The following is a 246,681-nucleotide window of genomic DNA, read 5'->3' on the forward strand; positions in this document are numbered from 1 at the left end:
GAAGTATTTTTTTTCCCCAATTCAAAGCACAATTCATGCCAAAGTGTTTACAGTGTGCTGCCCTCGGTAATCAGTATCCAGTAAAAATCTGCCAACATTTAAGATGGGACCTGTAGTGAATCCTACCAAAAATCTAATCAGTTATGCTAGGAAGTTTGAGCATGAGCTCATCCCTGCTCAGTGCAACACTGAATGCATATTTAACTTGTACATCTCACCAGGTCAAGCAGATGAGACCAATAGAAGCGTACTTTTGCTGGTTGGTCAGCAGCTAAAAAGTCTTTACATAACCTTGTAGAGGATGAACATTTCAGGAATGGCTGGCATTCATTTTTGACAATCTTGCCTCTATTATCAGTAATTGGTGCTAAAGATAAGCAAGTGAGCTCTGGCTACTGAAGCATTATGTTGAAGTCTTACTCAGGGTCAGACTCCAGTTTGTAGTCCTATATATGCAGCTGTTTGTCTCTAGCATTGATAGTATAGTAGGTCGCTAGTAGTTAGTGTTCCTGGTAATGACAAATGAATGTTTTTATGGATTTACCAGCTTCCATGTAGATTCTACACCACAATACAAATGTTGCTGCTCGTTTGCTGGATAAGACCTCTTTGCTCATACATTCGACATATCAACTTAAGGTGATAATACATCAGTTGCATTTATAGCTTACCCTGGGTAAGCAAAAATCACTTATTACAGGACAACTTTGTTTTTTGTTTTTTTTAAAATTGATTCTCAGTTTGCACACATTTCGCATTACTACATTTTTGATAATAAATCTGATACTCCTTGCACATTTGTAAATTTACAGTAAATGTATCTAATAAACAGTTTCGCTGTGAAAGGGAAAATGAGATTTTCATATAAATGCAAGATTCCTCAAAATGTTTACTGCACCAAGTGCTCAAAGTACCAGATATAGCTATAGAAATAACAATACAGTCTAAAAAACCCATAGGAGGAAATAAGAAAACACATGCTTTGTGCATTTTTTCACTCTACCATGTTTCTAAAATGAAACCTTCTACATTATAACATCTGACTTTCAGTGTCTCTATTCATTTTCACTATTCACAGAACTCTCAGATCCATGTGGACGTAGTTGCACTAAACAGTGAGTCCAAATGACTGGTTACTCCATTTAATAATACACAAAAAAGGAACTTCTTCCAGCGGTAAATTATACATGAAAACTCTGGTAGCGAATTGCAGAGCCACCACGTCAAGGTACATGCTGAAACAACTCCTCCTCACCGGCTGCACCTAGCCGAGAGGATGATTCGCGTTCACCCCCAGAGATTGTGAGAGCAAAGGTTGAGTCAGAACACTGTTATACTCCAACAAGTGTGAGAGTGGCGCAATGTTTGTGTGTTTGTGGGTGAGGTGAGGATCTGTGAAGTATTAAAAGAGCAGCTGACAGTGCTTAATATGTGTATGAATTTGGATAAGACAGAGAGAATCTGTGCTAAATTTATTGTTAGGCACTCTATGGGGATACAATTTGTCTTTCTCAGCCTGGAGAGCTACTGATATATAGTTCATATCACAGCTGGCCTTGGCTTGTGCAGCTTGAGATAAAACATTCAGTGTGTCTCACTCATCCTTGGCCTTTTGGATGAAGTCATAAGTCTCGCAGATGTTCACTAGCAAAACACCACTTTGGAATTAATAGGGCCCTCTGCAGGTAAAGTTTAAAAAAAAAAAAAAGCAAACTCCATTTGTTACACTGGAGCAAAACAAAACTTTATCACCGATATAAACTACAGCCATAAGATAATGACTGTGTATTCTCTATATCTTACAGGAAGGTAATTTATTCATAGATTGTGGCATGTGAGATGCATTACCTCTCAAGGGCTCAGTCTATACTGAATATAATGTCATGTGTATATACAGTGAAATACCTCCAAGCAAATTTTACTGCCTGCTTTGAAGTTCAAAGTGGTTCTCTTCCCCCCTCGACTATTCTGGGTGGTGCCAGATGTGACCTGAGCGGAATCGCTGAACGAGTGCACCTTTCATGGTAATGAGGTAAGAGTTATGGTTCGCCCCGGAGCCAAAAGGTCTGCCTGGAACACAAAGAGAGGAACACCTTGGAAATCTTGACCTGACAGCACAGAGCAAAGTCTGAGCACTGCTCTGGTGCACAGGAACACTTTTTAAAAATTTTTTTTATTAAAACAGTGTGTGCACGTGTGTGTGTGGGAGGAAAACAATGTGATGTTTCATTTTGGATAAGGCCACATGCTTCCCACCTGAAACTGATTCACACCATTCAGATATGAAGTGCATCTTTGCTTGGAGATTGAAGCCTGTCCTCGCATGGATAATCATAGTCATTGTTTTCCACCACCGTGACAGACAAGCAGAGCTGTTTCAGGCAGCTGTGTACAGCTCTTGTTCTTTCCACAGACTGTCTGTGGTCCCTGCTGAATTATTTACCAGTTAAAACTTGCAGAGACATACTTGTTCAGTGCTGGTGTGTTTATCAAAACATCATGATGGCAATTTCTCTTATTTTTCTTAGCTCATTGCCATGTATCATTAGAGATCAGAGTTGGACTTGCATGCTGTTTTCGTATTCCTGGAAGGATGGCACCACCTTCAGGGAGAAGTGTGTACATGCATTTTTTCCACAGTAGCAAAAAAATAACATCTGGTTAACTCTGGGAGGTGGTGCTGCATCATGTGAGAACAGTTTGAGAGAGTCAGGGTTTTGCTTTACTTTATAAAAAGAGATACAAATGTCTGCTGAAATGGATTCTGTAATTATTAATTATTTTATCTCATGTTTGTGGTGTTTGCAGAGGTGGTGGGTGTTAACCTGTGACAGTTTAAACCAAGTGGCTATGATATCACATCAACCACATACATTTGGTATGTTTGGTAACTTCCTTATTTGTTGGCTAATACCGGTGTTTCTCGAAAGGTGTTCTCGTAATCCAGTAATTTCATAATACATGTCTTCATCATTAAGGTGAGTCTTGCAGTTCAAGATTAGAACAGAAAGACACTCAGAAGTACATTGAATAAAATAAGGAATAAGACCAACTCACATTGTGGAGACATTACATGGCACAACAATAATCATCTAATCAAGTAGTTGAATTTGTGTCTTGTAATCGGTGTTGTCTGTATCTCTAATATCCATTACATTAGACCCATAAAACTGTAAAACTGATGAAAAATGTTCAAAATGAAAGGCTTCACATTGGGATATTCTCTCTCTGATTGCAGAATTTGACTTTTATTCGAATAAGAACTGTGTTAGAGGGCGAAATTTGAAACATTGGACTTGATGAACCTTTTACATTTCAGTGTATCTAAAATTGCCTCCGATTCTGTCCAATCAAAGCCTCTAATTAAACTAACTGTAGGCTTTTACTTGCTGATACTCCAACATTAAAACAACTGGAATGTACTACACACATATTTGAAGTGAAAAAAGAGCTTCTGCTGTGTGTGACATTTCTCCATGCTGTATATGATGACAATTCTTGGTCATTTAACCGTGACTGTCCATAACAACGCATGTTGTCGGCTGCTGAAACCATCTATGTTGCAGTGGTCATATAGATCCTGACAAACCCTCAAATTACACCAGCGACATTACAGCGTGTGGATCACTGTCTGACCCTTGGCGTGCCATGACCACATTGCCATAATTATAAAAACATGCCTTTGCCTTAATGTAGGATGATGGAAATGATACCCTAAGGACACCAGTGCTCTGCAAGGGCTAACTGTATACTTACTAAGCATGATGTGATCTGGCATTTGCTTGAACAATGATATTTACAGGAAATGAGGTTGAAGGGGTTTATGGCAAAAGGACTCTACTGAGAGAGGAGGCAGACAGAGAGGGAGAGATAGTTGGACGTAATCCAGATGCTTCAGCTCAATGTCAGAAGCGACTGTTAGGAGGTTCTACAAATAACCACCCCTGTCTGACAGAGTGCGATTACAACCGTCAAAATATTTTGCTGCTGTCCCCGCTGACAGACATGCTGTCAGAGCTCGTCATCATTTACAGAGCTTATACCAGGTGGCATCATGTCACCAGTGGTTTTCCCCAAAGCCGCATAACAGATCCCTGCCGGCTCATCATCACAAATCCAAAAGGTGACAGCGCTGGATCAGATAGCCTCCAATGAAAAACCATATCGATGGTGGTTAACCAGGATCCCGTTAATGATAGACAGTTTCTCAGCAGAGGATTGAACTGAAGCAGTGACGATAAACTGTTCTCTAAATTTGGTGTAGCATCGATTTTTTTTTTCAGTGTATGCAGTATATGCATATAAAACAGCATTTAAGGCTCCATTTACCCTGATTTTACCTGGTTAAGTTGCATATATCTCACAAAATGTTAATCTGTACACAGGGTTTTAACACTGGAGTCACTTATTCCAAATGAAACAAATATAAAGACAAACACACAAAGAAAAGTTACCACAGAACTTGTCAACTGTCTTGCTTTTCAATCCAATGGAAACAGTAAAAATTACAGCCAGCTTTTTTATGTAGGTTCAAAAGCCGCCTGGCAATAATTGACTTGTTTTGCTCTACATAGCGTGGTTTGTGGGACAAGACAGTGACTAACTCTATGCTGATAAACACAGAAAATAGAAACTTTGAAGCAGGCATATAAACCATTTTGGGGTCAGGGTGAGCTGCTAGAGTTTTATGATCTGAAATTACATGACTGCACAGTTCAGATTAGAAAAAATGGGCTTCTCTCATTTGAACTGTACTTTCTTTAGCTTCAATAATATGAAAGAAAGCAAAAACAAACACATTCTGGACTGCAGGCTTGGTCACCGGGGTTCAATAAAATTGTTTTTGACTGATCTCAGATGAATACCAAGCTTTCAACATGCAGCTCTTTTTGCTTCAGACTAGCGATTTATTTTTGCTGAGTACAATTTATCTTTGATCAAATCTGAATTTTTGGCTTCTACTCTTCAGTAGAGTGGCCTTGAACTCTAAGGTCTTTAGGTTCATGTGGTCTTGAAGCACACAGTGGATTTGCTATAAGTAGTTTCAGCACGAGTATGATGGGCTGGCCATGTGATTAACTCCATCTTCCTGAGTAATTTCCTTCATATCCTCTAACCACAGCACTGTGCCTCCTATTATTATTCCAAGGGTTTGATGGCATTTGAAATCATGTTGTAGAAATCTGGGATCATGCAGCTAAGCTCTCGGCGTTACAGCTTCACCACAACAGAGCGGAAGGGGGTAGATGTAGGCTATGGATTTTGGGTTCCAACACTGACAGGCTATAACAGACTATTTTGCGAAGTCATGCTTGGTGTAGTATACATGTTCTCTTGCAAAGTGTGATAGTGATAGCTACAATGGTAAACCTACTTACTGCATAAATAGACAATAGTTGTTCTGTATAAATGCATTAGTAAATTTACAGTTAGCATAGAAAATGAAACTAATAGTTGTCTTTCTCCACCTCACATAGGCGTTAGCATGGACAGGAACAAAGGGCTGTAAAATATCACACCTTACAATCACAAAGAGTAATAAAAACCTTGAGAAAGACAGAAATGACTAACAGCACAGACACCCTGTCGCCTAACTCTGACTGTATGTGTATTATGCAGCACACTGTTATCAGCATTGACCATATCTTATTAAGGGTGTACCCCAGATTATTCTGACAGACTAGACATCATCTAATCTAGTTTTGTCTGGAAGGTTTGCCTCAGAAAATTAATATGTGCCTTTCAATGGTCAGTCTCTTGCCTATAATCAACCCATGTCTCTCTTCATTTCTTGTCTTAGTGGCCAAAGTGTTGGGGGCCCCAGACAATGTAAAATTCTCAGGTGGAGTCACTCTTTAGGATTTATACCTGTAATTTTACAGTTACTTTACAGTAGCAGGGGGAAAGTGACAAAGCAGAAGTTGTTTGGATGTTAAAGTGCCTCTTCAGTCGTAAATGTAACTCTCAGAAATAACTTTGGACCATTGTTCTATCTAGAATGTGCAGATCTATAAATTCCACACACCTAATCATGCACTGCAGCTGAAGCAGAATATAACTAACCTATGACTCTGCTCAAACAATGTAAGACTGCACCTCTCCACAAAGTTGCAAGTTGTAATACTTGTGCAAATTTAGCCATACAAAGTGATTCTGAAGAAAGATGATGATACAGAAAGACCCACCCTGCAAGTTGACAGGATTGGTTCCTTTGGTTTATTATGTTTTAATCTCTAGGACAATACATTGCAGTTCTGAGGTGGAAATGTTGTGCAATGACGTTGACTGCTTATTTTGCTCATGCTATGTCCTCTAGCACATGAAAAACACTATGTGGACATGTTTTCAAGGTAGAAAACTTCTAGAGTTCTCGGTGTGGAAAGCAGATATTTTCCATTACCAACTAATGCGTCATATGTTTCCCTATGAATCATTTAGTCTATAATTTCCAATTATTATTTATCTCACTGGCTTTGCTTTATACACTTTGCATGGCCAGTCTGCCACTTCAGGCTCAACTTTAAGCACAGAGAAACATCACTGACTTGATAATCCTGCAGCTTGACTTGAAACCAAGCCACCCGTGTAAAACAACAAGCCTGTTTCTACTCATTGGTTTTGTTATTTCGGAAATTACAGGTTACTAAACCAGGAAGGTGTGTTTAGAAATGCTGTAGTACACTGAGTCATAATTTTGAACTTGCAATGCAAATAGTTTCCAAGGCCGCTCCCATTGGCATAGATTGTTTGGTTTTGATCTGCACTAAATCCACTATCATAGCATGCATGCACTTCAGTTGTCCAAGGGTCATCGAACAACATAGTAAGCTCTTATTGGCTCTGGGGGCTGTTGCTGGTAGCTGACACAGACCACTGACCTCTTAGAAAAACGTGATGCCCTCAAAGGACTTTCATAGCCAGCTAAAATCAATTTCTGCAGGTATAGGCATCTCTCATCAGCGCTCATGATGCTAAATCACATCATGCTTAATCAGTATTCAGGTATTCAATGAGCTAGTGTTCTTGAGCATAATTGAGATTTAGGCAGATGCACAGGCTCACTATGGTTATATCTACGTGATCAGAGAATCAAAGATCCATCTGTATAATGAATAAATTCAAAGGATCCTTGAACTGCTTTCTGGACTGTGGCCTGTAGTTAACCCTGACCTCTATGCAGCAGCAATATGAGACCACAGCAGTATTGCATTACTGTCATTCATTAACACAGAGTCAACACAACCCATGTAGCAGCAGATTTTGTGGAGAAGAATGGTGAGGATATTTTTCCTTCCACCTATGAGACACCTTAAGCCTCCATTCCTATAGGTGTCACTACAGTCGGACAAACCCCCTCCTTTTCCACTCCACTCCTCCTCCTCCCATCCACGGAACCTCCGCGAAAGGGTGTGCGTTTTGAAGGTTGCACGAAGCTATAACACCACTGCAGACGAGACGAGTCGCCACTTGGCTCTGACAGCCCGCGACAAGCCCCTGAATCCTGGGCGGAGGCAACACCCCAAGTCTTCCTCCATCCTCCCTCTCTGTGAACTCAGCCTCAACCCCCTCCACACGTCCTCCTGGGCACACGGTGGTGATGCCGCATCCACGGACATTAATATCAGAAAGTTGAAAATTACACAGGGCACACGGCAAAATGCAAAGTGGCAGCTCCGTGGCTTCTCTTCAAGGTCAGTATCTGAGCACCGCCGCCGCACGGACGAGTTTCTCGGGCAGTCGGAGGGGAAGAAGAGCCGTGGAGGGGATGCCGCTGTGTGTCGCTTCGCCTCCAGCATCAACAACGACATCTTTCACGGACGAGGACGTTGACAGGCACTGACACGGAAACTTGTGAAGCACCGCTGTAAAGAACAACCAGGTTGAGCTTTTTGCACCTTTAGTGTCTGCGCTGTTCTGAGGGAAAAGAAAGAAAAAGAAAGTCTCCAGCATCTTGGCGTTTCCTGCTTTCTGCCACCAACGGCCCTGCGTCGGTGCGACTGTTCACCTGGCTACGGGGAGCAACGTCGGAGTCAAGCTAGCTAACCTCGGCAGAATGACTGTTTGGTTCGGGTTAAGCTAGCCGAACCGACAGGTGAAGTCAGTTGGTTAACTCACGTAACGTTGCGAAGTTGTAAGCAACTCTACTTCCTTGTACTTGCTCAGTGTTTCAAAACGAACTTGTACCAATCTATTTCTTTTTCAAATCACACCGCCTTTCTACAACATGCCTTCGAGGACGGGGTCACACAGCCCGGCCGGCTTCGGGAAGAGTTTACCGGAGCGGGGGCTGCTCCTGCTGATGGTTCTGGTGTTTCTGGAGGGCTCCGTGCTGCCTCTCGGAGCTGCCAGCTCTCCGGATACTAGCCACCAGACAAATTTGGGCGACCACCAAGGGACACACACAGGACCTAACTCCACTAAAAAGCCTTTTCCTGTGCTGGCAGTCGAGTACGACCGCGTACAGATCCCATTTGAAATTTCATTATGGGTGCTCCTTGCATCGCTAATGAAATTAGGTGAGTATCATGTGGATGTTTCGTATGTTGTGTTAAAGCTGCCTGTAGCCTTTTCAGGAAATGCTTGTTGAGCAAGTTGTTTCAGGAAAGTTAGTACAGATGCACAGTTGCCTTATCTCAAAACGAATACATACAGAGTCTGATTTCTCAGCCTTCTTGAATCCAAATTACCAGAGAACACAGGGTTAAACTACGGTTTACCAGATGAACAGATAACACCAGCAGGATGGATAAATCAATTGGCACCTTGCTTGTATTCAGTACACCAATTAAAGATTGCTCTGGCATGCTGACATAACAAGTTTGAGCAGAAAAGCACAGTTCAGTCAGCGGCAGGGTGAATCTGTATTGCTGGTCAGCCAGATTACTCATCAGGTCTGTCAGTTTCACGTGGAGAGGACGTTTTAGAGCTTTGTTTACTCCCTGCCTCAGTGATGAGTAAGCAGCTTAATGCAGCAGTCTGCATGTTGGAAAGCAACTACTTGGCAAGTTTTGATAACAGGGGCAACTTGCTGCTATACTGTTGTGAGGCAAAGCTTCACAACATTGTCACGAAGGATGTTTTGAAGGCAGCAAGCTAATGTGAGGTGATTCAGTCCAAGATCTTAGGTCCTCAACAGTAATGCACACAGAAAGACTTCTGTTCAGCTCTATACTTTCCTCTGTTACTTGTTTCCTTGCCTTTTGTTGCTCCTCCCCTCTCCTCCTTCATTTTATTTACTCTCCTGTCTTTTCCCTTAATCATCAGTTCCTTGTCATGCTGTGCTTTCCACAGACCTCTGCATTGTCCCCAGCTATCTTTGTCTAAAAGCCAACAGCTTGTCACTTGCCTGTGACATCAGGGACCTGACTGAGCAGCAGCATGTAGCCAGGGCAGATATTGCCTCATGGTCTGGGCGGGAAGCCCAGTGTCTCGGGGGAAAGGACAACCAGAGTGGGACCACCTGGCTCGGGTGGCTTAATTGTAGGACGCAGCTCAAGGACTTTGAGTGAAATGGGAGAGAGAGTGAGTTGAAGGAATGATGAAAGTAAAGGGGGCAGAAGGGAGGCAGAGAGAAGTGAGAGTGGCAGACAGCAACAGCAGACAGTGGTGACCTTAAGCCTCTGATTATCCCAGGACTGCTGAAAATGTGCTGCGGGTAATTCAATGTGACTGCTACACCGCTCTGCCTTGGTCATGTCTCTGATTCATGTACATCGACTTTATTTCTTACAAGCCCAACTAAAAGCATATCCACAGTCCATTCATCCCTTAAGCAGCCCTGCCTGAGCACGGTGCTTCTCTCTCCTTATTTTTCACACAAGTGCTTTTCTTGAATTCATTATATCCAGAGCAGAAGCTTTTCATATATATCAATACCAAATCATGTAATTTCACAACGAACCTGCTCTAATGATTTTATAGAACTAAAGTCTTCATATTTATGAGACATTCTCAGTTTTGGCTCTAATTGCGCTACAGATGAGGTATTAAGCTAAAACAATAACAAGTCTTTGTCAGTATATGACTAAACAACAGCACTTGGCTGGAAGTGCACTATGTAGTTCTCATTTGTTGACTTTACCTGCATCTTAGAAGGAAGTGTGTTTTTGAAAATATCTGCTTAGTTGTAATTAGGAAGAGAAAATGTTAACAAGTTGTTATTGAAATGACCTTGCATTCATTTTGTGAATGCAGTATGTGACATATCATAGCAAGACACTATAAAAACAATACTTCATCTGCAGATTGTAGAAGGATGTAATCCTTATAGTAGTTCATAGCTTCATTAAACATCTACCAGGAAGTGACCTTCAGAATCTACTTTTGGTGAGATTAGGTCTGATAACATTCTCTAGAAATACATGAGTAGGACACACCGTATGATAATTACCAGTGAAGCCGCTTGATTCCTGCATTTCCCTCCTTCAGACAAAAGTCCTTGTAACATGTCTGACAAGTTCACTTAGTCTCACCTTCCATCTATAATTCACAACTTAGCAAACAATTTGAAGAGAAGGTGTGCATTACTCGAGTGTGACACTCCATGAAGGCCACACACAATTACATGCGCAGTTGCTGTTATCTGAGTATAGTTTTTGCTGTAGTGGGAGTCGGGCGGCAACCTGAGCCTCATCTCTTCTGTGTAGGAGTCAAGAAAAGGGAGTGAGCATGAGCTAAATAGAGGAAACTGACTTGGAGAATGTCTTTTTTTAGTTTTGTTAGAATTGTGGTTCTGTGACGTGGACCTGTTTAACAATAATAGCTTTTGATTGCTTTCATAAAACAATGTAACAGTATCATCACAGATGTTGTAGCATATTTTACACACAGTGATTGTTAAGTCATGAATATATAAACAACAGAAGTTTTATTGTGAGTCAGATTTGCCAATAAAACAGCAGGGGAAAGTTTGGTGCTTGGACAGAACTGTTTAACTGGTTGTTGTCAGTGCAAGTTGGTATATTATATTTCAACAACTTGTAGTATTTTAATTACATATCACACATGAAATGTTAACTACTGTGAATGCTATGCTCACGAGATTAAGATAGCAGAGATCCAGGGAAATGCAGAAGACAATACTCATCTGTTCCTGAATCCAAGGTATTCATGGAGGGGTTAGAGGTTAGCGAGAGCAGAGTTTTGGAAACATTCACTGATAAAATTGTCTATTGTCATTGTTGTGCCACGAGAACTAGCACATATCCCGTGGAAATGCCTGCAATATATGCTTCAGCAGTCACAACATGACTGTGCTCAACATTGTTTTTGCCTGGCTTCATCTACATACAGGCAAGCCCTGCTTTAGCATTGTAAGAAATGTTTTAACGGTTTTCATTTTACCTACCCTTTTGTTTCCATATTTTTGTTTCTTACACCTGAGGTAGTGCAAAATTGTGGGTCATTTGGTTCATTTTTTATGATCAAATCTGGTTCTCACAGTAGCGACAAGTTTAATATATACATTGCACTGAGGTGAATTGAAATTTCCAAAGAAACCACTGTCTTGATTGCAACTATTTCTGGAATTCTGAAATTGTTTAAGTTCATTTGTTTTCTGTGTAAATGGTTCCCCAAGAGACCTGCCCATACCTTAAAAGCTTTATCTACAGTAAACAGTTGATGATAACTGTTGGTGGGGCTGATAATGAGAGACGTTATCAGTGTGACTGGATTTGTGCGTGTATTCGTGCTAGAACAATAACTGTGCCTTGTCCTACTTCTGAAGGTACTGTATTTTTTTTTTAGATTTTTTTAAAGCCAGAACCAACCAAGAATTGGCGTGTAGTGAATTTGCAGTGAAACAGGGTCTGGTCACACTTCGACAAGATAGATGGTTCTTGATGAGTGAGTTTAATTCATGTACTTGCTATGAAGGATTTGGCAAGCCCTTAAGAAATGTGACCTTAATATTGTCCTTATCTATATTGCCTGTGTGGGAAATATTATCAGTACATCGTTAGCCACCCCACCCTTGGCAATGCTTGACTCAAATTGTACTCCACTTATCTTTATTGTGTTATTTAAGTTACAACTTGACCCAGAATATTTGAAGTCTTCTTAACAGAATGAGACATTCACATGCTCCTAACCTTAAGAACAATTGTTTTTGCCTAACTTTCAGTAAGATTACCTTACATCAAGTCAATGTCAAAGACACTCATGCAAACAGCCTTTAAAACAGTAATTAATATTGATTGGTTTGTCACTCTAGCAGCACAGTTCTTAAAATTGTAAATCTTCTAAAGCCAAATCTTCAGCCCTTTGTTTGCCGTCTCCCCATTTAATACATCACTTGGGGTTATGAGTATAATATTGCTTCACCAACATTTGATACTGTCACTGAATTGTACTCCACTCAGTAGTTACGGGAGAAGATATCTTTGTGGATTACAATAAGGATCAAATAGATGTGTTGGCGTGTTAACACCCCAGCCATTGCCATAGCTCAGGAATCAAGCATTAGCCAGCAGTGGTTTTGTGATATGACGCCAGGGATCATAGTGAATTATACCAGCACAAGACCACATTGAATAATTTAAACCGATACTGGTCTTGCACAAGCAACTGGAGGAGCACAATGGTCTGCATCAAACAATCAAACAGTGACTCACTACAGCTTATCTTTTACAAAGCACTGTTGTCAGGAACAAGGCCTACATCACTCTAAAATAAATGTGCTCCTTGAACTTTCTGTGAACACTAAAGTCTTGGAAACCCAGCCAGCCAGTTTAACATCATGATTTCAAGGAGAGAAAATCAAATTAATGGATAATCAGTCACCACCTTTAACAAAGAGACTGTTTAAATGTTTTCTCTCCTTTGTGCTTGCTTAATCTAGCTGATTTGGTTGCCAGTGGTTCACAATTAATCACCTGGCAACAGGGCACAGGTCTTGGCTTTGGAAATGATAATGTGTAGCAAGTCCCAGGCTGTGCTGACTCTGGGTACACATGCACAAGTGAAAGAGCTGCTACCCTTTGCTGGTTTTCAATAACCTTGCTGCATAAAGGCTCTCAGGAGGGACCGAGGCAAGGACACAGCAGCTACTTTTATTCAGACAAGACAAACTGCCCGATCGTCTAGTTTTAGAATGCGGCATAAAAGTCTTTATATCAGTTAAATACTTTACACTTTTTCATGCATTGTTCACAAGAGAGCACTTAAGATGTATCTCTTTCATTGACATGTCTTGACAATGCTGCAGTTGTGTGTCATGAGTACTTCTTTGAAGTTCGCTTCCCTCCTTTTCACTGTCTTATCTCCTGTGATATGGCTCTTCACTTGATGAGCACTGAAAGTCATAAGTGGAATCATACAAGGAAGCTTTAAGAATGTGCCAACTCTCACCACTTAGCCTTGGTTGGATACTTCAGGCTTCCTTGACTGAGTCTTTTGTCCAAAGTCCAGGACGTGTCGAGAGTTTTTACACGTGGAAGGGTCGATATTGATGCTGTCTTTTTGTCCACTCTTGGTTATTTAGCACACAGTCTTCTTCGTGTCCCTCTTGGTCTTCCATGAATGATAATGGGCCATTTAGAGTTTCATTCTTGGATCCAGTATTGAGAATGCCAAGGCTCAAGGCACCAGCAGTAATACATTTATACAATCCAGTCTTGACCTGTTTGCCTCTTCCTCGAGGACTGCACTGCCCAACATTTTATCAAAGGTTTTCATGTAATGACTTTGCAAAGCTTAGAAGTTTAAATGGTTTAGACGTGCTTTGCTGAAGTTTTATCTTTCCTTGAGAAATAACCCGCATTCATTTGTATTACTGAATTTAACGTCTGTTCAGAGACACACAAAATTCACATTTGTCCCATTAATTATTTTCAATAACGTTTTCATTAACTGCATTTTAATAAGGGTAGATCTCATGCTGTGACATTTAAGATCCTGATCACGTTCTGTGTAAATGAGTGCCATTGCTATGATATGGAAAGATAGTAAGTGATAATATGGAATTAATCCTGGAACCCAGCTCTGCATTTAGCTCTAACCCTAAGAGAACTTTACCTAATTTGTTGACCTTCTGATTCATATGCCTGTTAGCTTTATTTATTATCTGTTATTTATTTTTTTCATTATCTAAATGGAAGTTCGGTGTGGCTTATTCATGGGTCATGAGGGAGTCGGAGCTGTGAACCCAAAGCACTCTGACTCAAGATCATTATTTAATGTCATGCAGAAAAACACTTTAAACAAGGGATCATGGGACTGCTTGCCCTCTAATAATACCCCTGCTTGGTTTCCCATGCTGCCCGTCTGCATTCAGTCATACTTTTTTCTTCTTAGAAGAGCTTTGAAAAAGTGCATGAGACCAGGTTTCCCTTTAGTCAAACTGCTGTATAGCCTAATAGAATTGTTCAGTGGAAAGCACCAGAGGCCACTTTTAGGTGTGTCGGCATTATTGACTTTTTGAGATCTTGTCCAACACTAAGTTCTCCCTGTAGGTGTTGCTAAAAATAAGCACGTTATTTAAATAACGAGTTTTGTGTTCTCTGTAATTTTCCGTGCACGTGCTGTAGGCTATTATTACTTGATTAATACGATAAACTACACGGTGAGGCTTAGATAGTATTGTAAGTTTCTGTCTTGTTGTACTTTTTTTCAGTACTAGTGGACTAAACAGAGGATGTTTATTTTTCCTTAGTATACAAGTGAAATCATAGATATGCAAATTGCTTCCTCAGAAAGTCCCTCAAGGTCTGACTTTTACAAGTAAGATATTTTTTAGCAGACTGAGATTCTTTCAATCTTTTAACACTTTGTTGCCATCTTTTACCTTGTCATAGGTTGAACAAACCTGCTTTCTAATAAAGGAAATGCTATATTTTGTAGTATATAAATTATAAATTCTTAGGGAATAGCAAACAGATATGAACTTCCATAGTTGCTGGGAGAATTTTTATGTCAAACACTATCATGGGCATAATTTGAGGAAGACCTTTCACTGTAATCTAGTCTGTGCAGCTGAGAACCATTTAGCTGGCAGTTTTCAGGCAACAGAGGTCTCTGTAGTGTTGATGTCTCTAACACATTTAGACATGGCTTTCTAATTAAGTAACGGTGTCTGTGGGATTTGTGATGTTCTGATCACTGAGGTGCTAATTTATGGTGCTAATTTAGCTTTAATTTGGAAGCCTCCAGTGACCAGATTGATGCTGTCTTCTGGAGGGATTTTGTGCTTCCAATAGTATCAGAGGTAGCTACGGAATGTACATCCTGCTTATGGCACTTATGACAGAATGTTTTTGTTAACCCACCTGACCGCTGAGCCTCTTGGGAGTAGTGGGTGGAGCTTGTTTTCTAATGAAGTTCTTTCAAAGAAGAGGAGCACTTGGGCTCTGACATCTCATTTTGGGGGAAGTAAGGTCTCTGTAGACCAATGAAGAAAATGCCTCTTGTTGTGTCTTTTTCAGAGGCCCAAACCTCCAGCTGCATGCAGCTGTGTAACCCACAAATATGCACTTGTTAAACTTGTGTTCTGAAACACTAACAGTGTTGTCCTCAAGCTACCAAAGCTTTAAACACCATCACTACAGATGTTTGTGTGCCTGAATAGAATTTCTGGTGCAGGACTTTTACACACTGTGAATACAAACCCATGTAACGTAAATGATCTGTTTACTTGCATTGGTAAGCTCATGTACAGGCAGAATGTGTGCAAGGCCAGAAAATTGCATAACAAAGTGGGATGTGCTAATGAGTGAGCATTAATTAGCTGCTCCACTGTCCACATTGTATAAATGTAAGCAAATCTGAGCAGGCCTGAGCTGTTTAATTGTCCGTCCCTCCCCTCGTTTCTCAGGTAGGAGAACACACCCTGCAGTTACTGTACCAGATGGAGCTGTTGTCACTGCACCCTTCGTTCTTGTCCCAAAGCTCTTGAAACTTGTAGCTTTGGTGCATATTGATAGTTTAACATGTGGATTTGTTTGTCTAAGAGTATTACAACACCATAGGTTAAAATACGCTGTGTACACAAATTACCATTTGAATCTAGATTTATAGGTTTGGGTGAACCACATGGTTCCATAAAATAGCTCTAAGTTATGGTGGACATGAAAAACAACTTGTTGACATGGGTTAATCAACACATCTTATTCACATCTTAATATAAACACACTCAGCAAAATATAGTTCATATTGTGTCATCCGGAAGAATATAGAATCTGTTCGGGGTGTGAAATATGAAGGTGTCATTTCACATGTGGGAGCATCTATCATCAGGGATTGTGTTTGCACAAAACACCATGAAATTGCAAAATGTGTCAAATTCAGTGTTATTCAAGTGGCATTATTTTCTGTGATGCCACTCACTGTTCCCCTGGTCACACTGATTATATCTATTCAATGATATGCGATGCCATATTATCTACCCCCACAAGATTGTTTCGCCAGCATGTGAGCGTGTACCCTTGGTTCATATTTCTGTGCATGTCTTGTGTGCCCATGTTAATCCACCATGTTGTCATTTGGCAAAGCACCACCTACAAAATGACATGTCGTGTGCTGCAGTAGGGTAGTGTAAATATAGCTGGGGAAAACACTCCACACTATGAGATGCAGGCTGCTGTCCTTTTGAAGTCTTCACCTCCCTTTTGTTTACTATTTTTCAGAGGCTACAGTTGTCCTGTCACCTCACGGTGCGTGCATAGTCTGTATTTAGGATTTTGTGTGAAACTTAGTTACTATGCTTAAGCCTAGCTGTTAGAGTCAAAAAGGCAGCCTCTAAAGTACAACATGGTCACTGGTGAGGCAATTGGGCAAGTCTAACTGCTCTTAGAGGCATTAGCGTAAACAGTTGTTGACGGTTTACTACAGAACTGTGCTGTCAACGATGCAGCCTCAAGCAATGGCAGATGAGTTATCACACTTCCGTGGAACTCCTGCAAGATTGATTTGCCCATGAAGAAAATGAAAGTTGAAAGATTCTTTTTTTTCACTTCACTGCTACTACTTTCTTATTTTCTCATCTCCTGAATGGAAGGCTGTGATAAATGTGTTTAAATTGTAACCTGGTCTTGCTGATCTGTCATTTGAGATCTGCTGACAATGAAGCTTTGCATATTATTTTAATTTTTTTTCCTTCATGAATTCACAAGGTCATGGTGTTGGCATCAGCAGCTACACAGCCAACTGTACACTTTTAATAATCTAAATCCAACTTTAAGCTTCAAGATCAGAGAATATCAGTAGTAGCTGAAAAAAGCAAATGAGTACAAGCATGCTCTGCCATGTCTACACAGCCTATGCAAAAATCACAAGTGTTTCCTTTGAATTTCGTACAAGCTTTGTCAGTGTAGAATACAGACTTTTGTACTGAAATTTACATGCAGTGTTGATGCAGTAGCCGTTCTGTTTTCCTGGGAGCTCTGCATTTTCAAGTAGCTGCGATGTCTAAAGCACAAGTTAGAATTAGTTGTCAAATGAGTTACATACTATGGGTGCAGAATGTCACAGGTGAGTGCTATTGTAATTTGTTACTTTGAGTTTACTTTAATGCGTAGATACGGTGTTGAAGCACAGGCACCAATCAGGCAGACACACTGACACAATTAATTTAATTCCCTCCCTCTGTCTTGTTTCGCTACATGTCATTGCAACTCGTCTTGTTTTCGTTTATTCTCCAGGGTTCCATCTGATTCCTCGTCTGTCCAGCATTGTGCCAGAGAGCTGCCTGTTGATTGTGGTGGGCCTGCTGGTGGGAGGCCTCATCAAACTAGCTGGAGAGGAGGTCCCACCAGTACTGGACTCTAGATTGTTCTTCCTCTGCCTGCTGCCCCCCATCATCCTGGATGCTGGCTACTTCCTGCCCATCCGCCCATTCATGGAAAACCTGGGCACGATCCTGATGTTTGCTGTTGTTGGGACTTTGTGGAATGCCTTTTTCATCGGGGGCGTACTGTATGGCGTTGCTCAGATTCAGCCAGCCAACCCATCAGACCTGCACCAACTAGAACTTTTGCCTTGCTTGCTGTTTGGCTCTATCATCTCAGCTGTGGATCCTGTTGCTGTGCTTGCTGTGTTTGAGGAGATTCACATCAATGAGCTGCTGCACATCCTGGTGTTTGGCGAATCACTGCTCAATGATGCTGTAACTGTGGTGAGTTACCGAAACTGGAAATAAGACACAATGTAGTGAAGTAGAGACTTTCATAATGCCATTTTCTTATGAAAAAAGTCTTTTCATTGTTTCATTGGCTTGCCAGCAATGTCAGCCTGGTAGATAAACGGCGGACATATGATACCATGTTATTGTATGAGCTCTTCTCCAAATAAAGCATTATGAAGAAACAATTAAAAGTTGTACATTACCTCTTCACCCAGAATGCTTCTCACTGGCACTAATTAAAATGTTGATGTTTCTGTGGCAAAGTCTGTGGTAAAGCTAAAACTCAGTGTTCATCATGAGATCAGATTGTGGAATTAAATTTTGTTCCTTTAAGCGTATAATGTACTGACCAGCCTCTCACCACACAATCATTCTCAGCTGACAGCAGACCAGCTGTTAGCTGGCCTTTTCCAATGCAGCACCATTTACAGTGTCAAGTTACTGACGGTGCTTGTGTTGTTCAGAGGCCTCAACTTTAGCTTTAATGACTTGGGTTTTTGTCATCAACTAGCACGACACTTGTATACGTGAACATTGTGCTAAATATTTCCATATATCTTCCCCAGTATATCCTTTATCTACTCTTCATGCTCATTCTCCAGAGCCATTGTCGACAGGTCATATGTTCAGCTACTAGTCTGGCACCACTGCACATTTATAAAAGATGGATGATACTATCCTACCATTTGCACAGAGGGGAACTCATGACCCTAGAAGAGCTTGGAAATTATTTTGTAGATTGACCTACTTGGCATTACTGGAGTTGGTATACACCGTCTGGGATACTTTGCAAGTGCTTGGTGCACAACTTAAAGTCTCTTTGTCAATTTGACACAAATGAAAAAAGGCACTACAGAAGACTTAGACATTGTGCTATATGTTGTGTTTGATGTTGCAAATACAAAATATGAACTGTATTTGTTCAGAATCCTTGATGATGTGACCTTTGGTTGTAGATATGTGATCTGCTGTGACATTTACCCATTTTTTTTTGTACAACGTGAAACTATTCCATAGTTCAAATCTACTTTTAGTAGCTTCCATATGAACTCTTTTGAATGCAGTCAATCAATATAGATGCATAGTGTATGCAAGTGTAAGTTGTTGTAAACACTTTGTCCCGTATCATAATCAGCATTCTTCTTTTCATATTCTGATGTGATCTGGCCATGTTCATTAACCCATGCTTTTTTTTTATCATTTACTCTTGTCCTCTACCCTTTCTACTATTCCTCTCTGTTGTAGGTACTGTACCACCTTTTTGAGGAGTATGCAGGCGTTGGCACAGTGACACTGTTGGACGGCGTCCTGGGAGTCATCTCCTTCTTTGTAGTTGCACTGGGTGGTGTTCTAGTAGGAGCCATCTATGGAATCCTGGCTGCCTTCACCTCACGCTTCACTTCCCATACGCGTGTCATCGAGCCACTGTTTGTCTTTGTGTACAGCTACATGGCCTACCTGTCAGCTGAAATATTCCACCTCTCCGGCATCATGGCGTAAGTTTGGGGATTGTTCTATAGACAGCCAAATAGAGAGAGAGAGAGAGAGACCAATGGAGTAACTCATTTTCAGAATCTTCTGTGCATACAGTAGACAACAAACTGAGTTCCCTTTTGTGCAAAATCACTAAATGTTGAACAAGTAAAAATTGTATCATACAAAAATAATCTTATTGTTAAATGGATTTGTATGGTATTTCATTGTAGGGATAGTTAAAAAGATGTTAAATGGACTACTCTGAATTTATGATTACCAAAGTACAAGCTCAGCCTAACTTAAGTAGGTAATCTGAGACCACTGCAACAAAAGTGATTATACATGCCGTCTCCAGTTGATGCGACTCACATGTTCAAAGTTATAAAATAAGCTGTGAACACTTAAACTTTCTCAATTTTGTCCTGTTTGTATTTAATGCAACATGGCTCCAGATGGTAATGAATTGCCTGAATAAGTAAGAAACCAGACAGTGAGACTTTATAAAGATGGGAGATTGAACAAGAACATTACAAGGCTACAGAAACACAGCTGAAACTGTTTCCTCAGTGGTGAGGAGGTATAGAAGGATCCATACTAGGTAAAACAGAGGGGCCTAGTAGCTGTACTGTTTAAACTTGTGTTACCGTGACTGTCCAAACAGTGTGAAGGACATTAGATGGTGTTAGCCTCTTTGGCTGTCCAAGAAGAAAATCATTGCTCATAAAACTGCAAGATTATTGTTTGCCAGAGAACATGAAAATAATTCTTCTTGGGCTTTGGCTAAAAAGAGAGAAGAAGTAAGATTTGAAAACATTTAGGTATATTGATCAGAAATGTAGTCACCTTTGTTGCACAATGCCTTGTGTTTCCTTGTTTTTATTCAGTTCAAAGGTTGTTGTGTACGTTCCCCTCATGTCATGACACTAGAACATTGGCAGCAGATTATTTGGGTGCTGTGGGTCGCTGTGTGATATGTGACTAAGTAACGTGCATGATTTCCATTTTATCTGTCAGTGGCTTTAATGTGATGTATTCACTGTGTAATTGTCTGTGTAATCTGCAAGCAATGAGTCATTGTTTCCTGTTTATACCAATTTTTAGAAGAAAAAACGACCTCAGTGTGCTTTTCCCAACTTCCTTATGTGTACTCTGTTTTAGATACATACTGTTTTCATTCAGTAGGTGTCTTTAAATCACTTTAGAGGCCACGTAGTTTTACCATAGTTAGCTCTAGAAATAAAACACATCAGACTAGAGGGGGCCTTGGTTGAGCCCCTGAGCTACTGTATGCTGGTTCAGCATTTAACAGCTGAATATCTACTGCGTCATGTCTGCTCTCTGGTATCTGTGAAACACTTCAGAGCTTTAAGGATTGTCCTCTCTGTAATGTAAAGTTTTGACATATGGCTCTTTCCTCAGTGGTTACGTCATGTTCTGTATATGACCTTGCCACTGGAGGGAAACTCTTATTTCAGTCCTGACAGACTACGCTGCGTATAACCAGTGGTATAATGAATTAATCTGATCTAACGCCACCCACACCAAGCCTGGATTTATTGGCATCTCAAAATTCTCTGAGGTGCCATTTCATCAGCTTCCCCTGTGCGAAGCATTCCATTTTCTGTTTAAGGATTTAGCTGCTATTGATGTTGCTGACAGAAGGGGCTGATATACAGAGTCTCTCCCCCTTGTGTCAGGGCCAGTGGGTGTGTAGCTTCAAGGACAATCCCCTGTGAAGCCTCTGGCTGTCTCATTGCACCTCACATCAAAATCTGGATTTGGCTTTTCCATATCAATTGCTCACAAAGGTGGAGTGAATCAGCTTACTGGTGTAAATTCTTTTCATCATTTCTCTAATGCCTTGAAAGCCAGACCAGTATTGACATGGAGGAGGAATGCCGGTGAATGTTGAGCAGCTGCTGTGGCTTATGGGAAACAGATGATGGTTGCTTTTGGCCTCCACATTTTTGACAGACAAACATTGCATGACTCTAGCATGGAACAGAGAAGTGATCACCAGACAGGGAGGAACTCATGCTCGGTAACCGGAGCTCTCCTTTAGTGAAAAACTATGACGTCACTGCTGCCGACTACTTAACTCAAGCTGCCACTTCATCTAAACTGCATTTTCCCTTAGAAATTTAAAGATTTGTGTTAATTGGCTTTATTTTACTAATGTGTTCAACAGTGTTTTGATTTGGATGGCAAGGAACAAGTTTAAAAACAAGCAAACTATTAAAATGTTTTATACATCCTCTACATTCACTCATGTTCCAACCTTTCAGCCAAGCTAACATTTGCCTCTTCTTTCTAGGTTAATAGCATGTGGAGCGGTGATGAGACCCTATGTGGAGGCCAACATATCCCACAAGTCACACACCACCATCAAATACTTTCTGAAAATGTGGAGCAGCGTCAGTGAGACACTAATCTTCATCTTTCTGGGCGTGGCCACAGTGGACGGACCTCACGCCTGGAACTGGACCTTCGTCACTGTCACTGTCATTCTGTGTCTGGTTGCACGAGTCATAGGTCAGCTCTACAAAAGTATTTTCACCACTTCTTCAAATAAATGCAATAGTGCAATGCTAGGTTGTGAAGTATTGTCATGCAACAAAGGAAGTATGTTATATTGTGTGTTAATGGAATTAATTCCTGGTAGATCTGTGTAATATTTTGTTTGGTTTTTATTGAAAAATCTTTGTACGAGACAGTCATTTCAGATTTTATTTTGAAGTGCTTTTGGTTTAACTAAGTTGTCATTTCAAGGGCTAAAAACAAATTGGAAAGCTCAAAATTGAAGCTTCTTTACTTTCAAATGGGGAAAACGTACAATAGTACAACCTAAAGGGAGGTTTTTTGTGCATAAAAAGGCTATGACCTCAGTACGGGAAGTGGGAGCAATGACTGGAGTAAATGTTACCATCATGTTTCATCACATGGCTGATGGTGTGTGAGAGAAACGGCTGCTGAGGACTTCCTCATTGACTTCGGAATGTCAGAAGTTCCTTTGTTGCTGATTTGTCATACTCTACACTGGTGTTTGTCAGAGAGAAATTGAAAGTGAAGACGTCATGAGTGTTTTGTTATTAAATTAACATTTTCATCCTCAGAAGGTAATGATTTGTCGATCATAATCAGTCAGTAATCGCACACATCGTGCTTCCGTCACATGATAAAATATGCTGTGATGGAAAACAATTCCAAGTTGTTTTTGTCTTGTTAGAGACATTTCTAGTGTTTTTGCAGGTTTTATGTTTTGTTTTATGATCAATCAAATATTAGTTGTCTTAGTGCCAACTACTGTCCTAAGTATGCTTTAGAATTGTACAGTTTTACTCATGTAGTATTTTTCTATCTTCCAAGCAGCACTTTTATTTCACTTCACTAGTAATTTATGTTTAAACAACTAAGTAGAAATGGGTTGTCCATGAAAATGCGAAATTGAATGCGAAACAAAATGTAAAACTGCTTAACTAGGTCTGTTACACACTCATAAAGTGTCTGACAGATGAAGCCAAATTAATTGTCTTGTTTTCCTTCCCAGGTGTGGTTGGTCTGACCTATGTAATCAACAAGTTCCGCATTGTCAAGTTGACCACCAAGGATCAGTTCATCATCGCCTACGGTGGCCTGCGAGGTGCCATTGCCTTCTCCCTTGGCTTCCTGCTGAACCAGGACCACTTTCCCATGAGAAAGATGTTCCTCACTGCCATCATCACTGTTATCTTCTTCACTGTCTTTGTACAGGTATGGGTGTCCTATCTAGGTTGTCTTTTTACGTTCTAAACTAACTTTAGTAGGAGAAAACTTAGAGATGTTGATTAATGTCGCCTGCATTAATGTCGCCTGCATTGACGTTGATGCTTATTTAAACTGTGTAAAGAGATTCTTGCAGTTAAACTCTCTTACTATGAAAACACATATGACAGATAAGACATTGTTCAGTTGTCCACTTTCCCATGTAGACAGTGCATATGGATTTTTTTGCATCTGTTGTTAGCAAGTATGTTGGTTTGCAAAAGAGCTCCTTTTGGTGTGGTATATTTGCATCTAATACTATTAATTTGAATTTTTGCTTGCACCACTGTTTGAATCCCAGTTGGCTAACACAGCTTTATTTAGTTTAGCATAGACTGTGTTTGCAGTCATATAGAGCATTGAGCATCAAATATATGAAATATAATGCATTTTCATGGAGATGCTGATTTATTACCTGTCTTAGAAAAAGGCCTTTTTGATCTCACATCAGTAGCTCAACCTGAAGTAGTTAGGTTGTCTTTTTTTTCTCAGCTTGTGCTGGTTTATGAAAATGTAATTTGGTGCTGTCACCTTGAAGTACAGTTCCAGACAGGTGAGATAATTCATGCATAAACTGTAATAACTATGTAGAAAGAACAAAGATATGGTTTATGTAAATTTCTGCTAAATCTTTTCACTAAGTAAACCTTAAGATAATATACAAAAATGGTCTATAAAGGAAAGCTAAAGACACACATACAGTGATTGTGTATGTATTAAGTTTTGACCATTTTAAGCACTGTGCACATGGTCAGATAAACCAGTCCCCAGGTGGAGATGGAAGGAAATTCTTGATTGTGAATTGAACCCAGAAAGGCAGCAGCTAAAATAAAACCCTGAAAACATGTTGTCTCTCCTCAGAGTCTAGATTAGAAACATATTTTATTCATAGTGCTGGATTCAGCACTGCACTCTGATGCTGTGACTGATGCAGACCAGAAGGTAGGAGACTCTTTTACCTGCAATGTGGAGTTAAAAATATGAGCCTATGTGAGTCAGAGTGGGACTGAGTGTGCGTTGTTATGTGTGAGAGAGTCTACATGATGTGAAGGGAAAACCTACACAATACGTTAGCAGTTTTCAAAGTGAGTAAGGTTCGATTGGTAAGAGATTCATAACGTTGGTAGTAAAGTTTCTTTGCATACATGCTGTATAGTGGCGTAGGGCATTATTAAAGAACAGGAATCTCATGCCAGTTTATGCTTTTACAGCCCAATCTTCTTGAGATGTAGAATGATACACTCATGCTTTTATGCGCATACAGGAACACGCACACACATACACATACACACACACACTCACCCCAAAATGCTGTAATGTTGTTTTTGCCAGCGCTCTTGGTTATGATCTGAAAGTGACCTTACAGAAGGCTGATGTTAGAATCTGTATTTCTGGATCCACTCTTTTGTGTAATGTTGCATTTTTCTCGATCATGTTGATGTCGTACTAATCCTACTGTATATAATCACACCTAACAATAATTCCTGAATAGCTAAAAATAAGGAGGAAAATGAAACTGATCTTTGCTTTTATGTATTTTTTGCTGATTTGTTTGCTTATGAACATGACAGGTTTAAGAAATATAGCAGCTCTTGCTCAACAATTACATACGTGCAAACAAATTTTAAACAGACTTATAATTTGTGTTTTGATCAGATTCCTCTCATGTAGAATCACAGTGAAATCCCTATACTATCAGGTTACTGATATGAAAAAAATACTGTAAAATTAAACTAATAATGTGTACTCTTTGACTCAATAGAACATTAAAGTTTAGAATTTGTCTTCAACTGAATTTGTTTTTGAAACAATTACCCCGTTCCCACTTGTATACTTAAAAGAAATCTGTTCAGGGAGCAATAATTGGATCTCGAAATATTGTTTGATGCTGTTTACAACCAGAAGGGCTTTCATGTGTTTGTCTTACAAGAATGTGGCTACATATTTGTTAAAGATTCAGATGTTTAAAGCTGAAACCCGAAACTTTGTGCATGTTGTTATCTTCCGATGCAGAGAGATTTACTGTCGGAAAAATTCATAAACATGCCACTGATCTTTGACTTGATTTCAGAAACCTGGACTAGTATAACCTGATGAGCTGAGGCAGTTTGTCACGGTGTAGAGAGTGTGGGTTTATGTGTTGCACATTATTTGGACACGCATAAAGATCGTAAAAACACTGCAGAGTAGAGTTTCAAAGCACTTGCACAGATTTAGGTGAAAAGATCCTGTTTCTGTTAGTAGCCAAGGCTGCTTACAGTCAGTAATGTTTTGTTCCTCTTGTCCTTCTTATAGGGTATGACCATCAAACCCCTGGTGGAGCTGCTGGCAGTGAAAAAGAAACAAGAGGCCAAGCGCTCAATTAATGAGGAGATCCACACTCAGGTACAACCTGTTCTCTATCCACAGCTGTCACTGTCACTGGAAATGATTTTGAGTGTTTACATGTATAGATGATCCTAAACCTTTTGGTAAGCATTTGACAAATGAAATATCGAAATGGTTTAAAAGGTTTTGAACCACAGGGCACAGTATAAATTCATTAAATACATGTAGAAAAGACTGATACATTCATCAACTTCCTCTTTCACCAAATTAAGTTGCCACTGCAGTGCATTCTCTTCCTATCACGTTTTGTATCACAGGCCTCACCAGTAACAGTTTCTTAGAAAGAGGAATTCACAGCAGTTGCACAAATAATAAAAAAATGATAACACGTCTTTGGATGGCATTATGCATTCCCTTTTGTTGTAGTTATGTAAAATGTGACATCCTTTTCCAGTCAGTGGGACCTTTAGTTTATCAAATTTTGATCATTGCTTCCACCTACTGGCTGTGTGGTGGTATTGCTTATCAGTATACTGCACAGGTCAATGGTGGTACATCGTGAATGTCATTCCAGACATGACTTTTGGTGCCCCTTTCAATAACAGGAGCACCATCTAGTTAAATCTAATTTGTGTGTTTGTATGTGTAGACATACATACACAAAAGTCATTCTTGTATCTATGGTAAATGGTACTCAGACAAACCTATAAGTAACCACATTGCCGCACAGTTCCTGAGTCTTATAAGGGTATTAACATGACTTAGATACGTACACGGATGTATGCACATACACACACTGACCTCTCTGTGGCTTGGCAATGAGTCAACAGTGCTCAAGGATAGAGGAGCCTACTGGTGTTTTGCAGTGGTGGAGGCTACCCTAATGGCTTCTCCAACACTGTAAAACACCTGTGATTAGAATCAACAGAGCTGGTTAAAGAGAGAGTCATGCTGAGCTACAGTGTGGCAATGTATTCAAAAGCCTCCGACATGCCTATTTATTCATTATTAATTTTTGTAAGGGATTGGGTGTCATACAGTACCCATCCCACCTGCCACAAAGACACAGCAGATCCTTTCAAGCACCTTGTAGTGATTTAACTTGTTGTATTTGTTACTGGGGCGGGAATTACGTGACAACTCAGGATGCATTGTTACTACAATATGCTTGTCACGCTGACAATTATATCGCAGTATAGATGGTATACTGTTTGTATGAATGTAATATTTGTATGAGTTGTAATATTTGTGCAAGTGAATAGGAAAACATAAAACCATAAGACACCTTTTGAAAAGGCATTCACTGCAAAAGATGGGGCGGTTTTGCACAATTTTAGGGATTACTGAGCTCGTGTTCAGTGTTACAGTGTTTTAAAAAAAGAGTTAAATCAAATCTGAGTTTTTTTTGTGACTCATTGAACAACAATTGCATCTGTGTTTGTATTCAAATGTCAAACAGGCATTAACTGGTGAAGGGAGAAGCTCAAGAGTGAAAATGCTTCTAGTAAAATAACAGAACATCTATGACCAGTAGAAAATCTATCTATCTATCTATCTATCTATCTATCTATCTATCTATCTATCTATCTATCTATCTATCTATCTATCTATCTATCTATCTATCTATCTATCTATCTATCTATCTATCTATCTATCTATCTATCTATCTATCTATCTCTCTCTCTCTCTCTCTCTCTCTCTCTCTCTCTCTCTCTCTCTCTCTCTCTCTCTCTCTCTCTCTCTCTCTCTCTCTCTCTCTCTATATATATATATATATATATATATATATATATATGTAAGCACTTTGTGAATCAATTTCTATGAAAAGTGCTATATAAATAAACTTTGCTTGCTTGCTTGCATATATAGATGTATCAATTATTTAGCTCATTCGCCATCTACTAGCATTAACTCTTTATTGAAACTTTTCTGCCCCCGCAGTGCAGGGCAGTCTTTATATAAATCATTCACTTTTGACAAAGCAGAAGTAGATTCTATGGCTGTGCTTAATGACTTGTTCCCATAGCAACACTGCCTGTCAGACTTTCGTCTGCAGGCTTAGTCAGAGTACCGGGGTGATCTGCGGGCTGGCCGCAATCTGAACAACAAATGTATTTCTCTGGTTCTCTGAGCAGGCGTGCTGCCATTGTTAATAAACTCTGTCCAATCAATCACCTGGCTGCTGCTGCTGCTGCTGGTTTTCTCTCACGGATTCAATTTTAAAACTCACCGCCTGCTGTTGTTGATAATGATGTTGACAGTCTTACCTGAGGGGGTGTTTTTGCTGTGAGGAATGGTAACACTGGTGAAGCAAAAGGTACACAGTACTCTGTGTGGAACCACACTGAATTTAATCACTGTTACGTTCTTAATCATAAATTACACTATATAAACCGAAAACATTTCACACATTCTTGCCTCTAAGTGGCATACTTTACATATAAAGATCAGAAAAAAAGGAACAAGCAAGTGCCACTAACAAGAGATTAGTTTTTGACCAATATAAAACACTCTGAATGACATCGCACTACAGCACATGGAGAGTGGAGCCTTTGTAATTGCTGTCAAACATAACATTTTTTGTACCTCGCTAAATCTGTTCTACAATACATAAAACCACTCCCTAGAGAAGACTCGTGGCCGTTGAGTCCCTGTTCAGTCTGGAACTTGTATTTCTGTCCGTTCAACAACCTCTCTGCTTCTTAATCCACAGTTCCTTGACCACTTACTTACTGGAATAGAGGATATCTGTGGACACTATGGACATCACCACTGGAAAGACAAGTATGAATTTCAGAGGGCACTGACATTACAGCATGAACTTATGAGAGAGCATGGGCTACATTATCTGCATTGCATGTCTGACAAAACATACTGACAAATGTTTATCACAAATGTGTTCATATTGGTGTCAAATTAGAAAAGAAAAGTGAATCTTTGTCTTGCATAAACTGTTGATTATTATTTTTTCTGCAGTGAATAACTTATAATATTTGTCAAAACTGTAGTTGGTTAAGTTTATTCAGCTAATTATATTTAACTCTATAGACAATACACAATAGAACAGTGGCTATAAATGCTAAATTATTGTTCTCAGTGATTAATTCCACCATATAACCTATTTTTTTCTTTCTAATCTGCACAATCTGACCGACTTCCCTCCGTCTTGTCCCTGGACTCTGTTTTTATATTTCACTGCTTTCCGTCTCTCAGACTGAACCGCTTCAACAAGAAGTATGTGAAGAAGTGCCTCATTGCAGGCGAACGCTCCAAGGAGCCACAGCTCATCGCTTTCTACCACAAGATGGAGATGAAACAGGCCATTGAGCTGGTGGAGAGTGGAGGGGGAGTCAAGCTGCCTTCTGCTATGCCTTCCACCGTTTCCATGCAGTGAGTCATGAAGAGCCTCACGCTCTGTTTATGTGCTTCATGCTGTACTCATTGTGTGATATGTCTTTTACCATGCTATTCACATTTTTTGAATTAACTTTGATGCAGTCATTAAATGCTGCAACATTGGTAGTAGATTCTATATCTTCAGGTAATATTTAGGCCACCACAATAAAACAGACCCCAAAAGCCACAACAGTTTCAGTCAAGCTGTAAAGGCAACCGTTTTATTTATACATGTTGTTTTTATAGGACCTAAACTCACATTCAGTGATTTCATTTTTAAAATAACTTGGAATTCAATTTTGTTTGTAGTTAAATGGCAAATCCATTGTAAGAAAGAGAGTGCAGGCTGATGAGAAGAAGATTGACTGGTCTTTTGATGATCACTAGTGTATTTTTTTGCGGTTTCTTAGTACATGTACACAACACCTCCTTTGCCATGTTTCATCCACTGTGCTATTCAGTGTTCTTGTATAATATTAAAAAAAAACGTAACTAAGCTGTAACCAGCCACACAGGTCTCACTAATTTCACATCTGCTATCAAAGATAAATTGTTAAATCAAGTCTTGGTTAGTCTAAATACCCAGTGCAAGTGCTTCAATCATTCTTCAATAAATATAGATAAGCTGAGTACAGTTAGATGCACAGCAGTGGCATCTTTGTGTTTAAAATTTGTTTGCCCACCAGTAGAAATGATATTTGTTTACTCTTTTGCTCAAATATCAATGAAGTTCATTCTGTTAGAACAGTAGTAACATTACTTTATAGTTAGCTTACCACTTACTGTGTTATGTTACGTGTCTGTTACAGAAAGGTATAATGTTAGCAACAATAAGTAAATAACATAAATTATTACTCTCCTTATTTTAAAGGTTGGCTGTACGTTGCCAGCCCACACAGTGAGATACTTGCTCTCAGGCATCTCATTTTTAGATAGCCAGAGAAAATATTAAGGGAATTGCAATGCCAGAGATTTGATTACTACCATTATAGATATTTCTGTGTTTACACAAAAGCAAACAGGACTTGATTTGTTTGCACATATATAAGTTATTCCCCTGGTGTACAATATACAGTCTCGGATAATTTTTTCCTGTACATTTGTCAGGAACATTCAGCCCAAGAAGCCTCCTCCTGCCAAGCCTGTTGAGAGAGTGCTTCCACAGCTGCCCAAAGGCAGAGAGGAGGAGATCAGGAAAATCCTCAGGAGCAACCTTCAAAGGACTCGACAGAGGGTAAAACTGCTGATATTACTATTATTATTATTACTATTATTACTATTATTATTAGTAGTATTACTACTACTACTAATAATAATAATAATAATATTGATGTGCACTGATAAACAAAGTACCCCAGCTCTGTTAGTTTATAATGTATTGATTGTTTTTCAATTAGATTTAAATCAGTACCTCTACTGAGACATCATCTAATACAATTTTTTTCAAGGACACGGAAAATAGCTTCTCATTGATTTACACTGGTGAAAAAATGTTGGTCAGGGCCAGAGTAAATTGGCAATGATGTCTTCATATAATGTGTTTGTTATTTTTTGTGTGTGTCTTTTTTTTCTTTTTCTTCAGCTGCGCTCCTACAACAGACATACTCTGGTGGCAGATCCTTACGAAGATGGGTTCAGTGACTTGCTTATAAAGAAGCAAAGGATGGTTGAGTTGGAAAAGAAGGTAAGCGATGCTTTATTGGTCAGCACAAAAGAAGATATTCTGTCATTTTCAGGTCACGCCGTAACATGTTTGGGGTGCCGCAGTGACTGTTATGCAGTTTGATATATAACAAAGTTTTTCAGCATAATATAACAGCTATATTATAAGCTATATTCCAGGAGGCAGCCTGTGGTAAGTCATGACAAACAAACACAGCAGACTCCAAAGAACCAATAAAGCTCTTCTTATGTCATACTGGGCCACCAGCAGTTGAATGATTCAGCCAAAACTATGATTTGTGTTGTAATTAGATTCCACTTTGTCTCCTAAATTAATTTTCTCAACACAAATAGGAGCTGATTTATTTGCACAGTTGAGCGGCCCTACCTATCTTCCATTTCACCAGCCTGTAATTACATAATCAAAATAGACTCTTGTTTAGAGCAAATCGAATGTGCTAGAAGCTACTGTAGACTCAAGGGGATTTCTGCAGTCTAACAAAGCAACACATAATTTTAATGAAGTTTCTCCAAGATATTTATTAATAGTAAGTTACTGAGCTAATTTAGTTTGGTTGCCGTATTTCCCAAACAATTCAATGAGGCAGGTGAGTGTGTTCGTTGTCTAAGTTTCCAGCTATCTAAGCATTGTACAGTATTGGTGGTGAATGTTCATGGAACTCTCATGTAACTGTTATGTTTTCATTACATGCAAAAGGCTAAATTACTCAATATCCCTGTGTTTTCCCAGATTAAAGAGATGAGCAACTATCTAACGGTGCCTGCTGCTCCCCCTGACTCCCCGACCATGTGTAGAGCCAGACTGGCATCAGGTAAACACATCTGTTGTTGTGCTTCCATGTGCACCAGTATCCCGGTCATGAGGCGTATCCCGGTTTTAGTCACATTCAGGATATGGCTTTCACATGGACCAAGAGAAATCTGGTTACTCCTATCCCTGTATACATGATAAATACTATTAACTTGGTTGTTGATTGCTGTGTGCTGTTTGTGCAGGTACCTGTGATGTGTAGACAGTTTAATCTGACATTCCTCCAACCTGTGGCAAATGAAATTACAGTGTATAGCAGGTTTGGTACAGTCAAATGCCAAAATTGCATTACAGTAATTATTAGACATATCCTCCACTTAAACTGGGCATTGTGAAGATACGCAGCCATTTGTGGTAGAGTTGCCATGATGAGAAGAGAGAAAATGGAGAGATTGAAGATAAAATTTACACATGAAAGAGGAATCATTTTTACTGGCTGTGTGATACTGTTTTAGACCAGAGAAAACAACAGAAGGCTTTGAGGACCAGTAACATTATCACACAGCGCCTGCACAGATAGGAACCAGTGGTCAGAACCCAGGATGTATGCATGTAACATGTTGCTTTCTGTTGGAGTATTCCACCTACCAACATCGAATTCTGAAACTGGGATATGATGTTTACATGCGCAGGCACAAAAAAGGGATGCTTAAACAACATCATCATAACTGGGATACTCAATTCCATGTAAACACAGTCCATTTTCAGCTAAAGCCAAATGCAACCACTCAGTAGCTACCACCGTTTCAGTGTCAGGTGCTACCTGAAATAATAGGAGAAAGTCACCATGTCACTAATGGGACCCAGACGGATCAGTATTTTGTTAGGTTTGCAAGGCAGCATTCACAAAGAACCTGTAAAAGCACTGCTACTGTTCATAGCTGCAGCAATAGATATTTCCCCACTGATGGAAATATGTTTGCATCTACCGGCTGGCATGTAAACCCATGTGTGGTTTCATTTTAGGCAGAGATACTGATTTCAAACCTGCTCAGCAGCAAAAAGGAAACAAAAAGTGTTCAGGTATGTTGTGAGTGTAGAAAAGATTCATCATAAGTTGTGATAACCCAACAGCTATCCTAACATGCATGCTGCAATTATCCTGCTTGTAAACATACATTAACTATTCATTACTAATAAGGGATTCTCATGACATGATTGACTAGAGGGAATTTAGATTACTTATTTTAGCCAGGGAGCAAAGTTCTAGGCTAGAGTTCAGCATGTTGCATAAAGGGAGCTTCTGTTTGTGTTTCTCATCTCAAGTTCTTCCTAGAAGTGGAAACATTCCAGCATGTGTTGCGTCATAAATCATTTTGACTTACTCTGCTCTATTTTGTTGTACTGTGAAATACTTGAAAAGGTCTGAAATCCTGCTGTTAGTGTTTGTGCAGTGACTTTTTGACCCTAATATTTGTTGATCCCGTTTTCCTGCCCTCGTACATTATTTTTTCATGCATGCTGATGGGATGTCAGAGCAATATTACAGTCCTTGTAAAGCTCTGCTAAAGGTGGTTTCCTGTATTGTATCCTTGTCCTGATTGTAGACCCCCAAGCCTACAGCATGAAGCCGGTGTCGGACAGCGTGCCGACCATCCAGGTAGACCTGGCTTCTCCTCAATCTCCAGACTCTGTTAACCTGTTAGATGAGTTCAGACACGCTGGCCAGCAGCAGCCAGAGGTGGAGGATCAGGGCCTGATGATGAAGCCTCCTTCGGGTCCAAGTGGACCTAACAAGCCACGTGAGGCAGACGAAGCCAGAGATCAGCAGAAGTTAATGAGGTGCCTGAGTGACCCCGGTCCAAGTGCAGACGAGGATGAGGATGAGCCCTTCCTGCCCTAAGACAGCAGGCCGGATATGGGGGTCAGGCTGCATGCCCACCTTTACCGGTTAGAGGGGAGAGGGCTTGTTCACTGCTCTGCTCTAAATTATATCTTTGGTTCAGAAACCAAACAAGCCAAAACTGCAAATGCTGTATGAACCACAAACAATAAGCAAAAGGCCTGAGAAGATTAAAAAAAAAAAGAGCCATTAGTTTGTTGTCATTGCTCTTTGTTTTCTTAGACAGGAGTGGAACAGCAACTGCTGGAACTGCTAACTGAGACATGGTGGAGTTCATGTTTGATAGTCACAGACATTCAGGAAAGATCTATGCATTACCAAAGGTTTGGACTGTTTTAGTATCAGACAATGTTCTTTTCACTTTAGAGTCAGATTGTTTTTTCTTTATAGCATAGTTGTTGATTTTATGTCTGTTCGTTTTTACAACTTCTTTTTGTCTTTTAAGCCACATTCTCTGAGACATGCTGGCCCTATAGTCCTAAATGTAATTAACAAAACAAGTCCAATTTTCACATTCAGACATAGAACTTGAGTTTTGTTTTTCTCACTGTCACTCTGTCACTTGAAATTGCTGGATATCCAAACATTTAGATTGTAGCTATTTTAAAATATTTTGCCTTATTTGATGTCAGACTTTTTCACTTGGTGCATTTGTATCTATTTGTCCTTTTAAAAACAACATATTTTAATTTCAGAGGCACTGACATCTGTTTGTAATCCGAGTTTGCTCCAGTATATTGTGGGATGTCAGTGAAAGCTGGATGTATTTTGTCACTGTGCAAACCGCTGTGTAAAAGAGCCACAGTTGTTTATAATCAGACTTACAGACCTGCGGCCTTGTTCTATGGCTATGGAAAGAGGTATATAGACTTGAAAAATTCCTCACTGCCTTGTGGGAGGCACAAGAATGGAATAAAGCTGAGTGTTTGGGAGGCTTGTTAGACTGGCAGTAATGAAGCACAGATGTTTTTGATCAGCCATCATAGTTGTTCCCCATCCAAGTGAAATCACATGCTGTCATGTCACTTTCCTCTGTAGATGTTTTATGTTTTGTCTCAGTTTAGAACACCCTTTAAAACTCACTGAGGTAGAGGTGGAGCTGTTAAAGTAGACAAATCTCTTATTAATGTATTTAGCAAGTGCCCATCAGCAGTTACTTTCATACCCATTGTATTTTCAGATATAACATCTAAATACTTAATCTACACCCTTGCATGGCTGTTTGCAATTTTCTTTTACTGACATTTAGATGAAACATTTGTGCCCTACATTACTGCTATCACAGGACACGACAAGTGAAGGTTAGTCTGTACAGGAATCCATCCATGCCTCCTAACCTTCTACAAAATCTAAGACTGTAGGCGTGTCGTGGCAAAAATGTGTAATTCTATGCAGTATAGATGTGTAAGATATGCAGATTAATTCTAATATCCTATATTTATGAGCACCCTTTAAGTCTTTTAAACTCTAACTCTTCTAATCATGCAAAACACTGAGGCAAATCACCACTAAAGGCAAAGCTAAAATCAAACATGGGCATGAAGACAAGCAGTCACTTAAAAATGGTTCACTAGAGTTTTTGCATATGTGAGCGAGACTGAAAAAGTTACCTGCCGGTACAAAAAGGTCCAGTATTTAGTTGATATTGTCACTTTTGTCCTGTACAATGTGTATAATAGCCTGTGTAAAATATATTGCACATCTTTTTTTACACAGCTGCTCATTGAAATTGAATATGACATTTTTTAAGTTATTAATGTGATAATTTGCCGATTCACACTCATTTGAACATCTCAATCAAAGCACTATGTTGGTAGTTGTTCGTACAGAGCAGCATGTGCCATGGCCATTAACAATTCAAATTTAAACCTAATGGTGTTCTTTCACTCGACACTTTTATTACTTGACTTCATCACAGAAAAAGAGTAGTTTCCCCCGTACTGGCCATTCAAAGACCTTTGCTATGAAAAGCAAATGTCAGCTTTGAAACCCAGTCTGACTAAAATAGCTTGAGTGAGTCACTGTTCCAGTTTTCTGGCTGTTTTCTAGGTGTTAGTGACGATTGAATCCTTCCTGATCCTCTTACATCCAAAAGGCTCACGTTACAGCTGAGGGGAAAGAGCAGAAGCACCCGACAAGCTTGTACGTTTCTTCCACTTGCTATGGTTACTGTAGCGAGGACTTTAGAGTATTTTTTCTGAGCACATGTGATTGTGTAAATCAGTGTGAGCATATGTGTTTGGTTATTTATTATTACCACAACACTATTCCGGACGTGGTCAAAGACAAAAGGGTCGTTTTAAAACCCTGAACTGTCGAGCCAAATGACTGACGGAACATTCCCTCTATCCTCAAGTCCTCTTTTTATTGATGCTAACAGGGCATTAATATTTACACGCAGCATTGATTTTCTGAGATTCTACAGTGATGCATAAGCTGCAGCTCCAGAAGCCCTAAGAACTGCCTCTACATCTGTGCCCTTGGGACTATAGCTTTGTCATCTTCCCAGATGCTTTACGATTTGGTGACTTGAAGGCAGTTTGTTTCCTCTTAACCCTTAACTTCTCTGCAGTGGCTGATCAGTAGATTTCAAGAAGGTTGCAGCAAGTTATACATTTCTAAAGTAGGTTATCTCTATTGTGTATACTCTGTGAGTGTGAGAGTATTTTTATGTCTGAATGATAACATGAGTTAACATTGCTTGGGGATGTCATCGAATAAGGGGTGAAACTAAAAGCTTTGCATTTCGAATAAAACAAAAGTCACCATATCCCTTATTACTTTATATTATTCCAAAGACCTACATTACCCAAAAAGAAAAGAAACACTATTTTCATATTTTTTCTTTTTCATACCAAATGCATCTTTTGGGCAAACATTGTCACGCTCTTTGGAGGGTAATGTTTGGTGCAAGAAACCTTAATCTGAAGCCATACAGCCTACAGAAGAACCTGTTTATAAGCGATATTGTCTTGTAAATATCTTTTTGTCTTTGTTTTGCTTGACACACAAATCAAACCTTTACCAGTAAATCATGTCTTTGCTCCCCCCCCCCAAACGAATGCTTTCTGTTCTCAATTTAAATCGTCACACTGGATGTTTTTCGACAGCTGTGATTTCTTTAAATTTGTGGCAGTTTTCATTGAATGTGTTGGTCTAAATTAGAATGTCAACACTGATGCCTCACCAGCATTCACTTCAGCTTTCATGTTTTTAAGATACTTCATGTGCTTGTTACTTGTTGAACTGCTTCATTGTGGGAGAAAAAAAAAACGTTTTTATTAGCTTTATGAGATTAAGTCTTGTGCTTTCATTGTCAAGCATTGTATCTGGAGCCAAGCATTGTTTTACTTTGTGTGCTATGCAGAAAGCTTTACTGTTTGTTTTTTTCCATCTCATGTTTACTTGTAACAGCACTCCAAAGGCATTTGTTACCCAGTTTGTCACACAAACTTTAAACAGTGGAGTTCAGGCTCTGCTTCACAAAGTAGACACAGAGTTTACAGCTATAAACTATAAAAAGAGCCGCTTTTAAGCAGTATGCTCAGACTCCGTGCTTGTAAAATTAAATCGTTGCACTGGACGAAGTAGATCTTTGTTTTTCCCTGATATTCAGACGACAATTCAGTTTCATTCATTCTTTTACAACATATCAAATCTCAAATTTCTGTTGTGTAGTAATTGCAGTTCAGATGCAGGTGGTGAACATATAATCATAGGATCTCAAACTAAAAGATATTATTGATGGTCTTGGGTAAGAAAAACACAGTTCCACGATAATCTGGAAGTACTAGTTTGGTTACCACATGATTTGTACTATGTGGGCTAAGACATGCAAAAACACTAGTGTGTTCCTTTAAGTACTGTAACATTTGACCATACTGGCAGCACAAGGCCAACAGTAGATGAACGTTTGACACAGGCTGCCAATTATATAATACAGGTATCACTGTTATGACGCACACTCGCAAGTCATCGGCGTAATGACCCTGCAGTGTCATTATTCCAACACCAATAGATTGTTTTCCTCCTGTGTTTACCTCATCTGTCTCCGATTTTACCTGATCCGACTCCCGTTGTACACCACCATTCTACACCACACAAGCACTTTAACGAAACAGTACCTTTATATCAAAACATCGATGTTCAGAGAGAGCAATAAATGGCTTTTAATGTAGTCTACATTGTGCACGGTTATCAGGTGACACACAACAGGGAAAAGGAATGTACTTATGGATGGGCCTTAGTACCGGGAATGGCTTTGGTGTTTTTAGTTGTAAAACAGAGAGGCTGGGAATAAAGATCTGTGTGAATGTCATGCTATTCTTTGATGACAGAGTGGGTTATATTTCCCTCTTATTCATATTTTTGTTTATCTTCATGTGTCTGTTGAATTTATGTGTTAAAATTTTGCAATGATTAAAGATTTTTTTTATTTTATATACATATAAATGGGAATATATCTATATATATAAAACTTAAAAATATATATTAGAAATTTATTATACGATGTACAAATCAGAATCTGAAAGATATAAAGTGTGCACTTTCTTGTTGATTAATCTTTAGCTTTCAGCATTCCATTGTAATGACCTGTTAAACTAACAACCAGTAAAGAAACTACATCTGAAACTATATACTAGATTAAAGTTGTACTTTATAACACACTTGTGTCCATGTCTTGTGATTGAAAATCTGTTTTGTTTCATTCTAGTTAAGCAGAAGAAGTATGTTGATCCTTCAATAGATAGAGCAGTAAGCTGTAGTTTTGTGCTAAGCTAACAGCTGACTGCAGGTTTGCTTAGCTTGGAAACAGCTAGCCTGTGTTTGTCTAAGGGTAGCATAATTAAAGGTACCAGTGTCTCTAAAGTACAGTCACTGAAAAGTTAAATCTTGTTCAGTCTTTCCAAAAACTGAATGTATAAGTTTTAACAAAGGTTAGTTAATTGTGTAACCTTTGTTTCTCATTGTTAACACTCAGCTAAGCTAGTAGCTACTCACTGTATTTCAATAAATAGCATATATTTTTGACAGTGGTGCTTTCTCTGCTATGACGAGACAACCTGTCTGCTGCCCTTTTCAATATATGCTGTAAATATCAATACACAGTAAAATATAGCTATAGCCTCTGGCTCTGAAAAGTAAAGCCAGTGAGGAAGTGCTTTACACCTGCATTCTTTCTAATGGCCTATAGGTGGCAACTCTTAGTTGCAAAAACAGGCCAGATTGTACAGACGTCTATGAGAACATGTCCCAACTTCTCACTTGATCTGTTACTTCAGTCAGCATTTTCCTCATGAGATTATGGCCTCAGTTGCTATTTTTAAAACTTTTTAATACCACATGATGTTTTTTTTTGTAAATTAAAGTGGAGGACAAAGTAGGGTATGTGTTAGAGGGGAGCTAATTTGTAATTTACAGGATGCTACCTGAGTGTTCTCAATTGTCCCACGTTCACAGTTAGATCCCTTTCTTTACATCTGATTTAAAAAAAAAAAAAGAGCAGCATGTCAAAGGCCAAATTCTAAACTTGAGGACTTGAAGTCCACAACCCATTGGGTGGCATCACGGTCATTATGGCCATCGTTTATATATAGTCTATGTAAATAACCTGTTTTAAAATGTTTATTCATAAAATAATAAACCACCAGACTTATGTATTGTGTTTCCTTCATCCCTCTCCAGAAAAGCAAGTGGCAGTATGGTGGGCAGCCCATAGTTGATAGCGCAATCTTTGTAGGGCCCCAGTAATGAAACATACAAAGGCCCCGCCCCCCTCTTGTGTCTAAGCCAGTGTTTACTGCCTAAATGAGAGAATGAACAGGAACTATTTGTTGGGTTATGACATGAAATAAAAAGAAAAACCATGAGAGTGTTGCTGTGCATTAAAATATAACTATGCATTACATTTGATAAATGGACAACAGGGATCATAACCTCTGTGAGGCCGGTTCTAACAATATAGGTATAAGTTTTTAAAAAACAGCAACAAAAACAATGACTCTCCACTAAGATTTGGTTACAACTCTGCACAAATGCAAGACAGAAACTAAATGATTCAGATTCTAGGTTTAGTTACTGTTAGACTATGGCTCACTGGTCCGGTAGAAAGACCTCTGAGCAGAATGCCCCAGTAAGGTCGAACTCAGCTGTGCAGCTAGTTAATCCAGTCCTGGTTGCATAGATACTCGACAGCAATTGTTAGCATAGTGTTTGTTTTATAGGGCAGGTCAACAGTGGTAGGCATGGTGGGATGGCCTGTGGGAGGGTGAACGAAAATTTCCCTTATTTTATAATGCCCCAATGTTACCATGTAATGACAGGTAAATAATCAGAGTATAAAATTCTGGTTTTAGTCTTAAGCTACAAATCTTAACCTGCAATTACAACTAGGCCTGTCGGAAAAGTGCAATGAAGCAGAAATGAAATTCAGTACTTCCTTTTTAAAATGTAGCGAAGAAGAAATACAAGGTCACATGAACTGAAATTACTCCAGTTTAGTACAAATACCTTTAAAATGACTTGTTAAGTAATTACGTAAAGAAGTGGACAGCAGCACTTGTTTGAACTTGCAGTAACCTCTTATGGCCAGAAGGGGGCGTGGTGCACGTTACAATTAAAAGAAAATCAGCCAGCACTCAGCAGCCCTCTGAAAATAGACAGTCCCAAAAGTGAAGTATAAAAGGGATGAGTGGGATTTATATCTGGGAGACATGTTATAATTGGATACTTTGTTGAGTCTAATAAACTCAGAATGAACTGTCTGCCTTGTTAAAACGGAAGCCACTGCTCGGCCTGCCAGTGCTCCAGTTTGCACGAAGAGGATGTGAGATATCCGGAGAGAAAGCTGTGGCTGCTCTGGCTGAGATAGTTTGTTTATTCCGCTTCTATTCCTGTTAAATGGAAAATCACAATGACTCGTGTCCCTTAACCAGCCTGGCCCGACAAACACCATCGCAATATTTTTGGAATGGATACACTCTGTTTATAATATTCACTCATTTCAGTTGTTGGCATTTGTTGCATTGTATCATTGTCTAGCAGGGCCGCTGGGTCGCCAAGTTAATTTTACATCTGAAGAGTCTAATTTGAGACTCCAATTACTCGAATTGTTGTCGACTGAAAAATCCTCTTCATGTTTAAATTTGTAGGCATTTATCTGATACTCATCCAGAGGAATTAACACCACACTGAGGAAACAGTGTAATGGGCTTACCTCCCCATATCACCAACATTTCAAATGAACAATAGTTAAGTTGATGATGTCATGGATGTAGAACAAGCGTGTTGATGTGCATGGAACAGATGGCAAAAGAAACATATGATCTATTTAAAGGGGTGCGGCACAAAAACATAAAACTCAACTCACTTTTATATAACAGATATGCTTTAGAAGTCCTGAAATTCCATATTTATATATTGCATTTTTAAGCTGCAGATCTCTCCAGCTTTAGGGTCAAATTGCCATGTTCAGTGCTGATTCAACATTTTGGAATATTCCTCGCCAACAGTGTGCTTGCATATATAAAATGTGTTCTGTGTGAGTTTTAGTGGTGCTAATAGCTGGATTTGGAAAAAGCCTCAGGTTAACATACGGTGATAAAGCAATGGATTCCAAAACTAGGCCTGTACGATAGGAGAAAAATCTGCAATATGTAGCATAGCAGTTACAGTTGCCAAGTCTTTTAATAAGCACACTGCAAATGCAGACCTCAAGCAATGGATAGCTGATGTCTTGAATAAATTGCACATGAATATCCAATCATTTAAACAAAACATTCATTTAAATATGACCCTATAACTATAAGAAATTTTAGCTTAATTTCCCCTGCTCGCTTGAAAATATTTTCTTCTAAACTCAACATAAAGTTCTTTTGACATTTTTCCTCATTCTTCTCTTCTTCTTCAGCCATCTTGCTAATGTTAGTCACAGAACTGACACCAGTTAATTTGAGATCTGGTAGGGGCTTCATCTGATTTCATATATCCAGGGATCCATCTGATAGGTCAAATGTTTAGATGCTCACTGTGAATGTATTTTGCTTGGCAATTAAATGATTTTTCTTTCTCATCACATCCACACAATCTTTAACAATGTGCTTATTGTGCATGTGTTCCATATTTGTAGCATTGCAGCAACTTTTCGTATTCTTATGTGACTGAACTCATCATCCCTGTATTATTAAAACAGAAAATGCAGTATCTATTGAAATGCAGTCAAACACAGCAACCCTGAAACATACACCACTGATTAGATTTCTGAGTCTTATTTTTCTGGGTACTGCAACAGAAAAGACTATCTGACTGAGACTGTTAACTGAGCATCTTTGAGACAAAATTTTCCTTATCTCCTCATCTTGTCCACCCTCTTTCAGATCAAATTAGACTTTGTAGGAAATGCATTAAATCCGAAGCAGCTAGCAAAATTCACAATAATAAATAGGAAAAACAAGTGCATACTGTAAGTGTCTGTGGCTTCACAGGTCATGTTAGCAGTGGGATAAACACACCAAACTGCCAAATGCCAGGTATTTAATTGTCCTCCCTGCTGCTGAGAATTTACATGTGGGATGTGAAATAAGCTTGAAAGCTTCTCAAATGGATTGGTCATAGTGTTTATTTATTTTTATTTTGCTTTCATTAAACCACTGTGCCTAATTCATCTGTCAACTGGGTTTCCATCATCGCTGAGCTGGTTGAATTGGTCTTGCTCGCATGAGGGCCCTGCTGTTTATTTTCTCCTGATGGCTCTTTAATGTTCACAGCGGCTGCCCTTTATATTTAATGATGCTGTCTGTTTTGAATATTGAAGGAGTTTGACCCTCAGTCACCTTTGAGACAAAAGGAGGAATGCAGAGTTTAGTTGTTTTTTGCCAACTTGTGTGATTGATAGGGAGTCTTTTAGTGACTAAAAATATCTACATGTTCAATCTAAAATACTGGGCTGTACTGAAGGGGTGATTGGCTCAATGGTCAGTTCTACGTCAACCCAAAGGTGTGCAAATATAATGTGTTCTCAGTAATGTTTCACCTTGCAATATACAAACATACCAGCAGGTGCCACTATGTAACCACACAATTACAGACCTCACAAGTGCTGCCTTAACAAGCTTCTACTTTTCCATTTGTAATTTCACTGGAGGAATACTTTGTACCCTGAAAGCATACTGGCATGTTTAATCGGTGTGTTAGGGAGGGAGTCAGGCTTTTTTGCGGCCCCATTCCATCAGTTTAATGGTGTGTTTGCTATTGCATTCCCCCTCATTTACATGGCCCATATACCACATCTAATGTATGGCTAATTGTTGTGTTTAGGCAATAAAAATCCTGAACCATTGCACTGGTGTTCCTCACAAGCAAATGTTCAAATTTTCAGCGCTGGCTGCTGCTTTGAAAATATTTTGTTACACAACAAGAGATGTTTTGACTATGAACCTGGTGGAGAAGGGTCACTGGGAGGGGGGGCTCACACACACACAGAGCAGATTGCTGTTCGCTTTGTTTATAAAAGGAGGAGACAAATATAACAGCAGCAAGGCAATAACACTAAGCTTACTGTCCCACTGATGCTGCTTGTGCTGATGGCTGGTCTGAGCTGTATTCCATCTGTGTTGGACAACAGATACACCGTCATAGTTTAGAACCACTTCTTTTAAGAAGAATCATGCACACAATAGGGGAAAGTAGCACACAAGCAACACTAGCAATGTTTTTCAGAGACACAGTTTGAACTTTATAGGCACTTTTCTGGAAAACGTCCATCTTATGCTACTTTGTATTTCTATTCTACTGTATTTCATATTGTAAAATGGCCTGCAAAACCTAAATCACTTACAATATGTGCTTGTTTTTCTGTTTTTTTTTTAATGAGATTTTGTTTTTAGCTTAACTACTGTAAATGGAAAGTCTGATGTGAATATTGCATTTTTTCTCCACAACATTTATTTGGCAGCTACAGTTACTAGTCCACATGTAAAAACTATGATTGTACACAGAAAACCATTTAGGGAGTCAAAATTAGATTAACTTCAACAAGGTACAATAATTAAATCCCTTATATGATAAGACATCTGCAATAAAACAAACTTGAATACCATTGTGGTATTACTATTACTCAAGTAAAGGATCTGACTATTTTTTCCACCATTGCAGGAGGTACGCGGCTTCAACAAACTCTGAGTCAGATGAGATGAGCCAAAGTTTCCAGAATTGAAGGACCAGAGTCGCATCTTGTCTGGTGATACCAAATTCATTAAAGGTTCGACTGAGGCCTGTATCTACAGTATGCTTTGTCAGGCGTCGTATATCTTTAACGTCCTGCACCAGGGTCAGCAACCCCATCTCGACAAGCTATCCCAAATATTTATAGCTTGACATCGGGCGTCCTGCCGAGCCGCGATTCCCAATGTCAGGGAATGCTTTGCAGCGGTGCTTAAAGAAACAAATAGCAGGCACGGGGACATTATTAATCTGGACACACTGGCATGAGCTGATACATTCCTGCCTGCTGTTTGATGTATTGAAACGAGCAGAACACAGAGATGGACTTTTTCATTGGCATCTCGTTTGATGAATAAAACATCAGGGCGGGTTGGGGCAGAATTGAATTTTTGAATACAAGAGCAGAAATGGTTATGGCTCACAGGACATATTAGACTCTGTGACCCTCTGTGGAAACTGCTTTAAAGACAGTCAGCTGTTTTAGCCATGTACTGCATACGTTTCGAAAAGTTTAGTGGTCATTATGAGATTTTTTTTTTCCCCCACAAATTCTAATTGTCAGTGATTACACAGTACACTGTAAACAAACTGGCCTCTTCTATGACTGCTTTCTTACAGTGCATCTCTCTTCTGATCATTATCACATAATTAGGAGTTGAAAAGAAGGCACAAAATCACTGCTTCTGCCCCCTAATGCATTCTGTTTGTGAAAGTGCTTCCCAGCTGATAAACCATGAGTCAGTCTGATAACAAAGCCCAGCTAAGGGGATGCATTCTTATTAACCAGATGCAAACAGCCTCATATGCAGCGGCAGATTTCCCTCAGCGCGCTTTTAAATTATGTTCCAACATCCAGGATCAGGGTGCACACAGCACTGAGCTGATGGTGGATGCTGTGTGCGTATGTGTGCGTATGTGTGCATATGTGTGTGCTGCATTGTGAAGAGTCAACAGTCACCGCAAATGACATTTCAGCTGTGAAATCAAAAACACCATGCAGAGAAACAGCAGTTGGTTTCAGAGATGAGAGTGAATACAGAGTACACAAGAAATGGCCGTTGTGGGAGCCATTTACAAACCTGTACGAACCATTTATTTTTTTGGTGAAAAATCTCCGTGCTTTGATTTCAGCCGTTCCTGTGGGTAGCAGTGAGACTGTATTTCCTTCCCCATCTATCCCGGTGATAAACTGAGCTGTCACTGGCCAGCGCAGCTTCATGCAAGCTCAATGACTGGACTCATGTATAACTTGGCCTTTTGAGAAACCCTGACTCGATGTGTCTATTAAGTTGTGCTAAGAAGGCAGCGGTTGGTATTTTATTTTGTTGGAATCAGCATGATAAAGGCAAATAGAGCATAATGTATTTGAAGTGTTAATGTTAATGATATCATTTTGTGCTAGAACATTGTTTCAAATTTGTTGTGCTTCCTGTGTTTTGATGCTAAAAACACCTCTGACTGTAATGCAGTCCATTACAACAACACCACTAGTCATGATGACCATGACACTAGTGTTATAGGCATCATAACTGACAGAACAGTTGTACTAGACTGCATGATATACCTACAGATGCAGCCAGTAAAGTGGCCACAGACTCTATGTTTTAGGGCCCAGAGTGCTAAAAAGCATAAGATTCATGCTTCATTATGCACAGACGCTGAGCCACCACAACCCCCCTCTCTGACTACAAACTGTCCTTTAGTCAGTGATGAAGTCCACAAAAGGCTTCATGGATTTACCTACTCTCAGAGGAAATGCTCCTGGATCAAAAAATAAAAAGGCTAATTCAACAGTACTGTCTTCTTCCCCCCTTCTGTTCTGTAAATTACAGACAACCAGCAGTCGGACTCAATTAGAACGGCAGTGAAAGATGACTTATCAGTGAAAACGTGGGGTCAGATGCAGTACAAATTACCTTAAAATTAGCTCGCCCCATCATATGCACCTGACAATGACAAAAAAAAAAGAAAGGGAGCCTGAGGAGCTTCATGTGTCAGATGGTAATACGTTGTTATTGCTTGTGCAGGCAGAGCTGCTCCCAGGAAATGTTCAAATTCTTGGCAACTCTTTTGCTTTTTGCCTGGGAGAAAACTATCCACCTTCACACTGAAATAATTATGCTGACAACAGAGAAAGAAACAGGTAAAGGAAAAGAGGAAGATCTGCGGTTAAAGTTCATCAAGAGGCCATTACACATGACAGTGTCGGGAATGTCAGTCACACCAATGGTCAATATTGAATTGATTTTAAAAATGTCCCGAGGCAACTTTTAGACAGCACAGTGACAACAGTCGTTGACCTTTGGAAAGGGGAATGTTATTGGGAGAGGTGGATCTTTAATTAATTTCCAATTAAAGACCAATATTGAAGCCGATCAGGCCTTTGTTTTCTCTTTCTGCTTTCAGAGGCATTGCGGTTGAATAGCGCTGTGTAGGCGCTCCAGTAATGGCCAACTCATTTGCCCATCTATCTTATTTAATCCTGAGAAAACACTGTGTTTACAGTTCAGCCTCCGTTTTGCTTATGTAAACATAATGTAATCACACTTCTCTAAACCTCCAGCACACCAACGCACCTCAGTTTAGCCACTGATAATAAATTCAGACCAGGATAGAGTACCGTGAGATCCAAACTTTTCAATTGGAACTCATCTAAATTTGAAAGTTTGATAGCAGTCCTAACCCATAGCCTCCATTTCTGTTAGAGCTTTCAACCACAATACACAGTTCTCATCAGCTGATGGTGTTTTCTTGATGGATCTGCTGTTGGACACACTCAGTAGCCGTTATAATGAGTTTTACCCTCTCTGACCCTCTCTGATCAAAATTTAGTTTTACCTTATTAACATGTCCACTGCATTTTTTAGATGTGAGCAAAATAAGCAGCCGATGCCATTGCTGAGCGTTTTCACTTTAAAACTGCAGTGAACTAATAAACACCTCAAAAACCTGAATTTGAATCTTTTGGAATTTCATATAACACCTAAGGGACCAAGTGTGTCAGCTTACAGGTTGGTGCTTACTGTAGATTCAGTTTCCGGTTAGAACATGCCGGGCGGAATTACAACTAGGTTTACAGTGTTTGGATGGACTAGTAGGTGAGGTGGTGTGTTTGAGCGACGGCAAGTAAAGAGGGATGGTTGAAGAGAGATGCAGTCACTGCACTGATTCACACATTCCAAAGGGAGGAACAGCGTGGAGTTACATCTAAGAGAATTTAAGACAGGAAGGGACTATTTTTAATAGAAAAAACATTGGAAATATCTCATTTTGATGCATAGAGATATGTCTATTTTGGTTTAAGTATAGTTTCTAGTCTACTTGGTGTCACAAACAAACAGTATAGTTGATCTAAACAAACAAACAAACAAACAACAAATATGTTTGAAGACATGTTCAGAATCAAGACTGTTTTACCTAACTTTAAAAAAAAACACAACAATTTAACATATTGGTACTTTTTGTACAGCCAAACAAAGATGGCAGCCACACCTAGTGACATTTACTGTTTTTTCCTGTATTATGCAAAACTAATATGAACTAATTATAGATTTTTTAAAAACAGAGAAAAGAAAATAGATAGCCAGCAGATAAGCTATCCTGACAATGCAAATGGCATGAGTTTAGAAGAACTATGGCCATGATAACGAACAAGATAAGCACAGAAATGCATGCGTCATTTTTGGTAACCACAACTTCTTTTAAGGTAATTCCACGTCCTATTTTATGTTTCAGGGTATTTCATTATTTGGTTAATGTTTTCCAATGTAGGATAAGAGTTGTCAAAGGATGTGCTGGGTTTTTGGCTTATATTTGGGGGAAACCTAACCGCATGCCCAATGCTTAAACTCCCACATGGACAATTTAATGAAGCAGAAAATGGTGCCTTTAGGGGAAAGAAAAGAGACAGAAAACAATAGGAATATATTACTAGCTTAAATCTTCACTTGGAGGATTTCTCCCTTCATACTGATTTCAATCCAAGACGGTCTTGAAAAAAAAATCTGGTGGTCTGCCATCTCTTCCCAAAAATGAAACAGTGACTCATCATTGGAACTTTCTTTATTTTTATCATTGCCTGTTGAGACATCTGTAACAGATGCATCCTCTTCAGCTTCTCCAGGATTAAAACATCACCTCCGGGGTGGTGGGTGGTGGATGGTTTCCCCCCTAAACGCACGGAGCCGGTCAGACCTCTTCCCCTCCTTTTGTCCAAATAAAAAAAAGACGGCTTAACTGTGTTTTGATAAGCCGCTGTGAATATCCATCAAGAAATCCGAGCAGCCCACTGGATTGTCGAGCAGCGGAGCGTTTCGTCCCCCCTCTCCCTCGTCTCTCTTCCTCTTCCTCACCCTCCCTGCACTAAGGGCTATATGTTACATTTCCAGCCCCTCTCTCGCTTCTTTTTTCCTTCTTCTACGCAAGCGGACGTCCACGGCGCAGCGACACAAGTGCGCACTACAAGCGAGGAGCAGAGAAGGCGGACGGCGGCAGCAGCGGCGGCAGAAGCGGCAGAAGCGGCGGCGGAGCGACGACGCGAGCGGCGTGTCTGTCTTTTGTGCGGGGGAAAAAACCGGCGGACTGGATGCTGGATGTGTTTATCCCACGGGGGTTTTGGGATCGGGAGAGCTAGGATAACTTCACATGGGACAAAAACCCGCCTTCTTTAATGCCATCCGGCGATCTGTTTCGCCCGGCGTGTTGACGCCAGAGGAAAAGGGGGGAAAACGGAGGCTGCCGGAGGAGCGCAATTGACAGATAGGCGACATGAATATACACGCGTTTCTGTCCACCAGCTGTACAGGCTAGATGAAATCGAAACGGGTTTTTTTTTAATGGGATTCCGGGAGCTTGTGATGCAGCAGCGTGGCTCGATTCTAAACGGGGGGACGAGGATATAAAAAGATGCTCGCTTCAGGTTTCGCACCGTAGGGCAGCGTGTTATTGACGATCGTGGAAATAATGCATCGAGTCCCAACTTTGTTCAAAGGCCTGACACACTGCGATCCCTTCTTTTTTTTAAAAACAGAAAGTGCATTTACGTTGTAACCTGGCGGATGCTCTAGTAGTGATCCTGTGATTCTTGAATTTCAGCAGACGCCAGTGCCATTTATCTGTCAGCACCCCCGAAAATCCCTGCGCTGCTTTTTCATCATTTGCATTTTTAAATACTAAAAAAAAAAGAGAGAATAAAAATCCCGCAGTGTGTGGATGTCAGTGGTTGCAGATCGGGAGTTGTGTTGGCAAATGATTGGTAAATTGTACATGTAGGCAGGCCCTAACCTTCGCTCATGCCGATCCAATCGATAGCGAGATAAAGACAGCTCTGGCAGGCTGTTTGTGCTTCTCTGCAAGTGTCACGGGGGTGTGTTTGAAGTCCCGCATATTTAGTTGTGTTTTCTCTTTACGCAAGCCTCCAGGCAGCAGAGCAGCGGCTCGGAGAGGAGAGAGCAGCCTGTCAACACACCGTAGAGGCGACCACAAAAAAAGTTTCAATGGTTTTCCGAAAGTTGCCCGGTGTGTCGGCATCGGGCATGGGTCTGCGCCTGTCCCAGAAATTCGTCTTCCTGCTCTTCCTCTCGGGTTTGGTAACGCTGTGTTTTGGGGCCCTTTTCTTTTTGCCAGATTCGGTCCGGCTAAAGCGCATTTTTCTCTCCAAGACGGAGATCCAGCCGGTCACTGTGGGCTCCGGGTCCGAGAACGATGTCAGGGAGCATTTAAAGAGACCCAAGGAGCAGGGCATGACCTCGGCCAAAGGAGAGACGGGCACCAAGGGGAAAAGTCTGAGCCGCAAACCGTCCGTGTCTCATGAGGCGACCGAGGAGCGGCTCGCCGGGGGCAAAGCGCAGGAGGATTTGACTCTGTCCAGGTCGAAAACGGAGTCCGCGTCGGAGAGAGCGACCTCCTCCGACCGCGGTGCCAACTCGGATACTTTCAGTTACCAGAAGTTCAGAGGGTGTCTGCTCAAAGCCCCGCTGGGGAGAGACAACGGCAAGCCGGGCGACCCCCAGACCAACGAGCGCAGGGAGAAAGTGAAAGAGGTGAGCATGGATCTGTCACCCTGTCATGTAGCTGCCTGCAGGGTTTCAGTGGAAGCAGCTGCAATCACACTGATCAGGTTGCAAAAATAGGAAGTAAACATTTTGGTGAAACAGGAAGCACATCTGGGGGTGATTTTACAACACATGCAAGCCGAATATTGCCTAATTTATCACATTAGGTGAGACATCTGATCTCACTCAGTAAGCAGTTTTTCCCCTTTCTCTTGCCTCAGAGAGTAAATAAGTTGCACAATCTATTTGCATGGGAGAGCTGTCAAAACACCACAGCAGATAAATGCCAGTTATTCCAACTTGAAATAAGCAGTTATATTTCTGAATTTGATTTATCTCACAATACTTGATGATCTATATAGAAGCAGTGGGACAGTTGTTTGCTGAGCTGCTGTCAAACGGACCAAATAAATCCCTTTCACTCATCAGTTGTCTAAATTTACCCAGTGCCTTTGTGCTTTCTAGTTGGGTTTCTATTAATGAAGACGGAGAACGGTGTCAGGACTGAGTGTTTCCTCTCTCAGTATTCAATCAGATCAAGTGCGGAATAGTTAAGAGTGAATTTTAATGTTGTAAAACAAATGTAAGCTGCACCTTTATGTGCAGGAAAGCAAAAGAAACCTGTAGTTTTATTTACACTGCAGTTTAGTCTTTATTGGATTTTTGTGCCTCTGTTCATGTAACAGCAGCCTACAAGGTGGCAAAGTATTTTCTTTTCATGTGAGCGGTTAAATAATTTTCCATCAGGTCCATCAGGAATGTGGTGCCTTCAGCTGTAGCACCTCTGTCTCCCTCGCACAATCGCCTGCAAATGATGCGACTTTGTGCCGTGACCCTCTGGCCAGGAGCTCTTCAAGCTGTGTGCCAGCCTTTGTTGAGCCCCGTGGGTCCAATAAGGACTCCAGAGTGAGAGCGTCTGTGGATCACACATCTGTACCCACTTAAGGCAAGTGAGGCTGGTGAGGAGAAAGGAGGAGGAGGAGGAGGAGGATGAGGGGGATGCAGCAGCGGGGCAGCCACTGGCCACAATGTACAGATGGGTTTCAGCCTCGGCATGTGACACGGATAACTCCTGTTGTCACTCTCACTCAGGGCCTGGTGTCACTCTGTGATGCTGCTCACATGCCTTTCATACCTAGAGGTGATGTGCTACATGATGACTGAGGCGTCAGAGGACGGAGGGTTATTCGCCCTCATGCACTGAGCTCTCACTGACTCATAGCTTGTACTTTTTTTTTAATGCGCTTTCAAGTGAATGTCAATGTGACATTGCTTGCCCGGTCTGTTCAGCTGAGCTCTGCAAAATTCTTGCCTCGGGGTCATGATTGTTGGAGGAAGAGATATTTTCCACCACACCCTCCTCGCCCAATTATTGCAGTAGAATATTAATTGTGTTTCCTTGGATGAAGACCTCTTTAATAAGGCACTGAGGAGCCAGACACACATTGCATGCCTCTGTTTGCTTCCACCTTCTCAAGCCTGCTGGCTGCGTTGCTGACAGCTTCTCTTTTTCTCTGGAGGCTCACATTCACACTGCCAGCACGGGGTGACACATCACGAACCTGTTCTTTGTCCTCGGTTACAGATATAAAAACCAAAGACTGAAACTTAAAATACCAAAATGTTTGTTGCTTTTTCGCAGTTCAGATGTACATTTCCTTGAAGCTCACACAGAACAGAATTTTTTTATACTCACCGCTCGTGTTTTAGTCTACATATAGAACAGCTCTGTAGAAGCAGTCCTGTTTTTTCAATTTAATGGAATGCAAAGGGAGGGTATCCCCCCTCCCAGAGCCAACAAAAACGGTCTGGTCTGGCCCACTGAGGGCCTCAATGCCCAAGCTGTGAATGGGCATCGTTTTTCTCAACTGCCAACAACTAGAAAGCAGACTCCCCACCTTCTTCCTCTGTGTGTGTGTCCACTGCCAAGAGAGGGTGAAACAAGGGACAATGACTGCATGATCACACATTACAAATGTTTAAAGGCAGGCCACCGCTAGCTGGGGCCCTCAGGATACCAGCAAATCCTGCCAAAGTCACCAAGGTGCTGTACACCTATTCCAGAAACTCCCCACTAAATGGGTAGTTCATTCTCCTCCAAAAGTCCTCAGCAGGATGAAGATGAGAGTAATTTTCAGACGGCCTCCTAGTTGTAATTCTGTGATGTTACGGCTCACTGACTCGCCGGCGTGCGGAGCCGTGAGGCTGCCTCATTGCTCTGGGGTATGAAGCTAAATAGCGGGGATCGTGCCACAAAAATGGCGCCCAGAGCAACAGGAGGGTGTCCTTTTTCCTGCATGCACATTTTGTTGCCGATGTCCTTTACGTTGGGTAAGGTTAGAACTCGATGTGCAGTAATGAAATAGTAGATGCAAACAAGCAAACAAACACAACTGCAGAGCAAAGGGGACATCAGAGAGTGATGGGAGCTGTGTAGCTCTGAGGACCGAGGCTTTTTCACAGACTCGGGCTTCCATATCTCTTCTCTTCTGTTGGCCTCCACATCATCGCATACATCAAAAGAGAAGTGCGCATTAAAAGTGTCTCTATAAAGGCTGAAATTTGCTCTCCGCTTCGTCCCGCTGAATGTTTAACAGAGATATGCCGGTGCAGGGTAATGTGGGCTTTGCTTAACGAAACTGGAATAGTCTGTGATGTCGCCTCCAACAGATGATGCACTTGAAAGGACACAAGGCAATACAGGGAGGAGATGGAGCTGACAGCTAAGAGTGCTGCAGTGAGACCCATTGCAGCTTCTTGTATCAGAGCCTCCTCCAATAGAGCAATAAATGTCTTCAGGGCTTCTTTGTCCTGTGTGTTTCTTGGTGAACAGTGCAGGTCTTGGTCACCTAGCTGTGTGTGTGTGTGTGTGTGTGTGTGTGTGTGTGTGTGTGTGTGTGTGTGTGTGTGTGTGTGTGTGTGTGTGTGTGTGTGTGTGTGTGTGTGTGTGTGTGTGTGTGTGTGTGCTTGCCGGTTTATGGAGTTGATCAAGAACTTGGGGATAAATGTGAAGTTTGACAAGCGTTGTCACCGTGTTTATCCATGCAGTTCCGAGCCCACCTGCATCACTGTGCAGATGACGAACAATCAAATGAGACACATCTGTTTTTAAAGCGAGTCTGTTTAATAGCCAGATGGTTGCGTGCGTGTGTGTACATGTGCATGAAATCCACAATAATAGACTGTATCTTGGAGAAATGAGATAAAGACAGTGATAATGTTAAGTTATTGTGAAATGGAGTTAAATATGTCATAAAGCATTTCTTTTATTGTGTAACTTGAAATATATCGATTTGGCTATACTACATTAACCAAACTGCTGTGTTACACAAACACACACACACACACACACACACACATACACATGCATGGACACACAAACCCAGCACAAAGCCTGAGAAATAGGTGAGCTTGTAGCTGGGCCTGAAATCCCCTTATAGCAGTAATGACCGGTGAGCTGGGTGACTGTCTGAATAAAATGCTGCCGTTAAGCTGGCGCCTCCTGGCCGTCTTTGAGCGCCGTGACCTCCCTGCACCCTTTATTCCCCTGCTGTCTCCTGCTACGAATCAGGTGTGCCAAACAACCTTCAGTGTGCGCCAGGAAAATGGCTGCCCGCTGAGCGAGAAGAAAGAAACGGAAGATGAACAAAGTCTTAAGAAAAGGCTTACACTCTCCCAGTGTTCCCACAGAGCTGGAACATTTGTGCTTTTTCCTCTCCTCTGTGGATGCTGTGCAAATGTCAGCGGCTGGTGTTTGGAATGTGAGCCCATCGTTGTCTTTGGTCTGTTTATGTCGGGGAGTGAGCCACCAGGCCCACTGGATATTGATATATTGTGTCAATGGCAGCTGAGGCAGATATTATCAACCTGTCAGTGCCGCTGGGCATTGATGCTGGTGCTTTCTGTCACACAAGAAGGAATTGACCCTTTAGTCTATTTTCTGATACTTTTGTTTGTGCTCATTTTGCATGGACACTGCAGACATTAAGTGGTTTTTACCTGGGGCTACTTGCAGCAGTTGTCATAGTCGAGTAACTTCACAGGTTGTGATCATAATGAGCGGCTGACACGGTGTGGAAAGCAGGGAGGTACAGTACTTACTACTTTAAATAAAAGCAGTAAACGTTGTGACTTTCAAGCTTATTGCTGACTGTAGTGAGTGTAAAATCTCCTCACTTTATACAGAAGCCTGCAGTCAAACTAGAAACAACATAGAGACATAGGATGTGTCAGTGCTAAAAGCTTGAGTTAGCGAGTCAGACGTCATTGCATGTAACAGTGCATTCAAAAAGATAGTTGAGTGTAACTTAAAATGTGGGATGACATTCGTATGCAGTTATGTTCAATGGAATTAATCACATTATGAATATTTGCCAGTTTGCTGCTATATTTATGCTGCTGTTTCTTTAAACCACATAGCAAGTTGTAGTTTTGTTTATTGATAAGCTGATTACTACTGCAGCTGGATTCACAGCCTGTGCATCCTTTTTGAAACCGTCTGACAACGGAAGTGATACATTTGTACAAATGAAGTTCATAATAAGCTATATAGCATGCAAAGTACATAGTGTATGAAAAAGAAAACCTGTTATGTTCATATGGTAAAAGTGCAAATGCTCTTTGTTTTCTAAAGCATTAAATATGATTGTGTTTTCAAAATAAATGCAATTTTTTACAACAGAGTACAGTTTGTGGTGATTGGTTATAGTGATTTTGACTGAGTAAATACTGATTTTGCATAGTGCCAGCAGTTGATTTACTCCTGACTTTTACCCTCTAGTGCAGATGATTGATTAGTTTCTTATTTTTCTGCAGTTTACAAAAAAGATGCTACATCAGGCTCCCTGTGGAGCCGACTGTTAAGCAAAGTTTCACAGTTGAAAGTCTAGCAGTTACTCCTATCTTTCTCATAAAACATTTGCAAAGCAGTTTTTTTTAGGGGTGCACGGTGATTTGGCTGCATCGTTGGTATCAATTGACAAGGACTTTTAAAAGGGTTGAAAATGAACACTGACAGGCAGATGATTCTGCACAGTTTAGCTTGAAAATTGTATAGAAAATAATTATGGCCTGTGTTACATATATGCTGAAATATTTATCTTATTTGCACAGTTAATGTGTACATTTGAAAAGCTTTGTCTGTACCTGCCAATGAAGCATCATGGAGAGAGTAGGCATAATATTATGTTAACTCCACTACAGGAGAGAGCTGATGTTCTCTGCAATAGGTAGAAAAAATATGTGCATATATTAGCATCGACAATTGACCAAAGTAAGTTGGAAAATATTGACATATTTGCATAGATTTGCCAAAGTCCAATATCATGCATCCCTATTGGTATTTTAAATTCTTCATTGTTTATATAGATTTTTACTACTTTGCAGTCTTCTCCTCTGCCTTTGCTGGACAGGAATATACATTGCCCTCATGCTCATGTTTGTGCAACGTTGTACTCAAACAAAGCGGTGACCCTGTTATTAATTAAATATTCAGTGGCCCTGCTAGTGGTCAACAGTTCCACAGGGTACCTTTAACTTGATGTTTGCTGTCTAAAACAAACCATATCTGTATGCTGGTTAGTTGCTGCACTACATCTAAAATCCTGCAGCCACACTTGTGTGATTACATGCTGATGTGCTGATGACCAATGAGCTTGCTTCCTGGAACCTATGATATCTGTGTTCTTCTTTCTAGCCATCCCTGTCTTTGCGACTAACAGTTTGGGCTTCAAGTCCCTAACTGATAACCCTGGATTGAAGCATCTATGTCCGAGAAATGTGTGCTCTGCAGAATATCAGTAAGCTAGAGGAATGTCAGGTTAGAAGAAAGAAAGAAAGGAAAAAAAATGCATCAGAGCCTGGTACAGAAGCTTATTTTTTTCAGTGGGTGATAAAGGCTGATTAAGCTATACAATACCATGTATTTTCCCCGAGGCAATCACTGCAGGAAGAAAGTGATCGGGTGAAATTGAGAGAGGAAAAGGAAGGATATGAGTAAAAAGGGGGAGATGTTAGCGAACATCCTTTTGCATTCATGGCAGATTCTCCCTGCATTCCCTTTGTGGTGGGGGCCATAGCTTGAGGGAAGGTTTCTCTGTTGAGGCATGCTTTTCAAGAGGTGTGTGTATGTGTGTATGCACATATCTCTTGTGCAAGGGCATTCATACACAAATCTCTGTAGATAGCTATAAGATGCACACAGGCTGCTTTGTGCAGCCATATTTGTTCATTTAAGTGCATGCTTTTCTGCGTGTTTGTGTGGGTTGCACACAGAAACTGGAGGATTATATCACATCTGGAGTGAATAAAAAGCCTAAAGTGCCCTTCTCTCTTGAGAGGCCAGTGAGGTCCTACTGTTCGTACTGAATTTAACAACCGTGGGGTTTATGCACGTAAGCTGTGCGGTGTGTATGAATGGGTGTGTGTGGTTTGTGTGTGCACATTGTAAAATGTTCCTCAGCATTTTTAAAGTCACACGCAGCTCATGGCTTTTGCTTTTCCTGATGACGTGGCCCAGTCAACAGTTTGCAGATGTTTTCACTCGTTACACAATAAAAATCCAGTTTCCCCCGAAAACCCCTCTCGTTGCTTGCGCCTGCGCTTCCATGTTTGCAGAGTTTTTAAATCGTGCCCTACCAGTCGATTTGTTTGCTGTGCTTGTCCAAGGCTCCTCTGTCTCTGTTTACTGTAGCCTGCAGGTATTGCGTCAGTTGCCAGTAAAAGCGGAGGCTAACGTCCCAGACCACATCATGTCACATGTTGACCCCCCTCCTCAAACAGAGGGGCGTAAAAAGAGCTGTGAGTGGGCAAAATGCTTTTGGCAGTGCTCGTGTGTTTTTCTTGAAAGTAAATTTCGGCTTTTCTGGGATTTCATCACTCAGACTCTCAAAAGCCTTTTTACACTATTACCCCTTCCATAGCTGTAATGTTGCAATAAGTTCCATCGAAGCCCATTTATCTCGAGTTCACAGCACTGCTGACATAATGGGGTCATTGTGTGTATACCTCTAAATCCTGGCTTCTGAAGGCCTGTGATTACTGGAAAAACATACATTCACTCCTCACTGGATACCCTCAAGTTGCATAATGTTCCCTTCTAAGGCAGTGACTTTTTGATAAGGACAAAATTGCTTAAGATCCTACATAATCTGTCTTTATCATAGCTTTTTCCAGTCTCTCCTATAGCCTGGACATCACTTTCAGGCACAAATAAGGGCTAATAATCATGCTTTCGAACCATTATGTGCACTCTTGCACTGCACATTATAAGGTCCATAATAACAACCAAGCAAGAGAGAGACTGTGTCTGTGATTGTTTGCAGACTTTGAGCATCTTACAAAAGTCTCGGGCTTGCGGCACATGTGCTTTCAGCCTCCTTGAGTTTTCACAGCTTCAGGCAGTGTATGATGGACTGCATGTTTGTGTACGTGTTTGTGTGTGCTTGCTGTGGATGAAGAAATTTGAGAAGATGAAAGGTCCAAGGATGGCCGTGTTTGCTGCAGGCTCTGCTTGACATCCTTTGCTAGGTGCCGAATGAAATCACCTCCACCACTTTTATCCCCCACCTTTGTTTTTCTTCTTTGGTCTTGCTGCTCAGGCAGGTTCAACAAATAGGAAAGAAGAGAGGAGGGAGAGTGGCCTAGATGTAACCAGCAGACTATCTGAGCCCCTAGCTGAGTTCCAGCCCCTGCCTTTATGCCTGCCTAATTGGTCAGAAACAACATGCGTGGCTGTGTTCACGGGGTAATGGCAAGACATTAGAGTGGGCCGGGGGACCTGGCTTGTCTTCATATGTCTTCTTCATCTTGCTTGTCTTTGTTTAGTTGTGAGTTGTTTTTTTTTTTTTTTTTTCAAGAAAACCCTGTCGCTCAGTCTGAATCTGTTATCCCGTCTTTATGTCTTTCTTCCTCCTTGCGTCTTGGCAACGTGTAACCCCAGGCATGTTTACCGCCACAGCTCTGCCAGCTATCCCCTCCTCTGCATCAATGGACAGCCAGTGGGAGCTGCCCGGCTGCTGTCGTTGCAGATTGCCTGTCTGCATTGTTGTTATCGTGTTGTGACATGGTTTCAACCTACTTTCGAGATGGCTGAATAATACTGTCAAGCCTTTGACCTACAGCTTAGGCGAATCCCCGCAAGACAACATCAACTTTTATGTTGTGGCTTTTATTATCGAGGATCAGGTTTTCCACCAGAGTGACAACAATATGAAGCTTACCAGACCTGTTTTCATGGTCAGCGTAGTGCTGTCTGGTTTCTGTGGGCTGGGAGGAAAATGTGTCTCCCTAGTGATTTTCTCCTTCATCAGCATCAGTGGGCAAATTGCCATTAATTAGCTGAATGCTTACAAGACCGTTTTAGCCTGAGCTGGGTGTATTTGTTCATTATTATCACAATTAAGTCCCTAATCAAATGGCAGCAATGGGGCTCAGTACTCATTAGGAAGCCATATAGATTTCTCTTGTTTCCATCAAGGTTGGATGATGAGCTAGCTGGATAACTGCAATTTTCATCCCACCACAAGGCACTGAAATAACAAATAAACTGATTCGATGGTCTAGTAATGACTGTTTGTGTATGTGAGAACGACCACTTTGCTGATCATTAATTGGATGAGAAGTATAGGTGACAGCATATTTCTTGCACATTAATATTACATTGGACAGAGACAGCTGGATGTGGAAGAGATGCATCCATGCGATGCCTTTTTAGAATAAATAAAGCTGTCAAACCCTTCTAGATATTTATCTTGACCAGAGAGAACCAAAATTGAACTATCAGTCCTCTGCGGAATATCACTCAAAATCCTCCTATTCTGGAAAGCAGCTGTCATACAGTGAACATTTAAGAGGTTCTTTAAAATGCTTTTGACGGAAATCATTTGCTTAAAAAGTACGGCTAAATCCTTCTTCAAAAAACTCATTGGAATCTAAGTGCTGAATGATTATTCTCTTTGAAAGAAAAGTCTGTTCTAAAGAATATAATCTTTCTAAACTTCTAATACCCTCAAAAGCATTTTTTGTAAACGAATCATGTCTTAACCTAATCTGTTCTTTACTTTCATATCAAAACCTATTTGTAAGACAGTTTGAGAGGTTTTCTTTGTGAATGATGGAACCTTTTTCCCTTTACAGAAGGAAAATCTTCACTTTTGTGTTCTTACTGAGAGGAGAGTGGATGGTGAGACAACGTGCTGCAACAACAGGAAATGGGTGTAACTCGTCCAGTTTCAGAAGTGACTGTGGTTAACGGTTCTCAGAGAGCCCCAGATGTGTTGTTTCAGCTAACCAACTGTGACAGCTTGTGGACACAGAGCATCGGGCTGAACTACTGTTGAACTTGTGAATAATAAATTGCCAGTTGGTATGACCAGTGTCCAAAGAAAAACAGTTATCTGTTATCAGATCTGTTGTTAAGTTCTTTTGATTTCATTTTTACTCCGACAACAAGGACATTACACAAGTAAAATTCCTGCTAATTTTGAACAGATATTGATGTCATATTGGGCTGCTATGAGACTAAAGTAGGGTAGTGGTGTCTGAGAATTTCCCCTTTTTTGAACCTTATGTGAAAGAGACACGTGGCATTTGTTTACCCAGGACTGAAAGGTTTTTGTCGTTATTTTCTCAGTAAACTGTTTTCAAAACAAATAAAGACTCACTTTGGCTCAGTACTTGATGATTAAATGCAACCTTGACATTGACAGAGAAACTCAAAAATACGGGCATTTGTGTGAATATTTGCATATCAATCAAACCAGTGAATAACATATCATTAGACTACAGTAGAACTAGAAATAGTCTTAAGAGCCTGTGTATATGTAATGTGGATACATAGAAGGAAGAAAATTACACTGTTACTAAAAAATCATGGTTGAGTGTGTACCTTGTTTTTTGGAGGTTCAGAAAAATGAAAATATGAACAAAAGAAAAACTTTAATCTCGAAAAATGTTAGCATTCAACATTGCCCTTATTTCTTACTGTTACCATTTAAGCACTAAAATGCTAGCATATTGTCAACAAGAAAAGATAAATAACAATAAATACCATGCTGACCTGTTCACTCTCAAGTATAATCTAAGTTTTTTTTATATATATATATATATTTATTTATATATATATATATATATATATATATATATATATATATATATATATATATATATATATATATATATATATATATATATATAAATAAAAATATAAAAAAGAAACTGTAAATGTGGCATACTCATAATTAGCTGAAGTTAGTCAATGAAGCCAGCAGTGGAATTTCAGCATTAAAAATATGCAAAGTAGCTTTATTTTTGCCAATAATGAGAATGTAATCATCGTGTTTGAATAAATAAACTATTTACTGGAATTGTCACTCGGCAAAACTGAGCAGGGGCTGGCTTGAGTTGTGGTGTCCAGTGAGTGGATCCATTACGTGAGAGCAGAGAAGTCGCAGGTTTTGGCCTTGCAGGAAGGCAGATTGAGCAGATGTGTCATATCCACCAAGTGGCATTGTGCTTGTTATGGCATAATAAATTCAGTTTTTGTTCTTCAGCTTTGGTTTGCTACAATTTTTTGAGGAAAAACGACAAAGTTTTGCTGGATTTGGCTTCTAAAATGTGTGAAAGTAATTTTTTTCAGCCATTGTAACCTGAATCTTTGGTGTGATTCATGTACTGGTCAAAAAAACATCAACAACTAACTGCACGTAAAGACAATGTGCCATCAAAAGTTGCAATTTTTTAACATTTTTTTGACATTTCCTGGGCTATGTGATTTATTCATACATAAAAAACTGAACAACTGCCAATTAAAATAAACATAAATCTTAGTCGGAACCCAAGGTGGTGTCATCATCCAGTCACAAAGCCAATCATTCAACACACAGTAACACAATGAGTGCCCAGTGTGAGACAAGTCCGTTTCTACCTGCGCTCAAACTCAGTTGCTCCTAAGCCATGAGAATGATGTAATTAGACTTCATATGTGCTAACTGTATTGAAAAATCAATCCATCTGAGTTAATTTGACCCACCATTAGAGTGGAAGCCTGCTGCTAACTAAACCTTCCCCTAAGATGTGACTTTGCTCATCCTCTCTCTCGTAATGATGTCTGCTGGAGTCTTCCACACACAATGAGAAAAATGAAAATGACAATGACGTGTCTGTTATAAAGACATCTCTGGCTGACTGAGGTCAGAGATTGTGGCTTTTCCCTGAGGGGGAAGACCTATTTTTTTTGTCAGGGAGTGAGATCATGTCACTTTAAATCTCCCCCAATTCAACATGCAGATTGAAAATGGCAGTTCACAAGAAAATGACAAAGCGGCCCTATCCAATAATATTATTGTAATTATAGATTTAATAAAAGAACCATAATTATGACAGCGCACAGTGTGAAGCTGTGGGGTTTTACTGAATTTCACTCACAAATGCACTGACCTCCAACTAGAATTTAGACTGTATTTACTGAAATTTGTGAACAGAGACAAAAATGAGTATTCCCAATTGGTCTGGCCTTGAGACTGGATGTACGCCAGGATCTCATGCTTGTGGCTTAGCAACAGTTGAGTTTATTTTTGTTTGGCCACTAGTGAATCAAAAACGCTTTCGCTACCAAGCGTTGCCACATTAAGGAGATTAATTGTTTGGTGAAACATGAGCCTTTAAGACAGTTTGATGCTTGTGTTCATTGAGGTGACGGTAAGAAACGCTGAGGTAAACGTGAGTGCAGTGCTGCTTGGCTGTGTATGAAACATCCAGCATCCAAAAATGAAATGCACTTTGAGGCTTGACACTGACAGTAGCACAAAGAAGGTCAGGATATAAATGAATATATTTAGTGTAATGAATATCAGTCTCTTCTCCCTAATGTAAAATATTTGTGTGGGAAGCATTCTAATCTCTTGATCACTGCTTTTCTAAACAGAAATTCTTGTTTTTGATTCCCTTCAATACTTCATGTTTTTGCAGTAAAAATGGACTACATTTGTTCAGCACACTCTGACATTAACTGCAGCAAACTAAGGCTTAATACTTTGGAGAAAGGTTACACTGTTAAGGGAAAGCTGTATTTGTCAGGTAGGATAATATAGTATATATCAACGTCTTAACATCTTTCACAGTAGGTCGAGAAAAGCAAGTTGCCAGTCAGAATGATTGTAAACAAGGTAATATTTTTGGCTGATCAGCTAACACTCACTCATATAATGTGTATAAATGCAATGTTCCTCCTAAACTCATAACCAAACTTGAGTACAGCAGGTCCAGCAGGTCAAAGTTTTGGACTGCAGCTGTATTGAATGTTTATGCTGGACAGTTTGGGTTGTAATTTTACTGTTTGCCTGACTTTTACCTCATGCCATGCCTACATTTATTTGTTCAAGGGATGTTTTCCGAGATTTAGGGACTTTTGAGAGTGCTGTGTTGATGACTGTAGTTCTCCTTTAAAGAGTCACAGATGTTACAGGCCATTTTCTTAGATCTGGAAGTTATTGCAGCAGTTGTCAGCACACTGCATCCAGTCTGTTTGGTGAAATGTAAAGCACCTGTGGGCATGCTTTCTTCTGAAAATTTAGGCAGTTTTGCTCTCTCAGAAGGGGACTGAGGCTTATGGAAAAAGTTTAGACAAGGTAAACGAAAAACAGACTCATCTCTAGGGGCTATAGAGCGCTGAATGTGTGTGTGTTTGAGTGTGTGGGAGGCTGACAGTACCACTGCCGTTGTATTTTCCAAGTAAAATGAGATGGATGCTTGCAATTAATTCTGCAGTGACCATTAGCTGAGGAGCCGAGCTGAGCAGAATGATCAGCGGGAAGTGTGAGCAACGCAGTGTGTACATTTCTGTGTGTGTGTATTTGTGCTTCTGCATGTGTGCAATGCTTTAAACACAGTTTGCTCGCGGTCCCTTTGAGGCCCACTGAGTCTTTACAAGAGGCGACTATATGCTGACTACAATGAATGAAACCCGACAGGGCCGTTCAACATCTGTTCCAGCTTCTGCCTGTTTTTGTGTATTTTTAGGCACATGCAAGCATAAAGTAAGTATATCATTATGGTCTATAGACTCATTTAGGACACAAAAGATGAAACTATGAGATCTTGTTTGACATTCAGAGCAGGCAAATGTGGAGGCAGAGGCAAACAGGCTGTCAACTCTAAAAATTAAAATAAAAAATAAAAAAAGGAAAGAAGAAGGTCCTGGGGGCATTTTCCTCAGGAAGACATTTCAATATGAACATGCATAAAATATCAAACTAATCTCCTGTTAAATCAGATTATTCATCATCATTTATTCAGCTAGGGATTCTAAATTAGAGGGGCGACAAATAGAAATAAGTGTAGATCTAGTGTTACCTCTTCATTGTGGCTACTTTAATGGAACTGTACATCAGTATACTATTGGTTGCTTCTACAGGGTTGTCGGTTTTGTTGCTTGGTAAGAATTAGACCATTATTTTAATTATATTTCCATAAGCTGCTACCAGGGATTGACTGATATGGGTTATCCAGGGCCGATGCCGATTATGGGAATCAATGAAGACAGATGGCCGATATTTGGAACAGCTATGCTCTATTAGATGTAATGTTTTAACAGCATGTGATAGCACAGAGCCTGCCATTCATAACTAAGCTTCTTCAATAATAAGGGTGACTATAACGGAATATGTAAAATAGAAATAGGAGTGATTAAATTAGAACAATCTCCTCCTGAGATTGATCAGTTTGTCTCCTGCAGTTACATCTGCATTTCTTCTGTTTTCTTAATTTTACACTATTCTATCACATATTTGCCCGCTGATGTCCAGATCTTATATTATTATTAATTATTATTTTCCAGAGTCTGTTTCAGGGTAATCTCTGGCTGCCTTCTAACTTAGCCGCTAGCCGTTAGCATAGCATTAGCCACTGTGAGAGCAGCTGATTTCCTGATTTGTGGCAACGGCTTGTGTTTCTTGTTCAATTTTTGCAGTCTTTGCTTGAGAGACATTTGTGAGACCACAAAGTGACGACAGACAGAGAGAGGTGGCTGCATAAGACCTGAAGTAGTCCATTTAATTCATCAAGAATCAGTAAATAAAAAAAAAAAAAAAAAAACGACACATGCTGATAATCGGAAAAATGCCAAATATCGGGCAAGTTGATAATCGTCTATCCCTAGCTGCTACTGTACCCCTATTCTGTACATTTACCTCAAAGGCTTTGTAATGTATGCAGATCTTAAGTCACAGGTAATGGCATATTTTTTTCAGAAATACAGTGTCCATAGACTAATTAGAAATGATGCTAGACTGGAGGGGTGCACAGCTCTGGTTGGCATTAGGATCCAATTATTTTTTGCAGTCTACATTATTGCTGGATGACAGCAACAGGGTCTTAATCACTGATGTAAATTACAGCCTCATATCCGATTGTGACCTGTAACTCAATGTCACATCATGTTTGCATGGCCTTTTGTGTTGATTGGCAACAATATTGATGTATCCTTGAAACTCACGAGAGGGCAGTGGGTTCTTAACTAATTACTCGCATTCACGGGCCAGCCAGTTATGATGCATGGGCTTTATGTGTCACTGTGATGCATCAACAGTTGCTGGATTAATTTATGCATTTTGTCACAAAACTGTGGCTGTTTACAAAGATGATTTTTGTGCGATTTATGTGTTCAGTAATGTAGCCCTTAATGTGATGCTTTATCAGCCATCAAATGAAAAAGCGCTGAAAAGACAAGCATTGTTTGATAATGAATTAATACACCAGAATAGGAGCTTTTCATTCTGCACAGTCAACTCATCTGTGTTTTGTCTTCCTTCCAGCAGCTGGACGGGATTTGGATGTGTGTGTTTTTTTTCTTACCCTGCGTGGTTCTGAAACTAGTGCCTGCAACAACAGTGCTATCACACACACAGGGGTCTGTTGGCCTGGAGGGGGGCGGCTGGCGGACTGACTTATTTTAGCAGGGAAGTTGACACACGAGTGAACTTGCAGTGCTAACAGAGCTAAAGGAGCTATCAGAGCAGAAAAGCCCAAAGTAAAACAAACAAAGGGCTCGTGTTGGGCGCAGGCAGACCGAGCTGACAGTGGTGGAGTTGGCACAGTAACTAATAGCACCATCCATATTCATGCTAAAGTGTTTCTTCCCTGGTTTGTCATAATTCATCAGTTTTTTTCTTGTGGCACACCAGTCTAGCAGCCCTATCTCATCTGAACACATGACAGGATGGATGCTGCATTGAAGCCCTTTTGAGATTAAAGTTCTGAAATAGTGAAAAATGGCCATTGCAATTTTTTGGAAGTTGGGTTTTGGACACTTGCTTGGATAAAACAAGCAGTTATTCACAGTAGACACAGGAGAAGCTGTCAAAAGTGACTTAAAAAGTGACACAAAATAGTTAATTTTCAGTCACACTTAACTGACTCAACATTCAATGTTATTTAAAATGCTTGCTATAATTAAGGAGCTTCAGGGAAGTTTTTTTGCTGCACACTCTCCACTATGAAAATACACAGAACATTGTTATGTTTCCATTTGTCTTATTTGGACTCTGGTTTATGCCCTCCTTTGCTTCTCTCTGTTGTCAGTTTATACTTCACGGTGTGCCCTTTACTTTGACATGTTTAATTGGTCCGCCTAAATACATTTGCAGATTTAGTGAGTGTTTGTGAAAAGGAATGCTTGGATAAAAATGTGCCCAGAAAAAGTCATCGCCTTTGATAAATGATGACCTTTGGCTGATATCTAGCACTCATACATTTGTGCACAATGGCAACTTGGGACTAGTCCATTTTTAGAGGTTATCTTGGGTGACTCTGGGCGATTTATCTACCCATGTGTGCTGAACTCATTTGCTCAGTGCTCACATTAATAATTTATGGCGAGTGTGAACTAAGGGGAGTCTCAGCTTTCTGGTTGTAAGCATCCTCTTCAGTTTCCTCCTTCCAGCCTTTTAGTTCTGTTGTATTTCTCCTTGCACACTACTTTAGATGAATTTCACATCGCGCTCTGTCACATCCGTACTCTCTTTGTCTGTCTTTTCCAATCCCGCTCTGTTGCTCCCGTTCTTTCATCTACTAGCTTGTTGTTCACTCCGCCTTGCTGTATTGGAAATACTGTGCTGTTGTGCTACTGTGCTTTGCCTGTCAGGAGAGAGTTTCTTTCACGTCTACCCGACTGCCGTCTTCCTGCCCAGGGAAACAGATGGATCCATTGGCAAACAGTGCCCATGTTTGGATATTCTGTTAACATTTCAGGTTAGAGGTGATGCTGATTAGACGTCCAGCTATGACAGTCATGCAAACTGTGATTTTTTTTTTTTTTTTGCAGTGTTGGTCAAAAATGCACAACACAGTGGGTTAGATTGTAGAACAGATAAGCATGCTGCTGGGAAAGGTTAGGTTCTGTGTTCCAGCAAGCTCAGGCATGGTGAGGCTAAATGCACACAAATAGTCATTTAATTGCTTGCAGCAATTTAGTTACAGAGTGAAATGATGTGATAGTTGTAGTGGAGTTGTTGATCCTGCCTTTCTAACGCAGGGACACAAAGGGCTGTGCAATTCCTGTGCACATTAGTTCACATCCACAGGATCAAAATAAGCAGTCTTACCAAATGCACGGCTTAAGTATTGCACATGAAGTCATCAAGTTTAATTAGCTGTGGAAGCCAAAATCACGAACGCAATTATGAGTCATTGTAGAGCCTCAGTTCAAAGGCATTATAGACCTTTGGACTTGACGCATGCGTATGTATGTGCGGTCTGTCTGCAGATTTTGCTTGAGTGGCTCTTAAATATTGTTATCAGGAGGAAATTAAAGCAGATCAGATAGAGTGAATCCACCTTTGTTCATGTCGTGGTTGTAAATGTTATTGATATTATACTTGAACAGGAGGTAACAGTACCAACAGGGCAAAATAAACTGATCTTGTTAAATAAAATCCTTAACCTGAGGTGTCATTGGGCTCCTGAATTGACTGCCTTTTTGGATATGATCATTTACAGCAACAACAAACCAAAAATTATACTTTGCTAAATAAACTATACACATACAATATACTAGAGCACAGAAGCGACTAAAGAAAAGCACCAACATGTGTTCATTGCTATTAAATTGTGCCTGTTGCTCCTGGCAACATTTTTGTCTTTCCATTCTCCATTCCAACCAAACAGTGAGCAAGGTCCGTACAGTAACATCCTCAATCCCAGGTTCAGAAACTTAACCTCCAGCTCTTATCCTGCTCCAACATGTAGGAAGCAGCATCACGGCTCAGAGAGGGTAGCTGGCTGCTGATTAATAAGCACTTTGACTCCCACACCATTGGACACTGAAATATAGACTGAATATTACTGGATGAAAGCCAATCCAAGCGAAAGCCCACGCTGAGGAGTTGTTGTTGCTATGTAATGGACTTTGCAGGCAGGATTCATTTTCCTAATCAAAATGACTACATCTAATGTAGTGTCCTGTATTCCAAAGCCCAGAAGCTATATCTCTAGCTATCCTTCCCTTACAGAGTCTCCTTGGGTCCTCTTCATCTAATGTAACATGGTCTCCATGTAATTAAAGGGAATGGGGAAAAGGTCATGTGTTGCTGCAGCATTCCCACATCCTTCAGGGGTCACACATAGACACATTCGGACACATTTCCAGAGACTTGTCTCATGCATCACTATAGATTAACTGTTACCAAGGTCGTGACCAATGCTGGAGGTGGAAAACAAATATCTTTTTTATTTTTTTTTATTGGCTTGTTTAACTGCAACAGTGGACTGTGGATTGATTTTGTCCTATTGGTTAAAAATAGTAGGCAGGGAAAGAATTGTCAGCAGAAGTGGTACTTGCAGGAAGAACGGATGAAACATCGGAACACTAAGAGAACCTTGATGATCTGATGGAGTGTAAGTGGACCCCCCCCGTCTCTCTCTCTCTCTCTCTCTCTCTGTATATATGTATATATATATATATATATATATATATATATATATATATATATATATATATATATTCAGAAGGAGGAACAACTGGCTGGGCAGAAGACTGGGTCAGATGATGAATTGACGAAGGAACTTTATTAGTTAGAGGCAGTGGGCAGGTGTGAATTGGTGGTTTTGGAACGATGACAGAGGTTAGAATTGTATGCACAACACAGAGATTAATAAGATGAACCTGAGGTGCAGGAGAAGAGGATGGAGCAGCTGTCTTCAGGACAGAAACATCTAGTTTTTGCAGTTTCGCTTTTTAGTCATGCCTTGATATATAGTGTTTGCAACTTGTCATATCGATTTTCTTTGTCAAATTATTACAGCTTCTCTGAAAACTCTGGCCCTCTTTCTTCCTCTAATTGTTCTTCCTTTCAGTATCAGTCTGTCCTGTGTTTGCCTCTTGCCTTGTGCCATAGTTCCTTCTTTTGCCTTGCCCCTCCAGTAATATTAGCACTGAGTCAGTCGTTTTTTTCACCCACTTAACATTTGAACATAGATGTTAATGTGCCAGCTCCTGGGGGTGCCCGCAGTCTCTTGATATGCATTTGCATAAACTGCACGTTCTAAGTGCTTTTAACACCCAGACCAGCGTGCCTTTTGCAGTTCTTCTATGAGTTCGTTTCTCATGTGACTTGGGTGTGTATTTCGGCGTGCATACTGTAGCGCCCGGCTATTCTGGATGTGCTCTTTACAGTCACATACACATGGTTTGATGGAGTTCATTATCACCGTCCTTTCGTTACTAATGCATACATGCATGCAGCTGGGTTCTTTTTGCCTGAATCGTGGTGATAGTACACTATGTCCTTGTTTCCTGCTCTACCTTAGAACGTGCCACCATGTAGTGGAGTAGTTGTAGCTTAGATTAACCTTCTTTACAGACTATATTTGGATAATTGCAAACATGTCCAGAGCAGATATGCACTCCACTGTCTCAGATCTTATTTCATTATGGTATTTTCAGTGGGTGTCACCGATTTATTTGCCTACACTGTAGAGACATCGGTGAGTCCTGATGCCCTCAAACTGCCCCCGAGTGACAGATAAAGGTTGTCAGTGAAACTTGCTGAATGGATGGAAACAATGGTTGCAGTATTTTTTCCAGGTCTACAGCAGGAAACAGGATGGGGACTCAGCAGAGGTGGTATTTTTTCCCCCTTTCAGAGATCGACATTATCAGTGACACTTTGCCGCCTCTCTGCGTTCTTACTGTCCTCCTCCACCCGTTCAGACATATCATGGTCAGAGGTCAGCTCACACGCTTCCACACAAACAAAAACAGTGCAGGAATCACAGATAGGAATTTCCTACAGCCTGTTATTGTCACTTCACAGGTTCAGTTGAGCAGCTCTGAGAAAGTGCCTTCTCAGCACTTCAGTCACTCGGCCTCGGCTTGCAAGAGGACCTTCCTTATTTTATTAGACAACTCAAGGAAAACAATTGAGATTTATGAGCAATTTGGCTGTGCGTACTCACATTGTGCTTTCATCCCCACCCCCCACTTTCCTCCTCTTCTCTTTCTGTGGAGTATTTGCAGTGTGTTGGAGGTCTTATGAGTCCCTGGGGTCATTTGTGGCCTGATAACCTCACAAAACATCTGGCTTTAATTTAGTGCATGTCACTCAAAGAACATGTAAGTGAAAACATCAGGTTGCAAAATTAACTGTCTCATAAACTCTTTATATTTATTTTTCTATGAAATATAAGCTTTCATTTCACATAGAAATACAGAAGGAATCAACATAATTTGATTTGAAAAACAAATTGTTCGCAATAATTGTATGTATTTGTGTTTCTCTGTTAGCCAAAAAAACCCCAACAATACATGAGCTCCTGATGTTGCAGATGTAGAAAATAACATCATAAATGTGATGTGAAACTGAGATCTTCGCAAAGCAATGCAAGTCTCCAATGATTTGTGTCACCTAAAAAGTAGTTTTACAACTTTTCTGATAGAAAAGAACCAACCAAATACTTTTACACCTAGGACAAAAGGACAAAGTCACATCATATCAGGCCATTAACTTTGATGAGAAGGTTTTATGTTGAAGAAAATGGTATGGAAAATGTCACAATGACATTTTTGGCTTATATTGGGGCATACAACTCCCAAGCTGCCCCTTATTCAAACCCTGTTTTTTGTGTTTGAATAGATGCTTTTCTTTCCTGCCAAGCTTAAACTGACTTCAGCTCTGTTATCCAGAGGATTTCGATGAGCACCTTGAGTACACGGCATTAAAAAGGCATGAAATCATGGGCTACTCTACCTTTTCTTCAAACATTTAGGGTAAGGAAAGAGTTCCAGCTTTTACTGACAGTGTTTATTTTTGGGCAGACTCGAGTGTTGCAACCAGCTTCACCAACCCACCTCTGGCAGCTTATGCAGCCCGATTGCAAAGGGAAAAAAAAAATGACAGGAAGAAAAGATTTTTAAATGAGGAACATAGTTGCAGTAGGAAGCAAAGCAAAGCACACAAAGCATGAATTGGTGTTTGTGTGTATTGTATAACACTTTCCTCTGAGGTGTGTTGAACTGTGTCCTGGGGCTGAATACACTCAGACAGGACTGACAGGCACTTTGCTTCTTTTCCTAAGACAGAGTCTCACCCCCAGGGGTCTTCTGTAGATTACAGCTAAGTATACAAAAAGGAAAAAGAAGGAGGCGCTTGTCTCCTTTTGTTTTGTGCATGTTTCATTTGGCAGAGGAATATATTTCCCTCAGACAGCTCAGTAAATCATGCATGCGTTTCCCGCATTTTCACTTCCATGGGAACTGAATATGTCAAAAAGCGATTTCCCACATGCTTCACCAGAGTCCGAGAAAAAAATGAGTCAGCATGGCCATCTAATCTCCCAATTCCCAATAAACCTTTTTGCTTCAGCGCAAACACACACATTCACACATACAAAGGCGTATTCCAGTACAGTTCCCGCTACAGTACCTCTGACAAAACTCCAGTCTGGCTCCTGTGGAGAAAAGGCCACGCTGGAAAATCGCTGTGGGGATCAATAAGGCAATTTTCTGTCGGGTCAGCGGCTGTCACGCAGGTTATTTACTCTGAGGAGGTCTGGGGGGGCAGTGATAGGCGGTGGTGGGGTTGCGTATGTTAGTAGACATATTGCCTTGCTTGCCTAATCTCTCTCTGAACACTTCATATCAAACAGCTCCTGCACTGTCCCTGAACAGTCAGGAGACACATTTCTGTCCCATGGCAGTGAGTCGAAGCTTAGAGAACGAAATTAATTTCCTTTGCTTGTTATAGTTTTGTATATTTAAAGATTAAGGATATGAGATTTTTTAGGGAGAGTTATTTGGTTGCTAAAGTCTCGGCAAAAAGAATGTAGCAAGCTCATAAAGGGACATAACCACACAGTAGCAGATGGCATGTCTCACTTTGGTGATCCAGAGTTTGAGAGTGATTTTAAGACTCCTTATGACACTTAATGCTTTGCATCGAGTACCAGATGTGGGTAAAGCCAGTGTACCTGGGAGCATGGCCTCACATCTGCTGCTGCCTGACTGTAGAAAGCCAACATCAGGAAGCACAGGCAGTTTGATTAAAGAAACGTTTAGCTCTGGGAAATTAGGATGGAAATTTTATAGATCAAATAACTAATCAAGAAACTAACCTGCAGATTTATGGATAAAATCATTCAAATTGGTAGTTGCAGACTTACTGCCATCCAGACTTTGCACTTTAATTATTCATTAATCCTCATACAGCGTTTCACTTTTGTCTTCTTGTCAGTTTAAGTTGAAAAAGAGGTTTCTCTTGTCATCTACAAATCTTTTTCTTTTGCATACTAATGAGCACAGAAATCACATGTAATCTATAAAGGCTTGAACTTCAAGAGACTTCTGGTGTAGAAGGGCTTGAATCTTAACAACACAAACATACTGTGGTTGAAACAGAAAATTCCAAGCTGTGATGTTTTCAATTCTCCAAGGATTAGCTGAAGAATTCAAGGAACTGAGCGACCTGACTGATCTGTGTGGGGGTCTGACATTGCAGAAGTGCCTCTGACCTTTGTGAAGAAAGCCAGGCCTTTTTTCTCCCTCCTGGATTTTCCTAATAAGCAAGAGTTGTGTGGGATTATGCTCACATATCCTTCCTCTTGTTTCCTGTACAATAGCAGATCCCTGCAGAGATGCAAGTTTAAAAGATTTATATATCCATCCTATATCTGCAGAACCAAAGATTCTATTCTTTGCATCTTAAGAATTGTAAAGTTAAAGTTATCTCCATCACAGAAGTCTTTGGAGGAACATAGAGATCTGAATTTTCACAAATGCGTCTAATGTGCAAATGAGTCACTTATAGTTCCCTTTTTATGCTTTCATGGCTCCAAAGGTGATTTATGCTACTTAAGAGATTGCAATGATGTATTCAAGGTGAAATGGAAACCCGAGATGATCAATCAGACTAATGAATACTATCATTTGTTACATGTATGTCAGTGGACATTTTGCCAATGTGAGGATAAAGATTACTTGTCAGATGTGGTTTTATAAAACCATACATACCCAGAGACAAATGTGTGCAGTGTTTTCGTTAATAAGTAAATTCAAACATTTAGATGATCACTTAAATGGTTGTCAGACATATAAATGCATGGTGGTTCATTACAATGGCTATTTTTCAACTTGCCTTAAAATGTAAACTGTGCTTTGACCTTGCCAACTGCAATTTATACGTCTTTGATTTAATGTCTCATAAGGGTACCATGCCACAGTAATCGCCATAATTGTTCATCCTGCCAAGTGTCAGTCTATTTTGCCCCAGAGCCAATAGAGTGTGCACTGTAATATGATTGCAGGTGAATTTGGAGCACCTCACTGTTTCAGATATGTCACCCCAGGGACTGAGTCAGGTCCAGGGTTTGTCAAAAAAGGGGACTTTATGGAAACTGTCTGCAACATATACATGGGGCGTATCGTTGAGCCATCCGATTTGACTGCCGTGCCCAGGAGAAATGTACTCAGAGCAGAGGCCCATCTTCTTTCCAATTACAGCAGCGGTGCAGGTGAAGTGGCCTATTTGCTTGTTGAGGCGCACAGGGCATGCTCGGCTAGCTGGGATGAGTGGCAGTGAGGACGGGGATAAGGAAGGAGGGTTTTACAACCATGCAAATGCTCCATCTGGTTACACGGAGAGAACGGTTAAGTTGTGTTTCTGCCAGTTAGCATCACACAGTTCTTACCATTTGCAGAGTCTGTTGAAAAATAAGGTCTGGCTCACTGCTAAGGCTAAAAATAGATGGTGAGCATGGAAATTTTACAAAGAGAGGCATGAAGGCATCGAGGTGTAGAACAGCTTTTTTTTGGTATGTTTTTGTTTCTCAACTTGTTTGTTTTTTTTTGGTGTTTTTTTTTTCTCTCTCCTGTTTTCGTATCTGCGTGTACAAACCCAACTGCTTAATTCCCTTTGTGTTTGTTTGTCTCATTCGAGGTTGTGACACTAAAAGGCTCAATGAGTAATGCCACATTTCCAAGTGTAATTAGGGTGTCTGATGAATAGTGATTTATTGTTTCATTCTTGATAGCGCTGGCTGCTTCTCTTTGGTGTATTTTTACCATGTTGTACTCGAACATGAGTAGCACATCTCTTGGTGGATTTAATTGCACGTGTCTGTCAAGAGGAGTACCATGACTTTTGAGTGTTTTTTTTTTTTAAATGTATGCTTTTGTTGTGTAATTGTAGGACAGCAGCACGTTCCAATGTTATTTACAGATCCTAGCTCAAAATACTGGAACCCCCTACTGTGGTTAGTTTTAGGACTTTCCTTTTGTGTTTTACTTGTTATTCATTGTAATTTTAGCTTTTTGCTTCATCTCAAACATCATCCACAGCAGCAACAGCAACTGATTTTATATTTATACTTAAATAGTACATATTTCATAGATGCTTTCACATATATCCAGTGCTCTTTGGTACGTACAGTGTATGTACTGACCTTTCTGTTCCAATTTTCCATCTTTCATGTACATCTGTGATTATGTAATAAGTGGTTGTTCAATCAAAATATTCTGTGATCCCTGGATGCTTATGACAGCAGAAGGGATTTCCTCTTTTTCTTCTGTAGCTTTGACTGTCTGTTTTGTTTTGTTTTTTGCTTATGTGTCTAATCCCCTCTCAGTTGCTGTCAATAATATTATTAGCCCAAATTACTTGTAGTTATTTAGTGGATGAGTTTTATGACTGTCTTCACCTATTTGTATGATGTTTTAGTCTCTTTGTCCATGGCAGTCCACACTTCCAGGACTTTAGTCTTGTTATTTGAAGCACAAAATCCAATTTGCACATTTTATACAATGTACAAAAATGCATACCCTAACCCTGCATACAGTATCTACTTTCCCTATCCAGTCCAGCACCAGAATGCTGTTTGCATTTGCTGTTTGTCAAACGCCTTAATAGTGTGTTTATGCTCTGTTAAAAGTGACAGATTAAGATACAGTGCAAATTGTTACAACACAGGAAGTTCTCTTTCTGGGTGAGAAAGATAAACGGATGAGTGATGTTTCGAGAGATGGAGGAGTAAAAGGGACTTGAGCAGATAAAACAACATTTGTGAATCAACAGAAGACTTCAGTGGTTAATGGGAGGGGGAACCAGCCAGCGATATCCAGCCTGCCTCTGTCTTTCACACAAACACAGCATTGCCTTCTTTGTGCCACTCCAGAGATATCTCTCGCTGGCACAGACGTGAACGAGGAGAGGCTGCACTTGTCTCTTGTCCGAGACAGAATCCTCACCTCCCCCCAACACCCAACCTCCTGTTGATGGAAAGTGGAGAGACAAACAAAGACGGGCATTGTTTTACTGTCTGCTCGGGGGGGAGGTGGTGGTGGTGGTGGTGGTGGTGGTGGAGGGGCTAACATGGCATATACCTCAAAAACAAGAATCGGGAGGAGAGAGAGCGAGAGAGAGAGAGAGAGAGAGAGGCCTCTGCATAAGCCTGACACTTAATGGGGGTGAGTGACAACCCAGTTATTATAGCAAGGCATTCTGGGAAGCTTTGTGGGAAGTGAGGAGGGAGAGCTATTCATAGGCCGTCTTGACCAGAGAGCCTCGTAAATGGGAAACAGTATCATTCTTTGTCATCACTCAAGTCATAGACGCATTCAATGCTTCAGTTGCCACTGAGACATTGTATAAGACGAGGGATGGTTGGTGATGAATTGGGGGGAAGGGGTGTGCAGGCTGGTGCGGGCCTGTGGGAGGCATCCCCCCACGGAGTCCCCTGTGGCCCCGGGGTGACGTCACTCGTGCTTTTGTTTCTGCCCCCGCTGAGCGCCAATTAGCCTGTCGCTGGCTGCTGCTGGAGAACAGGCTTTTTGTGCTCCACAGCCGAGCAGCAGCCGTGGTTTGCTCATTGACTTGTGGTTCACTCTGCATGCCAGATAGTCAGGAAACAGGACGCTGCGGTAGTAAGTGATAGTACATAGAAGCTGTCACATGCCGTTTGTTGAAATGTTTAGCTTGCATTCCTTCAAATGGCGTCTCAGTCTTTACTGCCTATATATACCATATTGCAACTATACTGCATCCTTTCATGCTTGATTTTGCTATTTGTTCAGGAGGCAATTACACAGATCTAAAGGGGACCAAAATCACATATAATTAGATGCTCTGAGAAAAATCACAGTACTGTACATTATCTGAAAAGGTGTGGCTGGAAAGACAGCTCTGGAAACCATCATCTTTATTTTTTGAAGCACCTGTAAACTGTCTGCACAGAGCTGCAGGCTTAATTTTAATGTCTGAACATTACAGATGCCGGTGTTATGTAACCCATTTATGCTCAGTCTCATACTCAAAAGCTTAATTTTGCATAGTTGCATGTCTGTGTGTGCACACTCAGACTCAGGATTATACAAGGTGTGGTTTTGTAATATTCAAAGACGAGATAAGAACAGGAGAGAGTGCAGGACATCTATCTCATGATTTGGCAGTGAGCGCAGCTTTCCAGCAGCAAGATTGGAGATTTTACTGAATTAATGGTTTTACAGACTTGTTTTTTTTAAACTTGCGAACACTTCAATATTTAATCTACAAATCTGTTTAAACCGTACAACAAATAGGATTAATAGAAGCTCGATGGTTAATGCAGCGACTTGCCGAACATAGTTTACAGGCTGGAAACCAAATGTTCAGACATAAAATGAACTGAAACCTGAAAGCATCTAGTGAAATAAAGAGCGTTTCAACAAGGTTTACAGGTACAAACTGAAATGCACAAGTTAACAAAAGACTAAGGTTACTTTATTTTAAAAGCACTTTACTGAATTATACAAAAATTCCACTGTCCAAAAGCTGGTGTGAGAGGCAGAGATGGTGCATCATGTGTTTGTGCTGGTGAACAAATGAGGTGAACAGCCTTAGCCCCCATTGCAGTTTCTTGTCACATCTGACTTTGGTTAATCTGCGGATTGACGGATGCTCATTCAGAGGACACTTACAATGGCCTCTCTTGGCAGGATTATGAAGGATGTGAGAGCACGTAGCTGAATGGGATCGGCTGAAGACGTTGATCCTGCTCACTTCTTTGAGGCTTTCGATGCCTGTCGGTCGCGCTGCCTTCAGCTCCCAGCGTGGAGCCGAATGTGGCATTTGTTCGGTGATACAGGTTGTCTTCTCTGGCCTTTTGTAGCCAGTGGACCTTGACACCTGTTTTCCTTTAGTCCCAAGAACAACATTGTGTTTTAGTTCTTTATCTGCTCTCACCTTGGTTCCATTACCCTAGAATGTGCTTCCGACTGTGCACAAAGAGAAGGCCATTTAGCTGAGCGACTGTCTCATTCCCCAGTGTTGTAATTGGCTTCCCTCTCTCTTGGTAGCCTTGATAACTGCACTGAAATCGAGGTTCAGTGGCCTTGTGGCGCTCCCGCCCTCGGCAACTGTGAATCATTGACAGCCTTTAACGTTAACCTCTTACCCTTGCTCAGAATTTGATGATAAGAGTTGTCATATCATGTCTAAGCTGTTGCTGGATTAAAGGTTAAAAGGAATCCAGCCTTGGGATTCTCCAAGATTTTCTGCTCAATGTGTCTGTCATATTAAAATAAATGAGATGCACATGAGTAAGACAACTTACAGGACTTCTGTTACTCATCTTTTATTCTTATCTAAAAACAACCATGTGATCATGTGACTGTCCGTAAATTCTGATTGTGTTGTTTTAATAACCTTGACCTTCTTATACAGTCGGGTTTCATCTAAGACTAGCAGGGGAGGTACCATCCAAAATGCTCAGGCCACCTCTCAGATCTCTGCTTCAGGCTAAATTCCTTTCTTTGAGGTGCTCATAAAATTTAAAGTAATAGTTAGATGTTTGTTTTATATCCTCCTAGCAAAGCTGACATGTTTATTTGTTTTGCCCCCTCAGTGCTTTGCTAGAGCCACTTCTCCTTTGTACCATTTTTAAGACGTACGCATCTGACCAGAAAAGACAATAAAAGCATAGAAAAGCCTTCGTGGCATAAATTTATACCCAAATAAAAACACACCTATTTGGGAGATAAAAACTGAGACAAAAAAACTTCATGCCTGCCTAAGCTAAGTAAGAGTAAATATAATAAATCCAGTCCCTTTAGTACCATCCTGCTGTTTTTTGTTGATTTATTCTGCGGTTGCATACAGTAGGCTACTGTTTGTTTACATCAATATATATAAACCTTAGATGACATGTCTACTGTACAATAGAGGCATATTTGAGACTTTGAACCATGTGTATCAGATGCGTATCAGTATGCTCTGGGTGATGACATTGCAGCTGTGGTAAAAACCTTGTGACTTTGTTATATCATCTGATATAAAACAACAGATTACTAAAAAGATAAATAACTTTATTTGAAAGAAGGTTATTGCATTTTTGTGACTTTATTTTCTGGGCAAAATTCCAGATGAATCTATGGCATAAGATGAATACCTCTTAAAAAAAAGACTCGCTAGCAAAAAAAAAAAAAGGGTGGCGATTTTTAATTTACGAAGACAGGCACTGTGTTTCTACCCGACATTTTCATCAAGTTTCTGTACCAACATTTTACTTGCAGGTTTGAAGAGTTTGATCTGTTATGCCATACGTGCACTGAAACTTTTGGAGTTTTCACTTAACTCGTAACCTCATATTACATTTTTCTTTCGTAGCGTTTACCTCATGTGCCCATATCCCAGTGTCGTGTTGAGTGACATACTGTGGGGTCTCTGGTGGTCTCCTGTGCAGATGCTGGTTCTTCCCTCGGTAAAGCAGTGCTGATTGACATCTTATTACAGGAACTTGCTTCTGTCTGACAGACCTATCAGGGAATTGAGAAGGTGATTATATGATAGGGGTCCCTGCACTGCCACAGGAATGCGCTTTTGTCTGTGAGCCATTTACAGTCCACCTGACAGGTTTTGTCAAAATGTAAAAGAAACAGCTGTGTAGAGACAAGATAGTTGGGGTTTAGGTAACCGTAGAATATGACACTACAGCATTAGACACCGGTGTGTGGCTTCAGGAGCATCTAACATTCACAATTATCAGACTCACAACGGATAGTTAAGTAAGTTTTAATAATGAGGCAGCAGAAACAAGGAATTATTGTTTTTTATTCTTCAACACTCGGTGCCTACACTGCCCACAATGCAACTCAGCAGCTGATGTTTAGTTGGAGATTTGGACCTGTTATTCCAGCAAGTCCACACCACCATTTGTGTAAAAATCTGAATTATATGTGTTAATTTTCATATGTCGCGGTCACTTTCGACGTGGCTGTTTTTGGTGCTCCTCAGTGGACACTCCGTTTCCTCTGCATGGTGTGATAATGCTTGTTTTCTAGGTTTAACTGCTGTCCTCAGCTTAGTCTCTCACAGCTGTGTAATTCAGCTGCTTTTTACTTTCCCATCATGTCTTGTATACCCCAACTCTAGGCCCTAATTAAGAAGTGGATGTTTCCCTTCAAGGCGTGAATGTGTATGTTTGCCTGCGTAAGTGGGTGTGTGAGTGTGTGGGAATGTACGCATTAGTGCTACTGAGATCCAGTCAGCATATATTTGTGCTACTGAACCAGATATGGAAGCTGTCGGACCAGTGCAGGTTTAAATAGGACCTGCCAGGTAATCATCAGTCCTCAGGTTTCCTTCTGTTTTTAGTTAGATACCAAATACAGCATATTGTTATAAATATGTGCATGGTTAAAATTAGAAGCATAGATTTAACCAGAAGCAAACCCCATAGATGGGACCATATACAGTCATGGTTTTGTATCTTTAGGCATTAATGTGATGATTCAGCTCCATAGCAGTAAGACAGAAAATTAATTAAATAGTTCTGTAAGCCTCTCAGGTACTCTGCTGATCAACCATGATAGATTTTTAGCATGCATGGTGATGCATGACACAGGCATGCTGACAACCACAGGTCGCTGCGATGCTAATTTTCTCTGTTTATATCCACAAACAGCATGCTCAGTCATTGCGTCATGTTGTTGCACAGCACCGGTCACTGGTCACTTCACCATCAATCACTGCAGCAAATTTTCCACTTGATCTTGCTTGAATTGTGTAGATCACTCACAGGCTTTGTACTGAAACATTTATTCCATTGGGCAACAATTTTGACATTCAGGTTATTGCTACAATGCCCAAAATTCACGGGTTAAATGTTGTCATATGTGGTGATTTTCTTGTTTTCCTTGAACCTGTTCACTTTATGTTTTACACTGTTGATTGAACAAAACACATTGTTTCAGTAGTTTAGGCTGTGGCAAAACTATGATTTGCACAGACTGTCTTTCAGAGATAATTTCTAGAAATGAATTGGTTTGCTGAACAATAATGGAAAATAATAGTTGGATGCTAATCAGTTCTTCATTTAAGTTTCCCAGAAAAACCTAGCCGACACCAGTTTGTTTGAACAACAAATCTAAATAGAATCATGAACAAAACATAAATTTCATTAAAAGTGGATTACTACCAGTTTCAAAGTACCAAATAACGATTTATTTTCATGAAAGTTTAGATTGTGGATTACAACCCCAATCTATTATTCACTGATCATAAAACCCTGCCCTTGGATCTGGCTCCTACGCAGACATGTTTACATTTAGCACTTACTCCCACCCACACACATGCTGGCCACCCTTTATCATTCCATTACCCCGATTAACTGCGGCCTGCAGCTTTAGCCGTATTGTGTTGGTGAGATGCCTCTATTGGTTTTGCTTGGCTGCAGCTTCACACACAAAGCATGACAAATGAGAGAGACCTCTCCCTCATTACCTGAACTGTAATCACTGTCTCCTCATAAGATAGCTGCCACACTGCATGCTCACTTATTGACAGCCTTAGCTGTCCCGATCAGCTGTCTGTTCTATCTATAACAGGTGTGGCCAAATGGAACAAATGGTTAACGTGATTGATTGATGCACTTTTGACCTCTCGCTGATTTTTGATCTACTTTACAAAACAAACTAGATCTCCTGGCAGACGAGGCCTTGGAAACGAGAGGCTCACAGTAAATTAGACACAGATGCACATGGAGATAATGTATTCACACATGCAAATACACTCAAATGTTCCATGAACCCGTGCATACTGTAGTCATCCGTCAAGTCTGTCCCACAGTAGCTGGCCGACAGCACGGTGAGAGTGACTTTGGAGTTGACTGTGCCAATTCATAGCAAGAGGTCGGCCGCTCCCTCATAGCCCGGATCCCAAGGGACGCCCCGGGCTCGAGTAAGATAAGAGCACCACTAAGGAAACTGTTCGGGGTTTGGCTACGTCTGTTTTTGGCTTGTCCTCTGTGCTCCCCCTGCTTTTCTGTTTGCGCAGCTTCAGTTGGTTGAACAAAGCTTAACATGATTAGGCAGAAACAGAGGAAGAAGAATAGACTTGGCACTGCTTTGAGTTGAGGCATTTGTCAGTGATCTTGCTGTATTGATACTCCATTAGCCATAGTTTGTGACTGTGTTGTTTCACATTAAGCTAGTTATTGTTGCAAGGATTTGCCGTTTGAAGCTCTTTCCCTGGAAGCCGCCAAGATCAAAGAACAGGATACAGTATAAAAATACATGCTGGCCTTTAAAACTGACCACTTGTGACATGGAAGTTCCTGTAACTATTTCCAAGGCAGTGATTAGAAAAAAAAATGTGTGCTTTTGTGTCCACACACTGTAAGTTTGTCTTTGTTTGGCCGCAAGCGTAGGTATGGAGCTGTGTTGGTTGGAGGCCTGCCCTGTCACAGTGATTAGTCATACAGACAGTGGTCGGCAGGCCACATTGCGTAATTTGGCCCAGATGTAGGTGGAAACCTTGCAGCCAAACGCTGAGCTGGAAGCTGTTACTCCCCTGATCCCCCACAACTATTGTTTCTCCTTTGACTTCAGCTCAGGGCTTTCTCATAAAAAATGAATTTCGGGGTCTCTGTGGTTAACGATTTGGAATGTTTGAGAAAACCTGTCTAAATCTTGGAATCTTATCCTGAGAAGTGCTCACAATAGCTTGCAAACTATTTGGCAATTTTGTTTCCTTGGGGTCATACCCTGTTCTGTGTTTTGCAAAAGCCTGACTGGGCTTGTTTTCTTGTCGTCTAGTTCCCTCTATTCCTTTCTTTCCCGTGATGATGAGTGGTGCTTGTCAAAACTTAGAATCACAAAGTGGGAAAAAGACCGGAAACGTTGTTTAAAAGACGACCACAGGTTCAGGCTGAAACTGAAAGTGTGCTGGATTATTATTATTTTTTTTAATCTCTCAGCAAAGGGAGAACAGTTCCAGGCGTTGGCATTTTAGTTATCTTCTGACTCTTTATCCCCTTTTCACTGCTTTAAAAGTTGCCTTTCCTTCTCTTCTCTCACTAGTGAAACTAAATGTGCATGACAGGAGCAAAAGGCAGGGGAGCGTGAATGTCAACAACTGATTAAACACAGTTTGGTTGTGCAGACTAAGTCACATACTCTGCTCATTTATATTGTCTGTTCATGTACTAGTGCTCCCTGAAATGAAGCATAATCAATTCTAATTGCACATTATCTACCACATCTAATTTGTGTCAGTACTTGACAAAGAAGTTCTGCTGTTTCGGGTCACTGTTCATATGTTTGAACTCCAACCTTGCTACACTCTTTGTCTGTACTCTGTATAATTTAACAAGACCCGGCACACGGTTCCTTTTTAGTTTATTGCTTTAACATATTTCCCTCCTTTGTGAATATTTAATAGAAAAATGCTTGGGAAGGAAGTAGATTTGCATATATGCATTGATATGCAATTCCCTTGAAAGTTTTGCCTTTCATTTGACCTACTTGTGTTATAAGGTGTGATCCTCTGCTGGTATAACTCTCTCACTGTCTGCTCTTTCTGATAAAGTCTTATAATAAATTGATTTGTATGCTCACTACATGACTGGTCAGCAGCACTTTTAATCTGTCACAGGGAAGAACTGCTACTCTACAGAATGGTGTGACAATTAGTCATCCAAAGGCTGCCAGCAGCGCACAGAAATATCAAGCTGATCTAAAAGATGCGTGAGAAAAGGCGGTATTTAAGAAACAGACAGGGACAAAGAGGATGATTCATATAGCAGAGAAAGAACTAAGGAGCAAATATCATTATGGACAATAAGGTGCAGTTTAGAAGATGAAGTACCTGCCGACCATTTGGTAAGCAATCTTAAACTAGAGGCTCACTCCAGTGACCACAGCAGGACTGTTTAAATCAGGGTTTTATATCGGCCATATGTCTGTGATAACACAGAGTAGCTGGCCATCAATTAATGGTAGCTCCAAATGACATATTACACACAAACCTGAATAGATTGACCAATAACATATGGCTCATTGGCTTATGTGGGAGGTGGCAAAAGCTCCCATTTACTTCACTGGCACTTCAGTGAAGAGCCCAGCTGCTGTGCATGAAGGATAAACAAATGCTAACTCTAATTTGCAAGTTCTTCATTTGACTAAATGGGCTGTGTCCTCCACCGAGGTTCAAATGACTGCCATATAGCTACAAATTTGTTTCCTGTGGGAAAATCTGAGGCCACACGGGGAAACCTCTCCTGAGGCAATCATTATCATTTGTCAGGTGCTTGTTAGGCCAACCTCGTAGCTGGAGCTGTGTGTGTCCTTGAGGCATCCAGTGAGCTGCCTGTCACCTCGACAGATAAGTCTAGCTAACCTGTTAGTTAAGGACAGGCGAGCTGGTCAGAGGTCATTAAAATGTAAACTCAGTACATTAGATAGAATCAACACCATGTGATGGATGTTTCACATCAGTTGTTCCTGAAATTTGCTCTTAGGACAACTCTATTCCAAGCCTGGCAAACAAATCATTATTTGACCGCACAGTGTTGCTCCAAACTAATTTCCTGCCTGCTGCACAACAAAACCTTGTTTTGACTGGGATCTTGTCTGGATCAGATATTTGAAAGGAGAGATAAGGTCAATAGAGGAGTCTTTAAAGCTTTGGCACACACTTCTAAACTAATCTCACTACTGTCTTAAAACACACAAACTCATTCTACTTTTATTCAGTGAGCAGAGTTTCTTTCTCTTCTTTTTCCCCTGAAGGGCTCACTACTACCACGCACAATAACATGAGCACCTCAGTGATATAGTGGAATCCAGCCTTGCAGTAAATGTCTCCTATCAAGGCTTCTAACAAGCGAGAGCCTCTTATATCCAAGGGATACCAAACATTCAAATTTTTTTTACATTTTTACAGTACAAGCAGCAGAGTCCTGGACTGTCTGGGACATGAAGTAGACTAGTAAACCGAGAAATGGTCCTCTTTCCTCAAGGGGCATGAGGCCAAACTCTGACCCCACCTCACCTCTTGGCCTCAGTGGTCATGCATGATACCTTTGATGAACAACAACAGGCCAGAGGTCGGTCTGTCTGTTGGGGACATTAATCAGATACGTAGAAGCAGAAAGAGAGTTTTGAGTAGAGAAGATAATGTCTGTCTGTGCATCAGAGGGAGAATGGAGATTTGTATAATTTTTATACATTTGAATGAGCACGTGTGGATGTTTTCCTCCCTCTGCTTGACTCTACATCAGTATTTTAGTCCATATGTAACTCTGTGTGTGTTCAGCCTTCTGCCCCGTGACTCTCCTTTCCACTTCACTCCCATCTCTCTGCTCTCCCAAAGGAGATGTGTGTGTGTTTGTGTGTGGTCTGTCTTCAGCAGAGAGAAAAATGCCTGTCATATTTTGGCCTGTAGACTAACTAGAGAACTGTTGACTTCCAAAGATTGCCTTGACAAAAAGCAAGCAAACAAAAAACATGAATAAAATCAAACAAACCAGAAGTATCTTCAGAGACCTACACTTCTTTGCTGCTCTTCAGTCTGTAAGGTATGAAGCAAGTGTGAACGGAAGAAATAGCTCGGCTGTTTGTCCAGCAGTTACAAATGTTACCAACCCGTATCTCTTCAGCTCATGGATGAAAGCAAAAGACCCTGGTTCAGAGTTATTAAGCTGGCAAGCCTAAATTATTGATATAATATTAAAAAAAAATGGCTAAGTGGTTGAATGTGACTCTTTAAAGTGATTTAATCCAATCAGCCAGACAGATGAGCTGATGACAGCAACATGCAGGGTTGCACAGAATGATTACAGAGCAGGGCTTCTTTTACTTCATAAACCATCTTTGGTGGAGAGCAGACTGCAGAGAGCACACAACCCCAACGATAGCCCAGTTTTGTTTTGGTCCATCATAAAGTTACTCATGGAATTACCATTAATTTACAGAGGTGACCTTCCTCTGGCTACATTTGTCATTTTAAACAGTGAAGGTAACGAGCAGCTGACTGCTAAATGTTTCTTGTTAATAGTATTAGTTTACAGTTTACATCTTGTACTTGTGCTATGGTATTTTATTTTTCTTATTTATTTTAATTCTTATTTTTTCTAGACACTTTAAACACTTAAGATACTTTACACACTGGGATGCTTCACACATGCATGTTGTACTTTGTATTCTTTGTTATTTCTATTTTACTACTAACCTCTGTGTAATTGTATATATTCCACTAACCTTTGTTTATTGTTTATTGTACTGTGGCAAAATAATTCCCTCTGGGATGAATAAAGTAGATCTTATCTTATTTTGTCTTCTTCTTCTGTATGCTGATATTACACGTTGATTAACTAATCAGCTTTAGAGATTGCTCTTTTAAAAAAAAAAAAAATTAGATAGTTTTTTGACAGTTACATTGGTGTTCTCATGCTTCCCTGAGCTTGTAAGCAAAGACATCTAGTTTCCAAAACTCTTTATCTGAATCACTGCTACAAATTCAGGAATGTTTTAAGCAACACCACGTGATCTTCAGTATCATCAAAAACATACACACCTTTGTCTAATAAACTGATGGAAATTGTAGTGCACAACAGATGCCACCAGATGTCTGTTGTGATAGAAGCAACTGGTGGAACAAGTGGGCAGCCGAGCTGAGAAAGATGATGAGTGCTGGTGGGGATAAAGAACGCCCTGTTTGGGACTATTTTGCGTTCAGATCCAGTGATCTAGGCAGAACCAGCAAGGCTGTGTGCAGGAGCTAAGCACAGTTATGTACTTTGTTAAAGTCTTGTAAGTCTTAAAAAAAAAAAGATACTGCTCAAGGCTTATCTATGTTTTAATAACTTCCTATCTGTTCTAGAAGTTTGAATTTTAGAAAAATGTAAATGAGAAAAAGCAGACAGCCAATATAATAAAGAAGAACCTAATGAAAAGCCTTTTGATATCAGCGTGTGATGAAGGCTGCCCTTCCACCAAACATAAAAGGAGACATTCAGTCTTTTGTGTGTGCGTTTATGTGTATGTACGTGTCAGGACAACTACTCATCTGTTGGCTGTGGTATCTGAGACCGGCATGCTGAGGCTGGTCATATGACTGTCAGTGATGAGTCAGAGATGACAGTGGGAGTCCTGCTGCCTGTCTGACTGGCCTCAGTGCGACCCTGGGGCAGTGATCTGCCCCGCTGTGCCAAGTCTGCCGCTCTCTGTTGCTGTTCCCCCATTAGCTTTAGTGGGCCAGTGGACCTTCCTACTCATCCAGCAGCATTAGTAGCATAATGGAGGTCATGGTTGGGGGTAATTTAGTGAGTGTGGTGGCAGATTGTTTGTGTATGGAGGCAGCATATGTGCTGGATAGGAGCGCTCTTGTTTGTGCGTGTATCTGTTACCTAATGTATCCAGACATTTTGGCATCATTGCTTGGATAACTGAAATACAAGGTGGTTGCATAAATTAAAATGGCATCATAAGTTATATATTATTAGCATTTCTATCTGTGCTGTTTTTAGTATAATAATAGTAGTAGTTATGATAGTTTTGTAGATCATTACTGTAATTTTAGCCTGCTGTCTCTGTTTCAGAGCACAAATTATACAATACTGATACATTGAAGCAATTGGAATTTTAGATATGGAAAAAAATCTTGACGGTGCCCCCCTGCTGGTCAGACAGTACAGTATCTTTTATATTTTTAATATACTAATTTCTTCCTTATCTGCCAACATGTACAGTAGGGGTGGGAATCAACGATATTATCACACTACGTTCCACAACACTGGTGAAACAATTTGATAATGGGGATCCATTTAGAGCATCTGCATGTTTTATTAACATAGAAATATATATATTATAAATATATATATTTCAAGTCATATGATATGCTATTGTACTGATATTTCATCCCAACACAAATATCTACATCAATATGCTATTGATGTAGATGACTTTTTGGTTGTAACAAAGCATCTAGATGAACTTGTTGTTCTATTAAATTAATTACATTGCGCTTTAAAATCGAAACTTGTGTTTCAGCCGCGACAGTTGGAAGGAATACTGCAAGACACAATGATTTTCAATTCAAAGTAGGAAAGATCTGCTATGCAGACATCCTCAGTCTATGCCTATGTCTGCTCCAGCAGCAGTTTGGCTTGGAGGTAAAGAACCAGGTCGATAACTGGAGGTAGGTTTCTGGTACAAATGTTTGCTGGTATTACATCAGTTGTGCTTACAATCCTGGCTGAAGTTCCCTTGAGTGAGGTATTGAATCTTAACATGCTCCAAGGGCGTTTCGCTGTGGGAGACCTTCTGCTCTGAAATGTCTAAAGAGATCTGTACGTGTAGTGAGTGGGCTAATATTTCATTGCTCAGAAAGATATGAGGAAAAAAAGGATATGCAAATATTTAGTGATTTCAATCTGTTCGCCACTGTTGATGAGCCTATAAATACTATCACATAATTTTTCAACCGTGGGGTGTGTTGCTGCCTTTAAAGCGACCCTCTGGCAGAGAATAGATGTAGCTTTCCACTCTGCCACTCACTCTGTCACATGGCTGCCATTTCCTCCTCAGGGTCTCCTCTCTTGAGAGCTGGCCTGTCAGCCGGAGACAATGTGGGTTAGAGGTATGAGATTTGACTTGGATATGGAGGAGACAGAGGAGGAGAGAGGCAGCAGAGGGCCACTGTGAGGTTATCTGCTAAAATGAGGATGATTACTCTGCTGTGCCACGCCCACCAAAATTCTTTGTGCCGCAGCATGAATTTTGTTCTCCTTGTTTTTTTTTCTTAAGGTACGCTCAGAGGAGTTATTATCTTTGGACACCTCTTGAATGAACAGTTTTTGTTAATGGAAGTGAGTTGGCCTTTTTAGTCAGCAGAGCACACTGTGGAAGTCTTTACCTATTTAACCTTTGCCAGCTCTGCGCCCAAGTGGTGAACCGTGAAGCTGTAAGGTAGTGCCTCTCCGAAGCATTATCGTTATTGTCCTTGCAGCATGTACTGACTGTGTCAGATGTCGAAATCACTATTGCACAATTTGAGGCTTCTTCGGCTAATCCTTGTAGACCGAACACACACACAGATTCACACACGGTCTCCACCCAACACCATAAACAATCATGACTCTGGCAGTCTATTTAGCTGATGGATATGGTATTGACTTTATGGGCTCTTGCTCTAGCTGCAACGGGCTGACATGGTTGGTTTCCTGCGTTTGGAGGGAGTTAGCTGAGGTGAATGGATTGACTTGCGTATCGATAACTCTCTCTTCGTGTCTGTGGGTGGATGTTTTATGGCCGCAGGAGGATAGGATGTGGAGGTTGGAGAGGAGAGAACTTGAAATGAAAATCTGGCCTGTATCAGCTGGAGAAGTTTAATTTCTCAGCGGAGGATGATGAGCAGACTTCAGCACTTCGGAGTTGGAAACAAATCACTCACCTCATTGGCTTGTTTTTCCACATCTGACTTTTTGCAGAATTTCTGAATGTTTACATGGAAGTGAGATTAGACAAAAGGAAAATTTAACAGTCCCTTTGGGCAATTTGCACGTTATACACACTACTCTGTACACTTTCAGACATTGCCTGTCATCAGTTTAAAAATGGTGGTATGGTAACAACTTAAAAATTAAATATCTGAGGGTTTATTTCAGAGTTCAACTTGTGTAACCCTGTCATGACTGCCACAGACTGCTCTGTTGACATTATGCCAACAACATGCATTTGACTCCAGAAGGTCATGTACAAGTAAAGTTGTGTTGTTTTTGAACTGATCCCTCTCAAGAACTGACCCACTTTTGTACTTTTAGGACTCAGATTGTGTCTCAAAAGAGAATTCATTTTTCACTCAGTTTTGCTTCTGTTGTTGTTTTCTGTCTGGCTTTGCTAAAAACTTCACTAGTTGGCATTTTGTTAAAACACTCAGGTGCTGGCTAAGGCCTCTGCTCTAATATCGGGCACTTACTATGCATTTGTCTGAATTCCGTTGTGTCTCCTTTGTAAAGGTTATTGATGGAGGCAGTGTAAGTGGCTGCAGTGTGCAAGTGAAATGGCCTTAGCTTTTGTTTTCTCATCTCACACAAAGCTCTTATTGGATCAATTAGAGCCCCTTATATAAAGGTGCTCAGTAACTCATGATTTAGCCAGCCTTCATTAGCTTATTGGGGTTGTAAATAGGCTTAGCCTGTGAGTGTGTGAGTTTGCTGGGATTAAGGGCAGCATTTTTTCTAATCTTTCCTGCTACTTATCTTATTGACATTTTCAGTTTGGGCAATTGACACACACTTAAGGTTGAGATAAGTAAGAAATATTTCCTTCTAGGCACAGCAATGGAAATGTGGAAATATATTGATTTGTTATATCTGCCATTTTTGTGACTTAACCGTTCAGCTGAATGTAAAGTGACAGGAAATCATATACACGTAAAACCGATATACTATACACTGATCGGCCGCAACATTAATACCAAAAACAGGTGAAGTGAGTAACATTGATTGTTTCAGTCCAATGGCATCTGTCAAGGGGTGGGATATATTAGGCAGCAAGCAAACAGACAGTTTTTGAAGTTGATCTGTTGGAAGTAGGAAAAATAGGCAACCGAGAGGATCTAAGTGACTTTGACAAGGGGCCAGATTGTGATGGTTAGACAACAGGGTCAGAACATGTCCAAAACAACAGACCTCGTGGGGGGTTCACAGTATGCAGTGGTTAATTCTTAGCAAAAGTGGTCCAAGGAAGGACAACCGGTGAAGTGACATGGGTGCCCAAAGCTTACTGATGCACAGGCGGAGAGAGGGCTGCCCTGTGTGAACAAAAGACACCTTCAGGGGTCTTGTGTAGTTAATGCCTTAACCAGAGTTATTTTAGAGGCACAAGGGGTTTCAATGTTGTGGCACAGCAGTGTATTTATTACCGTTTTTCAGTAAACATGAAGTTAGAGTGAATTTTGTCTGGATGCGACTACTTTTGTGTCTTGGGAGAGTCACCTGCCTGCTTCTCAGGCAGGCTCAGATGTGCACAGCACGCTTCAAACCAGAGACATACATGAAAGAACCTGAGACACACTCGTATACAACACACTGCACATGCTCACACACCAAAGAAATAGAGTGTGAAGCGATGTCCTCTGTGCCTTCGCATACAGAATGGTTTTCTGTTGGGTTGGTCTGTTTTTCCGCATGAAGAATATGGTGGCAGAATTTAGAAGGCTACACCTGCTATTTCATGCATATTTAATTCACATTCAGTATAAGGATGAGATCGGACTATTGATTGTGGCATCTATTGATTTGACGTGTCTGTCAGGTATAAATTAACTCAAAACAGTAATATCCTACATTCTCAAAAGCTGTATCTTTTTCTGTCAGTTAATTAAATATATGGTTGCAAGATATAAAATCTAATTTACCGATTTAGATAAACATTTAAAGTTACAAACATCATTTTGATTGACAAAGTGTTGTTGGTAATTGCATTAAATTAATACTGTGTGTAGTTTTAGTTGGTTTTACACTATATTCAATCTGAGGTAACCTAATGAAATGGCTTAATAACTTATTTTTTCTTCACCTTAAGTGCGGGATTTGAAATCTCCTATGCTATCTTAACATGCCTGTACAATTTTAGACTGCTAAGACTGGTTTTTAAAAATACCTTTGATTGTAGAGGTAAATCTAATTCCTAATTTTCATAAAGTTGTCAAAACTCACAAATGTTGATGCAAATTGTCTTGTGTATATATTTTTTTGTTGGAGCCAAACATTATTTTTCAGAATATCATTTATCAAGTTTATGATATTATTTATATCTGCAGTGTCTCAGTTGGCAGAGAGTTAGTTTTATACGCTTCGATGTGGTAAAATGCACTCTGAGCAGCAGTGCGCTAACTAGTTTTTGCTCAGCTGAGATGCAGTAAAGTAGGTAAGTAGGCTAATGAGATGTGACATGCATGATCAGATAAACAAGCATCCACATTTCCCGTCTTTATTGTTTTACCTTGTAAATATTTAGAAACAACAGTCATTGTTGCAAAAATGCCTAAGGTTAAACACTTGTGCATGGGGATCATGTAAATAAATGGCATGAAAACAGTAGACATCTGTTTTTTCACTTTATCTGAAAACCAGTTGTTTCATCTGTGTTTTAAAAAAAAAGTCATCATCAGGTTGTCCTTTGAAACGTACAGCTGCTGGGCGCTTTTATTGCTTGCAAGGAAACAGCTACAAATAATGTATAGTACTCGGTTTGCTCTATACATAAAATAGTGCAGTTTTACTAGGCGTTTCAGTACCTTTATTGAAAACTGTTGTCTAGTGAAAGACATTAACCTGCTTAGATACTTTGATCAAGTTTTACATCAGTACTATAAATGTCACATTCTGGAGACATGTTTATCTCATTTTCCCACAATGAAAGAGTTATCTGGAATATTCCAGATCATAGGTGACGGGCCTATTATCATCCCCAGCCCTCCCGTCTCCTGCTGTGTATAAATCCTATATATTGCCGGAGACGTATTTGGACAGCCTTCTTGAGTCTAGTTTATGCATCAGTAAGAAACCACACAAGCTGCCCGGCCCCTTGTGTCAATCACATCTGCACTCGCTGACTGGCTTTCATCTGAATCTTTTATAGTGCAGCCGACATCAAAGATTCACCAAAATGATAAGTGCTACTGTGGCCATTACAGCCCATGAGATGATAAAACATTTGTGACAGGCATGAAGCATTTTACACAAGAGCCTTTACGTGACACAAAGTCTCTGTCAGTGAAATTCCTTTGTGTGTGTCAATATGTCAGCAGTTCAGTCAAGGTAAGCTGAGGCCAGGAGGCAGAAGGCATGAGTCAGTGCAACACCGTGATGGGAGGAGATGCTGATTTCAGTTGGATCAGGCAAATAATCCATTATTGTCTGTACAGTAAAGGCTCAGTTTCTGTATCTTTTGAGATGGTTTTAAAGGCTGATGTGTTGGTGCGCACGCTGTGTATTAGTAGTCCAAATGAGATTAAGCCAATTCAAAAAGAGCTCGTTTATTGTGTATAAACTCCCACCCAACCACCCCCGCTCCCCATAGCAAGAGAGGCTTTTCATATCCATTTCGAGGAAAGAAAAAAAAAAGTGGGTTGAGAATTAGCACACTTTTTGAGATTATACATTAAACACACATTTACTTGCATCTTCCCCTTTTTCCACGCTTTATCATTTGAAGTGGCTATGAAATGATTATTGTAGATGACATGAAAGGGTGCAAAGGCTTGGATCTTTATTTTTGTCACTTTATTCTCTTACAGGAAGCTATCCAATGTTATGTCTCTGAATGTTTCGCTCTGTGAGACACAGAAGTAGCATAGCTGCATGCAAGAAAACCACAGCAGGATTAGACGGTGATGTCAGAGCATTTCCTTCATTCCTAGTTACTCCCATCCCTCCATGGTTACTTGCTTTCCGCTGTCTACTCCCTCTTTGCACTCCAAATGTTGGCAATTTGTCCATATCTGCTTTTGTGATTCAGAAAAGCTGACATCCCACACTGTTTACCTCCAGCCAAATCAGTCTCATATGGACACAGAATAAGAAAAAGAGAGAGTTTGTGAGGGGACAAACGGGCCGTTTGTTCGTTTGAGGGGGCTCTCATGGCCCAGGCAGGAGCTTTGTGATGCAGAAGTGGAAGTTCAGCCCACTGCAAAGGCACCAGCACCCTGACATTTTGACTAACAAGGGAGAGTAGCCGAGGAGAAGGGATGAGGGCGCTCATGCATGCTCATATCGCATCAGGCCCGTCTTCAGGCCCTGCAATCTTGCGCAAACAAACATCCAGCGTGAGCCAGAGATGGGCCACAGAGAGGCCGCCAAGCTCAATTTAATTTGTGTTTCATTTATAGAAGTGCGTGCTGTGTGGGTTTTATTGGGCATCTGTGTGTGCAATCATATGTCTTTAATGCATCTTCTTAAGGTTCAGACTCTGCTTATATGCAATTACGCCTACTTATGTTTTTGTATGTACGGTAGGGAGTCTGATGCGTTGCATCTCTAAGTAAGTGAAACATTAATGTACTATGCATGAATCAGTGGAGCCTTTTTAGGGCAGAAAAACAGAAAAGGCATTGGAATGCATCCTGCAATAGTTGTTTGGTTATTTGTTTGTGGTCCAGGACTGTGTTGACTTTGCAAACAGCCTGGATCAGCCCTTATATTTACTCAGTGCCCTTCTGGACTGTATATTCCTTGAACACAAACAGCTTTAATATAGGTCAAATGAAGTCAGTGCCAAAACCAAAGGAGACTGTGTGGCTGTGTGCGATTGATAAAAATTGAAGTGGGAAGGGAAAGCTGAAAAGAGACAGAAAAGAAAACCACAATAGATGTTTTGTATTGTTGTAAGTACTCGATTTATTGCAGAGAAAAGGATGTATGAAGTTACAGCTAATGAACTGTGTGGTTTAAACAGCATCTTACAAAGAAAGTCAAGTGTTAAAATTCCTGGAACAGACGGGGGAGAGAAACAGCCTTAATCAAGATAGGGCTGCTATATTAAGCCATGCCAATATGATTTCACACCACCATAACTCTCATGGCAGCCAATGACGACAACAAAACACCTCAGGCTGAACAATCAATTACATGCTAATTAATGCTGTATCAGCAAATCTCTAAAGTCTAAATTTGAGCCATGATTTTTCTACTCATTTCTGAAGAAAGGAGTCTGGAGCCATTCATTAACACAATAATTCATTTTTGCAGTTTTTGATTCAAGTACCACTTGCTTTTGAGTGTGAATAAAAATGCTAACCAGTGCTTTTTTTCTTTTTTTTTTTCCTCCTGTGTCTCCAAATTTGCTGCTTCCATGATTGCTGCCTGTGTGGTGCCATTTCAACAGGTAATGTGATTTTTTTCCCCTCCTTCTTTCTCTCTCTTTTTCTATCAGCCTTATCTGTGTTATTCTGAAAGGTTTTGGCCTGCAAATAACAGTGTCAAAGACTGCAGTAATGGCAGTTATTTATTAGGTATGACCTCACTGCAGCTCGGGAAAATACGTATATTATTCCGCAGAAGTGTCTGCTGGAGAGCTGCGCTTAAATCGTTTCCTGATTTCTCAGGACATGCAGAAAAGAAAGTGGAGAAAATGCATTTTTTGGTAATAACGTCTGGGGCAGGGTGGGGTTGAAACAACAATAATGTGAGTCAGCGTCACTTGAGTTGTATAAGCTTTGCTGTAGGAGTTTCCACAGCATTATTAAGGCGTTCTGTTTTTTTGGGCTGTCTGTCCAAAAAGCAGAAAAAATTTTTAAAAATACACGTCTGACTGGAGCAGAATCCAGCGGTTGCTTTGAGTTGAAGAGGGTTAGATCTGCCTGGTCTGCGTGGGGCTCACTGAGTACGAATAACCTCGCTTTAATCCCTTGAGGCCCATCTGGTGTGTGTATCTGCATGTGTGTGTGTGTGGAAGTGCATGTACAAGGATGCCACACTGCCCTCATTCACAACTGTCCATATTTCCAATCCTCCGGCGGCCCGTTGCGCCAGCTTTCTCCCGCTGCCATGTTGTTGTTGTTGTTGATGTGATCCTTCCTCTCTCTCTGCCTCTCTCCTCCTCCTCTAACATTTTATAATCCACCCGTTTCATTGTCTTAAGCCACCGATGATGTGAATCGCCCTCCTCCAGTTACATTTGTTCCACTTGACCCCATTTCCCTCTTGACCATGCCCTGTCTCCTCCCTCTTTCACACCCTCTCCTCTCTGCTGCTACCCCGCCTCACCACCTGACATGCTTGCTTTTTCCCCATCGCGCTCCATCGTGTGATAAATAATTGAAATAATTGTTCCATATTTTTTTTTTAATCTGTGAGCCGGTCTTAGAAGGATTTGGTATTTGTAGCTGCAATAAAAGGGCGTGACATGATGGCACACATCTAGGATAGTGGCAGATAATACGGCACCTCCAAGCAGCTGCCTTTCAGATTTGATCTCTTTGGTGTGTGTGTGTGTGTGTGTGTGTGCGTGTGTGTGTGTGTGTGTGTTGGTGTGTTTGCCTCTGAATTGTGGCTCCTTTGCCAGCTGTGCAGTGACTGACAGTGACTCTTCTACTGTAACTGTTTACAGGTTATTTAGAGGTTATGGTTTTTTTGCAGCATATGCACGTTTTCCTCCACAGAGCATTTAGGTTTCCTTGTGTGTGTGTGTGTGTGTGTGTGTGTGTGTGTGTATCTGTTTCCCTCAAATCTGCTTTCACCCCTATTTTTTTTTTTTTTGGCTCAGGCTCATATTTTTTGTTGTTATTGCATCATGAATGTCCTCAGGGGACTGCTAATGCTCTCCAAATGTCATAATGTGACAGACCCTGTTACCCGAAATGACTATCTAGTGCTACTGCTGAATGCATTATACAGTATATATGCACTTTGGGATGTTGTGCTCTTGTCTATTTGTGTGCCGGCTTTGTCTGAACAAAGAAGTGTCATCTGGACCGGGATTGTCCTTGAACCAAATACAACTCCGGTAACTTGTCTCTGCGTCTGTCTAGTGTTTAGATGGAGGGTGGAGATTATGAACTGATTAATTTGCAGGGGAAGATTTCGGGGGGCCAAAGGAGAGGCGATGGCAGTGAACTAAGAATCTGGGATTATCCAGACTTAATGGAGGGAATAAAGCGGCCTATAGATGGCAATCCGCTTTCCATCCGTGCAGATTTCCGTCACATTGACGTGTGATGTTGCGCTGCAGGAACCCTACTACCGAGCGGGAGAGGCCTAATGGCTATTGTTTGATATTTACTAACAAAAATGAAAAAAGTTCTGATATAACCAGGTGATGTTGGTTTTACAAACACCGCGGTTTAATGTGGATAGGACTGATTTTGTGTGGGAGTGATGCATTTTCAATAGAGAAGTCAAGAAATTCCTGGCTCAGAACAGGCCTTTTGGGGAGGATGATGGGTAAGACGGAACAATTGTAATTTGTAATCGAAATCGCAGTTTCGAACAGTGCAATTAGCAAATCGAAAAGGCCACAATGTAGGACATACAGGGACATATTAAGTAATGGCAGGACTGCTGTATTTCAGTTTTACTTATTTGTGCAGATCGAAACTTTTAGGCTTCTTTGTGCTTGTCTATTGATCAGCGTATACTATATTGTTCAATCATGCAAACTGTGGTTTGACTAACAGAAGCCCTGTCTCAATATGTAACAGCCACACCTTGCACAGTTTGCAGCATGTCTGACCCAGAGTTCAAACTCATTCATTACATTCTCCGGACTGTGAGGCTTTTGATGGTGTCCACATTCATATGTTTTAAGTCTATCACACAGGGAATATTGAACTGAAGCTTGAAGGCCTGAAAAAATTATAATTGCAAAGTAAATTGCAATTGCTATGTAAGTCAGAAAAATCTCAATTAGATATTTTCCTCAAAGCTCTTTTAGCCAAACTGGCTACACACGACGCAAAGCATGATCAATTAATGGCGGGTCTGAGTTACCTGTTTGACTAGGTCTTGGTATTTTCCTGTTTTTTCCATTTGATAGACAAAAATGTCTTCTATGCTTCAGTGACTCAAATCTCATTTAACAAAACTGAAAAAATTCCTCCATACAGGAAAAACCCTGGAGGTGATTAAAGAAGTGCTGCGGTTGTCATGACTACAGTCAGATATGATAAGGGAATTCTTGTCAGAGGTACAATTTTAACCCTTATGTTTCAACACAATTCTTATGTTCTATAAGAAGAGAACAGACAAAAGGAGAACATAATATCTTGAATTTCAACCTACTTCCGTCCAAATTTTAACCCAGAAATCCATATTGGACAGGTTTGTATGTAGGACTTCTTAAAGGCATTCTGTCCATTGTTTATATTTACTAGGAAATTCAATAAGGTAAGAACAGCTGTCAGATGTGATGGAGACCATCGGGTCATTTTTTTAAAATGAGAAATGCATTAAATAAAGGCTTGTTTTGGAAGACCGTGTTGCCAGAGGCAGATGCTGTTTCTATCAAGTCTGCCTATGCGAGACTAATCATCGTTTACCCTCTTACTAAAAATCACATTACATATGGAAATCACAGATACACGGCATGATTTTTGACTGATAATACAATGGAAAAAATTCATATCAACCAAAGTAATAATCAACTGTAAGAGGGACGAAAAAGACTTGAGTTGCCAAAAAAAAGGCTGTTTGCCAATATGGCAGCACTTTGGTTATGCTGTCTTGAGCCAATGTTTGTTTTATAGGCATTTTTATTGTATATGCTAAACTGAAAGCTTTGTGACACTTGTAATTTAATTTTATTACACCTTTAAAGACAACAAATACACAATATCCTCAGTCTTTTTAATTGTGTTTTGTGCAGCTATCAAATTTGGATGGCAACTTTGCCATAGTCCTTTTTTTTTTTTTTGAGGAGCATAAAAGGGCTTTAAAAAAAAAAATAAAATTTACCCTGTGTTTGTAACTTTGGTCGTTGATGGAGAAGGTGAACCAGAGTGAAAAATCCTCCCAAAGCGACGAGACTCATGTTGCCTGCGTTTAACCGGAGTAAACTCAGCATCCATGAATCTCTCACTGTCATCAATCAAAGGAGTCCCGGGTCTGTCCTGTGTGTTGCTTGACTTTGAGGTTCCGGCTTTCAAGGTTGATTATACAACAGGAAGGCTCCTTGATAAATGAACTCTCGCTAAATTGATGAGTGTTAATAAGCAAAAGCAGACTGTTGACCTCATCTCCTGCAGGCGTAACACTCTCTAACTAAATGGGTGTCTGATGGTTCCAGCGGTTTCCTCATAGTGCTCCCTGCGGTGGTGTGTGTGTGTGTGTGTGTGTGTGTGTGTGTGTGTGTGTGTGTGTGTGTGTGTGTGTGTGTGTGTGTGTGTGTGTGTGTGTGTGTGTGTTTGTGTGTGTGTGTGCGTCTTGGGGGGGTGAACAATGGGTGGGTGGTTTGTGTTAAGATGCTTGCATGTGTTTTTAAGTTGCGTGTGGGTGGTTTAATTTGTGTCTGTGTGGATCTGTGCATGTTTATGTGTATGTTTTTTTCCCCCCTATATTTATGTTCGTGCAGCTGTGTGTGTGTGTGTATGCACAAAAAAAATGAAAAGCTCAAGTGGGTGTCGTGTGAAACGCAGCTCTCTGCAGCTGGCCCATGCATGCACACCCTGGGGCCAAAGAATTCAAAGCAATCCATCGTTTTCATGTCAGGACTCCTTGAAATCCACAGCGAATGCCCTTGCAGGTCCACCATTGAAAGATTTATAATATTTACTATACTCCACTCGTCCTATGGATAGTGATGAATACCCCTAAGGCACAACAAGGCATGTGTCTGTTCACTTTCTTGCTTGATAAAGCAAGAAGCCCTCCTTATGCCACCTTGCTTCTGTCAGGCGAAGTGAGATCGAGCTGTATCGCCCAATTACTGCATGCCTCCAACACGTTACACCGTTTTGTCACTTGTGCGGTGGTCTCGGTGCGTATCGTATGAAATGTGCGTGTGATAGAGAGAGACGGTCCAGAGGAAATGGTGACACACAGTCACAGAGCTCAGCATTTTTCCCCCCAAGAAGCTGCAGACACCTAACAGCTGGTTGGGGAGGAAGGTGCAGACTAAATTTCCCAGGTGTCTCTCTGTTTCCACACAGAGTGACCTGTTCTGTCAGCACTGAGGCACAGTAGCTCTCTCTCTTTCTCTGCTCACCTGCAGTTATTTTAGGCCATTTTTTTTGTTTGTATTACTTTCTGTTGGTAGTTTTGACATAAAATATTCAGTGGAGTAGGTTTATATGGCTAATTTCTGCTCAGTAAAGCAGCACTTTAAATTTTAAATAGATAAAATCATCAATAGCTAATGCATACTTTACATATGAAACTGACTGTATTAGCAGCTATTATACAAATGCTCGTCTCCAAAGAAACAATTCACGTGAATAAGTTCTCCAGTAATCCCTACAGAAGTTCTCTCCCCATTTTTAATTACTAAACATATCTTTTCTCCGATGTGAGGACTTTCAAAGAATTCCTCTTTCCTTAATGAGCCTCGATATTGTTTGCAGGAACAATGGAGGTATTTAGAGGATCATATCCCTCTGCCTTTCGCCTTGCCTCCTCGACTCCCTCGTCAATCTGATAACGGTTTTTATCTCGACGCTGCCCTCTCTCAAAGAATAGTGCAGCCTTTCACTTCACAGCTCTCCTTCGCCTCAGATCCTTACCTCACAAAATGATTTCATCTTTTAGATGGGGGAGAGAGGAACTTTGTACCATGTGGCTGTACTCCACCATAGTTCATTAGTAAGATGGAGATTTTGTGTCATGTTTAATAAAGTCCAAGCGTTATCTGAGTGTGTGTGTGTGTGTGGTATGTGTGTGTTATTAGGGAGATGTGAGTGGAATCCCCTGTGGAGCATTTCCTTGCTGTCACAGCAGAGGTAAAAAAATAACAAGTCACAACTGCTGTAGACACTTCTACCTGAGCATAATTCACACTGCACTGTTTTTCTTTTTTAAATCTGTTTTTTGTTTGTTTTTTTGTGTTTAATTATTATACTTATCAACTTTATAGCAGGGGTTTTGGATTCATTCCGTCTCTTCTTACATGAGATTTTCTATTTTTATTATGTTTTGTTCTTTAGGCCATTTGTGGCTCCGCTGGTTGCCATTTAATCACAAGGTTTTTGGTTTCATCACGTTAACACTAAATTGCTCCCCGTGGCTTGACCAGTACTTCGCTCATTGCCACTGATGTGTGTGTCTAAAGCTCTATTTGTAAAGCACATTCATCTGTTTTGCTACTTTACTATTTTTTTTAAAATCTTTTTTTAAAATTCTGTTTCCGAGTTTTCTAGTTCCAGCTGTACTTTCAACCATGAGATATTGAACACATTGACATGTGACGTCTCACTTTTATGTTTAATCAATTTGACACATGACATTCCTTAAACTCTGAAAAATAATCGTGATTATGGCAGCAGCGTTGTCTTAGCTGGGGTTGTGAGATTACAAACTAGAGGTGTGGAGTGTGAAAGGGTTGCTTGTTTTTTAAAGTGGTAATGGTCTGGCAAAGGACTATCTGAATGACATTTTAGGGGAATACCCGGGAGTTAAATGTCTTTTCATCTAAAGATCTTGTGCTTATGGGGTTTTGTACATTGCTACACAAGGTGCAGATTTTGTTTGCAAAAAAATACCATACCAATTCTTTTCGACTCGGCTTCGATTTACAGCGTGTGATACATTGAGGCCAGTCTGAAACTCTTCACTGTCCATTGTCTATGGGAAACAACAACACAGAGCCTGAAAGAACAACTCAGTTCTAATCAGCACTAGGCCAAAGCCCTGTTGTTCTAGTCAAAAAGAGCGAGGAGATGTTTAGTGATTGTCCTTGGTTTGTGTAGTCCTGCTGCCATGTTGGCCTGAGTGATGGAGGAGGAAGTGATGGCGCAAACTGAAGTCTACATGCGGGTTGTGGGGGGTTAGGAACCAATGAGCTCCAGTCTGTAATGGGATTGGCGTGATGGGTGGGCTTGTATTTGGTTGCTTGTGTGTGTGTGTGTGTGTGTGTGTGTGTGTGTGTGTGTGTGTGTGTGTGTGTGTGTGTGTGTGTGTGTGTGTGTGTGTGTGTGTGTGTGTGTGTGTGTGTGTGTGTGTGCAGTTGCACGATGTCACATGTGTCACGAAAGGTGATTGAAAAGACTGAGTGATGTGGCTGTGGTGCGTGAGCGTCACGATGAAAGATGATGGCAGGGAAGGCCGTGATGTGCACACCGTGGTTCGCTGTGGAAGAATCGATGCAGTGATTGAATGACTGACTGTCATCTCTCCCTGTCCCTCCTGAGATGTAATTACTGAGGTGGAATAGCGATGTTTCTACGGGTCATAAATCCTGATCTCAGTGCCCAATGGCAGCGATGGTGACCAAGACCAGTGTGGTCCACCTGCTGTGCTGAAGCTGCAGTTTAGACCCAAGTTTCGATTAAACCCTGATGTAATTCAGGTTTACGTTTACGAGTCATGCTTGAATGATTAAAACAGTCTGGCTACTAATTACAATGGCTTTGTCATGCAGTAATAACACTGTAGCACATGCAGAATGTCCTCAATAACTGAGACTAATGCTTCAAACTGCACTGGAGGAAATGTATGGGTCGGCTGAAAGCATATTATACTTCATTTCTAGAGATAGATGATGATCTCGACTTGCATAAACTCATATTTTGATGCTAGGTGTGATGCTCTGAGGTGTTCACAAGATTAGTTTTTATGATTTTATGTAATCCATATTTTCATATCCCAGAGGGCCAATGTAATATAAATGTCAAATTAAAAAAAACATCACAGCCGCCAAATCCAGATAGTTATTTACTGTTAAATGGTCTTGAACTGTCAGTTTATCAGGAGAACGTTTGCTAATATGCACACTATTTCTCATCCATAGTTATTTTACACTTGGGATCTATAGTATGTAATACAGTCTGTCTTCTGCTATTAGCTACTGAGCCAACAGTTGTGTTGCTCCACACCGTCTCAGTAGTAAGGAACGGAGAGATTAACTTATATTTCCTACATTATGACTGCAATAATCTTTTTGCTCCTGGTGCCTGAGTGAACTAGTGACCCTTTTTTCACGGTGCAAACTTTTCTTCCTCACTATTTCTGAAGTTAGTAGCCTGCAAGGAGCTCTTTCTATGTAGTCTCTGTGTAGTTGTTTGTTTGCTTTTTACAGCCTGCAGTGCTTTAAGAAAGTACAGTTAAGCAGCATCAGCAGCACAGCCTCCGGAATTGTGAACAAAAGAGATACTGTACTGTATCTCTCATACATAAAGAATGAAATCAGACAAGCATGGAGCAGCTGCATGCTGAAGTGTGGTGAAGTCACAGTTGGGATTTGCATTTATTTCAGTGATTTATTTCCTTCCACTCTCCCCATCACACTGATGTTGGAGGTGGGGATTTTTGTAGTCAACATATTGTAGCTTGACTTCATTCAGTCATCTACAGGAGCATCAGTGTGTCAGAAGGGCCTTACTGTGTCTTCACCCAACTATTTGTTTTTGTGTTTTGCCTCCATTTAAATCGTGTGTGTCTGTGCTCTCCTTTTGAGTGGCTGCATATGTATGAGTGGGCAGCTGGGAAGAAGCCATCCCCTACCTGGATGCTGCATCCTTTTAGCACTCAGACTCCGTCTCCTTGTCCTGTATACAGTACATTCAGCTCCCTCCTTCCCTCCTCTACTGTGTGATCAGTATTCAGCAGCCCGAGGAGAAAGTGTCACAGGTTACCTCTGAGCTCAGTGTGGTTAAAAAGACAACACGAGTGGCTCATTTCCCCTGAATTAATACATGTGGGCATTCTGACCATGCCACAACCTTCCTGTGTCTGTAATTTACATATAAATGTGTTTGTGACAGTTCTTTCCAGCTACATGCAACACATTCATATGTCCTGTCATTGCAGTCAATGCTGGTATGTTTGTGTGTGTGTCACACGTAGCATATCACCCTTCCTGTCCTTCTTGCTGTCTTCTTATGCATTGATTCGTCTGCCAGAGTGGGAAAGCAGACAGCAGGGGACGGCAATGACCTGATTCAACACATTGCGGTTAAATTTAAAAATTCAGAAGATGCCAGGCTGCACATCACTGCACCAACCTGCCAGTCACATGCTGTCGACCATTTTGTCAGAGTAACATGTGATTAGATGACACTTAGGGCAGTATTTGTTTTAAAAATCCGATAGGCTGGGAACAGCTACACTTTAATTTGTGAATATGGATTATTTTGTTTGTGTGACCTCAATAACTTTATCTGGCCTTTGGAGGTTAAAAATAACTTCAAGCTGCTGGTGCTGTGTGCCTTATTTTGTACAGGTTTAGAAGTTATTTTACCATTTAAGGAAGGACAAAATGTATCAATAATTTCCCTCTTGCAAGTATGCTGCATTATTTAATATCTAGTATAGAGTGAGGAATGTCTTTGTTTCTGCAAGATACAGAATTGTGTCCTTTCTCAACACTGGAACAAACACGCTGTGAATGGTTAATGTCCTTGGACATTATTATTCAATAACGACAGCTACACCGTATTTTCTAAAAACTACAAATAACTGTATTTAAAATGCACCATAGTCACTTAAAATAGGTCAATTAAGATTTTTAATAGACCTCTAAGCAAGCAAACACAATTCAACTAAAACAAAAACTGGTGTTTTTAAAAAGAACAGAAGAGAAATTGAGAGCAAACGAGGTAAAGAAGGCAACAGAGAAACTTTACAATAAAGTTATTTTCAAGTTAAAAAAAAATCTTACCAAAAACAGGCTGTTTTAAGACGGTTTTTAAAGATGTGCATTGATTTATAAAACTGAGACCAAAGTCAAAAAACAGCAGCAAACAAGATGAACAGAATAGAGAATAGATTCATTAAAGCCATTTTTTAAAATGATGAGCACATTCATTTTGACCTTTTGTTACAAAACTCATGTTTAAACCAGAATGTCACTCTGAAAAGACAAATCTGTCTTGTTCTTGTTCTATTAGCTAAGTAACACAACATAACCTCTCACCTCATCCTCTCTTGATGATGAGTCCCCTGATTTCATTAGAAGCTTTCTTTAACGATGGCCGGTCCTTGTCGAAAGAGTAAAACCCTCTTGTTCTTCTTGACTTTGAATTAAGTTGGGAGTCACTCTGATAATCAGAGGACAATCTGATTCTGTTGCTGGGCTGATACTAAACCCACAGCCATCACATTTACATTTACATTACATTAGTGAATATTTATTCATAGCATCCTGTCACGATGGGGCCTGAGTGGAATGACAGATGGAGCTAATGCATTTTACTGAGAGATGGATGGAGGAGCAGGATCAATAGGATCTCTAGCGTTTTCCCTCCGTGCAGAGAAAGTAGCTGGATGGAAATCTGCAGCATTAAAGAGACCAAAGTAAAGGAGCAATGGAGAAGAATAATCACGTTGTGTTTGCCTTTCATTGAATAACTGGTAGATATCCTCCTCACATACTGACATGCACTGAGCGTACGTTACATGACTGATCGTACTGATCTATGTCAGTCAGGGCACCATGTCCTGCTAGATGAGTAGCAGGCATGTGGGGCCTTATTGCCCAGACAGGCGTGATGTTTTCTGATGCTCCCTCTCGTCAGTCCACTGAATCATCTGGGGCTGATTTGGATCAGGTCACTAGGGACACTGGGCGTGTCTGTAGGGGTTGGGGAACGCACAACTCTTATAAAATTCATAGGAATTAAACGAGACACCCAGGACTAAAACCTGACAAGAGTTAGATTGGAAAGCTCACATTAACTAGATAAGATAACGTCACAAACTATAATCCAGGAACAGAGAGTTCATTTTCTGCTTTCATGTCTGTCTTTCTCCTGCATTTGAGTCATAAACGTCAAAATTGGGCTAATAAAAGACTTCAGAACCAACTTTTTTGTTTATAGTGTAACTTGTCCACAACAAAGACAACTACAACACAGATGCATTGTGTTGATCTTTGTAAATCCAGTGTTGTCAGGCCATGTTTTTGGAACGGATGTTGAGAAGGGGATATGCAGGCATGAAAAGCAAGATTAAGTAGCATCACAAAGGACTTCAGCTTTCAAAACAGAGATGATATGTGGAGTGTTCTGCATTGTTACATGACTTGCATGTTCTTATTTTCCTTTCTTTCATTGGTTCACCTTCTCTTTAGCCAGTTTTTTTAAAGACTAGTGAGCAGATAGAATACAAAACTTTGTTTCAATATCAAAAATGTTGTAATAAATTCCGCTTTCATTCATTCCAAGGCCTAATTTTGATAATCGGTCCTAACTTATAACTGTACAAATGTATGTTAAAGTTTTGCAGCTAACTACGATGGGACATTCTATATTACAAACAGCCATTTAAATAGAATCAGTATGTGGCATAGTGAGCAGATAGGTAACAAAACTTTGTTTAATGTCAAAAACATGGTGAGAAATTCAGCTTTCACTCATTCATAGGTCCAATTTTGATAATCAGTTTTTGTAAACAGGGACAGCTTATTTATTACTATACAAACTTATGTTAAAAGTTTTGCAATAAAGTACGATGGGTCACCCTGCATTACAGCCAACATTTTTTGTATAATGTTCAAGTGTTGTAGACTCTACCAGAACTCTACCATCATATGTTTCCCCTCCGTCTGACAACCAGTAAAGCCACTCAGGCTTTTTCAATGCTTGTCAGTTTATGTTCCCCCTCTGAGCCATGTAAGGTGGCTTAGCTGACCCCCTGTGATAGGAGTCTTTATACGCCTTAAGAAACCCTCTGCCTGTAGTCTCCTACCACCCTTAAAGACCACATATGTGTAAGTCACGGCACTGAGGCTGTGATATGGTGGAGGAGGTGCAGGAGGGCAGAGTTGTGACCGTCTTAAGCAGTAAAGATGAATTGTGTTGCAGATGCAGGTATTTATTTTTGTGACTTTTATGGACCCGTGGAGACTGTTGGTCTCTGCCTGGAGTGTTTGCTAATCAGCCTCGGGATGACAGTGGAGGTGTGTGTGTGTGTGTGTTTATGGGTCATGCTGTACCAACACACTTACCCCCCAGTCCCACAGCGAGTAGCCTCTGTTTAGCTAGTAGTGTCATCAGGAAGGTGTCTGTAAATATTACACTTTGCAATGCATAAATTAATACACGCGTATACTATGTCTGTGTCTTAGATATTCAAAATTTAACCCTCATCATTTTATTTCTACTTTTTGTGCCACTTCAGGAAAGTTTTTTTTTTTTTTAAAGTCTCAATCATCGTTTCTTTAAATTACATTTTTAGGGTGGTTAAAGAAAATGAAAAACTAAATCAGAAGCACAATTCTGTCTTCTTCCACAATGTTTTTTCTGTTCCGTACACATCTTAGCCTATTAAATATGTCTCCAGTCTATTAAATTTGACTTTCACTGACTTTTTCCACTCTTTAACAGGCTAAGGTCTGCGTGGCACCTTTTAATTTTGCCTCCCCCACAGTCTCGCTCCTCCCTCTAATAAATTACTCCGAGTGCCCAGGAAGCAGACAGGTGAGACGCCTCCTATGTTGGAGGAGAGAGTCCCCCCATCTTCATACTGTTTGGCCGTATAACTCTTCCCGACTTCTTTATCGTCATCCCATTAAATCGCCACTAAATCCAACGCTGTCGTCTTAGAGGGCCATCTTTTTATTTTCCCGACAATTTACAGCACTAGCTTTATCCATCAGTTTCAAGCAGTTTGCTTTATAGTGTGGTTTATTGATTTTGCACCTGGTGCTGCTTACAGGGCAGCTTCACCTTTTTTTTCTTTTCTTTTTTTTTACAATTTAACCTCTATCTCCATACAGGTGTAGGTAATTCGAATGGATTTGATTTCTGCCAGCTTACTCGCCTGCTCACACATTAGGGAAATTAGCACCATAGTCATAAAATGGATTTGGGCACTCATGTGACAGTGAGATGTGGGATGGACTTGTGTGTGAACGTGTGTACAAACTGTATGTTATATTGTATGTGTGTGTGTGTGTGTGTGTGTGTGTGTGTGTGTGTGTGTTAGCTGCAAGCTAACTGAGCCAAAATGATTCAGTCTGAAAGTAAAGTATTTTCTCAGCATACTTTTTCCTTCCTATTTCCATCACACATTTCTGTATCAGCTTTAACCTCCATTTTTCCTTTTTCTTTTTCTCTTGTGGGCTTCCTGTTGCTTAGTGTTCTTCCTTAATAGTCAGTTATTTGCAGTACTGTCGGTGCTTTCAGAAACTGTATGAAGCACTACTTCACACAGCCATGCCACTTTTTTCTGTCCTCCTGTTTTCTTTTAGAACGAGCCGCCGCAGTCCCTGTAACTTTCTGCTTTAATCCACCTTAATAGGACTTTCCTGATGCTCACTTTTCAACTCCGAGTTTTTCTCCAGTAAGGATTTAAGAGATGGCAGGATATGAAGCCGAGCTCACTGTGTTGTCAAGGACCGTACTGGTAGACAAATCCGTTTTTTGCCTTGAGGTGATTTTCATGTAACATTTGTACGAATTTCTCTAGTATCACCCTGTTGTCTTTTGTAGTCTTGTGTCTAATCGCTCTCCAAAAGAGAGGTGAGGCAAGAAAAGAAATTTTAGGTGACTAAAAAACACAGAGAAACTCCAATCATCTATTCCCTGCTAGACCATTTTACTGTGTGTCTGAATGCCATAAGCTAAAAGTGATAAACAGTCCTCTCAGACTTAGTTTGAATTCATAAAGCCTACACATTCAAAGCCACTGGGACCCCAGAGGTTTTTCTCTTTCTCTCTTCTTCTTCTTCTTCTCTTATTTCCTCTTTTGTCCTCTTTCTATTACTCTTTCCCTCTACGTTCTCCTCCAGTTTCCCTTGATATACATGCTTTCTTTTGAGTCCATCCTCTGCTCTCCCTCTCCTTATCTCTTTCTGTCTTTCTTTCATTCCCTGTGCTTTGTTTCAGTAGAGGCGGTCCCTTTGCTTATAGAAAGAAAACATCTCCGATTAGTAGAAAACCTGCATAATTGTGCTGCTCACTTTTCTTTCTCATGGACACTTTGGTGGTGGGGGGGGTGATGACTTTGTACCAGGACATGGAAACCTGAATGGGCTTGTCTCAGGGCTTTTGTCAATATGTTTTTCACAGGATGAGATCAATGCTAACTTCATCTGCCCCCTCTGCCAAAGAGGGCCTGATGGGAATCTTGATGCTTCCACTTGAAAGAAGGGAGGGTAGGAAAAAAATGGAGCAGGTACAGTCAGAGGTTAAAATGGACATCAGACGTTGCCATTATGGATCATTTTACTGGCTGGAAAAATCTTACTCCCGCTCACCCCTTTCAGCTGCTATGACCAGATCAACATAGTTAAGCCATTTGGAGACTACTACCTACTGCTATGTACTAACAAACAACGTGGAATTACCAAATATAGCAAGTAACTGCTACGGCGCAAGAGAAATTTAGGGGCCGGGCTCATTTTGTGGCAGTTGATCTTTGAAAAATAGATACATTTCAAATTTTAGGGGGTTTAGAATCAAGAAATTTCAAGTTAGTTTGTTATATTATCAGATTGGAATGCCTGTTTTTGTTTAATCCTGGGAAATAAATCACTAATGTAAAGACCAGACATTATCAGAAACCTAAGTTAGTTGCCTACCACTTGCAGAAATACTAAAGGGAGAGCTATTACAGTATAAATGACAAAGTCTTGGACAGCAGGCAGAATTCTTCAAAAGCATGTATGATCAGCAGTGGAGTAATGGTTGTATTTTTTAGGCTCTGCCGCTTAGCACTAAGTTGTTTTGTGATGCAAGTGTTATTGACAAAGAGAAACGGTGGTCAAACAGCATTTCCTGTGATAGTTGAAAAGAACAAATCAAGCTCCAGGAATGAAGTGAACCGGTGAAAAAAGAACACTGTAAATGTCGTATTGTTACATTGTGTAGTACAGGTCCCTTAGTGTTGCTTGTCAGTGACTCTATGCTGTTTTGTTATGTCATTTGATTACAGGCCTCTCTTCAGAATGAGACCCCATGTCTCAATGAGATTACCTGTATAAATAAAGGTTAAATAAAAAATGTAGAGAGTAGATGGAGCTTGAAACGTTTTCAGCCGTGTCGAAAAGGGCCTTTGCTCTTTTGGCCTTCGGGCTAAAACCACGTATTGATCAGGTCTGGATCAGCCCTGGATTATCACCTCTAATCAATGTCTGGTCAGAGAAAACCATCAATTTGGAACAGCGTGTTTGGTAGGTCTGGGTTTGGCCTGTCATCAACACGGGACATAACTGCTGCAGAAGTTAAAATCCCATGGGGGGAATATCTGTGAATTCAGCTGAGAAATTAAATTGACTCTGTGTGTGATAATGTGTCAGTATGTCTGCATATTTGCTCACACCGTCCTGCTATCATGCGTTTCAAACCCATTTTAGAATCCAACTTTCAGACATTTATTATTGTTCATATCTCCCTCATTGCTACTCATCGTCAGCAGCTAATGCAAACTGCAGTTTATCATTCCTGTCGTACACTCACAGCATGAGACAAGAAACATGACAGAGTATTTATCAGGCTTATATTTACAATCTTTGATAAACTGTGTTGCTTTAGAGTCGACTACCTGCAGTTTTCACTGCCTCACTCATGCCTGCCAAGTAAATAATGCGAGTGGAGATGCAGACACCTGCCTCGAACCGCTGCCGAGCAGACTAATAAGAATGACACCCTCCTCCTCGCTTCCATTTGCTGTGCTTTTTCTCACATTTCCAGTCAGAATTGTACTTTCTATCCTTCTCTTTGTTTCCTCTCTGGGTCCCCCTCTCTTCAGACACATACAAACACACACATACGCACATTATAGTAATAACTGAAAGCCCCGGGGTATGATCACGAAGGGGGGGTGGAAGAGAAAGAGGGGTGTAATATGAGCCTTTCTGGGACTTATCAGCATTTTGCAGAGACACAGACACAGGAATAGAAAAAAAAACCAAATCCCAGCGCAACGGGTTGGGCTGCATGCACTTGGCAAATATCAGAATCAACAGTATCTATTGACCAAAGGAGCTAGTTGTAGAGAAAAGTGTGTCATTGAGCACGCTACCTTCAAGGCTTAAACCACTGAATGGCCATATGTGGTTGTAGGTCCATGTAGTCTTCCTAAATCAGAACGGTTGCCCATCTGCAGTAAGTAATTCATGCCGACAACAGATGGCAAGTTCCAGGTCTCTGCTGGCACCTGTATATAGACATATTACTGACCAAATGAAAATTTATTTTCCATTTTGCCTACATTGTACCACTTCCCTAGCTCATCAGATAAATCAAAATAGAAGCAGCAGAGATGAGATGATATGAGATGAGAGGAGGGAGGAAGGCAGAGGAGGGGATTGAAAAGAGGCACATAGAGAGAAACAATAAGGATAACAAAAAAGATTAAACAACTAAGCAAAGGTAAGCACAGACAAGGCAGGGGAAAAACAAGCAAAAGCACTGAAAGCAATAAAAATAGAAAGGATCAAGAGGTGAAACAATAATCTTGCACAAAACAGCCAAGACGGACCTCTTGGTTCGTTTGAGTTTCTCGCTCCGTCTCTGCGGATCTTCTGTAATGGCCATGCTCAGAAAAGCAAGGCATTGCACAGACTCTAAACTCATTTTCTCCCGCTCCCAGGACACATTTTAGGGAGTAAAATAGATTGGAACTCGGGCACAGAAAGCTTTTCTGAGACACAGAACTGCTTTAACACCATGTTCCTGGTCTGAAGCGGTTGAAGAGCTCAGGGGACAGACAGCTTCTAAACACGGAGGAAACTCTCTGTGCACGAGCTTGACATAAAAACGAGGCTGATTTTAGCTGTCAGTCTTGCATGGAAATATGTGTAATAGTTTAAATCACATTAAATGTACTAAAGGTGTTTCCTTTTTGTGCAGGAACATTTGCCTTGTTCGACAAGCTTTAATCCAAGGTCCTCACTCTGCCATGGCTGCATACATTTTTTTCTGCCTGGGTTGCTTTAAAAGGAAATGGAGCTGCTTTATACATGGACAGACTGTTCATATGTATGTATTCATATTTTGTGCCACATTACGGCACCGTAGGTTATTTACCTGCATCTGGTTCAAGTGTTTCTATTTATTGGCTGTGGAGTGTTTCTGTGCTGTCGAGCTGCATAAACAACAGCGGTGTCACACTGAGTCAACTCTATGACTGCAACCCCCCAGGGAATAAGTAGGTGCAAGTAACACAGCAGGATGCTTCCAAGCTTATTATTGAGCACATTTTTGATGGCTTCATAGGCTTTTGCGACTCAAACCTAAAAATGAGCCCGTTTGCTGAATTTAAATGCAATAAATCAAGAATACCGGTTTATCATAATTGCATTTGAAATATGTGAGTCAAGGAAACCAGAACGTTCCTTCAGATGCAAATGAACACACAATGGTTATTATTGTGTAGATGCTCAGTCCGCGTAAGTCTTTGCTAAAATTGGAAGAGCAAAGATTTTAAAAATGAAGTATTTTTTGCTCTTCAAGACTAACGATCATTTTTAGACCACACTTTGTAAAATATGGCTTGTGTTCCTTTTGCTTTAAAGATTTTGTTCCATTTCCAGTCAAGTATTGAAAGACAAAGACAATTTGCATATGTAACCAACGGGCACTGTAAAACACCCTGAGGGGGTGTACGACCAAACGAGATTAAATAGAGGAGAAAATCAAGCAGGAAGGGATTTAAAGTTAAACTTTAAACATACACAGCCGTTTTGAGAGGTCCTGACATCCAAGTTTAAGAGATGCTTTGGTGGTGCCATTGATTTGTGTAATTGTAGCAAAAGCTTGTGTTACTTATCTACACATACAATTGCAGTTAGGTTACCAACAGACATCCCATCATGCCAGGAGAAAAGAAATATTCCTCATGGAACTTCTTCTTTCTTCCTGACAGTAAAGTTGGCAGAGTGGTATAAAAATTACCTTTGTTTTGGGCTTTTTGGCTTTTTTCCTCAAAAATTTCAGTCATGTGGACTTAGGGGAAGCTTCACGCTCCATTTTAACTGTAGGCACTATCTTTAACTGTTCCACACCAATTTTTAACCTCCATTAAACTTGGTGAATGTTTTTTTTATGGGTACATTTTTGTTTTTATCGCGCTTGTTTGATATCATTTAAAGTGGTTGCATTTTTGATGCATTTTAGTTTGTAATTTCACAGTAGAATGTGTTAAATGAATGCTGTCTTCGTATCTGGGGAAGAAAATAACCCTTTTCGCTCTATAGCCTCATTTAGCTCTGTGTCATTAGAATGGGAGACTGTTTTCAGCATTTGTGCTTGGGAAATCCACCCTGATGTGTTCACAAGGGCAATTCTTGCTTTCTGTTGGTGGCAGGAACTTTTAACGCAGTAGCACTACATTGTATTGAAATGTCAGTCCTTTCATTCAGATGATAGCTAAAGAAAATCTTTTGCCCTCCAGTTTCCATCTTGGCTCAGCTTCCCTCTATGCCACCATGTCCCTTTTAAACCACCCAGTAATCACTGTTCAAACATTTCATGACTGGCCTTTATGGATTTATTTCCATCCTCACTGTGTTCCACTGCTCTGTGTCTGTGTCGGGGTTGTGAGCTTTTGCCTCCCATGCCTCTGAAATGAAGCCATCTGTGTACACTACACTTGTTTACTCACCCTCCATGTACAAACACAGCCATATCAGGAGATGACCAGAGACAACCACCACACTCAAGAATCAGCCGGTGCTTATAAGAAACTTGTTCCTCACAACCTTTGTCACCCCATCTCTCAATTCCATCCCAGAGTCCTGTGCGACTTCTGCGGTTGTGTAATAGCTGTTATCTGAGAGGCCAGGAGGTGATACGATTGGTGTTTCTGAGGGTGCGGGTTTCACTGCAGGGAAGGCCGCCTAATCCTTCAGCTTAAAAGCTGTGTTTACAGTATAATGCACTACAAGGTCACCTTTAGCTGATACGTTTGCTGTTAATATTTCAAACTTGTGATTGTTTTCCACCTCAGCTGCTTTGTGCCTCTGGTTACAAGCTCACTCCGCCTGATACCTCTAGTCATTATGTTGAGTTGCATAAAATGATAGCAAGGTCCAGCGTGTTAATGCATTTGGAGTAGATCAATAGTTTAACACACAAGTGTGTCTGTTACACAGATAACATGGCCTTTAGCTTGCAGCTTTAGATTGCCTCAAATGTCTGACTGAGCTCATGGCTATTTCTGGACAAATACAATAATATTGGAGGTGGTAAATCTTTTTCTTTTTCCTCCCCTCCAGGTTTGTGGTTTTAAGAAATATACGGCAGAGTAGTCATCCCCTGTAGGCTTTACAAACGGTTTAAATGCTTTTGCATCATTCCAGCAATACAGTTTGGAGTCAGGGCATGTGTGCTGCTTTGGTTCAATAACACAAGGTGGTGTCATTGGAAATTCAAAGACCAAATTAAACCTATCAATTTCTTATGCAGGATTCAGGATTTTCAATATCAAGGTTGTTTAAGTTTTCTGTTTAAAAAAAATAAATAAATAAATAAAAATCAGTCTTAAAGCAGTCTTAATCTTCCCTATGAAGCTTGATGTTGTTGGCTGTTTCTTTGACTTTCAGATCAAAACCCTATCCTTTTAAACTGCAGAACATGCATGGATGGGTTGCAATAGCCGGTTCCATTTTGGAAGCAAACCTTTCATCTTTCTTTGTTAGTTTCTATTAGTAAAAGCCAGTGTTAACAACATGCAGGTAAAATTAGCACCTTCTCATTTGTATCGGGCACAAAGCGTTGCTTTTTGAGGTTAAAATGACCGACATCACAGGCGTTGGATTATATCAGCTGTACCAAATTATTGCCAGTTGTTTAACTGCTCCATTGAGACTTTAGTCTGTTGGTTAGTGTGCTCTCTCCAAGTGAGAGAAAAGACCAATCACTCTTTAATATCATGCAACAGCCACTGGTGAACTAGGTTTTTGTAGTTCGACAAAGTGGCAACTCTGTAGACAAATCATTAAATGATTGTGGCATGTTAAATACAGGAGAGTCCTACTTAGGTTTCAGGGTGTCCAAACAATTAGTATGATCCAGTAGTCAATATTTCATATGCACTAGTGCTCATCTCATTTTCAGATTATAGCACTACTGCTGTGATCCTGAATTAAGCTAGCGAAAATAATAGGGACGTCCTGAGTGGTTGTTCATGCATCAGAATTGGGGACAATCACAGCACTTTATTTAGTGATCGATATTGCCACCAATCTAAGCCCAGTTGTCTCCTTATATCTGTCGCCACACAAGCGTCAGAAAGGGAGGCTGGGTTACAGCAGGACACTTTGCAGAAAGTTCATCAGCTCTGACCAGAGGACATTAAGTGTCACAGAAGTCTTTCTCATGCTGCCTGATGCTAGCTAAACTCCTTCAATTGCTTTCTGCTTGCTATGATGGAACTGCCCATAGTCCAAGGGACTGCCTCCACTGGGTTGCTACAGTATTAAAAGTAAGTGCTTCACCTGGTGGTTCAGTTAGGTACTACAGCTTATCTACAGTTTGTGTTTTGACATGCATGTAGCAAGGTTTAGAGCCACAGTACACCCTTCCCTTTCTACACTAGATTTCCACCAAGGTTTGTGGCCACCCACCTACATAACATTAAAGAGCAGCTTGGATTATTTTTCTTAATGTACTGTAGAGCTATTCTGTTGTCACACATATACACTGGATTGATTTTAATAACTTTAATGTACTTGAAGGGTGTATTATCTAGGAACAGTACTGGATTGGGACTTGACATTAGCAGATACTAAATCTTAAGTTACTCAAATAATAGTAGAAAACAACTGGATAGGGACACCCCTATTAGTAAACATTTATAATGATTACTTTAGTAGCTACCACTAAAAACTGTGTCTGGCCTGTTGCCTAACTGAATTAGAATCTTTGAACATCGGGGATTTAAAAGGATTTGAATTTGATACTGCATCGGGACTCGATGAAATGCTGTCGACCCCAAGCCTAAGAACGAATTAAAGATGCAAACGATGATTCAAAGCTCTGGAACCAGGGTTTTGGATGGGATCATTTTATTTCAGATGTTTTTTTGTCATTAGCATACATAGTTACAGCTATGCAGTGTAGTGTACAGAGCTATATTATAGATGCTGTTTGCTGCAGTTGCAGCTCTATGATTATGACCCTAATCTCAAATAACATATTCACTGAATAATTATCTGTTCCTGTTGTCAGATGTCAGCAGGCCAGACATCACTATGTGTTGCTCAAAAATCCAACGAGAACTCCTGATGTGTTAATATTGTCATGATCCGCTCAAAAAGCTTAGGCACCCATTGTTTTTAATTGAAGATGATATTTTGAGGATTTACTGGATGTGGGTGTAGGCAAGGAGATGCTCCCTGTGTGTGAATGTGGCAGGGGATAAGGAAGTGGAGGGTTTATTGTCTGAGCATTGAAATTGGTTCTTTTCTGAGTTGGGATTTCATTAAAGTGAGAGAATAAGGCTGTCAAACAGTTCTGGCAAGGTGACTGATGTCTCCCCACTACCTCAAAGGCAAAGAAACAGAATGTATACAATTTCCCCAACCTGTGTTCATGGCAAAAAAAAAAAATAATAAAAAATGCTTCTTGCATTTTAAATGGCTGGTGTCTGAAAGTGATAATAAATTAAAGAATGGTTCCTTCAAGAGGTTATTCTGCTTATCTGTACATGTGGCTTCTGCAGGCCGAGTTATTAAATTAGAATTTAGGAGGTCTGTTGTTTTCCAGTCCTGCTAATGGAAGGAAAAGCTCGGCATTTGTATCAATTTTATTAAGTGCTTCTTTCATGATTTATGATTTGTGTAAGGACTGTAATGCATTTGTGGCTGTTTCTGTTCAAAAAACAAGCAGCACACAGCTTTAGAGGGAAAAAATACAATGCAGCAATAAATGGTCTCATTTCACATTAATTTTATCTCATAGGCTTGCATCCTACTAATCAAATTAGTATGGCAAAAACACAAACTTCTGTTTGCAAATTAAGCCTCATCTGCAGAAATATTATAAATGAATTGCTTTCATTGCTGTTTTCTGACTAATTGTCATTTTCAGGAGGAAACATGCAAGATTTATTCACCACTGACAACACTGGGTATCCAAATAATTTTTTTCATCAATTTAAGATTAAAGCAGCTGCGAGGCTGACGTACATATGACATGTTTGAGTTCAAAGACTTGCCTCTTTGTTTGCAGAATCACATGGGTAGAGGAAGGTGTTTCCAACTCTACCAGAATATACAGTGAGGGATCAGTGTGGAGAAGTTAAAGCATGGTGGGAGGCTCTGCCAGTATGATAAGCCATTATCAGCTTATGTGTTGAAAGTGAGCACTTTTTTCAGTTTGTTAGCGAAACACAGTTTGTCACACGTGACACTTTACTAATGCATTTCTATAGGAATATATTTGTCCTGTCAGTGAATGTGAACTGTAGCAATTAAGAGTGAATTATATGAACTCAAAGTTTACTGTGAAAGTCTGGAAGAAAATTCTCCTTTTTTTCACTCAGTGTTTGCTGTAAACAAAAAAAGTCATTTGGATGTTCAGTTTAGATTAGAATCTGTCCCCAGCAATTCTTTAAATAAAATATGATGAAAAGATATGCAGTAATGTGCAAAATGTAGTAGAAAGTCTACGATTTTCAAAAAAAAAAAATACAAAAAAACCTTTAAATGTTATAAGAGATCAGAATAACACTGGGCTTAGGAGAGAATCAAGAGGTAGTTTATGGTATGTGTTACTTAAATGCATTATTTGTCTGTGAAATTAATGAAAATTAGAGCCCTAATACCTAGTATACAAAAACTTACATCACCGACCAACATGGATGATTTCAACTATTTTCATCATTCGTTAATACATCTTTGATTTATTTTGGTGAATGTCAAAAAAGCAGTGAAAAGCCATCGCAGCCATCACATGACAGAGCCCAAACTGATGTCTTCAAATTACATATTCTGTGTTGCCGACGGTCAAAAGCATCATAATTTTTCTGTCACATAGGACAAACAACAGTGATACATCCTCACAAACGAGAAGCTTTGCCACTTTGCTTGAAAATGATTGATCAATCAGCCAAATACAGAAAGGTGACATATTAAAGGAAAATGCAGGTGCCAATCCCTATAATTAGGTTATGTGGTGGCTCTGTTATGCTGCGAGGTCATTTTTGCTGACATGGTCTGGATCCACTTCCCTTAAAACGTAAATATGCTTCATTGTGGATGGTTATACAACAGTTGTTGCTATTATACTGCTTTTCGAATACACAAAAGTCTGCTTGGAGGACTCAGTTTCACAAATGTGCAGTTGACTGTACCCCCATATTCCACCTTTGTTGCATAGTCGGACACAAGTTTTAGGCCACACATGGTTGTGTACAGGAGGGTTCATGTGTTATTCCGCATATAATTTACGTCACACATGCTTGTGCCAGGGGTAAGTAGAACACTAGCCCTGGAGGAAAGGGTCACTGCAACTCAGTGAAAAGTTGTTCTGGGTAGTCACCTTTATCACATGATGAAACATTTCTATTCTGTTGGGAGGAGTGGTCACTTTTAGGATGACTATCCTGCCATCCATAGGGCACGTGGGATCAGTGAGTGGTTTGATGAGGATGAAAAGAATTTCAGTCGTGCGCTGTGGCTTTCAGTCACAAGATCTCAATCCTAATGAACACCTAAGGGAGATGTTTAACTGACAGCACTCTCTATCATCATCAATGCACCGAATGAGGGAATGTATTTTTTAAAAATGGTGTTCCATCCCTCCAGTTGAGTTTCAGAGGCTTGTATTCAATATTAATGTGCATTTAACCTGCTCTCTTAGCACATGGTGCTTCAGCATTTTACTAAGTCACTTCCTAAAACATTGTAGCCCTTTTGTCAAAGAAAGTTTGGGTTTTAATAATTCTCCTTTCTGTGTCATTTACTATCCTTTACCTAATGCAATGGTGTTGCAAAAATATCATAACGGTGAACTCACCACAGGAAGGGATTCATGTAATGCCTGACACTCTTGCCAATTATTTTTGACTGAATATGCGTGATTATTGGCTGCTCATAGAAATGATGTTACCTCAATGTAACACACTGCGCCCTGACAGTCTATTGAGCAGAATGACAAAATGTACAGTTGTGATTTGCCCACTATGATGGTTGGTTGGTTGTTGTTTCCTGTCAACATGCAGGCTAAAATGAATCTAAAGATCACACCACGCTGTTACCTCAATATAAAAGCAGGCCTTCATTTTTACTTAAGACATGAACCTCTTTTGTAAAGATCCATCTCTCCTCATCTTACCTTGATAAATCTATTAATGCTGCTCCCTTTTTCCTCTCCCTGGTGCATTGGAGCCAGACCTGATCTACTTGAGTGTCTTCATCTCAAAATAACTTCTGCTAAAACTCTTCCTGTAGTTGCTAGAGCCAGTGAAACAAAAACCTAGTGGCATTGTTTGAAGTTTCCTACAAGGGGGCATTGTAGATCCTTTTCTAATGAGCTCGATAAGCTCACCATCATGATCCTCAGCAGACACAGTGGGGTTCCCAGAGAAGAACCCTATCCCCAGGCAGTCCAGTCAAATTGACAATTTCTTGCAGACAAATTGCTTCCCACTTCTCTGTGTGTCCTTCTTTCACTACCTCTTTCCTCTGCTCCTGTATCCTGTACCTCACTCTTTCTAATAATACTGTAAGAGCTCTGTAATGGTTTTGTATTTACTTTCACGAACCCCTTATTTTCTGCACCATGCCTGCAATTTCATTACTAGCTTGTTTCTGAAAGAGCTTCTGTCAGTAAGACGAATAAGAGTGGGGGGATAGTCAGTTAGTGATTTTGCAAGAGTTTCAGGGTGCACGATACTTCTTGTTAAAGTTCCTCTTACTCCACCAAGTTTCGAAACCACTCAACTCTCCTTCAAATTCCATCAACTTTTCTGGCAAGGTCTATTGATTGGGCTGGCTCGGTGATCCACAGCAACTGAAAGGAAGGAAAACATTGTGAGTGGAGTCTCGAGAGCTCTTGCGCAGACAAACATCCCTTTGGACAGTAATGCACTGAATGCTTGAAGAAAGAGCAGCTCGGTTAAAACAAGTGTTAAGTCAGTGTTCTGACCATGTTGTCACTCAGACTCTGAGTTTTCTTCACAGTGTGTGGCATTTGCTACAAACTGTGAAAAAAAAATAAATCTGAATTCTGCACTGTTTCTTCACCTTCACTTACTTTCCCAAAAGTATTGTGTAGCGCCTTTTTGAAACAGTTTTTTGTTTATAAAGTGGACTTATGAAGCCACCACCACTTCTCTATGCTTAAAGCTGCATTCATTGTTTAATTAAACACATATTTGAATTCCTATCACCTCATGTAGTCGCTATAGTTGGCAAGCAATTACTTGTTTGTGCATTCAGCAGACACAGAGAAGCACTAGAATTCAGCTGAAGTTGTGTATCTGGCCTGCTGCGAATACTCTCCTTCCAATGCTGTTTATGTGTCTCCAGTGACTCCAGAGGGAAATATCCTGGTTTACTAGCGAATGCTTCACCATGGCTAGTCACAAACTTTTTCTGTTTGCCATTTGGCGCACGGCAGGTAGCATTTAGTTTGGTTTCCATAAGCTTTTTACACTGAAAACAGATGCCTGCTGCAGCTAGAAATTACACTGATGAGAGCAATGAGAGCGAATCAGAACAGTTAATTTATGGACTGTAAAATCGAAACAGTCAGCCGAAAGATGTTCAGTGGAGCTGCAGGGAACTGCACAAATCTCTCTGGACATCTCTTACGCTGTTGCTCATTTGAAAGAGATATGCTTTGAACCATGGTTGCTTGATAGGATGGAGTCTCAGCCAATCACGTACAGCCTTGTTTTGGCGCCTGCTCATCAGACCTTTGCCACAGCCAGTTTCCACCAAATTTTGCCCAGTTTGGCATTGTGATGCTGGAGCACCTGACTGGCTTCAAAACAACCCCTCAGAAACATGTTGGTGATTTCACATCCGCTATTGTTTATTTTTTCTCTCTAGTCTTGGGTTATGAACAAAATATTACCTATTAGTTATGCTGTTGTCCTGGATCAGGTGTGTTTCTGTCATTAATAGCCCTCACAATCCCCTGTCCAGTGCAGGATGTTAGTACTGTCCCCACAAGCTTGCTTTCTGGCTGGTTATTGGTGGACAAATACTTTTATATATGTTGCCTTTGCAGACCACTTGCATAGAGGGCAGGAGTGTCATCTCAAGATTCAGTTGGGATGAAGTTCTCAATATGATTTTGATTTTGACTGTAGTTTTAAAGCCACATTTGTATTTTTTGTCACACCCCCCTTCCCATTGCTCATCATCAGTGGGTTCTACCGGGAGCATTTAGGCCCGTTAATACCCCAGTTTTACCTCTCCAACAATTCAAGACCTGAGTCCAGACATTTTAATGGGCTCCTTGTGGCGATTCTCCCTCTTTTGGCATGAATCTTTCATAGCGCATCGAAACTCTCAACCCACCTGTGAGATTCTCAGGAGATGACTTGGCACAGGCCACATATCTCTCCTAATCATCTGTTTTGGAGAGAGCGGTGAGGACACCTGCCAGAGAAAGAGGGATGCGGGCAAATGCATATGTGAACATGTTGTGTAAACAAGAAGGAGCATTTAACATTGATTTAATTTCAAGTAGACTTAAGGTTGTGTTTGTAATTAACAATGTTGTGTATGTTTTGAAAATGTAAAACAGTTGGTTTTTGGGGGAAAAAAAGACTTCAGAAAATGACATCGTACAGACATCATGTAAGCTATTTCTCTGGCTATTATCTGCAAAAAACCACGTCTAAAGCTTGCAGCTCATTTCCAGGTGTTCTCATCAGTTGTAACAGTGATATGCTACAATGATGTGTCTTGCAGCTGGTTTTAAGTATTTTTGTGTGTACCAAGGCTTGCTGACTCAATTATTGTTAATTACGAACACTGGTGGGGACATATTCTAATCAGAAAGCTGTTATGGCGTTGCTGTATAGTTGCTTTCCATATTGTAGCTTCAGTGAATATGACTAAACTGCAGCTTGTAGAACAAAATACATATTTGCAGAATCTTTTCTGCTCCGCTTGCAGTATTATTAAGCGATTTTAAAAATATCTCTAATAGGTACGGTTGGATGATGTTGATCCCAGACGTTCATTAATTCTACGCATGAGTGATCTGCAGCTCAGTGCAGACTGGTTGTCCAGCTCTGACTTTTGTTTCGTGACTTGCTTGTAATTGACCTGGGTGTTGTGCTGACTCAGGACGGCCTCACTGGCCTTAAGAGACCTACAAGACTCTGTCGCTGCTCACCATAAATGTGGTTTTAATAGGCAGGAAACGACTCTGCTGTCGAGCAAGTCTAACACTGGAGGCAGGAGGAAGTGTGAGGGGAGAGAGGACGTGCGAGTTAAGGTGGGAAGTTCAGGGGGAAACAATGGGGGAAAGCTGATGCTGTGTTTTCTCTGCCAAAGGTTGCGTTGGTTTCAGGTGATGACACAGCACCTCGTTAACGCAGCAGTGACTTGGGGCCTGACATGCCAGGGTGCTCGGGTGATTTATTATCCGTGATCCGCCGAAACCCTCCTCAGATTAAAGGGATGCCTCGCTTGTGGAGCCAAATATAACAACTGTATTACAAAAACGTCCAGGCTGGGAGTGCCAGAAGCACTTTGAGGGATGCTCTATGTGTATTTATGAGACAACACTCTTGTCCATGTAGTCTGAAATAATCCAAGTTGTTTTTTTGCAAGATATTGTGGCCACTTTAGTTGAAACTGTATTTGTCTTTTTTTTTTTTTTTTTTTTTTTTAAATAAAGATGCCTTCTTGTTCTTCAGTGAGTTTGGAATTTAGCAAAAAAATTGTGTGGAAGCTTGTGCAAAGATCCCAATTCTCCTCATTATTGTTGTTTTATTCGCCTTTAGAAGATACTTATTCCATTCCTTACACATTTTCCCCTCTTTGCTCCACTCTTGCTGGTTGTTGACATCTTTAACTGCATTAGTATTAATCTGTTAAGATATATCATCTTACTCTACTTTGAGGGTGTTTGAGCATCGTCTCTACCAACCAAAACAAACTAAATAAAAAGTTTCTCAGTCTGAGTATAACTGGAGCCAGGATTGACTGGCTGAAAGCATAGTAGCAATGACAGCTCCTTTCCTTCAACCCTGTTATCAGATGTAATGTGGCTGCTGTCAGGTGTGGAATAGTATAATTTAGATAAGTGGTCTCTGAACAACTTCCTTGCATGCAGTAGTGGAGTTTTTTTTTTTCAGACAACCACAAACCTTAGCATTTAATATTGAAATTCTTTAGTATTTTTTTCTTATTGTTTCTCCAAATGTGCAATAGATTTTAACTGATGTTTTCTTCTCCATCAATAAAAGTTATGTTCTGTTCCCTTAGAATGGATAAAAACCATGTTGGTAAAAGATGATGGATTTTGGTGAAATCAGAGTTACATGTTGGACATGAAAGTGGAAATATGACCAACTAACTCAAGAAACTTTGAAGCTATTATGTACAGATGGATGTTTATCATCTCAAATTCCACACTGTTTGATGGATGCTCTTATTCAAAGTGTCCAGATATGTACATTGCCATGCTGTGTTACCACTGAGCTCTTTTTAGGGTTCTAAAACACAAGAAACTCAATAGTTTTTCCTAAAAGTCCTTTATTTTTGTATCTGTTTTACAATCTTTTTTTCTCCCATCTTGAGCTATTTGCAAGAGGGATCGCTTAGACTATTTGTTACTCTGGTTCACGGTTGTCTCCTTTTCCCTAAGGACCATGTACAGCCCTGCAGCTTAATGAGCCAAGTTCAAGTTTAGTTCTTGATATGTGCTGCAATGATAATAAAGGTGTGGAGTTACTTCACATTGCGAATGTGGGAGCTTAATGATTTTCTGTCTGCACATACAGACAGTCTAACAATCCAAACTTTTGGATCTCCACAATCTCCCACTTTACATCCAGGCACTTTGTTTTTACAACTTAATTAGGTTTTTCTTGACTCTCATCATTTCAAAAGCATATATGTGCAACACGTGTCACATATATCTGATATGCCTTTTTACTAATATCTATCTTCTTTGGGGTAAAACATTTTCTATATTTTGTCACAATTAAAGTGCGCTCCTAAATCCCATAGCAGTGTTCTTTGAAGAAACCCACGCTGCTACAGAAAGTGGAGATATCAGGGGGGATGAGGACTGTTGCTGTGCCTTAAGCAGAAGATCTGCTCTAATTAGTTGTCCAGAATGAGCTACAAACTGTTCAGCCCACCAGTTAATCTGTATATTTCCCTCTCCTGGGCCATGAGGGGGGCCACTGAGTCCAAGCCCAGCTGCCAGTATCATGTTCACAACGAACCGAAGTGGTGATCTTCACTGGTAGTGCAGCCCACACTGCTAATTAATAATACTTTCTACTTTTTCTTCTGTAATAGATACTGTTTGGAAAGTTGCTGGTGCAGCCTCTGGGGGAAAAAACCATTGCAATGTCAATCCAAAGACTAATCCAAAGAACCTGTGTACAGCAGAGGAAATGCATTGCGGCATGTCTTCCTTGGGAAGAGTTTTTGTCTAAGACCAAAAAGTGGAAGCAAGCAGATGGACACCATCAGCTCCAAAGCCCACACAGAAATATTCTTTTGGAATAATTCCATGGGAAAACCCCCATGCTGATGGTTATGGCAGTAATTTCATTTTGTTTGCTTTGATTATTAAAATATTAGCCCAGTGCTACCATTCGGAGAACTTATCACTTAATCTAAACTTCAGATTTCAGACCTACCCCTCTGGCACCATCTCATTATACCGGCTCGTTCTCTGTAACTGTGCTTGTGGTTTAGAAATAGCTTGTTAGCTCTTTTTTTTTTTTACATCATTGCCTCAGAGAAACCTCAGCTCAGATTGTCTCCACTGTGTGCCAGATGGTTCTTTTACTCTGCGTCATCTTTTGAAGTTGTTAAACAGAGACCTTGTTGGAACCATCTCATTTTTGCAGTGACGTATGAAAGAGGGCTTTAAAGGCCCTTCTCCTGCCAGAACCTGTCTGTCCAAATTTAACAAAGTGGTTTGAAAGTGACCAACGAGCTGCCACCTTTAGATCCTCAACCTCGTACTAACAACAGTCAGTTGAATTCCCTTTGCCACTTATTCTTTCAGGATTTCTCACACGACTCACTACATTTACATATCAACTTCCTCCCAGTAATTGGTAGATTTTGAATATGTACTTTTTTACACTGGTAGCAGAGTTGGTAAATGAATCCTTAGTTTTGAAACACCGTGTCCATAGAGCGTACAGAAGGCAAAATACGCGTTCAACAAAACTAGTTCAAATTAGAAAGAATACAGTAGGATACTTTGTGGTTTTGCACTCTGTGACCTTAAAATGAACTCTCATGTGAGGATACAAGTTAAGATTTTTTATGGATTATTAGTTGTACCCTTCTGCGGTCTTATTTCTTCTAGGAGTGTTAAAAGCTCCACTATAGTCAGTGCCCAGATGTCCAGTGTATAGGTGTTTTTACTCTCTTTTGACAGAAACCTGATTGAAATTACACAACATATTTTGTGTTAAAGACAACGAGAACATTTAATATTCCTTATATTTATGTAAAATATGATGAAAACTGATATTTCATCTGTTCCTTGGGGATATTAGTAAAACCAGTTTGAGTTTATGCAGGGTAAATGTAATCACTTATGCAACATCTTCCATGGTCTGGTTGATGTTGTGTGACCATCCTCGAGCTTGTGATGACCAACAGATGACTCCTGACCTACGGTCCTGATATTGGCAAAGTATATCCCTGATTTATTTTAAATACCGGCTCTGCATTCAGTGACTGATCTCCTCTGCTCAACGACCAGCCAATTAGTTTAACCAAAGAATGGTCAGAGTCCTGTCAGATCATGTCTGTGTCTGCTTTGGAAATGAATCATTCATGCATTTCCTCTCTTGGAGAAGTAGATTTCAGGGCGCATGCTTGGCTGCGACTGAAGCTATTGATTAGTGCTGTGTGTGTTGTAGTGATGGGTTCTTACAGCAACAATCCTATGGCTGCGTGACCTCGGTCCTCCCACACTTTGGCCCTCAGCAGCGCACAACAGCAGAAATGTGAAATACAATAGCAAATATCTATTTCCCTCCAGTGGAATGAAACATATTCAGTGTGTCGCAGCTGGAAGCTAAATCAGCAGAGGTTTGTTTGTGCTGATAGTTTGACAAAAATAACAAAAAAAGAAAAGAAAAAAGAGTTCATGTGTAGTCATACCATGAGAATCACTTTGTTGGTCGTAACAGCTCATGGCTACAGCTATTTTTCATCCACTAATCTGCTGAATTTTCTTTATTTTTTGGTTTTGATAAATAGTGGGAAGTGCCCCTGACAGTTTCCCATGTTTTTGTCTAACCAGCACAGTAAAATGAAACATAGGAATATATTAATACATTATAGATTTTCATGTTTGTGGAGATTCATTTTAATTGGCACTTTCCCTTGATTAAGATCAGCAAATATTGATTGACTGTGTCAAAACAGTCCAAACTGTGAAGAAATTTGCTTTTGAACAATTAATTGACAATTTCAAGAAATTAAAAAAAATAAAAATCATCCAATAGCAGTACTACACTACTAGAATTTGGAATCATGTTTTCCTTTGTGCAGTTAGTTTTGAAATAATCTAACAAACCAGTTGTAGAACGCAGGTATGATCCTTCCATGGACTGCACATTTCAGTTGGTCTTGTTCATTCCCTCCACTGTCTGTTACTTTTTTCTTAACAATGGAAAGCAACAACGAAAAGCTCTGGGCTAGCAACGTACCACACTGAAAAATTTAGGTTTGTGAAGGATTTGGATTGCTAGCTCTGTTAGCTTTTTTTCTGTGAATTATGCATTTTAATCACAGTGCTTGTCTCCCTGTGTGCAAATGTTCCATCACAACAATTCCACCCATCACTTTTTTGAGGGAACACCAAAGCCGCATCTTTCGTTTAGCCCCGCCCACGACGACTGTGATGAGTTTAAAGACATTCAAACAAGCCACAGCATTTTTTTCTCCTCCCTGCAGCAGAATGATAGTGTGGTGCAGCCAGACCATTATGTTCCATACAATGGGCTGGCAAAGCGAGACTACTGCTGAAATGATCTGTCAGTTTAACTTTTTTTTTGGAAAAAGAGCTCCGTGTTCCCTGTCATGTTATAAATAAGCTGTCACTCTTGTTTTTCTCTTTGAGAGAGATGCTGGACAGATTGTGGATTTTCCTCCCTGTTGCAACAGAGACAAGATACCAACAACTCGGCAAAGCGTTGTCTTTCTGTTTTGAAGGTCAAAAGAGTCATTGGCAGGTTTTCCTTGACAATTGACTGATTGAGAGCGATGCTGATACAGTTAAACCAAACCAGTCATCAAATTCCAAATGCATCATTTGGCTTGATTTGTCAAATGTAGTGATGTTCTGCCTTTTCCTCTGTGTCAGCTGGATTGAAGAAGCTATTTGTTGATGTTACTTTGGGCCCTGGATAGAAGTGACAGATTTATTATTTTTTTGGCATTTTGTAGATTGAAAAAAATGGCATTAGTTGCAGCACCGCATGCACTAAATCCTCTATTTTAGCGTCTTTTAAAGTCAAGCCATTGCTGATTAATGCTGTCATTTTCCATTTTCTATGCCTGCAGTTATGCAGCTTCAGCATACCATCTGCCTGTTTTCTGCTTTCCCCGACGTATATTTGATGATGGTCGTAAAGTCCTGCTTCCCTTGCAGGTTCATTTGATAATTTTATTTTTTATTTTTTGGCAAAGCATCGTGACGTACAGTTTGGAACATTTTTCAAAAGCAACAGAAGCGAACATAGTGTTCCAACATTTACCAAATCCCATGATTTGTGCAAACACTTTTTCCTATTACTTTTGTTCTTTGGCTTTTAAAGTCACTGGAGAAGAGCGAGACGGGCCGGCATTATAAAAGATGGAATAAGCTTCAAATAAAACTTGAGACATTTTCTGGTTTTCATTCTGTGAGATAGATCGTTCTGTTGGGACACGGTGATGCTGGCTCTGGCTATTTTTGTTCTTTCTACACATTGTGAAGAAACTGATTACCTTTGTGAGCACGTTTCCACCGTGAGATTCATCGCTTCCATTTCCCTTAATCATATTGTGTGCTTGTTTTTCCACATTCGGTGGGATTGCTGCTGCACTCAGTGTCAGAATTTATTTGTGTAAATGGAAAAAGTGTTTAAAAATGCTGCCTCGTCAGATTTTATGCCAATCTGGAAAAAGAAAAACAACAACAGACAAACAACTATGATGCTAATGCTGACTGTGTTTTTCTCTCCTGATCTGCGAACGGTTTTCAGTAAATAATGATGGAGCATCACAAATTCCACAAATTAAACTGGCACTGTAGCTCCACAATAATGAAAGAGCTCACAGTGAAGCGGAATCAAATATAAGCTCCCTGACCTGTAGTCACTGTTTTTCTGAACATTAAGGACATTTGCCATTTATTTGAACAATGTGGCTGTTTTAGTGTGTGTAATGGCCGGAGCTTCGTATCCTTTGAGGTGTCTATAATGAGCTTTTTTGGGAGAGAGGATTTTCAGCTAGAGGCCTTGTCAGGGGTTATCGGATTCATGTTGACTGTTTCCCGCAGTCTTATATGAGCCCACCTCTGGAGAGCATATTGATAATAAAGATGACATCATGTTTCAAAGTCAGGGAAAAATGAAATCCTGGTGCATCTGTCCATCCTGGGACAGATTGAGGCTGTGTACTTTCTTCATTTTTGTTGTATTGTACTGAGCAATCGAAATTAATGAACATGTCATTGTTGAATGCTCTTGATTCAAGTATACTTTGAGCTGGAATTAGTTTTCAATTTATTTTCAGGCATTGGGCATTGTACAGTACATGCATCTCTTTGGTTACGGTCTGAAGAAAACATCCTCTCTCTTAATAATGGAGAAACCCTGCTTGTGTGACTGCTGCTCTGTTCTAAATGAGAAATGTCAATGCAGACAAGAAAAGCAGGAACTGCGATGTATGATATTATTTTTGTTTATCTGCAATGACCACATGTAAATTTATGTGTAGCAACTGAAACTTTAGAATTTACTGTCAGCCTTACTTTTGATCACATCCGCAGCATGACTCTACAGAAACGTCACGACAGCTAAAGGATCCATCACTGAGAAATTTTGTACATTTATGGAACTCGTTCTGAATTCTCCTCTTGTTACCATAAAACTGTAAAAATTTTTGTATTTTAGTGAACGGATGCTACATTGTAAATGGATTTCATACATACATTCATTACCCCCTCGGGGTAAGTTTAAATCTCTTTACTTCTCTTTACTTTAATGGTCACACTATCATTGAACTTGCTGCTACAGCCTCTCTAAACTGCTCACATTGCTGTAGATTCTTTGTCTTCATTTGTTATCAGCACAGATTTCAGAAAGCCTGACGGAACAAAATTTAACAGTTTTGCTAAATGAAATTAGAAATTTAAAAATATATTTCTTCATTTCATTACGTGACCAAGCAACAAAATCAGACAAGACGTATATTCATGCAGTGTGAACCAACTTAGAAAGCCAGAGATGCAAGTATAGGTGCTTTATATTAAATTATTATGGAAATTAGCATATAATGTAATCTTTTTAGGGATGTTTTCATTTACTTGACTAAACGATTAAAACATTTCTTACCCTGGCTAGGCAGTACCAGAAACAGAAGTCATTTCAGCTAATTATTAATATTTTATTAATGTACAGTGCGGGTTAACTGCTGTTGCAGTCTAGTGGGGCTGCAGCCTGCCTCTTACTGTGCAAATGGATGTTGTAAACCAGCAAGGTGCAAAGTAGGGCAGGCGAATTCTTATAAAACCAACATTGTTTGGCTGTATTTTAAAAATGAATGACTGAAAAATGAAAAGAATAAAAGGTTGTATGTAGGCCGTGAAAGAATAAACTGACATACAACCACTCGATGAGCAACCACATTCAGCACAGGCACGTGAAGGTTAGCCGGCAAGATATTTAAAGATTTATGTGCTAACTTTAATGTGGTTCATATGCATGGCCCAAAGTGACGCAACTGTCACCAGCATTTAAAATAAAATGTGGTTATTGAAGAAAGTTATTACTGGTTTCAAATGGTTCTTAAATACCTACATTCAATATTTATTTGGACAGTGTTTGACCTTTGCTCAAATCTTGACAATTTTCTTGCTTTTTGATGAGTCTAAATTTAAGTTCAAATTTAGTTTAATTAGTCTTTAGGAACATCCATATTTTTGACTTGTAGCGGATTTAGCTGCCAATAATTGCTGCTTCCCAACTGATAGACCTAAGTTGGTTCCAGAAGGTCTACAGCTAACTAAAAATGAGAGTTAATAAATGAATATATTTGATTAAACCAGACCAGCTTCACCTTATGTGCTTCAAAGTTAATTAAAACTGTGTCACTGCAAGCAGAGATGCTTTTCATCTTATTTTCATCCCCTCTCCATCTTGCTCTCTTTTTTCCTTTAACCGCATCAGAGAAAGTTTACTTGCACTTTCATCAAGTAAAGTAGTCTTTTTTATCTACTGACACCAGTCAATCTTTAATTTGGAGGAGGAGCTGCAGGGGAAATGTCAATGGTATTGTTTAGCACTGTTGTTTATGTGTTATAATTGCATGCTTGTCCTTAATCCAGTCATGATCAATATCTGTCATTCCCTTCGCCTTGAGCAATTCCAATCTAATTACGCTTTGCTTTGCAGACATGTTGCTCTGCTGTCAGTCCAGTGACTGGTATGTCTGCCCTCTGTTTATTTTGCAGATGATGAAGTTTGCCTGGGACAACTACAAGCGCTACGCCTGGGGCAAGAATGAGCTGCGGCCTTTGACGAGGAATGGGCATATTGGCAACATGTTTGGTGAGCGTCAGCATTTTGCTCCAGGCTCAAAAGGCCAGAGAGGTCATCCAGTATTTTTTAAAAGACCCGTTGACCTTTTTCTGGAAAGGTTTCATGCTCAGAATGGATGTTCCAGTTGCAAAACTACAGATTTAAAAGTAATAATTTGGTTTTGAAAACTGGAAACAAGCAGATTGCAAATTCATTATTGTGAACAGAGATGGGATTGACAGTTTCTCGGTTTGGCAAGGATGGACGGCTACAATGTTCTTCAACCAGCTCTCCAAAGCTCATTAACATATTCAGGACGTCAAGGGTGAATGACATTTAAAAAAATCTCCTGCTCGCCTCAAGCTCTTTGTTGTTCATGATTATGATTTTATGTGATGTGTAACATTTTGATGGGGTTTTAAAGCACAAACTTACACTATATACTACACTTATACTATGGCAAAACGCATGATTAGGCATAATAACCTAGGTAAACTCAGTGATTCTAATCCAGTGGTTACTGACAGATTTGGTGAATGTCTCCTCACAGTCTGCTAGTTGTATATTTTATGTTTGCACTGGAAATTAATTCACACGGGCTCTGTAAATAGGAAACAAGCAAAGGGGTTCAGACCAATCCTCACGCTTGTGCCTGGGATAGAGGGAAATGAAGTAGTAAAATGTCATCAATCTTTCTCCAGAATCAAAGACTAGACTTTAAATCTAGACAAATGAGGAAAACCAAACCTTGCAGTTTTCCTGTTGAGTTGCATTTTAAACCAGAACTGGCAGCCAACTCACCTCAAATTACAAAAGTGAGTGAAGCACGATTAAACTTTTGCTTTGAACCTGTACTTAATGCTGTAGAATGTATCAAAAATGAGAGATTTGACATGACATAAAATGATGCCCTCATCCAGAGTAGAACAGGGTTACAGTGTGCAGAGACCAAGGGGGTTAACTTCCTTCTGTGTCCTATGTGCTGCTAATTTAAGTCATATTTTCTCTAAATTCTGCATTAATTGTGTCTTGCCCTTTGTGCTAAGCTTTAAAGATAAGCTTGTATTACCTCTTTCGGCTCTGTTGGCCTTTTGCACACGACTGTTTTGACATTTGATAATTATTTACACACCAAAAATAACAGAAATTCACAGCTTCTGCCACTTTTCACCGTTTTCTAATGGTACAGATCAAAGGTTTCATTGATTCCATTATTGTTGGGTCAGACTATTGATTAATTTAAATAACTGTTGCAAACTGCAACTGTAAGTATTATCTGCGATTTATGCAGTGTTGTAGGTTTTTGTACTATGAACTTGTTTTTGTTCTCGTTTTGGAGAAATTTAGAATACTAAAAGTGGATTAATTTCATTTTGAAAAATAACTATAGATAGATAGATAATATAACAGAAGAAATTGAAGAAATCGAGTTGTCACATGAAATACAACACATCACACCTGTTTGCACATCAGTGAACTTCTGACACCACATCTTCCTTAGCTTTCACTCAGCATAGGAAACCTCACAATCTGCCAGAGGTGTCACAGTCTCCAACATCCTCTAATTGGAGCCAGATCCACAAGGGGTCCTCAGGTCCTCTGCAGTGGAGCATATCAGTCAGTTTGCACTGGTGTGCCAGAGGGAAATCTCACAATAAAGCCCTTAATAAAAGACGGATCAGCTCTTAATAAGACTTTGACGGGTACTGTCTTCCATACCTGAGGTCTCCCTCCTTTGACTCTGTAGGGATTCAGGATTATTAAAGACACTAGTGCAGCGATCGTTCAGAACGTGCCGTTTTGGAACAAGCTAATTGCTTGGCCTGCAGTGCCGCAACTTGATGGTAGAAAAATGTAAAATGACGCGGAATGCAGCGTTGCCATCGTTACCACCAGCAGCGATGCAGAAGTTACTACGCATATCGAGGCAATGGAGAACACTTTAGAGAATAGTGTGGTAATAGAAAGTGACTTCTAGCAGAACACATTTGGCATGCCGATGAACCCAATAGGTGACATCATGCTTGGGTGGAGGGAAAAAGCGAACAGGATGGTGTTGTCTGTCACTGCAGTCTTGACAAAGCACTCCGGGATGCTTCAGGTGCTTGTACAATGCTTAGACAGCACTGCATTTTTGGTTCCCTGTCTGAAACTCACACAATTTAGCTTACAATGGCCAATGTTTTTTTTTTAAATTTTTTTACCTGCTGCTTGTGCTGCATTCAGTGTTCCTTGAAAGTGAGAAGTTACATCTTGAAATTACATCATTATCAACCACCGTACTTTCGATACAAAGCGCTCGTCAACAGACGTAGTTGGCTTAACTGAAGAGACTGTGAAAAACGTTAAAAGAATATGTTCTTTGGTGTAAGTGTTTAGACTCTGAAGCCATTAGAAGTAGACAAGGTGTGCTTACGAACCATTTATTGTGATGCTGCTATGCTGAGTGTTGAATGATATAAAATGATGCAGAAGTTTGCAGTTGCCACTGAATGCAAAATTACTCTCCATGGGAATCCACGGTTTCACTGGATGCAGCCATCTTTGTGACATGCTATTGAAATCAGTGACATCAATTTAGTGCCAGAGTCCTAATGTTGTCACTGCCTTTTTAAAAATAATTCAATTTTTTTTTGTTTCCTGAGAACTGCTTATACCAAGCGACTTCGCACTCGAAATTATATTAATTGGTGAGAAGGTGCAAGGTCCATTGAAAATACAGTTTGTGTTCTCTTGCTGTGTTCTTCCCCCTGCGGTTGTAGTTCTTTAGAAGCACAGGCCGTAATTCATGTGGCAGGTTAGAGTTCAAAGCAACCAACCCAGGATTACTTTGAAAACTACCAAAAAATAATTCAAACACTGGCTTTGCCTGAAGTTAGGAGCAGATTTTTTGAAAGTCAGGGAATCTGTCTAACATACTGCTGCATTCATCAAAGTCAGAGTGCATTTCAGGGGTAAAGCTAAACAAAAACACAAAAGAATCCATTTGCTCTCCTATATTGCACATTTCCAGTAAATTAAAAACAAAAAAATGTAGTTTTGAATGTAGTGGTTTATCAGTTTGAATTAAAGGAAAAAGATGAGTGATGGCAAAATTCCCGGTGGTGCATGAAGTAGGAACGACCACAGAGAGGAAAAATCAATCATTAGTAGCTGGAGATGGTTTTGTGTGTCTGTAAAATAGACCTAATATTTCGAATAATGGCATTACAAAACACTGTGACTTGTGTTGTCAAATTCATTCAATCAGAATCAACAGAATATGTTCATTTTTATATTGGTACAATTTTATTGACATTCAATTATCCAGTGCTTTCACTAACAAACAATGCGCTGCCAGCATCAGTCGCTGAAGGACAGAAAAAAAAAATTGAGAACAAATTAAATAACTGCCCAAACTACAACACAGCTAAATAGATTTTCCCACTTACTGTTGTTGAATGTAATAAATTTAGTTGATTGACATATTCTGGTTTAATTGAGCTGGTATGTTGCTGAAGGAATCCCTTTTAAGCTGGAAAGAACAGGGATCTGTTAGAATTACCACAGGTCATGTTTCAAGATTAGTTATCAAGGCTTCATCTAGCTCTACTTGTGATTTAAGGCATCATTAGGGAGAAATAACAGCCAAGGACATTGAAAGCTAATGGACTGTACTCTTGTCAATATTAAAACTTGAGGGATGATGGAGATGATGATAGAGTCACTTGCAGTGATTTGTTTGTGTTAAACCTGCATTAGGCAGTATCTGGCTGCTGGGGGTCAGAACGCAGACTCCAAAACAAACGCAAAGCAGTGAACCTTGATATGAGCTTATTAAATTGTTCGTGGTCGCTCATTAGCAAACAGCCATTGTGTAGTACTTAAAGACTGAGTGCAAACAGCTTGTGTGTGAGCGACTAAAGCTGGATTTACACCTGATGCACGAGGTGAAAAGCAGCCCTACTGTAGCTAAACAGTGTCACATTTTAACCATTAATATCGCAACTACACATCTAGATGATAGATACGTTGTCAGACCCAAACAATAATTTAATTCAATTCTTTGCCGTAATTGTGTTTACATTCTTTCATTTACTGTGTGATGGAGAGAGACACGCAGCCAGAATGATTTTCCACGTCTCATTACTGAAAAGGAGACTTGTTGTATAGAAGGTTGGCAGTGAGGTAATGGTTTTTCAAGATTTGTGACTAAATTACTGCGACTTTCAGCTTGCTTTGTGTTCTATTAACCTCTAACAATCTCCAAAGGCATCAGTACATCTTTTACAGGAGAAAACAAATGCAGCCCAAACTGGCCACAGTTCTGACAGACTCCGTGTGTTATCTCTGTAGAAATCATAACGCTGATGTATAGTTTGATAGGACAAAATTTATTTCACTGCAGTTATAAATCCTGCTTAACTCCCGAGAAAAATAACTGAATTTTTGTGGCTGCTCACCACCTGTGCCGAGCTGATTGTGTATTAAATTCCTGAGATGATAAACGTAAGAAGAAGTGGCACTTAGACGTGGGATGTAAGGGGAAGCAGGTAAAGTATGCAGCAAAGTGGTGTTGATTCTCACTGAGAATGACACATCATGAAACATCAGCATCAGCTTTAATGGCCAAGTACGTACACAACATACAAGGAGTTTGGTTTGGGCTGTTGGTGCTACTCTAGGAATAAGAAAAAAGAAAACAAATTGAACAAAAAGTATATACAGGTAATCACACATCTAGAATAGAATATATGTACACAGTAGTACAAAATGGCAATCGCTAGAGTGAGAATATATTGCAAAAACCAGAGAATATTGTTCTTAGTGCAAAAATCATACAGGACTTTAGTGAACATAAATGAGCAGCACCTATTCATATTTAATATTGGTTAATTTTAAGTTGATTGAACTAATTCATCATGAAAACTTGTCAACCAAAATGAAGGCTAGAGTTTAGTAAGACACTTAACCTAGCTTTGCTCCACTATTTGTCTGTCAGCAAGTTTATGCAAAAACTGCCTCGATGAATTTCAGTACACTTGGTGAAGAGGTAGAACATAGACAATGGAAGAACCCTTTAAATTTTTGTGTTGATCCCAATGACCTTCTCTAAAATGGTGAGTTTGGGCATTGGGCCTTGCTGGAGGACTCAGAGTCACATGTTTTACTTGTACTGATTTTTTATTATTATTTTTTTTAAAGGCTTAAACTGCGTGTAGGATTTAGTGGCATCTGCAAGTGAGGTTGCAACCAAATGAATCCCTTTTCCGGTCAACGGTTTTGTTCTTGGGTTGATTGTCTTTCTGTCCATCACTTCATCGCCCCGTCTGTCCTTCTAATTCTTGTAAATGCAATATCTCAGGAACACCTTGAGGGTATTTCATTACATCTGCCAGAAATGATCATTACAGCTCCAGGATGAGCTGATTAGATTTTGGTGATGAAAAGTGGCTGTGACCTCACAAAACACCTTTTTGGCCGAGATTTAATTCGCTAATTATGACAAAATTTCACACACGTCTAATGTTAAATGATGAGTCGACGACAGTTTCTATTGTAAAGGTCAGTTTAAGGTCATTATTAAACACCAGGGACAGAAGGAGAAATTGCAACCATATTTCAATCTCTGGTGTCCCCCACTTGAAACTGTGGTGATTTGTCTGTAGCAATGTCTGTATTTGATGCCTTGGTTACTGTCATGGTTACAACTCTACGTTCTGTAAAAATAAGCTTGATTGGCTAAGCATATGAACATGGATTCAGATGTTCATTTCTGTCAGTGAACTTCAAAGTCTTCACTACATATTTTGCATGAGTCTTTAGAGACATGGATTTAAACTGCAATGTGCTTGATATAACTGCGAGATGGTAGTTTTGGTTAAGTCGGTGAAGGAACTTGCATTTCTAAGTTGAACAAAATTGTGCAGTGCTGACAAACGTTTCACATTTGTGGAAATTTTTTGATTCGGTGTATTAGTATTATAGGCAGTCAAAGCTGTTTAACACTAGAACTCTGAACAAAAAGGCTGACTTGGTTTCCTCTGGATGCCGCTTGACCTCAGGGTGAACTTCCAAATCTGTTTTGTGCGTGTAAGTGTGTTACGAATCGATTTGTAATAGAACGTGTAATTTTTTTTTTCCATAGCTGATGTCTTTTGTGTGGTTCTATAAAAACCACACTTTTCAAATAATTTTGCTGTTTGGGCGAAATGTTTTTATTTTCCATAATGCTCCGTGTAATCCTCAACATGTAGCAGCTAATTGTCATCTTTATCTGTGCAGCACAGCTATCCACTAAGCAGCGCACCTTAATGCAGATCCAGCCGATACGCAACCAGTGAAAGCTGGGACAGAATAAGCTATTTATCTCTGACGACATGACTGAGAAATAGATCCAGAGTGCGGGGGAAGAGCAAGGACTTCCTTCAATTGAATATGGTTAATCACTTTAGAAAATATCTTGTCAGCCTGTTAAAAGCAGGCATCATTTTCCCGCTGTCAACCATCCTTGTTTGCTGTACAGTGTATTATCTATGAGTAGTGAGGGAGGGAGTCAAAGGGGGAGGAAGAGAGAAAGGGCATCATGCTCGCAAGTAAATGTCACATTGTGAGGGGTGGTGCGGGAAGCCAGGTATGAAATTGGATGCTGTGTTCTGTAATTTAATCCCCAGAGTAAACAGAGATACTGGCAGATTGGATCTACAGTACGGTTAGCGCTGCCGTCACAAGCTTGTCAGTATGGCGAAAGTCACAGAACATCCCTGTTCCTCGACACTCCAAAAAGCACAACCCAAATCACAGGGAGACAGAGGCATTTCACTCCTTAACCCTCTTCTCTTTCGCACTTTCACTTTCACGATAATCTTCCTCCAAGTAATTCCTTTTCTATTTTTACCATAATCCCTCCCTTCTCCTTTTGTCGTGACCCTCAAGGCTGAAAGCGTCTCTCTTTAATTCCATTCTCTAAACCAAAGTTGGTTCTGATATACATTTTCTCTCATTTCACTTTTTGTCATTTAAAATACATTATGTCTTTAGAGCTTATTAAAAGTTTCTTTTGCTTGGGGCAATTAGAAAGCTATTTAGGGTAATTTCAGCAATTTTTCCTCGTTGTGAGATTGTGTGGGAGTTCTCGCACAATGAAAGTGTAGAAATTCATGAAAAAGTTAAAATATGCACATTCGCTTTCTTTTCTCCTCAAGAGAGAAAATGTCCTTTTTTTGATTAATAAGCATTTTATAAGAATATTGTATTACTTTTACTGTTAAAATATTGCACTAGAAAAGCATCTCTGAGATAAATGATTGGTTTGCTTGTTGGTTGAATATCAGGTATTATCTGGTCGCTCCGCTGTGATTCTTTTCCCCTTTGATTTGACTAGATTACTTCATGTCAGGTTAATAATAAATCTCCTGGGGCATTATGGGAGGATGAGATCAAGGTCAGATTCTAATTTAGTGTGACTGATGACAACAATTCCTTTTTCTCCAGCTTCAGAAATCATCATTAGTTTTGTTAAAATATGACCTTCAGTCAGTGCTATAGAGGAATAGCAGCCACTATCCTATCCTCACTACCCTCGGTGCATAAACATGACTACTGCATCCAGTGAAGGAGGCTGAATGCAGTTAATTTGGGGGGTAATTTGGAGAGAAATTTTACGGCTAATTGAAGCTCGGCTTTATTTCTTAATGATATGCTGAGCTCTATAAAAGGAGTTAAAATTCTTTTGAAGAACACACAAAAGTAATGGGTTTTCATTGTTTACAGAACGCTGATGCAACGGGGAATTAAGTTAAGTTGCTGTGTTCATGCAGGGTTTTGTTTTCCATTAATACATTTCATTGATGCATTCATACTTGAGCCTGAAGGTGACAACAACAGTGACCCAGATGGAGTTGCAGATGTCTAGTTCAGCATTCTTATTTCATATTTACATGCGCTAAAAACTGTAGTGATCAGTTACAAGTTTTGGTGTTGAGATTATGAAAAGTTTTCACTGTGACTGATATGAATCACTGAAGAAAGTCAGTTGGACGATGTGCAGGATTTGCTCCATGCAGCTATTGACTTTCTGCAATAATAAATCTCGAAGCAGGAGGTGCTTCCTGGTATTAAAACTGAAATGGTTTTGTCGAATCACTGTAAATATATGGGTCTGAAAGCGGCAGAGTTTTCAGGATAAATATCCACTGCAGGGGGCATTAAATTGCATGCCTTAAACCTGCTGTAACTGCTTTGGGGACCACATTAGGGGGAATACAAGATATGAACACAACATTAACATATCACCTTTCAAGTTATTTGGCAAACTAGTTTATTTGCACATCCAGGAGTTACAGAGCGTTAATTTCTGATTTTGTTCTCATGGTAAAGTACAATATTCACAATTTTTTTAGCTCTGTCTTCCTAACTTCTGACGGACACATCTGTTCACATCAGCCAAATGTTCGACTATGTTCAGCAGCTTGTTGTTAACTGCATCTAATTCACGCAGATTTAAGAATTAAAGTTGATGTGTCTGGAGAGCGATGATGAGTGTAAATCCAGAACTTGATGACAGCACTTTATTTTCACTCTTTCAATCTGTCATCTACATGCTTGTTTAGTTTGGCTTCTCTTTTGTGTGCTTCTACTCAGAAGTTTTCTGGGCTTCTGCCATCATGGATCAGTTCATACGGAGATAGATGGTGAGGGAGGCGTAAGAGTGTGAGGAAAGGGTCTCTTCAGGGGAAAAGTCAAATAGCTTGGAAGAGCAGAAGATATGATGATATGAGATTTTAGAACCTTTCAACTATTGGGAAAGACTTAACTCCCACGTGTAGATATGAACCGATTTAAAAGAGTGTGGGAAAGTAATGCAAAGTCATTTTGGGACACTTGTTAACTGCAAGACTTGCAAGCCAAAGCCCTCAGTGCAGTGAATTATTTTCAATGTTTGGCTCCCAGAGCTCTCGTGCCCTACTTTTATGGTGGAGAGCATTAACTAAAAGTATCAGGAGCAGCGATGGTTCTATATTTCCAGCTTATCTCAGAGTAAGACCACATGGAGCCCTTAGCCTTGAATTAAAATGATGAAGTTGAACACAGTATATGTTCAAGTGCTAATTTGCCAAAAGAAGATGCTGATCCTGATCCTAAAAACAGTACTCCAGGCTCACCAAATGAAGAGAGGCAAAGCATGGATTCTTTACTTTTTTGGGGTTGATCTGATCTCCATGTGCTCAATAATTATTTTATTACTAAGATAATTACATGCCTGTTCAGCTATTTAATGCTTTTAATTTAGGGGGATGTTTAGCTTTTAGCATTCAGGGAGGGTTCCCATGAGAAGAACTTGTGTATATATTTATTCTACAGTAAATGCATTCACAACAGCACAGCAAATCGGAGTGGACAGCTTGTTTATGTTATTAATCTTTTATCACTATGACCAAGGCTGTTTTCTCTGATCTGAAAGGAAAGCTGATGCAGGAGAGCTCGATCGTGGAGGGTATCTGTGGCTTTTGGACAGTCTCTTCTTTTGCTTTTGTTCTACCAGTCAGGGGAAAAACTCAACAATGGTTCTCTTAAGTCAACTCTATGTCAATCGAATGTCCTTGAAACCTTAGACTTACTTTAAATTCCCTTTTGGCTGCAACTAAGATGTGGAGGGAGATTAATTGGGCTACTGTTCAAACCTATTGAGAATTCAGGACTTCAGAATGAGTGGCACAAAACTATCTCAACCTCTGAGCAGTCACAGACCTAAAGCTCAAATCCTTGCTTTGGTTTTTCAGTGCACTTTAGCAGAAATGAAGTGAAATACTGAACAAGGTTCCTTCATCAGTTCTGTTTGTTACAGAAATCACAACATTTGCAGTTTTAGAGATATTCTGTCTCAAAGCGGAACAATTTTCTTTAACCTTAGCAATATGCTTCACAAAAAAAACGAAAACAGGATGGCTGCTCGGTAGAAAAAATGTGTTTTTTTTGTTAATATAGAGGAAGGAATCTGGCAAATTTGGGGAAATGAGAGTTAGATGAGAAGATTGATATATGTATATCAGTGTAGAATACAGCACTACAGGAAACTACCAGCACTTCAAAAGCTTACTATTTTACACCTTAAATCTTATTTGTACCAAAAAAAACCCTTGTCTTTCTAACTTTCTGTTAAAAAAACGTAAACTAAATTGAGTCGTGCCTTGTAGCTCTCTCATTTCAATCATGTGATGCCCAGTCAGCAGTTTAATTCGCTTGCATATTTTATAGTATCATTAAAAAACAAACAAAAATTGAGAAGTAAGTTTTATTTCTGCTATTTCAGATGTTGTAAAATCTGACAGGCATCTCACATCCACTGCGCCCTCGTCGGATTCCCTCCTTCCTCCTTGATTTGCCATTCTTATTAGAGTTCTCGTGTACTACTATCGCTTTCTCCATTTGCTTCGAAGTGAGAAGCCAACCAATCCCACAGTCTAAGTGGAGGATTAAAGAGATGTTCATCCCCCTGTGAGCGACGTCATTACCCCCGTGCCTGCATATGTGGGTCAGTAACTGAAGCGCACGGCACATTAAATGCCAAGCCAAAACCGTAGTCCAACAGATGCCGGGGACAAGGCTCGTGATTGTGCTGAAAAAAGAGAGAACATTACATTAAGGTGTCACAGCTGCCCCTCCCTCACTCCAGAGATTTTTCATCAACAATAGATGTCCTACGGCTGTTAAGGGGATTGGCCACATGCTGCTATTCACAATTGCAATCCAGCTCTCTGCCCCTCTACAACAAATGAAAGACCTCTTTTTGCACATAGTGAAATAGTGTTCCATTTTTTCTGCCTTTATCTTATGTTTATTTAATCCTTTTTCTTTTTTAAATTTTATTCCACCACCCCGCTTTGCCCTCATTTTTGTCCCTTGTCCCTCATCATCCCAAGAGGTGCAATTAAAGCGCAGAAGGTCACCGGATTTTGCTGCGATTTGTCCTGGCATGCAAAATGAGCTGCTTCTAGTGACACGGACTGAACCCTTCACCTTTTTTTCCCACCATGGCGTGACAGGGGACCATTTAAAACCAGCAGCGTTTATTAGAAGGTCCCAGGGGCTCTTCAGATAATGTAAAGCGCTGCCAGGTGCTCTTACATGATAGAGAACAGAGGAGGAGGGAGGACATGGTTTGAAAACTTGATTTAGCTGGGATCGATGGCCCAAATGATGAAGCCCTGGGTATTTATTATTTAGTCTTCTCTGGCTGGAGGTGCAATTGAAGAGCGAAATAGATTTTTTATAGAGCAATTGGGGGTCCTCGGAGTCCTTGGATCCTCTCGAAGTGATGATAGATTTTTACCAATTTTCGCTGTCATACGTCGTTTTTAATATAATCTACGGCAAACAAAGCAGTGACGGAGCTTTTGGACATATCTGCCGAGAGTCAGTGCTGTTTAGGAGGCATCCTTTAGGGATTCAGACGTGAACAGACACAGATGCGTACAAACACTCGTGCTTATTTCTGTTCCGGCCGAGACTCAACCACCTCTTTCATTTGTAAACTCCTCCTGTCTTTGCCATCTAAGGAACAGTTTTCATTAAAAGCATTCAGCTGGCAACCACTTCCACTAACAATTGCGTGCTCGCTCCTCCGCCCACATATTAGGCAGAGCAGACAGGTTTCTCCCGCCTTCGCAATTACCTCCCCCGCTGGCTTTGTGAATGGTCCTGAAAGGGGCAGTGTGAAGGTTGGAGAGAGCATGAGAGGGAGTGGCAGCCTCCCTCGTCATTGGGGTTAAACGGAGGGCTACGCAAATGGTGCTTATCACCACCTGTCACATTAGAGTCGCGCAGAGTGAAGGGTTGTTCCCATCCACCCGCTTTCCATTCCTACCCCATCCATTTCTATATCCCATGGGCTCCATCATGATGTGGGAGAAATCATCTGTCTCCATAGCGACCAGCGCCAGGTGACAAATCAGGATGTGGTCCCTCACCCCTCCTGAGAGCACATCCCAACCCTCCATTCACTATCGCCTATTTGTTCTGGGACCAATAGGGCCTCACACTGAAACTGCTGGCTGGACACATCACATATCATAATAATTGTACAGCCTAAAGTATTTTTTATCATCGTGGTAGTGTAGAGCAGCAGCAGGGGTTTGGAAATGATTCACACTTTCGATAGTGACATTAAAAGGACGTGCATGGTATAGGCACAGATTTTAGGTGTTATTACTGGGGAACAATAAAAATTCTGTAACAATATGCCAACCAATGTTATTGATGCATTTACAAAACCACATATCATCAACAGATATTTGGACACAGATGTCTTAAGATATTATAATCATCATTGCTTAATCATGTGTCTGCAAGTTCTGTTTGTGTGTTCTAACTGTACCTCATGCCTGTAATGCTTCATCTGTAACAATCCAGTATCAGCCAATATCAGTCTACTGATTAATCAGTCAGGCTCCATTGCATAGAGAATCAATATTTACATTATCCTGTTTACTGAACAGAGCAAACAAGTTTGCTCTTCAGAATCCACTGTGCTGTACAGTTGTCAGATACTGAAGGGACACAGTTTGCTCTAAGTGTTCACAAGCAATTTCCATATATCCGTGTACGACATCTCATTTTAGTGAATCTCACTCTCCAGAGATTGAGTATTTAAATTCAAAATGAAACCGGAATTTTCACTTTGGTGTTACTTATATAAAGTTTAGTGATACTACAGCTGCTGTGCACAGTTTAAACTTTTGAAAAAAAAGGATAAAATGTTGAACAGCTTCAGCGCGTTCACACCTCTGAGTGGGTGGTTTCCTGAGAATCAATTGACTGACAACCGAGAGCCAACTTGTAGGAGACAAGACATCAACTATAGCACCACTTGGAATGTGGAAGGTAATCAGGTTAGCTTGCTAATTTCAACAGGCATTTATATGTTGTTTCAAGAGCTGCTAAGTCACTTGCACCCCAAATCATGAACAATTTATTGTCTAAAGTAGGCTGCATTCAGCATAAATTAATTTGAATTTCAGTCTGACTTTAGGAAGCACTTGTCCTTAACCCCTCCCACCTTGGAATCCAATAGATCAGACTGTATCTGTTATAAAAAAGACTTAATTGGTGCCATTTTTCAAAGTTTGGCAAGCGTGGCACATTCAGTGTAGATGACGTGTAGTTCTAGCCCGACGGAAATGGATGTAGCATTTGTGGGGCTTTATTTCTGTTGCATCAAACTCAGTCAAGTTACAGAAAAAACAAAACAGGTTCAATAACATCAGTGTCACTGTTGCTTCTTAATGAGCTTACCATTTACTCCCTAATGCATAATTTGGGTTAGGTGGAAATAAAAAGGCCAGTTTCAAATCACAGTCTTACCTGGTGATAAGAAAAAGGAGACTTATTGTATTTCACAGTTCTGTCCAGAGAGCCTGAGGTTGTTCTTTTTGGCTCTGTGCAGCTGCAGCTTAATACATGCAGCTTTTTCTTCAAGTTGAAATCTCAAACAAAAGCTGGAGCTTACAGTTAATGCTGCTCTCCTATGGTTGAGAAATAACAGCCCAGCTGGAAACATACCATGGAACCCTAGTTAATGCTGTAAATAGTGATTTCGACATTAAGCTCAGATGGTAGCTCACAGACGGACTGCTCACTCCATGAACTCAGTGGAAGAGCTCAGGAGAATGGGGGAAATATTTCAACCCGACTGCGGGTGCATGCTGGAGCGTTTAAGGTGCAGGCAGATGAGAAACTTGACAGCAAGCCTCTGATAATGCACTCTGGGGGAGAACCTGCTGTCAGAGCAGGTTTCGTCCCGCTGCATATAATGACGGTCCTGGCTAGCTCTGCATCTGCTGGCACTGGAGGAACAGCAACTGCCTGGAGATCACAGCACATCCAAAGTGGGCTCAGAGCTTCACTCATACCAAGACCTAGTGACAGGGTTATAAAAGCATGCTTGTGTTGAGATCATGAGGGGTTTCATAAGAATAGAAAGCTGCTTTAGAATGCAAAGCCTGAAGAAATATAAGAGAGAATGAGATAACGAACTAAGAGTACAGAGTGCATGATCTATAATTGTATCATTTGTGGCATTCTGCTGCAGGACTTTGCCTCGCTGATCATGTCATTTGATGCTGATGAATGTTTATATATATTGTCGGTACTGACTTACTCCTTCACCTGATAGAGAAAGCCACTCTTATGCAACATAAAGCAGAATTCAGGATGACGAGATGAAAGCGAAACTATCTTTCATTATCATCACCACCAAATTTCATCTCTTCCCTTCTTGGATTAGAACAAGTCCCCCTCAGTGGGCATGAGCACATCATCAAGCCTCTGCGCAGGGATTATAGTGAAGATGATGAAAAACTGGTTGCAAAATGTATGACGAAGTAGGAGGATTATAAGGGATTGTACTCTATGCTACTGTAATGATTCAATCACAGGCCGATGGATACAAGGGTGAGGGTCAAATTTCTGCATCCAAATGAAGCCCCAAACCCTTTATGTTGTTCCGTCTTGGCATTTGGTACTGTTAGGATGCTTAAACTCTGTATTTGTGTAATCTGTCATCACTGATCAGTCTGTGATGACGTAGATCCGGAGTCACGATGACGATGACGTCTCTGCAACTTCAGACATGCCGCTTGGTGTGTAGTAATCAGTGTTTGGCAGTTTTAATCACAAGCCCTGCCTGACAAGCTCTTAAGCTTGTGGCAGTATTAGGGAACAGATTTAGCTTCATTTACTTATTTTAGGGACTATTAATATACAGTCCTTTTTTTAGCTGTGCCTCATCGCTGCCTGTCTCCACTCTAAGCCTGAATATTTCACTAAGTCACACAATAAGTTCTCCTCCTCTAAGTCCACCTGTCTTTTCAGCCTTCATCTTAAACTGTCCGTTGTGAAGCATCAGACGTTAAGCGTTCTAAATGACAGTTCCTAGTTTAAATTCCCCTCGCACCCCTGTCTGTCAGCTACACAGGAACATTTTGCTTTCGTCTCGATATGTTCATTTGACATTCACAAGCAACTCTTCAGAATTTGTGTTTTAAAGAAACACAAAGTGGTGTTTACATTTTAGTCTATTTCATTTTGTGTTTTTCTCCGAGTTGCTGTTGTCTCACTCACACAGGTACAGTGAGTAGTGTACCTTGAAGCATTAGAACCAGCTCTGGGGGAATCAGCGCAGGTCAACCTCTGCAGCGTCTGTCTTTGATGCTTATGCTCAGGTGCACATTTACTTTCACACTGTATCATCCTGCACTGTCTGTGTGTGCAGAAAATAGTTTTCTCCTGTCTCACTGCCAGGTATTCATGGCAAATCTTCTCGAGGTGGGACTTGGGTCTCTCTTGTCTCAGTGCTGTGAGTGGACGGGTGGAGGAAGATAGTGGCAGAATGAATAAGTAAAATTGCATGAAATTATACCTTACTCTTTTGGTGTAGCGTGCCGCAGGGGTTAGAGGAACTTGGAGGAGAGTTGAATGGTGCAAACAGCCTCTGGCATCCTGGAACCAGAAGAGGGTGACGGAAATAAACAGAAGCAGTGAAAGAGAAATTGATACTGAATAATGTGGACAAGGGTTTCAAGTCACATTGTTACAAGAAATATTGTTGGAAAATTTGCATCCTCTTTATAACTGACTGTGAAATTGCAGGTGAACAAGTTACAGTAGCAGCTTCCATGTACAGACAAATGGTGTCTAAATGGCATTTTTACAGATTGATCAGAATGTGAAATAGTTCATGTCTTTTGCCTTATTAAAATCCCTTTTAAAATAATCTTTAAGCAGTTTCATTAACCACAAATGCCTGCACTCGTTATTGCCTGTTAGTGCTAAACGATCTAGGGAAAATATCTAATTCCGATTTTTTTGACAGACATATATATATATTTTTTTAATGTCAAAGCCTGGGTCAGACGTGTTGCATAATATGTATTCTAAATTGCTAATTGCATTGTTTCTAACTGCGTTGTTGCTTCCATCAGACCAGTCCCAAAAAGATGTGAACTGGACATACAAAATGGCACATACACTTAAACATCAATTATAGACATATGCAGACACTCATGGCACACATAGCTCCCTGGTTCCAGGTTCTTTAGCTACCTTTGAATGGGTGCAGCGTTGCACAAATGAAGCAGAGCAGCTGCTCTTTTAAGATGACTGGTTGACGGGTGCTCTTTGTCAACAAGTTATTATGCCTCCTCTAAATAGGTTGGGCTGCACATTTTTCAGTGCACAACTAGTGGGCTGGAAAGCTCCATTCAGATGAGATAAATTCTGGGGTACAGGATGGGAAGTGCTGCCTCATTGTATATCCAGAAAACATCAGAGAAGAATCTTGCCAAGTGGAGATCAAGCAAGGTTATATATGAAACATCAGACTGAAAAAGTAATGCTTGATCCACCCTGGTGACCCTAGCTGCAAAGTAAGCCCCTTTTAATTACTGAGCTTTCTTTATTTCCCCACTTGTTAACTTTCTGGATATAAGTTGGATGACCTTACTACTGGCTGGATTGTTACTGGTGAGTGTCTTTATCAACTGCCTAATCAGAGCCTTTAGTTTTAGCTGTCATCTCCAATCGGGTTTTTTGCGTTGACAGTACAACAGATGTATGATCCCCCTCCCTTTTCCTACTGTGATGATGTGTCTGTTGATCAATGCAAGACAGGCTTTTTGGAGAGGGAGGAGGCGAGGGGTTCGATAACACTGTGTGCGATGTGTAATCTCATCTGAGAGGCTGTCATATCAGACAGGGCTGCTGCACTGACACGCCACGCTCTCCCAGAGTGGCAAATTAGATTGCTGCAATTAGATTGACGTGTGTGCTGCTTGAAATCTGGAGGCTCTCTAATCATGTCTGGACAGTGTACATTTTGCATTTGTTTGGACTGGATTAATCTGTGTGAAGGTGTGCTGATTGGCTTCTTACTCTTTGACACTTTTATGGTTTATTGATAGTCCTTGTGAAAGCCTGTCGTCTCACATTTAAACCTATTTAAAAACTGCAAAGTAAACATTCAGCATGTGTGGTGGACAGTTCCTTAACAGCTTCTTGTGAAAGAGAAACTCCACAGTTGCAGATAATGTCGCGTACATTTTGAAATATGAAAATATGCCAAAAAATAGCAGCTACCGCTAAGCCACCAATACTGGAATGTTTTTTTTTTTACAAATTCAAAGACTTGCCTGAAAGCTTACTGCCTCTGAATAAATGTAAATACATCAAAAGTCAATGAGATCTTGATACTATCTCCTTTGACAAGTATTCAGCAGCTGCCTGTTGCAACATGCTGAGACGAAACACTGATATACTCTGAAATAAAGGATTTCTGCTGAAGCCTCTGGCTCAGTCATCTCCTTGTCTGCAGGGCTCATAATGGAACAAATTTATTTTGACTCCAGCTCTAATATCCCTTGATCTATCTATTCTCTGTCCCTTTCTTTGTCTTGCCAACAAAATGCTGTTGCTCCAGAAGGCATTAAGTACCACTGGATGCAACTCCCTCTGCAGGGCTGTTCGACTGTGTGATTACCATAATGGTGAAAATGGAGACACTGAGGGGGGCAGAGGGCTGTATGGGGTGACATGGGGTGCAATCACAATTGGATGCAGCCTAATTTTATCCATGTGGCCCATTCTGGACAGTAACCATTTATGTGGAAAATAGCTTTTTTTGTCAAGTAGTGTATATGTACTCATGCTAAGCAGGATATTTATTTGCACGGTACTGGTAACCATGGCAATGAGGCAGCCCTACAGATGCATTAGCAAAATAAGGAAGGGTTCCACTATTTCATTTGGACACAGTACTGACTTTATTGTCAAACCACTGTGAGGAAATGTTCTTTTCAATGTTCTGACAGTCGGTGGTCAAATAGCTACGTAATGTCAATATCAAGATTGTGTTGTGTCATGTCTGCCATACTGAATATCAAAACATATCATATCTCTACATATATACATACACAAAAAACCAACTAAACAAACAAACAAAAAAAAATAAAATTAAGCTTTTTAGTTGTTTGGTTATGGATGACTACAAATCTTTGACAAATGTATCTGTAGACAATGTTCATATATCATATATTTAATATGATCAATGACGTGCCTGATCAGAAAGATTTGAAATGACAGTGACAGATGGTATGAATGGCAAATGGACTCTTGAATGCTACAAAATATGTTTCAGTATTTAAATTAAGTTTAAGGTGATTTTAATATATACAGGAATCCTGGATTTTGTATGCGTAATCTCTCACTCACACAGCTCCGTACTCTATAAATTCATAACATGTTATAAGGCAGTGGCCCAGCACCCTCTGTCTAATGTGGTTTTTGACACTTCACTGAGTGCTGAGCTATTTGTCTGAGCCTCCCACCTCTCTTCCTCATCTTCCCCTGTACTTGTCTGGACAGGGGTGCTACATCATTTCCTCACATATTGTATGCATATTCCTTGAAGCAGGGTCAGCTTACCTTCGCCTTATGATTTAAACAATGTGAGTCAATAAACAGACCTCTACAAACAGCTCTTTCTCTGTGCCTGGCACCTGCTCCTCTAGCTGCTTTTTAAATGCACCTTTTATTCTCGTTTAAATAAAAAGATCAGAAAATCAGTGACTTGGAGCACTAAAGCTATCAGAATTCAGCACACTCTTTGGAGTCCATCCAATGTTTGCAGCATTACTTAAGACTAGATCTTGTTGATGGTTGATTGGAGGATGTGAAGTATGTTGCAGGTGCAATTTGTCCAGTGTAAAGAGAACAAATTGTGCAGTCTTCACAGAAAGTGAGGATTCAATTGAACATGTCTAATGAGTCCTGTGTATGCACCCTTGTTCCACAAAGTAACTGGTAGAACAGTCTTTAAACTGTTAATCAGCAGGATTAGTTTCCGTGACTTACATCTTGTAGCAAGGATAGGATAGGATCTGGAAGCAAGGATCTAATGTATATTAGATTCTGCAGAAGAAAGTTTCCCTCTGGTTGTGGCAGTGTCACTTTCTGCTTGCTTATCTTCGGACAGTAGCCAAGGTGGGACTTCATGGTTTTTGGGATGCCTACAAACACAAGCTGACATTAGATATAGATGTTTAGAGCAAAAAAGAAATAGACAGTCAACCAGGTCAATAAAACTGCAGTGTATACATACATACATATATATACATATACATATATATATATATATATATATATATATATATATATATATATATATATATATATATATATATATATATATATATATATATATATATATATATATATATATATATATATATATATATATATATATATATATATATATTTATATTTGAAAGAGAGTCCAGGAGAAGTGGTTAGATGTTGAAAATGTAGCATCAAAGTGCAATTCTGAAAACTTTACCTCAGTTTTAATAGACAGAGAGAATTCTTCTCAGGTGCTCTGTTAACTTTGAGTAAAAAGGAACCATCACCTACAAGAGTAGCTCCATGTAATCAGTTCCATATTGATTTATCTCCTTCCACTCTTTAGGTTTGCATTCTTGGTGGCACAGTGTCAATAGACCAGCCAGGTACCTGAAATGATCTGTGAAGGAAAAATTACTCACTTTCTCACGACTGAGGTGGTTCTAGTTTATGACAGCCTAAATGCTGAGTCATCCCAGATTCAAGCTACCACTTCGATGTTTATTCATAATTCATTGAGGTTAATAAGACCAGCAGGTAGGGTGCCCTCAGTGCACTGTGGCAAATTTAGTAAATTTAGAGATAAGTATAGATTTTTTTTTTCATGCAACCAATCAGTTGGTGAAAGAGTAGGTAGGAATGCAGTTGACCAGGGTTTTTTTTAGTTGACTATAGATTAATGTTTGTCTGTCAGAAGGTTTGGTTTTCAAAGAGCTCCTTTAAAATAATACTATGTGCATTGTTTCTAACAGCCGTGAACAGCACATACAAGCGCTTTCTCATCCTTCCTCAGCAGAACGACTTTATTTATCTGTGTCCTCCAAAGCAAATCAAGTCTAATGAAAGAAATCTCTTTTATGATGTGACTGCTATGGGAAAAAGTGCATTAGGCACAAACATGACTTGGTTAGAGAAAGATCACCACCTGAGTTTACAGACCTATATTGATAAAGTTACAAAAACACCTTGGTTCGGATTTATATGACTACTTTATTAAGGTTAAAGGACATCATGATTGCAGTGCATTTGGATAGCATTAGGAAATGATTACAGACATCTTTATCAGTGCTGGAAACAAAAATCCCTGTAAGTGTTGATGCCTTCCAACTTCCAATTTAAATATTGCTCCATTCTGACAGTGGGAATGTGTCTAGTTCAACTCTGCCACAACAGTAAAAACCTGTCTGATGTCCAAAGAAAGGGTGCGCTTTAGCATGCTGTAATATGCAGCAATCAAAGTACATCCAGTTGATTCCCCCTTTCTTTCACTATTGATATCTCTTGACTTATCTGGTATCTTCTCCTCAAGGAGACTAAAGCACTACTATTCCAGCCCTCCAGAAAAGTCCATCTTGATTGATGGACATGACATTTCTCACTCCGTGTCTCCCTACCTTTTTCATGTTCTGCTCAGTAAACCTACTTAATCCAGATCCCTCTAACCTCTCCCCACCAACTGTTGCTCTATTGGTGCTCTCCATCAAAAGTCTGCTCACCTACAGAATCATCTCCTTAGTGCACTTTATCTGCGGTGCTGACCGTGTGCCTCGAATAACAAACAGCTAGATATCGTTAACATCACACAGACACACCGGCTCGCTAACCCTGTCTCTCTGGTGTCAGGTAGCATTAGTGCTAACAAGATGCTCATTGGCCTTGCGATTGATAATTGGATACTGGGAACCACTGGTAACAGGATGGTGTAATTAGTGTGAATCACAGCATCTGCATCAATTATATTCACTTTGATGGTGTTAGTGAGATGGCTTACAGTACTGACCACATCGTAAATATTTTATTTCTGCAGATTTGTGATATGAGTTTCCAGCCTAAATGAGAGACGTGTAACTCTGATCTGACTTCTGCTTTCCTAAGGGTCTATTCAAACACTGTTTTTGAAATCGGATCATTCTTATCTGGCTTGCATAAATGCACTTTGAATGTACTGTGAATACCAGCAGGTATTTCACATGCATATTGTACAGTATGTGCTGGTTAAATGAAATTAAAGCAGAAATGTTGCCTCTGAACTATCCTCTAAGGGATTAAATAAAGCAGTGGTTATCCTGATACATCAGTAGTGTGTGCACGTTTAGAAAAAGAGAGACAGCGAGAGTGAAGTCAGTAATATCACGACACAAACACTCTGCAGTGAGTGATTGATCATGTGGACTCGGGCCTTCTAATGTAACCCCACTGACCGACACTGACTGGCCTGTCACAGCCATGATGAATGAACGTCCACGGCCAATGTCTTACTAATGGCTTTCCCTGTACTCTGCATGCCTACACACTCTCACACACATTTTTCACTTGTATGCGTGTACATTTAATTTCTAGTGTCTAATAATGATGTTCAAAGGGCACTAGTACGTTGGCATATCCATGCACCATTTGAATAATTAAATACAAGTTTTAAAGGGGTATAATCTGTGTTCACATATCTTACAATTTACATGCATTTAGTGCTGCAATGATTGGTCAGTTGGCTTATCTTTAATTAAATTAGTTAGCTAAAGATTTTAGTGATGCAAAGAAATATTACCTATTTCCTACTAGTAATGTAAAGGCATTACATCAGATTCTGGGCACTTGCGATTGGCATTTTTCACTGCTTTGGTCTGATATTTTATAGATTCAATGGTTAATTATTTAGGAGAAAATGTATTACTGCATAATATTGTCGAATTTCATGTTTTCTGTTCTGTACAACAGACTTAATGTCCATGGATAGTTGTAGTAAACTGTAGAGGGGTACCATCCTCAGTACAATGTGTGTGCACTCTGATCACCAAAAAGTTCAAAGCAAAGACTAGTCAAACACTGAAACTTTTTTTATGGTACTGTAATTAAATACGACTTTACTCTTAAATAAGATTTTTAATATAAGATCTCTTTAAAACATGCCCGTAATATTAGCTAATTATTCACAGCCTACCTTAGCTGACATATTGCTTTAGTGGTGGAAATGTCCAACAAATTTGCAATTAAAGATGTTTCCTAAACAAACTGACATGGAATTAATGGGCTCCCTCTGAGTTTGGGGCTGTTGCCAGCTTTGCCAGTTAGTTATCCAGCATTACTGAGGGGATGGTTTGCCATTATTTATGAGCTGATGCCCAGTAAACAGCATTTGAAGCTGTTGCTTCAAAGCATGGGTCTTTCTGTTTGTATTCAATAATTTTTATTGAATAATTGGCATATCTGATATAGCCACAGTCTGTAAATACAAATTGTCTTCATTGCTTCATTTTGGGCTTTACTAGGCATTAAATATGATGCTGACTGCATTGTAGGAGACATTAGCATGCATGAGAATGCAAATTGAGACCCTGTAGTCATGAATGTCAGCGTGTGCATGTTTATCAATCTTTATAAATAAGCAATAGAGCACACCTTTTGCCCCAGGCCCTCAGGGCTCCTTCCATTTCTGGCAAAGGGCTACAGAAATAAATAGGGTCTTAGACCATGGAAGCTGAAGGAGTACACCATGATGGATTGATCTGCTCCATCTATCGTCAGAGTCAATCAATCATCTCAGCTTTGGTGCTGTTTTCAATAGGAATTTTCCACACACTGCTGTTTTGCCTGCAGCCACAGAGAGCTTGGTCTGGGTTTTGGATAACCAGAGGGCATTAGATATCTGATTACACCCGTCCACTCGATTGTCACCATCGCTATTTGCCCTTGAATGCAGATACGGCTGCTCAAATAAGCAAACTAAATCCACTTGATTTCCTGCTTCTGTAACATTAGTAGAAGATGGAAGTATTTCTAATATGGCCCACTAACATCTGACACTACATACGTACAGGGTCATGGTTAACAACCTCGACAGATGGTCCTCTACAGTTATGTAGACTCATGAGTCTTGCCTGAGGCTAGCACTGCCCCAACAACATGAACAGATAAGTGTTCAAACACTGGGAATGTGTGGTATATCATAGCCACAGCCATGGCACAGCTACCTTGTGAGGGCAACATGCTTGGTATGGAGTACTTTAACAAAAGCAGTAGGAGTGCAGTGTAACTTTTTAATACACAAAGAGCTTCACGTCACATCTGTCGGCCGTCTTTACCAGATATATTTCTGGATTCTGGACCAAAGTGTGTGACACCCATCATTCAGTCAAGCCAAGTCATTGATCCCTGCCCCTCATGCCCGTTGGCGTCTCAGCTGACCTCTTCGACTAATCCATACAGCTACGGAGACGAGGTGAAAGGTCACTGGTGAAGTGAAGCGTTTTGCTCTCATGGTAATAATGTTAAGTGCAGCTACAAATACAACATGACTCACAGGGTGAACACTGACAGGAATGAAAAACCTTAAGAGGATGAAAAGAGTTGTTGATTGAAACTGGCCTACAAAAACCCCTGTTGACAGTAGCAGAGTATGATGTCTGTTCTAAGGTATTTAGATCACATTAGACAAGATGCCCTTCATCTGTCCATCACCGTGTAGAGTCTGATTATAAAAGTGACATTTTAGTACTAAAATGAACTGATTAGTTGAAAGACAGAAAGCTACTCACTGCTAGTTCAGTATTTTCTACTATATTTGTTGGTTTTAAGGCACGAAGACAGCACAAAGATTCACATAATGACTGATTACTTATTAGTTATTGTGATGTTAAAAATGTCAAACACTTGCTGTTTCCAGACTCTCAAAAATGAGCTTTTGCTGCCTTTCAAATTATATTTCATTTCAAAATGAACACATCTTGGAATTGGACTGTCAGTTGAAAAAAATAAGCTGTTTGAAGAAGCCAGCCTGAGCTCTGGGAACTTGTCGCTAGCAATTTTTTAAAAAGTCTGTATTAATCGACTTCTGACTGCCACCTGGGCTTCTAAAATAACTCACAGAAGCTAAAATAAGCTAATATTGTATGACATTGTCAGCTAGTAGTTGTCTATTTACATATCTAGCTGACATAGAGCAACAATATTTCCGTTTATTTGGAGTCTTTTGTCCTGAGGGAAAGACTCTGGGTGCAGAAGTGTAAACTCATCTGTCTGCTGGTTATACAGTGGACAATGAGATTTCAGAGTTTAGTTTTTTCCCCAAAAAACCGAACTGCCTCTAACAGCAGTGAGGCTGAAGCACACAATGAAGTGATCAAGCTATAATAGTAAGTTTATTATTGCTGAAATGCTCAATAGAGAGGAGGAAAATTACAGAATACGTGACCATTTTTTGATTATCACTGAGAATGACCACTCACACGTACACATCGTCATTCAATCCATAGTAAATACAACACTGATGATACAGTATCACAGCTTCAAACAAAATAATATTTAAATCATGACGACAGCAGAGAGCGGGATCCTGAAAAAGTTGCATGAGACTCATTAATTTTTCCAGATTTGTGTTTTTTGTCGCCTAAAGGTACGGTTATGATTTGCATATTCAGTGAGCTTTTAAAATAATTCTTGACAAAAATCGAAGCCTTTCATGTGCCAGGTTGCTGAATGGTTGCATCAGATCAATCCAACCATCTACTGTAGGCTAAGTTGTTCTCAGGGGTGAACATAAAGGTTTTTCATCACCTCTCACATTTAACCAGGACAGCTTCCACACTATTGCATTTTTTCCAGTAATCTACAATGTGAGCCCTCCAGCGCCCTGATTCACAGTCTATTTAGTCACAGTTTCTTGTTATTAAACTTCCACACCATAATTTGCCCTTGAACTGTTTTACAGTAATTCATTAAGGATAATGTTTATTTTTCCTTTGTGCCGAGCTGTCTCCGAGAGGTTCAGCTGTATTTGCATAATATTTCGCCATATGAGAATGAAAATAGACCATGCAATCTTTCAAAAGGCCACCAGGATGAAATAAACACCCTTCAGCAATTTTCATTTAGTTTGTGAAAAGAAATGAATGGCTTTTAATGAGATCCATAAAGACAGGCACTCAAATGTATACAATAACTGCAGAGACATACAAGACAGATTTTACACTTTGTGACAGTTACACAGAGATTTAACGGAGGGAACTCATCGACTCAGTGTAATCCAGGAGCAGCTGCTAAATGTTTGCAATAATCAGTGCATCAGTTCTTTTTTTCCCCCTCTGGTGGCTAAATGACTTGACTTTCATGTTACAGTGACTGATGCTTTTTCGCGGACGCTTTTAATCTCAGTGAGAAGATGCTTTTCATGTGGGCCACACAAAGCAGTTTTTGTATTATCATTCAACATCACTGCAGTAATTACAGAAGCTCAGCATGTGAGGGACTTTAATGTTTTACTTTTTATCACACACGTTGTCAAGTTATGGTTGCTAATCACAACATTAAAGGTTTTTGGGGTTAAATCTCTGTACTTTTCTAACTTTTAAGACGGCAACTTATGTAACAGCCAAGAAGGAAGTAATTTGTCTATTATTCACTTTACTTATTATTTTCTTGTCTTTTATAAATCCTGATAAAACTCCTTAAAAAATACAAAGGAAACATCATCTAAGTGGATTCACTCACTACCTCAGGGATTACTGATTGAAATTGTTTTGCATCAATATCATGCTGTTAGAATATTCATGTTTACATGTATAGCATATTATAAAAGTGACTTAAATCTGTCCTTCGATTTGTACTGCAGAGATTGCAAAGTTACAGTCTTTCTATTGCAAAATTTTGTTTTGTTTTCCAGGTCAAGGGTCAAAGCTGCAACAAGAAAGACATTTCCTCTCATCATTATGGAGTGATATCAGTGATTGATTAATTCTTGTGCAACACACAATTTATATATTTTTTATTTTTTTGAAAGAAAAATATTTTCTTCCTCTAACAGTATGACAAATAATACAATTTCACACTTTGAAATAGCTTCAAAGTCAGCATTGGTCATTTAAGGAGGGGTGGTGGTTGCCCAGTGCTTAGTTTTGGAACCAACACTGCTTCATGATGAAAAATCATGAATTAAATTAAAATGCATCTATTCAAGCTTGAAGCTTTTCCATTTTCCCATTGGAACCCACCAAAGTTTCTGGGTTACTTTGGTGACAAGTCCGGCCCCATGTAATATATGGTTGGTTAGCTCAAAAAGTGCAACAGTTTAAAAGCAAATTACAATGATATGTTTATTAGAAACAAATCAATTTCCCTAAAAATGTAACTGAGATTGCAGTTTAGTTATATTGTAATCTTATGTTTCATCACACATTCTTAAAAAAATAAATAAATAAAAAATTCACCACCAACAACGAAAAAAAAAAAACGGCTGTGGCTCAGGTGGTAGAGCAGGTCGTCCAATGCTCGAAGGGTTGGCGGTTCGATTCCCTCTCTGTCCTAGTCATGTGCTGTTGTGTCCTTGGGCAAGAAACTTTACCCACTTTGCCTCCAGTGCTGCTACTCACACTGGAGTATGAATGTTGGTGGTGGTCGGAGGCACGGATTGTCAGTCACGCTTCCGTCAGTCTGCCCCAGGGCAGCTGTGGCTACAGAGGTAGTTTACCACCACCAGAGTGAGAATGTGTGAGTGAATGAATAATGGATTCATTGTACGCGTTTTGAGTATGCCTTAATAGAAAAGTGCTATATAAATTTAATCCATTGTTATTATTATTATTATTATTATTATTATTATTATTATTATTATTATTATTATTATTATTATTATTATTATTATTATATTATTATTATTATTAATAATAATAATAATAATAATAATAATAATAATAATAATAATAATAATAATTTTAAAAAACAGCAAACTGTTTGAAATGGTTGTCGTAACTGACATGTCTCTGTCTCAATGTATTTTGCAGGTGGCCTGAGAGGAGCCTCCATCATTGACTCACTGGACACGCTGTATATTATGGGGTTGATGGAAGAATATAATGATGCCAAGGAGTGGGTGCAAACCAACCTGGATCTAAACTCAGTAAGCAAATTTTTCATCAATTTTCACTCTTGCAGTTTACTTTATAAGCTGTAACTGACTTTAAACTCAGGCTCAATCACTGACCCACCATCAGTCTCAACCACATTCACGCTACATAAACATAATGAAGTTTTCAGCAGTGGCCTTATGTGCTGGATTGATTTTAAGCTGAGCTTTTGTGCTTTAACAGCAACATTGTGTCCACTGAGTTTGACAGTTTTCCAAAGCTCAGGACATTCCAGCAGGAATCAAAAGCTTCCTGTGTGGCCACCAGCCGCGCTGTGTTACGGACTGATGGGATTCTCTGCTTTTCTGAAAGGTCTTTGTGTGGCAGAAAATGTGATAAATAAAAGAGAGGAGCGAGGAGGGGTCGGAAGGATGTCTTAGATAGAAAAATTGTGGAAGAGAGGAGGGAAAAAGAGGCCACGGCACTTTCATTGAGCAAGTCTGTAATGACTGGGTTGGGATCAGCTTGGGGTTTCCAGTTGTGATATCATGTTAGATTGAGTGGAGGCCAGTTAAAGTGCCAGCCAGGACAGGGTTTTGCGTGCTCGTAACAGTCAAGTGTGTGAGCCAGTTTGTCATTGGTTTTGTAATTTTTGCAAATGAAAGAGGTCATTTCTGGGCCACCTCTCAGTCACGTTCGCCAACAAACTGTAATAAAATGTGGTTTACGTAATGGTGTGCAATTACACAAAGCGTGCAAACACAACCATGTCATTATGACTGTCATTGTGGTACTGTAGATGCTAGGCAATAATTACACCAATTTACTGCCTGTTATGACAGTGTGTCAGACATCTCAACTTTGGGCTGTTTTGTATGCTGACAAAACATTCCTCAGTTTGCATTAAAAAACACTTGTTTATTTCAAGTATCTTGTTAAGAAAACAAATCCTGGCTATATCTGACACATGTGGCATTGTGTACATGATGCCCTTAGCACTGAATTGTGCAGGAATATTATCAAGCCAACCGTTGTGCACACATATTTATTCCACTGGGAAGCAGCCCTACTTTATAATCAGGGCTAAAACACACACAGTGTGTTTATGATGTGCTTTTATCCCGTAGAGCTCAGCGCAATCTTGATCACTGCCAGTTTTGAGGCCATAAATAAATGCGCTGTGAGTGTTAATTTCACACATACATCAAAGGAAACTTCCAGTTTTTCAGCTGCTGTTTTTCTCACTCATGGCACGCTTCCACAGATACATATACATAATGAAAGGCAGACAGAGAGGCATGACATACACACACAGTTTGTGTGGTTTGTCCCAGTGAGTGCAGATTACTATTAGCTTTGAGTGAAGCTGTAGCTGCTGGCTGTGGCAGCGGCCTCACAGCACAACACTGAGTAGAGACAGCCAGTAATGGCAGCCGCTGACAAACAGCCACAGTGTCACCAATCATAAAGACAACAAACGCAGATTTACACTTCACAGTGTACTTTGTCACGGATGTCATCTGCCACAATCCATCCTCCTCACCCCCTTATGCCTTCATTGGTGGTCACCTAAGAGGCGACTCCACTTTATCTCCTCTGAGACAGAGAGATATGACTTCTTAATGACAATTTAGATTTATTCTCCAAGTCTTTTATATATTTTAAAGGCAAATAATTAACATTTTCTAGTGAAGGGGCTGCTTTCTGTCTTGAAAGATGCAATTACACGTCAGGTTGTTTTACAATCTCATCACGACATCTGCGGGCAGTGGCTGAGTGTGAGTCTTTGTGATCTTCTCTGAAAATGAATCATTTTTACAGTGCTTCAAGTACATGATTAATTATTAATGTATGCACGTTTATGAATATAATGCGGCTATTTTTATGTGAGGCTTAGGTAACACGGACACACACTGACGCACAAGCTGATACACACAAACAGTCATTTACACATCTGCTGTACACTGAGATGTAGTGTACTAGATATTAAATAGCGTCAACACCTCTGAGAATACACTGTCCACTTGACAAACATTTATGTGTCATAGGGTATCATCATTTTTGATACTGATCTACCTTGTGCAGTTTACACATCTACACACCCGGTGCAGAAGAAATAACCCACTGGCTCAATATACAGATTGTCAGATGCACTCGGGGATGGGTCACCAAGCTCGCCAAAAGCCTCAGGAAATTTTCTGATGTCCTCATTTTGTCAAAATACCACTTGTAGAAATGAATTCTGTGTGAAAGAAATTGCTGGAGAAATGTATCACTTCAAGTCAGTAGTTTTCTCATCATTTATATCCACAGAAGAACCATTTTGCATGTTTTTAATGAAAAAAGATGCTTCTCTTTTCCAACACAAGGCATCAGTTATGTATTTTAATTGCTAATTTTGCCTTAGCGTTGTAAGTTTGCATTATAATTGGATGATTAAAATGTGTATGTGCTTAGTGTGGTTTGCCAGAACTATTCCGCCAGCCAGCCAAGGTTCATTTTCAATTAATTATGGATCATTTATTTCTTTTGCATAAAAGTAAATGTATTCATATGACACAGTTCATTCATTCTGCCTCCTTAATGTCTTTAGGTGGGAGTTTAATTTATTTTATCTTTGGGTCAGTGCTTATTTGTGCACAACAAATCCCATCCGTGGCAGTTCATTATTGTCAAATATAGCATACTCATCGTAATGTAGCTTTATTATTATTATTATGGGGATTTTGGTGTATTATGTTCTAAGCAGAAATGGCATCAGGTCAAACAACAAAAGAGTTGTTATTTTCAAACCGTTTTTTATAACTTGAATACACTTTGGGGATATAACCAGCACGGGTCAACCTCAAGCACAAGTACTGATTGTTTTTTAACTTGTCAGTTCATGTCATGATTGTCACTTTTGTCATTTGAGTTGTTTCTGCCCTAAGTAGTATATTCAAAATAATCACAATAAGACAAAAATATGACTTTACAAATGAGAAAAATAATGATTAGGGAACTTTTCTTATTGTCTTAAGAAGCTCGGAACTATGCTTGAGTATATTTCATAGTTAATTTGTCATTATTCTAGTGTTGTGTTTGTGTAGCAGGTTTTGACCCATGAAGAAACGTTTTTCCCAGAATGATGTATTTTTACATGCACTGATCAGCCACATTATAACCACCTGTTTAATTTTGTGTTATCCCTTGTGCCGCTAAAGTGGTTCTGAGCCCCCTGGGACCTCTGGTGGTGGACCATGGTGTCTAGCACCAAGACACTGGCAGTGGATTCTTCTAGTCCCGTGGATTTTGGGATCAGGCCTCCCTGAATTGCCCTCACTCTTGTGCATCCTACAGATGCTTAATCGAATTAGGATTTGGGGAATTTGGTGGCTGGGTCAACACCATGGGCTCTTCGTTGTGTCCCTCAAATGTTTGGGCGGTGTCGGTCTGCAACAATATTTAGGTTGGTGGTACATGCCAAAGTAACACCTACATGACCACAGGTTTCCCAGCAAACATAGTGTTGCAATGAGATATTCAATTCCATTTACCTCCTCTTTCAGTGGTTTTAATGTTGTGGCTGATCAGTGTACAGTGTATCTATTGCATTCAGGTGCACGTAAAAAAAGGAGCGACACGTGCACACTCAGGGATTTTCATGCACAAATTGTTCTTAATTACATTACAATGTCAGCCTCACTGCAGAGCACTTTGTTAAATTCATCTGTTCAGGCCTGTCTGTCATCCAGAACTCGACATGTTGTGACAGTCGGTCTATAACTTGTTAGCAGTCAAACAAGGACAGACAGACAAGGGCAAAGTTACAGTAGATTTGACCGTATTTGTAGATGTTTCAGCCTGACTCTTCCCACCAGGAGGCTCTGACATTGCCACTGCTCGTTAGAAACAGTTTTAACAGGATTTCATCTTCTGGGGGGAATGAAGCCAAACATAATTGCTGAATTCTGCACTTTTACTTATGTTTTTAACAAACTGGGTTAGTAAGGCAGAAACAGCAGATTATAAGACTCTTTGCCAATTGAACAAATTCAGTTCTTTGAAATGGATCTTGACCATATGACTTTGAAACAAACAACAAGCTCCGGATGCAGATCCGGATGAGCAGCTCAGCAGACAGACTGGCCCATTCTGGTGGCTGAGCCAATTATCAAGAGAAAAGAAGCTCCAGAATGTTTCTACTAGTGTTAGCTTTGGCCATATTTCTGTACAAGCTGTTGCTGCATAACGACTGAATAAGCATTTGGCAACATCAGCACAGATCAGAAAGTCTGAAGAAGACTTGAATATTCGGGTTTTATGCATAATGTGTTATATATTACCTTGTTATAAGGATCTTCTATCAACAGTTTGGTCAGTGTGATTTCAGAGTTTTGGTCAAGTACAGTAGTTGCCCTCTGGCATTTCGTCGGGCCTATTTTCACTTAAGAGAGAGTAATGAAGAGTGATTAATGAAGACTTTAAGATTGGATTGTATTCCCTCATGTGGCCTTCCAAATTTTATTACTCTTACCGAGCCCCCCCTCCTCTAATTCTACTCTTTCCCTCACTATTATTTCTAATCTCTCCATTCCAGTTAATGTCTGGCTCAGCTCCTCTCACTTAGTATTAGGAATTTTACTAGATCCGGGTGTGATAAAACACACAATGGGAGCAGATCACTCTGATCATTTAACTCTAACCCTTTTATCTTCTTAGTTTTATTCTCACCATTTAAAAACACACACATTTGCAGGGCCATATCTTCTATCAGTAAAAAAAAAATTATATATATACATGCATATAGATAGCAGCTACAACCTTCCCATTTACAATCCCACTGTCAGTTCCAAGTATTGGAAGCATTATAGAGCACAATAACAGCAAGTGGGAATGACTTCCTGCAGTGCTTTGTTTTGCATTTCAGCTGGAGCTGCAGCCTGACGAACACAGTCGTCATGCTGAGCAGCATTTTGTGGAGGGGTGAGAGTGGTGGTCCATAATAGTTCTGAGTTTGGACTGAATTCTCACTACCATGATATCCAAAGTGTTCACATGAGAGCCGATACTCAACAAGCTGTCCACCCCAAAGAGCTTGTTGAGAATCCGGGCATCCCTCGCCTTAATCCCCAACACAGCATACCATAACATACTGCACTTGCTACTGCAGATCGATAGAACACCTCAAGGATACTACTGCAGATGTTAAAGGAAATCAGGCTCCTTAGAATGTGACCCTTGCTGTAGACAGTCTCAGTGTTAGTTGCCCACTAGATATGATCATCCACATTAGGGATGCAAATTTTAAACAATTCTCATAACCAGTAGTCTGTAGCATTATCAACCAATGACCTATTAATAAGTGAAACAAATTAAGTACAGTGGACACATTTTCATGTGTTGATTCATTGACTTTTAACCACGCACACTCAAGTTTGCTGTTAACTTGCTTTAATTACATTAGCTTTGCAGCTACAGGAGTGTTGTCCTAGTAGACTTGAACTTGTTTTCTACTCAACAACATTGTCTAGAAGCCATTAACCACAACAGAGGTCTCTGTCATGGTGCCCTGTTGCTAGCAAAAATCCCCAACACTCTCGGCCACACAAACACTGAAACCTACCGTTCCAATCCACAATAATCAAAATAAAACACAATAACACTTAAGTAAAAATACAAAACTACTCATTTAACAATTTGGATATGAACATTAACCAAGCTAGAATACAAGCTGCAGTTTTCCATCTCATTAAGCAGTGAAAGACTCCACCTAGTGTCACAACCAGTTACTACAACTAATGTACATATATTTTTTGACATGCATGTCTCATATCTTCTGTCTTATCAGTTAAAATATTTTTAATTAGTTAAATTATTAATGGCATTTTAAGTGATTATCAATTAATCATTAACATCCCTAGTCCAGATGTGTTCCCAGGTACTTTTAGTGTTGCCACCTTCTCAACCTCAGACCCCTGGATGTTTAATGTGCAGTCTTCCTATCAAATCCCACAACCATCTCCTTGGTCTTGGCTACATTTTACACCAGCTCATTTCTCCCACACCACTTCACAAAATGGCTTACCACCTCCTGGTATTCAGACTCCGCTCCCTCAGTCATACATCTCAGAATAGCAGAAAAACGTCTGCAGATGGTTGGACTTGACTCTGAAATCGGAGCTTTACAATGTAAAGCTGAAGGGAGCCAGCTCACAGTTGTCCCTGGCACACAGTCCTGAAGGATCACAAACTCTGGTCTTTTTTTTTTTTCAGATAGTATGGCTTTCGTGTTGTCATATTGAAGCCCACCTGCATCTCCCCATCTTTTTCCACCAGCCCGTATTAAAGGCGATGGAGGAATCAAGGAACATTTCTTACATTTTCTCACAGTGGTGCTTGCTTTGTCCAAGTGTGAGTAAGCCTTCTGCAGAATGTAGATGAAAGCATCATTGGCACCAGCATAGGAGCTGACAGACAAACTGCATGGGATGCAGTGTGGAGCTAACCAAGGATCAAAGGTTTTACAACAGCAGCCCCTCCGGTCTTCATATTGTGTGATGTCAGGGTTTATGGAGGTTTTATTGGTGATCAAGGGGGGGAAATAGTTCAAAGTAATAATAGACAATGGAAAACATCCACTGAGGGTGGCACAAAACACACATTACCCTCATTGTTACAGGTCATGAACCTCTGAGATGACTCATTCTTAGGAGTTGATCCAGCCACATGCTGTATGTAAGAGGAGAAAAGAAAGGAGAAAAATAACAACAGAGAAGTTCAGATGTTTTCATTCAGACCATTTTTTTTTACCTCTTCTGCATCACTTTCAAGCCTTTTGTCACTTATTCCTATGCAACTGTAATTTATTAGCTACCCTAAGAGTCCCTTCCAGGCATATTGTTTATTTCACTGTTTCACTGTGTAGAATACACAGAAGAGCAATTTATATATATATATATATATATATATATATATATATATATATATATATATATATATATATATATATATATATATATATATATATATATATATATATTTTATTTTTTTTTTGGTAATATTTTTGGAAGAACTGAGACCACAGAATGGCATCTGATTTTGTTGCATCAATTGGTACAAGATGTTCTGAAAGAGATGAGCCAAAAAGTGTTGCAGCCGTTTTCATTGCTAAACTGTTTGTCCTTTTACCAAAAAATGCAGCTTTTCTATCTGAATATCTTGTCTGATATTAACCTACATATCTCTGTGTTTTGGAGCTGTTGGACAAACAGATATTTTAATGTGTCAGTTTGGACTTTTATAAATGGTGATGGACAGATTTTACTAATTTTACTATTTATTTGGTTATTTTTAACTGATCAATCGAAGGCAGATCAAGCAGAGTAATTGTTATTGAAATTAATTTGGATTGGCAGCCTGTGCTGGTTTTTATGGATGGATGGACATTTGAAACACAATTCTTCGTAAAGAAGATTGATTGCGGAATGCTTTACCCTGCAGGCTGCAGTAAAGATGTACCACTCAATTAAAAGACTTCGTACTGATTACGAAATACAAACATTGAACCCTTTAGTAGATGAATAGTTTCAGCCATATGTAACCACACACAACCTCTGTTGTTTTTCCCTTTCATTATCTGCCTTTTAACCTATTAAAATATCAATAATGGCCTTAAAAATAATCCTAAAAATCTAATTGTGTTTTTTATTTGTACGAGTGCGTAACACGATTTTAGCCTGCAAGCTATAAATATATGCTAATGTATTACAAAATGTAAAAAAGCTGTCACGCTAAATGATCTTGTACAGAAGCTGAAACATGCACATCTTCTCAGTAAAATCTCATCTATTGTAATTTTAGAACTGCTGCTGTTTATAGATGAAAGGGTCCCCCTGCGAGTCTGTTGATGATTCCCATGAAGCCTCTTCAGAGTAACTAGCAGCATCCACTGGCAATAACTTCTGATACACCACAGTGAAAAATCTCCCGAGTCTCACCAGGATGGCAAAGTGACTGGATAATTTGCACATTCAGGCCTATAATTCCACGTCTCAGATGTATCGAGGGTGAAGTCTCGTGGGTGTCATTGAGAGAGACTGAAAAAAGGAGCTGTGTTTTTCTTTCGTGGGGCAATGCTGCAATTTTTCCAACCTTGAACAAGTCAGTCGTGCTGACGTTGGCATGTGGTAGAAAAGTGTCTTTATATGACACGAAAGAGAGGCAGCAGAGAGGGAGAAGATGGACCTTAATATTATTTCTGAGGCGCACTGACAGGGAGGTCAGCAGGGCGACGGTAACATGAAACGACATGTGAGCAGCAATGGAGCTACTTTCACTGGAAATATTGTCTGGAACATAGTGTCTCAAAACCTGTTTGAAATGTGTCAGCACCAGGTATTAATCTGCTGTTACATGCATTAAAAATGTTCAAGGAGCTTTTTGCAGTCATGCACAGATGGTTGGTTTGATCCAGGCTGAAATATCTCAACAACTGTTGATTTCCTGTGATATTTTGCACAGTACACCTGACTTTCACTTTAGGCTTTAAGGTTTATGTTTGCAATTTGGAGTTAAATGTCTAAGCTATGACTGGCATTAAATATCATACCTGCAAAACTAAATACACCCCAGTTTTCAGCTGTATTGTGCCTTGTATTTAGTGTTGATTAGAAAATGTTAGCATGCTCACATACTAAAGTGAGATGGTGTTCATGATCATTATTATACCCGTTAAGTATCAGCATATTAGCATAACCCTCGTGAGTATGTTGGTGTTACCATTCAGCTCAAAGCAGTGCTTTTTCTGTGCATAGCCTTGGAGAGCTATTAGCATGGCTGCAGACTTGGTTTTATTTTTTTTTATTTTTCTGGCCATCCTTATTTATGTTGTGGTCAATTGCTGTGAGCTTGACTCTGCTGAAATGTGAAAAGAGGCCCAGTAGGGGCTGTTTCAGTGGCAATAAAGCAGAGTATTTCATTCAAACTGTGGTGGAAGCTGTAAATTGTCAGAAACACCCTGAAACAGCCTGGAACAAATAAACAATCCCTCAAATCTCCCTGAAGTCTCTTCTGTCAGATTGAGATATCTGCATTAGCTTGAGGTCTCAATTCCATTACATTCAAATCAACTTTGTGGCAGCGTAACACACAGCAAACAAAAAATAACTCCACTTATATCAGTGCTGTTATAATCCAGATGTAATTGGCTTTTTGGTAGAATGAGCGCAGATACATTGCTTATTGTTGTTTCTGGTAATCTGTGCGACCTCAGAGGGATGCTGAGCCCAGAGGCCAGAAAGAGTTTGCGCTTCCAGTCCTGATACTCAGTTTGCTCTCAGACATGCACAAGATGCACTCCTCTTCCAAAAAGAGGAAGCTTGGTGAGAGCGTAGATGAGATTGAAGCACCTCTTCAAATTGTATCAGAGATTGCCAGGATGATTCTTGCAAAATACAGAATTCAATTCAGTTTTATTTATAAAACACCAAATCATAAAATAAGTAATCTCTGGGCACTTTCTGTCATAAGGTTAAGACTTTACAATATTATAGAGAGGAGCCCAGTAATTCCTTCTTGAGCAAGCACTTGGAAACAGTGGGAAGAAAAAAAACCTCTCTCTTAACAGGTAGAAACCTCCAACTGAACCAGTCACAGGGTGGGTGGCTATCTGTCTTGACAATTTGGTGTGAAAGCAGAATGGAGAGAGAAAAGATGAGCGTTTCACATCCAGCAAACAATAAACTCTGGGCAGGTTGGTGAAGCCAGTAGCTGGAGATCAAAAAAAACTGGAGTCAGAGGTACAGGGAGAGAAGAAAAACACAAACTACAAGAAAAAGAGGACACAAAGATAACGCCATACAATAGAGGCACATACATGCATGGTGAGTGAAAGAAAGAAAGGTACAGGTGCATCATGGGATTCCCTCAGCTACCTGGGCCTATAGAAGCATAGCTAAGGGATGGATCTGGGATACCTGAGCCTGCCTGAACTACAAGCTTTATCAAAAAGGACATTTTTAAGCATAATCTTAAAAGTAGAGAGGGTTTCTGACTCTTAAACCCAAACTGGGAGCTGATTCCATAGAAGAGGAGCCAGAAAGCCAAAGGCTCTGCTTCTCATTCTGCTTTGGCAAACTCTAAAGAACAAAACAAAACAAAAAAAACAAACAAACAACAAAAAACAAAAAACAGAAGTAAGCCTGCATTCTAAGATCAAAAGGTTGTGTTGGGTTCGGAGGGTAATGTAAGATCTGTAATATACAATGGACACGATTAAAGTCTTTGTATGCGAGGATAAGGACTTTAAATCGCATTCGTGATTTTATACCCAGACAATAAACACAAAAGAATATGGGAGAAATATCGTCTATCTTGCTAGTTTCTGTCTCCATGAAGTATTCTGATTCAGATACAGGCTTTTCAGAGAGTTTTTTCTAGATCCTGATAATAAGGAATTCCAACAGTTAAGCCTAGAAATAATGAATGCATTGACGAGTTGTTTACAATCATTTTTAAATAGGATGTTCTTAATTTTGACAATATTGTGCCAGTAAAAGACAAGAAGTTGTTTTATGTGTGAGTCTTAAAGTCCATATCCTGGTTCCTCACAGTCGTACTGAAGGCAAAGACAATGCCATCCAGACTAACAGTGTGTGTACAATACAGAGAAGTAGAGAGAAATGTGTTGTTAACTTTCCAGAATAATTGCCAGAGAAGACGCTGTTGACTGAGTTCAACATTGCAAATGCTTCGGGCAAATTTAGAGTGCATGTTATCCTAAAATATTTTAAGCAACCAAACATATTCAGAATATTTTATGCATTATCATGATGGCACTTTTTAACTCGGATGTCATCACATTGTTGAGGCAGATTGTCAGCGTTTTGCCATCCCCATCCATATTTTGTATCTCAAAGTTTATAAATCACGCTGTTTTCGTCAGTTGTAAATGAGTTGTTTTCCAAATGTGCACTCGGATTTGAGGACAAGACAAAGTGACATTTGTTGTTAATGAGGAGACCTGGAGCAAGGTTGTTGTTTACCTCCACAGGGATGTTTTTTTGACCCCCAGAGACCTCCTGTCTGCACTAAATGAGACCCAACTTGCCCCTAGTCGTGAAGACGTCTGAGGAAAAACAGTGTCATTTATGGCGCCCAGAGATGGTTCAGTGAAGACGCCGTGCCCCTGAGCTAAGGTCAAGCTGAGCTGACATTCTGTCTCGAGATGCGGTGGGCAGAGGACATTTTGCGTGGGTGGTTCATCATTATGGATATTTACCAGCACGTTTTGTATCACTCATGAACTTTGTCCCTGTGGACCAATTTGGCACAGGCAAATGCTGACAGAGACTCTGATTTACATGTAGACATTATTCCAAAAAGTCCGTAATCAGCTTCAGATGTTGGTGTAGAAAGTGCTTGGAATTAGGGATGCAAATTTTTAAAATTTCCTTTGCTAATAGTGAACCACAATAACAATTAATGTTTACTTCACCATTAAAATGAATGAAATACAGTAGATATTTCTCTATATGTTGGCAAAACCATGTTTTAACTGCCGGCACTTGTTCACTGCAAAATCAGCACAGTTCCATTACGTATTCAAAGAACATAAAGTCAACACCAGGTTACCGAATTTGAAAGTAATTCATTTAAAATCGCTACTTAATGATTTGCAAAGTGTTGATTGCAGCACGCAAGTTGAAGTTTTCCACAGTACAATGTAACGTTTAGGGATGCCTTATGAATTAACAGTGCATTAAATGACTATGTAACATGAAAAGAGGAGCTTGTTGTGAAAAACTTGGAGGACATTATTACCAAGTGTTGCAGCGTTTCTCAGTTTTGCAGGACAAGTGTCTTTGACTTTATTTTGGGGGGTTTTATAGCCTGAAACATTACTATTTTTGTTCACTCACACTGCTCTCATCAAATTTGTCTCCAGCCATGACAAACAGATGTTTTCACCCAGAAAGTTCCATTAGACTTGCAGTACACTTTCTACACAGCATCAAATGCACAGCAGGAAAACAGAGTTACTAGCTGGTGAGCATTGCAACACATTAGCAGAGCTTGTGTTTCTCTTTTACTTGGCCTAGTAAAGCCAAGAGGAGAGTGAAAAGTAAAAGTACATCTTCCAGAATAAATCTGCAAGTTAATTTGGAAAAACTGATCTCCATAAAGCAACTATAAGTCATGAAGCTTTTGCTTTAGCTTTAATTTCATACTACTAAAGTAATGTGAAGAAAAGTCTATTGAAACAAATGTTTGTGCATTAATTAGCTCAGTTAATGACCTAATTTACACAACTGGACGTTTAATACATCAGTGTGAATACTGTGCAACATTCGGTGGCTCAAGTGCCTCTTTTTTTCTTGTCGGCACTTTGGGAGCAGAGCAGCCTCCAGTGCCGCTGAGAAACAGTGAAGGATGTGGCTCAGTCAGCAAGGCCAAATACAGTGGGAGGTATATGATGAGAGACAGAGGCAGACAGTTACACACAGAGTCAGGAAGAAGGAAGGCGGATTGCAGCGGGGTGAATAATAACAGCAGAGTGAGAGCGTAGCAAAGTCCCGTGAGACCTGAGCATTATCATAGAAGACTCGGTGGGGAGCTTCTGCATCCCCCAGGAGAGAGCAGAGACCTGTACACACAATGCTGCTTTAGAATGATTCTGCATGTGTGTGTGTGTGTGTGTGTGTGTGTGTTTGTGTCTACGGGTGCACAGAGAGAGAGAGCATCAAAAGACGGAGACGATCTGTGAAAACAGATGCAGAGAGACAAATCTGTCGTACCTCAAAGGATGGGATGCAGAGGATGGGAGTGGAAAAGATGGAGGGGTGATGGGTTGTGTTGTAATTCAGCTATAATTTATCACTCTGGCAGTATTTGATTAATTATTCACCAGGCTGTTAATTTACAAGTTAATGCATTTAGTGGAGATGCTTATGATACACGCACATTTTCTTTTTTGTGTGTATAAGCCTGCTTGATGACGTTAAAGGAGATGTTAGATGTAGATTAATTACAGGGTTTTAAAGGATACATGTTATCAAAGAAATAAAATGCAAATCATACCTGATGAGATTCAACCCATTAGCCAATAGTCTATATTAATGCCTCTCTGCTTGGACCATTTAATCACAGTTTATTGGTCCGAGGGGATTAGGTATTCACTGAGGCTACCCTCAAGTTTGTAAAAATGCATCATGGGAATGCAATACCAGCTCAGCAGTCAAGTAAAAAAAAGAAAAAAAAAGAGAGAGAGAGACAATCTTGATGAACTGCAGCTGATAACTATTACCATCTAATGTCTGTCAGTTAAAATGCAATTTGAAAAATGAGAAACACTATTCAGATCAAATTACCATGTTTAAAGAAATGGCTTCATAAAAAAAGACACAATTCCCTGATGTTGTGGTTGTTGCTGAAAAATTAAAAGGAGCATCTCACTGAAGGCAACATAAGCCCTTTTTGATTAGTTTAATCATTCATTTTATGTGTCATTAGGGTAGGCTCAAAGAACAACACTGCACTGCATAATTAAATGAAATGGGAATGTCAGTCTCATAGAAAATGCTAATATAGTCTAATGATCGATGTGTATTGGAAACAAAAATCTTCATTAGCTTCATTCTATAAGCCTCTTTTAACAGCAGTTCAATGAGTCTTAAAGCCATCTTGAGAATTCAAATATCCGCAAACAAGAATATGTATGTGTCAGCACACTATAGTCTGCTTAAATGCTGGGAAAAGAAAAACTTTTCTTATCCATCACTCTTTACTGTTAGGTCGATATCACCTACCTAAATATTGAGCTGTGTGGGCTCATCATTTGTGAGGTCTTTTTGTTTTTTGTTTTTTTTTTTTGGCATGAAGTTAAGAGCTTCTTTTCTATCAGAGAAAGCTGTTTAGCATGCTCCAGAGGTTAGCGGTCATTAACGCTAATGTCGTCGACTGCTCTCACAGCTTGGACTCTGATCAAGACCGTAATTACTGTACAATAAGAAAAAAGAAAAAGCAGCGGCAACTCTGTGTCCTGAAAATAGCCGGGTGGAGAGGAGCAGCCTTGGGGAAACTCCAGCTTCAGCAGAGGCAGCAGCTTTGAGTGTGCAGTATGCTCAACTTACAGAGATTACAGCAGCAGGATCAAATTGTTCCCTTTCATGATTTCTACGTTCATTAGCAATGTTCAGTTAAATCATAGCCACTAAGTGTGAATCACCAGCACCAGTAGGAGAAGCAATCATCTGCTTAATTTTGATCCTTGGCTTATCACGTCATTTTTTTCCTCCTGTCACATGCGTCTAATTTGGGATTGAAATGTGGGAACCGGTCGGCAACCTGGACAGCGGCGAGGCTGAGAGTCTCCTCGGCCAGTGACAATGATGCCTGTTTATTAGCAGTAAATCATTACATTAGTGTCTGAGCGGGACACACCACTGGGCAACAGTCTAGTCAGCTCCTTGGCACACGGCCGCACAGCAGCCATGCCAATCAGGCTCATGTCCCAAGCAAATCTGGGCTGAGTGTGACGACAATCTTTGCCACGACTGTGGAATGATCATCAACAGAGAAACCAGCAGCAAACGCTGTCAGCAACATTGCATGGTGCTAGTGAAGCAGAACACCTACAAGTTTCGACAGCAATGTACCCAATGAGTCATTACCCTCATTAATTAGTTTTCTTCTCTGCTGTGGCTCCTCCTGCACAACAATTACATTTTGTAGAGCAATTAAAATTCTAATTTTCTTCCTGTATTATGCATATTTTAAATGCTTGAACCATTTTTAAAAGCAGTATCCAATTGCCTGTTTGTTGTGCATTGAAACTATTTAAGTGATCTTTTGCCCTCTTCTAAAAGTTAACAAGGTACACATACAGTCAAATCCCAGGAAAGTATTTACTTTAGATTTAATATAGAAAACAGCGGTGCAACGGTTTGCACTGTAAGGCTGAAGTGCACATTTGTTTTTATAGCTGAGTAATCATTCCTCTAAAATGCTCTACTTTCACTTTCCACTGCAGCAGACTGAGAGAAGACAGAAACTGAAGTGTTAATCATGGTAGCTGTGGTGCTGTGTTTTCCTCTGACAGGCTTCTGTTGTTTGCTAATTAGGTCCTCAACTTGAGCACCGTGAATGGAGACAAGAAGAAAAAAAAAAGTGAAAACAGGTGTTATTCACTTTACCAGATTTCTTTGCCATGCTTGCAGGAGAGCAGTTATGCTCCACACACCACGTGTTAACATGCCTCCAGGAGCAGCAGCAGAGCAGTCAAATTGAACTCAGTGATGCAGCTTTTTGTATCTTAGTGGGAAATTACTCCTTTTGGAATTTTCTTATGATTCAGCTGTCATTTAAACTAAACATGAACCTCTTTTAAAAGCCTAAAAGTGTATCACAGTGTATCAAAGTGAGAATAAACACCTCAGTCACATTCAGATTTGATGCAGAGAAGTGTCCAAAAAACTTGCAACTTGGAAGCAAACAATACAGTTTATGTTGACATTTCCCATCAGTGGGTTTGATCTGATAAATACTGGGGGTTTTTCCCTAATAAATTTCAGTTTGCTTTTTCAGACAGATGAAAATATCTGCTTTGCCATAACAATTGATCAACTTAATCAGAAATTAACGCATGTTCACATTACGATATTCCATTTTCCCACATCATTTGGTCTCATTTGACCAGTTCACAGCTCAAGCACAAAATCCTAATAGCTTTGAGAAATTATTTTGGGTTTTAATGCGAAACTAAGCACAGGGCCTAAATAAAAGTAAATCAACTTATTTTGGATTTGGACAAATCATAATGGCAAGCTTGGGAAACACCATTAAAAGACATGTTCGCAAATTCTCAAGTCATCTCCCCAGATACACATACAGATATTTCTCACTGTTAAGAGCTTTGTTCATTATACATTCCAAAGTTTATCTGAGGCTCATGTGAAGCTTCAACAGTCTGAGTAAAAACAAATCAACTGGATGTCTTCTAATGTGTTAGTCTTTTCAAAAAAGTGGAACACAAAGAGGGGAGTTTGATGTGGAAGGTACTTTAAAGGTACTTTAAAGAGGGATGTCACAGTGGCCAGTATGAACAAGAAACGACTACACTAAGAAAAATCTGTTTATATGCGTGTCTGACTCTAGTTTAAAGACAGACTTCAAAAATTCTTTCTTTTGAGATCCACCCAGTTTGACAGTGAGCCTCAGTCTGAGTCAAACCCAGTCTGCTGTGCAGTTATTCAACTTCTCCTTATGCATAGTTAAAATAAATACAGTTTGTGTTTAATCCTATTAAAACAGCCTTCCAGAGAGCTGTTACAGTGTTTTTAATCTTCCTTCTTGATATCTTGCTTGTGATGTGGTGATCAGTTTATGTGTCTGTGAGTTTTATTGTTTAATGTGCGCTCTCACAGCCTTAGGGTTCGCTTTTTTACTTGATTTAATGGAGAGGCAAATGTAAACGGTTCTGAAAAAAGAAATACACTAGATTCAAATGCAGAAATCAACAATAGCTGTTTGAGTCGAAATCGTGCCTAGAGGCTTGTGTTAGATCCAAATGCACTTCAGACATATCTTCAAATCAGTATGAATGGAAGTTTAACACATAGCTTGCTGAGTGATTTATTGAGCCTGCACTGGGAAGTAAAAGTCTGATTGGCAAAACCTTTGTCAGCGTTACTTGTTCTCCCGAACTGTAACTTCTGCCTATCTCGCTGAGAGCCCTGGTGATGAATAGACACTCCATCCCTAATCACTGCCATCGTAGTGCCATTACTGAATGGGCCACTCATTTCAGTGTTGGCAAGACAGCTCAGCTCGACTGCCCTGCCAGAGGTGTCTGTGCTTTGTTTCAGAAAATGTCACCAGTGGGCTGACTGTACAGACGAAGCCTGCACCTTGGTCATGCTACAACCCTGCTGTTATTACCAGAATCAAAGAATGACGTGAAACGATAACGTGTGGTCAAATTTTCATCTTCACTTGGTTGTCGGGAGTTAAATGTGACGCTTGATGCTGATTTCATGTCTGTAAGATGAATATGAACCTGTAGTCATAAAAACATGATACATTTCAGCTATGTTCCATCTAAACGTAAAAAAACACACCTACAAGCACCTCTAATGCTCCGTAAGTACCTCACCACGTCAAGACGGTTTAATCCAAACAAAAATCAAAGTGTAAAAACAATGGCAAAGCTTCTTATTAACTGTAAAAATGTGATATTTACCTTCTCCTCCAACTGCCAGCAAGAAAGCCAATAAATATATTCCCTAAAGTACAGAACTATTTTTCTGCCAAGTTGTTGGTGTTATAGTAATTCTCTGTTGGCAGCATCAAATATATAGATTCAGAGACAAATACATTTGATGATTATTGATTCCAATTATTGATTTATGTTAAGTATCATCATATAAAATTGGATTAAGTGTGTAAGTAGCTTTAAGAGAAGATATATATGGAGATAAATGAAAGCATTGAACAGTTGCCAGTGACTCCCCGTCTCGATCGTATTCCTCCAAGTGGAGCAAATTGCCCTTTCTGGCACCCAATTACAGTTTCCTTATAATCCACTCTTGAGGTAGCAATTTCCTTCTCAATGGTTCTCTAAGTCAATGAGTATCATTCTGCTTCAACCTTCAGCTAGCACGAGAGGCAATAATTATGGTGACATATTGAGAAACATGCAGTGTTACCTCTTATTTCATATTTCATTCAGAAAAGGGAATAGACCAAACATATTTCATGTAGAAATGGCACCATAGCACAATTCGTCTCTGAGTGCTTCGCAGTTGCTGCATTAGAATATTGATTTTCTGCAAATTTTCAGCAAATACGTGTGTTTTTATATTGCAAGGCTCTTGGGAAAATGCAAGAAAGAACTAGATATTTGTTTGTAGTGAAAAAACAGCGAGAGAATTTCTATCAAAAACTGTATAATCATATACAGTCGCACAGTAGTGTAAAAAGCGAGGGCTGTTGAATACAAAAAGTTTTTTTTGTACTTTTTGTTTGCTTTCAGAGGACAAGCTATACTGTTGAGATTTTACTTTTATGCGTAACACAAGAACTTCAAGGCTTGTCGCTTACAAAGGCTGAGCAAAAGTCACATGTACGCTACTACACTATAAATTCAGCACACTGTATTTCCACAGCACTAATTACAGCTGGACAAAAACACATTTAGGTCACAGTCACCAATCTGGTGCTCTGAGTTGATATTTCTTTAGCAGGAAAAAACATTTAATTCACCAATTATTTCCCATTGCCACTTCTAAAGATTGCTGTTTTGCAAATATTCAGTAAATTTCAGCACTTTCTTGTCCGCTTCTCCCAGTAGTTGAGGTAAATAAACCACTGAGAGCTTACAGTGTTAATTATCTGTCTAATAATGAGTCAAAAAAAGTTTGTTACAGAGTGGCTTATATTGGTTTAAAACTCTAAATAATGATAATAACATGAGCAAGAGTTGGCATTTCAAAATAATATTGGGGAGGCGCTTGGATGAAATTCATGTTCAACCAGTGAACTTGCTCTCCATTAATCAGTACTGCCCTGGAGTTGTAAGAGACTCTGAGACAGAAGAGAAAACAAAACACTGGGGAACATGATTACATGGCTTTCACTTTCTTGCCTGACTTGTTGAGGCTGGCCTGGACTTAGTCGTTGATTTCTTCAGAAAGGGAATCTCCATTACTTAGAAAGAGTGGAAAGGGAGCCTGGGAGCCTGGCAGTTAGAGAGACTTTCTCATAAGCAGAAGTTCACTGGCCCGTTTCCCACAGTGATTAATGTGGCCATCAAACACTAGACAACCTATTCCTGAAAACTGTTGAGCAAGATACCAGACTTCTAACTTTTTTTTAATCACTCAAACACACAAAAAACTAATTGTACAATTATGAGGGGATTTCACTGAGTATTTAAGTAAAGTATGAGGGTATAAGAGTGTGCCAGTTTGATGTCAACAGTCATTGATGATAGTAAACTCGTATGACTTTATTTGCTTGTTCTCATCCTTGTATATATACTGTCAGACTAATGACAAGACTAATGAATACAACACAATCGCCTAATGAGGGATAATAAAGTTAATCAGTCAGTCAGCTGAGGTTTTGTAAAACCGTCACATCGTCCTTGCAACCACAGTTGCTGTTGTCATGGGGATTCACTGTATAGCCATTCACTAACTATTGTAGAATAAGACAATAATATGTTTTAAAAGTTATCGATGGCAATTGCGCCATTAAAAGTCTGCAGAGCTTTGATAATCTGCAGCTAGAGTTTGCACAGCAGTGACTGGGAGATGGAGGATGGAGATGCTGTAGTGGTTCTGCTTCCTTTCCAGTCATTGATTCCGGAATAAAAGCATAATAAGACTATGAAAAAGTAGATTGATATGTTCAGCCATTCAACTAGCAGTGATTGATCATTTTCACCTAGAAAATAACAGTGTGCAGCAAGCATTTATATCAATTATTTTGAGCTGAAAAACACTATTAACCACTGTTTTGTATTCTATGAAACTTCATTGTCCAGCAGTTTTAGGCAATTGATTAGCCTGTTTGAAAAATGAAAGTATACATTTTAAAGATGCAGGTGGGAGTCTTTGGATTATTTCCCTGTAACTAAAGTATTGATGCTCATCAGTTCCTAATCAACAGCCACATTCACAACTGTAGGTGGCAAAGCTTTTTAACCCTTTATAAATCAACTGACTGTAATATGACAGCTCTTTAATCAGAACAACCCCATGCAGATGCATTTCTTTAAAGGAATGTGTTATATCTTCCCACAGGTGTAATTTCTCATCAGTACCTTTGTTTCTTGTGAATATTAATGTTTTCTCTATTTAATTTATGTCTTTAAACCAACAGTTCATCTACACAAGGCTGCTTCTGATTAAGTCGATTTTTGATCCAAATTTAACCGCCATCATCTGGACAGGAACAGGAACAGATCACGTCAGACTGAGGACTGCAGTGTTACCACAATGGAATTTGGTCATTAATATCAGGCTATGTCCACTAGGCATCTCAATATATTACTCCATCTGATACTTCTATTGAATTTGTTATTAAACAAACATGCAATGCGCGTTGGCATACCTGGAGCTGATAAATATTGCTCACATAGTCATGCATCTCAGAATCTTTTCAGTGTGAAACATTTATGTACACATCTGGACCACAGTACGCCCAAGAGATCTCCAAGGGCACTCAATCTACCAGACACGTCAGTTATTAAATAAAGTCGAGTAAGACAATAAATCATGATATCTACAGTGTGTATATATTTTGCATAAATACTACTGCTTTACCCCTGACCGAGGCCATGGCTGAATATGACATTTAACAATTTGATCTCTCTCTTGGTTCCACAGAACGGCGAGGCATCACTCTTCGAGGTGAACATCCGTTACGTCGGCGGGTTGCTGTCGGCTTACTACCTGACAGGAGAGGAGGTAAGATTAATAGATGCCTGTTATCCCTCTACTCTAGTGAGATCTGCTGCTTCCTTTATCTCCAAGCAGCCCTGCAGTATGAATGATGAACAGGCTGCCTGAGAGTGTGACAGCATTTGTGCACCGCATTGTGTTCGTGTGTGTCCATGCGTCACCACATTACCCACATAGAGTTATCTGATAGTATTTGAATATTGTCATGTTTCAAGTTTTTAAATGATATTGTGTGCTTAAAAAGTATTCATAAAGCTCATTGTTTGGACTTTTTATATATATCTACCACATTTAAACAGTGTTTTAAAGGATCAGGTTAGTTTAAACATATTTCTCTATATTTTATGTAAACAAATATAGAAAAGTTGTACTTTTCAACGCGCTTTACAATAAACAGTGCCTCACTGTTCCAGCACAATGAGCTGTCCTACAAATAGTAAAAAGTTATATCAGTGACTACAGAGTTTGCACTGCAAAGAAGAACTATACTTTCTGATTAGATATTTCCAAGCTTTAAATACACAGAAAATTCAAAGAAACCAAATACATTAGATAGTTCAACCATCGCATGTTTTCATTAAACATTTACATATGCATGTTTGTACTAATGAAGGGGTAAAATGCCAGATGTTAGAAAGCTTCATATCGTTGTCGTGTGTGCGTTCACTTGACTGACTGCTTTGGCAAATCGTAGCGTGTCACAGAGGCTGCAGCTCTGGGGAGTCGGTTCAATGCACCTCCTGGTAGCGTTTCACTGACATGTACGTTTTCTTAGCTGGCTGGCTCAGCTTAGTCACTGCTGAACTGATATTCCAGTGCCTGGTTCAGCTCTTTATAGACAGCAACTCTGTAATGTCACTGAGGCTAACAATAGGGTCAATGGTGATTTTCTATAGTTTCTAAATGTCTGTTATGATGTCTCGTTTTGTGTTATTCGACCTATTTTGGATTTAGAAGAAGAGATGTTTGGCTGTGGAAACTTAGAAGTTGTTTAGGAGCAATTTTGATGGAGCTGTGCAGCAATGATAGTAATGTCACTGATTGCTGTTGCCGTTCTATAATCTGTACAAGAATTATGTCCAACACTGCATGTAAATTTAAGGTATTATAGGAGGGAGTGAACAACTTTACTGAAACCTGAAAATCTGAAGAACAAACAACAGCCCCAAGTGCCAGTGAATGTTGCTTTTATTGCATTTTTACTGCAGTGTAAAATTGTTGCTTAGAGGACAGAGAAGCAAGCTTCAGTAATTTGATTAAATGTAGGAGGAAAAGTGAATGAATTATTTTTCCTCCGCTGAAGAAATACCACAGTTGTGTCCTTGAAGAAGCAGCAGCTGCTCCATGAAGCTCCTTGCTCCTTGTCCATTGTAGCCTGTGGCTACAATGGACAGCATCCAGGTGTGAAGCTGTGAAACTTTATGAGTGTGAAGCTTGGCCTTGCCAGAAAAGACCTTGGCTGGATAAATAAAGGTTTAAAAATTGCATGTGACAACCACACAGCACAAATGGTGCAGTTCATTGTCAGTATATTGTGAAGTCGCTGGAGGTCAATGTGTCACCATAACGAGCATCTTTCTGTAGCAGCCTCCTGGAGTGGACACACAGCACCGCAGTTGTACTGTTCTGGACCACAGTCTGGGGAAGAGGTTGAAATATGCGCAGAAGCAGAATTAATGGAAACAGGATCCAATAACATACGAACACTCAGTCGCTTTAATGGACATTGATTTGCAGGCCAAGCGAGTTGAGGGGAGAGCAGCATAAAATTGTCCACCACCACTGGATGAGTGAAATATGAATACATTACTGGGGCAGAATATATTGTTAAATCCATTATTCCACATTTTCTTGCCGTTAATGCCTTGCAGAAAATATTCTTCTGCTTTATTCACTGTTCCATGGAAATTTCTATATATGGCATCGATAAAGATATTTTCCAAAATGAAATGAGTGTGTGGAAGTGTGCAGAGAAAGAACAGAGTGTATTTGCCACAGATTCTGCCTTTGTCTCACCATGTCATACAGGACATGAGTACCTGTAGTTTGGATGAAGAAAATCTGTAAAAGAGACAACTTACTGCTACCTTTTACATCTTTTAATCTTCCTCTTTTTAACCTCAGTCCATGTGATTAGTGTCACGATCCATCTTTGTTGCCCACTAAGTTTTGTTGAAGCGACTGCAGTCCTTTCCCCACATTCTTCTCCTTGAATTTGAACTTTCCTACTTACAGCACACCATCTTTCTCATGAGATGGAGCACACCGGCTGGGTTTCCTGACGGATGTATCAATACCCTTTACCCCTGCACAGATATCCATCACATGGCTTGCTCGTGTGCTTTCTGTGAAGGGTCCCTGAGAGCGAGATTTATAGCCACCTGATCCCCCCACTCCTCCCCTCAATTCCCCCATTAGGGACCTTCCTCGTGGTCTGCTGTTCTATTGGAATGATAAAACCAACAGACTGAAGGTCTGTCACCGCTGCAGTGACTTAAATCAGCGGAGATACGGTATGGGAGACTATTACGAGATTCTGGATCCAGTTTGACCAGAGGAGATTGGGCAGCCGGTGGTGCTGTAAATGACTGTCGGTGAGCAGGCGATGATTATGGCTCCTTGTGGGGTACAGTTTGCTGGAGAAGTGCTTGGAGCTGAACTGGAGCAACACCTGACCATTAATAACCTCCTGTTGTTTTGACCACAGCGGACATATTGTTTATATGTGTGTTTTCTTGGAGCCCCAGAAGGCTCGTGGTTAGTCTTTATGGAAGCAGTCCCCACATTAAATGTCTTGTTCAGACAGGTCTGGCCGCTGCCGCCCCGCTCTTCCGTCATTCACCATCACAAACTCCCGGCCAAGTCAGCTGGCTCTGACAGAAGTGGCCGCTACTGCAGGTGTTGGACGCGTGTTTGTCCTGCTGCATTGTGTCTACCTGTATGTCCATTTGTCTACAAGTCAGGAATTGTTTTTACTGATTTCTCTTTGGACTGTTTGTTTAGTCTATATGAAGTAGAGAATTGTGAGCATATACAACACTTCCTGAATATCACAGTTTCTCATTAACTTTCTCTCTGTGATCTATCTACAAAACCCAATTAATTACATTGGAAAATTGTTTGCGGGAAGTGGTGTGTATGCCATGGATACTGCTTTTTTCATTCCACTGTAAAATTGGTGTACATGCACAAAAAAAATACAATGGTGGACTTTCAATGACTGTTCACAGAGCAGCTTGCACTCTAATTAATGCCAATCCAGTAAAAACCTTAAAGGCCAATTTAACCAGTACTGGAAGCCAAAGAATGATTCAAATTGCTTGTTTTTTCTGATAACCGCACTCAATGAAATAAAACAGCAAAAAAAAAAGCCAAATCCTCAAGTCTGAGAGGATTAATACAACACATATTTTTCATTTTTAGTCCACCATTGACTTTAACTGATCAATGACTTTTCAAAATAGTTGTCAGTTCATTTTCTGTTGTATCATTAATTGATTAATTGACTAACTGCTTCAGCCCCTGATCAATTGTTATGGAATACAGTGCTACACTGTGCATTTCTCTCTGTGGGTTTTCATGGGAACATGTAGACTCTGTTTGTCTCCTCTACATACGTGTTCATCAGCATGCATGTTTTTTTCAGGTGATTCTTCATATATGATGCACCACCATGTAAATATGTGTTTTTATGTGTGAGTTTGACCTAAATTCCTCCACCATCTGCATGTGTACTACATCCCTACCTGCAGTCATCTGTGCACAGATTTGTCAGTGTCCATTGGTGTGCATGCAAATGTGTGTGGTGATGAGAGCTTGTTGCCTCATACCCTTCCCTTAGCAAGAACAGAGAACAGTGAACAGTGAGGAGGAGGGGAAGCAAGGGGAAAGGGAATGAATTCAATCAGCCTTATGTGAAAATTGCCCGTGGGCTGAGCTGAAACAGCAGGGAGAGAGGGAGGCAGCAGCCGGCACAGAAGAAAGATGTGTGCTCATATGCTCATCAGCAAGAGGAAAGAGGAGACGAAGGAAGGGAGCAAGGGTGATCAGGAGAGGTGAGGAAGAAATAGGGAGAAATGTGTTCGTACGCCGATCAGCAACCTTGACGGCACATGAGAAGGTGATACGTGGAAGCAGCGTGGCGGGGAGAGTGAGAGAGCGAGTATAAAAGGCAGAGAGGACTGGAAGATATCATCAGCAGAGGGGACAAGAGACTTTCTCAATGTTTCTCTTCAGTATGCTATTCAGAAATGCTACATAATCAGCAGTACGATGTGGGGCTAATAATTTTATACAGGATTGCACAGGGAATATGGAGATTGAAAATGTTATACTACAAGCAAAATATATTCAGACATCGGATAAAACGTCTAACAACTAGCTCTACTGAAGCAGTGTTTTCTGATTTTTGATGTACCACTGACAAAAAGCAAAGCAACATACACAAGCAGAAGGCTGAGTGACGTAATTTTGTGATCAGATTCATCAGATTTACACATACTTGCAGCTGAGTAATGAACATGTTTATTGATATCTTCAGTTGAGGTTAAAAACAAGTCAAAGAGTTAACAGTATTAAATTTTTGTTTTGGACAAAAAAGTGCTTTTTAGCAAAGTAGTTTTGTAGTTGGAATATGAGATGGCATACGTCACAGGAAAATCCAGATTTCGCACTACTGGCAGATTTATAGTTAGATATTTAGGCACAAGATTTCTTGCTGCTTTTTTGTAACCAGAAAAATTTAGATTTATTTCTTGATATGTTGGTTTTCAGACATGACCATGCTCTGCCTGCTTAGCTGCGTATGAAAATCCATTCTGGCTGTCTTTTGTTGAACACACTTTTATTCTGTTGATTCTGCAATACAAGCATGTAGCAAGGCCAAATGTAAAGTACAAGTGCTTCATGAAATCCGTTTGTTTTCTGACCATGGAGGGTTAGACAGAACAAAAAAAAAAAAAAAAAAAAAAAAGCGAATCGTTTAGATTTTTGCAATCTTGTGAAAAAAAAAAAGGTAGTGGTGTGGATTGCTGGTTGACTCCTAGAGACAGTCCATCAGCCATGTAGGGAGTTGAACACGTTTTTTCTACATGTGAAATAGTTTGCAGCTGCAGTACCCCTGTTGTTTAGAGACATCGGAACCTGCAGCAGGTGATAGCAGACAGCTGTCAGTTTCTCTGCACATGATAGGCAGGTTGGTGCATATATGTATATATGAGACACACTCCAGTTGAAGAGGTATATGAAAAATGTGAAGGATTTATTTATTGCACGGCTGTAAAATAAACGTCCTAACAGCAACAGCAGTACATTTAAACTCTAAGCATGTTAAATCATTTCTCATATATTCAACCTCCACACCATTTTCAGTTGTATGCATGAAATATTTTAGTTTGTTAGTTTTTTTATTTTACATGTTTTGTGATCAAATTCCTTTTTTCCTCGAGAAAACGCTTCACTGTGTGTAAACGGTCCTCTTCTATGTGTGACAGACAAGAAGAAAGATAGACAGATGGGAAGGAGTATCAGTGCAAGAGAGAACAGAAGCAAACAGGCAAAGTGGTAAAGCAGGCAAGACAAAGGAAGGAGGAGAAAGAGGAGAGAAAAAAGCCAAATAGAGAGAGAGAGTTTAGATTTTCTCTGTAGACAGGTAAGGATTAGGAGTCAGACATTACCCTCATTTGTAGCAGCCACATTATGAATCTCATTTCACTCTGCACCGCGTTGTCAAGCCAACAAGTAAAGGTCACATCACTCATTATAAAAATAAACTTTCTGCAAGACTATACACAGCCACTGATACCAAGGCATATGTTTTCTGAGAAATTATATGCAGCTGTGGTTCTGCTTGGGAGGAGATAAATACTTTTCCTGTCTTTTTACCTGCTTATTTTTATTCTGGGTCAATCACATTCATGCCTGTAACCAGTCAGAGGCTTCAATCCACCGTACTTAAAGCGTTTTGAAATGTGGGAGGAACCGTTTGTGAACTTTGGGAGACTATACAAGGGTCACGAAACTAACTTTTTGTACTTTGAAGCAAACACTAACTTGCCATGACACTTAAGACTTGGGTTTTTCCCTACTGCACTTCATAAAGTTTAGTCTTTTGTTTATGGCCTGTGGGTCTGTTTTAAAAAGCTAATACCCTGATTTTAGATGTGTTTTTTGTGAAAGATTGTGGTTGAGGGGTACAGTGTTTGCACCAGTCCATGTTGTTTTCTTGCTAATTTGGGTGACCCATTTCTGTCTCCAAATATGGTTTTATTTTGGGTCATAACACAGGAGAGCGCTCACACATAGACAATATAAACATCACACAGGCCATCACACTGTGAAAAAATGTAATAAATTGCACATTTCTGTCAGAGACGACAGTTTCTTTATTTTTCTCTCTGTTTGTCAGCCTCAGCATCATTAAGTCACATCATTAAGCGTCTTGGGGAACTCACTCGTCACGTTAGTCTGCAGTGTGCTGCATGCATTAACACGGGAACAAAGTTGGCTCTTAGACTGATTGATTTGACCTCTACTCGCTTGCTTGAGCAGCTCATGCGAGCCAAATAGGTATTCATAACACACCTAACGTCGATCAGTATGTCTTGAATATCACTCAAAACTTCATATGCAGAGAGAATATGAAAATGATCTCTCAGTAGATGTGCCTGCACGCCTGTTTTTCTCCCTCTTTCGCTCTGCGTCTCATTCTTCCACAGCCTCCAGAAAATTTCCAACTCCCCTGACATTTGAGGTGGTGCAGATGAATTTAAATGGCTTACACTGAGATTTATTTTATTTCTTATAATTGATGTGTTTATATTATGATAAAGGCAACATTTTTGAAACTTTTCTGAAATTGATATATTACTATTTTTGAATAAATAGTCAACCCTCTGGGCTGGAATTTCATTATAGCGCATGATGAGGCCTGTGTGTCCGTGAAATTGCATTATCAATTTGCACACCCGAGTTGTGTCTTGCCCATGCCTGTTGGAAAGTTTGTGCGTTATTAAAAAATTGTAAGCTTGACTGCACTGAAGTGGGAGGATTACTAGGATTTGTACCTGTGTTGCCCACCTGCTGTGGCACAATCCTCTTCCATCCTCTGTAGATTAAACAAACAATACTGACATGAACACAGGACCATCATTATGTGCACACGCTGTTGCTTTGTGAATTATAGTCCGCACACATACTGTACATGGCAAGATAAATGCAGAAATGATTATGATGATGCTACTTTTTCCAGCTGTAAAAGAAATAGCCTGATGTACAAATTTGCAGCAACATTTTTGGAGGAAACGTAAAATCACCTGAAGTTTGTTTTTACCAACGTAATGAGAAATTGTCTATTAATGTATTTGACAAGCCATAAAATGTTGATAGGGAACATTAAAATAAGGAGTGGCACTTAACAGCACTGGTTAAATACAGAAAAAGGTCCACAGTGGCTTGAAACTGACTAAACACATTTAGCTTCAATAGCATTGAACTAAAATCCCAATTTTCCCTAATTTCACTGAAGTATTTGGTTTTCTCTTATGTCAAAGCGCTGCACATTCCTATAATCTGTGGGTGGTACAGAGTGAATCATTGCCTTTATTTGATAAAAATGCTGCCTTTGAATACCATCTATGTAACAATTATATTCCCCATCACAATATTAGTTTTATACAGTGTATAATGTCAGCAAAGCAAGCAGGCTTCTTCTTCGGATCCCCATTTCTGACATTAAATATTAAATATTTCACTTTGCGCTCGAACAACAAGCATCTCCTTTTAGCTAAATTCATTCAGTGATGATTGTGAGAGACATGAGAGGACTGTGATACCAAGCAGTCTGCTTTTAAGAAAACAGAGACCAAGGTAATTTGCTTAGTCATGACTGATGCCAGGCCCCACAACACCTCCTGGTAATGTTTCCTCATAATTTGACCTCATTTCTAGCCATGCTGCAGTTGCGCCGTTCGCTTCTGGCCACAGTGTTACCCAAATGTCAGCTGCTGGGCCATATGCACCTGCACCATGCCTCAGTTACTGTGTGCTCTGAACTATGTGCCACTGATTCACAATGTGCTTTGGATTAATTCTTTGTAGAAGTGCATGTGGGACTTCTATTTTCTGCTTATCTGCTTAGGGGAAGTGTGTTTTAGTTATTTTCTGCCCATTGTTTCCTGCGCTTTCATAGCTTGGTCAAGTTTAAAGGTCGTGCTGCATGCGTTGTTTGTTTTGCGAACATTTCACATTTTTCCCTGCTTTCAGTTTGTCTCCGATTCCCACCGCAGATCCTCGATGGCATTACGGCTCTGGCATGCTTAGGGATCTTTTGGACGTCTCTTTATAAACACTGTTCAAAATCATTAAAGCAGTCATTTCTCCCTGAACATGTCGCTCAGAAATAAAGGGCAGGATTGGTGCTGCTCAAGTCTGATTGTGGAAACCTTTTCCCCCGTGTTTGATCTAAAGCTGTCCGTCATGGCTCTTTGTGTCTGTCTGCCACTTTCATTTCTCTCCCATCACCTACGGCAGCAGCCAGCAACCAAACTTACATCATCCTCCCTGCTGTGACTGTGCATCCGTGCTTAAGGGTTGGGTTGTAGTTGAGATAAATTTATGCCAGGTGATTTTTTTTTCATGTTTTTCCTCACAGTACAGTCAGTTACTGCATATGAGCAGCCAGTTGAATAAATCTGAGCCTCAGTGGTCCACCGAGCATTGATATTCATCAGAATGTGCATGGAGAGTATCACTTTTCAGCCATCCTTTAGGGAGACACGGATATACTTTCCTGCCAGTTGAAGGGTACAGTGCTTTTTCTGGCACCCCATCCCCCATCACACCGGCTGCCTCTTACATAAACTGTGCTGAGACGCAAAGAAAAATGGGGAAAATGATGTGTGGTTGAAACGGGACATTTATGGTTCTCTGGGCAGGTGAGTTAATGTATTGTGTAGACGAATGCTGAGTGTCTATAAGGTGATCATGTAGAAGACCAGTGATTCCTGTCATTTAAGAGAATTTGTGTGATAATGTCTGTTAATTAGTGCTAATGTCATGCAGCTATCTGAACTAAATATGCAAAAAAATGAAAAAAGCATAGAAGTTTTACACATTCATGTCCCTGTTCAAATGAATTTGAATAACTTTTGTTGTTTCATCAAACTTGAAAATATGAAACTGTCAAATACCTTGATGACATTCCCACCAGCTGTACTTTTATTAGCTACTGTGAGTACTACTGTGCCAAGTTCCAGTTTTACAGAGCTGCCAACATGGATGTAGACTCTTGTTTTATCTTGGTTCACAGCTGGTTGCAAATGATCTCAAAATCTAAAGGTATATTAATTGGTCTAGCAGTTGTCTGTAATGTACTACGTATGAATGAGTTATTGTATGATGTCGTAATCAGATTAAAAATCATCATTTGCCTTCATATATCTTTTTTTTATGTCTCAGCACGTTCCAAGGCTTATAATCAAGCAGAACTCCCCTTTAATTACAATCCTCTCGTGTCATATTTACTAATGTTCCACGTAATATCATGCTGCATGTTTCCTTTCTGCAGGTGTTGTTTAATCAAGGAATTTTCTGTAATCCATTTACACAAAGCCTGGTATTTCATAAGTGTGCATTACAATTGGTTTAACACTTAAGTCGAGCAAATATATTCATACAGTAAATGTTTGCATCTGCATGCTGGTATCATGTTCATGAACGTGTGTGTGTTCTGTGGTCTCTGTTTGAGCAATGGGGCTGCTTTATCTGTTTGTCTCCTTTTGCTGCAGAGCTGAAAAGTGGTCTTGGAAGAAATTTCATTTCCTCAGATCAAAGTGGATCATGATAATCGCACAGTAACCTGCCGCGCTCCGTGGTCCCCGTCGCAAGCTTAGCCATGAAAGGAAAGCTCCCTATCCCAGAACCCCATTCTGCTCTGTGTACAAACACCTAATCCCATTTGTGCAGAGTTAAAATAACTGCTCAGCTCCACTCTTACACCTTTCGGTTTTATTATGGAATTAAGAGGCACTGGGTAAGAGCAACACCTCACAACCAGCAGCTCACACACCTTGCATTCTAGCGTGTTGAAATGTTATATGCATCAGAGCGTGTAGCTTATTTAATATTTGTTTGGGTCGTGTACAGTCAGCTAATAATAACTCACTCTCTGAATAAATCTGTCACTCAGCAATAAGCTAGCAGCTTGTTTTCCAGGCCTGCAGCCAAGCTGAGCTTATAAGGATACGTTTCTGTGACTGCTTGAATTATTACATGATTAAGAATGCGAATAGTGCTTTTATGCTACAAGAAAAGACACAAGGTCCTTTTCTTTTCCTTATTGTCGTCCTTGATGTGTACCCACTTTTTCTCAGTCATTCTGTGAGTTTTCTTCCTGTGTAGGCCCTTCAATTAGTCTTTTTTTAACCATACATACAATCCTTGCTGGAGTAATTGGACTCAGCCTGGGAGAGCTTTGGCACAGACCCAAATGAGCCCAACCCTCAATAGACGCTCTGCTGAGAGACTGATGAAATTCGGGTGTTTTATTCTTTTTTTTAACTAGCTTTTTTTTCACAAGTTGTGCCAGTCAAAGAGGATGTGACCCAGGCCAAACAAATCAAATCCAGGGGATCATTAGACTGTTCTTAATGATGTCAGCCTTGTGGCATCTGGGCCTTTTCATTCAGGCTTTGCATAGCTCACAGCCTTGAGGCCTCATTTATAAGCTTCAGTGCTCCTCTCTGTCCACCAGCAATTAAAGGAGAGAAAGAGCCTATTTGTGCCACTAAGGATGAACTGAAGACATTTTAAAAAAATTTCAAGTACTGACAATAAATTCTTGATTGATGTCGGGCAGAAAGAAATGACTAGTTTTTAGCTTGCATGTTTGTGTTCGTTTACTTAGCAAGCATTCCTTTTGGATGATTTCAGCCTTGAAAGAGAAAGGATTTAGTAAAAGAGACCACATTATTGCCTGGATACACCATCCAGCTTTTTTAAGGGGTCAACTAGCTTGCTTTTAGCCAGGAAACTATCAATCCTGATGGCTTTGGCTGCAATCGATGCCATCCTGGAAATGTGTGCGTGGTGGGACTAGTGGCTGATTTGTCACTGTGGAGACTTACTGATGTGTACAGATCCTGTAATTTTGAAGTCATGATAAAATAAAGACAGAAAAATAAAAAACTGTAGATTAGAAGGGTGCAGCATCTGATTGTGCTGAACCCTACGAAGCTTGTTTTCTTCTGCGTTCTTTCATATTTTTGTTAATTTAGAGTGAGTGGTTGATACAGAAACTATTATAATATCACATTTGAAACTGGGATATGAAGAGTTTAAAGTTTTGCCAGAGGTCTTGCCCATTGTCTGAAAGGAACCATTGAAATTTGAATTAATCGCATTTGTTTTGTCAGGCCCTATGACAAACACCATGGCTTCTAGTGCCAAGATGGTATTTTGAATTCAGACAGAAAGCTTTTTATTCAAAACAAGACCCCATGGAATTGGTTTGGGTGACAGCCCGTCTAAACGTGGGCTTGGGAGATAAACATGTGTGCCAGTTTCTGTGTGCATAAATCATTTCTAGACAAAAAATCTGAAAGGTGCAGCACACTGAATATGATGTCCCATACTCCAGAAACATCACCACAATGTCAGGAAGAGTCTGAACAGAGACAGAGGAGGGGACAGTCACAGCCTTAGAACAAACAAGTCAGAGCAGAGCAAAGCAGCAAAGATTGCTGACAGCTGAGTTGATTCAAAGTGGATTTCTGGTCAAGAGGAAAATTTCAGCTGCGATACTACCACAGAGGCAGCAGGACAACAATATGAAAAATAGTCCTAAAGACCAAGTCTGTCTTGCTGATTTCCATTGTGGCTGATTAATGTCTCTTTGGCATTCCCAGCACTGCAGTACAGTACAAGCTTCTGCAGCCTTTCAATCCCCAGATGTAATCGAGTGTGTGTTTTTCATGAAGCTGCACTGGCCATTAATAAAGCACATGAAAAGCAGCGCATTAATTGTGGGACAGGTTAGAAAGCCTACATGCAGTAATCAATTAGATGATAAATAATGAATAAAATCTCCCCATTTGCTGCCTGTGGAAATTCAATTATTTATCATCCTCACTTCTTCCCTGGAGGAAGCTCTACATCTGTGTAACAGCTCAGGTAAATTATTAGCTTAACATCTTCCACAGACAGCAGCAGGATTGTGAGTGGAACAGCGAACCTCCTGCCGATCCGTACACATTCGCACATGCACAGGTAAATATAGACCAAAACCCATATTGCACACATTATCTTGATCCCAGGCGGAGGCGGCACTTGATTTATTTCTTCATATTCAGTGTAACGCAATTAACTAATGGGCCGGGCCTCTTAGTAAGCAGGCAAGCAGAGATTTGGAAGCGCTCTCCTCTGAGCTGATGATTGGGGAGGATGAATAGGCATCAGGGTCGTGCCTGCTGAGCCTCGCTTTTCCTCCCCAACAAATAGCCCCTTTCTGACTTAAATGTACCATTACGGCTGCAGTGCATGTCCTTTTGCTTGCTGTGCAGGTAATGGAGCCCAGTCATGCCTCTGCTGAGTTGTCCTTCAGCCGTCAATCAAAAGGACGTGTCCAGACACCGGTTCCTCAGAGGTGCAATGATGATATACTTTCTAAAGTAAAAATTGATACCGAGTCTCTACCAAAGCTATGGCCATGACTTGAAACGTTAAGTTAGGCTGTGCTCAAACTCTACTTCACCCCCTTACTTTTCCCCCTCTGTTGTTACCTAATTTCTGTTCCTTTTCCTCCCCTCAGCTTTATCTTCTTTATCATGGTTGTTGCATTACTCCGTGTCCCTGAGAGCTGAATGCATGGCTTCTCTCTTTTCCCTTCCTCCCTTTGTATTCTCCCGGAATGGTGCTACTCTTAGCTGCACACAAAGTGAGATTGCCCTGGGATACAGGAGTCGGCTCACAAACTCCACCTGAGGTAGTCATGCTTCACTGTGCGTCTTAGGAAAGTGGGGACGCAAACAGAGTGTCCCCTTGGGCCTGTGGGAGAGTCTGTGTTCACAGTGCGCCTTAGGCTAGAAAAGACCATACATCTCAGTGTTTGGGTGACAGAGTTCTTTCTCAGTACAATTCTTTTCAAATGGGTCTTTTCTGGCATTAAAGTTTCAAGGAACAATGTTGCCAAAGCCTCAAAGTACAATTACAAAAATACAATACAACAGATCTTTTTTCTGGATCTCTCACTGTTTCTCCTGCTTCTGTGGGCCGTAACAGTCACATATAGTAGTGGTCTATTGATTAAAACACAGAAATAATTTAACTGAGCAAGACAAATGCATGCCCTCTTTCTAATTTTTGCTACCTTTCAATGACCAGTTTTGTAGTATCTTTTAAATCTGACATGGTTCAGTCATTCAAACCTGAAACTCTGAGGCTTTTCCAAAGAAAGCTTCCATCCCTACATTGATGATACCATAGCTTCCACTATGTAGATGAGATATTGTTCCTTCCCAACTCTTTTTATCTGCAAAGAGTTGTTTCGTTGTTTTTTTTTTTTTTGCACAACAGTTATCTGTTCCTCTGTTGCATTGCTGTAGTCCATTGGGTTGAAGAAGCAAGATTAAACAATAAACTTTTCTACAGCAATTTTTTCCCCCTGATTGATTGCTCCCAGGCTCTTGGCAGTTGGAATTATGATTCCTACTGTGAATTCATCCACTTGATTTGATTCTCTGCACAAAATGCTTTTCATACTCACAATCCCACGGTGTAATTGGTGTCTTAGTGAGCACCAAGGCTGAGTATAGCCATCAGTTGACTGATGGCTCGCTGCTGCTGCTGTTGACTGTCATGATCAGCCTGTATAACTGTGTGCTGCACTAGGTGTCATTTCTCTGTTGGGTCTGACTGAAGTCAGAAAATACATTTAGTTATGGCAAGCACAGATCACACTTTGAAAGCAGCAAAAAAAGCGGAAAAAAAAGAAAAGAAAGGGAGGGTCTCTGAAGGAAAAGCACGCAGGAAAAATCAATCCTTAGTGTTTTACAACTGTGCCTTGCTGGGGTTTGAATGAAATTCTCCTATCAGTCTCAACCCAAGGTCTGAGCTTGCAGTCTGCCTGCCTAGTCAAGCAGTAAATACAATATCTTTGTGGTCACACTGTGCATTAGAATTCCAGGGGAAGTTTCTAGTGTAGAGTACACATTTCTTAAAACGCTGTATAGATTCACATTTTTTGGTACATGCTCACACAAGCTACAGCTCATCGTGTTAAACAGGCTGCTCATACTGGTGTGAAAAAGATTAAAACTGGTGATGTGCGTTGAAATCCGTATCAAAACCGCATAATGTAACTGTACTGCAATTGTTCACCTTCAAGGAAGTTTCATTTTTATTTTTAAAGCCCTACTAAGTACTGTTGCTGTGTAACTGTATATCTATTAGTTGTATCCCAGGGATTTAATTGGCAACTATCTGTTGATGTATATTTAGAAATGTTCCTGCAAAACTGCCGAAAGTTCAGCATCTCAACGGTGAGGAATCGGTATTTTTGTGACAGAAGAGACATCAGTTTGGGCTTGTGAAAGGCATTGCTCATGACACTTTATAACAGAAATTATTAATTGAGAAAATAAGCAGCAGATTAATGAAGTTACATCTCAAATTAACAACTCTAAACTGAGGATAATTACATTTCAGATGATCACTTAATAATGTTTTTTGGTATTGATTAATCTACCAATCATTTTTCCGATGACTCACTTAATTGTTTGGTCTATAAAATGCCAAAAAAAAGGTGAAAAAAATTACGCTGGCAGTCTTTTTTGTCTGAGGCAATATATTCAGATGTCTCATCTTGTCAGTCCAAAATCCATTCAATTTTCTATGATTAGAAAACATGGAAAAGCAGTAAATCCTCATGTGAGTAACTGAAATTAAATACTATGAGCCATTCTGAGCTACAGCTACACGACAACACCTTTATTGTGAACATTTGCTTATATTTCATATATTTAGGTATTTTCCTCTAAGTACTGTTAATTGCACACCATTCTGAGGTGCTAATACAAACATTTATCACACTCAACCCTCAGACATCTCTGTATTTAGTAAATTCTCATGTAGAAATTGCTTGTTAATTTCTTATCCAGCCCTTCATTTCTACTTTTCTTGTTTTCATTTGCGGACTTTCTTTCATTTGTTTCAATCTGTCTAATGCCCCTCATGAGGATCATTAGTTATTTTTTTCCTTATACTCCTGGAAACCTCCCAGTATAACCTTCCTTCTGTGAACCTTGCACATGAACCATTTTAATAGTAGATTTTAAGGTAAAGGAGAGCAATAGTTATATATATTCCCTGTTCAGACTTTTTAAACTGGTCATGGAAAGCTTCCTATTCTTACTTTTAAGAAAAATGCGGCTGGGTGTGCATGACATTCATATCAAGCTATATTCTGCTACCTTCTGTCTGCTGGAATGTACAGGTGAAGATGAATGCTGACTTTACAGAAAAGATGTATTCACACTCTCTGGTGGCTCCGGCATAGTGAACCCATTACAGCGAGTAGGTTAGAAATAGGATTATAGTGCATTCTGACAGTCTGGGGGTGAAAAAGTGTTTGATATATTGGTTAATATGCATGCAGGCTTAAGCCTACAGCTCTGGGCCTCTTCGCACATGGAGAGGTGTGTAGATCTGGTATTAACTCTGCTGAAAAGCCAGAACTGGTCTTTTCTGGAAAGTAGGACAACTGCCATCTTTGCAGGAAGGTATTTTATCACTAGATGACAGTAGCCAGGTGGTGGATGTCACATTTAGTGGGTACAAATGAATGAAACCTCAATGTGTGTGGGCCCAGATTTAGACATGCTGAATGTCTATAGAAAAGGACACAGCATGAAGGGAGAAGGAAGGGAAACATCAAATGTGAGTATCTTGTCTACATTTCCAAGCTGCATCGGGGCATCATGCACCTCTCATCTCCCTTTCATTACATCTACATGCACTTTGTTTCCTTCTGTAAGATGCGATATTAAGATCTGCTTCCAATCTTGTATTGAACAAGACTTTGATAAGAAACATACTTTTTAATGCACATCCTGCACACCCTTTCTTACAAGTTGAAATTGAATATATGACACTGCCTTTTGTCTTTCTGCTTTTGTGCTCAAAAGTTATAAAACTCCATCTCTACGTCATCTCAGGTTCATCGTGTTTCCTTCCGTCCAGTGAAATGTAACCCTCATCTGGGAGCAAGTAGTACTAGAAATGTGTTCTGTCTTTAGGTGTAGGCCATTTTATACTTCACCAAGGAGTTTGGAGTCACTAATGTCTGTGACCAAGGCTTCAGAAACTCTTAAGGTGAATTTTAGACGTGGCATGAATTCGTACACAGTTAACAGAACACAAATTGGAGCAACAGACTTAAATTTCTTCTTAGCAATGCAAATTAAGGCAAACACTCATCTGCAGGTGATGCATTAACGGAAACTCGATTGCATTCATTTATGGCTTCAAGCAGAAAGGAAAAGAAAGCAATTTGGTTTGTGTTTAATGTGGCCTGATTAGTAGGTGATAATGGCAAAATGCACAATGAGGTAAAAGACTATTAGACCACAGAGTATCTGGTCATCTAATAATAGTGTTTTTTTTTCTTATTGTCTTGGCATGTTCTTTTCCCCATTAAGAATCTGAATCAACATAACATCTGACTCTCATCTTCTCTTGTTCTATTATAGAATGTATCGCTCCATTAGGGGCAGACAGAGGGGCTCCTAGGTACACATGACCACTTTTTAATCAATCATTTTCCCATATAATGTTGCAGAATAATGTAATATGAAGATGATTTGTCCAACATCAATTAAAAGCCAAAAGATGTCTACATTTCCCCAGGTGGGAAAAGTGCTATTGGATATTAGCACTTGATAAAAGACCTAAATGATCTATTGTTTTGTGTGTTTTAAATCAAGTAGCTCCATAGAGGTTGGAAATCTGCTCTGCTTAATAAATATAAGCAGCATTCTGTGGTCTATATGGTTAATCTACAAAATAAACCGCAGACTAACAGCCAGAAGAGCACCTGGAGGCTGCAGTCCCCTCCAAGGCCAATGTCCTATCTCATAATTGTGAAGAGAGTGAGCCACATCTGCAGCAGAAAATAAAGGGTTTCTTCTTTTGTCCATGCTTCGCCTCTCCACCACGTTTCATTAAATTTAGCTTGGTAGTTTTTGTGCAGTCTTGCTGACAGACTGACCAAGTATCTACGTGCGACTAGTTAGTGGCTAAAGCAGAAATATAAAGATTTTCTTTCTTTAGCACCAATTCTCCTTGGTGTACTTGCACAGTTTTTCATTTTTTTCCCAGGTTTTTGGCATTTAGATTGTTCCAAGCATCTTGTAGAACTTTCCACCGTTCCTGTTGTGGATTTAGGCTGTGGCAGCTGCCTGACAAATGAGCGACCAACATTCGTCAGGCTTCTTTTCATGATGTTTCGTGAAGTTTCATCCTGTAGTTTTGTGCTGAAAAGCTCGTTTTCTCATTTTTACCATCCGTAGAGGTTGATGTTATACGTGGTTCTTCACACTATCTGAGCAGTCATAGAAAACTCTCCACTCTTCCATTAATAAACTTTGTGCCGAGTCTGAAGCACTTGTGCACCCTAAAATGGTGATATTCTGGGAGGACGGGCACTGTGGTTCTGATTAGTAATACGATGGATTGTTCTGTATCTCCTGATGCAAATGTTCTGACTGATTTTTAGTTGGTTTCAAATGTTTCGGTTTCTATAAAGGTTAAGTCTCGCAGTCACATTTTTTTGGTAATTCTTTTCCATGTGGAGGCATAATGCAGACATGCAGGTAGGTACAGCCCATAGGTCCAAAACTTACCAAGTTCTGGTGTTTACAGGTTAATTTGGGTATGCAATTAGGCTAATGAAATCATAGGTGTACTCAGTTTTGTTTGTGTATTCACTTTTGTTGCAAGTTTCTACTTTGGTAGCTGCATTTTGAATATAGTCTCCCTAATGTATTTATTTTTAATTATTTGTAGGATAAAATACTCTGCTGTCCAACTTAGAATTATTTCCACGGTCGAGAAGTAATTCAATTTTGAATCGTTTGACATTTAAGTGACATTGGACAGGGGTATATTCGCTTCTCGCTTTCCTTCATCCATCTTCTATCTTTCGCTCATTCGTACAGACCTGCACACACAAACACATACTCTCTCTTTCAATGAATACTGTGCTGCTTCCTGACATGAGCCTGCAACTTGAGATGGCAGGTGTCAGTCAAATGTTCCCATTAGGATGAAAATGATGAATTCACTCAGGAGGAAGTGCTTGACAGGCTAGAAGCTGGGTCAGCCGCTAAACTTGGTGTAGCGCTGACATTTTCAGTCAGCTCGGGTTATTCCACAGCAGCTTTTTAGCTTGTGATTCTGTACAGAGGTGTAAAACCAATACAGTATTTTTTGCTTGCGTGCTTTGAAGCCATAATTAGACAATTTGTTTACACTGCCTCTGTAGAAATAATTGTGAGTGTAGCCATAGTGACAGTCTGCTTTTTCATCATTATGGCAGCAAAAGCAGGATTTCTGTGGCCAATTATCATAACGGTCACTGTTATTCCCAGAAGTGCTTGTCTGGGAAATTTACATTACCTGATAATCAAAGGGGTGAAAAATGGAGTGAAATTGAGTTCACAGTCGATCCCTTGTCCTCCTTTGTCTCACTCTGTGTAGCCTATGGTCTACCTGTATCCATAGCAACCCTAGAGGCAGAGCATTATACAAGATGAAGGGAAGCCGAGAGACGGGGAATATTTGTTTTGATGACTTCACGTTGCATAAAAGAATGTGGCAGCCATTAAATGTGTCTACCCATGATACTTTGGGACACCTCTCCGCCAGTGGCCACTTCACTTTCCCTTCTCTCTTGCAGCATTGTGACATTTCCAAAAGCCTCAGAAATCCCAAACCAGAATGCATCTGCTTCATCTCTGTTCCCTCATTAAAGATCCGATTCTCAGAGCCTTTTATATTTGATTAGATTTTTTAATTTTTGAAAGTTTATTTTGAGCATTTCACAACAACAACAACAAAAGAAGACAATGAATAATTTGCTCAAAAAGGAGTGGGAAGACATCAAAACTGATCTAATCCCACCCCTTCTCCTTACAGAAATGATTGTAAATCTGTTCTTCCTGCTTCTTCAAAAATACTACCATTTATAAACAACAGTAATAATAATAACACTATCATATTTAGTTTCTTTAATTTATTCCCTAGCTTCTTTGAAAGGAGATTTTAATGACCGCAATCCACACCAGACCTAGAAAATAATCTCTTTATGGTATGTACAAAATTGGCGTAGGCTGGTGTTTCCTCTGATGTGTCTCAAAGTCAGCATGGTGGTTAGATAGAACAAAACAACACGTGACGTTGACACATACGACCACTGTTTTTCTGGTTGTCTTTCTGTGCTTTTCTGTTTTTTCCTCCTTTTTGTTAAACATGGTCACAATTGAAGGTATTTATTATTTCATAAACATATGTTGTCCTTGAGAACTCGGATTTTTTCCTGACTTGTCACAATTCTATTCCATTTGTTGCTAGACATTTTAAGGCCTGTAAGAAATAATAAAATCTTTGTTTATAAGGCAGAAACAACTCTTTGGTGAAACTGCTTACAACACAAAGACATGTGCGACCCCAAAAAGAGTTGCAAAGAGCCATGGCTTTATTTTAAAGAATCTTAAGCTTTAAAACTGGAAATGCTTGTGCTGTGTATTGGAATTTAAAAAAATCACAGTGTGTACTGGGTTGAATTAATGGTTAGTTGGAATCTCTGTGATTGCATCACATTAATTTTTGATGTGATGAAAGCCTGGTCAATTGTAGGACTACAAAGTAAATAGAAAAAAACTAACAAATGCATGCAGAAACATTTCATTAACATGTATTATCCATTTCACTGCTCTCATATTTTTAAAATATAGCAACATATGCTTGGTAAATGACAATGCAGAAATTATAGAACAATATCCAGATGAGTTGGACAGGACTGTGGATCCAGATAGTGAGATGTACCAAACTCTACAAATGTAGCATTCTGAAAGTCAAACATCCAAGTGAAGTTTAAGTAAAAAATGCTTTTGAGTGGAAAGGAACTAGAAAAGTACACAAAATTTTATAGGAAACGACTGGTGTTGGGCAGTAATGTTGTTACAAGTAGTGGTGGAAACTAACTTTCTTAATGGTATGGTATTAATGCTGCTGTTTTCTCAATTAAATAGATTCTCAGTAGCAAAGGTTTTTTGCTGGTCATGTAGTAGGATGGCGTCCACACAAACTACATTTGGACATCACATCCAGTTTGCAGGCATTTTTGAGTTGGCAAATTAAAAATGTTGTAGGAGTTTAACTAGCAATGAACAGATATTAACAGCTAATCAGGTAGAGAATGATGCCGATACCTATCACGTAAAAATTGATTTGATTGGCCCTGAACCCAATCTGCAGCATCGGCTTTGAAGACCTTTTCAGTTTGCAGACACCAACCAGGAGGTGACTACTAGCTAGCTACATGTTTTTCACTGTCCATTAGACCGAAATAATTAAAGTGTAAAAATAAATGTCAGACTTACAAAATGAGTTCATGTAATAAAACAAATTGTAGAGTAAATGTTAGCCTTGACTGAGCTCATGCTTAGCTCACTACACATTCCAACTAGCTTGGCCAATACTGTACACTTGAACCAGAGTCCTGCGCACTGTGTATCTATTAAATTCAAAAAATGAATGACACTGGTGAACACTAAAAACACTGTTATTAAATTTAGTATGAGTGGTCAACGATGTGTAGGATTCTTTTGGAGTTGATGGATTGGTGAAGAAGGCTTCATGTTTTGCAAGAACTGTGGCGTTTTATGTTACCACCGCACCTAAAATTACAGAAAAGTGATTAAAAAAGTAAGCGTCTTGCTTATTCCTTCAATTATCTTGAGATAACTATGTGGTGTAATAACCCGTCAGGTGACTGAGGGGGCTCCTGGTCTCGAAGAGCAGATATTTAAGAAATGTAACATCCTACTTAAAATAAAAGTTAAAGTATGTGCATCATCTCAGACATGATCATTTCACTAAACTGTCAGTACATTTCAAGTGACAAAGGGAAGCATCACTGTTCCACCCGACCTCACACCATTGCCTCAAAGTAAATCCAGTACATGTCAATTCTCCGTGGCCAATTCCACCAGTGTTTCAGCTCCCCCTGAGCTCATTTGCGACCAATTCCTCTTCCATCATCCAAACTGTTTTTGGAGGCTGAGATTGGGCCAATTGCAACAAGAATGACATTTCATTACAGCCAAGAAATAAACACATGGTGACCTTGGCTCAGTTCCCCACTCCCACATCAGGTCAAGGCTTCCTTTCTCTTGCTGAGAAAAAGCTTTTTTTTCTTCTTCATCTTTTTTTTTTTTTTTTTTAACAGCCAACTGTCTAGGAGCTGTGGCTGCACAATCACTGTACTCATAATGATATCAATCAGAGCCAATCGTGGCGCTCCCCTTTGAAGGTGCATCCTAATTTGGGCTTTAATGAACCTCATCTTGGTATGATTTTGTCGCAAGCTCTGTGATTGCACAGATCAGGTTAACCTGCGTTGTAACTCGGTGGGGGGAACATGTCTTGATTTGACTATCAGACGTTCATGGGGAGAAAATGGCCTCGCAGCTTCAAAGTGAAGAAGCTGGCTGAAGCTGGCAAAGGCTAGTGGTGACTGGGCAAAGTGCCAGTATAGTGAGGCTGGGAAGTACTTTCTTTTTGTGCCAAAACAGTGTGCTGCCACCGTCCAGATCCTCACATTCAGCCCACAGAGCATGGACATGCAGTCTGGCATTTGCTCAAGGTATTATACTGAAGGGGGCAAAGCTCTCTCTCATGTTTCTCCAATTCACAAACTTTTGACCCCACCCATCCCCCTTTCTTCTGTAACTTTCTCAGGTGTGACATGAAGTGGTGAGCTGGCAGCTGTGGTGACAGATATATTCAGATCATTTATCCCAGTAAAAGTCGCAGTGCCACAGTATAAAATCATCTTTTACATGTGGAAGTCCTGCATTCACAATTCATATGACCAAAGGATGCTTAAGTATCATAAGACAAAACAGTCATGATGTAGAATGGCCCTTTTTACATTGTTTAACAAGAAAAGCACTCAGAGAGCGCAGTACTCCACCAAGGCTGCTCAGTCGTTTGAGTTCCGATGGATGAAATCGTTCAAAAATTCGTGGTCCACAGAGGTGGATTTGTAGAAGGATTGCAATCATGTGATCGTCAGCAGACAGTTGTAGTGTCCCCTTAGTCATAGTTAGTGACGGCGTGCCGCTATCTCGCAATGATACAGAAGTTTTTAACAAATCCGCAGATCCAGACTATAAACCACATCACTGCCAAAATCTAATCAGTTGATCCTTGTGTCATTTCTGACCTTCCCTGAAAATTTCATCCAAATCCAATAATGTGTTTTTGAGTGATGTTGCTAACAGACAGACAAACTGATGCTGATCTCCAGTTATATTATACATTATTTTGTACATACTATTCTTGAATTGCTGTTACCTGTGCATCAACATGTACGCATTTTAGAAGAAGACGAAGCCTTTATATGTCACAAATGAATTATTTACAGCACTGTGAAATGTCGTTTTCTCACATCCCAATTGGGGTCAGAGCACAGGGTCAGCCATGGTACAGCGCCTCTGGAACAGGAAGGGTTAAGGGCCTTGCTCAAGGGCCTGATAGTGGCTGCATCGGGGTTTGAACCTCTGACCTTCTGATGAGTAGTCCAGAAACTTAACCATTGCACCACCACTGTTTTAAGGCATTTGTTAGTCTAAGTGGAGTTCATTTAACTAGAGGATTCATACACTGTATATTGTTGGGTATTTAAGTCCACAACATTTTTCTAATGATCTGCTCATTATATACTATGACCAGATGTGTTGCTTCTGTAAAATAAAAATGCTGTCATTTTAGCTAGATTATTTCTGCTTTGCACTTTATCTGCTTGTAATATCAAAAACATCTAAGCATTAATGTTAATTTGTGATCTTGGAAACAGTAGTTTAACAAAATAATTTAAGCTCAATGAATGCTAGGTTGCTCTTTCTAGAAAAAAAATGTAGGTAGACAATAATATAAGATCATTTTGTCAAATAATATGGAGGCAGTGAGTGTTGAAAGACAGAAAAAGGTAAATTGTACTACTACAACAACAAAACTAAACATTCTAACAAACAAGTCAGTTATTACTGAGTCACACTGAGAGTTGTTTTCATTAGATGTAAGTGAACACAACTTTCAGAATGCAAAAATGAAAATACATTGCCTGTCTAAATCTGACCTGATCTTAAAGTGGCCTGTAAAGTAACTGGTAACTACAGATTTCCTACAAATATACAGTTTATATAGTTAATTTTCTTTGAAAATACAATAAACCTATCAATGATGAAAATACTTACAGCTAGAGCAAGTAACTCATCATTATTACAGTGAAGTGTCTGAGAAAATAGGCTTAATTATTTGCCACTCCATTGATTGCTGGTTTGTCAGCGATATGGTGGTTTTGGCTGGACCCTCTATTTACTCATAGCTGTGATGATTTAAAAGTTATCCAATAGTTCTAAGTGGATTAGTCAATGTAATCTAATCCTGTTAGAAGAGAGAAGATGAATAAAAGAAAAACAAATAGACAAAATAAACAGAACTTTTCAGAAGCACCACTATATAATATATGGAAAAACATGTCTGAGTATGACTATAATATTCCAGATGAAGAAATAGAAATTAAGAGGACGAGAAAGAAGATTCTTTTTACACCACTAAGCTGTAATTGTGAAGCAGTGCACTGTCGTACAGTAGCTGCCAGACACTCAGGTCACTTTAATTGCCATCCACAGGTAAAAACAGCTTTTCTTTTCACACTTGACTGGATTCAAAGATCTAATGGCCTTTCCAACATTTTTATACCTCGGCTTTTTAAGTTTGACTGAGCAGTTAAAGTTGCCTTTGTGTGCGCCTTCTAATTGGGATGTTCGAGACGATGGCAAATTGGTAGATCAGTGGTTTGAAAAGACGTACTGAGAGGCAAAAACAAAGACAGAAAGAGAAGGCAAGTGACAAACGGAGCCTCGGTGAAACGATTCGCTGCTGCCAAGCAGGTTGCTGCCCTCACAATGTGACACATCTGCCACCTCAGACTGGGTGCACAGAGGAGCTGCCAACTACCACCGATCCTGCTTTTTCTCTCTCACACCTACTCCTACAAAGACAGGCAAGCTCTTCTCACATGCCACTACTTTTTGAAATAAGCTGTAGCAGTGCCAGTGCTGCTGGAAAGAAAGAAAGGAAAAGGGAGAGAAAAAAAAAGAATCGTTAAGCCTCCTGTGTGAACATTACTGTGGCAGGAGTGACAGCATACCATCCCAGGAGACAGCTTGGCTCTGCTATTGTCACCACTATGGACACCACAGGTCCCTGCAGCCTTCTGAAATTAATACAAGCTGACCAGGAGCCTGCTCTCTCAGCCTCGGTGGGGACAGCAGGCTTATTCGGGGTGACAGAACCTGTGACTTGTCCCAACAAAGCTCGGGTGTCCTGAATGGGCCGGGTCATTAACAACTGCCACTCTGCATGACGCCCTCTCTTGATTAGAGCTGACTTTGGCTTGTGCAACTGAAATCGCCACACCAAGGTGACTTTCACGATGCCCAGGCACGTCCAGATAAGTCACTCAGTGTCTTTGCACAGAATATAAGCAAATTTATCCTTGACTGAACACTTAACATTCATCACCCTGACAGGTTAAAACCTAGCCAACCCTGAGTGCACCTTCACCGACACACATCCCCACTCTCCCTCTGTGCAGGATTTGCTCTGTTGTCACAGGGAGGCAAATAATTCGCAATGTAGCGCCACGTTAAGCTGATTGTTTTCCACGCACCAATAAATAGCATTTAAACATCTGAGACCCAATCGAGGGGCCAATCACTGATCCAAACAACCGTACTGGCAGTCAGATGTGACAAATCCAGCCAAAGCGCAAACAAGAGAGCGCTCTCAAGCACATGCACTCTTATGAAGACCCTTTTAGCAGCTCGCCGTTGTTCTGCTGGCTCATCGATTAAGGACCTCCTGATGCGATCAACAGCTGTCTCTCAGCTGAGTGGCGAGCTGATGGCCGCCTGGTGTTGTTCTGCCGCAGTGTTGTCCATCAAGGTCAGCCTCCCCCATCATAGTGTCCACATTTCTGCACAGAGCTGAGTAACAGTAATGTTCGTCACAGGCGGTGGGCTGCCTGTAAACGGGAGCATACTTCTGAGTGCTGTTGGCCGCTTCAGTGTCAGAAACCTCTCTGTGCCAGTCCCAATGACTTCTGTTTGTGCATTTCCAGGGCCAGAAAATTTGTGGTTCTTACCTGTGTTTATACCTAATCTGCACAGTCACACTGAAAAGCAGAGTGGAGAAGCCAGCCATCGTAGAAATAGGGAGGAGAATAAGAATTTCAAAGCAGGAGTGGCAGGAGACAGTCTCTCTAGGAAGGCATTTATGTTGTCCCTGGTTGAGAAAAAAATACTTAGAAAGCCAAAGAGGGAAGTTCAAACCCATAGTAGTTTCTCATCCCAGCATAGCTGGCCAATCATGGTGTGAAGTGAGTGTGAATGGCTGGTGTCCCCTTACGCTTTTCCTTCAAAAAGGAATTGAACAAAGTTAGAGGAGACATAGTTGTATATTTTATCCGCCCAGGCAGACATATGTTCTATTCCAGAGAGGACACTGACGGAGGCTTTCTGAACAATTTGGCAGCCCTACATTTTTTAAGTCAAACCATTCATCCCTCTTCTGCTTCTGTCCCTCCTCCTCTTCATCTTTCTTGAAACTTTGGGTCAGAGGTGTAAAAGTCTGTGTTGAGTAGATTTACTCAAGAAAGAAATTTTCCTCCACCTACTTTTTTTTGGTCAGAATTACAAAGTAGTGCGTACAAATGATTCTTCTGCATAAATTTCAATCATCGTAGAACTCTCGGCACATGTAAATGCACTGGCCTCATTTCCACTTGTGTATGTAGACTCCCCTTTTAATGAGCTGTTTCTATATCAGTACGTCTGCTATACCACTCATTAGGCCTGTCAGTTAAAAATGAAGAATTGCACTTTTACCGATTGTGCCACATTATCGAGGTTCTTCAGCAACATCAGTGCAGCTGTCGTTACACAAGGATGGGCCTATTCACGCTGCTTGTATCATTAATTGATCACGTACCTGAAAAACAAAACTGATGGCGATCCATCATCATTCTTTAACATCAGGAGTATAATGCTTCTTTGATTTTAGGGAGCCAGTGTCAAAAGAGGCTTAATGAAGTGTTTCAACATTAACAAAGAGAGATAAAACTCTCATTTATACATATGACTGGTTGTCTTCCTCTGCCAGGGAAATATTTATTTTACATTTCTCTTTACATTCCCTCCTTTATCTTCCTCGCACTCTTTTTTTTTTTTTTTTGCTCCTGCAGTTCCTCCTTGTCTTGGCACTTGGCAAGCAGTAACATTTAATTAGCATCAAAAGACTGAGGCCCATGAAATATCTATGAGCTGTGACATTTGTGGCAAGACAGGGATCCCTCAGATGACCCTGGGGCCTCACACATAGAGGGGTCTGGAGAATATCAGACACCATTACTCACCATCTTGTAAGAATAATCCGCCTAGCATCTCCAGCACAGTTCCTGTGATAGGTCAAAACTCCAAGCACTCCTCTTAGGATGAAGAGTGTCAGAGTGATTCATAGTTATTTATGTTGTCGTTCGTGCCTGTGGCTGTCTTTTATCAGCTGGTGCAGTGCGATTTCTTTTTTGACTTAGTGATCCGAATACAGCTTAATTTTTCTTGGTACGGCTAAATGAGAATCCCAGTGCAATGCAGGTTACGTTTCTACAAAGTCAACAACACCCCGAGGAACACCTGGACCAATACTGGCGTTTTCTTGGAGAAACAGCTAAGGCCCAGCGACCACGGTTTTACTGGGGATAATCTCAGGTGGAAAAGCTACAAGCGTGATGCCCTCCAGCATGGCTGCGCTCTGGCTGCGCACAAGTCCATTCAGTATCATTGTTACCAGGACTTTCTCTGCTGCCTGCTATTTTCTGATATGGTCGTATGTAAATCATTCAGGCACTATATGTTCAAGCGTACCAGTTTTATAATTGAGTTTTGATATAGAAAGTATGCAGCGATGGAACATGCTGTGAATTTCTGTGTTGATCCTACAATGTGGAATATGCAGCAGATTGGCAGATTTGGTCTTTTAAATCTGAAATTTAAGCTGCTGTATTATTTTGCTGATATGAGTGACCTTTCTGTTTGTGGACTCAGAATAGCCCTACTGTATTTATTTGTTTTTCCTCACTCCCAGTGCCTGAACACTGCACCTGGGTCTTTTGGCAAGAGGCAGGCAAATCTGTTCAGCTTTCCTAACATTATTTTGCCTTCAAATTGATGAAGCATGTCCAACCCCAAGCTACAATCCTGTTTACTGTCGAGCTGTGTGTCTGAACTTGCGTCAGGAATTGTGTTGATGTATGCCAGTGCAAAGACAGAGGAGTGGCAGCAGGATGGATTCCACCCCCCAGTGAGAAAATGAGTGGAATCACAGCATTTTTCCACCCAGCTGACACCCAAGACAGATGGAGCTAGCGAACACTGCAGCGCAGCCCCAGCCAAAACCATGGCAACAGTGAGGCTACAGAAAGCCTGCCAGGCCAATCACAGAGAAGAATGCAGTGCCATCTAAGCAGGTCCCCTAAGTAGACTCAGAGAGCTTGGTGGCCTAATGGATGGAGGTTGGTGGCAAAAGAAAGAAAAGTGGATCCATCATAACGCTCATGGAAAATTGAAACTAGCTCACCACTGTATGTGTTGAATCCTAAAGGGATAATGTGATCGAGACTACGACAACTAGCAAGTGAGATCACAGGCAAAATGGAATGTCATCAGCGAAGTCTCTCTAGTGCTGTTTAAAAGAAGCTGACTGAAGCCTTGAGGCACGTCTATGGTTGATGTGTTTTTAGTGGCTTTACATGGTGTGTTGCGCAAAGGGGATGCCGCTCTAGAATCTGAATTCAATTCATTTTGCTTCTGTTATTGTTTTTCTGTACTCCTGCCCACAGGGGAATGTGTTGTTTCACTTTGCTCCTCAGGGCAGAAGATGAGCTGCACAACAGCAGCTCATCTAGTGATGGAGATTGAGTGTCTTGCTCAAGGACTCTTGAATAGGCTTGACCTAAGGCCTTGTAGCTGAATGAAAGTCACGGGATCCCCACACACATTAAAGCAGCTTGTTTTTGGAAAGTAGATTTTACAGTAACGGGTACATTGTACTGTAATTTCCGAAAAGATTTACACTATCAGTAGATTTGCAAACAAGATTGTACAAAATAAACCTGCATGCAGTGAGCAGAAATTTTACCTTCTCTGCTGTGGTGAAAAAGATGCCCTCTGCAATATCACACATTGTGGGAGGACAAGTTAAATGTAATGGAACTGAAAAACTGCAGCATGTTTGCTAGAGTGGATGTCAAATCTCTCTTGAATATATTTTAAAATGGAATTTGTGTTAATGGAAATAAAAAACAAAAAAAACTTAGAAAACTAGATTCAAGGTGTACGTGTCTGACAATGACCTCTGCGTGACCCCATTCTCAGATCAAGGCTGTCTGCCACATTCTCTGGCTCTCCTGCCTCATCTACAGGATTGCAGGCAGTGCTTAATTTACATGTGCCAAAAAGCAGTCAAACTACCATCTCTGCACTTCCAGATGAGCTCGGCAGCACTCTCACACGTCAGATGAAAGCTCTCAGATTTGGCAGAGCGTGAAACAGATAAAACATGCATTGACAAAGGTGCAATATAATTGCATATATTACCATCTCAAAGAGTTTTCACACACTCAGTGCCTTTAACCTCTTCACCAGATTCCCATTTTTTAATTAAGAAGAATCCAGTTCAACCTTGTGAGCATATACCAAAGTTTTTCTTGGTTTTAAAATATATACTTCTACATCTGATGAAATGTCTGTCATTATAAGAAGTGAGCTGTTGGCTTCACTCTCACCACTTTTTAAGAACTTATGAAATCGAGTTTCTGGAGTGTCTTACACATTTCAATTTTCGAGGAAAAGCAGTTAAATTTTGAGGGTTTGAATGGCAGTTATCTATGCTACACAGCCTGTGCACTGCGCTAAGCTGAATTACTTTTTCTTTTCAGCCTCTGTGGAGGCTTGGTGATTATGTAGGCTTTCATTTTTTTAAGGAGGATAAATTACATAGAACTTTTGTCACTCAGATCAGCACATTTACTCCAAAGACACACACACAGTCATGTTCAGTGACTACATGTGCTACTCGGGCACATGTAGTCACTGAACATGAACATTATGGAACATCCCTGGCTTCCTATTTGTTTTCAGCCACTGACAACACAATAACTTTCTCCAGAAGCGCCAATGAAGGATTCATGCGATAATCGTTAATCTCTGAAAGCATGTTTTATGGTTTCTTAATTTGCAGTGGAGAGAAACATATAAACACATTCTCAGGCAAACATCTGTCTCTGCCAGGCTTCCACACACACACACACACACACACACAAACACACTCGCAGTTGCTCCCCCACATGCATGGCATCACAGCGGCCATATCCTTCACTGAGTCGAGTCTTTGATGAGCCAGCCGATGCTTTGAAGCCTGGCTCTGCCATCAGGAGCTTTTAAAGAAGCCCCACTTCTCTCTCTCTCCCACTTTCACTCCACAATCAACTAGCTCATATCGCCAACTGAACCGCAGATCCATGCTAGACCACACAGATAACCCAAATCTGATCTTCCTCATCTTGCCTCGCCTCCTCTCATCCCAGTCAAGGATTCAGACACAAACCTCCCCCAGTCTCTGCCTCCCCAATCTGTCTTACTGAGGCTGTGACTACTTTATCTTTTACGCTCTATCCTCACTCCTATGGAGGACTAAAAGTGCCAAAATTAAATAAATAAATACATCATTAAATAATTAATTAAATATGTCATTAATTAATTAAAATTGGAATTAAATATTTCATTAATTAATTAAAATTGGAATTAAATATTTCATTAATTAATTAAAATTGGAATGAAATACTTAAATGTGTTATTAAATAAATATATCATTAAATAATTAAATATGTCATTAATTAATTAAAATTGGCATTAAATATGTCATTAATTAATTAAAATTGGCATTAAATATGTCATTAATTAATTAAAATTGGAATTAAATACATAAATGTGTTATTAAATATGTCATTAATTTATTAAAATAACAATTATTTTAAGTAAAAAACATATTTCATTATTTCACTATTTAATTAATTATTTCATGGTCCTTGCGTTGCAGTGGATCATGAATTTATTTTATCTGTCAACCTCGCCCGTCAAAGTCGGTGGGCGGATCCTAACACCTGATTGGTTACCCTGCACATCAAGTCAAGGCAAATCGATTCCAGATAATGGATTGACGCAGAGCTTGTGAACACATTCCGATACACTGGGTGGCGCTATTCACCTCTACGTTGGTTTGGATACTCAATAAAACAAAACTTTATTAGCAACCGCTAAAGACTCGGTCCTCTTTCCCAAATGTTGATACATGCGGTGCAAGACAAATTTTCCTTTAGCATTTCCTTTAGCATCTACTCGGCGCGCCACGGCTCGTCTCGGTTTAGTTGTTTTTCCATTACATTGAGTACCACCTCATCGTGGGTTGAGTCGTCATAGCACGGTGGCCCGAAAGTCCCTTACCGTCATTTTTGTGCGACACAAACGCAATGCAACAATGTACATGGAGGCGATAGTACACCTGCTGCTCGGTCTGTGGCTTTCTGTCAGATTCAGAGTAACAGAAGAGTCGGAGAAAGCTGAGAGCGGCGAGTCGAAACACTCAGGAGACACACAGGAGAGTTTGGGAGGCGATACAGCAGTATCAAGCTGAAGACAAGAGGATATGAACGAGACGACATATAAGGGTAAGCTAATGCTAGTTCGCTAGCTATCGTGTATCAGTCCTGTGAACGACCCTGTAATGGCTGCAGTTTGTCGCTATTAGGTATTAAAATATGTATGCTGTGTATGTGTTTCAGATGCTCTCTGATGAGACTTCATGGGATTTACCTGAAGCAGCAGCACATGAGCCTGCAGTGGCACAAGGTGTAGAGGAGGAGGGCAGAGATGTACAGGATGCACTGATGCACTACGTGTCATGCAAAGTTATTCTTCTTGTTATACTTCTGTTTTTCTGTCCCCGGACCGCTATTGTTTTCTTTAATGCAATTCTGACAATAAACTTTTGTAGATGTGTCTATGCTATTGTTTGTTTGTGAAGGTTAGCAAGATTAAATAAAAAATTAAACGCCAAAACATTAAAACAGCTGTTTTAAGAAAATTCCAGTTTGATAAATCAGTATTGCTTTGGTGTAATTCAGTCACCAGAATTATGAACCATAAAGGAGTTTGTGTTAAAACATGTTAAATCCCATTAAACACAAATACATTATTAGGGAATATAGAATTGTTTGGTTCAGACTGTTGACTCTTTTCCTACCAGTGTCTTAACAGACAAAATGAAAAGTTATGATGCAATCACATAAGTCACAAAATAGTTTATTAGTCAGCAGCAAAATCAAAACTATTTACAATGTGCAAAGTACAAACTGTGGTGGGCCTCTCCTACAGTGGAGGGCTAAAAGTAAAACTATATACAACTACAGGTGCTGGTCATATAATTAGAATATCATGAAAAAAGTTGTTCATTATTTCAGTAATTCCATTCAAAAAGTGAAACTTGTATATTATACTCATTCATTACACAGAGACTGATATATTTCAAATGTTTATTTCTCTTAACTTTGATGATTATACCTGAATACTAACAAAAATCTCAAATTTGGTATCTCTGAAAATTAGAATATTGTAGAAAGGTTCAATATTGAAGACACCTCTAATCAGCTAATTAACTCAAAACACCTGCAAAGGCCTTTAAATGGTCTCTCAGCCTAGTTCTGTAGGCTACACAATCATGGGGAAGACTACTGACCTGACAGTTGTCCAAAAGACAAGCTTTTTCGTGATATTCTAATTATATGACCAGCACTTGTAAATCTCAAGTCTATGGGAGGTGGACTCGCTCACACTCGCCGGCTGCCCACTGCCTACCCAGCTACCCCAGCTGCCCCAGCACACCCAGGAATGACTGGTTGAAGGCAGTATTCTGGGCCAGCTTCATTCTCTCTTGCCTCGCTGAGGAGCAACCAGATGTTCTCATCATGCTGGGCATGACTCCACTCCTCCTCAGCCTGCATCTCCACAAGTACGCTAGGAAGGTCCAATTTTCTGTGGCCCCCTTTCCTCTTGCCTAGACCAAAGACAGAAAAGTGATCAGAGTCAGCTTTAATGGCCAAGTAAGTACACAATATACACAGAATTTGGTTTCGGCTGTTGGTGTCATCCTAGGAATATGGAAGAGAATAATAAAAAATAAACAATAGAAAGAGGAACAGGGAGGAAAAAGAAATAGTAGTAAAATAGAACACAATATAAACAGAAATGTACAGCTAGACTGGAATGTATGAACACATTAGCAAAATGGTAATTGCTATAAACACAGTAGTGGCGATTTTTGTGTACAGGGCACTGTAGTCCAAATGTCCAGGGTGAGTGGGGTCTCTGATGATGTTTTCTGCAGTCCGTACTATGGGCTGTAGTCTGTTTCTGTCCTGCTGTGTGGTTGATCCAGAGGTGCACAGGACAGATTGTATGACTGCAGTGTAGAACTGGATCAACAGCTCATGTGGCAGGCCATGTCTCCTCAGCTGTCGTAGGAAATACATCGTCTGCTGAGCCTTTTTCAGGAGGTCCTGAGAGATTGTAGTCCCCAGGAGCTGGAAGGACTCCACAGCTATGATGTGATGTGTTTAGCCACCCGTCCATCCATTTTCAATCATGATCATGTCTTTGATACTTTAATAAACTTCTGGCACTCTTCGCTTTAACCAAAGCACAAGCAGTAACTGCTCCACCACAAACAAAAACGACGTGGTGTGAACTTCATTTCATCCTGTGCACATTTTGGAGTTGCTAAGAAGAGCTGTGTTTTCTCATTTTTATGTATATTTTCATTCAGTTTCACAGCTACCTAGTGACTATAAGAAGAATGGTTGCAATACTACACCGCACCAGAACGTAAATTAATTAGAGTGACTTACTTGTTAAATCAATGGAAAATAAATGCAGCTGCATGTGTTCTGTTTATGTGTCACTGTAGCTACATGTAGCTTTCATCAGGCGTTCCTGAGCTGGCTGCTGCACAGTTTGCATTTACACCTGCCTCAATTCTTGGTCATTGGTCTCGTTGTTCTGATCATGCTTGCAGGCATTTACACCTGTAGTAATAATAATACGAAAATCAACCATGCTCTCTGTTTACCGTGTCTTACCGGTGATAAGACGTTGCTGTGACGTGCTGGTGTCGGTGTCCGAGCTGGTGCTGGAGAGGAGCTGCTGCTGGTGGTGGAGAGGAGACAGGGCAGCCGGGGGCTCCGCGACGGAGGTGGAGTAGGCTTCGCATGTGGAAAGGGATTCTTGAACAGAAATAAACACTCACTCTAAGTACAAGAAAAACACGGCATGCTGACTGAAGTATTAGCTTCTGAGAGCTAAACGTTAGAAACAGCAGCACGAAATACAAGCAGAGCACGGAGTTAGCGCCGATGGCTAACTAGCTATCTTATTGTCTGCTACAGGAGACAACGACGTTACTTTCTAAAAATACTTGTTTGCTTAAAAGAAGGTTGCCACCAATGGAATAAATGATGTATAAGTTTCTTGAAGTCACAAAACACTCACCGTCCTCGAACGTCTCCAACAATGCAGCGGCTGAGTCTCCCTCCTGTTGCTCGCCGGTGCGGTGCCAGTAAATAGCTTCCATTAAACCTCTTCCAACACCTCCTGGTTGACCCACGCCGGCCGTTGTGGTCCTGGGTGGACCGATAGTCACTTTTGAGCTTTTTCAGCTTCTCCCTACACTGCTTCTGTCCTCTTTATATACAGTCTACTGTATATGTGAGCGGCCATCCGCTCAGAGACCTCCTGATAAACTTTCTCCGTCCAGCTCTCTCTGTATTCTTTGGTCCGCCACCAAAGACAAAGTCTCGACCTCTTCATTCACCCACGGTACAAGTCTGGCTGTCACATTAAAATTATGAAGAACAGAGTTTCGTGAAGAGCAATGCACACCGTCGCTGTTTACAGTCATTTTTTAATGCAGGATTTTGTTTTCGTGCTGAAGTTGCTCTGTGTCGTCACTCCCTGTCCAATCAGTGGCCTGCACTATGTAAACGCCACATTATCGGCTCATCTCAGCTCGCTGGGAACCTCAGCCGAGAAGGTGCTGAAAATTAGTCCGTATGGAAACGCTCGCAAACAAAGATGAGACGAGCCGTACCGTGCCGAGTAGATGCTTGTGGAATCGCGGCTAAACAAAGACGAGCGGAGCCGTGCCGCGCCGAGTAGGTCCTAAAGGAAAAGCGCTCGACACTCCGAGCATCGCTGCAATTTGACAGGCTGGTAATCCACAAAGAACGTGATGTTCCAGAACTTCCCTCGGTATGCCAAACGCCCTGGTCCCTGTGTGTGCTCCTGTTGCACCCTGGTACCAGAAAACCGGCGGAGTACTTCCTCTAAATTTGCAGTCACTCTACGGTCAACATCTTGGTCGGAAAGTGCGGAAATAACTTCAACAACGTCAATAAATTCCTCTGCTTTACACGCTACATGCTCGCGGTAAGCAGGTCCTGCTTCCACATACTCTGCAAGGTCTAAAATATCTCTCACCAACTCTCTAGAAAGTTCACAGCGACTCTCCCTCTACACAGCCTCCATGTTTAGAAAGACTTCTACTTCCGGTTTCAAGGCAGACAAAAGCAGTGGATTAGACTAGATTCACGTTAGTCCCGCCCACGGACTTTGACGGGCGAGGTTGACAGATAAAATTAATTCATGATCCACTGCAACACAAGGACCATGAAATAATTAATTAAATCGTGAAATAATGAAATATGTTTTTTACTTAAAATAATTGTTATTTTAATAAATTAATGACATATTTAATAACACATTTATGTATTTAATTCCAATTTTAATTAATTAATGACATATTTAATTCCAATTTTAACTAATTAATGACATATTTAATTATTTAATGATATATTTATTTAATAACACATTTAAGTATTTAATTCCAATTTTAATTAATTAATGACATATTTAATTCCAATTTTAATTAATTAATGAAATATTTAATTCCAATTTTAATTAATTAATGACATATTTAATTAATTATTTAATGATGTATTTATTTATTTAATTTTGGCACTTTTAGTCCTCCATACACTCCCTCATCGCGTTGTGTTCCTCCAATCTCATTACCACCCTCATGAAATCCACTGGAGCTTTTTTCACAGATCATCTTCCTCTCTCTTTGAGAATAAGCAACAGGTTTTTGCAGTATGCTTTTTGTGCAGCAATGAGGGCTATCTTTGTGGAAGAAGTGTGAACTTTTTTTTAGTGTTGATTCAAAGATATTTCTTTTCTGCATGCTTTTGTTTGGATGCTGGCAACCATTTGCGCTGAAGAATGGCAGTAACTGATGAAATGTTTCTGAAATTTCTCAACAACCACAGGGTGGACTGGCATAAAATTTCGTACAGACGTTCATGGTGACGATGCAATGAATTGTAATGACTGTGGTGCCAGAATTTTCCTCTTGCAACAGGAGCAGGTCATTTTTTTGTACCCAACCCCCATTTTTTTCTTTATGCTAAAAGTTCTTCATACATTAAAATTTATTGTACTGGTTGGGTTTTCCTGTTTTACTTTTATGTCCTGAAGAGGGTGAACAGTTTTTAATGAATGGCTACCCCTCCAGCACCTCCCCAAGCACAAACTTCTGCTTAATGTAGTACTGGTGCAACACTTTAGTACTGAGGAGAATAAAGACAACTCCAACCTCTGCGTAAATCTATCAGGGCTTAAGTATTTTATACTCTGTTACCGATTGCAAGTTGGTGATAGGAAATAAAAAGCAGTGTGTGTGAAAACTTTAATCCATCACCCACACAGTCTTGCAATGTCTCAACCATTTGCATGTAACTGAAAGACAGTCTCAGACAGTTTTTCTCTCTTACACTTTAACAAGATCGCTCAGATTTCTTGCAGTTTCTCTGGGAGTATTGTCTGTCGATGCCCACACAGAAAGCTACCTGTTAGCTCTTCTGTCTGGCTGAGTGGGCCAGGAGGTGCCTGTTGTCCTCCCACACTAGGCCTGCGAGACTCTGTCATGGCCCTAATGAGAAGTGGACCTGACATCCTCTCTGCTTCCCATCAGCCCCCTCTTCTTCCTGTTACCCTTCCACAGTAATGATGGCAGAAAGTTTGTGGCACCAGGCAAATTGTAGGTTGAATTATTGATGGGTCACTGGGTCTGCGTGGTCCGCTGCTACAGGGAGGGCTGATCGTGTACGACATCCGTCAGTGCATAAACAGGTATAAGAGTGTTGCTATGTGACAGGAAAAGCTCTTTTGTTTTCCCCGTGTGGCACATTGGGGGTAGCTGATGAGGTCCAGTGCGCAGACATTATTATCTCTCAAAGTGCGAAGACTGTGACTCAGTGATTTGCTGTGACGGGTTGCTCAGAGATAGCTCCACAAATCTAACATGTTGAGTCGCCATATATTTTTTTTCCTAGCACTGGAACATGGGTGGGATTAACTCTTCCCTCTGGATTTCCATCTTTTTCATTTCATGCACACATGGTGTTGCAATAACACTGCACATAACAGTCAGCTTCAGAGGACAAACAGGACCATCTGACTGTCCAAAGATAATCCGAAGCATACACTGCCACACGGTGGCTACCCTGTAATACAGAAAGACTTTGCCGAAGCTGAAACATTTCAGTGATAACCAGTTATTGTTTACAGCAGTCAACCACAGCTTCTTCTATACTGGTATTAATTAGGCTCTGGGTATTAACATCAAAAGCTGAGGCAAAAGACAGTTAGAATGTACAACAATTGCATCATTGAACAAGCAGAAATAACAGCAACTGTGGCTGCTATATTGTACGGTGCCAGCAGTCGGCAAACTGAAATGATTTGAATAAGCCCAGTTTAGTGGGTCAAAAGGAGGGGTAGAAAGTCTGTGGGCGGCTCATGTACTTGAGAGAAGAACGTTTAAGCTGATGAACATTGCTTAACGATATAGCTGTAATGTGGACTAATTTAGAGCTGCTCCTTTCCAGCGGGGGCTTGATTGAGCAGCCACCACTTGTTTGTTTTCCAATTTGGGCTTTGGTGGGTACTTCCATTTTACCGCTGCGTTTGTTTTCTGAGAAGTCCTCATGTCTAATTTATTGGATCTGTTTTAGCATGTTCGCCTACTCGCTCTCCGGCGATGGTATGCAGCATAAATTATGCAGAGTACTTTTCATTTCCGACATCAGGGGTGAGCGGCTGATGTGAGACTGTGTGCTGCGAGTTAGCAGACGGTGTTCAAGACATCTCTGTCACGCTTGCATAGAGGTAACAAAGTTTAGGTTTTTGAAACTGGACTTGGTGATATTAAAGGTTTGCAGAGAACCTCCAGAACAACAGACACTTAACAGGCTTTCTGCTATCCCACCCGTGTTAACCTTTAATATTTAATATTTTACACACCACTGTTGCTGCACAATATGGCCACCATCTGTAGCTCAGTATTAAAAACAAGGGTAAAGCTTGCTCAAAAGCAACAATGCAGATACACTGAGATTTAAATTTGTTGACTGATAGTGCCGCGACCTATGGACTCATATGCTTGTAAGTCAGCTTGCACCAGCAGCTTGTGAAATGAAGAAGGAAATCAATGTGCAACAAAGGGTCTCCTCCTGTCAGTCTCGGCATATCCAGCTGAAAGGGTAGATATATTCTGCAAGATGACGGAAGCTGAAACTTGTAATATTCCTGTCAGTGAGTGAGAACTGCAGCTAGTGTCTGAGATACCTGTACAGTATCCTTTTCACTTTCAATATTCCTGTTTTTGCCCATTAGGGCCATTAAGATAGCATAAAAGGATCCTAATAATGGTCAAGGCCGCTGGGAGAAAGTCTAAGCAAACCAGGTGCAGCCGCTGCTTGTAAAGAATCGACTTTTCTTCCAGTTACCTTGCACCGAGTAAATGAGCGTCTTATTATGGCCTCAGCAGAATTAAACGTATCTTTCAGCCAGCAGCAGTCCTTGAACCAAGTGTTCCTGGATTTGTGCACAAATTTCTAACTTCAACCGTAAAAATAACATTTTTAGGAAGAAAATAATAACACACTCTCTCTCACCTCCACACTGTCTGCATTTCTTCCTTATGTGCCCTCTATGATTGATTACATCTATGATGAAAGTTGATTCTGTTTTGAATTTTTTGCTCACATGAGCAGCAGTTATTCATCATATAGGCATCACTAGTGGTGTGAAATAGAATCAGGCAACTTCAGCCTTAGCACAAGAAAGACCTGAATTGAATTTATGACCAATGAATGGTGGGGTTTACTTTGACTTGAAGCTCTGTGTGGAAAATTTTCTACATAGACCATATTCAGATGAATGTCCAAACTGCAAGCTTACTTGTGAATTAAACATTGTAACATGATGGTATGATTTGATATGGGGTTTCATTGTATGGCTGAAGGAAGAGGCGCAGTGGGAAAAAGGAATGAAATAAGGAGGAAGTCTGAAGAGGAAGGTCTTATCACCACATTTGTATTTGGTGTCACCTCTTAATGTGATTGAAAATGATCTTTGAATATGTATCATCTGGACACATCCTATTCCATCTAAGCAGAGATGTAGTAATTAGATGACAGAAAATTTTGATTATCAATGAGTTGTGATTGTCTATGCACTAAAACAACCTACGTTCAGCTTCTCAGAATAGTAAAGTGAACATCTTCTAGTTGTTGGTTGACAAAACAAGAAGTTGTGATTCACATATTGTAATTGTTATTTCACATTATACTATTAATGCAAGAAATAGGCTTGCAGAATAATCAGCAATAGAAACCATTGTTATTTATTTATGCCCCACTGTACAGTAATACAATGCAGCATAGAAACCAAATGTGGCACGTGTCATGAAAGATCTTAATTTGGCATTCGATCTGCTTTTCAGAAGAACTCTAGGGATAGCATCATAAAGGTGTATGTAAGCTTTTTATTCTGGCAGGTCTGTCTCTGCTAACTAACTAGTCCCAGCCTGTCTCATGTTTCTCTACCTGCAAACTGGCCAGGTCACTGTTGTGGCTGTCTTCAATATCATTAGACCTCTCCGTTTAGTCTGTCCAACTGCAGATAGATGTTGCTGGCAACAGTAGTCCTTGTTCTGCAACAAAGTTAGCCCATGATGAGATGGGTGACTGCTATCAGAAACTCTTCCATGGTGATGAGAGACTTGCTAGAGAGGTCACTGAGGAGTGCCACAGCAACAACAAGGCCAGCCTAAAGGTAGAGAAACGAGATGGTGTGGAACTCGCTGGTTAGCAGTGACAAAGTCAGAACTTTCACAATAAAATCATAACAAAAGCAGGATGCAGAGATGTGTTGGTTTGGTTCAAGTTACAGGCTTTATATCCAGGCACAACCAGTCATTTGATCTCGAGTACAACTAAATGTGTGGGGAGAATTGTGATTCAGATCATGGATCGTGATTCCGCCAGTAAAAATTGTCACAGGATTTTTTGACCACACCTACCACAAAGTTCTTTCACACACAAAGTTTCTTTATCCCTTGCTCACCGCAGGCAATCAACGTACTCAAGTTTCTGTGGCTCCATGACATATCAGTAGAGAAAATTCAGTATTACGCATAGCTTTTTTCCTGTATGAATAGTGCTGAAAGCCTCTTATGCCTTTTAGTCGATTCAGAAATGTAGTTTTGATGTGAACTAAGAGCCCTGACTGTCAGAAAAAAGGGAAAATATGATGAAGTTACCGTCGACTCGCTTGTTGGTGAGCCGTGAGAGAGAAACCGGAGGTTAGTGTGTTCATAAGCTGCAGAAATAGGCATTATTTATCTGTGGTCTAAAGAAAATGTTTTTTCTCAGCCAGGCGACATTAAGAGGATTCTGCACGTCGCCCACAGAGATTTTAGATTTGGTCGTTACTTGTGCAGCACAGGAACCTGAAGTGACTTCAGATGAACTCTTCTTACAGAGGCAACTGGTTGCTTGAAAATAACTGTGCTGGACTTGTATCATGACAGCATTATGCATGCACTCTGCACGCGCTTAGGTCTCACAACAGGAGGACAGAATCAAGGAAACCACACGCAGTCCTCTGAAGCAGAGATGAAATTTGCCTTCAAACTGCAGATAGGTTTTCCATGACACTGCTGCTTACCATCCATTTCTCATGTTCAGAAGATCAAATTTTCAGCTCAATTCATCTCCTACGTCTCTGTAATGTGAATAAGGAGGAGATGATGGCAGGTATGAAAGAGACGGGGCTTTGTTCTTGCATTAAAAGCCCAGTTTTACTGAGAATCAGTGACACTGTGAGTGAGGGATTCAAGCAGATGATGAAGCAATTCCTTGACTGCTAGGAAACATCAGCAAACAGTCACATGAGTAGTCATTTTATTGCCACACTATATTTTCACAATGCCTGTCATCTGTCTAATCTGACTTACGAATGCACTTTAAATGTGCAGAAGAAAAGGAAAATGGCTGAGACAACCTGCCAGGCCAAGATGATCGTCAAACCACAAAATATAACAGGAGTCAAAAAAACACCTTTGTATGACTAAGACACCTAGCTGTGATTCATTTTTAAGAGTAAGGTGATATTCTATATTTTTCCTTCTGTCAACAAATGTGATGAAAATAACAAAGAATGCTTGTAGAGCAAATGCCTGAAATTTTGTATTCTTTAATGCTATACAGCTTTAATGTTTTCTATAAACTATTTTAAAAAAAAAACCATAAGAGACACACTGGTAGATGATATTTTCCTTTATTAACATGAACACTGTGGTTTATTCTTTGTTGATCCCACATTCACTTTGCTGCTGCTATAAATAATCCCTTGCTTTCCAAATCTGCAGGTGATACCCCAAAACTGCACTATTCATGCCTGTCTGAATTACTTCTGAAGGTTTGGCCACATACCAGATAAAATATATTCTGTGGTGTAAGTCTAAGTCAGTTCTCCTTTATGTTAACACACTATTCTGCCCGTGTTGCTGATGTTTGGACAATTTGTTGTACCGGGCTTGCAAGGTCCAACAAAACTGAAACATGCATCGATCAGCCACAACATTAAAACCTCTTGCCTAATAGTGTGCTGCTAAAACAGCTCTGACCCATCAGGGTATGGACACAGTGCTCTCTGGTTGTCTGTTGTTCTCTGGATTCTGACACCAGGACATTGGCAGGGGATAATTTGGGTCCTGAGTGTTGTAGAATGGGGCCTCCATGGATCAAGTCGAGGTTTCCTAGCAGAGGATTGCACTATAATGAGATAATCAATGCTATTCACACCGCCTGTCACTAGTTTTAATGTTGTGGGTGAATAGTGTGTGTTCAGCATCTGTTATCCAAGACTCAGTGTGCAGTAACTCCATTATATTATCTCTTAGAATTCAATTTTATTAATGTTTGGAAAAATAAAATTTCAGGCAGCGATGACAAATGAAGCCAAGCGAAAGTGACAAAAACTGCAGTTCCTCCAACTGCCACTTGAGCTGGCACCAAAAGAGGGTCAATCCCCATAGACTGCTATGTTAAAATGCCAAAATTTAGAAATAGACATGATTATAGCCCAGTACAAAAATTAACTTGGGTCTCTATAGCTAAATCTCCTCATGACAACTGCGCAAGGGGGGAATTTTTATCAAAATTTTGAGGCTTAAAATGTGCAAAAGTATGTGTTTGGCTGCATTAAGTGGATGTGTGTGCCATCATAGGACAGTCCATTCCCCAGAAGCATTTGCATGGCCCATCTGAGCTCAAGTCTGGCTTCATGTCTTTGCTTATTTTTTTAATTAGCTGGGAGTTAGGCGAAAGCAGATGGCAAATGCTGGAGCCCCCACCGAGCTTCAAAACTGCTGTTCAACAAACATATAGGTTTGAGCATCTTGATGTACAGTGAATGGTCATACCTCTAGACACCTAAAAACTATGTTGCCTACATTTAAAAAGATATTTATTCTCAGTAGGAGCAAATCAGCATGTGGGGCATTGAATGAGGGAGTTTCTTCATGGGACTTGTTGACATTGAAAAGAATATAGCGCATCACCTGCCTTAAGCTTTAAATCAAAAGAGCAATATGACCCTCAGCATACACAAACAAGTCAGGTTCTTCACAACAATAGTTCATACGCTGTCAGTTGGACATATGGAAGAGTGCATATTCCCATTTTCTCAAGTCCCTTGCTCCCCGAGGCAAGGACTGAGAGGTTTTACTGGTAAACGGAAGTGGCAGACCAAGAAAAGTTTCTCTCCACTGGGCTCTGATGATGTTTGCTGTTGGAGAGATGACTGCATGCCTGATGTGTGTCTTCAGCAGTTAAGAGCTGATGGAAAAGCCATTTGTGTCCAGCCTCCTATCTGCTAACCACCAGAGAATTTCAAGCGAACAAGAAGAAAGCGACCAGTCGGCTGTCAGATTCAATCAATGTTGCTCTTTGCAGAGTTCCACTATTTTTGTGCCCTTATAGGCAGAGAATAGTAAATATAAAAATTGTGAACATAACCAATCTTGAAATTTATTGATAGCTTCACATTACTGAATGGGGAGGTGGGCGGTACACACCCGCAAAGCACAATTACAGTAGCACTTCAGTAATGAAGCTCATGTGCTGGAGGAGGCTCTCGGCGTGGCACAAGAGAGCAGCAGCATGTCAGCGAAGACAGATCTATGAACACGGCCCTTAATTTAGCTTGTGTGCTGCGTACAGTAAATCACAGAGCAGATGCCAGCCAAAGGGGTTCTACTATAATTAATCAAGTAATTTATAAACAGGCAAACAAGAATAAATGGAGGCAATATAATCAGCAACCCCTGCTTCATGTCTGTCTGTTACTTAATGCAGGAGAGGGAGTTAATTTCAGTGCGACTGATTGCATGAGCACAGCTATACTGTATTTCTGTAGGGAAGTTCAAAATGACGCACAGCACAAATGAGATCCAAATTTGTGTTCATTTTTGGATGCATGCATGTGCGCCTGTGGCCTTCTGGTTTGCTGAGCAGCAGCAGCGGTGGTAGAAGGAGCGATGAAGAGAGATGAGACCAGGCAGAGGGTCATTAGTGCTCTCTTTGATAAAACAGAGAGCCAGGGGAGTCGGGAGGGAGCGTAGCGCACACAAACACACAAACACACTCGCATATACATCAAGGCTGATCTGTATCAGAATATCAGAATTAACAAGTGACTGTATAACACCACCCTGCTCCCATCTCACTGCTTTGACAGCAGCGTGTCGCCAGAGAAAGCTCGAAATAGACCCACAAAAGTAGCTTCATTTTCTCAAACACAATACCGGAGACCCCAGTTTTCATAAATCTTACTTTGAAGCTTCTTTATTCAGCTATAAAAGAAGTAAGATTTCTTAAATGTATCACTGCTGCTCACTTCAAAGCACTCAGAAAAACTTTGCCCGAACACATCCATTCTAAAATGGGGTTATAACAATGTTTAATTATTAATGAATCTGTAAGTTATTCTCTCAGTTAGTCATTTGATTTAATGTCTATCTCAAATTCACAATGTGATCTCATCAAAGTGTAGTGTCTCGTTTGTCAGTAAATGCACAAATATACCACTTAGTCCACTAGTTCAGCTTTCAGTCTGTAGTGTATTTACAATGTTTTTTTTTTAAATTGTTACTAGACTTAACAATTAAAAAGAAGACCTTGAATTCACTACCAGATATTAATGCTTGAAAGGTTTTTAATATATTCCTTCCGATGTTCTGAAGTTCAATATCCAGCTGTATATGTGAACTGTTTGAATGAAATGAAGGATCTCGTCCAACATGTTGCTTTGTGTATGAAGCGCTCTCCATACAGAAGCAAACACCTTCTGAAAGCGCTCGTAAGAGCATCATAATTAAAAAGCCTGCATGAAACACTGGAACCTTTTGAAAAATTGCAGGCTCTTGCAAAGTGAAAATTGCAGCTGTCAGTTCAGTTGACAGTTTGTTCATTCATGCAATTAAGGATTATTCATTTACTTTCAGACTATTTTGCAAATGTTATTCTTGACAGAATCTGATACATTATTTTTGCAAAGCTGTAAATCACAATCTAATAACAAAAAGGAGTGTTTCATACAAAGGCTTATGGGTAGGTTTTTTTTTTTCAAAAAATGCTACAGTTGCTGACTGTGAAAGTGGCATGTTTGCTGGCATGTTTAATGTATGGTTGTATGTATATTTCATTTGATATAAGTACAAAAAATGAGAAGGAGCTCTGAAAGAAGTTATTTTCCCAAAAGGCTACATAATTATGAATTTCTTCCAGAGGCTTTCAGATTATGGGGAAGGCTGTGGGCATTGCAGAAGGTGAAGGAGAGGGAGAAACGTGAGGCAAACATACTGTATGAGTTGAAAGAGGAATGTGACAAAAAAAAAAACCAGAAAAATCTGTTGTTGTAGTTTGGCTTACTGATTTGCAACGACACAGTCAGTAGCTGAATCCTAAGCAGCAGATCTTAACACACAAACATTTTGAACATGTTTTTAGATCTACTATGACTTACACTTCCCAAGGAGATTGTTATCTTTGATGTCCCATCACAAATAAACATCCTTAAATTTGTTTACAAATAACCAAAGGACAATGACCCTTACAAGAGAACCTGCTTGAGATTCCTAGTTTTTTTGTTTGTTTGTTTTTTTTAAGTTTCCTTCAAGTATCAAAGTATTCCAGTGATAGTTGTCTGCTCATAAATGGGTACTTTGTAGATAGGATTTGCTAATAGCCAGTTCAGCATAATTTTATTGGTAGATGCTATTTACAGGCTAAAACAACGTGGCTTGAGTTATAGCCGGCAGCATCATTTTCTGATTCTACTGCCACACTACGCTCCCTTTTTACACCCCAATGGCCTTGTGGAATAAAGAATATTAGCGGAAAAAGTGATTAACTTTGTTCATGTTGCAGTATGAAATATTTACTAAACCTTGGAAACTTCCATCGAAATGGCTGCAGACTAGAAACTAGACCCTGCAAAGACTACCTCCAGAATAATAACGATCCTAATCATGAAGGCCAGTGGTTTCTACCTATCGGGCTGCAATTTATTTTTTCCATTTTCTCCTCAGCTGCTTCAGTGTTTCTGCTGAGCCACTGCTCCACCACTGATCTCTGATCACTGAACTCTCTCTTTCTGATTGTGCTTTGTCTTTGACTAGACCCTGTTTGCTCTCTGTGTACCACATCTGTCTCTTCTCAATCTTGTGAACCTCTGCTTTTCTTCTCACCTCTGCACCGCTACCTTTTTGTCTCTCTCTTTGTTGTGATTTCAATGTGTTACTCTACTGCTTTACTTTTTTCCCCACTGTTCCCACTGGTAAATGAAGATCTGCTGACTGATAATCTAGCTCATAAGATGATATGTTAACTTTGCTTCGAACTTGGCCTCTGAGAGTCTGGCCAGTGGAGATGTGGAGGAACAGCATTTTAAATGGACCACTGCAGATTACATAGATGAGATTGCTTTTAATCCTGCTGGAGTTGTGTAGTAGCACGCCTTATGTTTCACACAATTAGCTTTAAAAGGAAAACAGGAGGGAGGGGATGTGAGTGGGTCTTTTGATTCCCAGTCTGTCAGTGATTTTTTATTTTTTAAAGCTCTCCTGAGATGAGACGCAATTTATAAATATTTATATGAAAGATACAAACAGAAGGAATGATAAAACATTCACACATATGTTACGTGTCTGTTGTTTGTGTACTTACCAGGATGCTTTCCTCTGTGCTTTCTGTTCAGTTGTTCAAGAATAAAGCGATGGAGCTGGGAGAGAAGCTACTCCCTGCCTTCAATACGCCCACAGGAATCCCCCGAGGTGTCATCAACCTGGGGAGGTGAGTCTCAGCACCAGGCTTCACCTTCAGATGTCCTCCATCCCTGACTAAAGAGGATCCTGAGCTATTAGACTGGCTGGCTTTCATCAGTGCACACAAGTTTCTCAACAAAGCTGGAGGGCAATGCAAACAAAGAAAAACAGAGCCCAGTTTGATGAGCCAGTTGACAAGAATTAAGATAAATGCAAACACTTTTTAGCAGATACTTAAGCCACCTCTAATCTTCAGTTTGGTTATGTGCAACAACACTGTATGTCAGCTTTAAAAATGATAACCCAAGAAAGTTTGGCACATAAAATTAACTTTTGCATGTTCCAAATCTGTAATTCATTAAGAAAGATTCAGCTCCACGTATGTTTTCACAAATGACAGTGGCAATGTCACGTAGGCAAAAAGTGAATTAAGGGAAAAAAAATTATTTTAAAACTAAAGTCAAATTGTCAACAAGCAGACGTACCATCTATGTCTACTAACAATAGATCAGCTGCGGACTGCCGATGACATTTGGATAAGAATTAATGTGTCCATAAACACTTTGGAAGATCATATGAATACTATTTGCATGTCTTTAAATGAGTAGCGTTAATTTTTAATCTGTTCCAAACCATTGCCTTTCTAATCTAAAATCTTTATAGACACGATCTTGTTAATGCCACGGTCACGCAAACACAACTTCGAGCTATTTTCATTTTCAGAGCAATTTGACCATGGATTTTTACCTTCTACGTGCTGAGATTTCAGTTTGACACTTTTTAAGCAGGAGCGGGAGTGAAAAATTGTGACTCTTGTTTTCTGATTTAATAGTTTCATAGTGAGACAGAAATCAGAGCTGAAAAGCTTATGATGAATGTTGATAACGGCACTGTGTCGGTGACTGTGACAAGCAAATTATCATCACTCGCCCGCATTCCTGCAGCATGACTCCACTTCTGTTTTGTCTTGCCAACACACAGTATGGTGCTTGAACAACAGGGCAGAAAGGGTTCATTATAATGTGCGCAATGAGACTGCATCTAAATATGTGATATTATAAGGCCCATGTTTAACTTATAAACTCCTTTTATGTCTGTTTTCAAGATTCTGGCAAACCACTACAGCAGTCACTCATCTTCCTCTCATTTCCTAATCTTATTTTCTTATAAGATACTTCCTGGCATCTCTGTCATCCACCTGCTACCAATTAACCCACCAGCCAAGCTGGACAGCTGCTGGCAGATTTAATTACCTTATTCTACAGTTAATTCGAGCTACATCACCAATATGTGCCAGTGGTGCAGATGGGCAGGAGGGACCATGCTGCCCATAGTGTAACACACAATAAACAATCCTTTACACACACACACACACATCACTTTAGAGGTGAACATATGCAATGTGTAAGAGAACATAAACAGCCAGTCAGCACTCTGCACACTGGGGAGTTCAGTTGTTCAGCACAGCCTGTGACTTTGACAAGTCTTTACTTACATGCTATAAGTGACTTGCCAATGATGTTTCTTGATGCTAGGAATTTCTTCTTGTATGTTTAGTGTTACAATATCTGTACCATCGCCAGACATTCCCAAGTTTCTCTCAATCTTGAGGATTTTATGCTTTGATTTGTTTGATGTAAAAGGCAACTGAACGTCTCAAGTTTGAGTAGACAAAATTGGCAGGATGAAGACATCATCGTGGGCTTTTACCAGGATTTTCTTTTCTCTCTTTTTTCTTAGCATTTTCTGACAATTTAAAGATAAAAACTGAATTTATTAGTTAAGAAAAAAAATAATTAATATTGAAACTTACAAGTCTACTTTTTCTGCTGTTGCTTTTAACAGCACTTTTTGTTTTCAAGCCTCTTCATGTTTCCTACTTCCAATAGAGAAACATTTTCAGTATAAAAGAACAAATAGTTTCCACTGTGGCAGAATGTATGTTTAATATTTTACACCTTCGCCTTACAAAAAAAGATCAAATTAAACTGAATGTTTACTACAGTTGAAGCCCCTGGTTCTGCTCGCACTACAAAGCTAAATGAAATCGAGTTCTACATTGATTCTATAATAATTCATAGAAGAAATATGTTCCCAGTCAGCATCAGTGACTTCAATTATTTTAGCTCTCCTTTTAAAATGCACAAGACACCAATTTCCCCAACACATTATGCATGGCATGTGGTATTGATTCTCATTTTTTTCATCATTTTTCACTCCTGATTAGATTTTTGACAGCTTTGGAAAACCATGTGTTTATAAAAGGGGTTGAAAAGATTAATGGATGTGTACCAGTGGTGTTGCTTACTCGGCAGCAGTGATACGCAGCCCATCACCCACCCCCCCGTCCGCTTTCCTCGCTAAACACCCACGCACAAACACTTCGCCCACTGGCCTGCACATCTGCTTAGACTGATTCTTCTGAAAGGAAAAATCAGATATGACTCGAGCCACAGCTTCTAATGATGCAGCCTCCAACCTCTCATAGTTGTATTCATCAGAGTGGCAAACTCTTTGATTCTCCTTTGCTCTCACATGTCAGCCACGTCCCACCTTTTCCTTCCCTCATCAACAACTCAACTCAGTTTATTATCCAAAATCTGATATCCCCCAGTAACTCTGAGGGGATGTTTAAAATCAGGATAGCAGCAGATTCCACTTGAACTAATCATACATGAGCATCAGTGAACTACACATTTGCTGAAACTTGGTGCCAACACTGAAACTCATAGTTTATAGGAAACCTTTCTAACACCTTTTTCAATACCCATATTGTGGCAGCACTGTTGTTTTTTTGTTTTTTTTTAAATTGCTGTTAATACAACTTTAAACAAACATCAGTCATATCAGGCAACAATACATTTACTCAACGCTGGATAGATGGTAAAGGTTACTTCATAGACTTGTGATTTATTTTTAGCAGACGGAAATTCAATTTGCTTGGCATCGTGTAATTAATGTTTTCCGTGTGCCAGCGGACATCAACTGCCAAGTTAATTTTATATATTTCAACAACCAGGAAAGACCAGAAAAGATCAAAACATCCTCCTCTCTTCGATTCCACTGCCATCTCCCAATTTATTATCCAATCCTCCTCCCGTCATTTCACCCAGAGATATAGCATAAAGCAGCTGCTGCCGGGAACCACTGGGAATATTAATCTAAAAAGTTAGTATTTTCTGTCTTTTGGGTTAGTGTCACAAGCTGTTTGCCATCCTTTGTTATAGTTAACAAAATAAGTAAATTGTCTTCAGTATGGTTTTGCTATGACCTTGACATTAGTAATTTACCTGCTGAAGAGAGTATTCATTAAATTGGGATTACAACAACTGATAGTGCTATAAACCCACTATTTAAATGATCAGTCAATTAATTACCAATTACTTTCTTAATTCATTTATTACTTGTTTGATCTGTCAATGTCACAATGTTCGAAATAATATATATGTTAATTTTCCACAGTCCAAAGTTACGTATTTAAACTAATATCTTGTGCAACCAACAGTTCAAAACTCAGCAACAATCAATTTGCGATCACACAAGACAAAGAAAAGAGCTGTATCTTCACATCTAAGAATCTGGAACCAGTAAATGTTTGGCGTTTTTGCTTCAATGCATTTTTAACTGATCAACTGATCCTTTCATCTCTAGTGTTTAGGATGATTGTATGCCGATAATCACAAATGTACTATATCTAAATGTTCAACTAGAATAATACACTTTAGACAGTATAATGGCTGGAATGCAATGTTGAGAACACTGGAGATGGTTGCTGATTTCCATCTGAGAAGGACATGAAAAGCACTCAGAGTTGCTTCTTGTACTTTGTTCAGCTGCACCAGTATGTCACATGTCATGTAACATCTAATGGAGAGTGAAAAAAGAAGTTATAAATACCATGTCCTTATGAAAAAAAGGAAAAAAGAGGACTACAACAGCAGCAAAGTAGTGTGTTAATACTTAACTTGTCATTGTAGTCAATGAACTGGATGATTCTACAGATATATTGAAATTTAACCATTTTAATGAATGAATATCATTTAAAAATCTCAAAATGATACGTTTCATCAGTTTGTCTCGTCGGCTGGTACATCATCTTTGACTTTTTTTCCAGTATTAGTTAGATAAATGACACAAACTGATCTGCCAGGTGAACTAGACAACACTCCAGGCCTTTATAACCCAGAACAGAACTTTGTACCAGCACCATCGTGATGCTATTTAGGAGTGGGGGTTGTTGTGGAGGGTTTGAGAAGACGATATGATTCCTCAAGGCAAGCTAGTGCAACTCACAGGCTACCTAGTGGATGACACACATCGACACATACAATTGGCAGAGTCGGTGAAAGAGAGAGACTGAATTTCCCTATGTTTTTATTTTAAGTTACACTGAAAATAATAATAATCCAACCAAAAATGTCCCAATCCCAGGTGGTTGTGGCAGCGGATTATTCAGGGATGCTGAACTCTACCTTGTATCTGTATACACCTTTATATGAATCCCACTGTACTTAGTCAACCTGTTTGAATGTTTGTCTCTGTTGCAGTGGCACCATTTGGAGCTGGGGCTGGGCCTCAGCCGGGAGCAGCATCCTGGCTGAGTTTGGAACCCTTCACCTTGAATTTGTGCATCTGACTGAGCTGTCCAACAACCCAGTCTACACAGAGAAGGTTCAATATATGAATCACATCCACAGTTGTACATTTACAGTTTAGAGTACCCACACATGTTCTGGTTACTATGACTTGTTACAATTACATAGTTTTACTAAAAGTTTCAAAATGTTTCTATTTCTTTGATGTGAGCTCTGATTTCTGAATGCCACAGTTTCTCGGCAAAATGCTCTTCAGCCTTGATATAGTACAAGTTCCCTTTGTGAACCATGGCGGTATTTGACCCTGATGGTTTGACCTGATTTGCAGGTGATGAACATCAGGAAACTTTTAAACAAGATTGAGAAACCCCACGGCCTGTACCCCAACTTCCTCAGTCCAGTCAGTGGCAACTGGGTCCAGCGTAAGTACTGTATAAAGCTTCTGATTAATATTAGTAAATATTTTTCATTAAGGGCGATTTTGAATGGTTTGATGCGTAATGACTACTAATGGCTCTCTTGCATAGAGATCTTGTTAGCTGCTTCATACTACATTAACTGTGTTTTCCCAATGGGGATCAAAATCAAAAGAGTCTCAATTCACCAAATGTCATTTTACATATTTACCTTTCCCGTTTCTCAATCTTTTGTCGGGCTTTCACACCACTGACAGACTTTGAGTCCCCTCACGTGTCAAAGCTCTTTTGGCTGCCTGTCTGTGTCATCCACTCATCCGTCTACCTCCTTTCATTTTTAATATCAGTCTCATACAGTAGCAATGGTTTTATTACTCCCATTGCTCTAGGTTATTAAAATGATAATGAATTCAATTACTTCAGGAAATTGGATCCTTCCGATTTACCTGAAAGGAGGTGGGGAAAAAAAATCTGTTGATAAGATGGTGCTGGGAATAAAAAGGTGGTAACCTGGATGATTACAGCCGCTAATTGTTGTGGATGAGCATGTATTGAAGCAGAGCTGTATATAAATATCAGCACAAAGGAAAAAGAAGGTGTAGCTTCACAGCTTTCCTTCATTTGTCTGTGTCAAGGACTAACCCAGCAACACTGATAACCTTGCGGGGGAGTTAGCATTGGTGGATGTGCATGCAATTAGTTTAAGTGGATAGATTCAGAGTCATGCATGCCTGTTCTGTAATATAACATTCAACTTTATGATTCTGAAAGTGGACTTAGAGCAAGAGAGAGAAAAATCAACAGCCACTTGTTTCAATTTCCACTGACAAGCTTTAAGTGTGTTACATAATTTAGGTTTTAATTTTGAACTGTTTGCTAAGATCAGTGAACAGAGAGAATGTGACCTCTCAGTATATGACCATGCAAACCACAAATTAACCAGAAAAGCCATAAGTGGTTAGGACATCTAAAAAAGGAGTAGAGTTTGGTCAAAAGCCTGATATGATGTAGTCAGAGTTTCACTGAGCTAAGTTTATTAAGGCTTTTTTTTAGTACTTGAGGTTGTACGGTTCGCTGCAAGTCTGATGGCTTTGCCTGAATTGCAACAAAAGGAATCAAAAGACAGCCTCCTGCTGTACAGTCCACTGTGAAAACAATCCTACTTTTCAGTTTAAAGGTGTCTAACGTCTCCCAACAGCCTGCAATCAAATATTTTATAACTGACATTACTGCGTACAAAAGGCAGGAAAATTGTTTGGGACCCACGGTCACCTTTCCTCTTATTTTGTATTTTCTTTTTCTGTTTTCTTTTTTGAGGAATATGAATTTAATGCATTTTAACACCTGCAGAAACCCCGCATAAAGACCTGCGTGTGACCCTGCTGAATAACTCCGCTTTCCTCCAATTTCCCTTTTCAGATCATGTTTCCATCGGTGGCCTCGGGGACAGTTTCTACGAGTATCTGATCAAATCCTATCTGATGTCAGACAAAACGGACGACGATGCAAAGAGGATGTACTATGGCGCGCTGGAGGTATGGAAATCTTTATCTTTCGATGCACACAAAGATGCGTTCGCTCAGGCGGAGCTCAGTTAGATAAACTAAATAATTACTGTCATTTGCATAAGCTTTTGATCAAACAAAGACAACAACAAGGACAACAAGTATGCTGTTTTAGGGGATATTTGAAGGCTGCATAAAGGATAAAACATCTTAAACCCCTTCCATACGTGGAATAATGTGACTGCAGCAACTAACTTGGGTATTTTTTTATAAGCTGTCATATTGCACTCCCACCACCTGCAGAAAAATGTTTGTGCACGGAGCCCCACTACATGCTAAACACATGCATGAAAATAAATCAGGAGCTGTCTGTTGTCTTGTTTAATGGCGATAATGTCAGAGTAAAGCATGCTGCTTCTGGATACAATTACAATATCATAGTCAATAACTTAAGATTGCCACTGAGATTTCTTCAGTTCTCATCAGAGGGTCAAGCCAGAGGCAGAACTGCTAATTACACACTTTCCCTCTCCCCTATGACTTGGTATTTAAATGGCCAAGGACCCCCGCGCTATCAGATTAAGTTATATGCTGCATATTTATACAAAGATCTAAGGTGAAGGCACAGCACAACTTATTATCTCTGGCATTCAAATAAAAGTAGACTGCTAATTAAAACACAGTGCAGAATGGGAAAACATTTTCCAATTATGCTATGCCATGATTACTGCTAACAACAGCTAATTAGTGGGAAAATCATCAGTCTCAACCCTCAAGAAAGATCTTTTTTTCTGGGAACACGGTATTCATAAGCTTCTATATTATATACATTGCTTGATTGTTTTGTTTTCTATTATTGTGAGTTACATCTTCATCAACCCCTATTTGGCATTACAGGTTTTTCATACAGTACACAGCAGATGTAAGAGGGAATAAATGGGAACTACATTGCAAAGTACTGAGCTCATAGTAATTTGGAATTAAAATACAGCACTCTACAATCCAGTTTCTAAGCTCATCTTAAAAGGGCTGTCAGTGAAAAATTAATAATGAATGACTGGACCTGAGATTTCAGTGGGAGTTTGCTCTTGTATTTATCAGCACTTTGTGTGATATTGCTGCTTAGTGTCACAGACTACTATTCCAAGTCAAATTGAGCAGCAAGCCAGACAGAATGGGTGAGAGACAGATGAAGCAGAGACCAAATCTGTAGAGAAAGACAATGAGTCATTCAGAAATTCTCACAAGATGTTCTTCTATAGTCTGAAACATAAAGCCCTGGCAAGACACAGTCACAAAGAGGCAGAGAGTTGAACTGTGCTGATTTCTTCTCTTACAATTAAACTTGGGATTTTTTTTAGATTCTTCCATGAAGTAGTAAAGTCTTTTTCACCGTGCATTACATGGAATAGTAACTCAACGTATGCAGTAAATACATACATTTACTGTGAATCAGTGTTAAATTATCTGTGTCAGACCAAAACTGCTCGTAGTCATTGTGACTCTTAGACCAACCTGTTAATTGGCTTATTTGCAATATAGTGAAGTTGTGGGAAGTCATAGTTTAGTCATGGTCAGCAGTGGTGCCTGTCACATTCATGACAGTGGCTGGTGGACACTATCTACTACTACAAGTACAGCAGAACTTAGTAAGCATGCACATTCATTGCACAACTTTGAACTTCAAAGTACGAAGTGTTAATCTGGTAATGGTATGTTGTGGATCTGTGGGGATTCGTTCTTCAATTTCATAGAAACATCCACCTACCTGCTAGAAAATCACATACGTTTTACTCTTCAAACAACAGAGTATAAAGTGCGAATCTCATGTACCAAGGCTCTGCAGAGAATTTCGCTCCTGGCATATTCCTTTAAACCTCTCACTTCGTGCTGCTCCCGGAGGGATAAAATGGTACTAATTGGTCAACATTTCCACACAGAGGCTATCTAAGTGGTCTAATTGTAAAATATTGCTGAAGCATTACTATAGATGTTGCTTGGAAACAACTAATTATCGGAGCTACTCGTCCGTATCATGAAGGTCCTCATCTGTAGTCTCTTAAAATAGTGTGTCTCTCTCTAGCTAACCTTGGAAAATAAATTTCCTTCCTCAGATCTGTAGAAATCTGCAGGTCAAGATTATCTCCTTTTATTCTCCAACACTCTGTCCATAACATAATCTGACTATGAGCAGTATGCCTTACTTAATATTTATCAGCCCAGGTATTGATTACGTGCACATCTGTTTGCTGGGAGATGGCGTAACAAAACTGCTGGTCAAACAGACGCTCCCGTTGTCAATAATGACAGTAAGAATAGCAGTTTTAAATATTCCTGTCTGTGTGTTTCTGTAGGCAATCGAAGCCAACTTGGTACAGAAGTCACCTGGTGGCCTCACCTACATGGCTGAGTGGAGGGGAGGGATTCTGGACCACAAGATGGGTCACTTGGCCTGCTTCTCCGGGGGCATGATCGGCATCGGGGCTGATGATGGCGCACCGGAGAAGAGGCAGCACTACCTGGACCTTGCTGCTGAGATCACTCACACATGCCACGAGAGTTACACTCGCTCAGGTGAGAGGAAATGTCAGTGTGTAGAAGAGACTCTTTGCTTTGAAAGGATGTATAATAGTTCGATTCAGGAGGCTCAATGTCACGCAACGGATGAGTGGCTGCCTCTGCTCATTTTATGGATTATGTATACTGGAAATGTACCATGTCAAATTGAAATATCCTTTTTTTTTTTTTTTTTTTTTAATTTTCACACAATGCCTTCATCCATTTAATGTTTTTCGACTAGGCAGAGTGGCCTTTTTGGCTTTTTGTACTAGAGAAATACACAGTTGTACAGCTAAGACTTGTGCCTTTCAGACCTGACCTGACCCTTCTGGTACTACTGAATGAGAGATCCTGACCCAACACAAACCAGAGGCAATATTATTTCCTGCCCAGAAATAAGGTTATATTCTTGTGTTCGAAGGGCTTTCTCACAAATAGAAAATATCAAACAATGGCAATAGACCAGCTCAAATATGTTGCAGCCGCTAAACATACTTAACTCCCACCAGCTGATAGGTTTAGTAGTAGTGTACACGTTGTACCACAGCACGTAACATTGTAGAATCTCAAAATAATAAGTGAGGTACCAGATTTTACAAAGCCTGCCCCCCCCTTTTGCACATTTTTGCTTTATTTCATCCATTGCTGATCACTGCTGTAGTTCGCCAGGCCAGCACAGCTAATTGGCTACATTCTGTCTCTCCTCCTGCTTCCCAGTGGGTATAGTGTGTCTACTTCCACAACATAATGCACACCAATGCAGACAATTGGTGGAGTCAGAAAGCAGAAGAAAGAACGCTTTTATTAAATTACACTTAAAAACAATTCAACCCAAATCGAATAACTTCTGGTGACCTCTGACTAAAGAGGATCTAGTTGAGCAGTGGAACTATTTTATCACAAAACCGGAATTTATAAACAATCTCCATTTGGTGTTTGTACTCTTCAGAGGTAAAAAACAATCCTTTGTTCTTCACTGTGTTCCAGCAGACTCTTCCATACAACAAGCTGAACTTTACAGTTCACCACTGTTATGGTACACTACCTGTTAAAGAGGTTATGGTGCCAGTCAGGGTAAGAAAACAGTCTTGGAGAGCAATATTGTAAATTAAAAGTGCCTCGGGTGTTTTAATTTTACCCTGACACAAAAAAAAGGAGCTTTCATGGTGGCTTTACCTCAACGGAGAGAGAAGACAGTCTAATAAGGAGCAGCGACAAATTAAAACTTCTCAGTTATTCTGTAATGTTTCACAGCTGTAGGCAGCAGACTTTGAGTGTGTTTGATGATGATAATCACAGTTTGTTGCATTTTAGTGGCAAGAAAGGAAAGGGAGGAGAAAGAGAGAGGGAGGTGAGATCAAATATGAAAGAAGAAACATTGTGATACAAAAAAAACCCCCAAAAAACAACCTCCAACGGCAAATTTGCTGTGGGTCCAAACTATAAATCAGAATGGCTGAACCAAGGAGAAAAATGCAAGGAAATAAAGAGAAGAACATACAAGCAATCCTGCCCACATGTTTTGGGAAGACCCTTGTTTGATCTCTTCCCTGGCATCCGTCTTGGCCCTGACAATAATCTCCTAATGCTTATTTCAAGCTTTATTTTCCCCTCCACTGTCGGGTGGGCTGTAAGGACTCATCCTCAAGTGTTCACTTCGCCTTCGCTTCACCAGTAAGCTAATGTGACTCCTCACATAACAGGTTCCATGATACACTTTGAAGACATTTGATCTTCAGGCCCAAAAGGCTTCCCTGACTTTCTCTTTCATAGTCTTCCACCAGGTTTGTCTTCACTCATTACAGGGACTGCACGGTGCTCAGCAGTTCTCGGATTAGCTGTGTGCAGAAAAAAAAGAGACAGAAGTGAGATTTGCTCTTGCATGTGCGTAGAGGGGCTGCTATTTAGCTGTGTCTTAAATACTGATACCATAAAGACTCTCCTTCTGCTGCTGCTCTGGATCGCTGCCATCTTCATCGCAGCAGCATTGTGCAGGGAAATGTGGACCAAGTAGGAAGCAGCAGGAAGAAGAAAAGGTTACTGGTTTTAGAGGGACGGCTGTAATACACTTGTACACTAAGCTGTGTTGTTTGTACAACTGAGATACATGAGCTGATGTGCAGCAGAGGAACAAAAGAGACAGACTACTGCCTTTTATTCTAAATTCTATACCAAAAGCTGTTTTAAAATGATATCAAAAACATTATAAATATTGGATGCCCTTGCATTCGGTGCAGGTAGGTATTGACCTATTTAATCTTAACCTCTGTTTAAATAAACATGGTGAGATCAACCTGTAGCCAACATGACTGATTGAAATGACTTAAATGCAGTCAGGAAAACTTATCTATTCATCTTGCTCAGAAATGTATGAAGCTCACGGAGGTCAGTTTCTGTTTGCAGCCAATCAAATAAATCCTTAAAGTAATTTCCTTCACACCTCTTTGATCTTGAGGATATTGACACTCGCGTATGATTATTGATAATCCTGAGACGAACTTCCAAATTGTGTGTGTGAGATGCGAATTGTGATGATAACGCAGTGTCTGTGCTGTGAGTTACTAAAGATTCTCATTTTGAATTAGTGTTGGCATTGTTACAATACTACACTTTTAATTTAAAATGGATTCAATTGATCTCTGTTGCACAAAGGAACCACAAACAACATCAACAGACCAGAGAATTCTTCAAGTTCAAAAGAGGCAGTCAGGAAGCACAGAAGGTGGAAGAGGCATAGAAAGTCATGAAAATGGGCTTGGAGAGGAAAAAAATAGAGCAGCTGAGTCGTGGATGTGTGCACGGCTATATTGTGCATGAATATATCAAAGCAACAGTTAAAAATCAACGGGTAACTGCAAATTTAAACAGATCGGATTAACCCGATGTGTGTTGTCCTTTACAAAAAACTATTAAAAGTTCCAAAACAAAGACGTGGTGATGCAATTTAGAGATTAAAGATTAATTATCAGCTTAAAATAAAATGTAAAATCACAGTGTAAAAGCAACTGGAAATAATTCTAATCTAAAATTAACAGTTATATTGAGACAGTGCAGTGACCAACATAATCGGCACATTATTGGCTGTCTCTGTAGTATGTGGTGCTTAGTTCGCAGTGCACAGCTGGAAGGGGAGGCGCAAGCAAGTGGGAGGATTATTCAAATAGGACAGGGCAAAGCAGTTTGTTAGTATTCTGGTGGAATGTAAGACGTTATGCTGTGAACAGAATTCTTCCAGCCACGTCTGTCTTGTTGTTGCATTTGCACAATTAAAATATGGCCCACTGTGTTTTAAAGAGAGATTTAAAAGAAGATTAACTGCAAGCTTGTCTGATCTCCTTTGGCAGGTTGTGCAGAAGCCGAGGGGTTCTGATTGCTTCTCGCTCTATCTTGGAATCATTAATAGACCTACTGGAGAATCTCAGTCTCACAGGGGGTTAAGCAAGGCCGAATGACAGGAAAAAATAATAAATAAATGTCTGTCCCTGATATAAGCCTGTTAATACTAAAAGCCTGGTTTCTCTGCAATTAAGGTAAACAAAAGTTAACGCAAATATGCAAGAATTTATACTGCAAATGGTGCAATATGAAAATCTACACTCTACGTATTTCTCTCTACCTCTGCCATGCTACTTCTGTGTCAACATACATCCCTCTGTTGATCTGTTTTTTACCTTCCTCTCCTTTTTCCCCTCTTAAAGGTTTGGTTATGAAGTTTCACTAATTAAAATAGAGTAGCTCAGGAAGCATAAATAAAACTAATTAGAAAATGTCATAGTTGTATCTTTTTGTCAGACTGCTTACCTATTTTATCTTCCGACCTACAGGTTGTCCTCTGTTTTCCCTCATTACCACTTTGTGACAGACATATAATGCAGTCTGTGTGGAACAGTGAAACATTTATAGCTTTGATGTTGCCCCTTTGTCTTGCATGCTTACTTACACACTATAATGAGCCAACCGACTGAGACGCCCTGCTGCCTGTCGCAGCAATTTCTTATTCCAAGATGATTTTCTGGTCCATCCAGATGCTGCTACTTGTAAACCTTCAGTGACCCCAAAGTACCTGCTTCCTCCAACCAAAGTGTGATTTTTCAAACAGCCACGCAGTGCTTTACTAAAATCGCAAATGATAAGTATGGGGGGGGTCTGAGCATTAACGTGTTTCTAAATTTAAGCTGTTGCTATGCCAATGCTCCTGTCCTGACCTTGGCAAGAACAGATTCCTTTGTACTCCATCTTGAATACAATCTCTTTGCCATGCAGTCTTGAAATGTGGTAGAAAAATAACTGAAGCAGTAAGTAGGATTAGACGATTAAGGAAAAATAAAGAAGCCAGCAAACAACTGTGGAGGTCATGTTAAATTTGTGCCTCAAGCCTTTTTACAGCAAATGAATGATTTCTATAAACAGGTATTTTATGTTTATTTAAAGCACTCCAATATTTTTCGATTTGTTTTTGCAATTGAGCAATTTAAAACTTTGAAGCTGACTACAGATCTGTTGAATCACTTTTTGTTTATGGCCTGTAAGTCAACCTATGACCTACTATGTCTTTATTTCCATCTCTTTCAGCCACTAAACTGGGACCCGAAGCGTTCAGATTTGATGGTGGAGCTGAAGCCACAGCAACCAGACTGAGCGACAGATATTACATCCTACGACCAGAAGTCATTGAGAGCTACATGTACATGTGGAGACTGACCCATGATCCCAAGTACAGAGAGTGGGGTTGGGAGGCTGTTGAGGTGAGAGCATCAACACAGCATATTATTACTTACCAGACTGTACAGAATATAAGATGATTATAAGATGAGCCCCCCTTTTTAACACCTATTTTGACAAAAAAAACAAAACATTTATCAAACCAGTCTTTTTTTAAATGTTCTCCCAAGGAATTATTATAAGATTGATTTCTAGTATCTCTGAAGCCTTTTCTCTCAAATAAAACATGAAATGCTTACATTAAATCAGAATGTAAATCCCACCTTCATACACCTTATCCAAGTGTATTTTTAAATGTAGATTACCCATGAAATTACCCACTGTAGATTTCTTTAATCTATATAAAACGGGCAAAAGCAGCACTCTATATTCCAGGAGGCTATGTGCCTGACTATTTCTGGCTTCTAAGCAGTTGCCAAGCAACAAAAAAGGCATCTGTAGTAAATAGTGGCATATTTATAACCTACTGTACTAGTCAGCCACAACATTAAAACTGCCTGCCTATTATTGTGTATATGTCCCCTCATGCTGCTAAAACAGCTCTGACCCACTGAGGCATGGACTCTATAGGATTCTGAGGGTGTCCTGTGGTCAGGCACTACAACATTAGCAGCAGATCCTTAAGTTGTGAGGTTTGGGCTCCACTGGATAGGACTTGTTTTTCCAGCACATCCAACAGATACTCAGCTGGATTGAAATCGGGGGAATTTGGAGGCCAAGTAAACACCTTGGACTCTGTCATGTTCCTCAAACCATTCCTGAATCATTTTTGCAGTATGGCAGACTGCATTATCCTGCTGAAAGAGGCCACTGCCATCAGGGAATACCATTCCCGTGAAGGCATGTACATGGTCTGCAGCAATGTTTAGGTACGAGTTGAAGTACCATTAACATGAATGCCAGGACTCAAGGTTTCCTGACAGCACAGTGCCCAGAGCATCACGCTGCCTCTGCTGGCTTGCCTTTTTCCCATATTGCATCATGCTGCTATCTCTTCTAGCACAGCTGCCAGTCCACTGAGTAAAGCATTATTAATCAAACCAGGCCAATTTGTTCCATTGCTCCATGGTTTATGCAGACATTCCTGTGCTCCTTGTAGGTACTTTCATCAGCAGATAGTGGCTGGCATGGGCACTCTGACCGGTCTGCAGTAGTGTAGTGCCATATGCATCAAGCTGCAATGCCCTGTGTGTTATGACACCTCTCTATAATAGCCAGCATTGGCTATCAGCAATTTGTGCTACAGTTACTCTGTAGGATAAGACTGCATGGGCCAGCTGTCACTCCCATAACCCTCGTCCTTCCTTGGACCACTTTTGGTAGACACTGACCACTGCATATCAGAAACACTCCACAAAACCTGCCATTTTGAAAATTCTTTGATCCAGTCATCCAGACAGTTTGGCCCTCATCGGAGTCACTCAGATCCTCACACTTGTCTAATTTTCCTGCTTCTAACATATAGACTTTAATAAATGACTCATCACTTGCTTCTTTATGGATCACACTCACTGACAGGTGCCGTTTTACTGAGATCATTAATGTTACTCACCTCCCTTTTCAGTGGTTTTAATGTTGCGACTGTTCAATGTGTAACAGTGGTAACATGTATGTTCATTATCACACAGAAATTTTCACTGATTACCGAGAAAATGAAACACAACTAACTTTACATGTATATTAAGCTTCTTTATATTTGTACAGTTTCCTTATAAAAAGTGAGCCAAATGTAGCAACCACACCATAAACACCTTGGTGAGATACAACAGTATGCCTCATTTATTCATTTGCAATTATGACTAATAAAGCTCATATCTCTCTGACACCCCAGAGATGATGACAAGCACATAAATCATTGTAATTTGTTACATTGCTTCACTGTCCAATTATTAGCTGCCTGTCAATATGACTTCATTTAGCAGCTCTTGGTTCATTTTTAAGAAGAAGTCAGGTAATTTTTTTTGCCTGGACTACAAAGTACACTAGAAGAAATTGTCTAGTCTGGCAACAGTACATGTATAAAAAGTGAATTTTTAACAGTTATTCAGTGTAATGTGACATAGTGACCAGCACTGTCTGTGTTCATGGGGAACATCTGCTGTGTCTTGTCTTTAAAAGAAAAAACCTACAATTGCTGCAGTTTCAAACATAATAATCAATGAAATACGTCTCAGGCCAGTACAGCGCAAAATAATTTCATGTTTAAGTGGCAGATTCTGTGCCCTATATGTCTCTCTTAGTAGTGGCTTTGATTATTATGTTAGAAATGTTGCTCACCTATTATGTGAAGCCCCTTGAACACCCTCAATTACCCCGCAACTCGTTCCTTGATATTGTGTGGCACTATACATTAGCTTGTAGATCAGGCAATCCCACTAGTAAAGCGTAAAGGTTGTGCAGGGATCACCATTATTAATGTGACAATAGACAGGACATTAACTGCAGTAAACTGTAGAGGGTTGGCTTGATAGATTTAGCATTAATTTAGTGCCCACAGAAGTGAAGAGATCGGACTGACGAGTTTGACAGGCCTTTAATTATCGGGCACAAAGGTTGAAAGCAGTGCACAACGCTTCTCTTCATGAACATCAAACATGAACACGTCAGGGTCTTTGTTAATTAGCACGTATAAGCCAGCCCTTTGTAGCAGAGGTAATAATGAGCTAATCTGCTTGGCTTGCTCAGCCACTCTCCATTAGCCCTTGTCAGATTTTGCATTGCTTAGGCTTCAGTTGTGCAGCTCGATGAAGTACTTGACATGTTCCATGTTCATTTACTCTTTCTTTAGGTTCACATAGACAAACTGTTTTTGAGTAAAGTTTTTTCTCTTTTGGCACCAATGTGTCAGACAAATACCTAATAGGGTTTTACTCAGGCAGTTTGTAAAACGTTCGGTTCTGTCACTGCAGAAGTGAAAAGGCCACTTGGTAAGAGAGCTCATTAATGAAATATGCATGAATAAATAAAGTGGTATTAATTCAATTGGTCCAGACAAACTTGAAGTGGTTGTTCCTTTGTCAGCATTTAAGCATGGCCTCTGCTTCTGTCTCCTTTCAGGCCCTGGAGCAGCACTGCAGGGTGGAGTCTGGTTTCTCTGGGATACGTGACGTTTACACCATGACAGTCAGCCACGATAACATGCAGCAGAGCTTCTTCCTCTCAGAGACACTGAAGTAAGTCCAATTTCCTCCTTACATCCCCAATGGTGAGAGAAATGCATTTTAAAATCTACATTCACAAACCACCAGTGACATGAAAGTATCACAGCGTCCAACACTGAATGCTGGAGATCCATCTCTACCTATTACCCATTCAGTCTATGAAGCACACTCATGCTGTGAATGAGACACAGACACCATCTCCGCTCCAGTGTTCAGGTGTCATCTGAGGTGACTCCAATCACTCTCTGAAAATGATTCTTTTCACTTGTAAAAGGAACAAGGGTGGTGAATAGATGGTGTGCAGTTTGACGCTTCAGTTTTACCTCCTACCATTCTTGGGTCATTAAGCAACACAAACCATTCAGGACGCCATTTTATATCGCAGCTAGTGGATAATAAAGGCCTGTTTCCCTGGAGTTTGGTGCATCGGAGTCTCTCAGATCAGCAGTCACCAAACTGTGCTGCTGCTCTTTCAGAAGTGAAGTTAGAAAAAAAGGGAGGGAGAGAAAGGGTGGAAAAAAGGAAAATAAATAAATATATATATGAGATTTTATTTATATAATCTGAATTTGAAATAATGCTATATATATGTGTGTGTGTGTAATTAATAAATTAAGTGTATTGTTAATTGTTAAATTCACAATAAAGTGCATATTAATCATAAGCAACAAAAACTTACAGATATATTAAACTCAGATGTTTGCAATGCATTTATAAACAACTCATACAGCTTTAATTATTTTTTCTGAAGCAATCTATAAACTGTTACGTTTTTCATCGGTGCTTATGAATGTCTTGCATTCCAACAGACACGTAAAAGATGATGTTGTTAATTCTATTACTAAGTATTTTATAGGGACTTAAAAGGGCCCATTCATTAAGTAACACTTATTACAAAAGGGCCTTGAAAAATTTTTAATGGGACAGTTGTGGTGGAGATTTTTTTCATGTATTCTAGCTAAATGGCTAATGAAGTTACAAGATGACACCTGGAATTTTGAAATAGGATGATCTAACCTTGACAGTGTTGCTCATGGAAGAAAATGTGGAGTCGCCGTTGAAGGATTGGAGGATTTGCCATTTAATGCTAAATTCTGTGGAACAAAGTAGTGGGTCAAAAGCAGCTCCAACGACATGTAGTGTAGCCAACCGTAAACATGCCGGTACAGTTAGTATGTTTAAATACACAAAAGAACCAAATCCTGCTGTCAAGAAAACCGGCATATTTACATGCACTTTAGTAGCATGTCATTGTTCATTCCCATGAAGATGCAGCAGGACAGTAATTAAGATTATTAAACCTAAAGCATGCGGCTAACTTTATTTTTAAAATCTACTAGTGATATTTCTACTTCCTGTAGTGGCAGCAGATTTTCCTTACAGCAAAAATCCCAATCTTAGGAATAGTCAGTGTTTGATAGTAAAAACTTAATGAGGCTCTCTGTGTTACTTTCAGTTATAGTCAGATTTTGAATGAAATTATTTTGAACCGGAGGATGTGTACTTTTGTTTCATCCCACAGCTCTGCTGCAACGATTCTCTTTGTGTGAAGTCTGCCCATACATTAATATAAAAATGCTCATTAGAGACTTGGTTATGTGTAAAAAATGTCCTTTATACATCACATATAAGAATTTATTACTGCAAAGAACTGATCGTAACCCAATATAAATAATTCACCATTTTGGAAAATACATGTGTCCCTTTTTCTGTTGAAAATGACGAGACAATCGACACCATTCTCATGTCTATAATGCCAGATCCTTACACTATAACAGTAAACCTATGAATCAGTTTCAATTTTAGCTTGTGCTTTGTATGTATCATCTAGCTTATCATGCATGTATCCAATTGTGTGTTATATGTTCCCCCCCTCCCTCTCTACCTCTTCTGTCCCTCTCAACCCGCCGGCCAGCAGGCAGATGGGTCCCCCCATATAACGAGTCGGGTTCTGCTCAAAGTTTCTTCCTGTTAAAAGGGAATTTTTTCTTGCCACTGTCACCTTAGGGTTTGCTCTGGGGGTTCAGGCATTTCGGTTCTGTAAAGCATCTTGAGACAATTTGACCTGTAACAGGCGCTATATAAACAAAACTGAATTGAATTGTCTGTAAGATGAATATGAAATGAATGCTGACAGATTCTGCATAAAGACTGGAAAACAGAGGTAAACAGCTCAGCTAGCTCTGCCTAAAGGTAACAAAATCCACCAACCAGCTCACTCATTAGAACATATCTCATTTGTTGAATTCATTCAAAACTGAAGAGGTAAACATGGCAGGACAGTGGGAGGCAGGATTAATGTGAAGAGAACAATACTCTGCCTGGGCAAAAAAAAAAAAGCATAAAAATACACACCAGCCCCTAAAAACCACAAACAGCCTTGATACAACGTGGTAATCACTCAGCTTCAGGGGTGCTGTAGGAGGATTTTAAAACTCTGACACAGAGCTATCTTAGCTGTTTCCCTCTGCTTCCAGTCTTTATAATATGCAAAGCTAACCAGCTGCCGGCTCTTTCTTTATATTTACCGTGTAGACATGAGAGTGGCATCAATCTTCTCATCTAACTTAGCGAGAAATATTCCTTTGTGCGTATGCAAAGACTATAAATGTGTGACTCAGAAGCATTCAATGAGCCCTGATTTCAGTTGAATTGAACTGATCTTTTTTCCTGATTGCTCAGGTATCTGTACCTGCTGTTCTCTGACGACGACCTTCTCCCTCTGGAGGACTGGGTCTTTAACACAGAAGCTCACCCGCTGCCCATCATCCGCAAGAGCTGCCTGCAGGACGAAACAACACAGGATAAGACGGTCTCCAAATAAGACTGAACACCATCCATCAACTGAGACAGACACATCTGCACACACAGAATCACAACTATTGCAAGCACCAATTCAGTGCAGGTTCAGAGTCTTTTCAGGAGCGTGTTATGGACTCTCAATTCCTTTCCAGTAAAGGATGTTGTCGTTTTACGCTGTGATTGTATATCCTTTCGCCGGGTTTACTTCCTGCTGGCACTTCTTTTTTGTGGACAATCAAGACAAACATGACTTTCATGAAAAGAGCACCTTTTTCTTTCCTTCTTTCCTCTGTGAGGAAACCAGTATAACTTGCAGACCCAAATGTATGGGAGGAGGGTTGAACTATGGGCCATATTGTTAGAAAGAGAGAAACGTATAGAAAACCACTTGAGTTTTGCTCCTTGATTTTGTCGTTTCGTTAATCTTGAGTGATGAATGATTTCCTTAGATCTTGTCATTGCATTTTATCCTTTGTGAGTACACTCTTTGACCAAAGGTTTCTTTGCATTTCTATTTCCCTCTTTTAAAGTCAAGTGTTTCTGTTGAGATTTGATGGAAGGTAAAAATTTATAATAAGGATTGAATATTGATAAATGTACAGACAAACATGAAATGTGACTCTCAAATCCACCTCTAAACTAATGTTGATGTCATGTTTCTTACTGAAACAAGTTTGAATGAATTTTTTAAAGTTCGGAGGTGTCAGGAAAGCGGCTGTGTCTTATGCATCCAGGGACCATTTTTAAAAAAAATGATGTTGGGTTGTGTTTCCACTGTATGCTTGGTTTATTTCTTCAACGGGACAGTGCTTTCTCAGTTTTCTCAGCCTTTCAGATCAAAGTAACAAACGGAGTACTGTCAGTTCTGTGACTGTAATACAAGCATAAAGGAAAAAGAATACATTTGCTAGTCAGCTCCAAATGGGTTTTCCCGTGTCTGTTGTAGTTTTTCTGCTTCACCTTGCCTTTACATGTGAATCCATACAGCTGCCAATACCGATGTTAAAGGCTGTTAGACTGCAGAGATGAGTTTTCATTTTCATCACTGTTTTTTTTTTCTCCCATCACTGCTGTTCTGCACAGCTACCGAGCCAATGTGCTGTACATACAGATGGAATGAGTGACCCCTGTATGAGCTTGTCTTGACTTTGTTTTGTGTCTCTTGGTTTTTTTTTTTTTAAACTTTAGTGGTTATTTTTCTGGATTCTCTTTTTATTTGCTTCCCTCAGGTGTTTCAGTAAAAAAAAAAAAAAAAAAAACTAAAACGTTCTGATTTTAAGTCTAGTTATTGCTGATATTAATTATTGTTATTACTTATTCTTACTGTTTGATTTAACTTTCATTGTTGAATATTTTCAAATACTGATAAAAAAAGACCTGTGCAACTTTGTACATTTAAAAAAAATCACAGTTGTTGTGTCATTTTTATTGGCCTTGTTAAAAATTATCTATAAGTCTAAAAAATGTCTTACTTTTTGTGGCATCTGTTTTTTGGTGATTTTTGACAGCAGGTAGCTGGAGTATCTTTTAAGGAAACAACCTGCAGTGAAAAGGAAGAAAATTCAATCATTTAGATTTGTTTTGGTATTTGCTTCCAGGAAGTTCATTACAGATTTAATTAAAGGGGGATGTGTCAGGGTTGTGGAAAGTTCCAGCAATCACAACCAGGAAATGACTAATGAGGTTTCACCATTGCACCCCTTTCAATGTGTCAGGCCAACAAAGCAAGATTTAATATCATGCTCCCCAAATGATGCGGCTCTACCTGCTGTCACCTGAATCCTAATTTCAGTGCAGTAGTCTGAAGTGACTCCACATTGGCTTTAACTAGAATCAGCATGCGCGATCGACATGATTGACATTTAATGGAAATTTGAAAAATGGTACACTAAATGCCATGGATCTAGTACCATTAATCTTACTGACACCTCTAAAAAGAACCAATGCAAATTTTAAAAGAGTATGTAAATGTTATCAAAGTTAAAGCTACAGTCCAGGACCAGTGTTCCCTTCAGCTGAGGTATGGTAATGAAAAGAAGAGCAAAAAGTCAAGGGCACAATCTGTACATGTGAGCTCCCCTGATCGGACATAAATGGGAGGATCACCTTCCATTTTAAAGCATCTGAATATTGAAGGACAAACACTACAAATAATCCCCTTCCCTCCTTTTCTTTCCTCTTTACTGCTCCCAAAGTCCCTAGCAAGCCAAGCAGGGCAGATGGAACAGAAATGCAGACGCTGTTGTCTGACTTGGCAAGACCTCCAGTCGAAGCTATCGCTATCTCGCTGTCACAGTTGCCCTCCAGCTGCAGCGACCAAGACGGCAATTTTACAGGAACAACTGGCACGTCATGGATATCTGGTTCAAATATTTGCCATAACGTTGATATACAATCATTTTCAACTCCACTTACAGTCGGCCTACTCACATTTTCAACCATCCAGTGAAGATAAAGGAGGGAACGAAAACAAAATGTTTTGATCTCAAGACAAACAAAGCAAAGCAAAGCAAAGCAATAAATCACTGTGATATATTACCTTTTCCCTTGACCTTCTGTTAGGCCTAATTAGACAGCATACTGTGAAAAAGTGACTATGATTTGCATTAATTAGACTACTGTGGCTTTGCATTTCCTTGATCTTATAGAGGCTCTGTTGAGGTACTTTCATCTTACTCAACTTACAGTTCAACTGCTTTCAAAGGTTACAGGTCCGTGTATTTATCTGCCAATTGGATTTTCCGTTCTGAAACGGGTATTGAAAAACAAAAAACGAGTGGTTATTTGATCGTCGTTTTAAAATACAAAAATTAAAATTGAAGTACAAGGCGTTTTTCCTTTTCATGATCAAAAAGGGATATACGATTTTTTTTTAAATGCTTTGATTTTCGTTTTATATTTAGAATAACAAGAAAGTAAAATCAGTAAGAGACAGAAACGAAAAAAAGGTCAGTTTTTTTCATTTTCTGAGACCGGAAGTGGTCATCAGCAAGTGTGGAGCCAAACGACAACAAGATTCTCAGAGGGCGGAGCCAGAGAGCAGTGATTGGTCAGACCATAGATAATATAGAAGACAGCGCGCTAGCGTATCTAGTCTATGAGTATCTATGGTCGGCACGTCTGGTAGCATCTCTGGCTGCTGTTGACCTTGTTTTTGGAGTAAAACACGGTAAGAAGGTAAGTACTTCTAACCTGTAGCGTTGTTTTGTTGTACGTTAAGTCAGCAACTTGTGAAGAGTTGAGTTTTGTCGTGTTTGAGCAGTTGGTCCGGACGCGTTAGCTAGCTAAGCGGCTAAGTTAGCTAGCGGGCTAATTAACACAGGTGGCTAACTTACCGCTGAACACCTGTTAGTTGCTGCTGCAGCTGCCCGTCATTATTAGAATGACCTTCTCAACCTGTATTTCTCTGCTGTGTATTTTAGCTTTTAAAAAAGTTATTTTACTTTAAGGTTAACTGAAACCCGTTGAGCTGCACTAAAGTTTAACATTCAGCTGGTTTGAATTAAACCACGCTTAACATTGCGCAACATTACCTCTCTGAATCTCCATAATTTCATTAAATTCCTTCTCTCTTCCACTGGTCAAGTTCAATCCAGTATATAAAATGACATTAATAGTGAATAAACTAACAACCAGCCATTGTATTTATGTATTACTGTATGTATTTGTAGTAAAACATGAGTTGAAACATCCTACTTTTGGATCTAGAACTGCACAAGCCGTTCATTTTCAGTCACCTGACGAGTAAAACGCCCCTTTTTATGTGAGGTTGAAGCAGAAAGTCTGAGTTAACAAAGAAACTTCTTTATAATTTGCGTTACCTGTTATGTCTGACTGAGGCATTAGTTTTTGTTGAGCTGATTTACACGTAGAAACTTTGTTCAGGAAGATTTCTCAGTAGCTCAGAGGACAGGCTGCTTTTTACACAACCTTGTAAGAGAATGTCTGTCAATGCTTTCAGCAGAAATTAGAAACACAACACTTCCTAAACAGATATTTTGAGGCTGTGAGGTTGAACGTTTGAGAGTCTGTCAGTGTGTTTGTTTGTGGTCTTTCTGTTTCTAGGTGGAAGCTGAATTAGTGAGGATGACTCCTGCTCCTGTCATCTCTAAGCTCCTCACACATCTTTACCTGCACATGAGGAAAATCACTCCTGTACAATGCAGGTATGTTTGTCATTATTATAAAAAGATGTTGCCTGGTGACCTGTCAGAAACCCATTATACAGAGTAAGCCAAAATAATGTTTACACACATCAGGAAAATGAAAAACTTGCATAAATATT

The 246,681-nt window shown here is 40.0% G+C and overlaps 2 protein-coding genes and 1 long non-coding RNA gene across 4 annotated transcripts; all 3 read left to right on the forward strand.

Moving 5' to 3' along the window:
- Positions 1–7,342: 7,342 nt before the first annotated feature.
- slc9a1a (solute carrier family 9 member A1a) lies at positions 7,343–38,121 on the forward strand. Of its 2 annotated transcripts, XM_023285469.3 has the most exons (13): positions 7,343–8,516; positions 17,637–18,109; positions 19,364–19,614; positions 21,909–22,126; positions 23,142–23,344; positions 25,691–25,780; positions 28,437–28,507; positions 28,937–29,113; positions 30,227–30,353; positions 30,702–30,803; positions 31,533–31,614; positions 32,580–32,636; positions 33,161–38,121. In XM_023285469.3, the coding sequence occupies exons 1-13, from the start codon at positions 8,225–8,227 to the stop codon at positions 33,454–33,456; spliced, it is 2,439 nt and encodes an 812-aa protein (XP_023141237.1). In that variant the 5' UTR covers positions 7,343–8,224; the 3' UTR covers positions 33,457–38,121. The 2 variants fall into 2 exon arrangements, with proteins under 2 accessions (XP_023141237.1, XP_023141239.1); XM_023285471.3 differs by lacking the exon at positions 32,580–32,636 and having other exon boundaries at positions 7,345–8,516.
- Positions 38,122–48,031: 9,910 nt separating this feature from the next.
- LOC111567735 (mannosyl-oligosaccharide 1,2-alpha-mannosidase IA) lies at positions 48,032–243,528 on the forward strand. The gene is made up of 12 exons (XM_055013597.1): positions 48,032–49,718; positions 128,900–128,996; positions 155,888–156,003; positions 176,320–176,400; positions 222,570–222,664; positions 227,184–227,307; positions 227,560–227,653; positions 229,067–229,182; positions 231,507–231,726; positions 236,284–236,456; positions 239,491–239,606; positions 242,277–243,528. Exons 1-12 carry the CDS (start codon positions 49,173–49,175, stop codon positions 242,416–242,418), a joined length of 1,920 nt encoding a protein of 639 aa, XP_054869572.1. The 5' UTR covers positions 48,032–49,172; the 3' UTR covers positions 242,419–243,528.
- Positions 203,324–207,851, forward strand: LOC129349660 (uncharacterized). The gene is made up of 2 exons (XR_008602743.1): positions 203,324–207,520; positions 207,635–207,851. It is a non-coding gene; the product is annotated as an uncharacterized LOC129349660 (long non-coding RNA).
- Positions 243,529–246,681: the final 3,153 nt, after the last annotated feature.

Source organism: Amphiprion ocellaris, chromosome 9 (genome assembly GCF_022539595.1).
Source record: "Amphiprion ocellaris isolate individual 3 ecotype Okinawa chromosome 9, ASM2253959v1, whole genome shotgun sequence".
NCBI classification, from domain to species: domain Eukaryota; kingdom Metazoa; phylum Chordata; class Actinopteri; family Pomacentridae; genus Amphiprion; species Amphiprion ocellaris.

Excerpts from the sequence above, each read along its gene's own strand:
- slc9a1a (XM_023285469.3), top strand. The coding sequence starts at position 8,225 with ATGCCTTCGAGGACGGGGTCACACAGCCCGGCCGGCTTCGGGAAGAGT. Across the intron at positions 28,508-28,936 it reads CATCACCACTGGAAAGACAA|ACTGAACCGCTTCAACAAGA; the intron begins GTATGAATTTCA and ends TCCGTCTCTCAG. Across the intron at positions 30,804-31,532 it reads TGGTTGAGTTGGAAAAGAAG|ATTAAAGAGATGAGCAACTA; the intron begins GTAAGCGATGCT and ends GTGTTTTCCCAG.
- LOC111567735 (XM_055013597.1), top strand. The coding sequence starts at position 49,173 with ATGGTTTTCCGAAAGTTGCCCGGTGTGTCGGCATCGGGCATGGGTCTG. Across the intron at positions 236,457-239,490 it reads GGGGTTGGGAGGCTGTTGAG|GCCCTGGAGCAGCACTGCAG; the intron begins GTGAGAGCATCA and ends GTCTCCTTTCAG. Across the intron at positions 239,607-242,276 it reads TTCCTCTCAGAGACACTGAA|GTATCTGTACCTGCTGTTCT; the intron begins GTAAGTCCAATT and ends CTGATTGCTCAG.